We start from the raw sequence: 281,201 nt of genomic DNA, 5'->3' as shown, positions 1-281,201 counted from the left end.
TCCACAATGACCACTGCTTAACACTATTTCAAACCTTCGCAAATCCGAACCAAACCTATATACTGATTTTTCTTCCTGTCAATGAATTTTCTGTTCTGTTGCTGAATTTCCTCATTCCACATATGCACACTTTGGTGACTCTAATTGTGGCATCTCTCACTGTAAAGCCTCACCCAGTCAAATAGCACAGAATTGCTAGGATTCAGCTCTTGGGGCTCTTATCTCGATGTATTTGTTCTGAATATGGGGGGAGAATTCAGTTGAAGGTCACCTCTGTGGGCACTTTTGAACTCTTTTTATGTCAGCATGTCAGAATGCACATGACAGGAAATGTGGGAATAAGGACTTGCTGGGTTAATGTGCAATGAGGAATCCAAGGCAGATTCTGAGGTCCCTAGTACTACAGATACCAGGTCACCTTAGTATCTGTGAGATGTCTGTTTAAACATTGAATTGGTGATAAAAAAAGAAAAGTACTGTGAGAATAATTTCATTTACAATCTTTACTTAGCAATACGATACTCCATTGGAATTGTTCATTCATACAAAATAGTTGTTTTCTTCTGTGGCTTGCAGCAAATCTGGTCCCAGAGATATTGAAGACAGCGCCAACGTCCACGATACACTTTAATGTCTTCCTGCTTGGGATCTGATAGACAGAAGATAATTAGTTTATTGAAAAATCATCATTACTTCAATTCCAAATTGTAACAATTATGCAAATGAAACAGCGAATTAAAATTGACATCGATATGGCAATCATTAAAATGAAAATAAATTTGAAAATAATAAAAGAATGATACTGCATCTTATAAAATGTATATACTCACTACACACAGCAGAATAGACTTTTCAACTTTACGCATTGAGAATTAGCTGCCTGAATTCCACTTGTACACACCAATGACACCCTATGATTGACAGCGGTTTTTTCAGCTGTCTTGAGTATACAGACTTGCAGTGCCACTTTTTGTGCACTAGGACTCCCTTTTGCAGGGGCAAAATGACATTCAGTCGTCAATTTTTAATTTGTAATCATACCTAAGCTGTATTCTTGTCTTTTGGATGAGACATTAAACATAACTCCTCACTCTGTATATAAGAGACCATGATACTATCAAAGAAGGGTATTGACGTTCTCCCCTGTGTCCTACCCCATATATATTTTTCAACAGACATCAGAAAGACAGCTATTTAATAGAAGTAAGCACTGCAGATGCTGAACATCTGAAACAAGAACAGAAATTGCTGGAGAAATTCAACAGGTCTGCCAGCATTTTTGGTGAGAAGAGTCACAAAGACCTACAGTACAGAGACAGGCCCTCTGGCCCAAACTGGGCCATACCCACCAAAATGTCCATCCATGCTAAGTCCATTTCCCTGCACTTTGCCCATATCCTTCTAAACTTTTCCTTTCCATGTATTTGTCCAAATGCCTTTTAAATGTTATTAATGTTATTAATATCCGCCTGAACCATTTCCGCTTGCAGCTCATTCCATATGCATAGGACTGTCTGTGTAAAAAAGTTGCCCCTGAGGTTCCCATGTATTCTTTCTCCTCTTGAGATGTTATTGGGATAACATCCCATTGATTTCTATACTTCTATAAATTAATGTCCATTATCTGCCTACACATAGGTATGCAGACACTGCCCTAAAGCTTCCTGCCCAGCTAGGAATTCAGTGTAAGACTTTGTAACTCCTTATCTTCTTACAAATCGGTATGCAGACACTGTCTTAAGCTTCCTGACTGAATAAAATTAGAGTTAAACTGTCTCAAATAAGGTTAAGTGAGGAACATTTGTAAAGGTGTGAGACTTCTGAAGTATGTAACTTCTGTCGCTGACAAAGGGGCCAGGCCACTGACTTTGTTCCAGCCAGACACATCAGCAATTTAAAATTACAATCTGTCTCGTTAACAACTTGAAATCGCCTCCTGTCCTTAGCAATCACTTCACGAATGATCGATAGTATATCCTGGTCTTTTATGTTCTTGATGTAATAATTGTTTTGTATCCTGTCTTTGTCTGTTGTAATAATTGTTTCATGGGTCATGTCATTGTGAGATGTGAAATTGTTTTGTTTTATGTACTTAGTAAAGTTTTGAGAAGATTTGTAGCTCAGGTTGAGGTTCTGGATGTGAGTTTGCTCGCTGAGCTGGAAGGTTAGTTTTCAGACGTTTCGTCACCATTCTAGGTAACATCATCAGTGAGCCTCCGACGAAGCGCTGGTGTTATGTCCCGCTTTCTATTTATCTGGTTAGGTTTCCTTGGGTTGGTGATGTCATTTCCTGTTCTTTTTCTCAGGGGATGGTAGATTGACTCCAAGTCAATGTGTTTGTTGATGGAGTTCCGGTTGTAATGCCATGCTTCTAGGAATTCTCGTGCGTGTCTCTGTTTGGCTTGTCCTAGGATGGATGTGTTGTCCCAATCAAAGTGGTGTCCTTCCTTATCACTCACTATCACTCGTATCCTTACATACAGATAAGGAAGGACACCACTTTGATTGGGACAACACATCCATTCTAGGGCAAGCCAAACAGAGACACGCACGAGAATTCCTAGAAGCATGGCATTCCAACCGGAACTCCATCAACAAACACATTGATTTGGAGCCAATCTACCATCCCCTGAGAAAAAGAACAGGAAATGACATCACCAACCCAAGGAAACCTAACCAGATAAATAGAAAGCGGGACATAACACCAGCGCTTCGTCGGAGGCTCACTGATGATGTTACCTAGAATGGTGACGAAACGTCTGAAAACTAACCTTCCAGCTCAGCGAGCAAACTCACATCCAGAACTTAGTAAAGTATAAAAAGCGGGGACTGTCCGCTGCTTAGGAAGAATTAGTTATGAGACTCTGCACTCTGTGCCGGGTTAAGTACAGTGATTCTCCACAGCTTGTACTTGCTTTGTAATAAAAGGATTTGAGTTTTTCTAAACAGGTCAGTGTTTTGTTATTGCAGCAAGTCTGTGAGGGTCTCCGAAAACGAACCTGACACTCTTACCTTAAACTGATGCCCTCTAGTCCTCGATTTCCCAACCCTGGGAAAAACACAGACTGCATTCACCCTGTCCATGCCTCTCCTGACCTTATACAGTTCTATAAGATCCCCCCTCTCCTACACTCTAAAGGAGGAAGTCCTAGCTTGCCCAACCTCTCCCTATAACTCAGTCCTGGCAACATCCTTGTAAATTTCTTCTGCACTCTTTCCAGTTTAATAATATCCTTCCCACAGCAAGGTGGCCAAAATTGAACACAATACTCCAAGTTCGGCCTCACCAATGTCATGTACAACTGTATCATAACTTCCCAAATTCTATATTCAATACCCTGACTGATTAAGGCCAGTGTGCCAAAAGCCTTCTTCACCACCCTGTCTACCTGTGACTCCACTTTCAGAGAACCGTGCACCTGAATTCCAATGTCCCTATATTCCACTACACTCCTTAAGGCCCTACCATTCACCATGAAACTCCTATCTGAATTTGACTTTCCAAAATGCAACACCTCACGCTTGCCTATATTAAACTCCATTTGCCATTCCTCGTCCCACTTCCCCAGCTGATCTGGATCCTGCTGCAATTTCTGATAACCTTCCTCACTGTCCACGATACCACCTATTTTAGTGTCATCCATAAACTTACTAATCATGTCTTGTACATTCTCATCCAAATCATTGATACAGATAACAAACAGCATTGGGCCCAGTACTGATCCCTGAGGCACACCACTAGACACAAGCCTCTAAGTCAGACAAGCAGTGATGAATTGTGCCTCGTTTAAATAGTGACAGAGCTGCATCAGGACACGATTTAAATAAGCCACAACTGCAGCAATCTGGAACTACGCAAAGTGGAACAGGAGCACCTATATGGAGTCTTCGAAAGGAATGGATACCTGAAAAGCACCATTCATCAAAACCTCCGAGATAGACCACAACAGGAAGACGATCAGACTCACTAATCACCCTTCTGTACATCAAGGACATTTCAGAGGCGATCTCAAGACTATTCAAAACCCTGCTATCGGTGTAGCACACAAACCAACAATCACCCTTCGACGGCTACTGATGAACATTAAGGATCCCATACTCAAAACCAGCAAAACTGGTGTAATATACAAAATACCATGTAAGGACTCTGAGAAACATAGGCCAAACCGGAAGAAAACTGACCAAATGATACATGAACACCAACTAGCCACCAAGAGACGCAACCAATTCTCACTTGTCTCACTACACATGGACAACGAGGGACACGAATTCGACTGGGACAGCACATCCATAATTGCACAAGCCAAACAGAGACACAGCAGGGAATTCCTGGAGGCCTCATATTCCAACTGGAACTCCATCAAAAAACATACTGAATTAAACCCATTGTACAAACCACTGAGAAACAGAACGCGATGTAATACCAAGCACCCCAGCAAACTGAGGCATGTGAATAACAAGTGGGACAGAACACCAGCGCTTCACCGGAAGCGCACTGATGACGTTATCTATCAGGGTGACAAAGCATGTGCAACCAAACCTATTGGCTTAGTGAGCATGTCTACAACCTTGTTGCATTTTCTATTTCTCTAATCAACCTAGTGGTAGATATTATGTTGGTTTCTATGAACAATTGAATTCATTTTATGTGTATGGAGTGGTAGTGGAACAAAGTCCATCACAAACAAAGTATAATAATTATCAGAGATAGTAGGAACTGCCAATGCTGGAGATTCTGAGGTAAAAAGGTGTAGAGCTGGATGAACACAGCAGGCCAAGCAGCATCAGGGGAGCAGGAAGGCTGACGTTTCAGGCCGAGACCCTTCTTCAGAAATGGTTAGGGGAAGGGGATTCTGAAATAAAGAGGGAGGCGGGGGCGGAGGCGGATGGAAGTTGGATGAAGGAGCAGATTAGTGGAGAGAAGACAGGCAGGTCAAGGAGGTAGGGACGGAGCCAGTAAAGGTGAGTGTAGGTGGGCAATTAGGGTGGGGGTTGGTCAGTCCAGGGAAGATGGATAGGTCAAGGAGGTGGGCATGAGTCTGGCAGGTGGGGGGGAGAGTGAAGCGCTGGTGTTCTGTCCCACTTGTTATTCACATGCCTCAGTTTGCTGGGGTGCTTGGTATTACATCGCGTTCTGTTTCTCAGTGGTTTGTAAAATGGGTTTAATTCAGTATGTTTTTTGATGGGGGTTGAGGTGGGAGGAGTGGATAGGTGGGAGAAAGGAGAAAAAGGTTCGGGAGACGGGGACGAGCTGGGCTGGTTTTGGGATGTGGTCGCGGGTGGGGAGATTTTGAAGCTTGTGCAGTCCACATTGATACCATTGGGCTGCAGGGTTCCCAACTGAAATGAGGTGCTGTTCCTACAAACTTCAGGTGGCATCGTTGTGGTACTGGAGGAGGCCCGGGATGGACATGGCCCTGGTCAACCCATTGTCTCCACCTGCTCCTGCCCCACCGAATGTATCTCCACTTATCTCAACTCCATTTTCTCCCTCTTGGTCCAGGAACTCCCCAACTACGTCTGTGACACCACCCACGCCCTCCACCTCCTCCAAAACCTCCGATTCCCTGGTCCCCAACACCTCATTTTCACTATGGACGTCCAGTCCTTATACACCTGCATTCCCCATACAGATGACCGAAAGGCCCTCTGCTTCTTCCTGTCCCGCAGACCTGACCAGTCTCCCTCCACTGACACCCTTATCTGCTTAGCCAAACTCGTCCTCACCCTCAACAACTTCTCTTTCAATTCTTCCCACTTCAGACAGACAAAAGGGGTGGCCATGGGTACCCACATGGACCCAAGCTATGCCTGCCTCTTTGTAGGATATGTGGAACAATCCCTCTTCTGGAGCTACGCTGGCCCGAAACCCCACCTCCTCTTCCGTTGCATTGATGACTATATCGGCGCCACCTCATGCTCCCATGAGGAGCTCGAACAGATCATTCATTTCACTAACACCTTCCACCCCAACCTTAAGTTCACCTGGACCATCTTCGATACCTCTCTCTCCTTCCTGGACCCCTCTGTTTCTATCTCTGGCAACCACCTGAAAGCTGATATCCATTTCAAGCCCACTGACTCCTGCAGCTACCTAGAATACACATCCTCCCACCCACCTTCCTGCAAAAATGCCAACCTGTATTCCCAATTCCTTCGCCTCTGCTGCATCTTCTCTCAAGATGAGGCATTCTACTCCTGGACATCCCTGATGTCCTCGTTTTTCAAGGACTGCAACTTCCCCTCCACAGTGGTCGAAAATGCCCTCGACCGCGTCTCTCACATTTCCCGCAACTCATCCCTCACTCTCTATCCCCGCAATAACAACCAAAACAGAATCCCCCTCATCCTCACATATCACCCTATCAACATCCGGATCCAACGCATCATCCTCCGGCACTTCTGCCACCTGCAATCTGACCCCACTTCCAAAGATATTTTTCCCTCCCCACCCTTATCTACCTTCCAGACTCCCTTGTCAGCTCCACACTCCCCACCAGACACATCACCCCTGGCAACCGCAGGAAGTGCTACACCTGCCCCTACACCTCCCCCCTCACCCCCATCCCAGGCCCCAACAAGACCTTCCACATCAAACAGATGTTCACTTGCACATCTGCTAATGTGGTATCCTGTATCCGCTGTTCCCAATATGGTCTCCTCTACATCGGGGAGACCAGGCAGAGGCTTGGAGACCGCTTTGTGGAACACCTACGCTCGGTTTGCAACAAACAACTGCACCTCGCAGTCGCGTACCACTTCAACTCCCCCTCCCACTCCTTGGACAACATATCCATCCTGGGCCTCCTCCAGTGCCACAATGATGCCACCTGAAGGTTGCAAGAACAGCACCTCATATTTCGCTTGGGAACCCTGCAGCCCAATGGTGTTAATGTGGACTTCACAAGCTTCAAAATCTTCCCACCGCGCCCCCCCCCCACCTCCCCCCCCCGACCACATCCCAAAACCAGTCCAACTTGTCCCTGCCTCTCTAACTGTCCATCCTTTCTCCCACCTATCCAATCCTCCCACCTCAACCCCAACCCCCACCTCCTACTAACAGCCTCACCCCTGCCTCCTTGACCTATCTGTCTTCCTTGGACTGATCAACTCCCACCCTAATTCCCCACCTGCTCTCACCTTTACTGGCTCCATCCCCACCTCCTTGATCTGTCCATCTCCGCTTCACCTATCTGCTCCTTTATCCATCTTCCATCCCCTCCCGCTCCTCTCTCTATTTATTTCAGAATCCCCTTCCCCTCCCCCATTTCTGAAGAAGGGTCCAGGCCCAAAACGTCAGCTTTCCTGCTCCTCTGACGCTGCTAGGCCTGCTGTGTTCATCCAGCTCTACGCTTTGTTATCTGTGATAATTATCAAGTTGGTGCAAGCGTGAATTTGGTGCAGTGTGAAAAGAGATGTTGCTTTTTACCTTCGGTACTTGTAATGGTTCACATACCGGCAAATATTCAACTGGAATCTATCTATTACTGAAAATGAAACAATTCAGTAAGCCTAAAAATCATAAACTAAGCTTGTTAAATATATAGGGTAAAAGATTAACTAAGTCGAGCAAGATTATATACAGATAGCAGGCAGTAAATTGCAAGAAGTACAGTCATATTCTACTTGAAATATGAACTCTATAGTCTGACCCTATTTGGGACTCTACCCATGTAAAGAGAAATCCAAACATTCTCCAATGAACAGAGCTATGCCACGAGATTAAATACTTTAAACAAAAACAAACTTTATTGATGATCAAAAGATATTTAAGAGTGCAAATTAAAAAGACTCATGCCAAAAACTCAGTTCTATTTTTGATTTCCTCCTCCCTTAGTTTGGTGAAAGAGAAGCATGGTGGCAACAGCATTGGACCAATAATCCAGAGATCCAGGTGAATGCTCTAGAGTAAAAAAGTTCAAAGCCTGCCATGGGAGGTGGTGGAATTTAAATTCAATTATTCTCGAATTGCTAAATGGACTGATTAATGGTGACCATGAAACTACAATCAACAGTAATTCAGGATAAGGGGAAATTATGGACAGGAAACAAACACGAGCTGTTTTGATGCTCACATCCCATGAAAGGAAAACAAAAAGTTCCCTTACCTTAGAAATTATTAATGGTTCATGCCTTTTCCTGGAATCATATGCCATAGCCCTTTAGAACGTTATTTTTTATTTTCCTCAGTATTCCAACTATTCCTCCAGGTTCTAGCTAAATGATCCTCCAGTTTCTTTACAGATTTCATGACTGTGAACTATTCAACTTCTGGTCCTGGCTTTGGACATGTATGAGCTGTTTTCTCCTGGTCTGCTCCAACAGCTTCTGCACAGCTCTTGCTAATTTATTATTCTAACTGACTGATGTCTGCTGCAAGGCTTTGTGAACACCACTCTAGATTTCCACCACTACAAACTAAGGAAAATCTTCGTAACTAATTGTCCCTTATAAATCTAAAGTTAATGCCTGTTTCTGCTGGCAAAAAAAAGATAAATTGAACTTTAGCAATAAAATAAAGCAGAGAACTGTGAATGCTGGAAATCTGAAATATAAACTGAAATTGTTGGGGAAACTCAGCAGGTCTGGCAGCATCTGTGGAGAGGTGTCCTCAAGAAGAGTAATTGGACTTGAAATGTTAACTCTGTTTCTCTCCACATACACTGCCAGACCTGCTGAGTTTCTCTAGTAATTTCTGTTTATGATTTAAACTGAAGCATCTTCCAACTCAGGCTTCACCCTGAATTACTACATAAACATATGGCAGCGTACATTGCTTTGGGATGGTTCAATCAGAAATGCAAATTCACTATTTTGCCATCAGCAACATGTTTTGGTTATATAACACAGCTAAATTACAAATGGAATTTGATCACCCTTCCTCGACAACTTCCAGCTTCATTACAAGCTTACAGATGGGTCTTTCATTGATCTCTGCCTGAAATACTAAGCCAAAGCCCTCCGTACTTCAAGAAATCTTTCTGTTTAGAAATGTGTCCCAATCTTTCCCCTCAATCTGTATGGTAACTTTAAAATCATGACTGTTACACATTTAGTTCACATGGACGTTGCAACTTCATTCGTTTTGTATGTAATCTATTTGTTTAGTCTATATAAATATATGTCGTTAACTTTTTCAGCACTTGGGTCAGGCTCAAAGTTTCGGAACCACAATGTCATGTTGCAGCTGCACAAAACTCTGGTGCGGCCACACTTGGAGTATTGAGTACAGTTCTGGCCGCCGCATTACAGAAAGGATGTGGAAGCATCGGAAAGTGTGCAGAGGGGATTTACCAGGATGTTGCCTGGTATGGAGGGAAGGTCTTATGAGGAAAGGCTAAGGGACTTGAGACTGTTTTTGTTAGAGAGAAGAAGGCTAAGAGGTGACCTAATAGAGACATACAAGATGATCAGAGGATTAGATAGGGTGGACAGTGAGAGCCTTTTTCCTTGGATGGTGGTGGCCAGCTAGCACGAGGGACATAGCTTTAAATTGAGGGGGTGATAGATACAGGACAGATGTCAGAGGCAGGTTCTTTACTCAGACAGTAGTAAGGGCGGGGAATGCCCTGCCTGCAACTGTAGTAGACACGCCAACTTTAAGGGCATTAAATGGTCATTGGATAAACACAGGGATGATAATGGAATAGTGTAGGTTAGATGGGCTGCAGATTGGTTTCACAGATTGGCGCAACATCGAGGGCCAAAGGGCCTGTACTGCGCTGTAATGTTCTATTTTCTATGTTCTATTACTAAAATCAGTTGAAGAAGTAAGTTGGAATGAAATAAAGTGCAGCGACCATGAGCAATTGAGGATTGTAAAGTCTGCAGGATCAGAAAAATTCACAAAGTTTTACGGCGAGATTTACACTAGCTGCAAAACATGTTCATAGGAAGAGTGGTGAGATGATAACAAGACAGAATTACAGATTGTACCAGTTATTCTCTTCTTTTTTGGGGTATGGAATCGCTTTAAGGCTATCATTTATTGACCCTCTAATTGCCATTGAAGAGGTGGCAGTGAACCAGTGCAATTCACCTTGTGCAGGTATACCCAACGTTGTTTCTGTGTTCAGGATTTTAAGCCTGTAAGAATAAAGGAATAGCCATATAGTTCCAAGTCAGGAATATGTGTGGAATGGGGGTGTATCTGTAAGTGATGGTGTTCCCATACATCTGCTGTCCTTGTTCTTCTAAGTGGTACAGGTAATAGATTTGAATGGTGCTATTGAAGGTGCATTGATAAGTTATAGTAGTGCATCTTGTATTAAGTTGCTATCAGTGATGGAGGGCGAGTGAATATTTAAGTTGGTGGATGGAGCTCGATCAGGCAGAAGGCCTTGTCCTTCATGCTTCTTGACTGGCGCTGAAGTCTCACAAATCCAGTCACATTGAAAGTACTGGAGGTCAGTTAGTTCAGTTGACTGGATGGCTGATTTGTAATGCAGAGTAACACAAAAAGCATGGGTTCAATTCCCCAAAGCATGGGGTTTAATCTGAGAGTCACCATGCCTCAGGAGAGGGTAGTAGTTGAGAAAAAAGTCCTCCATGATCACCTCAGTTGGTTTGGGAGTTGAATTTAACAAAGAAAACCACATCAACAGAATCCAGGAATTATTGTAAATTATTTTAACAGCTTAAATGATATTATTCTATCCACTATATACATATCTCAACTGCATATAACTGGCTAGCTAGGTGTTGATGACAATGTCACATTGCAATCGGCAAAAACATGTATAGTATTCATTGCATATTTTTAATTCTTTATTTCAAGAAAAGAAAATGAAAAAGAATTGCTGTTTTATCTAGCTATCCATTAAAAGATGGAAAGTCTGAAAACAGATATTCATAATGTTCATATTGACATGGATACATCTGTAGATGTTGACCCTAATCACAGGATCTGAGGAGCTTGATAAATTAAGGTGAAGAGGAAGGAATTGAGTGCATAATATTGGAGACCCACCATCTACGGGGCGAGAAGAAAGGAGAGCTGATATCACCCTAATCCGTGTTCCTTCACATGGCCACCTCACAGAGGGTTGAGGGCATCTGTTGAGGCACCTATAAAACATGAAGGTACACATCAGCCACAGGATCAGCCTCAAAATCCCCCTTACCCACTATTTGAAACAACAGTTATCACAGGTCCTAAGAGATTAGGGTACAGATAATATCACAGATGCTTTCTATTTTGATGTTGCTTCATCTGCATAGTGACATAACCACCCAGCACTGCGAGTTGACTGAGTACTTGTATCAAATAGAATGACTTCCCTCATGATAAGGATGGGAGAATGATTTGCTGCCAGAATTAAGGGGGAAGCGTTACCATTCTGAGCCTGTCAGAATTCAGCTTTCAGGGTTTATGTCACAGCCTCTAAAACCACAAACCATAAAGATCTGTGACAGTTATCAAATCATTTTATTTACAATATTATAAATATAATTGATTTACCTGTTTTTCTTGAAGACCTGTTTCTGTCTTCTTTCAAATAAAAACTATTCTGAATCAACCCAGCTGCCATTTCAACAGAAAAATGAACACTCTGATAACCTTGTGTTATGGTGTAGCTCTGGATCTACCATTAAGCACTCTTCCAGTGTTCTAGAAAATGTGCCCACAGCTTGTGACCCCTTTCACCATAATACTTACAAAATGTGGCCATAGACAATCTGCCCTGTGGCTGAAACTTCATCACTAAACATTATGCAGAAGGCAGTTTCCAATGAGGCCATGGGATAAATTTTGTTGTGGCAACATGGGTCCCACTCACTGGTTAGCAAACCTGTCATTTCCGAGGAGAAGGTCCAGTGGTTAAGTGTGGCCAGAGTCAGGCTTCCCACATGATGGAAATCCATCCCCAAGAGGTTCCAGTGTCTTGAGGCCAACAGCTCTCTACTGCCTGGATCACAACCAGGAATGGTGGCTACTCTCTGTAATAAACTGTCGCCCAGTCCCGGGATCGAGGCTGGTTGTCAGGTGTGTTGGGAAGGGGGTCACTGATGAGATGGGAGAAGGTTGGAGAAAAGGATATGGTGATAGCTTTCAGCAGCTGCCCGAACTCTTCCTCCACTGCACCACCCCTTCCCAATGCCAGGTTCTGAATTGGGCTCAAGTGATGGTGCCCCAATGTGAAGCCATAGGCAAACCTGACAGGGGTTTGGTGGGCGGCGTTTAAGAGGCTGGGAAGCTATGAGAGTGCAGGAGAATACCTGAGTCGCCATTAAATTTTCAGTAGGCTCAGAAATAATTGGATTTAAGTGACTCCTTAACAAACCAAATTATCTTCCCACCACTGGCAAACAAGGTTCCCATTTCATGCCCTTCCTGATCACAACTACTTGGGGACAGCTTTCTAATCTGAAGAATCCAAGATGGATACTCATGTCTGATTCTACTGACAACCCTAGCACCACCTGTCCACTCCACCAGGCTCTATTAAATCCATCCTTGTATCTATTACTCTCTCAAAACAAAATGTAAGTTAATCGTTGAGTTCTCTCAGAAAAATTATACATTGATGACATATTCTACAAACCCTTCAGAGTGTAGCCCAACACAAGTATAAACAGCATGCCTTCCTTTACATATTTGCAAATACATAAATGAGGACATAAATAGTATGAAAAGTTATACTGTGTGCATTTTGGTTAGCTTGTGTCATGATGTCATTCATTCCAGTTTGGGTTAGTTCAATGCAGAAAGCGCAAACTGGTATTGCCAGTCGTAAGAGTCTTTGGTCACTTTATTACAAGAATCATATCATATAAATTTTAAAAATGTTAGCTATTTTAAAAAGCATGTGCTTTAAGGGTGATTGCCTGACCTCAAAAAAGAATTGTAATTCGAATAAAGGAAGCTTTTTATGACAAAGAAAACATTGGCAACAGTGTTGATGCATTGTATAACAGGATACATTACCTGATTTCTTCGTAGATGGCCGAGGTTGTGGCCAAGGTGCTGGCAGTTGGCTGACAGGTTTTTGCTGCTGGGGCTTGCTCTGTAATTGATTCGGTCTTGTCAATGAGGATTTTGAACCCAGGCGTTTATCAGGAGAACTGAAATTGAACAAGTACCTGATCAGCTTTAACAACAACATCTTGATTGTGAAGCAATGTGCGAAAAGAAAACAAACAGAAGAGGAAAAGTGAATTAAACTTTGGCCCTAACCTGTGAGATCGTGGTTGTAAATGTCTGATGGCATGGCCAGTGAAGTATACCTCTATAAAGAGAACACAAGAGATGTTAGTGGAGAGGATCAACTTTCGAACAGTGTCTTTCTTACGATACAACCTAAAAACTAATTACTGTTAACATGACTTAAATCTTGTGTTCAGTTATGACAGTTGCAACAAATAATTCTTATTTATTCAAACTTTATTGATGTAGGAAAAGGAATGGGCCTTTCAGCTTTTCAAACCTGCTCTTTGTCTTAACTAGATTTTGAAGGATTTGCACCTCCACATCATTTACCTGGCTTTCCCCCATAATCTTTGGGCCCTTACTGAATAAAAACACACCAATCTCAGACTTGGCAGCTTTAATATTTTAGCATCCAAATTCTTTCAGGGAAGACAATGCCAGATCTCTCACATCCTTTCACTCCTAATTGAGATTATATTTATCCTATCCTATCAACCAGCATAATTGGTTAATAGCCAAGATCTTTTTTCCCAGGGTAGAGGAATCCAAAGTAGTGGGCATAGGTTTAAGCTGAGAAGCGAAAGATATAAAAGGACCCAAAGGGGAACTTTTTCACGCAGAGGGTGCTGTATGGATGGAATGAGCTGCCAGAGGGAGTGGTGGAGGCTGGTACAGCTACAACATTTAAAAGTCATCCGGATGAATATGTGAGGAGGAAGGGTTTAGAGGGATATGAGCCAAATGCTGGCAAATGAGACGAGATTCATTTAGGGCATCCAGGCGGCATGGACGAGTTGGGCTGAATGGCCTGTTTCCGTGCTATACAACTCTATTCATCTAAATCCTTTTAATATCCCATTAATCATCTGCACACAAGGGATTATAAAACAGGTTCGTCCAACATGTCCTCATAATTTAATCCCCCAAGCCCTGATATTATGTTGTGGATCTGCACTGCACCCTGTCCAAGTCCAATAGATCCCCCTCATGTTATGCAGGACGAGAACCGAACTCAGGACTCCAGATGGAGTCTCACCTGGCTCCATACAAATTCATCCTTTATACAAATTCCATCCTTTATATTCCCCTACCCTTGAGATAAAGGTCACCATTCTAAGGGTATTAATATCATTTTAAAAAGTACCTGTTTAAACTATTAAAATTACATTGGTTAACAAGTGTGTTCACTGAAAAGAAAATACTGATACATTTCTTTCAGTTCTGTAATTTAACATACTCAACCAAGATGAAAAAGAACAATGGATAAATCTACACTAACAACTTTGGCAATGTCTTAAATAGCATCCTCAAATATTACACTGAGATAGTTACTGGCAGTGCTGATCGAGAGATAAGCCACGAGTATTCACGTGTTGGGATATGGCACTGAGTGTGGACCTTAAGATTTGGTCGGAACAATTCTCTATGAAATGTTGTATATCACAGAGATACCTGTAAGTTTGGGTAGATTCAAAACATGAAAGTTGGAATCTGAGTGGGGTAAAGCAGAGCCAAACAATGTCACTGTGGAAGGAGATGTCGCTGTGAAAATGAGTATTGGCAAACACTATCACACTCTAGGATGAAAATAAAAAGCGATGAAGGTGAACAAGCTGAAAAATTTAAAAAGGAAATCCCTTTGGAGAGAAGAGCAGAACTTAGTCACGGTGACCTTTCAGGAAGAGGAGGCAGTGAACTAAACACTCAAGTAAAAGCAAAATACTGCAAATGCTGGCTATCTGAAATTAAAAACAGAAAATACTGGAGAAATTTAGCAGGTCTGACGGCATCTGTGGAGAGAGAAACGGGGTCAATATTCTGAAGCTGTTACAACTTCTTCAGAACTGAAAGGGGCAGGAAAATGGTGATTATAACACCATCAGGTCACAAAATAAGAACTGAAGTAGGCCACCATTCAGTAGGATCATGGTGGATCTGACATTCCCGATATCCACTTTCCTGTATTTTCCGTGCAACCTTTGATTCCCCGACTGATCAAGAACCTGTCTACTCAATCTTAAATATACACACTGACTCTGCCACCACTGGTCACTGTAGCAAAGAGTTCCAAAAACTCACAACCCTCTGAGGGAACAAATTTTTCCTCTTCTCAGTTGTAAACTGGTGCCCCTTTATTCTGAGACTATGTTCTTGGTCCTAGGCTCTTCCATGAGAGGGAAACATTCTCTCAGCATTTACCCTGTCGAGCCCTTTTAGAATCCAAGATGTAGCAATGAGGTCATCTCCCATTTTTCCGAATTCCAACAAATAGAATCCCAACATGTTTGGCCTTTGTTCACAAGAAAATCTTTCCAAACGAACCTTTTCTGAACTGCTTGCAATGAAACAGAGTCTTTCCTTAAATAAGGGGACCAAAAATGCTCACAGTGCTCCAGATTGGGTCTCACCAACACCTTGCTCAGTTTCAGTAAGACTTCCCTATCTTTAAAACTCTAACCCCATTGAAATAAGGGCCAACGTTCCATTAGCCTTCCTCATTACCTACTGTCCCTATAAGCTCACGCTATGTGTTTCATGCACAAATAGCCCCCAAGTCCCCTCGTGTTGCAGTTTTTTTCTCTATTTAAATAATAGCGTTCTTTTGTTTCACCTTCCAGAATGAATAAATTCAAATTTTGCCACATTATACTCCATCTGCCAAAATTTTGTTCACCACCTAATTAGCCTATCATTACCTCTCTGTAAACTATTTGTATCCCTCTCGCAACTTATCTTTCTATCTCCTATTTTTGTGTCATCTGCGCATTTGCTTCCTTACTCTAAATTTTAATACAATTATCAGAGGGGAAGGGGGAGTGACTATAACAGATTGTGAAGGTTTCCAGAGCAAAAGACAAAGAGAGTGCTAATGGTGGTAAAGAACGACTGAGATGTAAAATAGGTGTAAATGTTAGGTGAGAAAAAGGGTCTGCCCTACTGAGAGCAAAATCAATAAGAGGGTTAAAATACAAGAATAGAGATGTACCGCTGAGGCATTATAACACTCTGGTCAGACTGCATTTGCACTACTGAGAGCAATTTTGGGCCCCATATCTAAGGAAGGGTATGCAGGCCTCGAAGGGGGTCCAGACAAGGTTCACAAGATTGATTCTAGGTATGAAAGGCTTGTCATATGAGGAGCAGTTGCAGACTCTGCGTCTATACTTGATGGTGTTCAGAAAGATGATGGGGGAATCTCATTCAAACTTACAGAATACTGAGAGGCCTGGATAGAGTGGATATGGAGAAGATGTTTCCAGTACTAGAAAGGATGTGAGGGTACAGACTCAGAGTGAAGGGGCAACCCTGCAGAACTGAGATGAGGAAAGATTTCTTCAGCCAGAGAGTGGTGAATCTGTGGAACTCATTGCTGCAGAAAACTGTTCAGGCTAAGTTATTGAGTGTATTTAAGACAGAGGGTGTTAGATTCATGATTAATAGTGGAATCAAGGGCCATGGGGAGAAGGCACGAGAATGGAGTTCATAGAATCATAGAAAACTGACAGTGCAGAATGAGGCCAAGTTTGCACTGACCCTCTGAAGATGTTACCATCACTGCAGGCCTCATTCCCACATCTTGCACCCTCCACATATTTCCATCCATTTGGCTACCACAGGAATATCACTAACACATTGTGAAAAGCCCTCACTGACACTCGTGCCTCTCTTTTGTGGAATGAGCTCTCGCATAACAGAAGGGAACCAAAAACCAGCAGGAATGAGGCGTGCCTAAAATGCCTCTGCCCATTGATGGAGACTGTATAATTGGACAGCAGCGCAACTTGTGTTGCCAAAAAACAACCAGAATGATGTTAAATGTGTCTTATGTAGCTCCTCAAATCGCCCTGTAAACTGAAGCCACAGTGTATAACTTGAAGATGGTGTTGCTACGGGCCTCTTGCTTTCCACCCAAGCCCCTTTCCCACATACCATTCCCTTTCTTCGTGTGTCACAATCTGATTTGGATCCATCAGAGCTGTCACCTGGCGAGACAAGGCAGTTCCGCCCTGAAGGGCTTAAGCAAGATCAGGTTAATGAGGAAGGAGCCTGAGTTGATCCAGTACCTAAAGCCATCACTTGCAGCTTTTATATGGTCCACATGCTTGTTCAAGACCATCGCACCTACCTTAACGTTATACATCACTGGACCTGACCTCATGTTGAACATGCCTCTTACCCATGCAGGGCCATTCCCGTTGTTCCTGCACAAAATTTCATCTGCTGAAGTAAACTGTCTCTCGCTTAGATGAGTCTTGTGTCCAACTTTAGCATTTCTGATGCTGTTTCACCCTCCCCCCAGGTCCAGGTAGATCAGATGAAACTGGTGTGGAGTCTTGTCCCCATTAGCAATTCTGCTGGAACGATCTCTGTCATTGCATGAGGTCTGATCCTATAATCAAACAGGAACCAGGACAGTTATTATCCAGTGAAGCTGCAGGCTGCTTATTTAAGCTGCACTTTCTGCCAGGCCATTGGATGATGGATAGTATGGAGCTGTTCTTATATGTCAAAAGCCATTCAACTTTAGAAAATACTCAAATTCCCTGCTGGTAAATGATGGCCCGTTGTCTGTGACCAACACTTTTGGGAGTCCGTATATTGCAAAAGATGCACGCAGCTTTTCTACAATCACCCCGTGTTTGATGAATGAACTCTGTGCACATCTAACTGGTCAGTGGGTGTCCGCCATAATTAACAACTTTGAACCCATGAAGGGATCTGTATAGTCAACAAGTACTCTAGTTCAGGATCTACCAGGCCATTAAAACTGTGAGGGTAACTGCTGGCTGTAATTCTGTCTTTGCTAGCACTCTGGGCACTGCCCCATCAACACAGCTATGTCTGCATCCAATCCTGGCTACCAGACATAATTTCTTTCCAACATCTTTGTTTTGGAAACCCCTGGATGACACTGCTGGAGTTCAGCCAGTAGCTGGTAGCAACCTTTGCTTGGAACAATCACACTTGCTCCTCATAATAATATGCCATCTCTATAGTGATCAGGTCTCTCCAGGTCCAACAAGGTTTCAGTTCTGGTTGTGATGCCCCTTTGGTTTCCCCAGTTTTGCCAGGACCAGATCTTTCTACATCCAATTTTATCCCACTAAGCTTGGGCCCAAGTCTTGCTATAATCTTTGGTAACCAAACAAGTTGTATCTCATAAGAGACTGGAAATGAAGTTGCACCCTTAAGCTGTAAAGGTTCTCAAGTATAAGTTCTCAATCTAGCTGAGGTCTTGCACAAACTTAAGGGTTGGAGTCCAGAGTGAATTTTGTTAAAGACTGGTTCTACGATCACTTGTAATGGCTACACTGGTATCAATCTCCATTAGAACTGGGTGACCATTTAATCAGGTGCTTATTTTAACTGGTTCTGATTTGGATGTTGCAAAGCAATTTAACTGTTCCAAACTAGATGCAGGTGAGCTTTCCAGGGCGTGTACTCTCTTGGATGCCAGCCTATAAGGTCTCTAACTAAATTAAGGTCCAGTGGGACTCTTCCGCTGTCTCAAGTCCACATAACAGCAGCAAATACAATGTCTTACAGGCCTGAATCCTGAAGAAAATTTTAACCATTTAGCCAAGGCTTGGCTTTATTTTGGGGTTTTGTTGTGGGCCGATCTAGTGTCTCTGTGTTCAGGATATGTCCTGAGTGTGGCTAGTCAATTGCCTTCACTCAAGTGGTGTTCCCCAAGCTCAGGTGAAATGGTGAGGGTATTCACTTCCATTGGAATACCCTGTAACTCATTTGGTCCACTTACTGCAGTTTCCCATGATAAAGCCAGTTGTAGAGCCTGTTTGAAGTCCAGCTGGGTTTCAACTAATAGGCACTTTTGCATGCTTACATCATTAAGCCCACATACCAAATGGTCTCTAAGCAAATCATTAAGGACCGCCTCTGCCAGTCATCTTAACCTAGTCAAAAATCCCAATATGAAGTCCCCTGGTTCTTGAATTGCCTAGTAAAACCAATAGTGTCTCAGAATTAGAGGAAGTTTGGGGTTGTAAAATTCCTTCACTAAATCCATCAACTCTTAAAAGGTTTTAATATCTGCTGCCTCGGGAAATGGTAGGCTCCTAATAACTGAAAAAGCTGTGGGTCCACATGCTGTCAGGAGAATTAATCATTGCTTTTCATCTGACCCAATGTCATTTGCTAGGAAAAAATAATGCATTATTTCCACATTCTGAATCCAATCTTCGATGATAGGATTGATCGAGTCAAGCTGTCTAAATAACGGCATGATGCCACAGGTGCTTACCCCAACTCATAGATGACTGTTGTGAGCAAATTTCTTCAGAGGTGTGCTTTGCTCTTGTTGCCACTGAAGTAACTCCACCAAGGCGAATTCCTGTCACCAAGTCATCCTCTATTTACACATGGAAAGTCCTTGACACTGATCCAGCACCCTCAGAGTGTCAGGATGTCTTACACTCTATTTTTATCTGTCAGTCAGGGCTCCCTGATTGGACCAGATTATCAACCCCAAACAGAGAACTCATATTCTATGATGTCCACCTGGCTTACCTCATTACAATAACTACAGAAGCCACAGACACAGAAGGTTCAGATGGGAACTTCAATGGGTTCGTATACAGGCAAACATTGATGAAAATGCAGATAGCACGAGGATGTCTGTTGCATTGGTAGGCAGGTCAGAGAGCCTGTAGTCACTGCCAAGAACCTCGGCCTGAGCCAGTTGCTAATTCTGAAGAAGGGTCAGTGGACCCGAAACATCAGCATGCAGATTATTAAGATTAATGGAATACTGTCTTTTACTAGGAAAAGAACTGAATGTAAATGTAAGGCACAAAAATAGAAATTGCTGTAAAAGCTCAGCAAGTCTGGCAGCATCTGTGTTTGCACATTCTCCTGTGTCTGCTTGGGTTTCCTCCGGGTGCTCCGGTTTCCTTCCACAGTTTAAAGATGTGCAGGCTAGGTGGATCGGCCATGCTAAATTGCCCATAGTGTTCAGGGTGTGTGGGTTATAGAGCAATGTGTCTGGGTGGGATGCTTCAAGAGGCAGTGTGGACTTGTTGGGCTGAAGGGCCTGTTTCCACACTGCAGGTAATCTAATCTAATATGGAGAGGAATCAGAGTTAACTCTGAGTTCTTAGCATAGATGCTGCCAGACCTACTGAGCTTTTACAGCAATTTCTGTTTTTGTCTCAAATTTATTCACATATTCTCGAAGCTTGCAGCACATCCTGCCATTCAAATTTACCCTTCAGCTGCTACACCAGCTTTCTGCACTAATTGTCATCAAGCTCGGTCCAATTTATTCATTCCTCCTTCCTTCTCAGACATATCATACCTCTTCAACATTGAAGCATTATGCTATCTGTTCTGGCTGATGTTTCAACTACAGAATTTATTTTAACCAAACAAACTGACACTCACACAAAATAAAATTCTTAGAACTACTTTTTATTGTATGATCTGCTGACAAGATGCTACATGCAAAATTTTGCTTAATATTTTACATACATATAGACATTTAGATGTTCACACGTATAAATATTTAGTTTTTTGTACATTTGGTATATAACTTTGTATCTTTTAATAATTTACAGTTTACAATTAAATAAAACAATACAATATAAATTTATATCTCAATTTTCAACTGTTTAGATTTATTTGAGCAACATTATTAGTTTGCTGTAACATTAGACATTCCCATTATACCATCTAATCCTCATATATTATTGAGCATATTTCTTCAGTTTCCACCAACAATCTTCTAGAAGATTGACCAATATTACATTCAACGTCCTGTGCATGCTGAAAGTGATATATTAAGTATACACATGTAGAAAATATTGATTGATGACTGGCTGGAAAATTCATGTCAGTAAAACATCATTTGCTTTTATCTATTGATCCTGCTTGGCTTGATGGAAATCTGAGTCAACGAACCATTGCTTTATCTGTTCATTTTGAACAAATGTCCATCATACCACCCTGTGGCTCACTCTGAGCAATGCCATAAGGGGTTCACTAGTCACACATTATAAATGACAATGGTATCCACTTTGAAAGTGAAATGTTTCTATTTGCATATATCCCACCACATTTGTTTAATGTTTTCTAAACTCAGCTATTAATTGCCTTATGTGAGGTCTTGCAGCAAGTAGTCTAAAAATCCAAGTTATGGTAAATTTTGAATCATAATTTTCCTGCCTTCCACTTAAATGTATTCCTTGGCAGTTTTCCATAAACTAGACCTGAAGAAGGGCCCAGGCCGGAAACGTCAGCTTTCCTGCTTCTCTGATGCTGCTTGGCCTGCTGTATTCATCCAGCTCTACACCTTGTTATCTCAGATTCTTCAGCATCGGCAGTTCCTACTATCTTTCTAGTTTTTTTCTGGTGTCCCAGTCAATACTTAAACGTCAACTAATATCTCAAAAAAACAGATCACTTGGTCATTATAATATTGCTGTTTGTGAGCGAATGTTGTCCACAGATTGGTTGCTGAAAATTCTACGTGATGAAACTGATTATGACCCTGATACTTTCTAAGCTGGTGATAGGCAGCACCACTTTTTCCTGATGTGGTCCCCATCTAGAAGTCAGCCTTATCAACATTGGGTGGGGAGGAGGCTGAAACCAAGGACAAGGAGTCCGCAGCTGTGGCACGGTGGCTCAGTGGTTAGCACTGCAACCTCGCTGCACCAGGGACCCGGGTTCAATTCCAGCCTCGGGTAACTGTCTGTGCGCAGTTTGCACAGTCTCCCCGTGTCTGCTTGGGTTTCCTCTAGGTCCTCTGGTTTCCTCCCACAGTCCAAAGATGTGCAGGCTAGGTGGATCGGCCATGCTGAATTTCCCACAGTGTTCGGGGGTGTGTGGGTTACAGGGGAATGAGTCTGGGTGGGATGCTTCAAGGGGCAGTGTGAACTTGTTGGGCCGAAGGGCCTGTTTCCGCATTGTAGGGAATCTAATGGGAGCTTGGCTTAAGTGTCCGATCTCTGATCACAAGGAGGGATCCATTTCCCAACCAGCAGTTGCTGGCCTGTGCATGGTTTAGGGCTGACTGATGGGCAAAGAAAATGCAATGCCAAGAAAGCAAGTGAACTTGGAACGATCATGGGGAAGCTGTTCTGCTCCTTTTGTCCCACAGACAGCTTCTTAGAGTCATACAGCATGAAAACAGACCCTTCAGTCTCTAAACCTTTCCAATCCATGTACCTGTCCAAATGTCATTTCAATGTTGTAAGTGTACCTGCCTCTCCTGCTTCCTCAAGCAGCTTGTTCCGTATGCTACAGAGGCATTTGCCTTTACTCTGAAACAGTCCACACTTCCCTTTAGCTGCTGTCTTTTGGTCAGCCAAAGTCAAAGCTGAGTTTGAAGAGCTCTGTCTCAGCATTCACAAATTTTAGGGAGGCAATGGCAAATTTCTGTACTCTTTACTTCAGCACGGGGGCTCAGTGTTTAGCACTGCTGCCTCACAGCACCAGGGACCTGAGTTCGATTCCAGCCCGGGCAACTGTCTGTGTGGAGTTTGCACCTTCTCCCCGTGTCTGCACGGGCTTCTTCTGAGTGCTCCGGTTTCCTCCCACAGTCCAAAGATGTTCAGGTTAGCTGGATTAGCCGTGCTAAATTGCCCATAGTGTTCAGGGATGTGCAGATGAGGTGGATTACTGGGGCATGCTTTGAGGATTAGTGTGGACATGTTGGGCCGAAGGGCCTGTTTCCAAACTGTAGGCATTCTATGAATCATAGGATTCTATGATCTTAATAAAAAATGTCTTAATGATTTCTTTCCTAAATGGCCTAGTTGACCTATTTTTAAGACTGTCCCACTTACCTTGATTACCACAACAGGGGAAAATAAATACATCCCAAAGAATCCCTCTAACATTTTCTGCACCTCAATCAGATCGTATATGTCAGGTAACATTCACACCACACAAGTGCCGGGCAATGACCATATCCAACAAGAGAACATCGAACAATCATGACCATGTCATTTAATGGCATTACCATCACTGAATCTCCTAAAATCAGTATCCTGGGGGTTACCATTAGTCAAAAACTAAACTGGACAGCTATATACATACGATGGCTACAAGAATAGGTCACCAGAAAGTTCCCATGAACATTTTTTTTAAAAATCCAGCCTGATATTCGAATTAATTTAACATTTTCCTGAAGTTTTACGATGCTCCACAACCTGAAAAAGTCGCAATTTTCTCACAAAAGGAAAACCGCAGTCAATATCATGGCTGTGTAAGTGACAGTTGGGATCCCAGGGTTTGGGGCTACACAGCCAGGAATCCCAAGGATCTTTAGTACAGGATTGCAGGTGGGTGAGGGGTAGCAGGTGCTTGGTTGAGGGATTGGTGTGACACGTTGATGAAGGAATAAGTAGGCAGGTGCTTTTGTGAGTGAGAAAGGTGGCAGGCTGAATAGGAGGTGGGACAGCTGGTGATAATCCTTGATAGGTATGTCCCTGTCAGGCAGGGAGGAAGTGATAAGGTAAGGGAACCGTGGTTTACTAAAGAAATTGTATCTCTTGTTAAGTGGAAGAGGGAGGCTTATGAGACAAGAGGGTTCAGATGAGGCGATGGAGAGTTACAGATTAGCTAGGAAGGATTTAAAGAGAGAGTTAAGAAGAGCAAGGAGGAGACATGAGCAGACATTAGCAGGTAGAATAAAGAGAACCCTAAAGCTTTCTATAGGTATGTGAGAAATAAGAGGATGACTAGGGGAGGAATGGGGCCAGTCAAAGACAGAAGTGGGAATTTGTGTGTGGGCCCTGTGGAGATCGGAGAGGTGCTAGACGAATAATGCCCATCTGTTTTCACTCAGGAAAAGGAGAATATTGTAGAGGAGAAGACTGAGTTAAGGGCTACTAGAATTGAAAGGATTGAGGTTAGTAAGGAGGAGGTGTTATCAATTCTAGAAGGTGTGAAATTCCCTGGGCTGAATGGGATTTTTCCGAGGATTCTCTGGGAAGCTAGGGAGGAGATGGTGGAGCCTTTGGCCTTGATCTTTGAGTCCTCATTGTCTACAGGTTTAGTACCAGAGGACTGGAGGATTGCGAATGTTGTGCCCTTGTTCAAGAAGGGCAGTAGCGATGACCCAGGTAATTATAGACCTGTGAGCCTTGCATCTGTAGTAGTTAACTCAGCCACATTAGGGGCATTTAAACAGTCCTTGGATAAGCTTATGGATGATGATGGGATAGTGTAGGGGGATGAGCTTAGATTAGTTCACAGGTCAGCGCAACATCGAGGGCCGAAGGGCATGTTCTGCACTCTATTGTTTAATGTTCTATGTTCTAATACGTAAGTTGGTGGATGGGTGATGAGGAGGTCAGGAAGGAACTGAGTAAGAGGTAGGGTGGCAAGTTGTTACTTGAAGAGGTATGGTGAGGCCAGATCAACTGTAGTCAGGTTAGTGTTTAGTTGGGTCGGACTGGAGACGGAAGTGGGAGCTGGTGGTGGTAGTGGTGTCAGGGGACTATTGCCCAGGTGTGTCACGTAAGTAAATAGCAGGACATATCAAACGAGTCATTCAGACTGCTCTTGGTCATCAGTGAAGTGATAGAATTAATTGATTGATTTATTTATGTACCAAAACACAGTGGAAAATTTGTTTGTGAGCAGTACAAGTAAATCACAGTACAGATCAAAAAGACATAGACAGAGACATACAGGTTACATTGCACAGAGCGTACGGTATACAAGATGAACATTAGCAAGATAAACATTATTTCAGGCGAGACAGCCCATTCATCAGTCTGATAATGGCCAGGAAGAAGCTGTTCCTGAACCTGCTGGTGTGTTTGTTCAGGCTTCTGTTTTTTCTGCCTAACGGAAGAGGTTATAGGAGATCATTACTGGAGTGTGATGGGTCTTTGATGATATTGGCAGCCTTTCTGCAGCAGCGAGCCATGCAAATGGAGTCCATGGATGGAAGGTTGGCTTCCGCGATGGTCTGAGCTGTGCGCACCATGGTCTGTAGTCTCTTATGGTCTTGGGCAGAGGGTTGCCATACCAGGCCGTCACCTACCTGGATAGTACGCTTTCAACGGTGTATCTGTAGATGTTGTGAGGGACCTTACGAACATGCCAAATTTCCTGAGCTGCCTAACGAAGTACAGGCGTTGTTGTACCTTCTTGACTGTTGCATCTATGTGTGAGATCCAGGGCAGGTTGTCGGTTATCATCACTGAAAAACTTGATGTTCTTCACCTTCTCAACATCAGGTCCATTGATGTCAATGGGGTGTGGTCTCCTCCTTTCTTCCTGAAGTCAATGATCGATTCTTTAGTTTTACCAACATTGAGAGACAGATTGTTTTCATTGCACTGCATCGCCAAGCCCTCTATCTCCCTCCCGTAGTTTGACTCATCATTGTTAGATATACATCCCACTGCGGTGGTGTCGTCAGCGAACTTATAGATGATGTTCGTTCGGAATCTGGCAACACAGTCATGGGTGTACAAGGAGTACAGTACAGGGCTCAGCACGCGTCCTTGGGAGGCTTCAGTAGTACATGTCATTGTGGAGGAGGTGCAGTTACCTGTCTTCATTGATTGTAGCCTGTGGTTCAGAAAGCTGAAGATCCAGTTGCAGACGGCATGTCATCAATAGTGCTATCAAGCAGCATCTGTTCATTAATAACCTGCTCAGTGACGCCCAATTTGGGTTTCCATAGGACCACTCAGCTCCTGTCCGCACTACAGCCTTGGTTCAAATATAAACAACAAAGCTGAATTCCAGAGGTGAGGTGAGACTGACAACCTGGACATCAAGGCTATATTTGACCAAGTGTGGCATCAATAAGCCCTAGCAAAACTGGAATCAATGAGTATCAGGGGGCAAACTCTGACCTGGTTGGAGTCATATCTGACACAAGGAACGTTGTTGGAGATCTGTTATCTCAGCTCCAGGGCACCTCTGCAGGAGTTCCTCAGGGTAGTGTTGCAGGCCCAACCATCTTCAGCTACTTCATCAATGACCTTCCTTCCATTGTAAGGTCAGAAATAAGGATGTTCGCTGATTATTGCACAATGTTAAGGATCATTCGTGACTCCTCAGATTCTGGAGTAGTCCGTGTTTAAATGTAACAAGATATGGACAAATTCCAGGCTTGGGCTGACAAGTGGCAAGTAACATTTATGTCGGGCAGATACCAGGCTATGGCCATCACCAAGAAGGTGCGATCTAACCACCGCCCCTTGAGGTTCAATGGCATTATCATCCTGAAACCTACACTATCAACATCATAGGGCTTACCCAACTAGCCAGAAACTCAACTGGACTCACCACATAAATATAGTGTCGACAAGAGCTGATCAGAGGCTGATACTGCAGCGAGTAACTCACCTTCTGACGCCCCAAAGCCAGACCATCATCTACAAGGCACAAGACAGGAATGTGATGGAATATTCCACACTTGCCTGGATGGGGGCATCTCCAACAATATGCAAGAAGCCTAACACCATCCAAGACAAAGCAGCTTGCTTGAGTAGCACTACATCCACAAGCATCCACTCCCTCATCCACCCATGGTCAGTAGCAGCAATGTGTACTATCTGCAAGGTACACTTGGAAATATATCAGTGCTCATTCACTGTCACTGGGTCAAAATCCTGGAATTCCCTCCCTCCTGGCATTGTGGGTCAACCCACAGCAGGTGGACTGCAGCTGTTCAAAAAGGGTCTCAAGGGCAACTACAGACATGCAATAGTTGCTGGTGAGCCACATCCAACAAGTGATTTTATTTTTAAAAAATGAGGTGTATTCAGGTGTTCAGGGGAATTGGAGATGAGGGGTATTATAACAGTTAAATCCTTCTAACATTAGTTTAAGGTTAAGGAGTGAGTGATCTAGAGGAGATCAGAGGAAAACCTTTTACCCAGAGGTGGTAGCTATATGGAAAATGTTGCCTGACAGGGTAGTGCAAGCTAGTGCTCTTCCAACATTTAAGGCCTGTCTGGATGAGCATTTAAAATACTAGGGCACAGTAGGCAATGGATGAAGTGCAGACAAATGGGATTAGTGTAGTCTGGTGTTTATTGGTGGGCATAGACACGGTGGGCCTTTTCCATGCCGCATTACTCCAGTTCCAAAGTCAAGATGTCAGCAATTCAGTCAGAACCCACCAACAAAGAAACAAACAAAGAAACCTACAGCACAGGAACAGGCCCTTCGGCCCTCCAAGCCTGCGCCGATCAAGATCCTCTGTCTAACCTGTCATCTATTTTCTAACAGTCTGTGACTCCAAAGTCTCTAACTGTCTGTTGCAGACATTTTCAGACAGTCCTGGACACAAGGATATTTCCCATCAAAAGTTTAAACTTCCCAGGCGCTACTCTCATGGTCAATGTGTTGAGATTTCCAAGGAGTTCTGGTGCATATCTTCTGGAAAAGATTCAGACTCTGAGAACCAGAAGTTATGGGCCCAATTGATTCACTACGCACACATAGAATTACAGCCAGAACTCTAAAAGGAATCAGAATTCAACAGTTTGCTCTAGCAGCAGAGACCCAACGAGTAGGACCTTATCATGACTGATGTTAGAACTGCAAAGAAGAGAGATTAATCAATGATAAATCTACCTCACCAGGGGCCAATTTCAACGGGTTGCTAAGGAAAATAGCCAAAACATATTGGAAAGAAAACATAAAGATAAAACACGGAGGACATTGCTTAGACGTTAAAGGAACAAAATATGACATTTGCAAATGGCAAACAGACAGAAAATACACTGATCAATAACTTATAGACAAACATATCATAAATCAATGAACAACATGTAAAATCAATTACTTACAATCTAAATAAAGTGGTTTACATAGGTATTACAGAGTTACCAATGTGACTGCCATTTGCAATACATATTCACAATAATGTACATTGCACAGCAAAATTCATTTAAGCATGAGAGATAATACTGAGATCTCACAAACAGTCTAACATATGAAAATGTATTAATATGGTGATGAACCCTTTTATCTTCCCGCCTGGCATCCAGCAGCTGAGAGGACCACGCTCTGCCTCCTGTCTTTTAGCTGCTTGCTCAATTCCCTCTCAAGAGAGACTTGACATTGGACTCCAGGTGCAACAATGATTCCACCCGATTAACAGCTGGTTAAAAAGTCTTTTTGTAGAGTATTTTCACATGTAGTGATGTAACTTACGTTTGAAGAATATTTAGAGATTATGAATGACTTGTAATGTATATTGTCCCATTTTTCAACACATTGGCAAGTTATGATTTTTATACTGAAACTTTTTTAAAAAATGTTTCTGTCACAATTTATGACTTGATGGAAAGGCATTCTTGGCAGAATGTTGTAGTTTCAAGCCCTCGTTTGGGATCAGTCTCCAGTGCAATACAGCAGACGTGCTACTTTGCAGGAAATCACTCTGATTCTATAACTGCCATATTTACAGATAGAATGTCAACTGAGGCCTTTGTTTGATCTCGTTAGTAATTCCATGGAGTTCTGTCTGTTGTCCCAGCTGACAGTTTGAAAGAGGGAGCAATCAATTTGAGGCAACTGAGATTGCGGCCAATGTACAAGTATTGAGGTAAAAGTACAAAGCAACCAGAATTATTAGAGCTGGTTTAAAAAGTGTGAGGTGCTAATTGCTTTTTATTTGCCTGTGGAATGAAACGTGAGCTTTCCGGGCAAAGTGAGCATTTGGTGCGCATCCCTAATTTAGTTCAATAACGGTCAAGTGTCAACCACATTGTTGTAGTTCTGGAGCCACATGTTGACCAGACCAAATGGGAATAACAAGCTTCCTTCCTTAAGGGATGTTAATGAACTAGATACATTTTATGAGAATCAGTGACAGTTAAACAGTTGCAATTACTGAGGTTAGTTTTCAATTTTTTAAAAATCTAACTTCCAATAGCTGCATGGTGGGGCTTGAGTCACCAGAATATTAGTTTGGGCCTCTAGATAACTAGCTAAGTGACAATATCACTAATCATCCCTCCCATTTTAAATCTCAACTACTTTTAATATTTGTTAGGGTTATTTCTGATTAACTTAATTGGCAGACTTGCAAAAGGCATGGCAGAGCACCTCGGCCCTATAAAATATACAGGTTGTGCCCAACAGGAACTCCAGGATACAGCTATGGCCTGAGCAACTATATGTGTAGGAAGTACAATCGCTTAGAGGAGACCTGAGGCTTGAGTAGCATCAGTAACAATTTTGGTATATCTGTGAGGTTCACAACCATATCGATGGCATGTTTGGGGATGTGGTCACCCCATACTACAGAAATGTATAGGCAGAGAGTAAAGTGAATTGGGTATGAAGTTCAAGAATGCTAAAAGCATCTCACTCTCCATTCAGTTTATATCAATACCAATGACATTGGTAGACAAAAGAATGAGGTTCAGCGGAACAGTTGAGCAAACAGGAAAGGAATTAACAGAATTAAAGGATTTCAAATGGATTGATCCCAGTATAGTGCTTGATAACTGTAAAAATGGGACTAAGAAAAATGCGTTACTCAAGAGATTGTGCAAGCACTAAAGTTTTATGTTCCCAGGCCAGCAGCACCAATTCTAGAAACAATTATTCAGGATAGAATAAATAATCACATGGAAAGTTGTGGGCCAATTTGGAAAAGTCGGCACGGATTTGTTTAAAAAAAAATTGCATCTAACTCGCTGGAGTTTTTTTTTGAAGCGGTAACAGGGATAGATGAAGACGAGGATGTTGATGCGGGGTACATGAACTGTCAAGAGGTGTTTAATGCAGTTCTACACAACAGACTTGGAGGAGAGTTACAGATCATAGAATAAAAGGGACAGTAGCAATATACTAGCTGAGGAATAGGAAACGCAAATGAATGGTTAATGCTTATTTTTCAGGCACAAAGAGGGCTCGTAGCCCACTGTCCCAGATAGGGGTCTTGGGACCCCTAGTGTTTCCAGATATATAAATCACTTACATTTTGGAATGCAGGGAACTTTGAAAGTTTACAGACAATTCAAAATTTGGGGCAATTGTAAACTGCAAGGAGTACAGTGCAGAACTTGGCAGAGTGTGTGCATAGGGGGCAGATGAAGTTCAATGCAGATAACTTGGTATAAAGAACATGGAGAAATGATACTAACCAAAGGGCACAATTTTCATGTAGATGTTTCATGAAAAGTGGTAGGACAGGTAGAGAGTGAAAGTTGAAAAGTTGCAAAACTGAGAAACTTTTCACACTGAATGACTGAAGGCTAGAATGCACTGCCTTGCAGTGTGGTGGAGGCAGTTTTAACTGGGGCATTCAAGAGGGCATTAGTAATTATTTAAATAGAAATAATGTGCAGGGTAACTGTGAAAAGACAGTAGAGTGGCTCAAATTAAACTGGTCAGGCAGCCAGTCCGAACGGGATGGGCTGACTGACCTTAACCTGCATGAAAACAATTCAGTGAAAACAGTGATTCAACTTTAATAACGTTCTGGGGACCAAATTTAGGGAAGGATGTAAAGACCATCAGTGCAGAAAACATTTACAAGAATGGATTTGGGGGTGAGAAGCTTCAGTTGTTGATGCCTGGGCTATTCTTGAAGGTTGTGAGATGAGATTTGATAGAGCTATTAAAAATCATGAACGCATGGTAAATTGAGAGTAAACAAAGCGTGGAGCTGAAGGAACACAGCAGGCCAGGCAGCGCCTGAACGGGAAAGCTGACGTTCCGGGTGAGGATTCATCTTCAGAAAATAATTACAGGGAATCTATTTCAATTGGTGAAAGTGTCCAGAAGACACAGGTTTAAAGTGAATGACAAGTGAAGACAAAGTGAGGAAAGACATAGTTACCACTCACAATTAAAGAGTCGTGAAGACAGGTGTATAAACAACAAAATAAATCAGGGCTCGGAGAACGGGACTGGGGTTAGCCGAATTACTCTTGTGCAGACAAATGGCCTCAACGGGTAAAACGACTTCTTGTGTTGCGACCATTTTATGGTTTTATAGTTTTTAACTCTCTCAACCAAGAAATCACAGTCATCTAATCAATATCGTACCAAAGTTTTCCTAGGTACAAATTAGCTGTCTGTTGATACACATCAGAGTGATTGATTGACTGCATATCGGTTAGTGAGGACGTTACGTGTTCTTTTCTTCTAATTTATTTAACAGCGAACTCTGTTTCCTATGGGTTACGCTCCTCGTGATTGTGTGACTTGTTTCTCACTGCCTCTCCTCGGGTTTGTGTTGTACAGAGCTGTTCTCATTCCCATCTCCCTCTTTCTCTCACACACACACATACATGGAGGGTTTTCCCTGCGAAATATTCAACAATCAGCACCTCTTTTGTTCCTCTCTCCCCACCCAAGCCTCCATCCAGTGTGGGCTACACCACATTCCTGCCACTGAATGTTGCCTACCTGTTCCACCGTGTACGCTGCTCCACAGCGGTGACTCGCCAGTGTCTTTGGAGCTTTTCTTGGAGGAGCCCTTGCGTTTGTCGGTTTGGCGGGATTTAGCTAAGCCTGGGTTATACTTCAGCACAGCCACGCTGGTCCGCTTCAGCCCTTCTTGCCTCTTGTGTTTGACCGGGTTTATCTTCGACGCTTGCTTGACTTGCCTCACCTCACGCACGGAGCCCCCGGGCAGGACTAATTCCCCGATGGACCGGGTCTTGCAGGATTCTCTGCGCTGTTTCCCTCTGTCACCTTTGGCCACATCGTTCTGCATCAGGGTGTGGGAAAGGCTACACGGCTCAGTCCCGCGGTCACCCTCTCCCTGTTCTGGGAGAGCGCGCGCAACAGTTACCAAGCAACCTGGTAGCGCCTAGCGTTGCCTGGATACCCTGGTTACTTTGTCACCGCTCACCGCGAGGCGGCAGCTCCTCAGTCGCTACAGTCCCCTCAATGTTCATTTCATCCTTCCGGAACTGGAGGAAACACAGAGGTAAAAAGAAATACGTGATTTTAACACGGAAGACTCCGAAACAGAGGCGTGTGTTTTTAAACGTTTAATTATTTCCATGTCAGTGCAGCGCCTGTTTCACTGGAATCGATTTTGTTTAACAAAATACGACGCCTACATCGCTTGAATAATCCCCTCGGGAATGGAGGTCCTATGGCGCAGTGGGTCACATCCCTGCCTCTGGGTTCAGGCCTCCCAAACCCCAGATTTGACGACAATGAAAGTGCAGCCACAGTGGGGCAAAAGAGGTTTAATATCAACTTGTAAATTCTTTCAACTTTTTAAAAATTTCATTCCTGGGATGTGGCTGTCGCAGGCGTGGCCAGTATTTATTGCCCAGAAGAGTCAAACACGTCAGCTCATCGAGCCACATGTAAATCCGACCTGTTAAAGGTTGCATATTTCCTTCCCTGAAGGGCAATAGTGAACATCGAGACCTTAATGGTCACTGATGTCACAAGCCGTCCCTGCAGATGGCCATTCTTTACACAACTTTCACATGGCCAGTTTTCAGCAAAGTATGCAAGTAAATGCTTTCATCCTGCACTTTGATCAAAGCGTAAAGTCTTGATAACCTCTGAAGAAAATGCAATGCTTTATCTTCTACCCATGTTTTTAATTTGCAATTAGATCTTCTGAGAATTGGTCTGATTATTCTAGTAAATCCCACCAGGAACAATGGTAATGTTTGGGCACTGTGGAAAAAGGAGACATGCTATTTGTTGGAAAAGCTGCATTGATGGATTCAGTCAGCTCAGCAGTCAAGTCTCATTTTTCCCATTATGCACAAGGCTTTTCCTATGAAACTGTAAATATTCTTCACTTTCAGATTCCAGCAGTCAATTCCATCATTGGCATTGCAATATTCTGCCAACGCAATCTGAATACTGCAGGAAATTGGTATTCTGAGGTCCTTTGCTCACATCCCTTCCAGTTCTTCCCAAGTTTTATTAGTTGTGAAAGTCATACCTACTGGCTTCGGTCATCTCGCAAAAGATTGCTACTTAAATTCCCTCTGGTCTCAAAAATAAGATTATCCACCATGTTTTAAGTGATAAGTTGGGCTTGACTCCATCAAATGTTAACTAGTTTTCCTTATTAAAAGAAATGTTTAATTTATGTTTCATCGTGTGACCTCTTCAAGCACTGCATGTACAATTAGTGATGTATATAACACATAGTTTGCACACAAGGGCCCACTAAAAGCAAATTCAAATTTGCTGGTTAAACCTGTTTTAGTCATCCTCGATAGGGCATCACTTTCATCCTTACTGCTTTGAAATGTCTTGAAGAGCCTCCAGAATTAGCAGACACCTTGGTTTAACATCTCATCTAAAGGATGTCACATCTGATATTGCAGGACATACTGCCAAACAGTAGTGTCAGTCTGGATTATGGGATAACAGTAGTCTTGCAAGCAGTCCTCTTGGTAGGATGGATGTGGCATCACTGCACACAGGTGAGAAAGTGTAATGGTTCTTGAACCAGTGATAAGTGCTATTAAAGTTTAACTTCTGTCCCAGTCTAGCACATAGCTTTCATTTTAAGACAGAGTCTATATAAGTTATGAATAGTGTAATGTGCATTAATATTAGTATAGTACAACTGACCATAATTGTACTGCAATTAAGACCAATCCAGAAACAAACACAGGATCTTCAGCAACACGTATAACAGTTATCCACAATGGCTAGCCAGCATGATGCAACTGTACAAAAGGCAGATATGGTCCAAAAGGAGTAAATTAGTCACTTGTCCAGATATTAAGGTATTGATTTGTTGTCTTTTTTTAATCATCAAATACAGGAACAACAAGTTGATCTCCTCTGTAGAAGTATGAACTTGCCTTTCAGTTTTAAAATCTTAAAATCTAACTAGAGTGGTCTTCACAAATGAAAATGTTTCTGAATATACTAATAAGCTTTGAAAAAGAGCAATCAAATCAGTCAGATCTCCTTTAGAACTTGGTGTCATGAACCATCATTTTCTTGATATGAACATTTTTAAATGTTTACATTTTCATTAATTTCTAAGATGACTAAAGCTTGAGAAGAAGAAAGCCAGGTTAATTCTTACATAAATAGTAGGACCTGATATTTTGGGCCTAGACCCCTCTTCAGAAATTCTTCAAAATGTCTGAAGACCCCGAAACGTCAGCTTTCCTGCTCCTCTGATGCTGCTTGGCCTGCTGTGTTCATCCAGCTCTACACCTTGTTATCTCTTAATTCTTACATACCTATTTTCAGCCTGAAGGCAGGTTTATAAGTTATATTGTCTTTTCAAGACATCTGTCCCTTCCACTATAAAGGTTACTCCACATACAACCTTTTCTTTATGAGAGTGGGTGAGACCATGCCTATGAATATTTAGTATGGAGCTGGAGAAGCACAGCAGGCCAGGCAGCATCAGAGGAGCAGGGAAGTTGATGCTTCAGGTCAGGACCCTTCTTTAGAAATCCCATTTGTGTTATGGGATCCATAATGTGTTATCTCTGACTCCAGCATTTGCAGTTCTTGCTATCCCTATGAGTATTTATTTGGCTTTGACCTGAATTTTTTTTATGTTTGTTTCATTTAAGCAATTTCGAACGCAAACATTTTTAACCTGACAAAGAAATGCTAATTTTTATTGCACAGCGACTTGACATTGCTGGGAATATATTCATTATCCTCACTTATTAGGTATTCCTACAGTATAGTGATGCAGCTTTGCTTGGAAGTAATTCCCTATTCTTACATAATATTGGAATGTTTATTGAGGAGCAACTCATGAAAAGACCAGCACATTACAACATTTTGACATATTCACAGGTTAATAGTTTCCACTGTTAATTGACAACATGAATAAGGCAACAAAACAAAGAATCAAAGCCTGGTTTTATTTATTTGAAATAGCAATTTAATCAGTCTGTCAGCATAAAACATGACTTCTTTTGCAGCTAGATTAAACTAATTTTGCATTCTAAGGAAACCCCTTTCTATTCATGTGAATGACACTTAGTTGAGTTTGTGTTAAGTTCTAGTTCCAGAATTTCTTCATATCCTGGTGACCGTGTTGGTTTTATTTAAGTCCTGATCCTGATCATTGTACATTTTTATGCTCTCCCAGGTTTTACTATAGGTTTTGTGTGCAAGCTGGAAAAAGATATTGAAAGAAATGTGTTAATTGATTACTTGAAGCTCAAAATACTGTACCACTTCTCCTGCAACTATCTGTTCTGTTTCTGCATAATCTTTGTGCAACACATTGTTTTTCTGACTTACACAGAAGTCTTCCTTTCCCTTGTTTTATCTGTGACATCTGTGGGGTGGGTTTTCACTGTTTTTTAAAATAACTTCACACAACTTCTCATGACAGGAGATTTTATTAAATAAATGCTGTAAACAAAATGCTATTTCAGAAATGTACAATATTGTGTTTGAAACAAAATTCAATATCGTTTTTAGTTTTATTGGTGGACAGAAAATGAGTTGTCATTAATGATTAACGCGTAATAAAAACGCAGGGCAGTGATGTGCTGTGACTGTGGGATGTGGGTCATCTGGATGCCAGTGTGATCCAGGGTAAATACATCTGCAGCTACAAGAGCTCTGGTTCATACTCAGATGACCTAAGGCTAATCTGTAGATGTGAGCCATGTCAGGAAAGGAGAAAGTTATCTGGACACTTTATTCTAGGGACTAGCCATACTCTTTTGAATAGGGTCATCTGATTTGGCCAACGGTCAGTGACAGATGAGTGTGATTACAATTGAGCCGGGTGTTGACTGAAAGTGCGGCTGCAAGGTGAATGAACTAACCAACCACGATACCATGGTCCAGGAAGCCATTCAATAGGGAAGCACAAGGAGAGTCAGGAATAATGGACAAATAGAGCAGTATGTCATGGAGGGAATGGTCCCTGTGGAATGCTGACAGTGTTAGGAGGGGATGATGTGTTTGGTGGTGGAAATGCCTGGAATGATCCTTAGAATACAAAGACTAAATGGGGTAGAAAGTAAGGACAAAGGGAACCCTATCATTGTTCTGGGAAGAAAGGGAAGGGATAAGCGCAGAAGTGCACAAGATGGTTTGGACGTGGCTGAAGGTCCTATCAACAAGGGAGGAATCATTAGTTAAGAAAGCAGCCCAGCGGAAGGTGGCATCGTCAGAACAGATGCTTCGGAGATGGAGAAATTGGGAAATGGAGTGAAAGCCTTGCAGGAAGCAAGGTGGTAGGAGGTATAGCTGAGGTAACTGTGGATGTTGGTAGGCTTCTTATGGATATTGGTGCACAGCCGATCCCCAGACTGCAGAATTCCAAGGTGCAGAGCTGTTTTGGTTTTCTAATACATGAATCACAAGATGGTAAAATGCAGGTATATCAAGTAATTAAGAAAATTAGTAGAATGCTATCCTTTATTATTTGAAGAATTAGAAAGGTAAAGATGCTGTACTTCAGTTATATGGGTTTGTTAAGATCTCATCTCAAACACACGTGTGCAGTTTTGGTGTCCTTATTTAAGAAAGGATGTAAATACATTGGAAATTGATACGTGAATGAGCAACTTGTCTTTTAAGTCTGCATAAACTCGACTCATTTTCTCTGGAGTTTAGAACAGTGAGGGCTAACTTGATTAAAGAATATAAATACAGTCTTGACAAGGTAGATTTGGAAATGATGTTTCTTCTTGTGAGCGAATCCAGAACTAGGGATGCTGTTTTAACTTTAGGGATCACAAATTTAGAACAAAGATGAGATTTTTCTCAGAGTGTTGTGCAACTTTGGAACTCTCTGCCTCAGATGTCAGTGGAGGCAGTGTCATTGAATATTTTTACGGCAACAGCAGATAGATTTTTGTTAGGCAATAGCATCATATTGAGAGTACATAGGAAAGCGGGATTTGAAACACAAACAGATTAACCGTGATCTTATTAAATGATGGAGCGGGTTCAAGCAGCCAAATGTCCATTTTGTAACCTAGATGCTTTTCTAATTTATTCTGCAAACAGTAAATGGAATTCAGGAATTGTAAAATGGGTAGCCAGATAATTAAAGATCATTTTCCACACAACAATAAAGATTAAAACCCATGGGCATAATTTAATCCACTTGGTATGGGTTCAGCTCACGAGTTACAGAATTGATGGGAAACCACAACATTTCAAAGGATGAGTTTAATGAGATTAAGTGCTATCAATAATGAGTCAAATCAACAACTCACCACAGATAAGCAAATTTTTTCCAAGGGTCTGTACCCACCTCCAATTAAATTGTATGAAGTTTTCTCACCACTGAAGTGTGCAGGCTGGTGTGTGGCCTCTCTATTAAGATGGCCCAACTACAATATTTCTCAGCTCCATAACATTCTGTCCTCAACTATTTCTCACTTTTTCCGGCAATTTCTCTTTCTTTTTGTCTTTTCTATCCTCTTTGCTTTCCAACCGCTGAGTGTATGTTATCGGTATTGCTTTAACTAATTTATCGACGTTATTTCTTCGAAAGGCCAGAGCACTTTAATATACATCTCAGAAAACAACTTGCTCAGAAGTGCTTTCATGAGCCTCAGAAACAGTGAATTAGTTTCAAGCACAGTAACTTATTATGTGGACACATACAGCACCAAATTTGTAGACGGACGATTTAGCAAATTGCAATGTCGCTATCATAAAAGCAAAATACATCGGCTGCTGGAAATCAGTAATAAAAACACAAACGGTTAGAAATACTGAGTAGGACTGGCATCAGTAATAACTCTACCAGCTCTTAACAGTCTTCCTAAACTTTTAAAACCCATTTTTATCTTGAACTTTTTCTACACCTTTACATGACTTTACTGGTCCTTCTGCGTCAGACTTTCCGAAGGGTATTTGCTCATTGTTACCCATCTTATTACCTGCAAAATTTGTGGATTCGAAGTAATTTAGTAGGTTTTCTCATGTGATGGCATATGTCAGCAATTTAATTTTATGGACTCCAATATCACAAACAAAATAAATTGTGTCTTAAAGTAAGGAGAGTCTGCAGTTTAACATTAGGGCATCAATAATCTTGTTATCTGCCAGGGCTCCCTGATTGGACCAGATTAATAGCCTCAATCAGGGAACTATGAGGTCCACCTGGCTAACCACATTACAATCACTATGTCCCTCCCCATCTGAGCCCGAGGACATAGTCCTTTTTTTTTGTACCTCCTTCTGGGGCATTTTAGCCCCAGTTGGGTTCCTTTAACTCTTCCTCTGATATGGGTGGTGTGTATTACACAGTACCTTACCTCTTGCATCTGGAGCATCTCAGAAAAAAATTATTTCTCATTAGGTGGCAAAGGCATTGAGGCGGTGAAATCCACCGTGTCCACCTCAGAGTCTGTGGTTTCTTCAACTCATGATGGTGAGGGAGAACCCATGGGTTTCAGAACAATCAGAAAGGCAGGTGATAAGCGCATTTTGCTCCTGCACTGTTTGCAAGTTTGCAGCTTTTACATGGCCCATGTGCTTGTTCAAGACTGTCACACCTACCCAAACTTAATGTGACACTGGACCTGAGCTCATGTTAACCATGCCTCTTACCACGCAGGGCAATTCCCTTGGCTTCTACACCAAACATCATGCCCTGAATTAAACTGTCTGTCTCACTTAACAGAGTCTTGTATCCAATATTGGAGCTATCCCTGTAATTGCATGAGGGGTGGTCCTAAGATCAAACAGGAACTGGGACAGTTTGGTATGTAGTGAAGCTGTATGTAGTTTCTTTAAGCCTATCTTCAAAGTTTGGACTGGTCTTTCTGCCAGACCATTGGATTATGGGGCCATCTCTCATGCAACTACTGGGATAACTCCAGCAGAGTTTCTAATGGGGAGAAGACTCTGCACCAGGTCAAATCTGATCTTCCTGGATCTATAGAGGACAGTGAAATGGCATCAGGAATGCGAATGCTGGACACAAGATTCCATTAAACGAGAGAGACAGTTTACTTTAGGGGACGAAGTCTGGTGCAGGAACTATAGTAATAGACCTGCATGGGTAAGAGGCATGTCGAGGTCAGGTCCAGTGACATATCAAGTCTGGATACGTGTGACAAGTTATGTGGACCGTATAAAAGCTGCAAATTTGCAAACAGTGCAGGAGTAAAATGTGCCCACTTCCTCGAAAGCCTTTCAGACTGTTCCAGAACCCATGTTTCTCCCTCTCTGTGAAGCATTGAAGGGTCCTAAATTGAAAACCATCTGGTTCTGGTGACTTGTTCCTGTTACTTGCAGAAATAACTCTTCAGACGCTGACGTCCCAACACCAATCACCCTTTGCATACAAATGCATAGCTTTTGACAACAGCATTGCCTCTCAGTAATTTGCAAACCCAGACACAGTGACACCCACCTCTGCAATATCCACCTTACGTTCCCAGGTTTTCACTTTCTTCTCTAGGTCAAAGCGGTTCCATGTCTCACGCACATATTCAAGGACATCTGGAACTCTGTAATTAGAAATGTCTTCACGAAACTTCCTGTTTAGCTCCTCTCCTCTGGCTTTATCCTGTAGATGAAAAACATAGAATCAATTTAAATAATGAAAACGCACCTGAACTTTCGAGTATTGCAGTTATTAAAAAAATCCCTGGTTAGACGCCACTTGGAGTACTATGAATATATCTTGGCACCACACCTTAGTAAGAATATATTGGCCTTGGAGGGAGTAGAATACAGGCTTACAAGAATGATACCTGGACTTCAGGGGTTAAGTTATGAAGAGAGATTATACAAACCAGGCCTGTTCTCTCTTTAGAAGTGTAATCTGATTGAAATCTTCAAAATATACAGGAAAAGACAGTGTAGATACAGATAAACTGCTTCCACTGGTTAGTGATTCTAGAACCAGGGGACATAAATCTGACAATTCAGGTCAGACTATTCAGGGCCGATGTTAGGAAGCACTTCTACACACAAATGCTTGCGGATGTTTGGAACTCTCTTCCATAAATGACAATGGATCCTGCATCAGTTATTAATTTTATATTTGAGATTGATAATTTTTTGTTAAGTAAAGCTTTAAGGGATATGAGCCACAGCAAAGTATATGGAGTTAGGCCACAGATCAGCCATGATCCTACTGAATGAACGAACAGGCTCAAGAGGCAGAATGGCCTAGTCTTGTTCCTAAATCCCTATTTTGCTTTCATATTTCAGATAGGAGTAATGTCCTTGGACAAAACAGTTTTGGCAGTGAAATGATCTCCATGAGAAAGTCCTAGAGAAAAAAGCATGCATGTAACAGGAGTGGGAGAGTGATCAGTTTGAGTTCTGAACATGCAAGGTTGACCTGGTGGGCAGTGGCTTATTAGGAGAAATATAGGTCATGAGCTTTTACTCTGATTCTTTAAAAACTGGGACAGTATTTTAAAGGTTGTTACAGAGATAGTAGGAACTGCCGATGCTGGAGAGTCAGAGATAACACGGTGTGAGGCTGGATGAACACAGCAGGCCAAGCATCATCAGAGGAGCAGGAAAGCTTGACGTTTCGGGTCGGGACCCTTCAGTTTGAGTGACATGGATTATGGCGATATTTCTGGCTATTTCAAAAGAGGTCATCTGTACATGTCTGACTGCTATCCAGCATATGATGCTACTAATGCCCAGGGGCAGATAATGCATGAGGACTCAATTAAGTCAGGTAACGATTCCCCAGAGGTGGAATAGTCAGCTTTCACTTTTCTGTCTAGCCTTAAATCTAAAAGTATGGCCATTTACACAAGGTATCAAGACACCTATCACCCAAGGAGGCGTACACTACCAAAGACCAAATGGCTGCAAGACGAAAAAGAGGAGTGCGGGGTATTGAAGAAAACTGATGGTAAAGAGAATGTGTAAGATCAACTAAACTATGGAGTTCTACAATTTATGTTGGATTGTAAGCTATGTTACTCTTCCTGGTCACTCAATAAAAACTGTTTGGATAGCATGCAGAAAGATTTGGGTCGAACCCCATTCTAGACGCAAGCACATAATCTTGGTTGACATTTCAATAGAGTATTGAGTGAATAACATATTGTATCTAGAAGAATGCACTTCTCACAATGTTAAGCTGAGGCATTGTCTGCTGTCTTGGTGAATGTGGTAGATTAATTCCTAATTTATACTGTTAGCTGACTTCAGGCATTACAGTTCAGAGGAGAAAGACATTACTGTCTGGGATCAGTTGGGATGATGAGGTTAAGATTAAGATTAGTAAGGATGAGAAATAGATGTTTCAGCGGGGAAACAAGTACATTAATCCCCCGGGCCTGACGATATGAATGCCAAACTACTATGGGAATCAAGGAGCTCAACAATATCAAGAAAGCTTCCTCATTCCCTCCAGGCATGGAATTTTTCGTCTACACTGCAATTACCCCATACACCTTTAATGAAGCAGTCAGAAACCCAAAACACTGCACCCTAGCGAGTTGTGCCATTCTTTGGGGATGAGGTGGATAAGGGAGAAGAGGCAAATTATTGATTGCATTTTCAGTTATTGCATTTATATAGACTGTTTTATGTTTGTTGGCAAGTTCACCTTTAATTCTGTGGAAATAATTAATTGTTGAACTCCATGACCATCATAAATCCATGAATCTTGCGACAGCCATTCAAGGTTTCTCTCTAATTATTTCACAGCAATTTTTAAAATTAAAAATCATGGTCAGTAATTTGTAGAGAAAAGATTCTTTACCACTTACTTCTTCCACTTCTGTAGTCTCAAATTCAATCTTCTTAAGCAGCTCCTGTCTGGATTTTATTTCACTGATGAGTTGCTTAGTCTCTGATGACATTCTATTCAACTGCCTCTGGAAGAGGAAAGTGACCAAGGGATTTGAGAGCAGAATAGATTTTAGCAATACAATTTGTTTTAATTGGACTGAATGCGTTTCAATTCCCCAATAAACACATTCAACGTTTATTGTTACACTCAACCATAACACATTCATATCTGAATCCCTGCTTCCAGCCATAATATCTCTCCACTCAATCTTACCAGTCTTGAACATCACTCATCATGTCCCATGGTCTTCCAATACTTCTCAAGCTACCAAAGTACCTGGTAGCTAGATATTTTCTAATCAACCTATCTGGTGTTGCTATTACACACCCCTGGAGCAGGTGGGACTAAAAACCAGGCCTCCTGGCCCAGAGATAGGGACCACCTAGTAACTATCCCATTTGCTATAATTACAATCAGTATATTCACCTCACTCAACCATCCATTCCCATTACATTCTAAACCTTCCATAATTTGAATCCTCATATATCAGGATCAAGCATTTGAAAATCAAGGGGGATCTCACTCCTCACTTGTTCAAAAATGAACAAGGCCTAACATCTCAGAAAGTTGCCACCTTCTGTACCATTTTGGCCGTTGTAGAGTGAAGCTGACACTTTTCTGCATAATTTAGCACTGTGGGCCTGTCATAATGGACATTGGACTGGTGGAAAATTAGGCTGGAGAAGTAGTAATGGGAACAAAGAACTGGTGAAGGAACTGAATAGGTACTTTGAAGACACAAATAGAACTTGAGAGTCATGGGGCAGAGGTTAGTGACTAGGCCATCACTAATGAAAAGGTGCTGGGGACACTGAAAGGTCTGAAGTTGATAAATCACCCAGACCAGATGGACTATACCCTAGGGTTCTGAAGGAGATAACTGAGGAGATTGTGGAGGCATTGGTGGTGATCTTTCAGCAATCAAAGTCAGGGAGGGTCCCAAAGGACAGAGAAATGGTTAATGTAGCACTTTTGCTTAAGAGGGAGAAAGGCAGAAGATGAAAACTGTAAGACAGTTAGCCTGTCCTTCTTCATTGGCAAGACTTCAGATGTCATTATTCAAGATCAGATTATGGATTACTTGAAAGGCATGGTAAAATAGTACTGAATCAGCACAGCTTTGTCAAGGGGAGGTCATGCCTGACATAGCTGTTCAAATTCTTTGAGGAGATAACAAGAAGGTTAGAAAAAGGAGAGCCAGTGGAAGTGATTTAGATTTCCAGAAGACCTTTGACAAGGTACTGCACAGGAGACTGCTAAATAACATACAAGCCTGTGGTGTTGTTGGCAAGGCACTGACATGGATAGAGAATTGGATGACTGACAGAATGCAGAGCACGGACTTAAAGGGTTTTTTTTCAGTGTGCAGCTGGTGACTAGTAGAGTTCTGCAGGGATCAATGTTGGGACCACAACTATTCACGTTGTACATTAACGGTCTGGATGAAAGAACTGAGGGAATTGTTGCTAAGTTTGCAGACGACATAAAGGTAGGTGGAGGAGTGGGTATTGTTGAGGCACAGAGGCTGCAGAAAGACAGACAGACTAGGAGAGTGGGCAAAGAAGTGGCAGTTTAATATAATGTGACGAAGTGTGAGATTGGGCACTCTGGTAGGAAGAATAGTCACAGACATTCTTCTAAATGTGGAATGGTTTCAGAAATCTAAAGCACAAAGAGACATAGTTCAGGATTTTCTTAACGTTAACATGTAGGTTCAGTTGCAGTTAGGGAAGCAAGTGCAACGTTAGTGTTTGGTCTGAGGGAGCTCGAGTACAAGAGCAGAGAATATACTGCTGAGGTTGTATAATGCTGTGATCAGACTGCATTTGGAATACCGAGAGCAGTTTTGGGTCCCCTTTCTAAGGAAGAATGTGCTGGTGCTAGAGAGGATCCTGAGGAGTTCACAAGAATAATCCCATGAAATGAAGGACTTGTCATTTGAGGAACGGTTAAGGACTCCGGGTCTGTTTGAGTTTAGAGGGAAGGGGTTTAGAAGGATGAGGGAAGGGGTTTAGAAGGATGAGGGGTGTCACATTGGAACTTAGAATACTGACAGGCCTGGATAGAATGAACGTGGAGAAGATGTTTTCACTACTAGGAAAGACTAGGATCTGAGGGCATGGCCTCAGAGTGAAGGGACAACCCTTTAGAACTGAGATAAGGGGTATTTCTTCAGCCAGAGTTTGGCAAATCTGTGGAACTCATTACCAGAGAAGGGTATAGAAGCCAGTCATTGAGTATGTTAAGAAATAATAGGTTCTTCACTAGAAGGGGGAACAAAGGTTACAGGGAGAAGAGAATGGGGTTGAGAAACATATAAGCCATGATTGAATAACAAAGCAAGCTCGATGGGCCAAATGGCCTATTTCTCTTCCAATATCTTGTGGCCCCACAGTCAAACGGTAGGAACTGGATAGAAATTGGGTTCAGCACACTTTTTCACTTTGGACTCGAAGCAGGAAAGAAGTAGCTTTAACCAACAAAGTCATATCTCAAATCTGAAAGTTGAATTCACTGCTCTATCCAGTCCTTTGTCTTTCCAGTTCAACCTAGTGAACTGACATCAAGTTATTTCAGTAAAACAACATCTGAGCATATACTGAACTATGGTAATTAAAACTTACTTTATAAGAATTGAGAACCAGCTGTGTTTTCCCGGTCATGACTTTGAGCTGCAAGAGGTCCTGATTGTATTGTTCAATTTGCTTCAAATACTGGCTGTTTTCAATCTTAAGCTGATGAAAGTCAACCTCCCGGAGCACTTCCCCAGCTTCCTCTTTCTACAGAAAGAGACAAATGCTCAAAGAATATTATGGGGTTTTTTTCTGGTTAGTACTATAGTTTTTACCCCTTCTTCCACACCACATATCATACCACGATAGACACAAGGGATGGAAAATCTTCATTCCAAGCTCTGACAATGCTACTCTACGGCCAGTCTTTAAAGCTAGCAGCAGGTGGAGAAACAATGGTTAAAAAAGTAGAAATTTACGTTGTGTAGCACATATTTGGCTGAACAGCACTATGAGAGTATTGGAGAAACTAATGGCAACGATAGTTATTAATGCACAAATGAAACAAGATCTTCTAGCAAGCAGCTACTTGTGAAAATCTGGAAATTACTGTGTGAGATACAACACCCACAAGCAGAGAGAAAATGGCATATCACCATCAGGCTACCCATTTAAATGCATTGAATAGCAGGAAGATCCTGGTCTGATGTTGCAGATATGGAGTAAACACACTGAGGGGATTGTCCATTTCTATCTGAGTAATTTTTAATGGCATGTTTAATCTTAGCTACTGCAATATATCTTCTCTGATATTATAAGTTTTTTTGTAAATTTGGAATAATTTCTTCAAGTTTTAATTACTGCAAGAGATTTAAAATCTTTTTTTTCTTTCTGTCTATTACTTTCCTGCTTCCTTTTTCGGCTCTTTATTTTGTTTTCTGTTCTTGTTGACATTGAATTCACTATTCTAACTTAAATTTCCTGATTCAGACTCACTGCTGCTAAATAATAATTCTTAAATCTAATTAGTTAAGTAGTTCACAGTTGCATCCCCTGTTTGCACACATCCTAGATCCTGTGGAATATGCTGTAGTGGTTGGACTTTTCACAAATAAGAACATAGTCTGAAAATCTTACAGAACGGGGTATATACGAGTCTAATGGGTGGCTCATTACATTTTGGACAATTGGATTGGTTTCTACACTGTAAATTCTCAAGAGTTCTCTGCCCTTACTCAACTATTAATAACCACTTGAACAGAAAAGAATTCACTGTTTCATCCAAAGAATTGCATGTCTGATGATGCATCACTGCCTCAGTTCAACACCAAGGTATATTACATTGAATATGTAATCAAGATCTGAGACACAAGTAGAACGCAACCCTCTTAATTCAAAGGCAAGCTACATTAAAGTGACGAATAAGTTCTTGTTCTCTACTCAAGATGGAATCTAATAGTGAAAAATAGTAGTTCAAAACCTGTATATAACAACCCAATGGCATGGCATAACTTCCTTTGATGTTTGTTTGCTTCACATCTCTGAAATTTATCAACAAGGCTTTTGAGTTTCTATCATTTTCTTCCTCTGTACTTTAATGTCACTTTTCATGCTGCATACTGTACTCCACTATTTTTTGCCATTTATATAAAGGTTTTGGATGAGAATTTCGGAGGCACAGTTAGTAAATTCACACAAGCATGCAAGCATGCACAAAATCCCTGATTGAACCTGCTGACCAGCTCACCATAGGACCCAACTATTCTCCCAAGGATTATGAGATGTGGCAAAACACCTGTCAGGTGCCAACAACAACTCACTGGCTGTTTTCAAAAGGCACTGACTTCAAGTAGAAGTCTATACTTAACAGCATTAAATCAAGACTGTCTGACTGGTCTGGTTGTTCAAGTAAAGACTAAAGAATTCATAACAGTGTTCAAAGAATGGAGAATCCTGACCAACATTTTTCTCTCAACCAACACAATCAAAAGCAGAGGAAAATCGATCATTGAACTATGCAAATATTGGGAAGCCTGAAGCCATTGTGTTTGGAGTCCATCACAAATGACATTCCGTATTCATCAACTCTCCCTGGCTACTGTGTGATACTAAACCAGAATGTTTGCACTATTTCCATACAATTTTACCCTGATCTGAAATTCCAACCTCATATCTACACTGTAACAGCTGTTTTAGCTGTTATATTATTCCCAGTCTTCACCTCTGCCTCAGCCCACCTCTTGCTACAATGCTTTTGTTAGCTCTAGTCTTGCATATTTAAGTTTCTCTGCTGTGGTGTTGACATATTGGCTCTTAATCTGAGGACAGAATCTGAAATACAAATCTTAGTGCTCATATTTTTCCATGCTCTTACCCCTCATTTTATTTGTCAATTCCCTCAGCCTACACCTCTCAGATTTCTGTGTTTTTCCGATTCTGGCCTCTTGAGCATTCCCAACTTCACCATCTCACCATTGGTGACTGAAACCTCAGCTATCCAAGCCTTGGAACTCCCTTCCTGAAACTATCTGCCTCTCAGCCTCCCTCTCCTCCTTTGCAATGATCTATAAAACCAACTTTTTTGACCAGCTGTTTGGTTCTCATTTGTTCTAACAGCTCTAGCTGTGCGTCTGTGCTAAATTTTACCTGGTAATGATCCCGTGAAGTGTTTCAGGATGCTTTACTAAATTAAAGATGTCACATAAAAGTTGATGTTATACTGCATCTACTTTCTACCAACTATTTCCTTACATTTTCCATGTTCAAATGGTTATCGATGCGCATGGAATATTGCTGTGCACAAAATTGCACCATATTTGCTTACATAACAAGAGTTACTTTGTTTTCAAGTAACTCAAGTGTATGTGTAGTATTTTGAAAGATATGGTGAGGTGTCAAATAGACAATTTTTCTTCACTGAAAAAAAACATGCATTTATCTGGTGCCTTTCAAAACCACCAAACCTCCCAAAGTGCTCTCTTTGTGATAAAGAATTTCAATGATTTTTGTTGTAAACTGAAGAGGCAATTCTCTGCCTCACTATTGCATTTGTAAGAAAGGATGATGAGAAAATTGATTCACAGGGGAGAGTTGTTCAGAGTTAATGTAGTGATAGCTGTGCTCCTGCCTGCCACTATCGGTTTACAAACCAATCGGAGCTGTTGGTGCAGTTTCGCCTTGAGCATCTTCCAAGCATGATTCTTCAGTTGCAGCTTATCAATCAGCATTTCCTGAGGAGAAAGGAATATAATCAGACTCTTAAGAGGTCAATGTATAAAATAGTCCTCAGCTAGCACTGGTCATTACACAAAACATTTACTGAGAATATTAACTATTAGATGACTTGGTATCTTCATTTGTGAACACATGTTCAGAGCTGATGCAGGAGCTCCAATGGCTAATGAGATTGGTGAAGGTATAAATCTTTACCTCTCAATCCTACAGATAAAATGATAAATATTGGAAAATTGAAACAAAAACAGAAAAGGTTTAGAAGACAAAGCAGTTTAATTAATTCTAGTAAATAACAAATTGCAAGTTAATGCTTTCAAAGTAGATCTTTGTCTCAAAACGTTAACCTGCTTTTCCCTTTTCGAAGCTGTGTATTTGAGAATTTCTATGCTAATCAACCACGATCAATTTTTGTACCTTTGAAATGGTCTACCAAGTCAGTTCTACCAGAAGTCAGTTTCTATCACCAGAAAGTCTCATTTCAAAAAGGAATGAAACCAGATGGACCACCTGGCATTGACTAAGACATTGGAAAAAATGATGCCAACGACAGCCCAGTTCACCCTGTAAAGTTCTCCTTACTGACACCTAGGGGCTAGTGTCAAGATTGGGACAGCTGTCTCACAGACAAGTCAAGTAACAGCTTGACGTAATCATACTCATGGGATCATACTTTATAGACAATATCCTAGTCATCACCATTCCTGGGTCTGCCCTGTTCCTCTGGTGAAACAGACCCTACAGAGGTGACAGGCACAGTGGTACATGGGGAGGGTGCTGCTCTAGGAGTCCTCAACACTGACTATATTGACCCCATGAAGTCTCATCGCATGTTCAAACATGGGCAAAGGAACCACCAATTACAATGTACTGCTTATCTGCAGCTCATGAATCAGTACTCCTCCATGTTGAACATCACTTGGAAGAAGCACAGAATGTAGCAAGATTGCAGAACATAGTCTGGGTGGCAGACTTCAGTGTCCACTATCAGAAATGGTTTGGGAACCAGCACTCCTGACAAAGCTGATGAAGTCCTAAAGGATTGGGTCTGTGGCAGCTGGTGCAGGAACCAACGAGATAACAACATTCTTGACCTCACCCTCACCAATGCATCTGTCCAAGACAGTATCAGTAACAGTGACAACCACACCGTCCCTGTGGGGACAAAGTCCAGCCTTCACATTGAGGATGTTGTGTGCCACTATCACTATGCTAAATGGTTTAGACTAAGACTGAGCATCTGTGAGGCATCACGGACCTTCACCAGCAGCAACAGCAGAATCATAATCCAACACAAGAAACAACCTCATGGCCCAGTACCTCTCCCACTCTACCAGGGTTCTGGTTCAATGAAACATACATGAGCAGCACCACGCATACCTAAAATATGGTGTAAGCTGGTAAAGCTTCAACACAAGACTACTTGTATGCCAAACGGCATAAGCAGCAAGTGATTGAGCTCAGCATTCCATAACCAACAGATCAGATCTAAGCTCTGCAGTCCTGCCTAGAATGATGATGGACAATCAATAAACAACTCTTTGGAGGAGAAAGCTTCACAAATAACCTCAATTTCAACAATGGGAGAACCCATCAAGTCAGTGCAAAAGACAAGGAGGAAGCATTTCCAACAAACTTCAGCAGGATCAGCGGAAGAAAGGCATTTATGATTGGAGAGACAGTGGAGAAGACGAAACATTCCAGAAGTCACATTCTATTGTTTTCTTATTATTTGGATTTAAATAAATGGGACCTGTGTTTATTGGAGCAGCATACTATTAGAATCTTGTTTATTTAGGAAATAGTAGATAGAGGGAAATTGTTCAGTTTGTTAATAGTTCTGTTGATTTGTTCACTGTTAGGGTTAAATATATAAATTGAAACTTGTTGCTTATAAAATGAGTATCAGGGATTCCTTTCATTTAACTACTCTTTTAACAGATTATGAGGAGCTGGGCGAAACTTCTCTGGGGGCCTTGGGTTTAGTTAGTAGAAGGGAACCTCTACTCCCACCATAACAGATTGAGGCTGGTGTTTCGGGTTAATTATCAGAGGGGTTCAACCTTACCCCCTCTTCGTGACACGATCAAGCAGCACCTGCTTAGCAATAACCTGTTCAGTGACACCTAATTTGGATTCCGCCAAGGCCACTCAACTCCTAACCTCATTATAGCTTTGATTCATTCATGGACAAAAGAGCTGAATTCCAAAGATGAGGTGAGAGTAACTGCCTCTGAAATTGAGCTACCTTTGACCAAGTGTGGCATCAAGGAGCCCTTTCCAAACAGGAATCAATGGTAAACAGGGGGGAAACTCTCCACTGGTCGACATTATACTGAGCATAAAGGAAAATGATTGTAGCTAATATAAGTTCTTCATCTCAGCTCCAGGATATCTCTGCAGGAGATCCTCAGGTTGTGCCCTTGAGCTACTTCACTCCATTATAATGTCAGCAGTGGGCCCATTGTTGATGATTGCACAATGTTTAGAACCATTTGCAACTCCTCAGATACTGAGGCAGTCCATGTCCAAATGCAGGAAAATCCAGACAGTATCCTGACTTGGACTGAAAAGTGGCAAGTGACATTCACACCACACAAATGCCAAGGAATGACCATCTCACAAGAGAGAATCTAACTGTTGTCCCTTGACACTCAATGGCATTACCATCACTGAATTCCTCATTATAAATGTACTGGTGGTTATCATTGGCCAGAAACTGAAACAGACTAACCATATAAACACAATGGCTACAAAAGCAGGTCAGACACTAATAATTCTCTAGTGGGTAATTCACCTCCTGACTCCACGAAGCCTGTCCACCATCTTCAAGGCATGAGTCAGGGATGTGATGGAATACTCTCCACTTGCCTGGATGAGTGCAACCTCAACACTAATGAAGCTTGACACCATCCAGGACAAAGCAACCCATTTAACTGGCATGATATCCACTCCCTCCACCAACTGACAGTGCACCCTGCTGCTACTATCTACAAAATGCTTCGCAGAAATCCAACAAGTTTTCTTAGGCAGCACCTTTTAAATCCACGCCTACTTCCATCTTGAAGGACTGGGACAGCAGATACATGGTAATACCACCAAATGCAAGTTCTCTAGCCACTATCCGTCCTGACTTGAAAGTATATCATTGTTTCTTCAGTTTCACTAGGTCAAAAATCCTGGAATTCCCTCCCAAATGGCATCATAGGTCTGCCTGCTACACACGGACTGCAGCTGTTCAAGAAGATAGCTCACCACCACCTTCTCAAGGGCAACTGGGGATAGACAATAAATGCTGGCTTGTACAGCCATGCCCATATCCCATCAGTGATTTTCGTTTTAAAAACTGAATTCTAGAATTGAAGTGAGCGTGCCCTTGATATTAAAGTAGTATGCGGCCAAATGTGACATCAAGAAGTTCGAGCAAAATTGAATCAATTGGAACAGAGGGGAGAACTCCTCAATGATTGGAATTGGCGTCACAAAGGGAAATAGTTATTGTTATTGAAGATCAAACATGTCATCCGAAGACATACTGCAGGAATTTCTCTGGGAAAGTAAATTTGAGAGCAGATAAGACTTGAATCCAGGCCTCCTAGTCCAGAGGTTGATACAATACCACATCAGCACAACAGCCCTAATTTCTCTGAGCCTTAACCATCTTTAAGCTGCTTCATCAATGGCCCTCTTTCTGTCAGAAGTGGAAACATTCACAAATGAATTAAATGGTCAGTTTCACATGTATTTCACTCTGACTTTGCGTGTAACAAGACCTGAACAGCTTTTCAGGCTTGGGCTGATAGATGGTAAGTAACAACCTCAGCACAAAAATGCCATCTCTACTAGAAAAAGTCTAATTAATTCCCCTTTACATTTAATAGCATTATCATTGCTGAATCTCCAACCATGAAAGAGGGCAAGTCAGTGGCTGGAAATTCTGTAATGAGTAAATCACTACATGTTCCCCCAAAGCTTTTCCACCATCTACTGAGCTAAAGTCAGGAACATGTTAGGAAATTCCACTTACTAGGCTGAGTATTGCTTCAGCAATACCCAAGAAGCCCAATGGCATCCACGATAAAAAAAATTCTTGAATGGAACCCCATATAACGCCTTGAACGCCGACTCCCTACATCACCAGTGCACAGAGATAGCAGTGTGTACCATCTGTAAGATGTACTGTATCAACTCACTAAGGCTTCTTCATCATAATCACCTCCTAAAGGCCACAGCCTTTACTTCCTAGCTGCAGCAGGATACTTAACACAAGTATCTTTCCAAGTCTTTCTGACTGGAAAATATATTGCAGTTTCTTCACTGTTGCTGGATCAGAATCAGGAATTCTCTACGAACACCATTGCAGGAGACTTTTTACCATATGGACTACAGATAGTTCTGCTGTAACATGTGTTTCATTAACATGAATTGGCTTTAACGCAATTGATGAATAGTGGATGCTGTTTGGATAATGCAAACTTTCTGCTGTAGAGGTATAGCAATTTCCTGATAAGGCGATTTTCTATGCTGGTTTTCTATAGCATAATTTTCTAAAGCGTGAGGACATGGAAGAATGTAGCTATGGCGTTATAGGAGAACGTACAGTGGTTCAAGAAGGCAACTCACCAATTTGTCAGGGTGATAAATGTTGGTCTTGCTAAGAATACTAATGTTCAGTGTATACAAAAAAATCATACAAACTCTATTAAATATTTCCTTAACAATCTCTGTTCCAAGGAGAGCAATTCCAGCCTATCTAGTTTCTCCAGATAGCTGAAACGTCTACTTCTCAGTGACATGCTAGTAAACGCCCTCTGCATCCTTTACAGGCCTTGACATGAGGGAGTATGGTTATCCAGTGGCCATGGCCACTGGACTAGTAATCCAAAGGGCTGGACTAATGGTGAAATGAGTTCAAACCCCAAGTCAGCAGTTGGAGAAGATATTTCTAACCACCTGTTCAGAGATTTTATTACACAGCTCTGGTGCAGGTCAGAACTGAACCTAGGCATCCTAGCTCAGAGGAAGGGGCATTATCACTGCACTGCTACAGCACACATCAGCTGGAGAATTTAAGTTCAGTTAATGTAATAAGTCTGGAATTAGAAGTTAGTGGCAATCAGTGATGACGATGGTGTTTACTGGGTTGAATAGCTACTTGGTCCACTAACTTTCTGTAGGGAAGGAAAGCTTCCATCCTTAACAGTGTGGAATATATGTGATTCTAAATTCAGCCCAATTAGCATAAATAGAGTAGCAAGCCACTCAGCTTTAGTAGGATGGCCAATGATTTCCAGTCTTTAGCTAGTGCCATCCACATACTGTGAATTAATGAATGAAAAGAAAATGATGCCCAGGTTGGACACACTACTCTAGTCAAGGTCTTATCAGTGTTAACAGATTAACTTGAATGACTGACTGCTGTATTCTCTTCCACTTGTATAAAACCAAGCAAACCATTTGCTTTTTCAAACTGATTAATGGACTAGTCCTGCCAGTTTTAAAAATTGGTGTTAGATGAAATTCAGGTCTCTCTGTTCCTGTATCTGTTTTAAAATTTAATTTATACTGACTTGTGCAATTCTTTTCGAGATGCATTATTTCATATTTCTCTGTGCCAAATGTCATCTGCCAATTTCAGCAACCTGTCTGTGATCTGCTGTTTTCTGTTATCCACTTCACCTTTTACTTATCAGGAGGTGAAGGCTACTGCTGTGTTTGAATGAATGATAGTATGTGAATAGGAAGGGTTTAAAGGGATATTACCCAAATGCTGGCAAATGGGACTAGATTAACTTAACTTGCCGGCATGGACGAGTTGGACCGAAGAGTCTGTTTCTGTGCTATACAGCTCTGACTGTAAGAAGAGGAAGTCAGTTTGCAATTTCCTGGCTAACCTGTTTAGCCAGCAGTCAGTTTTCCCAAAGACAGCATCTATTCAGAAAATCATTCCACTGTTTCATTTGGTAACTTGCTGTTAATTCCAGATTTACCTAATATTCACAGTTGCTACTTAAGGATTAAGTAAAATAACTTAATGTAGGACTCACTTTGGCATGGATTTTGTCCTCAAAATATTTAAAGAGAGTCTCTGTTACAATTGTGCTCCCCTTCTTGCCTTGAGTGAAGGACCCAATATCTCGTTCAAACTCATTGACTGCTTTTTTAATCTCAGCCAAGGCAAATTCGGCTTCCTCAAGAGTAGCCTAGAGGAAAACAAACATATTGAGTTAGAGATCTGTGTACTTTGAACAGTCACAAAGACAGAAATTTCTTTAGACCTACTGTATTTTCACTGGAAGTGTGGCAGAAACTTAGTCATGGCAACAGATCACAAGCAATTCAAAGTAAATTTCTAAATCAGGGGACCTAATAAGAACAGATATTTAATCATTGTTCTAGCTTGGTATAGTGAGGAGAGTAGTGGCAGTGCCAAGTTCATATTTCAATTTGCAGTTTAAAGGAAGTATTAAAGGATTAGCTGTCTTTGAAGTGGTTACTAAAAATAAGTTTAATTTTATAACAGATTAACTACTTGAAGGAATTTAAAATCTTTGAAAGGGATTCACTAATGAGAGTCATTTTGACCCAACAACTGTACATGAGTGACATCACTCTTAGATTGCTTTTCATGTCAACGTGGCTTCTGAAGTTCGCTCATAATTGATACTGGATGAGTGGCTCTGGATGTGGCACAGGGTTGGGAGTGGTGAATAAAGTGACATGGAAATGGCAAGGGGATAGTGGTAAGGTACAGAAAGGAGCATGATGGTGTATAGATGAACAAAGGATGACAACCCTTTATAAATCTGAATGGAAGTCTCAGAAAACCAGTCGAATCTTCAAATGAGCCATCACACTGTTTGTTTCTGTGGCTGCACTCGACTTGTCTCAGTCATATGGGGCTCATTTCCACGGAGGCAGATCTGCTCAGACAGGAGACTATCCAACTCATGCTTCTCACACCCATGGTAAAAACCTTGCTTATTATTTCAGCTCCCTGCCCTACCAAGTCTGCTACTTTGTCATGAATTCCATCTCCGCCTGAGGTTGCAAAGAGTTTGATGCATCCTTATTGGCATATTTGCCTTGAAGCTGAGCTTTCAATTATACATTAATGTCATCACAAATTCTGCATATTTCCAGTAGCATATCGCCTAGCTGTTCTCTTCGTCTAAGTTCTTCAACTTCTGAAATCCCATCCATGTCTATATTACTCCCTTTGATATCCTTTCTTATAACTTTTTTGAACAAAGGTGTATGTGATGTTTGCAGTTCTTCAGTCGGGCAACACCTCCCCACATCTAAGGTGGATTGGAAAATTATAATTAGTGTCTCACATTTTCCACTCTTATTTCTCTCTGCAACGAAGGAGGCAGATTCCCTCCATACCTTGTGGCCAAGCTACTTTAGGAACACCTTTCCTGTATTTCTTTAAAAATTTTCAGCCCATTCAATGTTTTAACCATCTCCCCTTTCACTGAAGTTTTGGTGGCACATGCTTCTTTTGCTTAAAAAAACACACATGCATTATATGCACTAGGTAAATTGGCCATGCTAAATTGCCTGTAGTGTCCAGTGATGTGCAGGCAAGCTGGATTAGCCATGAGAAATGCAGGGTTATTGGGGTAGGGTAAGGGGTTGGTTAGGATGCTCTTTGGAGGATTGGTGTGTACTCAATGCTTCCACAGTGTAGGGATTCTAAATTATATATTCATTTAGTACCTCACCCATGCTCGATGCCTCCATTTGTAGGTTTCCCTTTTGGTCCGCTATCAGTCCCACTTCCTCCTACTACCCATTTACTATTTATCTGCCTATACAAGACGTTTGCATTCTCATTTCATGTTGGCTGCCACTCGATTCTCATCCTCTCTCTTTGCCTCTCATTTCTATTTTTACTTCTCCTCTGTATTTTCTTTAACCAGCCCACTCGTTTGTATTCTCAATGTCTGCCACATGCCCCGTTCTGCATCATTCTTACTTTTTATCTCTTTCTTGATCAAAGGAGCTTTGATATTGGTTGTCCTATTTTTCTTCCAGTGGGAATGTGCCAAGACTATACCTAAATCTTTTCCTCCTTAAACTAAGCTCAATTCTAGCCTTGCCTGCCAAAAGTGATTCCAATTTAACTGGGCCAGATCAATTCTCATTTCACTGAAATTACCCCTCATTCAAATTAATATTTTTATTGTAGATTCCTCCTTGAAATTTGCTGGTGCTTTCCTAAACCCTATGATTCTATGATTACTGTTCTCTAAACTTTCCCCTTATGATAATTCATTCACCTGAACAACACCATTCCTCAGAATCAGAACCAGCAAAGCTTCCTTCCTAAATAACAAGGTGTAGAGCTGGAAGAACACAGCAGGCCAAGCAGCATCAGAGGAGCAGGAAGGCTGACATTTCTTAGGCCCGAAACGTCAGCTTTCCTGCTTCTCTGATGCTGCTTGGCCTGCTGTGTTCATCCAGCTCTACACCTTGTTATCTCAGATTCTCCAGCATCTGCAGTTCCTGCTATCTCTGAAGCTTCCATCCTGACTGGACTAGAAACGTATTCATTAAGAAAATGCTGCTGCTTCAGAAACTTTTCCTCCTCAGTAATTTTTACACAATTACTATCCCAGTCTATATTAGGATAATTGCAGCAGTGCCTTATTATTGCTATTTTATAGCTGACACATCTTTACAGAATTTCCCTGGTGATTGACAACGTACACCCAGTTGTATAATTGTAACTCCATTTTTTTCTTATCTCTAATTAAATAAATTATGTACTTAACTCCTCAAATGACATCCTCTGTCCCCAGCACTGTAATATTCTGTTAATTATATCATGAATTGTAGATTTTTTTAATCAATTAGGGATTTTTATTCCATAATTCTATCCATTCTTTTCTGTGCAGTCTTAAATATAATAATTTAGCACTGATAGACCTCCAATTTAACTTGAGATGCAATTGGCACTTATAAATATTTGAAATTTAGTACTGGCTATCTCCACAGTATGTGGTTGGAGTCAAGTCACTAACTGCACAGAACGGCTTGTGATCAACCCTTACCTGTAAATTCCGAATTGTGTGCTCTGACTCCTGCTTCAGCTTTGATAATATCTCTTTTGTTTCCTCGAGTTCTCTATAAGCAATGTTGCACTTCTGCTCTGCTGTTAACATCAAAAGACGCTCTACTGCCACAGGACGAGTCCGGGATCGATGTCTTGACCTCCCCTGCAAGATTTACCAATATTTTAGGTTCTGAACTTCACATTTTATAATCAAACTGATGTGATCATTATTGTTTCTCAACTTTTTCTCTCCTACATCTTGTTGGCTTACTAAGCTGCAAGCTAACTTCTCCTTGCTTTATTTAGCCACACGGCTAAGATATTATATGGGTTTCTTGGTGTAGCGCATTCTTGATGCTACCTGTCTCCAACTGGTAGAGCTATTGCTTGGCTTGGCTCATTATTTCCTGCATTTCTGATGGATACTCTCAGGACTGTGACAGAGTGTCAATAGAACTACAGGCATGCTGGTCCTAGAAAAGTGACACCAATACGCCACACACAGTGGGCAGGTGAAGTCAACTTTGCAAATTAAGTCACATTCAAATTTATTTATGTGATTTATGCGCTATCTGACAAAGACCCTGACTGCAAAACTCACATTATGGAAGTATATAAGGAAAAGGGATGGTGTGATTTCCTAGGCACATCCTGGTTATAATTAGCTGACAGACAAGTACACCATTTTTTCCATATGTTCAGGAAGTGAGCAAGATTTCTTGTTGCCATCATGCTATCAAATAGCTATCCTGCCTTTCATGGAATAATTTAAAATATTCATAACGTTTAAAAGAGAAATGCTGCAAAATTTAACTAATCCCTGTTGAGCTCAATCTCAGATTCACACTCTTTCATTATACCACTAACTTGAGCCAACACCCAATCCAAGCACTATACTGTATACTATAGTGTAAACCCAGAGTTCCTGTTTTCTCACTCACCCAAAAGTAATACTCCAACAAAATTTAGGCAGTCAGGTAGCATGATGTCTCTACATAACATTTTTTGTGTGTCAAAATTTTGCTACAGATATTGTGGGTCCCTTTCTTTCAGATTATAAACATTATAAACTATTGAGAAATGCTGCTTTGTAGGTACTACCTGTGCCAACTGGGCTAGTTCCTGTGCTTGAACCTGGGCTTGAAGAACCAATTCCTTGGGCACCACACGTTCATAGTACTTATCAAGCATATCAGACTCAATCTTCAAGGCTTCATTGGAAATACTACATATGGAAATAAACAAATCACTGATATACACATTTTGTCAGGGGCTTATAAAAGAAAGTATGGTTTACGTAAGAGCTCGTGAGCTGCTCAGAGTGTATAAAATGGAACATTTAGTTACTTCTAGTTCACCACAATATTTCAATCCCTCTTAAATATTACAATATCAGCAACTTCACCATGTCATAATTTAATATATCACATTAGCAATAAGTTTATTAAACTTTAGGTGATTGGTCGGGATTTACATCACTGATTGAAAACCTTAAAAGAAAATCAACTTTAATTTGACTGTAATCAAAATTACAGCCTTTCCAAGTCATAATGTGCCTGGTCCCTATCTAATTTTGTAAAGTCAGTTGGATTTATTCAGCATAGGCAAGCTTAACAGTAGATCTGCTGATTACTGCTTGCTCGGGTAGGTATTCAAAATAGTTGAGAAAGTAAAGTTCAAGGATGCTTTGTAAACTTAAAGAGGTTGAGATTTTTCTTCACAATTTCAAAAACTACTAATATTAATTAAAAAATCAAGCTAGTCAATCTCTTGTGGAGTTGTCATTACACCCTCCAGCCAGTGGCAATCCAATGGCAGGAGAGTGTAATCACAGCAAGGATTAGTTTACAAAGTCAGTTTCCATTTTAAATGTTAATATTTAAAATTGAATAGATTGACAAGAAATGTATAAAAGTGTCAGACATCTTCTAAAATTGCCAATACATGGTGATTCAGAATCATGCAACCAAGCAGCATCATTGATATTTTTATAAAGTGGGATCTTATGAAACATTTATTTGTTTTAAGCTGTGTCCTTTATGTAAAATAACACAGAATGTCATAGAATGCGGGTAATGAAATCATACAAAACTCTGGCCCAAGTGAAAACCTATTAAAAATCAAGTGCCAATTTGTGCAGTTCTCACAGAAAAGAGGGGTACCCATTCTTTTTGGACACAGATTCTCAGACACAGAGTCCCAGAGAGGAGTACCAAACACAGCTACTGCTGTGAAAAGCAGGGGAAAAGATGGTTTTGTGTTAATAAGTAGGATATGAAGGAATACTTGCTTTCTGTTTAAAGCAGTAGAACATGTGGACATATAAGGACCAAGGCGTTTTCTTTCTGGGCCTTGATTCTGGATGTCAGTTTAGAGATTCTCAGGGGATTGAGGGAAACTGCTTTCAAGTGATACTGGAAGACTCAGGCTGGTGTAGCAACAAGAAGAAACACTGCTGAGCCAGCCAGAGTGTGGGACTTAGGCTCCAATGCTACATAAATGCTGATGGAATTAGCCTGATATATAAGTTACCTTTAAGTAATTTTTAGTCTATGTAAGTTTAAGTTAGTTTGTTACAAAAGCATTAAATCTTGTGCAACTTTTGGTCAGTAGCTGTATCATTCATATTTCTTTTATTGTCTTGATGGGGATCATAACAATATGAATATAAAATTGAACATGGTCAAATATCTAACCTGACTAAAGTTACATTTTGAGATTTATACTGGTGCTTTGATGTTGTATTTGACAACCTTGTCCATTTTTCCATGGAAACTATAAAGAGGTTTTTTTAAAGATACATTAATCCTTTTACCCATATTTAATTTTTTTACCTTTTTAGAAGTTGCTATATCATGCAAAGCATAATAAGACTGCAGAACATTGATTGTGGTGAGGGTGGAGTAGTATCTGTTTATCTCATGACTTAAAGCACTGTTTTCTGACTTTGTAAGGTTCCTCTGTAAACTCTGAACTTGGCTGTTTTGCGCATGGTTCGTTAACACATTTGTCTTTTCTGTCATACACAGACACAAGGCACAGTATACATCCTAGCTATTAAGAAAAATGTAATGATTACAGCTTTCAAAATTCTGCTGTTTAAAAACAAATTAAATTGGAAAAGAACATTACCTCTCCCTTCCAGAATTCTTATGTCTGACAGCTATTACAAATTACAAAGATTACAATTTCTAATTGTCAAAGTAACAACCAGAAATCAGGGAGTATTAGGAGAGATTTTCTGCTTCATTATGTATTGTTTTTAAAATCAACTACATTACAAAGAGTCTTTAGGAAGATGCAGTGGCTGCTAAACTAAAGAAGTAAAAAAACAAGAAGTGCCGGCAAGGTGTAACACCCAATCCCATTGTAATGATGTGAATGCGTATTACAAAGTAAGGTGGGCCTACTTTCCATTCTATTCCATTCCATAATCTCCCCAAAGAATATTCAAAACAGAGACAGCCATAATGTTTGTTTATGCCTGGCGTGCATTCAGTTTGTTTTGTCTATCCATTTTCTTCCGTTACTTTTGAGATCAGCCTTGAAAGCTTCTGTTTCAAAGCATCTTTGGCTTTTTAGGGAAAAAAAGGTTCCAGATTAGTCCTACTACTTGTGTCAAAAGAGAAGACCAGGTTCTCCCTCATCAGTTTGTCTGTGTTTCAGTCTACTACTTGTGTCAAAAGAGAAGACCAGGTTCTCCCTCATCAGTTTGTCTGTGTTTCAGTCTTCTGGTCAACACTACTCACTTCACCAAAAATGAATTAACCAAACACTCCTTTCAGTGCAGTTGAATTTTTGTAACTATCCAGTTAATTACAGTCACTGCATGTTAAGACAGTGCATTATATTGGAGAGTTATCTTGACAGACTCAATAAGAAATTAGCATTTTGGTAGTGCTTTTCATTCTCACCAGACGTCCCAAAACCCTTCACAACTTTTGAAGTCTGTACTGAAGTGCTGTATGTAATAATAATAAGTAACTGTTTCCTCCTTAATTCTTAATTGGTGGGACTTTGGCATATAGCAAATGTGCCAAAATCTGACATACCAGAGTGGGCTTTTGAGAGCCAAGCAAGACGCTCAACACAGAACTGACCCACCAAAGCAAGGTGCGAAAAAGCAAGAAGCTGCCAAAGAGAACTGCCTCCCGTTCTCTTCTTCATCTTTGGTAGGACCCTGCACTGTAAGCCTTAACTCTTCACCTGGGATCGCCGAGAGAAACAAAATGTGATAGTTTTTCTGTTAACTACTTCGCCCCCTCAAAGAATAGAAAACGCTTCCCAAACGTGCAAGGCACTCGTACGGGAGCGGCCGGCGATGCTGGATGGATGCCACTGAGGACGGCGCCAGTACAATGCCGGCTTCATTGTGGCTCAGCGCGAATAACCGCGTCGTTTCTTTACCATTATCAGGCCGGATTTCCAAAAGAAACAGGCTGGTGTGTTCTGGAGATCCGGAGTTAAACCTGAAAAGGAAAGCCCTGGAGACACTGAGCACGACTCCCTTCCACGGGCCGCAGCCGGTAGCTCCTTACTCTGTGGCGGCACACTTCTTTTTAAAAAGGGGCTAGTACCCTTACCCGATCTTTTCCACTAATTCCTGGAGTTGCTCATGTGTCAGTTCATGGATGCGTTCGTCCAGGTGGACGTCGAAATCGAAACTTTGGTCGACACCTAAAGTGGCCGCCATCTTTCCCGGGATCGCCCTCCCGCCGCCGAATGTTTACAGCCGTCTCCGTGGAAACCGGCCCGGAGAGCCGCGCAGGCGCAGATGGTGCGGTCTCCTCCCCAGCGCCCAGCGATGATGCCTCGGTGAACGTGAGCGAGCAAACGCAGCTCCGCGGCTGCTGCAGATCCAAAATCAACTTTATAAAAAAGGAAACAACCCCAGAAATCGCAAGTGCCCCCGCAGTGATTTAGCGATTTGGAGCTACCCATCGCCGCACTAAATTATCGAAAGAAATTATCAATTGGTTCTTCAGATGCCTCTTTTTTGTTAAAACGAGGGGACATATTCAACACGTATAGTCAGGGTCACTGGTGATGGTTTATAACCCGAGAGTCACCACATCTCAGGCAAGGGTAGAGGTTGAAAAGGAAAGGCCTTTATGACAACCACTGCTGGTGTGGGAAATAAACCCATGCTGTTAGTGTTGCAGAGAAAGTAGGAACTGCAGATGCTGGAGAAGTCGAGATGACAAAGTGTGGAGCTGGATGAACACAGCAGGCCAAGCAGCGTTTTAGGAACATAAAAGCCTAAGTTCGGGCCTAGACACTTCATCACAAATGTTAGCGTTACCCTACGTTACAAACCAGTTATCCAGCTAACTGAGCCTCCATTGACATCCGAGCTAATGCCATGTATAACTTCATAGTAACATGGAGACCAGGTTCATTTCAGATTAAGTGCCTTTGAAGTGACAAGGATGGCCTGAACAAGTAATATCAACAACAGTATTAGCAATCACTTCGAGAGAGCAAATTTTGGCCTATCTTGTCTATGGTTGGTGTGGTTCCAATTCTGGGATTACAAAATGCAAGTATAGGAACAGAAGGCACAATTATTAAGTTTACAGGTGAAATGAAAATTGGCAGTGTTGTTGATAGTGAGGAAGATCGTCTCAGACTACAGTCTGATATTGATCAGCTGGTAGATTGGGTGCAGCAATGGCAAATCGAATTTAATCTCAATAAGTGTGACCTGATACATTTTAGGAGGTCTAATAAGGGAAGGTATACACAATGAATGGTAAGTCCCTAGGGAACACTGAAGAACAACGTGACTTTGGTGGTCAACACCCTAATTCCCTGAAGATGTCAGCAGAGACAGATGGGTTGGTGAAGAAGGCATAGAGGATTCCTTCATTAGCCAGGGTAGAATATAGGATCATGGAAATTGTGTTACGACTTTATAGAACATTGGTTAGGCCACAGATGGAATATTGGGAAGTTCTGTTCACTGTGCTATCAGAAAGATGTGATTACACTGGAGAGTGTGCAGAGGAGTTTCACCAATGTTTCCTGAGATGGAAAGTGTCAGTTATGACCAGAGGCTGGATACAGAGATATTCTTTGTCTTCCCTCGATCAGAGGACACTGAGGGTGGATCTGAGTAGGTATGCAAAATTATGAGACACATAGAGTAGATTGTGAGAATCTTTTCCTCATGGCACACATGACTAAGACCAGAGGGCTTACGTTTAATGTGAGGGGTAAGTGGTTTAGAAGTGATCTGTGGAAAATTTGAGCTTCCCTGATTCCCTGAATCAACAATCTCTGGTGTTATGGATCACAACAAATTCTCTCAAAACATGTCAAAAACCATATCTTTTTCTAATTTTAAAGGCAAGTGGCAGGCATTGCATTCTGGATGCAATTTGATTGGTCAAGCTATCAGGTTTGAAGCAAAACTTTATTCATGCACTACAGTTAAAATATAGACAAACTAAAATTAAAAGAATTGGTTTAATTGTAACTCTATCAAAATACTTAACAAAATAATAAACTACTGATTAATTTTTCTGATATAGTGACATCCCATTAGCACACCCTTGTCACACATGCAATTCCAGCAGCAGGAAGCTTTTAGCTGTAGAGAGAGAGATATAGCAGCTTTCACAACATCAACAGCTATTAAAAATGATACTAAAGTTCCTGGTTCTGTGGGAGCCCACAGGTCGCTTCTATTGTTCCAACCTTTTAAAAAAAATCCCAAGACCTCACAAGCTGTTTACTTTATTGACTAGAAGCAGACCACTCAGCATCTCTGTCTCAATCTCTTCACAGACAAAATACACTTCTTAAAGCCATAGTAACATCACATTGGATATCATCAAATCTGGACAACATCGCTCTATTTTCTGTTTTTCTTTATTTTAATCTTTATAGTAAATTTTAGAATTCATGGTTCTTTTAAGGACAGAAACATTTTAGGATATATTTCGTAATGAATTATTCTGCTGCTGAGTTGGAGTAGTGTGCTGATGTGACTGTGGCCTAGAGACTCTAGGAGGTGTAAATAGGCAAATCCTGAAGCCAATTAGAGGCCAAAATCTTACTGGAGGTGATTTTTTTTTGTAGATTGACAGTGAGGCATAATCCCTAATTGATCCCAAAGGACAGAAGGAGAAGGTACTAAATTATTCATTTTCTTTCTTTTTTTCAATGCATTTGCCACATTGAAGTTGATTACCTGAAGACTGATGGATGCACATTAAATGCAAGATTTTTATATTTACTGGATGATCAGCTTTGGCGCTGCTTAGGGTGAGTCAGATAATATCTTATGGGATTTGGTATTTAGTTTAACATGAGCACCATTTCTTTATGATAGTTGAATAAGTCAGACTTTTTATCTTGATGTATTGTGGATATCTTCGTGAAAGTTTTAGCACTTGAATTCCATAATTGTTTCATTTTAATACATGATATGCTACTTTATGAGAAGATTATACCTTACAGTAGAGAATGTTTTAGTCTAACAATAAATTTTAGATATAGGAATAGAAATAAATTAATAGAACAAAATTGTTGACTTGCTCGCCGAGCTGACTTGTTCTCGTTCAGACGTTTTGTCACCATGCTAGGCGACATCATCAGTGTATCAGTGCTCCACTATGATGTCACCTAGCATGGTGACAAAACGTATGAAAGAGAACAAACCAGCTCAGTGAGCAAGTCAACAACCTCATCTACAACCCAAGCTACAGATGTTTGCCAAAACATTAATGGAACCAACTAAAGGACAAAATGTAACTCAGTTAAGAAGGATGACAAATTTAATTGAAAAACTCATTGCAGTGATTTTTGAACAAAATAAGTGGGAATTAAAATAAATTAAGTAAAACTTGCATTAATGTAACATCTTTCACAGACTCTAGACATTGAGTAATTTACAGGCAAGGAAACACATTTATGTGGTCAATGATGTAATTATGAAAAGTGGGAGTCATTTTTTTATGGAGCAACGAAATGACCAGATCATCTGTTCTGGCTGTTACTTGATGGTTCAGGGTTTGCCAGGACTGAGAGAACTCTGCGTTTTATTTCTTTGAATAATGCCATGGCACTTTTACAGTCACCTGAGAGGTGCTGAAGGCTCTGATTCCAGAAGCAGGATTTGAATCCATAAACTTGTGAGTCGGTCGGAAGTGTGACCACTGCACCAGGGCTCACACCTTAATATTTACATGAAATTAAAATGTGTGCTTTATGTATTGTAAAGAAATGCTTCTCAAGATCTGTTCCACTCTGACCCACCATTTGCCGCTTCAAAATCAGTCTGACCCAGTATGCCAATAAAAATTTTAAAAAGGTTTGTAATATTTGTGTTGTTACAATGTTACATATTTTACAAAGAAAATTAATCGAACTTTAAAATACATGCAAAGAATCTTACAAGATGGTTCTCAGAAGTGACGTGACCGCCTTTGTGAACTCAGTGGTGTTGAGACCAGACCATACTATACAGTACTTATGTCAAGAAGAAATTGACCAGACATTTTGAAGCCCAGCAGATATTTCCAACAGTAACTAGAAAGTCTTTGGCAGTGGTTTCCCTGAAGTTGTGAATAGCTGTGCTTATCTCTCCAAAAGACTACAGAATAAGAACCATCCAAGCAAATGGCTAAAGCAGTTAAGAAAAAATACCTAACTAAAATATAATGAATGGGTTTGTGCCTAAGATAATTCAATACAGAGACAAAATTCAACAGTTTTGGGATAGCAGCTATTTTAAGTTTTGAACTGTATAGAAGTCTGATTGTGAACAACCATTTCATGCAGAAGAGGAGAAGGGGTTAACATTTCTACACTAGTTATTAAAGACCCAGGTTACTGATCTTTGGTCAGGGGTTTGAATCCCACCTCAGCAAGTGGTGGAATTTAAATTCAATTTATAATGGAATTGAAACCAGTTTCAATGATGTTGCAGAAGCACAGTTGGTTCACTTGTCTTTTGGGAAAGCTGGCTCTAAATATGTCTCCTCAGCTACAGCAATGTGGTTGTCTCTTAACTGCCCACTGAAGTGAGCCTCCCAATTCATTCAGTTCAAGGGCAATTAGAGATGGGCAGAAAATGCTGGCTTTGTTCCACAAAATGTTTGTTTTAAAAATGTGAGAAACGTTTTAAAGCAGTAACTGCTTTTCAAGCAGGAGACAGAAGAAAGTTTCCAGATTTGCTGCACTGAACCAGACTACCGATAGTCAGAACAGGTACTGCTGTAAAAATGAAAGTAAGGAGCCTGCGCTCACTTCCAAAACACTTCTGCTTAGTTTACTGTGGCAGCTGTTTGACTACATTGCACCCAAGTTTTCAAACCCTTCAGGTCAGAAAGAGAATCTTCAAGCAAGCCAGGCCTGCTTCATAGTAGACACTGATATCAATTTCATCTTCATTTGTGACATTCATCCTCACTTACTTTAAATCTTTGAATCTGTATTTTAACAAATAATTTGATAGGTGTTTACTTGAATAAATTTCAACAATTGTTTTCTGATAATGTGTACAATATATTTTTGTATTTTGGAAATTTTTCTTTTTAAATTAGAGGTAATATAGATTTTGGTTTCAGTGCTGTGAAGGTAATTTTTTGAAAGAGATCAGAAAATAATTTGTGACATTGAAGTAAATACATGATTTATAAGAAAGCAGATGACTTAGTAAGTGCCTGTCAGGGTAGCCAGGGTGTTAATTTATTGAATGCTTCCCAAGTGGAATTTTTATCACATACAGAGGAAACAGTACAGGACCGTTAGCTTTTTTTGAATTCAGTTCACAATCAGGTTTCAGTTCAGTAGGGCAGTTTCAAACCAGCAGCGATATTTCAGTTTGTGAAGTTTTCAAACTTAGAGTTGTGTGGAATTTTTCACGCTATCGGAATTGAGAAGTGGTTTATGCTAATAGAGCTAGAAATAAGTCCCTTATCAATCACAACTGGAAAGATTCGGCTAAGTAAGACATTGCAGCATTAAAAGTATTAGAAACTCTTTAGTAGGATTCTTTTCTCATTCATTGCACATGGGCATTGCTGTTTGACCAGCATTTATTACCTGTCCCTAGTTGCCCTTGAGAATGTGGCGGTGAGCTGCATTCTCAAACTGCTGCAGTCCATTACTGTAGGGAGGGACTTCCAGGATTTTGACCCAATGACAGTAAAGGAACAGCGATATGAGGCTGCCTTGGGAGACAAGGGAGGAAATCATAGACCCTAACCCAAATTTTTAATTCTTCTCTAGCCAAAGGAGGGGTGCGAGAGGACTGAAGGACAGCTAATGTGGTTCCACTTTACAAGTGGAAAGGATAAATCAGGAAATTATAGACCAGCGAGTCTCAAATCAGTGGCCTGGAAACTATTGCAGAAGGTCGTGAAGGAGAGAATCAATCTCCATTTAGAGTTGCAAGGATTCATCAGGGTTAGACTGCAAAGTGTTGTCAGAGGGATTCTAACAAATCTGGTTGAATTTTTTGAGGTGATGAAGTGTGCAGATGTGTGCAGTAGAATTGATATAGTTTGTCTGGATTTCAGCAAAGATCCCCCATGGGAGAAACACATGTTAACAGCAGAATAATACAAAGATAAAACCACATGGAATTCAGGGTAGATTGGCAACTTGGATACAAATTTGGTTTAGTAGTAGGAGAGGTTGTTGTCAAAAGTTTATGTGATTGGAGGTTGGTGTCCAGTCGGGCACCATAGGAATGAATGCTGTGGCGCTTATTGGTCATGATTTATATAAATGATGTAGATGAGAATGTGGAGGGAATGATAGGTAAGTTTGATGCAGAGATTGGCCGGATGGTTGTCTGTGAAGAACGATTTTGGGTTATAGGAAAATTTAATGGATTGGTCAGATGGACAGATCGAAAGCAGAAGGAGTTTAGTTAGCTCTGGTAAATGTGAGGTGATGTGTCTCCCCTTGCTGTTTAGCTCCTACTGTGAACTTATGCTGAAGTCGTGGGCTCTACCATAGCAGCAGAAGTTGTTAAGTACGGCTCGTTCCAATTGCATTGACAAGTCTATGCCACTAGATGGAGCTTGGCCAATAGAAACTTCCTCAGGTGAAGGTAGTGCTATAGTAGAGAGAGCAAGAACTGCAGATGCCGGGAGTCGGAGACAGCCCAGTGTGGAGCTAGAGTCAGGCTAGGCAGCATCAGAAGAGTCGTACTTAAACTGGATTTTTCTGCTGTCAAAATGTATGTTGCTTTAAGGTTATTTTATTTGCGTAGGTAGGCACTTAAGAATATGCACCATTTCAACTTAATATTTTAAAATGCCTCATGGTCTTTATGCACCTACAGTCAACGTCCCTAATGTCAAAACATGAAACCGCTTATAGGGTGAAATGCCAGTTGGTGGGTAAATGCGAGACAACAAGATGTAGAGTTGGATAAACACAGTAGGCCAAGCAGCATCAGAGGAGCAGGAAAGCTGATGTTTCGGGCCTAGACCCTTCTGTTCAGGAAGCTGATGCCTTGCGTAGACTTTACAGGTCCACACAGCAGACGGAAAAAGTCAGAGGGAATGCAACTTACTGTATATATGATATATATTTAGTTTATAATTGTTAATTTAACTTGCAAGTTATTTCATCTAGGAATACGCAGCACCGCATATGCATGGCACAGTATTACAACTTGAACATTATTATCACAAAAGAAGAAATGCAGAAGGAACGTGACTCCAGTTTTATTTCTATCGGTACCAATGATTCACACAAGTTTCAGCAACGTCTCCATATAATCTATGAAAACCTAATATTGGCGGGTGTTACAGTTTGTGGGGATTTTTCTGTCTTAATTCCTTAATCCCTTTGTGCCGCTACCCGTGTATTATTCTGTAAGGCATTAGAGCCTGTGGTAAGCGTGTGGGTCATGTCTCATTAAACAGCGCCAGGTGCCGCAGTCGCTGGAGCGGACAGCCGGCGTCGCTCAGCTTCAGTGGGGTGCCGCGAGGGGTCGCTGCCGCTGGAGTGTGCAGCCGGCATCGCTCAGCTTCAGCTGGGTGCCGCTAGGAGCCGCTGCTGCCGGCGCTCGTCATCCTGTGGCCCTCGGTGTCTTCTCGCTGATAGAGCGAGCTTGTGACCGGTTTCTCAGGGTTGGGTCCGCACCCGGCGGAATATTTTCTTCCGCTGCGGGCCTCCCTCAGGGAAGTCCGGTTCGGTTTTGTTGACTTCGGTCTGTTCTGCTCTGCTGTTTGATCCTCCGTAAGGTTTCTCATAAGCTCGTTGCTGTTGCCCCGACCGTACCCATCTTTTTCGGGATCCGCACTGGGCCTTTCTAATCGACCCCCCGCGCCCCGGGGGAGTTCCCGCTGGCTCCACGAACCCTGCTACTGAAGTTATCCCGGGTGGTGCTGCGTGGGTTGAGGCCGGGCCTGGCTCCCGACTGTCAGTCTGCCCCGTGGCGGTGCGGCTTCTGTGTCCCCCCCGCTGCCCCCTCTTGGGGATTTCGTCCCCTTATCCCAGAGCTGAGCCCTGGCTCTGCCATGCCGGGTCCGGCTACCGGGAGCAGGGCCCGCGTGTATGCCGAAGTAAACAGCCTGAAACCCCGCGAGTACTGGGATTACGAGTCACACGTTCCTGAATGGGGGTAAGAAACACAGTATGTTGTAGCAGTGAGGTTAAAATATGACTTGAATGCATAGACATCTGCCTGTAGGCGGGAATATATAGATGCTTGTTGCGTGGATTAATGAAAATGTATATACCAGAAAAATAGTAAAGTCTTGATGTGTGGAAACCTTGTGTATATGTCTGGCGGATGTTTAAAGGCGTGTATAGAATATGGAAACGTCTAATTCGTATAAAAATGGACTGTAATTGACTTGGTTATACCTAATACGTCTAATTGTTAATTACCCAAGAAATGCTGTGAAAACATGTTCTGTCATGGTATGATTTTTTTTCCAGTCCTGTGTCAATAACCTGCCCCACCTCAAAGTCCGTATCAATCAGCACTAGCTTTTGCAGTCATTAATGGTGTGGAAATGAAAATTAGTTCAGTTGCTAATGACTTTAAGTCATATCCTGAGCCTAAAAGTTCACTATTTAGGTTTCAAACTCTTGTCTGAGAAATTTGGAAGACTATTTCATTTCATGAAATTTTCCTAAATGGTAAACTTAATATTGTTGCCTGTTTTACTGCTAATTTAGTTCATTGAGGTATTGGAGATTAGATCTGTCACTGGGACTAAGAACCTTTTCATGGTTAGAGATGGCAGGAACTGCAGATGCTGAAGAATCTGAGATAACAAGGTGTAGAGCTGGATGAACACAGCAGGTCAAGCAACATCAGAGGAGCAGGAAAGCTGATGTTTTGGGCCTTGACCCTTTTCTGAAGACATCAGCTTTCCTGCTCCTCTGCTTGGCAATCTGTGTTCATTCAGCCGTACACCTTGTTATCTCTCCATCTTTTCATGGTGTCTATTTAACATAGGAGCTAATAATGTGATAAGCAGCAGAAAGCTTGCATGTGCCTAGGTGGTTAAAGTGTTTTTAATGTTTTTATAAACCTGTTCAATTGTACTATGATACACCTCTGGAGTAGGTAGAATTTCAACATGGGTCTTCTGGTTCAGAGGTGGGGAGGCTGAGCCACAGGAGTCCTATTAAGATGTTTTATATTTGTCGTCTTGTTAATTTCTGCCTAAATACTTGGCCTGCAGTAAATATGACACATCCTAACTTTGAAAAGCTGTACCCTCCATGTTCTGTAAGTCGAAACAACTGAGTGTGTTTCTGAAAGATAGTGTGTTTGGAGGTTTAACATGGCGAATGATTACTTTCTGGTGATAGGTATCTGCTATACATAGCAAAAAAACAAGTCACCAATGCCTGATAACATTTATTTCCCATTAACAGTTTTTTTGTGTTGAAGGTTTGCTTTTAGTGTTGAACGTTTACTGAAATAGACTGTTCTTGTCATGGTTTCACTTGCCATAATGTTGACAGTTAAAGGCTCGGTTAAAACGCTCGTTCGAATGAGGGTTGAATGCGGTCTAGTGGTACAATCCAAAAGTATCCAGTGTTTGGGGATGTCTAGTGAGGAGTTTATTGTTGAGATTTGTTTCACCCATGCTTTAAGCCCAAGACCCAGACACATTTCCAGAGGTGAATCAGAGATTGGTGATTCTTAGGTGGTCAAAAGGTTGCATCCAATTTCAATGAAGCTCAGCTTGGTTCTCAATAGCCTTCGCTACTATTTATGTGCCTTTGGAACATGATGCACCTTGGCCCAGTAACTGTGTGTATGCAAAATAGTTTCTCATCCAAATTCTCTGGCATCAATTTATGTTGTGATATACAGATATTAACTTGACATAGCAACTTCAGAATTGATTTGTATTGGTAGATACATAGAGTTTCTCGACTGTGCAAATAACTACTGAGGATCCATAAATATTTTAATATAATGTTCTTACTGAAAGTTGCCAAAACTAAAGTGAGAATATTTGAAAATTGAATATTTGACTGAGGACTTGTTTAAAATGCTTTGACGAGAGAAGGGAATCAAGACTCTTAGTAAATGGTGGGATGGGTGATGGGAAAGAAAATTGAGAAAATCTTGTAAAATGTAAAGAGCAATTACTGTTAAGCAGATAACAAAAAAAAACATAGAATGAAGTTCCATGCACTAAGACTGCAGCTGAGCTTTTCCCGCAATGTGTTGTGTTGCTTTCTCATCCAGTCTAGTTGGTGTTTTCCAGTTAAACACTTGGGAAACCTAAAATACCACCTCAGGCTTTCAACAAAAGTACTGTGTCCTCCCCTCTAACTCCATAACATTTCCAGTGCAACTTTGATTTCCAGATTTGTCACGAGCTGACGAGCAGATTCTTTATTGTTGCTCCCAAAGACTATTGACTTACACCTCAAAAAAAATTATGTACACCTAATTACGCCTTAGTCATGACTGACTTAGTGCTCCACTCCTCATTGCCTGGCACTCCATTCCCCATAAAACAGAACTGTTTTCGTCCTCCCACCTTAACCTGTAGCAAATGTTGATCCTGACTTACGTTGGCTCTTCATCCCTTAACACCTTGTTATTTCTGAACTTCTCTAGCTTTACTTTCCCTCTTTTCTGTCCCTGACACATTCATCATCTAATTTTGGCCTCAGATGCACCAGTTTCTCACCAATATTGATCATGCTTTCAGCTGTCTAGACTTTTATACCCTGGAATTCTGTTCCTCAACCTGCCGGTATCTAAGTTTCTTCTCCTTTGACAATTCTTAAAATCTGACTTTAGTTTTCAGAAATATTGATTAATTTATCCTATTGCTTTGTTCTTCCTTGTACTTTCTCTGAAGCACCATGAACTTTTTTTTTCCTGTACTGAAGGTGTTTTGTACTCTAATTGTTCTCAAAAGAGCCAGGATAGAGCATGACTTTCTTCACGTCTCAACCCTGCTTTCAAGGCGAGGTGGTGAACCAAAGCCAGCTGTGTCTTCACTGTGACCACCTGGTAAACAAATCTCAAATTATGTGGGCATGGGTCCATTTTGTCATATGCAGTTTGTCCAAAGTGGCATGTATTCTACTCTGGAAGAAAATAAAAGTTTGGGAGATCTGACAGTAATAGTAGATTCAATACGCCACATGTAGAATAGCAAAGAACAGACAAGCAGAACCCTGCGCAATATTACTTGATCAGTGAGTCTGAATCTCAGCTTTGCCTCATGAAGCAATAAATTAGTTGGGCCAAAAGCAATATAAATTAAATGAACTTGAGATTGATCCCAAATATTAAGAGATTCTTGCAAAGAAAAATTCGGGAAAAAAACTTTCATGCCTTTATATTAGATTACTGGCCAGCATTTTTTAGTGGGTGAGTAAAAAGAGTAACATAGAATGCAAGTTAGTTGATAAGGAATGGAGCAAACTAGGAAAAAGTAATTTCTGGTCTAAAGTCAAGAAGCACTAGTGAAGGTTAAAAATTCTCATCATGTCAGTGTTCCACTGCTGGCACATGAATGTCTGTTTTAAGGATAAGCTAGCTGAGTCAAATGTTGCATTCTTTTGTATGAAGTTTTGGAATCATTGTCAAATTGTTTAGAAACTGAAGGCACCATTTCATTTAAAGCAACCAAATGTAATGCTATTTTATTGTGTAAAAAAGGGAATAGTTATGAGAAGTCAATTATTGTCATGCGTCTCATGTCTTTTTAAAATTTCTGTCCTCTCCCCTTAAAAATGTGCCCCCTAGTCTTGAAAAACTCCATCTTAGGGAAAAGACAACCCCCATCAACTCTATCTATACCTGCCACTTTTTATGAACTTCTATTGGGTCACCTCTCAACCTCCCATGCTCCCAGTGAACAAAGTCCTAGCCTATCCAGCCTTTCCTTATAACCCAAACCTTCCATACCTAGCCACATCGTTGTAAATCTTTCCTGAACCCTCTCCAGCTTAATAATCTCCGTCCTATAGCTGTGCAACCAGAACTGGACACAGTATTCCAGAAGAGGCCTCACCAATGTCCTGTACAACCTCAACATAACGTCCCAACTCCTATACTCAATGCAATGAGCAATGCAAAAATGGCAGAGGGAGTTCAGTCTGAGTAAATGTGAGGTATTGATTTTGGTACAACAAACAAGGGTAGGGCTTTTATGATTAATAGGGCTTTGCGTAGTGTTATAGAACAAAGGGACCGAGGGATGCAGGTACCTAATTCTTTAAAGTTTGTGACACATCTCAACAGGATGATTATGGGACTAGTTTAATTTGGGATTATGTTTGGCGTGGACTGGATGGACCAAAGGGTCTGTTTCTGTGCTGTATCGCTATGTTGATAATGATCATGAGTATCAAAGGTTTAAGCTAGCTCAGGGAAAGTGACAAGGGACAAGGGGCAATGTGAAGTAAAACATTGAAATCGGAAGGCCACTTTCAGTGGGGTAAGAATGGATGTGATCTAGGTAAAATAGAAACAAAAGATAATATTGGAACATCGGATTGTTTTAAAGTGGGTATAATTGAAATACATTTGCACAAGGGCAAAATGCAGAGCAACCAAAGCCAGAGCTCCTTGGATGACAAGCTGAGAGTAAGTTGAAGCAGAAAATGGGGGTTTTATGACAGATCTCATTGATGATGTAAGTACATTCAGACTGTATTGAAGAAAACTCAGAATTTTAAAAAGAAATCAGAGGCAACAGCAGTATGAATGGGGACTGTAAGAACTTAAATAGTAAAGCAGCAGTGAGGGAGGGAGGGGTTGGGGCAGTTTATGCATGCAAAAAGGAGTCTACACGTGGGAGGAAGCTTTTGGACTTTAAGCTACTAGTATTGGATTAGATGCACTTCATGATAGTGAGGGAGGCTTTTGTGGATGTTTTGGCCATGGCCATGCAGTTTACAGATGCAGGGTGGTGCCAGGCCAGTGGAAAATGTTACAACCTTGCAAGGGCCCCTTCAGCATCTATGGGCAGTCCGTTTAACCTTGATAGTCAAAAAGCTTTTAGAAATGATTACCCAAGGCAAAAGCCAATTTGGTATATATGAAAAAATTAGAGAAAGCAAGCAAGAATTTGTTCAAGGTAGTTCATGTTAATGACACTGAAACTTGTCTGATATGATTGTGGATGTGGTTGAGCTTCATATGTGTCACTGATTTCCGAAGGATTTCTGATGAAGTGCAACATTTAGACTTGTTCAAACCTGGATCCTGTGGAATAAAATAAAAACTGGTAGAATGGATGTGAAGTTATCTAAATGATGTATAACAGTATTGGTGATTGGTTGTTTGTATTTTAGACTGGAAGAAAGTGTTTCCTACGAGGGATTGATACCAGAACCACTACATTTCTTGATACCTACATAAATGTACACGACTCAGACTCAGATATGCATTAGTCAACTTCAAACTTGCAGAGGGCAAAACTTAGAAATATTGTGAACTGTGAAGAGGACAGTGGTAGACTTCAAGAGGCAATAGACCTAGAACATTACAGCACAGTACAGGCCCTTTGACCCTTGATGTTGCGCCGACCTGTCAAACCAATCTGAAGGTGTTATTTTAGATTGACACCTTGCATACAATTTAAAGTATAGTACTGTCAAGTGATATATTTTGAGGAGGAGCAGGGCAAAGCAATATAAACCGAAGGCTAAAATTCTAAAGGTGGTACAGGTTCAAAGACACCTTCGGATGTGTGTATGCAAATCTTTTGAAAGTGGCAGGGTAGGTTGAGAAAGTCCCGTCCTAAATTGAAGCACAGAATACAAAATCAAGGAACATAGAACATAGAACATAGAACAGTACAGCACAGAACAGGCCCTTCAGCCCACAATGTTGTGCTGACCATTGATCCTCATGTATGCACCCTCAAATTTCTGTGACCATATACATGTCCAGCAGTCTCTTAAATGACCCCAATGACCTTGCTTCCACAACTGCTGCTGGCAACGCATTCCATGCTCTCACAACTCTCTGCGTAAAGAACCTGCCTCTGACATCCCCTCTATACTTTCCACCAACCAACTTAAAACTATGACCCCTCGTGCTAGCCATTTCTGCCCTGGAAGCTATGCTGATTTTTGTTTTTCTATTTTGGCCTCATCTGGGATATATCCGGTTTTGGGCACTGCTTTCGGAAGGGAGCGCAAAGGTCTTTTAGCAAGGGTATCAGAAAATACATACAAGAATAGTTCCAGGGATGTAGGTTCCCAATTACAGAGGTAGATTGGAGAAAGATGATTGAGACTTTGATAAAGGTATTCAAAATAAAGAAGAGTCTGACAGAGTTGATGTAGGGAATTGGCAGGGTTGATGACAGAGTTCACTGATTTAAGGTGGTTGGCAAAAGAACCACAATGACTGACTCCGTATCTTCAGGATGTCTCATGGTCTGTGTGGTGGAGGCTGATACAGTTGGGCTTTCAAAGGGCAATGGATAACACCCCAAGAAGGAACATTTGCGGGAACGAAATAGATGTGGCATTGTTCCTTGAGAGAGTTGGTGCATAGGTATACTTGGGAATTTCACAGATTGGAGACGAGTTGAAAGTGGTGTCCCTCAGGAATTAGTCTTGTGACTGTTGGTTTCTTTTTGATTTGTGTAAACGATTTACAGATTAGTGTTGAAGGCAAAATCTCTAAATTTGCAGATGATACTAATTGAATTGTGAGCATGATGCTGAGCAACTTCAGAGGGACATTTGGACAACTTGCCAGTCACCTGGTAAATTTCAATGCACAAAAATAAGGAAATGCATTTTTGTAGAAGCAACACAGACAATGCAGGCTCAGTGATTCAAGTTTGAGGGTAGTACAGGATCAGAGGGACCTTGGGGTTCAGGAGCATGATTCTCTGAAGGCAACCAGGCAAGTTGGAACAATTGTTAAGGCTTATAGGATCCTTAGGTTATAAATAAGAGACGTAAAGTATAAAACCAAGGAAGTGATGCCACACCACCTCCAAATCATTGCTCAGACCACAGTTTGGAGCGTTGTGTTCAGTTCTGGGCACCTTATTTAAGGAATGACATTAAAGCCCTGAACACAGTGCAACGCAGATTTACTAGAATGATACCAGGAATGAAGGATTTTAGATACAAGGAAAGAACCAGTTTGGTTTGGGACACTTGGTTGGCATGAACGAATTGCACCAAATCATCTGTTTCCATGCTGTGTGACTCTAACTGGGCTTATTGTTCTATTAGTAGAGAATATTAAGAGGTGACCTTATTGAGGTGTTCAAAATTATGAACAAGTTTGACAGGGTAAGGAAGGATGTTCTGTTTCCACCATTTGATACATTGGCAAATGGGGGTGGGTCACAGTTTCAAGATTGTCAGCTAGGAATGAAACAAGGAGAAACTTCTTGAGTCAGTTCTTAGGATTTGAAATGTGCTGCTTGGGAGAGTGATGGAGACACATTTCGTAGGAGGTTTCAACAGAGAGCTGGATATGTATTTGAAAACAATGAAGTTGGAGGGCGACAGAGATAGGGCTGGAAAGTAGAAATGGTGGGGTAGCTCTTTTGGGACCAGGACAGAAATGATGGGTTGAATGGCCTTTTGTACTATAAAACTGTATTATTCTACTCTGGGCCAAACAACCATTCTACAGATCAATTAAATGTAACTTTCAGAGAGAGAGTGTGAGAGATTGGAAGTTCAGTCAGCAAATTATTTCACACTTTTAAAACCAGGTTTATAGCAAACTTCCATTTATGTAATATTTTTCCAGTCATGCTATTTGAAGCCACGAATAACCTGTTGAAATGGAGTGATATTACGCTCAATATACAGTATACTGTAAAGAGCCAAAAGATGAATGACAATCATTAAGAAGCTAAAGGAAGAATGTTGGTCACGATACTGATAGTAGAGAACCATGGGACTCTGTTTAGCATCTGCTTTTGGTTTAACATTTTATCCAGTGTATCATTATATGATTATTTAACCCAGCTCCTAAATAGGGCTAAACTAGGCCATTTATGAACGGACACTGCTAACTAAAAGAGTCAAAAATATCAGGGATGTTCAACTGGAATCTGTGGTGAGAGTTGTATAGAAAGGAGTAAATGGACGCCATTTTCTTATGTATTATTTTAAGACTGGTTGAATTCTGTTTGGAAATTTTTTAAAAAGCTGTCGTGTCTTAAGCGCTGCTTAATGGAAGCAAAAACAGGAAATGGTGCAAATATGTACAAGATCAGACACAGCATTAAAAATACACAGCAATGGGTGAATTCGCTCAATGCCTTGAGTAACCTGCAAAAATCAAAACGTTTCAAGAAAGGTCTCCCCTGACATATTTCCTTATTCATTAAGAGCAAGGAAAACAATGCATGCTTCAATCGGAGAGCAGCAAGCATATATGAGACAGAATCTGAGGCACTGCTCTTCCAGGCTCTGATGCAGTCTCTCCCATGCTTGCAACTTCAGTTGCTCGAATCGTAGATTCACTCCATTCTGCTCTGGCAGCCCCTCTAGTCATAGGCCAGTTTCTGGAGGAGCAACAAGGCAGGGTGAAGAGAAGGCCTGTGATTGGTGAAAGTGACACAGTTATTTGGTTAGTCCATTGCAGCTTTACAGGTGACTTTTGGCCATGCAATTACCAGTTGCATCGAGGAGAGGCTAAAGAAGTTGAAAATAAAAATGGAGGCTAGAAGCAGTAACCAGTAATGAGACTGGGAGTGTGCCCAGGGGAACTGCCTGTAATTAAAATATTCTCATGGACCCTTTCAGTAGAGGTGTTACTCAAGGCACAGGAGGAGTCTATCTGGGAGCTGGATTCCTGAAACCCTACCGTGGATCCAGCTGCGCTGAGCTTAGATGGCTGACCTTTATTTTTCCTGTAGTGAGACAGTTTGGATAAGTTTAAGATGGGGAGAAGTGGAGAGAAAATTTGCAGAGGCTTTATTTAATGGGACAGTTGGACATTGGGCCTAATGCTTACAAAGGACCAAGTGGTTAACCGAAGATGGTCTGCATCTTTCTCAATGAGAAGCATAGTGGACATAAGTTTAATCCTAAAGTCCCTAAAACACGTACAAAATATCATTTTGCAATTTGCACAGCAAAGTTTTTCTAATAAGACAAAAAGTAGATATTGGCATGTTAACATACAAATGGTAGCATCACCATCACATCGAGCTTTTTTCTGAGTTCCTTTAGTTTTAAATTTGATTGAAGTTTGTTTGTTCCCAAACATCTCAATTTAATAATACAAATACCCTGTTGTCTAGAATGGGTACTGAGAACCATATTTCAAGTTCCTTTGGTTCACCCAATCTATGTTTCATTGTACCATACATGATCATGTTGGAAGGTTTTTAAGTTTGGAAAATATCACTAATAAGTGAATAATGTCTGAATTACAGCATTCTTTATCTGGTTAGCTTGGTGATGCCGCATTAATTTATAGACTGCATTTCTTGTCAGTGCCGTTGCTCAGAGTGCACATGTGCAAATGGTGTGCTGCAACACTGCAAAGTGATGGAATGAGAACTGCCTGAAACAAAGATGGCGCTGCTCATTGTCATAGGACGAGGTGGAGATAAACTTCAGCATATTCATTATAGAGCTGAAAAATATGCAATAATTCTCAGTAGCAGCTACATGATTTCTATCCCTCATCAGCTCCACACAGCCTGAGCAAGATCTCGCCCTTCATCCCTTGCTAACTCTCATGTTCAGGAGCCAGTCCTTGCTCTTGAAAACAGCCCCCAATTCTCACGGAAATGACCCAGTCAGCTACAATCGCCAAGCCCCTCTGAGGCCAGTCTCATATTATGTACTGCTGGAATTAAATTGCTGTTATTGGCTTAGCTGTAATATTTTGTATGCTGTCAATTGTATTAAGACAATAGTTTCCAGATTTTTAGAAGCAAAACTTCCATGACATTTCGCCTCCTCCTACCACCCCCCCCCCCCCCCCCCCAAACTAGAAGTCCGGCCTAATGTAACTTTAGAGTGTCAGTTTGAGAAGCTGACACTCCCAAAGCCAGTAGAAGGAATCCCCCGAGAACAAATGCAGATGCAATCAAGCTGTTGTACCAAAGAACCTGATGTATCCCTTCCTGCCTGTTTCAAACAAAGCTCTTTTCTTACTGAGTAAACTGTCCTCTGTCACTGTTAAGGGAGTGGTAGCACACGTTCCCCCACTCGTGAATAAACTGTTGAGGGAAGGGCAGCATTAGGCTTGAGCTTTCAACAAAAGTCTGCACATCGCCAGGCTCTGTCTTCTGCACATTTGCAGATACCTTCTGGCAGTGGTTGTCCTGTTGAAGCTGTGACCCATAATCACGTCCACTAGTCATGCATAGGCTTCAATGGTCATCATTGGTAGCCAGTTTTTACGTTGGAAACAATTCACAATTTTGAGTTCCCCAAACTACAAGTGGACACTTGGATGTTGGTATTCTTGTGTATTCCACTCTGGAAAACATTGAGAGGAAGTAAACTTTAAATTGATGGTGCCAAACCAGACAATTGTGGTTACTACTAATTGCTTAAGGAACTTCAATGTCTGTTGTCAGCAATGACTAAGCAGCACCATTACTGATCAAGCTTGCTGCTTGTAAGCAGCAGAATTTTATTCATGCACATTTTGTGACTGGCATGTCCCTCACTCTACTATTACCGTAAAGCTGAGAGATCAACCCTGGTTCAATAAAGTGTGTCTGGAGCAACACAAAGTGCACACTTTTAAAAATGAGGTGTTACTCTGATGTAGCTACAAACGTAGGGCTACTTACATGCCAAGCAGTGGAAGTTATGTTCGATAAATTTCTAAGAACTCCACGAGGATTGGATCAAATTGAATGTGTACAATCTGGCCGCATTCAATTATGAATGGTAGTGGATAATTAAAACTAATTGGAGGAGGACATTCAATAAATATTTTCAATGCTGAGAGCACCCAGCACATTAATGTAAAGGGTAAAGCTGAAGCATTTGCAAACATGTTCATTTGTAATTGCTAAGTTGAAAATCCATATTGGCTGTTCCTGAGAGTCCTGGCATCACAGAAGCCATGCTTCAGCTAATTTGATTCACTTTGTATGAAGTGACTGAAGGCACTGGATATCACAAAGGGTATGGGCATTTGCTACATTCGGGCAATAGCACTTAAGATTTCTGTTCCAGAACTAGCTGCACTTTCCCTGCCAGCCTGTTCCAGTACCACCTACAATGTTGGCATCTGTCGGACATTGTGGTAAAATGTCCAGTTATGTCTGTCCACGAAGAACAACCTGACCAATTTATCATGCCATTGTATTATTCTTGACCATTGACCAATTAGTGGAAGGTGTTATCAACAGTGCTGTTGTTTGGCAATTTTTCAGTAAAATGTCCTCCCTACTACTTTGCAGTTTGGCTTCTGTCAGTGTTACTTGGCCCAAGCATGGACAAAACAACTATCTAAGAGATGAGATTAGTGTGGCTGACTTTGACATCAAGGCAGCATTTGACTGACTGTAGCATTAAGGAACTGTAGCAAAACTGAAGACTGAATTTTGGGGTGGGGGAAGTCTCTCCATTGAAATCATGTTTCTCATAAAGGGAAGTGATTGTGGTTATTGGTGGTCTATCATCTCCGTACCAGAGCTTTGCAGGATTTCCTCAAGGTAGTGTCAGAACTCAGTCAAATGTTTTATCGATGACTTTCCCCCCCATAGGAGGTGGAGGATGTTTACTGATTTGTGTAATGTTCACCACCAAATACAGCCTGTTCGTACCCAGCTAGGCCCATAGTGCTTTGGCATCTGTTGATGAGTATCAATGATTGTCCAGCACCTGTAACTTACAATGATCATCTCCAATAAAAGAAGGTAACTAGCTCCCCTTGCCATTCTAAGGCATTACCATCAGGAAATTCCCAACAATCAACATTCTGGGTCTTACTATGAAACCAGACCAATCATATGAATATTTTGGCTACAAGAGTGGGTCAGTGGCTCAATTCTGCAGCAAATTACACTCAATCTGACTTTGAAATCTGTTCACCTTCTACATAGCTCAAGTCAGGAGTGTGATGGAAGACAGATGTGAGAAGAAACTCCCCCATGTGAGAGTCTCTCTCCAGACTCTCACCATCCTGTCTTGGAATTGCAGCCAACTTTTGTTTGAACCAGCACTCTCGATCAACCGGCAAACATTATAGTTTATTGTATTATCCTTTTCAGTTATTATAGTTTTTAATTTATGTACCTCAATCTAAATATACTTGTTCAGTCAAATAGCTACAAGAAATATCAATAATTGATTCAACTTTTTGAATATATTTTTTCTCCAATACGCTGATCTATCATGTCTGAGTAGTCAGTGGAGGGTGCAAATGAGAAGACTCTCTGCTGGTAAGTTTTATTTAAGGCAACGGTGCGTTATTATTTGTGATTTATACTGTAAGTAAAGTATAACAGTGTGTATCTCCTGTATTGCACTTGTTATTTATTATGTGTTCACACATTAATGATGTGGACCCCTTGATTATCTGGAGTATGTAATCAACTGGCACACTCCTGGTCTGTAGGTGCCAGAAAATAAAACACTTGCTGTATGACGCCATTCCTTTCTTTCCCCTGCAAACGGCACTGATAGTGTACCATGTCACCTTCTTGAAGATAGTTGGGCAGAACAAGTGCAAGCCTAGCCAGCGATGCCTGCATCCCAAGAAAGGAAAAGAACTAAAGCAATCCAACATGCAAACCAAAGGTCATGTTACTTCACAATTGTATCATCTAAGAATAGGTACTAGAATGGAGGTCTCAAGAAAATCTAAGCACCTGATTTTTTTTATATATAAAGCAAAAAATTGATCCCTGTCAGACATTGATGGAGAGAAAGCAAGTTGATTCTTCAAGCCACTTGCCTTTCATCAGAGTTTTGTAGCTCTTGATATGCAAAACAGACTTGACTGAAACTTTGTAGATTCATAGTTTGCAATGGAGTCTGAAGACACCCTGATGAATAACAGAAAACTCCCTTGAGAGAGTTTCTAAAATTAGTATAGCATAACCTCTAGCGTTTGTCCAAATGTACAACTATACAGAAGAGTGCTGAGCAGCTGTACCAGTAGTGTGAGATACAGTCTCCTGCAGTTGTGATGTTTGCTGTATTTCACTACAAGAATGATTTCAAAGTATCAAGAAAAGCATTCGATACTTTAAGATAGATTGCCTGTCTGTAGATTAGGCCTTATTGCCGTGGTTAATACAGAGAGCCCGTGGGAGAGATACAATCTAGTCAATGTGGAAGTAGTGGTTCTTAGACTTTAAAGTGTAAAGAGTTGCTGCAAATCTTCGCACATTTTCCTGAGTTTCTGAAAAATACTATCTGTTAGCCTAAAAGAAAGCTGTTATTGTTGCAAAGCATTTTTAAAATTTATAAGCAGTATAATAAAGAGTTCAGGCCAAAATGAAATGGCAGCATTCTCAATATTGTTTTTATAGAATTTGGCACATTTTGCCACTTTTGGCAATATGGTGGCCTCGGATATCCCACACTTCGCAAAATGCATCTGAAATATCTGTTATATTCAATCACTAGATTCCCCTGCCTCTGGGCTAGCTGGGAAAGGTGTGGGCCAGGCTAGCTTTTCTACCTTCCCCCTATGGTAATGTGTATTTGCGCTCCTTTTCCGTTAGTACCACCATATTTGTTCTTCAGGCGAATCTGTTAACTGGAATTCTTAGCTGAATTTTATTTTATTCTGACTGACCAGCTTGCACCCTCTAAACTTAAGCTTATGCAAAATTCTGCTTCCTTGATTCTAAATTTTTACCTGTCTCCCTATGCTCATAACTAACTTTGACACCTGATCTACTGATAGTTTGATTTATAAAATTTTTATTCTCTTATTCAAAACCTTTCATGGCCTGACACCCCATCATTTTTTGAATTTGCTCCAGCCCTGCAACCTCAGGACAGTGCCGACCTTCAGCTTTGACCTTGTGTATACCATGCTCTAATAACCCGAAGACATCTAAACCCCAAGATCCTGACTACGCTACATAAACCACTCGCCTCTCCTCTTAGAACCTAAAGACAACTTTTTTGTTAAAACCATTAGGCAGTTACCTGAATCTGTCTTGCTTTAGCTTGGTGTATTTTTATTTGATTCTCCTTGAGATACCTCACCAATGTTTTACTACCTTCAGGATATTGTATAAAAGCAGCATCCTATCATCTTTAGCAAAGTGATACAATAAAAATGATAAGTAAACCTTAGGACTTCATCCTGGGTCAGCATTAGACCACAGATCAAGGTAGCAATTTTTTTAAACCAAAGGGTCAAAGGTGCAGTAAATTGCACTTTCCCATAAACCAATATGGGAGGTTTGAGGTTGCAAAACTATAACGTACTCAGTGACAGAGCTTCTGTAGCCAACTCAGTCAGAGAATTACAATGATTTAGCACTTTTTGAAAACAATGCCTCTCATCTCAGTGCTAAATGGCCTACCTCTTACCCTAAGACTGTCCCCTCATTTTAGACACCTCAGTCAGTGAAACTGTGCTTCCTGCATGTAATCTATCGAGTCTTGGAAGAATTTTGTGCTTCAGTTAGATTGCACCTTATTCTTCAAAACATGAGAGAATACAGGTTGAGTCTCCTCCCTTAAAGCATTTAATTAATAATATTTTAATGCTTGTTTGTAGTCCTGATATTCTGCTTGTTTTCGTATTTGTTAAATGTTCTACTTTAAGGGCAGCACGGTGGCTCAGTGGTTAGCACTGCAGCCTCTCAGCACCAGAGACTCGGGTTCAATTCCAGCCTTGGGCGAGAGTCTATGTGGAGTTTGCACATTCTCCCCGTGTCTGCGTGGGTTTCCTCCGGGTGCTCCGGCTTCCTCCCACAATCCAAAGGTGTGCTGGCTAGGTGGATTGATCATGCTAAATTGTCCGTAGTGTTATAGGGGGATGGGTCTTACCCAAGTTTTAAAAGGTGAATGTGAAAAAAAATACCAAGCAGTCAACCTACTTTCTGTTGTCCTGTGATGTTATGCTTGACTTTCCTCAATGTGGTTAGTTTGTTATGGATGACTCTTAGATACTGCTGCCTGTGTTCTCCAAATCCTTCTATGGGTGCTGCTGTCAATAGACTGCCTGTTAGGCAGAACCAGTGCTAAACTCTACAAGGCGTATATGTGCCTTGATGTCTATTGTGTGTTTCAGGGACTTGGAGGTGAGCCTTCAAGGGTTTAATGGAGCAGAACTGCTTTCAGGCATTGAGCCTGTGACTGAAATATTCATAGTTTGTTTCAGGCATTTTGCACCCCCCCCCCCCCCCCCGCCACCACCAACTCCCATTTTCTAAGCAGCAGTTAAGTTTTTCTCTATACAAAGTATAGGCATTCTAAACACGCCAGAAGTGAAAGAATAGCTAGTATTGTTACAGTTCTTCTTGCAGTCTGTACACAACCAAGAGCCTTTTGTTACCCTAAAATTTTGTCATTTCGTGGAAGTTCTCCCTGATGCGACGTTGTTGGGTGTCAGCCCATGGAAAATACTACCCTGAAGGAGTCTGTATTGCCTGAGCCTGGACTGGGTGTATTTATGGACATTTGAAGCATAGGACAATGTGCTCCACATTCAACCCACATAGAGCACAGCACACTGAATAGCAATCAAAAAGAAGTCTCTGGCTCCTAGTTGTAGAATATGGCTGTAATTGTGATGCTCCTACTGCTGTTTGAATTCTCCAATGTGTATGCCATTAGTGCTAGACAAAACAATGCTTTTCAACATTGAGTCACTTCAAGAACACAGGGTTTAAAGGAAAAAAATAGGATGAATTGTGCAGTAAACAACTGTTTGTTACAAGGCTCTACCTATTTCATTTTTCACTGAGTACATAAGTGCACAGCCACAGCGTTGCTTTCAGGTCTGACGGTGGCTAGGTTACACTATCATCCTGTACTATACACTACATACCCTCTTGCTCAGGCTTGTCAATCTGTCCAGTGGGTGATATTCCTTTCTGTGGTTGCTTTCTCCTTTGTATTCTTTTTGAGCAATACATTTGCCAGGTCGTCTTCTACGTAGGTCACAGGGTTATTAGTCACTGCATTTGTCTGAAACAGAAGACTGGAGACTGACTTTAATTGATCAATTCATAATCATGACAAGTTTCGAATGAACTGAATTTTGGATTTTGGAGTGTTTGTACATGGTGCAATTAGCTCAGTGTTGCTGGAATGGGAATTATGAGCCGTTAGTTCAACTTTTTTCCTACAGCTCAAATCTTTGTCCTGTCAGTTGCTGGGGGTGTAAGTGTTGTTATGCAGCAAGCACAAAGGCATTTAAAATCTTTGAAATTTGAAATAGAAATAACTATCTGCAAAGAAATTAAATTTCTTCACTAAGAAAGAAGCAAATGAATAAATAACTAGAAGAATGAATTAGCTTTAAACCATGTAAAGCAAAATAAGAGGGAAAGAGTGACTCTCTTCCTCCTCAGTCCAAAGTTTAAAATATGAAATGTCATTGTGTTTAAATTTCTAAGATGAATTTACAACATAGTTGAATTAATGATTATTTTGTTAAAAGGATAGTTTTGGTGTTGTGGACCAGCTCAAAACTAAGACGAGTTTTAATTTTGGTTTACTTTAGCAAATTTAGCAAGTTCTTAAAAATAGCAGGGAGCTTAAGGGTTAACTGAAGGTTTTGTGACAGAAGAGTGGTATAACTTGTCGACATTATAGCTGTTGACAGCTCTTGGAGTTTTTTTTTGAGTTGAATTTGCTGACTGGTCATTAACAACAAAATGTTCTGTAACCACATTTATTTTTCAAACAGGATTTGAACCTTGTATTATAAACTGGAACCTGGAATTCCAGTCTGTTCGAGGCTTCTCTTTGAATTTCGGTCCATGGCTTGGTCTATCAAAACAGAAATGTTGACAGTCTTGGTTACTAATGGTAATGAGATCACTTTCAAGTGATGTGAAGAATGGTTGCTATTTGTAAATGAAGCTGCTGGAAAGTTGTTTGTGAATATCCTGACCAGTGAGGAGGCTCCAAAATGGCATGCAGCACTCGTGGAAGTTATAATTGTTACTAATCAGTGAATCAAAAAGCATTGTAGCCACTCATTCACTGTTTATTACTGAATAAGCTAGTTTAAAAATGACTTACTATGAAAAATATATATTGTTGGGTTTGGGTAGTTGCTCAGTTATAGCATTATGAATTGTACAGTTGTGTTCATGTCTTTGCAACAGTAACAAAGTGGTGTACTGTTAGAGGTGTCACAGATATATTGAGATGTTAAATCAAGGCTCTTTCTGCAGATGAATGGTATAATTTTGAAGAGTAGGTGGTTCTTCCTAGAATAAAGCTTCGATCGGGTGAGAAGTACAAGGGGATCATGGGGGCATGTCAGGGAAAGGTTAGGCGAGATTAGAGATCGAAGGTGTTGTGGATCAAAAGAGGAAAGGAATGATATTTGTAGAGAAGACTCAACATTGATCTCGAATAGGTCCTCAGGCAAAGTTCAGAAAACAAAAATAAGGTGCTGGGGTGGAAGGAGAAGAGGGAAGAGTTCAAAAGAATTCATGGGCTGAAGTTGTACAATTTAATGTTGAATCCAGAAGGCTGTAAAGTGCCTAAACAAGAAATGAGATGTCATTCCTCCAGCTTGAATTGATTTCGCTGGAATGCTGCAGCAGACTTAGGACTGAAATATGAGCATGAATGTATATTGGTGTACTGAAATGGCAAATGACAGTTGGGGGTCATGCTTGCTGCTTTGAAGAGGTGTTATGCAAAGCAGTCACTCAAACTGCATTTCCACTTGCCCAATGTAGAGAAAGCAGAATTGATAGTGGACCAGGTTAAAAGTAGTACAAGTACATTTCTACTTTGTGTAGGAGTGGAAAGTTTGAGGCAGTTAACAGCAAGGACAGAGAAGGGAAGGACAGCTATTACATATTCTGCGATTGCGTGGGAATGTGGTGATGTGGAGGAATGGACTTAGGCATGATGGAGTGGGCTAGGGTGCTGTAGCGGGAAACAATTGCTACAGAATAAGAGCAAAGGAGCAAGTGTAGGAAATGGGATAGACATGGCTGCAGGGTGGAGATGGAAGGATCGAATCTTAATTGATGGGAAAGAAGACAGTTCAGAAGACGGATGAGAAAATTGTCCTGAGATAGTAGGAACTGCCGATGCTGGAGAATCTGAGATAACATGGTTAAAGCTGGATGAACACAGCAGGCCAAGCAGGAAAGTTGACGTTTTGGGTCAAGAATTTTCTGAAGGAGGGCCTCGACCCAAAATGTCAACTTTCCTGCTCCTCTGATGCTGCTTGGCCTGCTGTGTTCATCCAGTTTCACACCGTTATCTCAGAAAATTGTCCGGGTTGGATTTGTTCAGCTTTCTGTCCGCGTCAAAGCTGGGCAATTCTTCATATAGTTAGGTCGATGCGAGAGTAGAACTGTTGTGAAGTAGCTTGGCTAGATATGTATTTTGTTTCTGGTGCACAAGCTTTCATGGCTATTGCCAGCATTTTGTTAGTATCAGTTGCTTTTGCAGTATTCCGTACCTTCAGCTGTTTTTTATGTTTTTAAAAGTGGAGTGAATCAAATTGGTTTAAAACTAACATCCCTGACTTTGGGGACCTCAAAAAGCAGAGATGGATATCCACTTGGCTCTTCTGGATCGGTCTTGACCTTTGAACTGATATGCTGGTCTCTCTGAACATTGCAACCCATTCTAGTGAGTTATTAAATTTTCCATTGTCAATCATGGTTTAAGTGGGCAAAACTGCTCCAAATGGATTTCAGTCTTGGCAGATGTGAAATAATCCACTTTGAACCCAAAATAAATCAAGGTACTTTTATAATGGTGAAATAGCTGAAAACAGTGCCAGTCCAAAAAAATTGTGGTACCAAGGTCATGGGTCATCAAAATATCATGAACAGGAACAGCAACTAATCCAGACAAATTTAAAGGCCTTTCTGTCTGGTGGATAGGAAGTCATGTTTTAGCTACATAATATGGTTGCATCACATTGAGTGCTACAGTTATTCTGTGCACCTTAAGGATGTTTTGGCCTTGGCGGGAGTCCGGGATAAATTTTCCAGAAGTATACTTGACACTCAAAATTACTAATCATGGAAATATTAAGGGATGTAGACCCTAGAATTTGAAGGCTTGGTTGATTCAACTCTGGTTTATAAACTGCTGGGCCAGATGAGGTGATTAATGTGGAACTACTTCTGTTGATTAGGGAACATAGTCTAAAAATAGAGCCCCATGTTTCTGAATTGTAATTAAGAAACACATATATGCTAAGGATAATAACTATGAAATTGTCTGTAAGTGGATTTATGCCATATCAGTTGTAATTTTTAAAAAAAATTGTGTTGAACACTTGTGTGATCAGAAGCATTGAAGGACCTAGGGCAAAGGCTGGTATATAGTTAGGTGAAGCAGTCAAAGTCCACATGAAAGGCGCAACAGTCTCAAGGGGCCAATATCCCATTCCAGTTCTGTACTTAGTGGCTTCATTTAAAATTGTCCAGGATGTTAGGTGGTGTTCATTCATTCTGTTAGAGAAGCTTCAATAGAAAGCTATGAGTTTAGTGCATTACCTCTATGTATAAGCCAAAGTTTGCTAAACATTGCCCATCTTTACTATGTAAAATGTCAAAACAGAACTGCAGTTTGCTTCCTGAAGCTTACTGCATCTGAATTTCATCACTTGATTTTTTTTTTCAAGAATCTCTGGGCAGGTTTACTCTAATACCTTAATTTTCCACTTAACTGGTGAACAATACGCTGTGTGAGTTGCATTGCTCTGCCAGGAAGAAATTTATGTGAGTCAACTAGTGTAATTCCTGAATTTTGCACTTGTCACTTGCCATATAGAAGTGAAATATTGTGAACCTTAAGTGCAGATCAAGAATTGCTTGCAAGGAAAGCTCAAATGTGTAATCGTTGCATCGTAGACAATTTTGGTGCTTCACCGTGTCATCTGAATGCATTAAATGTTCAGAACTTTGTGGCTACATAAAGGCAGGAATCAAGTTGTCGTGATGTGTACCGAAGAAATTTGACATGTTCTTGGCTCAGCAAAAAGAAACCAGGGCAAAAGCAGAAAAAGGATTTGGTCCAGTTTTAAACTGGATGCACTTTTAAGTGTGGGGAGTTGGAAATTGCTCTAGTTTTGAGTTTTAGTGAACGTCCTCCAACATCCATAATTACTGCATTCTTGGTGCATGGGCATTTTGGTCTATTGACGCTACAGAAAGTAGTGGACTTCACATTTCTGACACTGGATCCTCACATAATTGCATTAGGTATCTTTGAGTGTGCAAGCATTAACTCCAGATAAACTTTTTGTGTAAAGAGGGAATAAGTTTTTCCAGGGTGGAGAATGAAATTATATAAGCTTACTGTCTTGCTTTTCCTCCATGACCCCTCCCCAAAAGAATACAGTATTTTATTGGACACTGCTCAGACGATGAAGGATGGAGCAACAGTTCCAGTAGTTTACAAATTTACGTGTATATATTTTTTTAACAAAAAAGGGCAGGACAGATTGCTCAGTTTAGATTATGACAGCAAATATCACAGTCTTTCCATAAGTAAGACCTGTGGTTTGAGGTAAGAATTCTCTTGTCACTTGAAAATAGATTGGATAGGTGGATAGAAGAAAGTGGAAGAAAGGGTGAGCTGTGCGAAGCAGGTAAATGTGACAAGAATGTTTTGTATGTGGTGGATAAGTATTGATGTGGATTGGTTGCATCCATTGGCCTGTTTCTGTGCTACAGTTTCATGTATAGATAAACAAGCAGCATCATGTGTGTAAAAATCACATGCTTTGGATCTCAGTATTCCATGTTTGCTCAAATTCTCTCTTTGGTTTTCAGGAAATGCAGGATTTATCTATCTCGCTGCCACTTCTTGAGGTATTCTATGTGGTGCAGGAAGAAGATTGATTTGAAATAGTTCTTTAACCGTTGGAGTAGGCTGTGAAACAACTGTTGAATTCCTTGGTGCAATAGAAACAGTGCCAATGATGTAGTGTGTGGAATGCTTAGGGCAAGGAGACAGGTTGCAGTTTAATTACAAAAAAAAACACATGCTAGTAGTTGCTGAGTACTGAGTCATTAGTTTTGACTCATCAGTCATGAATAGGAACTGACAAATGCACAGGATTGGAAGAATAAAATCTGTTTACCTTTTTGCTTTGCCACAGTAACCAGGATGATTACCAGTTGGTGCGAAAACTTGGCCGTGGGAAGTACAGTGAAGTATTCGAGGCTATTAACATTACAAACAATGAAAAAACAGTAGTCAAAATACTGAAAGTGAGTATCAGTTTTTTCTGTTCAGCTTCTCATGGTCTGTCCTCTGTATGTAGGCTCAGTAATGCATTATAGTCAATATGCACAGTGTGAATTTTTCAGGATCATTTTCCATCTGGTGTTCCCTCAATTTTTGCTCATGGAGTTTTACTTGCCCCTCACCCACAATGACCTCTACTAGCTATGTTCCCATGTATGTTAAATTTAAACATGCACCCTCAAAATTTCTTGTAGCCCAACTTGTTTTTTTTTGTTTTCTGAAACCTCCAGACTGTCCTTTCCATCCTCCTTGTATAACCAATACTGTTTGAGTTATGCTAATTTCTGAACGCTGACCTGAGTGTTCTTTTACTGTTCAAATTGCTATTTGCGCCTCAGTCTCTTGTTTTGTAATTCTCTTCTCTCATCTGACCACTTTACTACCCTTAAACATGACTGTCTGTGTGGAGTTTGCACATTCTCTCCCTGCCTACATGGGTTTCTTCTCGGTGCTCTGGTTTCTTCCCGCAGACTAAAGATGTGCAAGTTAGATGGATTGGCCATGCTTAATTGGCCATAGTGTTCAGAGATGTGCAGGTTACGAAATGCATTGTTACAGGGATAAGATAGAGAAGCTGGGTCTGGGTGGGATGCTGCTTAGATGGTTGGTATGGATTGATAGGCCAAATGGCCTACTTTCACACTGTCGGGCTTCTATGGTCTATGTAGATCTATACCCCACCTTCAGTGACTTGGTGCTGAATATATGTTTTTTAAATGGGAGGTCTAGGTCCCAATCTAAACCCGAATAATAGATTAACAATCATCTGGTTATAATGTTTTTAATTTGAAATAAACTTGGTCAATCTTAACTCAGTTCACATCCAGTGAGAGCTCAGGGCAGAATCTTCTTGGTTTAGGAGATAGTGCTTTTAAATTAATCCGAAAAACCAAACACTATAGCCCGAGAGTCTCTCAACACGAAAACAGACCCTTCAGTCTAACTCCTTCTCCCTGACCAGATGTCCCAATCTGATCTAGTCTCTTTTCCCAGCATTTGACCCATATCCCTCAACCCTTCCTATTCATGTATCCATCCAGATGCCTTTTAAACGTTGTAGCTGTACCAGCCTCCACCACTTCCTGTGACAGCTCCGTACCATACATGCACTGCCCTCTGGAAAAGTTAGCCCTCTCAGCTAAACCTATGCCTTCTAGTTTTGGACTTCTCCCACTTTAGGGTTTTAAAAAAAACCTTGACTATTCACCCTATCATGCCCGTCATGATTTTATAAACTTCCATAAGGTCACTCGTCAGTCTTTGATGCTCCAGGGAGATAATACCCAGCCTATTCATGCCCTCCCTTTTACTCAAACTCTCCACTCATAGCAATATCCTTGTAAATATTTTCTGCACCCTCTCAAAATTTAACAACATCATTCCAGTAGAAGAGTGACCAGCATTGTACACCATATTCCAAAAGTGGCCTCATCAATGTCCTGTACAACTGCAATATGACAGCATGCCCTATCCTTAGTGTTATGAAGGCAAGTGTACCAAGTGCCACCTTCACCACCCTGCCTACCAGCAACTTCACTTTCAAGGAATTATGCACCTGCACTCCTCAGTGTCTTTGTCGGCAACGACACCCAGAGCCCTACCGTTAAGTGTATAAGTCGTGCCCTGATTTGCCTTACCAAAATGCAGCACCTCATTTATCTAAATTAAACTCCATCTTCCCTCCTTGTCCATTGGTCCATGAGCAAGGTCCTTTTGTATTCACCGTCCACTGCACCACCTACTTTGGTGTCATCTGCTAACTTATTAACCATACCTCCTATATTAACATCCAAATCATTTATATAAAAGATGAAAAGCATGGACTTAGCATTGATCCTTGTGGCTCACCCTGATCACAAGCCTCTGGTGCAAAAAAACAATCCTCCACCATCACCCTCTGCCTCTTAACTTCAAGCAAGTTTTGTATCCAGTTGATGAGCTCCCCGTGGATCCCATGCGATCTAACCTTCTTAATAGGTCTACCGTACGGAACCTTAACGAACGCTTTACTTGAAGTCCACATAGACAACCGTCTACCACTCTGTCGTCTTCAATCTTTTTTGTCACCTCTTCAAAAATCTGTATCGAGTGTAGTGAGACACGACTTCCCATGTACAAAACCATGCTAACTTGTGGAAATCTGAAAAAGTATCATGTTGAATTTTGAAGATTTGGCAGAGGCATTTTGTTGGGTGATTTTAATTATGCTGTAATCATTTGATAATGGTTGATGTTGTAGATTTCTTAAATCAAGAATTTAATTTGCCACCCTCATTTGTTGGTTGACTATAAACCCAGAATAAGACCCAACTTAGTGTTATTGCTGAAAAGTATGAAGGCGGCAGGTGTTTCTTTAAAAAAAATTCTGGAGGTTAATTCCTTTTTGAATATTGTTAGTTGCTTTCATTCGGTTTGTTTGGTGCTCAGTCTGCTGGGTTAGAGGGCATAAATTACCATGGTTTGCATTGTGTACAACGAAATAAAGTATATTACTGGTGATGACAACAGTAATGTTTTTCTCAGTACGTGGTGTTCAGCCTGTTGACTATTGCTGTAAAGAATCATGTGACTAATGCCAGTTGGATACTGAAGAGTGTTAGCCACCTATGGAGATGCCCCATGGTGAATAGTTGACTTCTTCAGGAGAAAAGACTTAAAAATATAGTTCTGGAGTACAGGACAAACGTGAAGTGCCACTGGGTTACACTGCACATAGTGTAGCAGTTTAATTGCAATCTCCATGGGTAGCCCTGTAAATTGGCAAACCACTGAACCATTTGACAATTCTAATGATTAGGCTAACAATTAAACGAAAGATCACAGGAAAAGGGTAAAGCTGCTTATTTTTGATTAGTTAAAATGTTATGAACTGAAACCTGCGTTGCTGGTTTCTCCTTTTCATTTTTATTTCCTTGGCATTTTCTGGCTTTTCATCTGTGCAATGAACTCAGTGTGATCTTTTAGATTTTAGAAATACGTGATTTAATTGAGCCAGCTCTATAGGAGATGTCTGTAACGCCACTAAAATGTCAAGTGTAGATGAACGTGAAAAGATGAAGGATTTTTTTACAGTATTTGAAGGATTTTTTCAACTAAATCCATTCGTGAAATCTCTTAAAAATATAGATGAAAATGTGGCATTTGGAATCATTTGTATTTTCAGTTAATCAAATTTACGTTTTTTGTGTACTCAGCAATGCCTGCAGGGAAAACTTGCATCTTGTGTAAAATGAGCAAAGTTGATGCTCAATCCAATTGTTCCAAGTAACTATCTGCAATAAGTGTAGTGTAGCTAAATGGAACCCAGTTACAAGCCTCTTCTACAGCTATGCGTTGTTAGTGTGTGCTGTTTTTAACACTGCGTACATGTTTTGTCAAAGCTGGTAGAATGTCAACCATGTGTTTCTATGAAAGCTTTGGGAGCATTTATCATACTTCAGACAATATAATCCCACCATCACACTTTGTATAATACACCAATGATTCACAACTGAATATAACTTTTAACAAGGGCATAGAAGCCCAGCTGTTATCCCAGTTATTGCGATAATAAGGTGAGGTACTGTGCAACTGCTAATCTAGAGAAACGTCTAACAGATGCAGGTACTATTAAAACATTTAAAAGACGTTTGAACAAGTTTGAAGAAAGGTTTAGAGGGATATGGGCAAATGCAGGCAAGTAGAACTAGTTTCGGAAACTTGGTGGGCGTGAATGAGTTGGACTGAAGGGTCCTCTGATGAAGGGTCTAGGCCCGAAACGTCAGCTTTTGTGCTCCTGAGATGCTGCTTGGCCTGCTGTGTTCATCCAGCCTCACATTTTATTATCTTGGACTGAAGGGTCTGTTTTCCATGCTGTATGACTTTATAACAGTAACTTGCCTTTAATTGACCTCAACGTTCACTGACATTAATCAAATACTTGTCTGGAAATAATGGCCTTAAGGGGACTGAACAGATTATTGGTGCAAACCCACCTCTACCTTTTGAGTAAAATCACATTGTTTGTGTGTGAAATCTGTGTTGTTCAGAGTAAAATACTCAAGTATTTATATTTCTTCCCTTCCTTTTTATGAATGATCCTGCATTTGCTATCCATGGTTGAAAGGTTAAGTGGAAGCGAGTGTAATATATTCCATTATTACTTGGCATATATAATACTGAAATAGATTAAGTCACTTAACTACAAAAAACAGAAAGGTTACTCGCAGTTTGGAGGCTTATTAAGTGGAAATGTTTAATGTTTTAGTGCTTTCTGTTTTGTTGTAGGGGAAATGTATAGCTGATATATTCTGCACCAGGCTGTGGACTAAACCAACATATTGTGCAAAAGGAGGTTAGTGCAAGAAAAATAATACTGTGAATGCTGACCTAGAAGGCAAATTAATTTCTTGATTAATTATTTGTTTGCCAGCTCTGCAAAAGGCAGGTTATACAATTGATGGTAAGGGGCCCTATCCTGAATATTGGACTGAGTTTCCAGAGCAACGAGGTGGCTGGCATAAGAAATTTGGGAACAAGGTTAGACAGCCATTCAGAGAAATCATGGATTATCTTAGCCCTAATTCCTTGTACTGTACTCACCTTTGCACTATATTCTTACTAGCTTTGGTTAACAAACTAATCAATTTTTGACTTAAAAGACTGAGCAATAATCTGTCATCCATGGAAGAAAGTTCCAAACCTTTACAATTTTAGCAGGTAGGAGTGCTTGCTGACTTTCCTCCTGAAAAGCACACATCCGGTATCCTTTCATCTCTCTGAACACAGACGGATTGTTGCACAGTTGCTGAGGAAACAATTGAGACTTGAAATGATAGCTCCCTGGAAGTATTTACCTGGAGGCCAGGTGTGTGACCACACGTCTGTAGCCAGGTTCGCTATTGCTTGTATTATATTGATATTGTATGAAGTGTTTTGGTGCTGTAAGGAGGGAAATGTTGGTAGTAGACTTTAACTATTTATGGTAAGTTTTGTTGCTAACCCTCCTGTTTGTAAGGAGGTCTTGTTAATTACCGCCTAAACCAGCAAGGGTGTGAAGCTACATTTGTTTCATGTCAAATAACCAGCTGGTAGGAGGTTGGAAGCCAAGCGACTGTTTCCCTTGTGGGAAGGTGGAGGACCGAAGAGCATAATCTTGGAGTAAAGGGTTTACAATTTAAGACGTTTCTCTGCTTCACCATGACACCAATGATGGCCTAACCAATCAACAGTAAACAAATAGGAGGCTGGAAGAACACAGCGAGCCCAGCAGCATCTGGAGGAAAAGAGTAGTCGACATTTAGAGTATTTCCTTTCTTCAAGGGTCTAATGTGGGGGTGGGGCAGCTGCAGACAGTGTGTGGAGCAGGGGTGGTAGCAGAATGGTGGTGATAGGTAGACATTGGTAATAGATGTGACCTGGTTGGTCAATGAGAGGGATGAATCCGGTTGGTGGCTGAAAGAGGGCCAGAAGGTGGAATGGAAGGGAGGAGGTGGGGCTGGAAAGGGAACCAGGGGGATGGGTGGACAGGTTATTTGGAATTAGAGAACTGTGTTGAGTCCTCCGGGCTGTAGATTACCCAGGCGGAAGATAAGGTGGTGTTCTTCAAATTTACGTTCCGAGTTGCTGCGACCCTGGAGGAGGCTGAGGACGGCCTTGTCGGAAGGGGAGTGGGGCAGGGAGTTAAATGGATGGTGACTGGGAGGTTAGACTGCCCGCTACAGGTCAAGTGAAGATGCTGGCAAAATGGTCACCTAGTTTACATTTGGTCTCACTGACGAGGAGAAGACCACATCATGAGCTCTGGGGTGGAGGTTGCAGGGTTTCAGCCAGGAGGATTATTTAAGCTGCCGTTATTCCGTTTAAGAATGGAACAGATTTGATTGGCTGAATGGCCTATTTCTCCTCCTGTCTTTTTGAGATGACTTGCTCCCAGTTAACAAGCCTGCCCCCCTCGATCTCAAAACTGAACAGTTGAGCCCATAAGGGCAGAGCACTTCAGTATGGCACTGTTGACTGAACGCTGGCAGTGCAATAAGGATGAAACTCTTCCCACTTTTGTAGCTTGCTTTGCTTGTTCGTGTCCAAGTGTGTAGGCTGGTCCAGGAGTAGGAGCTAAAAACCCTTTGCTGATATGTTGCCTGTTTAAACACTTGTAAGGATCTCTTGGTAATTCACTTACACCGTTGAGCGTGACAGTGGGTTTCTGCAAATCTAGCTGACTAGTGTAAAATTTTTCTGATAAGTATAGGAAGTGTAGAATTCTATCTGAGGAAGCAACTTGTTGGGACTTCTTCATATGCTGGCAGTTACCCTGAGTGTAGGTAGCCATTAGGAGATGTTCAGATTGTCACTTCAATCATTACAAACCTTTACAACTCTCCCTTGGCTGCATTTTGACTGCTGTGGCGACAATATCACAGCAGAAAATAGTAATTTGAGTCATTCTAGTGTGTGCAAGTTGGGATACCTGGAGTTTTAATTTTGGGGCATGCATAAAAAGTGTAATATACATTTATGGAAGATGTGTTCAAAGGTTTAGGTGACTAGGAGTTAGGGGGAGACTAACATAGACCGGCTGGATGATTCTGCAGAATTGTGCTTAATTAAATCCAGTTTGTTTTGTTAGTGTGTGAGAAAACTAGGCCTTCTGTGAAAATTCGCCTTTCAATTTTACTGCAGAAGTGCTTTGGAAAAAATCCAAAGGCAACACCTCTAATGAAGAGAAAGGGACCAAAAGAAGGAAACTGTTGCCTGATGTAAAGATCCTTGGGATTACCATTCACTGCGAGTTGAACTGGGCCGGCTGTATAAAAATTGCGGGTACAAGAACAGGTTAGAAGCTGGAAACTCAGCAGCAAGTAACTTCGCACCTGATTCTCCAGATGCCATTCGCTATCGACAAAGCACAAGTCAGAAATATATTTGAGTACTGCTGTACTTGTCTCCTGGTGCAGCATCAGCAACACTCAAGAAGCTTGAGACCGTTCAGGACAAAATCCTTTTATCACCATCCCATCCATCACCCTCTGTCACCAGCACATCCATGGCAGCATTGTGTGATATCTACAAGAAGCAGTACAGTAGCTCACCAAGTCTCATTTTACAGCACCACCTAAACCAATGAGCATTACCGCCTAGATGGAGAAGGATAAAGATGCATGGGAATACCACTAACTGCTGAGTCCCCTCCAAATTTCTAACTGATCTGACTTGGAACTGCATTGTCACTTTTTTTGCATTTGGTTGTTCAGAAACTGGGTCTGTCTACACCACCTCGACAGTAATGGTTCAAGAGTGGGGGGCGTTCACCAGCTTTTTCTTTGAGGGCAGTAGGTGTGGGAATAAATGCTAGCCTAGTCGGTGGTGCCCACATCCCATGATAGATACTGGGTTAAATTTTAAAATGTATTCTATCTTGGGGAAATAATTGGAATCCATTATTGGGGAAGTAGTTGCAGGATATGTGGAAAATCCTAATACAATTAAGATTTAACATAGTTTTATGAATGGTTGTTATTTGATAAGTGTTCAGATTTATTAGATTTGTTTTGAGGAGATAAAAACAGGGTAGATACAGGGGACTTGCTTGGGTGCGTTTTTCATTTCCAGAAGAATTTGGCAAGGTGTGACTTAACTAGTTAGTTAAGAGCTCATAACATTAGGATAGTATATTTGGCATGGAAAGAATTGGTTAATTAACAGCCACACTTACTAGTGGGATGCCTCAAAGGTCAGTGCTGGACCCTCACCTATTCAATCTATTTAATGATGTGGATGAAGATAGAGTGTATAGTACTCAAATTTGTTGATCATGCAAATGTAAGAAGTTGAGTAAGTTTGCAGTCGAATCTGCCAAGGCATACAGATAAGTGAGTGGGCAAAATATTGACACATGCCTTGTAAATGAAAAATAATAGCCTGTTTGATAGGAATAATTAAAAAGCAGCAGTTTATTTAAATGGAGATCAACGGCAGTACCAAAAAGTCTGGTTGAATCGCACAGTTAACATACAAGTACAGCAAGTAATCAGGAAAAGAAATGGAATTTCATTCCTTAAAGTAATGGGAATGGAATTTAAAGTAGAGAATCCTTGCTACATCTGCACATGGTGAGACCACACCCAGACTATGTGCAATTTTGGCTTCCGTTGGGACTTTGAGCATGTATTGGAGGCAGTTCACTAAGTTGAAGAGATTGATACCTGGACCAAAAGAATTGGATACCTGGACCAAAAGAGTTGCCTTGTAAGGAAAGGTGGGCAGGTTGGCCCTGTACTTAGATTTAGAAGGATGAGGAGTGATCATCTTATTGAACCTATGAAGAGGGTTTGACAGGATAAGTATTGAATGTTTCCCTTATGGTGGAATCTTGAACGGGAGAGTTCAATTCCAAAGTAAGGAATCTTCTGTTTAATGAAAATGAGGTAGAGCATAGACTATAAGACATACAAGTAACAGGCCATTCAGTCCATCAGGTCTTTCTGCTACTCAGTGAGATAGTAGTTGATCTGATAATCATAGAATCCCTACAGTGTGGAAACAGGCCCTTCGGCCCAACAAGTCCACACCGATCCTGACAGCATGCCACCCAGGTCCATCCCCCTATAACCCACACACCCGTGAACACTACGGGCAATTTAGCATGGCCAATCCACCTAGCCTGCACATGTTTGGACTGTGGGAGGAAACCGGAGCACCCAGAGGAAAACCACGCAGACACGGGGAGAATGTGCAGTCACCCAAGGCTGGAATCGAACCCAGGTGCCTGGGGCCGTGAGGTGCAGTGCTATCCACTGAGCCAACGTGCAGCCCTTTACTCAAACTTGCCTTTTCCCCCATAATCCTGGATTCCCTTAGTAATTAAAAATCTATTTGCCTCAGCCTTGACTATACTTAGCTCGCCTCTGCAGCTCTCGGTGATAAATAATGTCACAGATTCACTGCTTTTTAAGATGGGGATAAAAAATCTTCCTCTCTCTTTTAAAAGGGAATACCATTTCTGGAATAGGAAGCAACCTCAGCAAACCCCCAAAAGAATGTTATGTCTCTATAAGGTTGCCCCTCATTCTTCCAAACTCTAATATGTGCAGGCCTATTCTATTCAACCTCTCCTCATCAGAAAATCTTCCCTGTATCCGGGATCAACCTTAAACCCTCTCTAGACTGCCCCCAATGTCCCTATAACTTTGCTTGGATGAAAGGATCAGCTTTGTTGCGCATTGTTAATCTTTGGAATTCTGTCCATTGGAGAGCAGTGTAGGCAGGGTCAATGAATTTGTGAATGCTGGGTTAGATAAATATTTGATCCACAAAGAAGCCCAGACTAATAGACGCAGGCAGTAGAACTCAAACCGCAATTAGATCAGTCTCGACCTAACTGGTCGGCACAGCAAACGTGAGAGGCAAAACAACATCCTTGTTTCTATGTTTTTATATATTTTGTGTTTGTTAAATGAACTACATCTTACAATCACACTTCACCTTTCCAACTTGGACTTTGTTTGGGGTTTTACACTGGAATCTACTGTGATGAGGATGTCTTTTTAGAACAGCACCTTTCACAGGCGATTAGGAATCTGCCTGGATAGGATAATTACCTATTTTCTTTACCAATCCAGTTAAAGAATTTCTACTGAGCAGTGAACTGAACCAGGAAATGTAAAGTAGAATATTTAATTTGATTTGAAATTCATACACAAATTAAAAATAAATGTAGATAACTCCAAAGACTAAACAGAGTGTATGAATTTGTTTCTTGGTCCGAGATGGTGAACCTCTTATGCCATCTATAAAAGTTACATCCCCACATGTGCCTAGCAGCATACTGGCTGTTAGTTTCGGAGTCAGTGTTTGGGCAGCACAGCTCAGTGGTTAGCACTGCTGCCTCACAGTGCCAGGGGCCCGTGTTCGATTCCACCCTCTGGCGACTGTCTGTGTGGAGTTTGAACATCTCCCCATGTCTACATGGGTTTCTTCCAGGTGCTCTGGTTTCCTCCCACAGCCCAAAGATGTGCTGCTTAGATGGATTGGCCATACTAAATAGGCCATAGTGTGCAGGGATGTGTAGCTTAGGTGGGTTATAGGGGAATGGGCCACTGTGGGATGCTTCTAGGGTTAGTGTGGACTTGTTGGGCTGAAGGACCTGTTTCCACACAGGGATTCTATGATACCTATGTTAATAAACTGGAATTGGCCAGCCTTGACTTAGGCCAGATTGTTATGAGTCTGTCACTTAAGTGACAGCATCTTTTTGTCTGCACATTCTAAGAGGAAACTCAGATAGTCACACAGTTCTGATGAAGAGTCATGAGACTTGAAACGTTAACTCTGCTTTCTCTCCACAGATGTTACCAGACCTGAGTTTCATCAGCAATTTCTGTTGTTGTTTCTGATAGCCATGTCCTGATTTCCACATTTAATTGTATACGCAGCATCACTTAAGTTTGTATGCCGTGAATTTTAATAACTGTGCATTGATGTAAGTAACGGGGAGACTAGCAAAAATCTAGACTGTTGTTTTAAGTTTTACTTTTAGTCATCACGTTCTCCCCAGAATTAGGAAAAATAAATGATGTAATATGGGCTAGATTTTCAGTACACCTCAGCAAATCTTCACACTTTACAAAGATAATCCATTCTGATGTTTCTTTAATATCAGGAATTTTAAGTCAAATTCATACATTTAGAATTAACAGCTTTTGTTTTGTCTCATTTCTGGTATAATGTTTTTGAAATGCAGTTGATGAGATCATAATCTGCCTCCATCATTCTGGAAACTACCTGATGATGCTCATGAACAGGGTTAATGACTCAAGTTTCAAATTGTGTTTTAAACTCTGTCAACTCCCTGATATATTGATGTCTTGCATCTGGCCATCTAGCAATGCATTTATAGCATTCCAGATATTTTGCTTCTATTGATGCTAAATTAATGAAAAGAGAAAACCAAGCAGTGTATATTTTGTGTTTGATTGTGCTTTATAAAAGTAATGGACATTATAAAATGATTTCTGACAGGCTGCCACAAGATATTGGGGCATATGACCAAAACCTGATCAGGGAATTTATTTAGGGGAGTATCTTAGAGAAAGCGAGGCGGTAGAGAAGTTTAGGAAGGAAATTACAAAGCTAGATCTTGGTACCAGTTAAACCAGGGGTGCTCAAGGGTCCAAAGTTGTAGGTGAACGGGTGTCTTTGATTATGGGGTGACAAGAATTTGCACAGTTAAGGACCAAGTTAGTAGAAGGATTTGGGGGTTAAAAAGATGAGAATTTTAAAACCTGAGACTCTGCTGAACTGGGAACCAATTTAGGCGGGAAGTTAATGAGTGTTTTGGACTTGTTGCAAATTAGGACGACTCTAGCAGACTTTCGGATGACCTCATGTCTATGTGAGGTGGAGTGTCAGGCTTTGGAGTAGCCGAATGTAAAGGCAGTAAAAGGGTGGGTGAAGGTTTTTGAAACAGACATACTGATGAAGGACCAGAGATGGACAGTGCTACAGAGACGGAAATATTTGGTCTCTAATTGATCTTTCTCTGAGCATACAGCTACAATTACTAAGCTTCCGTCATCAGTATTTGAGCCAAGCTCTTAAACAGACTGGCCAGTATAGTAGCTAAGTGTCACAACACACTGATTCCAGATTACTGATGCACAACACCAGAAGAGTTGCTAGCAAGATACTAAATTTGCAGTTTTTGTACCGTATGCATTTCCATGCAGAAACATAGAAAATAGGCACAAGAGTGGGCCATTTGGCCCTTTGAGCCTGCACCACAATTCAGAACAAGCCCAGTCAAGCTGGTCTTTGCTCATATGTCCGTCCTTCCATCCTGGGAATCAGTCTGGTAAACCTTTGGACAGCCTGAAAAACAAGAATATAATTAACTTCTCTGAGAACATAGATTCACGTGAAACAATGTTGGTAATAAAATGGAGTGAAAAGGCCCAACTTGATGTGTCCAAAGGCCACTTTTTAAGCTAATAATGACTTAGCCTATTTAGCTTATGCTGTTGTTTAGTTCTATGTCTAGCACCCATTCTAACCATTTTGATCCTCACTTGTCTTGATATAAAGCCAATCTGTTCAAATACACACAATTCTGACAGGCTTGACAGAGTTGTTGCAGGCAGGTTATTTGCCCTGGCTGGGATCATGAACCAGGGATCACAGTCTCTGAATCGTGGACAGGCCATTCATGACTGCGATGACAAATTTCTTCGTTAGTGAATTCCATCTCCCACACGGCTGTGGAAACTCAGTCATTGAGTATGTTCAAGATGAAAATTGAAATATTTCTATGTAATTGAAAGCATTAAGGGTTATGGCAATTTTACAGAACAGTGGTGCTGATAAGGTCAGCCATTGTCTTAAAGAATAGTGGATAGGGTGAAAAGGGCCGTATAACCTGTTGCTATTTCATTTGTGATAATGGGAACTGCAGATGCTGGAGAATCCAAGATAATGAACTGTGAGGCTGGATGAACACAGCAGGCCCAGCAGCATCTCAGGAGCACAAAAGCTGATGTTTCGGGCCTAGACCCTTCATCAGAGAGGGGGATGGGGTGAGGGTTCTGGAATAAATAGGGAGAGAGGGGGAGGCCGACCGAAGATGAAGAGAAAAGAAGATAGGTGGAGAGGAGAGAATAGGTGGGGAGGTAGGGAGGGTATAGGTCCGTCCAGGGAAGACGGACAGGTCAAGGAGGTGGGATGAGGTTAGTAGGTAGGAGATGGAGGTGCGGCTTGGAGTGGGAGGAAGGGATGGGTGAGAGGAAGAACAGGTTAGGGAGGCAGAGACAGGTTGGACTAGTTTTGGGATGCAGTGGGTGGAGGGGAAGAGCTGGGCTGGTTGTGTGGTACAGTGGGGGGAGGGGACGAACTGGGCTGGTTTTGGGATGCGGTGGGGGAAGGGGAGATTTTGAAGCTGGTGAAGTCCATATTGATACCATTGGGCCGCAGGGTTCCCAAGCGGAATATGAGTTGCTGTTCCTGCAACCTTCGGGTGGCATCATTGTGGCACTGTAGGAGGCCCATGATGGACATGTCATCTAAAGAATGGGAGGGGGAGTGGAAATGGTTTGCGACTGGGAGGTGCAGTAGTTTATTGCGAACCGAGCGGAGGTGTTCTGCAAAGCGGTCCCCAAGCCTCCGCTTGGTTTCCCCAATGTAGAGGAAGACACACCGGGTACAGTGGATGCAGTATACCACATTAAGCAGAGGTTCACCTGCACATCTGCCAATGTGGAAAGTCATCTTGGGGCCTGGGATAGGGGTGAGGGAGGTGGTGTGGGGACAAGTGCAGCATTTCCTGCGGTTGCAGGGGAAGGTGCCGGGTGTGGTGGGTTTGGAGGGCAGTGTGGAGCAAACAAGGGAGTCACGGAGAGAGTGGTCTCTCCGGAAAGCAGGTGGGGTGTGGCGGGGGCGGGGTGTGAGGGATGTGTTGCGGGAAATGCGGGAGACGCGGTCAAGGGCGTTCTCGACCACTGTGGGGGGAAAGTTGCGGTCCTTGAAGGACTTGGACATCTGGGATGTGCGGGAGTGGAATTCCTCATCGTGGGAGCAGATGCGGCGGAGGCAGAGGAATTGGGAATAGGGGATGGAATTTTTGCAGGAGGGTGGGTGGGAGGCGGTGTATTCTAGGTAGCTGTGGGAGTCGGTGGGCTCGAAATGGGCATCAGTTACAAGCTGGTTGCCTGAGATGGAGACTGAGATATCCAGGAAGGTGAGGGATGTGCTGGAGATGGCCCAGGTGAACTGAAGGTTGGGGTGGAAGGTGTTGGTGAAGTGGATGAACTGTTCGAGCTCCTCTGGGGCGCAAGAGGCGGCGCCGATACAGTCATCAATGAAATGGAGGAAGAGGTGGGGTTTGGGACCTGTGTAGGTGCGGAAGAGGGACTGTTCCACGTAACCTACAAAGAGGCAGGCATTGCTGGGGCCCATGCGGGTGCCCATGGCCACCCCCTTAATCTGTAGGAAGTGGGAGGAGTCGAAAGAGAAGTTGTTGAGGGTGAGGACGAGTTTGGCTAGGCGGATGAGGGTGTCGGAGGAGGGGGACTGGTCGGGCCTGCGGGACAAGAAGAAGCGGAGGGCCTTGAGGCCATCTGCATGCGGAATGCAGGTGTATAGGGACTGGACGTCCATGGTGAAAATGAGGTGTTGGGGGCCAGGGAATAGGAAGTCCTGGAGGAGGTGGAGGGCATGGGTGGTGTCAGGGACGTAGGTAGGAACCTTCAAGGACCGCAACTTTCCCCCACGCTGGTCGAGAACGCCCTTTCCCACAACACATCCCTCACACCCCGCCCCCGCCACAACCGCCCAAATAGGATCCTCCTCGTTCTCACACACAACCCCACCAACCTCCAGATACGACGCATCATCCTCCGACACTTGCGCCATATACAATCCGACCCCACCACCCAAGACATTTTTCCATCCCCACCCCTATCTGCTTTCCGGAGAGACCACTCTCTCCGTGACTCCCTTGTTTGCTCCACACTGCCCTCCAAACCCACCACACCCGGCACCTTCCCCTGCAACCGCAGGAAATGCTGCACTTGTCCCCACACCACCTCCTTCACCCCTATCCCAGGCCCCAAGATGACTTTCCACATTGGCAGATGTGCAGGTGAACCTCTGCTTAATGTGGTCTACTGCATCCACTGTACCCGGTGTGTCTTCCTCTACATTGGGGAAACCAAGCGGAGGCTTGGGGACCGCTTTGCAGAACACCTCCGCTCGGTTCGCAATAAACTACTGCACCTCCCAGTCGCAAACCATTTCCACTCCCCCTCCCATTCTCTAGATGACATGTCCATCATGGGCCTCCTGCAGTGCCACAATGATGCCACCCGAAGGTTGCAGGAGCAGCAACTCATATTCCGCTTGGGAACCCTGCAGCCCAATGGTATCAATGTGGACTTCACCAGCTTCAAAATCTCCCCTTCCCCCACCGCATCCCAAAACCAGCCCAGTTCGTCCCCTCCCCTCCACTGCACCACACAACCAGCCCAGCTCTTCCCCTCCATCCACTGCATCCCAAAACCAGTCCAACCTGTCTCTGCCTCCCTAACCTGTTCTTCCTCTCACCCATCCCTTCCTCCCACTCCAAGCCGCACCTCCATCTCCTACCTACTAACCTCATCCCACCTCCTTGACCTGTCCGTCTTCCCTGGACTGACCTATCCCCTCCCTACCTCCCCACCTATGCTCTCCTCTCCACCTGTCTTCTTTTCTCTTCATCTTCGGTCGGCCTCCCCCTCTCTCCCTATTTATTCCAGAACCCTCACCCCATCCCCCTCACTGATGAAGGGTCTAGGCCCGAAACATCAGCTTTTGTGCTCCTGAGATGCTGCTGGGCCTGCTGTGTTCATCCAGCCTCACATTTCATTATCTCCGCTATTTCATTTGTTTCTGGTTCATTTTGAAATCTGCAATTTTGATTTGATTATTTCTCATCCAGTCAATAGTTAACTTTTTTAGGTAGTTTTCAGCAAGCATGTTACATCATTTGTGAGATTGATCGGTTTGTTAGGATGACTTTTATCTCAGCTGTTTTCCAACAAACATGCAAAATGCTTAGTAAAGCCACTTTACCATAAAGGCTATCTCAGTAAATCATGTTTAGCTGGAGGATTCCTTGAGTTGTCATATTGGCAAGTAACTTCACAGGTAACATTTCTATGTTCACTTTTTCCTTATCTTTTGTGATGCCACACTCTTTCTCATTTCCTCCCCCTCTCCTCACTTAAAGGAGCTACCAATTGCATCGTCCTTTAATCCATTTCAGTTGCCTATCTTTTGCATAAAGTGGACAAAACTGAGTTTCTATTGTTACATTGTAATAAACTAGCTATCTCTGCCTTAAAAAATCTTTGCATCCACTGCCTTTTGAGAATGAGAAATCTTAAAAATTGAGCTGTCTGAAAGAAAATATCCTCATGTTTTAAATGAGCAATCCCTTAGTTTAAAACTATATCCTTCGAGGTGTCGACTTTCCCACTCCTTGCGTCATCCATCCTGTCAAGTCCCTTCAAGATCTTGTATATTTCAATTAAGCTGCCTCTGACTGTTATAAACAGTAATAGATACAGGCCCAGCCTGCCAAACCTTCCCTGATTACTTGCTGTATCACCATGCCAATCTTCTGTAATTCATGCACTAGAGCACACAGATGTCTCTGCATCTTAGAACTCTGCAGACTCATCCCATTTAGGTAATATGCTTTTTTCATCCTTTCTACCAAAATAGACAATTTCGCGCTTTCTGACATTTTATTCCATTTGCTCATTCACTTAACAGGTCTATATCCTTTTTGTAAGGTTGTTATATCCACTTCACAACTTACTTTCCTATTTCCTTTGTGACATCAAATTTAGCTGCTATTTCTTTAGTACCTTTGACCAAATCATTGATATGAACTGTAAAGAGGTGAGATCTCAGCACTGACATTTGTAATGTGCCATTCATGACATCCTGCCAGACTGAAATTGATCTGATCTGTTTATTCCTACTCTCTGCTTCCTGTTAAGCAATCAATCCCATTTCTACAGCGTTACATCAATACCATGAGCTTTTATTTTCTGCAATTACCTTGGATGCAACGCCTTCTGGAAATCTCATTACAATACATCTTCTGCAACTCCTTTATCCACGGCACAAGTTATTACTTCAAAGAACTACAAAAAATTGGTTAAGCATGATTTCCTTTGACAAAACCATGTTGGTTCTGTCTGATTTCCTTGAACTTATCCAAGTACCCTGCTATAACATCTTTAACAGTAACTTTGACATGTTAAGTGAACTGGCCTGTGTTTTTTGCTATCTGCCTTGCTCCCTTTGTGAATAAAGAAGTTACATTAACGCTTTCCAATCAAAAGGAACGTTCCCCGAAAATGAAAACCAATGCATCAACATCGTTGTAGGTGCTACTTTTAAGACCCAAGGATGAAATCCATTAACATTCAGTGACTTCTCAACTCCTAGCTCCAACAACTTCTTCCATACTACTTTCCTGCTAAGTGTGTAATTTTCTTGAATTCCCCTTTCGATTCTTGCTTTACAGCTATTTATGCGATGTTACTTGTATCCTCTCTAGTGAAGACTGATAGAAAGCCAGCTTGCAGCTAATGGCTGTCAAGAAATTGCTTTTGACATGCTGTAGTTTATGGGAAGAGGTATCTGCTGATATGGGAACTTCATATGCAACAGTTCACATTAATTTAACCAGTGTTTCAAAGACATCCCTAATCTGTAGCAGCCTTGTGATGTGCAACTACAAGAGAACTGCTTAAAAGTACTTGTGGAGTTAAGCCATCTGCATCATCAAAATATTTTGCAATTGCTACTTTAAGCTGTTAATAGAGTAAAGAGGAGTAAACAGCAATGTAGGGTTTGCATTGTACATAAAAAAAACATGCAAATGTCAAGAGAGAAAGTGGTTGTCCTCCTTCCTTCCCCCACTAAATAAGTGGGGTGCAACATGTCTGTTTTCCCTCCCCAAATGACTAACATAGCTGCAGTGTTTCAAAGCTTGCGGAGTTATTCATGTGGTGATGGCTAATAGTTGCTGGCTTTGCTTCTGAGCTTTTCCAGGACACATTGCAGGTCTGGATATGCATAGACCTTGTGCCCATGTGCAGTCATGAGACTCTGCTGCTGACCCTGATGAAATGTGATGTGAGTACTTTGGAGAGATTAGTCATGTAGTTGTATTTTTTGGATTATCTGACACAAAATGGGCCAGACCAAGGCAACTGTATTACATATTTAATGCTCAAACATGTGGTTCAAAAAAGGAAATGAGTGTCATGCTTGACTATCTGGAACTATAGTTGGAATCTGTACTTTAGCTTTTTGCAGTGTTGAAGGAGTATTTTCAGCTTTTTTTAAAGGAAAAGCTTTTTAAAAATCACAACCCTCAAACCTGTCCAAGAAATAAAACTTACTCATTCTTTCTTCATAAACTTTCAAAGCCTGTGATTTCAAAGCACAGCTTTGGTACATTTGGATTGTCTGCAAGTGATGGAGCAACTTAAGACACAACACAGCTCATTTCCCATGCGGTATCGTAACTGTGTATTTCAACATTTCATGGATGAAACCATTGAATTTCCTTATTGAGAAATGGAACAGATTTCAAAATGTGCACCTAAGCACCAGCAAAAATTAAGGAAGAGATGTGAAAAAAACAGAATTGATTTTAATTAGTTCAGTCAACCTAAAGCATTGGCCCTTGTTAAAGGCCTATATTTAAACACGTCTTTGAGCTTGTTAGCTTTCTTTAAATTGTGCAGCTTTTGTGAATTTTGTGGACATAGATGAACGTAGACCATATTTCCTTCGGCTGCATGTGTGTATTAATACTTGAGTTGAAGGAGATCTGGCTGTAATTCATTTGTCTGAATTTTGCACTGAAATTGGAGATCTTTTATAATTGTTTCAGGATGAATCATTATCCGTTGAAACCATTTGAACACATTTCAGTGCAAAACAACTTGTAGCTCCTCTTTTCTCAGTTTTACAATGTTTATTTTGGTTTCAAGATTCTGTTGTAGAAATTTCAAATCTGAGTTAAATTATACATGTGAGGAGTATTTGTGCCCCTGCCTCTGAGCCAAGAGACCTGGGTTCAAGTTTCATCTACTCCAAAGGTGTGTCATAACGCCTGTTTCAGAGATGCTTGGAACTGCACATGCTGGATAATGAGATAACAAGGTGTAGAGTTGGATGTACACAGCAGGCCAAGGAGCAGGAAAGCTGACGTTTTGGGCATGGACCCTTCTTCAGAAAATTTTTGTCAGCTTTCCTGCTCCTCTGATGCTGCTTGGCCTGCTGTGTTCATCCAGCTCTGCACCTTATTAGCTCATAACACCTGTTGGCAAGATTGCAGAGCTGTCAACATACATGTCCATGTCCTGTGAGTTTGACTGAAAGCCTTGAATGTTTGGGTTTTGCAGCAACAGTTCCACTGTTCAAATGAGATTAGCATGAGTCTATGTGCCTACTCGTGGACTATTTAACACGTTACTTCGTTTAGGAATTGGACACTGGTTTTCTGAAGTAAGGTGCTGTAGAAATTGACCCATTTCGAGAGTTTTTTGCTGTCTGTCTGAGAACATGACACTTGTTAAGGTATGTGGTGGTTAATGAAGGGAACTTGAAGGGCTTTCTGAATGTTCCTGGCTCAGCTACTGGATAGTTGAGGAATCGTTCATTGCTCATCTTAGTTTAATATTCTCTCAACACAAACACTTCATCTTTCCTGGTTTCCTCATTGCCACATACATTTTTTAAAATTTGTATGCTTTGCTGAAGCCATCAGGCAATTACACCGGAGATGACTGACTGAACTGGTATTGTTGTCTCAGCATTTCAAGAATGAACCCTAATTGAACTAGTGTTGCTATTTTTCCATCAGAGTACTACAGAAAACTAATTATAATCTAAGTCTATATCAGAGGTAGTAGGAACTGCAGATGCTGGAGAATCTGGGATAAACAGGTGTAGAGCTGGATGAACGCAGCAGGCTCAGCAGGAAGGCGGATGTTCCGGGCCTGAACCCTCCTTCAGAAATGGGTGAGGGGAAGGGGGTTCTGAAATAAATAAGGAGAAGGGGGAGGCGGATACAAGATGGATAGAGGAGAAGATGTGTGGAGAGGAGACACAGATCAGAGAGGCGGGGTCGGAGCCAGTAAAGATGAGTGTAGATGGGGAGGTAGGGAGGAGATACGTCCGTCCAGGGAGGGTGGACAGGTCAAGGGGCCAGGATGAGGTTGATAGGAGGTGGGAGTTGGGAGGAGGGGATAGGTGAGGGGAAGAACAGGTTAGGGAGGTGGGGACAAGCTGGGCTGGTTTTGGGATGCAGTGGGGGGAGGAGAGATTTTGAAGCTTGTGAAATCCACGTTGATACCATTGGGTTGCAGGGTTGCCAAGCGGAATATGAGGTGCAGTTCCTGCAATCTTCTGGTAGCATCATTGTGGCACTGCAGGAAGCCCAGGATGGACATGTCTTCTGAGGAATGGGAGGGGGAGTTGAAATAGTTTGCGACAGGGACGTGCAGTTGTTTAGTGCGAACCGAGCGTAGGTGTCCAAAAGCGGTCCCCAAGCCGCCTCTTGGTTTCCCCAGTGTAGGGGAGGCCACAATGGGAACAGCAGATGCATTATCCCACATCAGCAGGTGTGCAGGTGAACTGCTTGATGTGGAAAGTCTTCTTGGGGCCTGGAATGGGGGTGAGGGTGGAGGTGTAGGGGCAGGTGTAGCACTTCCTGCGGTTGCAGGGAAAAGTGCCAGGTGTGGTGGGCTTGGAGGGGAGTGTGGAGCAGACAAGGGAGTCCTGGAGAGAGTAATCCTTCTGGAAAGCAGACAAGGGTGGGGAGGGAAAAATGTCTTTGGTGGGGTCGGATTGCAGATGGCGCAAGTGTCAGACGATGATGCGTTGGATCCGGAGGTTGATGGGGTGGTACCTGAGGACGAGGGGGATTCTGTTTTGGTTTTTATTGTGGGGAGGGTGTGTGAGGGATGAGTTGCAGGAATTGCAGGAGACACGGCCAAGGGCATTGTCGAACACTGAGGGGGTGGAAGTTGCGGTCCTTGAAAAAAGAGGACATCTGAGATGTATGGGAGTAGAATGCCTCATCCTGGGAGCAGATGCGGCGGAGGCGAAGGAATTGGGAATAGGCAATGACACTTTTGCAGGAAGGTGGGTGGGCGGCAGTCTATTCTTGGTAGCTGTGGGAGTCGGTGGGCTTGAAATGGATATCGGTTTCTAAGTGTTTGCTGGAGATGGAGACAGAAGTCCAGGAAGGAGAGAGAGATGTATTAGAACATAGAACATTACAGCACAGTACAGGCCCTTCGGCCCTCGATGTTGTGCCTGTCATACCGATCTGAAGCCCATCTAACCTACACTATTCCATGTATGTCCATATGCTTATCCAATGACGGCTTAAATGTACCTAAAGTTGGCGAATCTACTACCTTTGCAGGCAAAGCGTTCCATTCCCTTACTATTCTCTGAGTAAAGAAACTACCTCTGACATCTGTCCTATATCTTTCACCCCTCAATTTAAAGCTATGCCCCCTCGTGCTCACCATCACCATCCTAGGAAAAAGGCTCTCCCTATCCACCCTATCTAACCCTCTGATTATTTTATATGTTTCAATTAAGTCACCTCTCAACCTTCTTCTCTCTAATGAAAACAGCCTCAAGTCCCTCAGCCTTTCCTCGTAAGACCTTCCCTCCATACCAGGCAACATCCGAGTAAATCTCTTCTGCACCCTTTCCAAAGCTTCCACATCCTCCTGATAATGCGGTGGGCCTTTAAGCCATCTGTATGGGGAATGCAGGTGTGTAGGGACTGGACGTCCATGGTGAAAATGAGGTGTTGGGGACCGGGGAGGTGGAGGGTGTGGGTGGTGTCACAGACGTAGATAGGGAGTTCCTGGACCAAGGGGGAGAAAATGGAGTTGAGATAGGTGGAGACAGTGGATTGACCAGGGCAGTCAGGTTTGTTAGGCTTCAGTTTCAGTCAGATTTCACAAACTTCAAAATCTCCCCTCCCCCTACCACATCCCAAAACCAGCCCAGCTCGTCCCCGCCTCCCTGACCTGTCCTCCTTCTCACCTATCCCCACCTCAAACCCCACTCCCATCTCCTTCCTACTAACCTCATCCCGCCCCCTTGACCTGTCTGTCCTTCCTGGTCTGACCTAACTCCTCCCTACCTCCCCACCTACACTCTCCTTTACTGGCTCCATCCCCAACTCTTTGACCTGTCCGCCTCTCTTCTCCCCCCACCCCCCCGACCCTCTCTTTATTTCCGGACCCCCTACCCTCCTCCCTTTCCCAAGAAAGGTCTAGGCCCAAAATTTCAGCTTTCTTGCTCCACTGATGCTGCTTGGCCTGCTGTGTTCATCCAGCTCTACACCTTGTTATCCTATAATTTAAATCTGTTGTTCAGGCATTAAGCATTGTAATATTTTTGTTTGCATAAGTTCATCAAACATTGGCACTGCAACCAAACCAAATAACTGAGCCAAATTTCGGATCATTAACTTATTACTAAGTTAATGATCCACGTCAGCTGTTAGCTTGGTTAAACTGCAATGTTAGAAATGCTGCTAATCTGACTTGGCCACAACAGAACTGTGTTGGACTGTGTATCAGTCTCAAATAACTAGATTATAGTTTGATTCAAATGTTAATTTTAACAGAATCAGATTCTTGGGTGCAAAACAACTGAAAAAGGCTAATAGAATTAGTTTTTAACTAAGGAGCCTGTAAATTTGCTGCAGCTGATCAAAGTTGCTGGCTTAAACCACTACTGGAATATTAGTACCAAGCGCTGCGTTTTAGGATGGGTAAATCCGTCTTGGAGAGTTTGACACAGATTCACCAGAATGTAACCAAGGATCCAAGGACTGTTACATTAACCAGGTTAACATTCCCAGATACAAGCATAGTTTAGAATGTTTAGACCGAGCTTTTCTAAGATTTTGAAAAGATTTTATAATTAACTTAGCCAGGTGACTGATCATTCATCATCTCACTGAATGATACAACATGCTCCAAAGATTGAACATAGCCTACTATGTTACTTTTGAGGATTGTGATACATATTTTTCACTGAGATAAACTGTAACATGACTGTTTTGCTACTTTACAGATTAAATTAAGAGTTTTAAATTCTGTATACTCCTCGCCACTTTTTTGCCACTGATAGTGGTTGCTTTGGACAAATTTTAAATTTGATGATCACTATTAAACAAGTCAATTAAAAGTGACAGTCATGTTTTTAGTTCAGAATAGCAGTAGTGTGTTAATTGTGTTAATGTTGTATTGTGTACTTTGCAGCTTTTTCAGTCTGTTTTTTATTTATGAAGCCCCCTTTGAGCATGGAAGCTTGTTAGACTTGTAACTTGACTGGCCCAGGGCATTCTGTTGTACCACATGACAGCTTGTTAACAACACACTGGCATCTTTCTCCATAGGCTTATCCAATGATGTGTGCAGTAGAGCTAGAGAAGCAGATTTGGGGATTGTGACAAAGTCGCTCATTTAACCTCTAAACAAGCTTTAGAACTAAAACTATTGTATCGATTTTTCTTTGCGCTAAGATGTCAGCATCTCAGCATCCTACCTTGCTTGAATTCATCCATTACTTTTGTTAAAATTATTTTTAAAAATGTTAATTTTGCAGCCTGTTAAAAAGAAGAAAATAAAGCGGGAAATCAAAATATTAGAGAACCTCCGTGGAGGCCCAAACATCATCAAGCTGCTAGATGTGGTAAAGGACCCTGTGGTGAGTAACCGCCGTGACTTGATCCAGATCTTGATTTCAGATTGAAACGTAACTGAAAGGTTGCATGCTTCGTTTGGTCAGCTTGGCTCAGTTGGTGCAACTTGCACTGAGTTAGGGAATGGTAAGTTTAAGCACCATGTCAATCTATGAGCACATATTCAAGGCTACTTTGCAAAGCAGTACAGAGAGAGTACTGTGTCCTTTGAGAAATGCAATATTGATGGCCCTGTTTTAGTTCAAGTTAACATGATAGATCTTGTGACAATTAAAGCAGAGACTAGATTTGTTCTCATACTGTTAAATAAAAGCAGATTGACTTATCAGTTAATTGCTTTTTGTGGAATCTTACTATGTGTAAAGTGCAGGCTCACATAAAGATACTTGGAAAAGCCAATCGCTTTCACAGGACAAGGCACCATAACTTAGTGCCTTTTATTCATAAACTATAGACCTAACCCTACCTATACCCATGTCTCACTGACCCAGCCATGCACCCATTACTAACTGAACCTAGGACCCATCTCTCAACCACTTCTTTTCTAATTTCTGTTTTGGGAATAAGGATTTCACTACAAATTGTTTACAGTCTTTTCCAATTTTTCAGTAAGTGTTGAACAGAGGACAGCTGGCTCGATATGGAGTGGGAATGCACATTGGTCATGATGCATTCCTCCCTGCGCAGTTTTGATGCAATTCTTACCTGGCGTTGTAAGACGTTTGCAGTAATTGCAAAACTAGTCTGCTCGATTGGCTGACAAGCAGTATTTGATTGGAAGAATACAGGAATGGGATATGATTTTTTTGTTTTTATAAAGCTGAACTCGGAGGTTGGGCCGCAAAATTCCAATGTGCATGTATGCAATCAACTAGGCACCCTATGTACAGGCAACATTTATTTCTTTCTAAAGCCCAGTTTTTTGTCTTCTTCAGTACTGTCATTTCATCTTTTAAAAAAGCCACAATGAATGGCTAAACTTCTGTGACCCAAATCAAATGACTACATCTTGACAATCGCATAGTTCACTTGCGTGAACCATTGCAGTGCGGTTTGATCATTTGTTTTGTTGACAACAGAGCAACCTCTCGGCTCTGTGACTGCTATACTTAGGTAATCTAAGATTTCTGTCTTCTAAACTTTTCATTCTATTCCAGAGTATCCATAATTATTCTAAGTTGAGTTGGGCATCTGAGGAATTACTATGTTATGTAGAAGTCAGTGCTTCAATACAGGAGAAGGGAAGCGTTAACTTTAGCTGGACAAGTAAAAGCAAAGTACTCGACTGCAAATGTTGGCGATCTTAACTAAAACTGAGAATACAGGAGAAGCTGAGCTGTGCTGGCAGCATCTGTGGAGAGAAAGAAACAGATTTAACATTATAAATCCGACATGACTCCTCTTCAAGCAAACAAGAATCCCATTGGACCTGAAATGTTTACTCTGTTTCTATCTTTCCAGATATTGCCAACTTTGAGTTTCTCCAGCACAGTTTATTAATCTTGGGCAGGTACTGTTGTCATCTGGCAGTAAATTTGAGAACAGTAGTCTCAGGAGCTTAGGAGTTGTATTGCTGCATCACCTCTTCCCTGAGGTGGTAATTATGTAATCCAGCAAAAAAAAACTTGCAGGGCTATGCCTTATCAAGGATACAACCTTGTGCAATCAAAAATTAACACGATGTCTACTGTAAAAATGCATTTTTAATTACTGTTTAGCAGCAGTTAGTCTTGGTCACAGATACAGTCTGCATTGTTGGCTGAAACATTTCTTGTTGATCATTTGCATTTGAGTTTCCTAAGGAGTTTCTAACATGTTGCCTTTGTGCTATGCCTCACATAATGATCCTGTTTTTTCCACAGTCAAGGACTCCAGCTCTTGTTTTCGAGCACATAGATAATACTGATTTCAAGGTGAGCTTTGCACGTACACTGCATCTTATCGGCACTATTGTTGTATTTCACTAATACTACATTTAGTCCAGTAATGAACTTACAAAGTTTTTACTCACTTGTGCTAAATTTCCTTCCCTCTCCCTCCCTACCCAACATCACACCCCCGATCTTCTCGCTTTGTCTAGCAACTGTATCAGATTTTGACGGATTATGACATACGGTTCTACATGTATGAAATATTAAAGGTGAGTTGAAAACAAACCAATCATTTGAACTGAGTAGTAATAGTGTTAATTTCTTTGTGTTCAGATAACCTTTTTGGGATACCTCCACTGTATCAGTGCCCTGTCCACCACCATCACAAATTGGTGTAGCTCCCAAGCTTCTCCCAACATTGATGTTTACTTCTCTTGGTATCCAATGAGTGATTGACATTAAGCTGATGGGAGGTGCTTCCCTTCAGGATAAAGCAATTTGTGCTGCTTCTGGTAACCTGGATGAATGGGTCTGATGGGATTGCTGCACAGAGAGCTGGCATGGACTCTATGGGCTGAATTGCTGCTTTCTGTGCTGTAATGACTATTACAATCCATCAAGTGACATCTAATGACTCTTCACTGCCTCCTGCTGTCATAGCGTGCTGGTACTTTAGTGATTATTCTCTCACTATTGAAAACCAGTATACTGGTTTCCAGGGTGGACAGAATGTTTAGAAACTAAACTGTTGCTCAACAAATGTTAAAGGAAGCAATCTTTTTATTCACATGAGAAATGCTGACATAAAAGCAAGGAAAAGCTTGGAAGAAGGTCAATTCTTTTTTTTTTGACATCAAGGAAATATGAACGTACATTTCAAGAGAGGCACAACAATGGGTTGTTGGACTTTCCGGAACAAGACTTCCATGCAGAACTTTCTCCTCTAAGTTGCAGTGATAATTTGGAAGCTAGTTTCTTCTGTGGGAAGGAGGATTTTTTTGATAATAATCATTGCAGGTCGCTGTGTTTAGAAGTATTGGAGATTATCTTAAAGAATGGAGGATGTTTCTCACTTTGACTAGTGGTATCAGAGTAAGCAGGAGAAAAATTGTGGAATGAAATGAGGAAATCAAGCAAATAAAAAGATTAAAACTCTTCTTCCCACAGGCCTTGGATTACTGCCACAGTATGGGCATCATGCATAGGGACGTGAAACCACATAATGTGATGATAGACCATGCTCAGAGGAAGGTATGGACTGATTGCAGGTTTGTCTGTTTTATGGAGGGGGTGTGTCATAGTGAGCAGCAAAATGTGTGTGAACATTTGGTGTTAACTGAAGTGTGTTCTATGACTCACTTTCTCCGGAGTGTTGCAGCATCAAACTGCGAATTGAAGGTTGCATTGAGCTTCTGATGAGTTAACTAAATTGAAATTTAATTGAGCTTACAGGAATCTGATGTTTCCAGTTCTGAGGTGGTAAACTAAGAGGGGGACTGCTGCAGTGGGGAGCTGATCATATGGCCGACAAATGGGGTGTATGTGGCAAGTTATGTAACCCACCTACCACAGGTCATTTCAGATCAGTTTCCCAGCTCCCCACTTAGGTACTCCTAGTTAGATTATTCACTTCTACTGAAGGACTTGCTTAATCAGACACTAAGAAGAGAGATCAAGTGTTTTCTCTTGAGAACTTGTTGCTGAACCTGTTCAATGTCCATGAAGAGATACATAAGTGAATTGGTTGATCTCTTCATTCTGACCTCCACCTTATAAAACTTCTTATTTTGGAAACTGAAGCAAGAGATCAATTGGCTTTTTCCTCTTGGCTTTCATTTTGTTTTGCTTTCTCTTTGATTCAGAGTTCCACTGTGTCCGTTATGTATTAATATTGCTCTAAAACATAGTTCCATCAGATTTATGGCCATTTCTTGTGAAGAACACTTGTGGGGAAAAATGCACTGCCTTAAAATTTGAGCAATAAAATTGCATGTAGTACCAATATACCAGCTAACATCTGACTGCCAATTTGCTCTACAGCTTCGGTTGATTGACTGGGGACTGGCTGAGTTTTACCATCCTGAACAGGAGTACAATGTTAGAGTGGCCTCCAGGTACTTCAAAGGTCCTGAGCTGCTAGTTGACTACCAGGTACAATCAAGTCACGGGATTTATACTGTTTTACACTCAATTAGAATATTTTATCGAGGGGAGAAGAATGCGCAAGCAGTGTACAATTTCTGTACTGATGTTCTCTGAATTTGCCTTTATTTTTCTCAGTATCATCCTTGCTCGCAGTGACAACAGAACATGAAATAGGAGCACCTCAAGGGTGCACCACTATTCAACGCATGGCTGATTTTCTGCCTCACTTTCTGGCATGAACCCCATACACCTTGATTGAGTAATTAAAAATATCTTTCTCAACTTCGGTCTGCCATGTCATGTTTACAACCCCCAGGTTGAGAATTCGAAAGACCCTAACTTCTAACTGAAAGAGTCTTCTCATTCAGTCCTGAATCATTTAATTCTTTATCATAGAATTCTGTATTCTAGATTCTTCAAGGACTCCTCCAGAATCTTGTGTTTCGATAAGATCAACCTTGATTCTTCAAAATCCCAGATATGCACTCCATTTACTCTACCTGTCATCTTAGAACAACACACTCACCACGGGCTATTCTAGTTAACCTAGGCCGTAATACCTCCAACACTTTCCCTTAAAATATGCCGACTTAAACTGCTGAAAGTAGTGCAGTTGCGGTCTCCCAAATGCCCAGTGCAGTAGTACGTATTAGAAATAGGAGTAGGCTATTCAGCCCCTTGAGTTCGCTCCAGCATTCTATAAGATCATAGCTGTTTTGCCCCAGACCTCAACCCCTCTCTCTTACTGGCTGCTCATAGCCCTTAATTCCTCTATATCAAATATCTATCTGCCTGTACCACCTCTTTAAGTACTTCCAGGCATATAGTCTCCATAATCTGGGTTAAAGAATTCCAAATATTCTCTACTGTGAGACATTCTTTCACATCTGTCTTAAATAAATGTTCCCTAATTCTGTAGCTTTTTTAAATCTTGTACTCCAGTTCAGTGACAATAAGCACCTATATGCTATTGACCTCCTTGATTGCTTGCACTACTTGAGGGTGAAATTATGTTCCTTGAATCACTGCACCCAAGTTTTTGAACACTAACTTTTAAAAGTTTCAAGGCCTTTTTTAAAAAAAAATGCTGTTCTAATTTCATCAGCAAAGTGATTAAACTCTTTTTCTTCCCATATTATACTCCATTCTTAAATAATTATTCATTCATGGAACATGCCCTTTTCTGGCAAGATCCCTGAGCATTTATTGCCAACCTGTACGTACCCCAGACAGCAGTTAACTCTTTGCTGTGGGTCTAGTGTTGGATCTATCCAGAACCTGTTTGTGAGACCAGGTAAAGATGGCAGGAACGACATTAGTGAATCAGATGTAAGTCATCAATGGTTACATTTTCTTAAATTTTTTTAAAATGAATTTAAATTCCCTTTGCTGCCATGATGTGATTGAAGCCTGTGGTCCCAAATCCATTAACTTTGGGCTCTGGAATAAATGTTCGGTAACATTACCTCTGTGCCATTGCTTCTGCCTTGTCCACTGAACCTGTTTATATTTCTTTAGAACCTCTTTATAGCTGCCTTACCATTTACATTCACATCCAATTTTGTTGTCAACAAATTTGAATACATTTTCTCCTGGTTGTTTCATCCAAAATCACTGAATATTAATTATAAATGCTGAGATAGCAGCACCGATTCTTGAAGCTCTCCAGTAGCTACAACCTGCCAACTTGTAAGTGTCCTGCTTAACCTTACTGCTTTCTGTCTGTTAACTGATTCTCCATCCGTAGTAATATATTGCCCCCATGTCTGTAAGCTCTTAAATTTCATATTAATCTTTGTGTGGCACCTTACTGAATATTTATTTGAAATTCAATTATGTTATGTCTACTAATGTACTTGTTACATGTTCAGAAAATCCAAATATACTGTTAAACGCTATGTTGACTTTGTCTGGTTACTCTGATTTTCTAAATGTTGTTTGGACTTCGTTAAGACTAGATTCCAATATTGTCCCTTAACTTCTCCTGAGATTTAATCATATACTTCTCTTGGATAAGATCTTCCCAATTTGGTACTTCCCATCTCATACAGGAAGTAGAACAAGACTTCTATATATGGGGCATATATATTTTATAAATAAGGCAGATATAATACAGTGCTTTAAAATTGGTACATAGATATCTGTCCTGGGATTTAATGTAACTGTTCATTTGCAGATTTTTTTGAATGATACCTAAGTGTACGACTCACCAGTCCCTTTGTACCCTTTCCTTTTCCAGATGTATGATTATAGCTTGGACATGTGGAGTTTGGGCTGTATGTTGGCCAGCATGATATTCCGTAAGGAGCCTTTCTTCCATGGACATGATAATTATGATCAGGTAAATTTTGATCATCTAACACGAATTGCTAAAAGAAGATAAAGGCTGAAACTCAGCTGACACTTAAAAATGAGAGTTGTCATCAGTGAATATCTTAGCAGAACAAGCATCTAGTTGTACAAAGACAATACATTTGCAACAAGACTTCCTTCAGAAGTCGGGTAAAGGATCCAGCTGAAGGGCCTATTGGTTGTTTTGAAGTTATTTAATCAGCAGTCGTAATAATTTTGTTTGATTATCATCTGAAAATCTCTAATAAAGGGTTGAAAACTTTTCCTTTGTGTAAATTAATTATCTTTTGCACAAAGTTCACAATTTTGTAACCCAACTGCACACCTACAGGCCCTGCCATGACATGGGCTGCTTTTAGCACAGTCAACCTGTTTTCACTTCCTTATGGTCCCTGTTATGAGTCTTTTTTTTTTCTTTGACCCGAGCGTACTGTCATTCCTTTGCCTTGCTGACTGTCCCTCACTCGCTCTCTATGCTCAATTTTCCTTATCTCCTTGCTCTTTTTCTCACCCCACCACCTGGCTTCAGCATAAATACCACATTTCCTAACTACTGTCAGTTAGGAGGAGTATCACTAGACTTGCAACATTAACTCTGCTTTCTCTCCACAGATGCTGCCAGATCTGCTGAGTATCTTCAGCAATTTCTTCTTTTGTTTCAGGTCTCCAGCATCCACAGTTCTTTGTTTTATTTCAATTTAAAATCTATTGTTTTAAAAACTGAGCAATCCGTGCATCTTATCGCAGGCAACTCAAAAGTTGAAGACTGGTTTTAATAAACCAACCTTCAGACCTGTTCCTTCACTGACTGCTGAAGAAAAGTAATTGCTTGTTGTATTGCTAGTTGCTTAGTCTTCCATGAATTTGTGGTGATGGAAAACTACATGACTTTTTGATTTCCCTTTCTCGTGCTTTTTTGCACCTGGACATAATCTGGATGGATTAAATGTGATGAAAGCATTTTATTTCTGGACTTGGCAAAGTTTGTTTTTCAAGAAGAATATGGAAGCTCTTGCAAGCTTGGGGCTGAGTGCTGAACTTGCACACCTGCCACGCATGACTGAGGCTATAAAGGGCAAACAGACCATTTACCACCTGCTGCACCTGTCTGCTTGCATTCAGCAACTGGTGTACAAGGATACCCAAGTCTCATTACACCTCCCCCTTTCCCAGTCCATTGCCATTTCAGGTAATAATCTACCTTTTTTGCTACCAAAGTGGATAATCTTATTTATCTGCATTTATTCTTCATTTGCCGTGCATTTGTCCCCTAACTCACCTTGTCCAAATCAACCTGTTGTCTTCCTCACAGCTCACCCTTCCACCCAATTTTGTCATCTGCAAACTTGAGATGTTATCCTTAGTTTCCTTACGTAAAGGCCCAAGTAAACTACATCCATTGACACCGCCTTATCAACTTTATATGATACATCTTTTAAAAATTCCAATACAGTTGTCAAGTGTGATTTCCCTTTTGTAAATCCATGCTGGCTATCCAATCTGATTTCCAAGTTCTATATTATTAGTTTATTTTTGTATTGGACACTCGCGTTTTCCCATAACTGATGTATAATTTCCTGTTTTCTTTCTTAATTTGTGGGATTTCATTAGCAGCCATCCAATCCATAGGAGCTGTTCCAGAGTGCTTAAAACCTTGAAAAATGACCACTGAAGCATCCACTATTTTTTTGGACTGCTTCCTTAAATACTCTGGTGTAGATTATTGGATCCCTAGGGATTTTAAAGACCTTTTTAATCCCATCGATTTCACCAAAACCATGTCCATACGAAGACTAATTTAATATTTACACCCAGTTTTATCAATGTTTACATAACTTTCACTTCTCTCTTCTGCATTTTAAATAAAGTACCCATTTGGTCATTGTCATAGATTTTACTTCACGTGCAGCTGAGTACAACCCACATTCCAACAAAACAATTTCGCTGTGGAGAAATGTTATGGTTTTTTTTTATTAGATTACCTACAGTGTGAAAACAGGCCCTTCGGCCCAACAAGCCCACACCACCCCTTGCAGCATCACGCCCAGACCTATCCCCCTATAACCCACACACCCCTGAATACGACGGGCAATTTAGCATGGCCACTCCTCCTAGCCTGCACATCTCTGGACTGTGGGAGGAAACCCACGCAGACACGGGGAGAATGTGCAAACTCCACACAGTTACCCGAGGCTGGAATCGAACCCGGGTCCCTGGTGCTGTGAGGCTGCATTGCTAACCACTGAGTCACCGTGATGCCCAGTTTCTGACTGTCAAGGTACTTTTGAGCATTAATGACCTAATTTGTTAAAATCAAGAGAGACCCAATTTTTTCATTACTCTTTCCAATCCTTCCCATTTATAATGAAGGGAGGGGTGAATGCCCCTCAAAGAAATTCCAAGTCTGTTTTGAGTTTCATCCCAACCCCAAAGACTTTTTGCCGAATGTGGAATATTTGATTATGTGGTGAGTGCTTGAAACATGGGGCAGATGGTGGTGTAGTGGTCATGCCACTGGACTATAATCAAGAGTCCCAGGCTAATGCTCTGGACTCAATTTAAAATTCAGTTGAAAGAATCTGAAATTTAACGCCACACTCCATAATAGTGACCATGATAACTAGAAACCCATCTGGATCACTAATTTATGCATGTAAACCCAGATCCACAGCAACGTGGTTGATTCTCAACAGCCAGTTGGAATGGCCTTAGCAAATAACTTGGTTCAGAGGCATTTGGGGATGGGCAATAAATACCAGTAACACCCTCATCTTCAAAGATTTTTTCAAAGCAGTCCTTCAGTTCCAGTGCAGTTCTTGTATTGAATATCAGTCCCTACAATTTGGAGGCAATGTTGGGACAGACAGTGGCAAAAAATGTTCCAAGCAGACACAATTCCTCAGAAACAAGCAAGCCGACTCCCACAGTGTTGTTGAGACCTCTTCATCTGGTGTGTTTGCAGATTCTCTGAGCATTACTGAGTTCAGTAATTGGTCAGTGGCGTGATGGTCAAAGGGGCCACCTGTGGTCTTTGAAAGTGCCAAGTTCTTGCTTGGCACAAACTAAGAAATTTAATGAGTTTATTAGTTCCAGGTTGACTAATTTGTGATGCGGTTCATGTTGGGCAACTGATGATCTTCCACTTTAAATACTTACAAATCGTCAAAGAACCCACACTCTGGAAACAGGCCATTTGGCCCAACAAGCCCTCACCAACCCTCCAAAGAGCATGCCACCCAGACCCATGTACCTAAACCCGCATTTCCCATAGCTAATGCATCTAACCCACACATCCCTGAGCACTATGGGTAATTTAACATAGCCAATCAACCTAACTCCCACATCTTTGGCCTGTTGGAGGAAACTGGAATACCTGGCGGAAACCCACACAGACACTGGGAGAAGTGCACACTCAACACAGACAGTTGGCCAAGGCTGGAATCGAACCCTTGTCCTTGGTGCTGTGAGGCAGCAGTGCTAACTGCTGAGCCACCATGCCACCTGACAAATTCTGACAATCGCAGTTTAAAAATATTGAAGCTTTCGGAGGGTTAAGATGTTGCAGACGAAGAAGCTTTCTTTGGTTCAGGAGATGACGCTGCTCAAATATGCCAGATCAGAAAGATAGCAAGAATAGGAGGGAAAAACCTGGAAACCTTGTTGACAATGTTTAGGCTCAACAGTAGCAATCTTTTGGAGTCTTCCTCCTCATTGACCTAGTTACTAACAGCTAACTTTAGAATTTCATTATTAAAGCTACAGTCTTCACTTCTGTAGCTCAAGGGAGCATTTTTGCATCAAAATTTGTCTTGCCAGGCAGTTCATAGCTTTGAAGGTGTTGTATGGTCTAGGTAATGTTTAATAGTTTAATGTGTGGTTCTCAACATGGATTACTGACTAACCTGATCCTTGGATTTCTGAATTAAGGAAACCAACTTGCGTTAATGGCAGTTATGTACAGATTTGGTAATGAAGTTTTTTTTATAAGAAAATGTATTGGTTCTAGTTATTTTCACTGACTACTTAGAGATACTGAGGTGAAGTTTACAATTATCTTGCCACTGAAATAAAATTTGTCAGCTGTGCCACATGGTTTCAAGGGACCCTGTTGAAAGCTGAGTAAATTATAGATCACATTGGTCCTATCATTACTGCAGTATATATAGGCATATTAAAGTAATTCTCTGTTATCTTCCAGCTTGTTCGTATTGCCAAGGTTTTAGGAACTGATGAACTGTTTGACTACCTCAAGAAATATCACATTGAACTGGATCCTCGATTTAATGATACTTTGGGCCAGTGAGTAGAAGAATTGAAATTAATAATTAAAAATATTTACGCTAACCTGAGGCACTTGTTCCCTGTGACCTCATATTTAAGTACACATCTTCTACAAGGGGAGGGCATAAGATAGAAAAGTCCATTTCAGAAAAATCTGTATTGACAAGAGCATAGGAGAGCTTTGAATGTTTTGGTATGACTCCTAAATTTGATTAAAATATTGGGCAAATGGTGATTTAGAGCAACCAGGAGCTACCAGTCTGGGTTCTGCAAACTGGTATGGAGTAGAGGTTGAGTTAAGGAAAAAGATGATTCTCAAGGTAACAGACTTTTTGTCCACCTGAAGCAATTCCTTCTCAAATTACTGTTCTAATCTGGTAAAGGTGTGGCATAAACATTAATTTAAGTCAACACTTTATAGTCTTGTTTAATCAAAGTGCATCTTATAAATTGTGGACAAAACATGACACCTCATGGAGTAATGCAGAATTTGAATACTGCTGTAGAAAGAGATGCTATTGAAGCTTTGTCTTGTGTTCACCAGAATAGATGCAAGAAATTTGACATTCTCTTGTACAATTCTTCATGACTGCTACTGCCTGTTGTTCAGTTGGTCAGTGTGTTTAGCTGTTTCATAAAAGGTTAGCTTTTCAAGATCACCCGGGGCAGAGCTGTCATTGTTTTCACGCCACAACCTTTTGGGGCTTGGATGGGGACGAATTTCTTAGATGTGCCCAGGATTTTTTATTTTTTATTTTCTGAAACAATCTAAATAATCCAGTTAGGAAGGGGCCACACTAGACCACATATTGGGGAATGAGCGTAGCCAGGTGATTGAAGTTTATGGGAGAGCAGTGACCATAATTCTGTAAAGTTTAAGTTACTTATGGACAAGGATAAGAGTAGTCCTCGAGTGACAGTATTAAATTGAAGGAAGGCTAACTATCACAATATTAGGAACTGCTGAATGTGGACTGGGGGTAGCTGTTTGAGAGTAAATCCACATCTGGCATGTGAGAATTTTTTAAAAGGCCAGTTGATTAGCGTTCAGGGCCAGCAGTCTGTGAAAGTGAAGGATAAAGATAGCAAGATTCAGGAACCTTGGATGATGAGAAATTGAGAACTTCGTCAAAAAGAAAAAGGAGCCATATGAAAGGCTTAGGAAACTGAAGACTGCTTTCAAAGGATACCCAGACAGGAAGGATGTTGTTAAACTTGAAAGGGTTCAGAAAAGATTTACAAGGATGTTGTCAGAGTTGAAGGGTTTAAGCTATAGAGAGATGTTGAATAGGCTGGGGTTATTTTTCCTAGAACGTAGGAGGCAGAGGAGTTAACTTTTATAGAAGTTTACAAAATCATGAGCATAGATGGGTTTATAGTCAAGTTCTTTTCCCCAGGATAGGGGAGTCCAAAACGAGAGGGCGTAGGTTTCAGGTGAGTGGAGAAATATATAAAAGGGTCATTAAGGGGCAACATTTTCATGCAGAAGGTGGTGCGTGTGGGGAACGAGTTGCCAGAGGAAGTGGTGGAGCCTGGTATAATTACAACATTTAAAAAGGTATCTGAATGGCTATGTGAATAGAAACGGTTTGAAGGGATATGGGCGAAATGTTGGCAGTTGGGACGAGATTAATTTAGGCTATCTGGTTGGCATGGACAAGTTGGAACAAAGAATATGTTTCTGTGCTGTACATCTTTATAACTCTGATAACCGGGAAAAAGCTCAATGAATTAAGAGGGCTGAAAGGGGCCATGAAATATCTTTGGCAAACAGGATTCAGGAAAATCCCAAGGTATCTTATACTTATGAGCAAGAGGGTAGCTAGCGAAGGGGTAGGTGCACTCAAGGACAAAGGAGGGAATTTATGCGTGGAGCCAAAGGAAGTGGGTGAGGTCTTTAATGAATACTTTGCATCAGTGTTCACAAAGAAGGACATGATGGATGGTGAGTATCAGAAACAGTATGTGGCTATCCTGGGCCATGGCAGTATAAAAGGGATTGAGTTTCTTGAAGTGACAAAAAAGAGTTATTGAGGGCAGGCTGGTAGAGGTTGTTTGCGTGGACTTTAGCAAGGCCTTCAAGGTCCTTCATGGCAGGCTGATAGAAAAGGTGATGTCGCATGGGATCTGGGGATGAGCTGGTGGGATGGATACTGGACTGGCTTGGTTATAGACAGTAGTGGTGAAAAGATGTTTTTTACGACTGTAAATCTTTGACCACTGGTCTTTCACAGGGATGAGTGCTACTACTCCTGTTGTTTCTATATAGAGAATGCAGGTGGTCTGATTAGGTTTGCGGATGACATGAACATTGGGGGAACTGCAGATATTGAGGATTGCAAGAGTGAAATTGCAGAACCCTTAGCATCATCAATAGTGAACCAATATGGAGTGTACAAGGCATTTGGGTCCATAGTTCCTCTGACAGTAGCAATACAAGTGGATGAGTTGGTCAAGAAAGGCATATAGCATGTTCGCCCATAGCATTTTGGGGTGTAGAGAATAAAAATTGGCAAGTCATGTTGTAGCTATGGTCAAGTTTGGAATATTGCATACAGTTCTGGTGGTAACACTAAGAAGGATGTGGTGGCTTTGGAAAGGGTACATAAACAGGTTTGGAGGGTATTAGCTATGAGATGAGATTGGACAAACATAGAACATAGAACAGTACAGCACAGAACAGGCCCTTCAGCCCACGATGTTGTGCCGACCATTGATCCTCATGTATGCACCCTCAAATTTCTGTGACCATATGCATGTCCAGCAGTCTCTTAAATGACCCCCATGACCTTGCTTCCACAACTCCAGCTGGCAATGCATTCCGTGCTCTCTCAACTCTGTGTAAAGAACCCGCCTCTGACATCCCCTCTATACTTTCCACCAACCAGCTTAAAACTAGACCCCTTGTGCTAGCCATTTCTGCCCTGGGAAATAGTCTCTGGCTATATCTATGTCTCTCATTATCTTGTATACCTCAATTAGGTCCCCTCTCCTCCTCCTTTTCTCCAATGAAAAGAGACCGAGCTCAGTCAACCTCTCTTCATAAGATAAGCCCTCCAGTCCAGGCAGCATCCTGGTAAACCACCTCTGAACCCTCTCCAAAGCATCCACATCTTTCCTATAATACGGTGACCAGAACTGCAGTATTCCAAGTGCGGTCTAACCAAAGTTTTATATAGCTGCAACAAGATCTCACGACTCTTAAACTCAATCCTCCTGTTAATGAAAGCCAAAACACCATATGCTTTCTTAACAACCCTGTCCACTTGGGTGGCCATTTTAAGGGATCTATGTATCTGCACACCAAGATCCCTCTGTTCCTCCACACTGCCAAGAATCCTATCCTTAATCCTGTACTCAGCTTTCAAATTCGACCTTCCAAAATGCATCACCTCGCATTTATCCAGGTTGAACTCCATCTGCCACCTCTCAGCCCACCTCTGCATCCTGTCAATGTCCCGCTGCAGCCTACAACAGCCCCCTATACTGTCAACGACACCTCCGACCTTTGTGTCGTCTGCAAACTTGCTGACCCATCCTTCAATCCCCTCATCCAAGTCATTAATAAAAATTACAAACAGTAGAGGCCCAAGGACAGAGCCCTGTGGAACCCCACTCACCACTGACTTCCAGGCAGAATATTTTCCTTCTACTACCACTCGCTGTCTTCTGTTGGCCAGCCAATTCTGTATCCAAGCAGCTAAGTTCCCCTGTATCCCATTCCTCCTGACCTTCTGAATGAGCCTACCATGGGGAACCTTATCAAATGCCTTACTGAAGTCCATATACACCACATCCACAGCTCGACCCTCATCAACTTTTCTAGTCACATCCTCAAAAAACTCTAAGGTTTGTGAGGCATGACCTACCCCTCACAAAGCCGTGTTGACTGTATTTGATCAAGCCATGCTCTTCCAGATGGTCATAAATCCTATCCCTCAGAATCCTTTCTAACACCTTGCAGACGACAGACGTGAGACTTACTGGTCTGTAATTGCCGGGGATTTCCCCATTCCTTTCTTGAAGACAGGAATTACATTTGCCTCTCTCCAGTCCTCAGGTACGACTCCAGTGGAGAGTGAGGATGCAAAGATCTTCGCAAGTGGCGAAGCAATTTCATTTCTTGCTTCCCAAAGCAGCCGAGGACAAATCTGGTCCGGGCCTGGCGACTTGTCAATCTTAATGTTTGACAAAATTTTCAGCACATCAGCTTCCTCTATCTCTATCCGTTCCAGCATGCACACCTGCTCTTCAAAGGTTTCATTCACTACAAAGTTCGTTTCTTTTGTAAAGACAGAAGCAAAAACTCATTTAGGGCTTCCCCTACCTCCTCAGACTCCACACACAAGTTCCCTATGCTATCCCTGATCGGCCCTACTCTTTCTTTGACCATTCTCTTACTCCTCACGTTAAGTGTAAAATGCCTTTGTGTTTTCCCTGATTCCTTCTGCCAAGCCTTTCTCATGCCCCCTCCTGGCTCTTCTCAGACCATTTTTGAGCTCCTTCCTTGTCTGCGAGTAATCCTCTCTAGCTGAACTTGACCCTAGCTTCCTCCATCTTATGTAAGCTACCTTCTTCCATTTCACAAGAAGCTCCACCGCTCTCGTCATCCAAGGTTCCTTTATCTTACCCCTTCTTGCCTGTCTCAGAGGGACATATTTACTCATCACTCCCAACAACTGTCCCTTAAACCGTCTCCACATGTCTATAGTTCCCTTACCATGGAACAATTGCTCCCAGTCCATGCTTCCTAACTCGTGTCTAATCGCATCATAGTTTCCTCTTCCCCAATTAAATATCCTCCCATTTTGCCTAATCCTCTCCTTCTCCATAGCTATGTAGAATGTGAGGTAGTTATGGTCACTATCACCAAAATGCTGTCCCACCACAAGATCTGATACCTGCCCCGGCTCGTTTCCGAGCACCAAGTCTAGAATGGCCTCTCCCCTCGTCGGCCTGTCAACGTACTGCGTTAGGAAACCCTCCTGAACACACCTTACAAAAACAGCTCCATTCAAATCTTCTGCTCGAAGCAGGTTCCAATCAATATTAGGAAAGTTAAAGTCACCCATTACAACAACCCTACTGCGTCCACACTTTTCCAAAATCTGTCGACCTATGCTTTCTACTTAGTTTGTTTTCACTTGAATGTCGGAGGCTGAAGGACAACCTGATAGAAGGTTAGAATTGAGAGGCACAGATAACTGGAGTCTTTTCCCCAGGATAGATATGCCAGTTGTTAGGGGGCCTGGTTTTAAAGTAGAAGGGGGAATTTTAAAGGTGATTTGAGAGGCCAAGTTTTTTTTTTACAGCCAGTGGTACAGGTCTGCCAGAGGTGGTGAAAAAGAAGGTATAATAGCAATATTTTAAGTCATTTTGACAGATATATGAATAGAGGGATACAGTCTATGAAGAGGCAAAAATTTTTTAGTTTAGAAAACCATCGTGTAAGTGCTGTCTTGATGGGCCAGAGGCCTGTTCCTGTGATGTACTTTGTTCTTTGATTGCAAGTTACAAAGCTTCGTATGCAGTCTTTTTTTCACTAAATTAAGTCTTAAATATCCTCTGTGTTCACTGTTAGTATTATCACTAATTTCAGCTAGTACTTTATATTTTTAATGAATCTTTTACTGTTTTTCAGACATTCTCGAAAGCGCTGGGAGCAGTTCATTCATAGTGAGAATCGGCATCTGGTCAGCCCGGAGGCCTTAGATTTGTTGGACAAACTTCTTCGCTATGATCATCAGCAGAGGCTTACAGCTAAGGAAGCAATGGAACATCCATACTTCTGTAAGTATGACAAAATGGTTGATTTTCCGCAGCTTTACAGGGTTCTCTCTATGCTTAGGAATATTCTTGCCTTAACCACTGCTTATCTGATAGAACTACAGATGCAAGTCATCTGTTTTCTTTAGTTGTAGTACTATTTCTCATAGGTATTGGCAAAATAGGTTTTGTCTCATCCCTTTATTCAAATCTCAAATCCAGTTGTCAGTGTTGGCATAGTAAGAGAGCATAATCAGAAGGAAGACAGATAAGCTCCAGACATCTCCAAGCTCTTTAGAGTTTTAATATTTTTAAACTGTAGTCATGACTATGATGTAGGAAACACGACAGCCAACTGGCACATAGCAAACGCCCAAGAGCAACAATGTGGTAAAGCTGAGGTAATGTGTTCTTATGATATTAATTGAGGGATGAATATTGGACTTCCATAATCCCTAACTTCACAATAGTGCCAGATTTCTTTTATGCCCACCGGAGAGCACAGAGGTGTCCCTGATTTAAAATCTTGACTATAAAACAGCGCCTCCAATTGTGCAGGAGTACTTTAAAATAGCACTGAAGTGTCAGCATTTTATTTGCTGAAGTCCTGGTGTTGGACTGGAATCTATAGTTTCTGATTTGGGTGTGTTTGCTTCCCATTGAGTGATGGCATGCACTGAAGGAGCGTGACTCTACCTCACTTTCCAGATATCCCAGTGACTGACGTTTATAACTTTTCCCCAGTGCCCCCACCTTGGAGGATGCAGTAAATAGTTTTCCTTCATGCATCTGAGATGCAATGATTTAAAGTGGTGATCAGTTATTTGACAGGTCTATGACCTGTCATTGGGTTTTTCAGATAACTGTAGAAATTGTGTGCCACAAAATAGTATGAAATATGAGGCAGGTGTGGATTGTGCCTGTCATGAAACTGAATTTATTGACTGTTTCACTTCGGAATGGAGTGTGTGTGGAAGAATGCTCAGAGTAACACAAAACAAATACTTGTTTTCTGAACAATATCCTAATGCTCTTTGTGTCACGCTTTCATATGATTAGGAATATGTCACATTTTCTTGGGAGTCTATGAATATTGATTCATGTTAAAGAATGCTTGATTTGTCAAAAGCCTTATAACTTAAAAAGTAGCTCTGAATATTTTGTCGCTGCTTCCCTATTCATTGTGAATGTTACTGATGATTCTCCTTTTACATTGACAAATATTTTTCTAACTGCAATTAAGAAATGTGAAGATTCTGTATGCCATTTTATCCCCCACTGTGGTTTCGTTATCAAAGATTCTTGTAACTGCTGACAAGTGGGTTGCAGTAGTTGGTTTGGAACGTCACTGTTGACAGCCAGCAGTTATTTCAACTGATTTGTTTATTCTTGTCATTCCTTGCACCCCCACCCCCCCAGATCCAATAATCAAGGAGCATTCGGATGGTGCTCGGAGTAACAGCTCACATGTGCCCGGTGTTTCTGCAGCTGTACGGTGAATCCTGCTGCTGTCAGCACAAGTCATACTGCAAGACGATGAGTTACAGGTTTTACAGGGGAGACATTGGGCAAAAAGAGAGCTATCACAGTCAGCGAATGTGAACTTGTGACTGCAGCTACACAGGTGACCATGGCTTACCCTAAATCCAGTGACAACACTCTTCTACATCCATTTATTTTAGATTTCCATTTATGTTTCAGAGAGAATTACAACTTACTAGATTTTTTGGTTCTGAAATTAAATGTTTTTGTATATTTATATTTTTTTTGTATTGTAATAAAATACCTAGAATGTGTTCAATTACCAGATTTCCTCGTGTTGTCCTTTCTCCCCACCTTGTTTCTGTAAATATTTATCCAAATGCAGTTAATATCTTTAAAAGAAAAGCTGAGCTCAAGGTTTTGAGCTGCTCATGATAGTCCATCGTTGGGTACGTGCTTTTTTTTATTTAATCCAACCTCTATTTCAAGTCATACTGTCTTATTTCCAAGTGATTCTAACCACTTCCAGATCTCATTTGTAAAATTCAAACTTTATTGGGCAGATGTGCCCTCGTTCTCTAGTAATGACTTGGATGAATTACCCAGCTATTATTTGAAGCCTTGAGTCGCCCTTTTGTTCGCTCCATCAGTCTGGGCCGTGCTGTGTTCCATACATTACAACGATCTGCAAATGAGCAGGGCAGACTTGGTGGAAAGGAGAACTCTATCCAAAGTGATGTTGAGTGCCATTATAATCTATTACAGGTTGTAACAGTAGAGCAGCAATACAATGTTCTAAAAAAATTTAAGTAACTTGATTGGAATGGAACTATATTAAGTTGAGCACAGAAGATATCATTTGATGTTTCTGCTACAGTTCCATGTCCTGGGCTGATGCTGACCAGTGTTTTTATTCGCAGACGGTGTTTCCCTGGAAGCTTCAAAAATGCCACACTCACCAAAGTGCACGTTTTTACAACCAATTGCTGGAAATGTTTGGGATCCAAGAGAGAATACAGAGAGCTGTGCAGGCACATCATTCACAAAACAAAAACTGAATAGTTTAGATTTCTTTGTTCCAAAAAATTTTGTTGAGACAATCTATTAAATGCCATTAAAAAAGACTGTACACAGTGGGCCTGGGCTATAGCAGGTGGCACAGTCACAGTGTAGCAAAGGAGCTGAAGACATACCAATGAGTAGAAGGAAGACAAGGGGTAGCCACAAAAAAATTACACTTTGTATATATGGTGTGGGCTATGGCCTGGGGATGGAAATATTACGACTTTGTTTTTTTGTAAAATAATCTACGGGTGCTAGAAAATATGCTTGACAGAGTGCAGGGAAAAGTACATGAAGTACAAATGGCTGGAGCGCTTGCCAAAAGAAACAGCATGAGAATGTTTGCAAAATGTACGGTTGTTAATTGCAGTGGCATGGTAAATTGTTCCATTACAACTTTCATCTACGGCAAACCATTGTGTACCTAATGCTCTCGGTCCAATCAATTAAGTACTGCAGTGTACAGATTGAGACATCCTGATCCAGACAAAATTCAGCTCTTTTCAAAGGGTTAAGGGAAGGTTTCTGTTGGCTAATATTTAAAAGAAAACCTTTGCATGTTGATTTTAATTTTTAAATTTGCATGGGATATGACTTTTTCAAATTTTGCACCTGACAAGTTAGTTACAATCTGAATTGAAACAAATTTGCTGCTTTAGTAACAGGCTGCGTTAAAGCACTTGCAAGTAATGGAACTTTATCCTTAGCAGATCCCATGCAATCACTGTAAGTGGCCCACTTCATTAAGGTTTGTTTATCCGAATTGGCCTAGCAAATGAAATTATATTTTCTGAATCCATTTGCTATGATCTAGTGCGTGGTGTAGTGCAAAACTGTGATTCATTTTAACTGTGTTATCAGTCAGTTGAGTTGTTTGTGGGGTTGGTGCGATGATGTGATGTACCCAATTAATGACAGCTGCCATTCTAAGACCCAAGTTCACAAAACAAGTAAAACGTGGAGTTATTGGCATTGTATGCAAGTGTGTCTGGATTATAACAAGTACTGTAATTTTTGTTAATTCAGAATAAAAATATTGAGCAAATGTAAGTATTCTGTGGTTCCTTGTGTCAAAGAAAACTAACTCCATAATTTGTGTTTTCTGATAACCCAAGTTTGGTCTGGTTTTAAAATGTTCATGATTTGAGCTGAACTGAAACATCCTGAGTTTTGACCATTTTGGACAAATGGTAGGGTTACGTACAGAGTAAATACTGTGTGGTTTTGTTTGAAAAAACAAGCTTTATTTTTGTGCTCCATGAATCCTTTGCAATATAATTGAATAAGAGAGCAGGAGTAACTTGATAGAAAGAAAGCCCTTTAAAGATTGCTTTATAATATTGTTTAAAGCATGTAAGTAACTTTTTTAAAAATGATATTACAAAGTAGATGATCCAACCTGTATCCTTTTCTCAGCATCTCTACGGCTAGGTAAAGACCTATGTCTCCGTAACAGATATATTTATCTCCCATCTCAAAAGATCTGGCTATGAGCTGTAGAATCTTCCTTGCATTAATAATCTTGTTAATAGAATAATTATTGCTTTTTAACTGGCCCCACAAATTCCTGCTGCATAATCTTTCAAGCACCTTGTTGTGATTTTGATCTGATGGATTAATCTTTTATGGGTGATTGCTCTGCTATTGCTACTTCTTGACTCTCCTTTAGCATAGTAACACCAAACTGAAAGTAAATGTTTTGGATTTGATACAGTCATCTGGTAAGAAGACCTGATCTAAAATCCATTCCAAAATAAGATGATAAAAGTTAGGCAATGTGAGGGTTGTTAACTATGAAACAACATTAATATTAGGATAACTGTTTAAGGAAGCATTTTATTGGTTGATTTCGCAACCATTATGAGTATTACTTCTGATAAAAGTCCATCTGTCCCCAGTAGATAATCAACATGTATGTGCTGAAATGCACAGTGTAATTTCATCTATGTAAGATGAGTAATTTTACAAATATTCAAATTATGACTGTTTTGAAAGAAACTTATTTGCATGACAAAAGTTTCAGGAGTATATTCCATGTAGGCATAATAAAGTTCAGTGCAATAGGAGTCTGTGTTCTCTCAACACTTGCATTCGAGAGCTACTGTTAAAGGAAGTAACTCACTACCTACAATAGCTGAGTTTGTGATGCTATGAATCTCTGGTCTGGAAAAGTTAGTCACTTTAAATGTGACAGTGAAGGATACAGTGGAGATGGCAGCGCACAGGAGACAAATGATATTAAATTAGGTGAACGTGAAATCAGCCTTGAAGTGATTCTTGGGAATAGGGAAAAGGCGAGGCTCAGATTGGAGTCAGAAAGATAGGATACCTTTTTGGAACATTAAAGAAAGAGATGGAGATTGGGGAGGAGACATTTAACTCTGCTTTGTCACCACATGCTGCCAAACCTGCTGAGTCTTTCTAGCATAACGAAGTGTGGAACTGGATGAACAGAGCAGGCCAAGCAGCATCTTAGGAGCACAAAAGCTGACGTTTCGGCCCTAGACAACGTCAGCTTTTGTGCTCCTGAGATGCTGCTTGGCCTGCTCTGTTCATCCAGTTCCACACTTCATTATCTCGGATTCTCCAGCATCTGCAGTTCCCGTTACCTGAGTCTTTCTAGCATATTCTGTTTTTGTTTTTGATTTCCAACATCCATAGTTCTTTGGTTTTTTCAGTTTTTATGTAAAATGTCTTCAGGAGTATTTGGACCAACTTGGTGAATGGATAAGAACATGGCAGAAAGAAGGTCATGTGGAAAAATGAAGTTATCCCCTTCATATTGGAGGAATAGATGTGCACGATATTTCTTTAGTAAGAAGGTGGAAAGTGCTGATGTACCAAGGGCCTTTGGTGTTCTTGTCATAACTCACTGGCTAACATGCAGATACAGCAAGCTGTTAATGGATTATTAGCCTTTATTATAAGGGGAATTTGAGTACAGAAGTAATGAAGTTTTGCTTCAGTTGTGTAGGAGATGGATCAAACCATACATTATGCGATTTTGATCTCTATCTCAGTAAAGATATTTGTGCCATAAAAAGGTGTACAGTGAAGGTTCAACAGACTTGCTTCTGGGATGATGAGACTGTGTTGACGAGACAAATTGGTCAGTTTGTCTGTAGAGTTTAGAAGAATGAGAGTTGATGTCATTAAAACCTACAAGATTCTTTGGACAGGATAGGAGAGAGATAGTAAGAACTCCCGATGCCGGAGTCAGAGATAAGTGTGGAGCTGGAGGAATGCTGCAGGCCAGACACAATCAGAGGAGCAGAAAAGTTGACGTTTGGGTCGGGACCCTCCTTCAGAGATCTAAGGGTCCTGACTGGAAATGTCAGTTTTCCCTGCTCCTCTGATGCTGCCTGGCCTGCTGCGTTCCTCCAGCTCCATGCGATGTCGGTAAGATGTTTTCCATGGGTGGAGTGTCTACCACCTGGGGCTACCATTTAAAAATAAAGGGAAAGCCACTGTTACTAAGATCTAGAATGCAATTTTTATTTTACTCGCTGTTGTGAACCTTTAGTCCCTGTGGTAGGCTATTCTAGATTGTTAGGATATCTGGTTGGCATGGACGAGTTACATCACAGCATTTTTGTGTTGTACAACTATAGAACAAGCTTAGTCTTTGAGAATATGTAAGGTAGGAATCGATTTTTTTTAAATCCTCAGAGTAGTAGAGTTATGGGGTCAGTAAAAGGCATTGAGATGATAAATCAGCCATGCTGGTATTGAGTGATGAGGCAGACTCGACGGGCTGAATTGCATACTCTTCTCCCCATCTTTCGAAAAGAAAGACAAATTTTTGCCTCCGAGTGCCAGTAATCAAAAGAACATTGTTTTGTTTTCCAGGAGACCTTTGCCTTTTTAAAATCTAGGACGATTGTCCTCAAGCATGCACGTTTCCATGATTACGTGCTTATTTCAGATTTATCGCTGGCAGCGAATTATTTTGTTCAGGAAGAGGTGTTGCTGGCTCTTTCCGTATGAGGGCACTCGAGCTCGGTTCGCGTTGTTTCGGAGCTGGGACGCTGCCGTTGCTCACAGTACCGTCTAATATGCATTCTGGACAAGCTTCCACAAATGGCCATAGAGTTTTCCGGTTCTTGGCTAGATCAGTTGCTATGATGACAGGCAGCGTTGCCTAGTGACGGCTGTCGCATGTTATTGTCTCCATGAGAATTCGCGGCCGTCGCGATTCTCCGGCGTTCACGCGCGGCCTGTTTCCATGGCGGCACGTAGAGACGCCACGCGGTTGCCCTGGTTACACGCTCACCTTGAGCTTGTGCGCACACCTGGTTCTCGGATCTGCACAAAGGTACAAATAAATCTTTTTGGGTTTTAGTCTTACCTGCATGAAATATAACAGGAGAACAATGGCGGAATCTCACAATTGTACTTCTGTTTTTCGATAGCTACTGCCCAGCTTGCTGGACTTCGTTATTTTCTGTTCTTGTACAGAGCCTTCGTTAGACGACATTGAACATTGTGCAGTTCTCTGTTATGGGAAGGTTACTGAAGTAAAGGAGAAGGTGCAAAACAAGTCTAATAAGGGAATGGTAGGAATGCTGTATGGGCGGGTCGGTAGCTCAGTGCTTAGCACTGTTGCCTTATATTGGCAGGGACCCGGCGATTATCTGCGTGGAATTTGCACATTCTCGCCATGTCTGCTTAGATTTCTTTTAGGCGTCTCGGTTTCCTCCCACAGTCCAACGATGTGCAGTTTAGGTGGATGGACCATGCTAAACTGTCTAAGTTGTTCAGGGTTACAAGATTTGGGTAGGAGATGGGTCTGGATGGGATCCTTCTTCAGAGGGTCAGTGTGGATTTGATGGACTGAACGACCTGCTTCCACAGCAAAGGAGGTTTATGCTCCATCTTCTAAGGAAAAGAAATTGAAGTGAAAACTGAGAAAAATCCATGACAGCATCAAGGAGGCCTAGAACGACTGGAGTTGATAACTTGGAGTCCTGTATGGTACAAAACAAAAAGGTTGTGAACAAAAACAGAAGTTGCTGGAATAGCTCTGGCAGCATCTGTTAAGAAAAATCAGATTTTAATGTTTTGGGTCTGGTGACGGTTTCTCAGAGGATCCTCAACTTTTATCACCTCAAAGAATAGGGGCAGCAGATGTATGGGAACATCACTGCCTGCAATTTCCCCTCCAAGCCTTACAATATCCTAACTTAGAATTCTATTGCTGTTCTTTCACAGTTTCTGGGTCACACCCTGAAATTCCTTTCAAGACAGTACCCTGTGTGTTCTTACACCACATGGATTGCAGCAGTTCTAGTATTGATCTAATACCATTTGCCAGCATTTAGCCTGTATCATTCTAAACCCTTCCTTGCTTCCATTGTTTGTCATGCATGTCTTAAGTCTCTCTGAAACATATAATGGAAAATTTTACACAACGTACCAAATAAAATAAAAATCAATGTAGGTGTGCATCCTCATAAAAAATCCTCTTTTGGGGTGAAACAGGAAAAACACCAATTATCTGAAGTTTGTAAGTCAGTTTTCTTTCCAATATCTGAAATTAAACAGTAATAGACTTTTGGTTAAGATGGCAGATATCACTGGAAGCAAAGTAGCATAGCACCCAAGTAAGTAGTGCACTTGTGCTAGAAGATGGCCATCACCAGTAAGGAGCCATGTAGATTTGGACCAGTAGCTGAACTGCTGCTGAATCATAAACATTAGGAAGGGAATGTCACACACCTCTTCTCCAGTTCAGGTACATCTTGTATCCATTACTCATGCAGTAGTCTAGAATCCATCAATGATTTTGATAGTTCAATCCTTAGCCCACCCACCAACCCCCACATCTTACCCGGAGATTGTGTGATGTAAAAAATCAAGTTGATTGCGCATGGAATAAGGGCTGTAGTATAATTGAATGTTTTCACTTTTGGGGAACTGGATAGTCCTGTGGATTAACAACTGGCTCTTCAGTCAGTTTGAACTACAGATGGGATGAAAATCTCCTCCCTGATACTGCTTCTAAAAATCAATTGACATTCATAGTTTGGGTGAAGTATTTACATTCGAGTATTACGTTATGATTTCCAGTGGAAATGGTTGTGATTTAGGAAAGTAGTATTATAAAATAGTGAAGATTTCTGATTTCAAATCTTGTCAGCGGTAACATTATAGTCTCATTCACTTAGGATATAGTGCCAGTCTATAGTTTCAGATGATTAGGCACAGATTTATAGTAACAACATTTCACTTTTACATAGCCTTTGCTACATTGCTTCTAATTGTATTTTTTTTAAATGCACAGTTACTCAAAATCTCATACTTGTGCTGTAAGAATACAATATAACTGGAAAATAGGTGCACTCCACCTGTTAATTTTGATGTGAATTTTGTTTATAATTCTGCTTCATATTCTGAAAATCCATCTCTGAAGTGACCTTGCTGTGTATGTCGTAAGCTTGTAGTTCAACGAACTGTTGTTTCAAGTGAATGTTTTGCTATGTGACTCCTGGCTAATACACAACAGGCTAACCTTTCTCAGTAAATGAATATTATATTAATCTTTGGCATATCCAGAGATATCTTGAGTGGTTCAGTTCACTGACAATTTCTCAGCCTCCCACCCAAGCTTCAAATGCTCATCTGCTCAGTCGTGTTGTTGTTTTGTTTAATATGGTAGATCAAGCAGAAGTTCGGTAGTTGCACTGTAAGGCTATCCTGCTTATTGATTAATTAGGGAATACTGTAAATCTATTCAGGTATTATTACACACCTCTGGAAGCCAGGACTCAAAAATCTAACTCAGCTTAGAATCTATTCAATGACTCAGCCTCCAATGCTATTTGTGTCAGAGAATTTCAAAGATTTAACAGACTTGTGAGAGAAGAAATTTCTTGTCACCATCTTAAAAGATTATGATTTAATTATTATTATTATTGACTTTTCTTCCTCCAGCCCCCTCTTTGTTCCATATCTGCACTCTCCCCAACCCCAGCTGCCTTTATTTGGTGCCAAAATATCCATGAGGTTGGGTATTATCAAGCCATTGCTAAAATTTTGTGGATCTTTTTGGAGTGGGGAGCCTTTCTGCTTCTGGACCAAACACTTATAAAATACCTGAAATTGTCCAGAAGCCCATTCTCCTAGCTCCCTGTGATTTTAGCACCTTCTTTGTTTTTTTTTGCAACTGTAGACTCTGAATGATTGTGTGTTACAAAAACAGAACAAACAGCCTGGAGATACAGCCTAGTCCAATCTATGAGTTGATACACGGCCCTAAGCATAAAGTATCCTTGCTTCGGTATTAGAAGGATGGCTTTCATTGTGCTTAGAAGTGCGCCATTGAAATGCAGAAGCATACTTGAAGTGGATTGGAGATGTGGTAGGAGGATTCTCCAAGGCTGGCAAACATCTGATGCCAAATTCTGTGGACAATCTTCTGACCTTCCACCCACCTTTTGTGTAATTGTGTGCATTTTATTTAAGTCTGCAAATATTTTACACTTTTTTCGTTAACTTAAATGATGGTTCCTCCCATTGGAATTTTTCTTTGTTTCTGGAATAGAAGAAATTTTTTTTTGGTAACGGATTGATAGATTGCAATAACAATTGCAGGACAATATACAATCCAAATTCAACTGAAATTCTCAGTTTGGATATGGTTAAAATTCCACAAAGTGAGTATCCTATATCGCTTGAACAAGTAAAGAGCAGAGGTGTTGATTGACATGGTCCAAATCTCTTCATTTAACCATGCATCTTAACGCCAAGAGTGAGAAACATCAAAACAAAATATCCAACTTGCTAACAAGAAATGAATATGCAGTGGGAAAAGCTTACGTAAGGAAAAAAATAAAACAGGAAAAATAATTTTAAAAATAAGATAAAATATTGCTTTATTTAATTCTGTTCAATTGCATTAAGATTTTGAAATACATAGTAATCATGGATATACATATGCACTACCAATGGAGGACCTAAAATAATGCAAATCCACACAATTGCATTTCCATAGAATCCTCTTAAATATTTATTTAGCAACCAAGCAGTTGGAACCTAGGTAGAGAAAGCAAACAAAGATAAGAATATTACTTTGGAAGTTGATTTTAAAAATGAATCTCAAACTGAGCAAAAATATTGTCAAAATGTCAATCTATATTTTAATGATATAGGTATATAGACATTAACCTCCTTAGATTATTGGAATTGTACATTTGTATCTTTTATACTGGAACATTTTTTCTTGTTCTCAACTTTTGATATAAAATTTGACCCTTTGTCTGACTATATCTCTGTGGATAGTCTGTATCTACTGAAACATTTGTGTAATTCCTCTACTATCCTTGTAGTTGTGATGTTGTATATGGAATGGCCTCTGGAAATCTAGTGGATATATCCATTATGGTCAACAAATATGGATTCCCACTTTTTGTTTCAGATAGGGATCCTATGCAATCAATTAAGACCCTTGTAAAGTGTTTCTCAAATGCAGGAATAGATTTTGAAGGTGCTGGTTTTATCACTGCCTGAGGTTCTCCAATTACCTGAGGTGTATGACATGTTCGGCAAAATTGAACTACATCCTTATGCAGTCCAGGCCAGTAAAAATGTTTTTGTAATTTGGTTTGAGTTTTCCTTACTCCCAAATGAGCTCCTACTGGTAATTATCTGCTACCCACAACACCTCCTTTTAATAACCCATCGTTAATACAACTTGATGAATGTCTGCCTGTTTCACATCTACCTGAATTTGTGATGGTCTTCATTTCCTAATCAAAATGTCATTTGTAAGATAGTAACATTCAGACATACACAGACGATTCTGAACCCGTGTTTTTGATACATTTGCTTCAGTTCTTTGTCTTTCTGTTGTAAGTCAATTATTTCCTCTGAACTAAAAAAATCTACTTTGTCCTCCACCTGTGTTCGATTTTTTTTCTCAAAACATTTGATCAAACATGGTCTCCAATAAATGTACTTCAACTTGTTAATTTATTTTTTGATTTCTCCTCCCTCAACCTGTGGCTTTGTGACCTTGTTAAACAGGAAGGAAAAAATTCCAGGACATACTTCCTGTAATACCTCAGTTGCCTGATTTTCCGTTGGCTTTTCAACCTTAGTAAGCGGCACACCCACCTGTGATCCAGTTATATCATTACAAGGGCAAAGTGTATTCCTGGAGCCAAGAATTCCTCCAGTACTCCTACTACTACCTCTCCATTTTTCACCGGGTACTCCAACCTAATTTTAATGGAGCACTTCTTGTCTCACCATGAACTCACATATTACCACTTTTTCTGGCAATAGTCCTTCTGAGGTGGTACAGTGATTTCCACTGTTGCTTCACAGCACAAAGGACCTGGGTTCAATTCCACCTTTGGGCAGCCATTTGTGTGAAGTTTGCAAATTCTTCTTGTGTCTGCATGGGTTTCCTCCAGGTGCTCTAGTTTCCTCCCACAGTCCAAAGATGTGCAGGTTAGGTGGATTGGCCATGACAAATTGCCCATCGTGTCCAGGGATGTGTAGGAAATGCAGGCTTATGGAATTGGGTAGGGGGGTGGGTTTGTGTGGGATGTTCTTTGGAAGGTCACTGCAGACTCAATGGATCAAATGGCCTGCTTCTATACAGTAGGATTTTATGAATTACATATCTCCTCATCTGTCAACATCCAAGACTGACATGCTCCCATATCTCTTAAAATTGTAATTTCTTTACCTACTCCTCCTGGCATATGTGAGTAAACCTTATTCTCGTAAGTAATGGTTTAAGAAAATCTGACACTTTATTCTCTGACCAGGTTGTCCATTCCGGTGCAGCTTTTTAGCTTCCATTCTACTTTCCTTTACCACTTCAACAAAACTCACTGGCTGGTCCTGTCTCCCCACAAACATCTTCCCAGTGCTTTTTCTAAACCACCAATGCTGTAATTTCATGTGACCTACTTTATTACAATGAAAAGACCTGAGCATATTTACTTATCTTTCCGCCTTATGGGTTTACCTTTTACCGTGTAATAAAGTATCTCTATTATCTTCAATGGGATCTCGTTTTCCCTTACCACCTGAGGTTTTCTCTTTTTCCTCAATTCTAATCCCTCACAGGTTGAATTGATGTCAGAAGCTAGACTTTGATTTATGAACCAACTCATAATTATCAGCCATTTGAGCTGCTAATCTTACAGTTCTAACCCTCTGCTCTTCCGCATGAATTCTTACTACTTTAGGAAGTGAATTTTTGAACTCCAAAATAATTGTTAAAGAGCTTTGTATGTTTGATCTATTTTCAATGCCCTTATCCCACTTACCAAAATTACTTTGATCTTTTCAAACTCAATGTATGTTCGACCAGGTGTCCTGTATCTATCACCCCTCAATTTAAAGCTATGTCCCCTCATGCTAGCCATCACCATCCAAAGAAAAAAGCTCCTACTGTCCACCCTATCTAATCCTCTGATCATCTCGTATGTCTCTATTAAGTCACCCTCTTAACCTTCTCTCTAATGAAAACAGGCCTCAAGTCCCTCAGCCTTTCCTCATGAGACCTTCCCTCCATACCAGGCAACACCCTAGTAAATCTCCTCTGCACCCTTTCCAATGCTTCCACATCCTTCCTATAATGCAACGACCAGAACTGTATTCAATACTCCAAGTATTGCCACACCAGAGTTTTGTACAGCTGCAACATGGCCTCATGACTCCAAAACTCAATCTCTCTAACAATAAAACCTAACACAGCGTATGCCTTCCTATCAACCTGGGTGGCAACTTTCATGGACCGATGCACATGGACACCGAGATCTCTCTGCTCATCCACACTACCAAGAATCTTATCATTAGCCCAATACCCTGTATTCCTGTTACTCCTTCCAAAGTGAATCACGTCACATCTTGCTGCAATAAACTCCATTTGCCACCTCTCAGCCCAGCTCTGCAGCTTATCTATGTCCCTCTGTAACCTGCAACATCCTTCTGCACTATCCACAACTCCACTGACTTTAGTGTCAGCCGCAAATTTACTAACCCATCCTTCTATGGCCTCATCCGGTCATTTATAAAAATGATAACCAGCAGTGGCCCTAAAACAGATCCTTGCAGTACACCACTAGTAACTGAACTCCACAATGAACATTTCTCATCAACCAACACCCTCTGTCTTCTTCCAACTAGTCAATTTCTGATCCAAACCGCTAAATCATCCTCAATTCCTTGCCTCCATATTTTTTGCAATAGCCTACCGTGGGGAACCTTATCAAACGCTTTACCCTGATCCACCTGTTTGGTCACCTTCTCAAAGAATTCAATAAGGTTTGTGAGGCACAACCTATCCTTCACAAAACCGTGTTGACTATCCCTAATCAAATTATTCCTTTCTAGATGATTATAAATCCTATCTCTTATAATCCTTTCCAACACTTTACCCACAACCAAATTAAGGCTCACTGGTCTATAATTACCAGGGTTGTCTCTACTCCCCTTCTTGAACAAGGGGACAACGTTTTCCATCCTCCAGTCTTCTGGCACTATTCCTGCAGACAATGATGACATAAAGATCAAAGCCAAAGGTTTTGCAATCTCATCCCTAGCTTCCCAGAGAATCCTAGGATAAATCCCATCTGGTCAAAGGGATTTATCTATTTTCACACTTTCCAGAATTGCTAACACTTCCTCCTTATTAACCTCAATTCTGTCTAGTCTAATAACCTGTTTCTCAGTATTCTCCTTGACAACATTGTCTTTTTCAGGTGGAATACTGATTAAAAAAATATTCATTTACCGCCTCTCCTATCTCTTCGGACTCCACGCACAACTTCCCACTACTGTCCTTGACTGGCCCTAATCTTACTCAAGTCATTCTTTTATTCCTAACATACCTATAGAAAGCTGAAGGGCTTTCCTTGATCCTACCTACCAAAGACTTCTCATGTCCCCTCCTGGCTCTTCTTAGCTCTTTCTTTAGGTCCTTCTTGGCAAACTTGTAACTCTCAAGTGCCCTAACTGAACCTTCACACCTCATCTTTACATAAGCTTCCTTCTTCCTCTTGACAAGAGATTCAACTTCTTCAGTAAACCACGGTTCCCTCGCTCAACCACTTCCTCCCTGCCTGACAGGTAGATACTTATCAAGTACATGCAGTAGCTGATCCTTGAACAATCTCTACATTTCAATTGTGCCCAGCCCCTGCGGTTTCCTTCCCCATCCTATGCATCCTAAATCTTGCCTAACTGCCTCATAATTGCCTTTCCCCCAGCTATAACTCCTGCTCTGCAGTATATACCTATCCCTTTCCATCATTAAAGTAAATGTAACCGAATTGTGGTCACTATCACTGAAGTGCTCACCTCCCTCCAATTTTAACACCTGGCCTGGTTCATTACCCAATAGCAAATCCAATGTTGCCTCACCTCTGTTGGCCTATCTACATACTATGTCAGGAAACCCTCCTGCACACATTGGACAAAAACTGACCCTAACGTACTCGAGCTATAGCATGTCCAGTCAATATTTGGCAAGTTAAAGTCCCCCATAACAACTACCCTATTACTTTCGCTCCCCTCTCTTTCTCTTGCAGACCTCGGCAAATCCAACTCCAGCTTATCTGCCAATTCCAACAACATTACCTTGCTCATTTTTTTTGTAAAACCCCTGAAGTCACTTCTTCCACCTCCAGAAAACGTTTTGTGACTGAAAAAGTCATGACTACACAAGGCTTAGAGATATAAGAACTGCAGATGCTGGAGAATCTGAGATAACAAGGTGTAGAGCTGGATGAGCTCAGCAGGCCAATCAGCATCAGAGGAGCAGGAAGTTTCAGAGATGTAGGAACTGCAGATGCTGGAGAATCTGAACTTCACTCTACTACACAAGGCTTACCCTGTTTAAACTAAGTGAATTCACAACCCAAAACAAAAAAGTGGTGAGTGGTAGATGTTAGTGTATTGAGTCTAACAATCCTCAACTTTACTTGGAATTACAGATTTTGATCCCAGACGAACCCCCAATTTGTTAAGGACCAGATCAGAACCCCTTGAAATATTATAAGAAGGTAGCCTGGATGCTAATTTCTTCTTATTTTAAAAGCTGATATGAAGCATGTGTTCCAGATGTGATGCACCGCAACTGGTCAATCTACTCCACGTTAAGCAACACACATTTATTTAAACATTATAGTTAAAATACAACCAAAAGCAAGGGGAATTTAGAATAACAACTACTGGAAAACTTAACTGAATAATAGATACACTACCCATTATTAACTAACTGTTCTAATATTATAAAATCCCACAAACGTACCCATTGGCAAAAAAGCAAATTCAGACACCGATTCTTACATGTAGTTCTCCAATCCAGGAGAAAAAAAAACAAGTGAAATTCCAGAGAAAGTAGCAACTAGGAATCATTCACTGAAGCTTTCAACTCTTCTGAGACCTCAACCAGCTTCTGACTGCTGAAATTAAAAACTAGAAGGCTTGGTCTGTGAGAGCTGACAATTCCTACTTAAGCTGTTTCCATTATTCCAACTTCTTAAAAAAATCGTAATGGTCTCCTAAATTGTTTACTTAGCCATCTTCAGTAGCCAGTTCTTTACCGCTGCTTTTACGACCTCACTAAAAAAAAGCCCAGGATGAAATAACCTTTCTGAAGTGACAGCATCATCACAGTCTTCTGCATGCATCTTCGCTGTTTTCACTTGGCCTCCATCTGTTGATAGCTCTCAAAATGATCGCCCCCTTTGCTGGTGCTTCTTGGCTGTATTGTATCATCACAGGCTGCAGATTCTCATGGGTTTATGAGGTCATTGCATTCTTTAAGGGAGGCTTTGAAGATGTCCTCGAAGGGTTCCTCCTGGTAACCACTAGCCATGACTAAGTTTGGTGTAAAGATCTTGCTTTGGAAGCTTTGTGTCAGGCATTCAGACAATTTGGCCTATCCAGTGCAGCTGATTGACCATAAACAGTGGCTCAATACTGGGAATGTTGACTTGAGAAAGTACAGTGATTTTGGAGTGCATATTCTGACAGTGTTTTGCAGGATCTTGCAGAGACACTTCTTATAACATTTTTCATGAGATTTAAAGTATCTACTGTTCATCACCCGTATTTCTGACACATTCAGGAGGACTGTTAACACTGCTGCTCTGTAGGCTATGAGCTTAGTGTCAGGACTGAGGTCTTTATGTCAAGTATGCAGTTCCTCAGATAGCCAAAGACGATGACAAATTTCACAATGTCTGCCCTCATCAGAATGATGCTCCCAAGATATGGAAATTGATCCACATTGTCCACTTTCAGTTTTCCAAATCATTTCTTTTTTAATTATCTATAAAAGTTCTGATTATTTGCTTATATATTTCTTGCTAGCTTTCTCTCATATTCTAATATTTCTGTTCATGTTAATCTTTTAGTCATCTTTTGCTGTGTTTTAATAATCTGTTGAATCTTCTGACCTTCTAGCATTCTTGATGATGAGCTAGCAAGTATCTTGATAATTGAGGGGCAGTATTGTGCATTGTGAGCAGGTTAGTGAAGGACCTTAGTCTTCTGAATGTTTAGCCTAAGGCCAGTTTTCTTCCTGTGCCCTTGTGTATGCATCAACGATACTTTGAAGCTGATCTTTACAGCATGTGCACACATATCCATCAACTGTATATTACAGTTCGATGACAGAGATTTAGAAGGTTTGGTTCTGGCCTGGAGGTGATACAGGTTGGAAAGTTTCCCACTTGTTCTGTAGTTTAGCTCCATGCCAGCAGCCTCATTGTTATGAAGTAGAGCTTCGTGGCAAAGAAGATGGAGAAGATCTCTAGTGTGAAGACATAGTCTTGTTTAACTGCAGTTTGTACACAAATTGGGTCTGTGGTGGATTTGATGATGAGGATCACAGCTTGCATGCTGTTGTGCAGCAGTCAGAGGATCGTGATGAATTTCTGCAGGCAAAGTTGAACAGGATGCTCCACAGTCTTTACTGGTTTGCAGAATTGAAGACCTTTCTGAGCATGCTTTTGTTCTTTGCACTTCTTTTGAATGGGCATTGCCAGTAAAGATCATGTCCACTTTGCCTCTTGATGCATGAAATCTGCATTCTGACTCCAGGAGGAGCTCTTTAGCCACTGGGAGAAGGTGATTGCGGAGAGTCTTTGCAATTACTTCATTGGTGAGAATACCTCTCTGTAGATGCTGAAACTGGTCTTATCTCTTGAAGATGGTAACAATTACTATATTTCAGAGATCCTCTGGCATGCTATTCCCCTTCTAGATGAGGGTGTTGAGGTTTTGTAAATGTATTTCTAAGTCTTACCTTCATATTTCAACAGGGATTCAGTCTGTGCCAGAGGTCTTGTTGATTCTGAGATATCAGACTTTTCAACCTCATTTCTGACTAAAATTGAAGTGAGATGGTAACAAGTAGCATGCTATGAGATGTGGCCAAGGTCACTTACACTGACAGAGTCTCAATTGAGGAGATTCTCAAAGTGCACTTTCCAATGAGTACCCACCATCTCTGTCCTTGATGGGTACAACTCTGTTCTTAGTTCTCAGTGGGGTTGGTCCTTGGGCACTAGCTGGTTTTGTTTGTGTTGAAGAACCCAAGCATGTCAGGGCCATGTAATTTCTGTGCTCATTCCACCTATCATTCGTTCTTTAGCTCTTTAGGTCAGCAGTTTTTTGTTGCACCTCAACATTCAGTTGTCTGTAGACCAGCTTTCTTTGAGTAGTAGTGGTGTTTGTAATTCAGGAATGCCTTTCCCTTGTGATTTAGTCACTCCTGCATCTCCAGGTCATTCCCGTTAAACCGGTCTTGATCATTTCTGGTGCAGAAACCCAAATCTGCATGCAAGTGCTGTTTATTGATGGAATTAAGGGCAGACCAGGCACTGGACATTCTGTGGTTCCTGTCCATTGAACATCAGGTTGACTGTGACACACTGACTGAGTAGGTCTTGTTTGGCAGTGTTCTTGAGTCCATCAACATCATATTCCCTGCAGCACTGCTTCTGATGCTGCTGCAATTTTTCAGCCAGGCTGATGGAGATAGGAAACAGGAACAGGCAATTGTCGGCTTCTATCATGGGTGATGAGAATAACCTTGTGGTCCCTCGCATGGATGATGTTGTCTCTCAGGTCCCAGTGTCCGGACCAATACTATTTCCATGATATTTTGTCAGAGACACAAATTTAAAACAGGGTCTTTGTTATGACTAGGCCAATGCTCTAGGCATTTTGTCAGGAGTAGGACTATGTTGATAGTTAACATTTCTTCACAATAACATCTTTCCAGAGGTTTGTGTAACTTTGGCATTGAAGTCACCAAGGAGAGTAAAACTGTCACCCTTTGGGACCTGGGACAGTAACTGATCAAGACTGGAGTAGAATTCTCCTTTGATCTCACCCTTTGTTTCTAAGTTTGGGATATACATATGGATAACTCTGGTACACTGTTTCTGAGCTAGGGTGATCCAAGGATTGTGAGGCATTTGCTTATTTCACAGGGAGGCTTTTTGAGAGGGCTGACTAATTCATTTTTTATGACAAAACCAATTCTTTGGCGTTTATGTGTTTCTGAAAGTGTAACTGCCACCTAGTTCTTTTGAAGTGACCTTCTCCTGTCTTCCATGTCTCACTCAAGGCAGTAATGTCAGTGTCATAGCACTGGAGCACCTCTGTTATGACAGCAGTGTGATGTTTGGGTCTGGTACTCCTCGAGTTGTTCGTGAGAGTCCTGATATTCTCAGTCCCAAACAACAAAAAACAAAGAGTGGCGATAAACAGATATTTTTCTGGTTGGCAATCGGTGGTTCATTGTGTGCCTCAAGTATTAGTGTTGGGACTGCAATTGTTTACAATTTACATAGATATTTTAGAGTTGGGGACCAAGTGTAACGTGTCAAAGTTTGCAGATGACACTAAAGTGATTGGTAGAGCAAAGTGTGCAGAGGACACAAAGTCTGCAGAGGGATATAGATAGGTTAAGTGAGTGGGCAAGGGTCTGGCAGATGGGGTACAATGTTGGTAAATATGGTGTTATCCATTTTGGTAGGAATACCAGCAAAATGGTGTATTATTTAAATGGTGAGACATTACAGAATGCAGCAGCACAGAGGGATCATAGGGTCCTTGTGCATGAATCACAAATAGTTGGGTAATTAAGAAGGCAGATGGAATATTGTTCTTCATTGCTAGAAGGATGGAGTTTAAAAATAGGGATCTTATGCTGCAGCTATATAGGGTGCTGGTGAAACCACACCTGGAGTACTGTGTACAGTTTTGATCTCCTTACTTGAGAAAGAATGTACTGGTATTGGACGGGATGCAGAAGAGGTTCATTAGGTTGATTCTGGAATTGAAAGGGTTGGTTTCTGAGGAGAGATTAAGTAGATTCAGACTATGCTTATTGGAATTTAGAAGAGTGGGGAGGCATCTTTTGGAAACAATTAAAATTATGAAGGGAATAGATAAGGTAGAAACAAGGAGAGTGTTTCCTCTAGCGAGATAAACTAGAACTAGGGGGCAGAGCATCAAAAAAAGGTGGAGGAGATTTAGGACTGAGTTGAGGAAGAACCTCTTCATCCAAAAGCTTGTGAATCTGTGCAGTTCCCTGCCCAGTGAAGCAGTTGAGCTATCTCCTTGAATGGTTTTGAGGCAAAGATAAATTTTTGAACAGTGAAGGAATTAAGGATTATGGTGAGTGGGTGGGTAAGTGCAGCTGAATCCATGAAAAGATCAGCCAGGATTTTATTGAATGGCACGGCACGGCTCGACAGATCAAATGCCGCCTCCCACTCCTATTTCTTATGTTCTTATGTTCATTTTGAGGGCATGGAAGATGCTTATATGTGGAATCTTTTAATGTGAGGTGGCCATTGCACACCAGCTACCATATGGTCCTCTGGAGCAAGGTCTTCAATAACAGGATTAAAGAGATGAATGACAACCAGGATCTATTGCAGGGGCAAGGACTAACACAGACACTTATGTTGCTCCTAAATTCCCTCAGCTTGCAGTCCTGTTGTTTGAGAGTCAGTATCAAATTGAACAGGGTAGTCCTTATCACTCAGTTCCTGTTATATCAACAAAGATTTACTGATGCCACAGTACCTTATCCAAGCTCTAAACTTCCCTTTCTCACGTGAGTTAAGTTGCTGGTTCTTCTCTCTCCTTTCCATTTTTCACTCAAACAGTCATTTATCTGCTCAAGTGTGATCTCAAAATGTCGGGTGGCTCCTGGTGCTGATGGTGGCACCTGCTGCTCCCTTACTATATTTTCATTGCCTCTGCGCCACTTTTATTTGTGCTCCTGTTCTCACTGTTTCCTACAGCTCCCCTGCTGTGTTCTCAATGCCTTTGTGCTATTTTTATTGTTGTTGGTTTTGTGATATGTACTCATAAAAAGAAACACTGCAGCACATTATGAAGTTTACTTTGATAGCATCTGTCTCTCCTGAAGCTTCGAAACCGATAATAATAAGAGCAACATAATCAGAACAACCACAACTCCAAGTTCTCCTCTACATCATACAATATCCTAATATGGACTTTTAACTCCATTCCTCTTTTGTAGGTTGGTCAAAATACAGTGAGTTGCTACTACACACAGAGATACAACACCATTACCACAAGTACTGCAGTGGCTTTAAGAAGGCTACCATCATCTGTGTGTCTGATATACTAATGAGACATGGCGTACGTTACAGGAAATGATGCAATATTACATGATCTTACTCGCTGTTATGGGGCTTCTTACAGGGTCGCAGTAAGATGTTTCTTTAATAAAGTTTATGTTTTCTTACCTCCTAGAACTGTGTAAATGTTTTTAGCAGCAAAATGAGAACCAAGAATATTATAATTGTAAGAGATTTTGGACCTGAATGAATTGTTTGATGTTATAATGGATTATATAGTTATAGGAATGTAAATGGGTTTTTACGCAATGTACATTTAAGAACTCTAATCTCAGCATGGGTCCCAATGTCTGCCATATACTGGGTGACTTCGAACGGTAAAAGTAAAGGGGAAGGGTGTTGGGTGGAGGGGCATGGAAGAGTGATGGGGTGTGAGGGATGAAAGGTTGTTTTATGTTTCACTTTATATTTTTAAACTTTGAACACATTTTCAAAGCCCTGGGTAATATTCTCACGCAGCATTCCCCCGTACCCAGCATCTTCCTCATTTGGCCAAACTCACAGGGAACCTCATCACCTTCCTGTTTTGAAGCACTTTTTCCTAGGTTAAGTTTGCAGAGCTAGAAATGTCCTGACTCCGTGCACGTGACCCAGGAGTGAAAGTTCAGCTGTTTCATTGCATCAGACTAGGCTAAGTTTGAACCCAGGTCCCAGTGCCTAACCTTCTGCACCATCGAGTCATCCAACAAATACGATTTTTATAGATGTTTAATACCCAAAAAGATAGATCCCTTATTGCTAACATAGATTATAATAAAAAAGTGGATACATTGCATATCTCATAATGTTTTCAATGCAACCTTTGCTTTAAAATCAAATTTACTATTCCTACTTAAAATATATAATCTGAAATGTACTCTAAGACATCATCAGCATCACATTTTATTTATCCTTTCACTTTTGTCCTCCCTACTGTCTGTAACTGTCAACTTATACATTTAATGTGTTTGGCAATTTTTCCCTATTTCTAAGTGGATCCAAATCCACAACAAAATAATCTAAGTGGACATTAAAGGCATAAAGGGCAATCTGATTTGTGGACGCAAGAATATAACCTGATGTAGGAAATTAGAATTATGTACTTGTGCACTGAGTGTTCATTGCATAATAAAGAAAAATTATTGAAGTTCTGCACCTAATCAACACTTCTGTATTTAAACATGTGACGCTGGTTGACAAACATTGGAATAACACTTTGATGTATGCATTCTTGTTATTTGGGGATCATCAGTAAGACTGGCAATTATTCTTTAGTTTCTTAATAACAATTGCATACAACTTAGAGGCTTGTTAGCTTACTGGAGAGGGGAGTTAAGAGTCAGATATATGAGCATAAAACTGGAGTCACATATAGGCCTAGATTAGGTAAGAACAGAAAGTTTCCTTCCTGAAAGACATAAGTCAACCAGATAGTATTTTTGTGGTAGTATCAGAGATAATGGGGACTGCAGATGCTGGAGATTCCAAGATAATAAAATGTGAGGCTGGATGAACACAGCATTATCCTCCGACACTTCCGCCATTTACAATCCGACCCCACCACCCAAGACATTTTTCCATCCCCTCCCCTGTCTGCTTTCCGGAGAGACCACTCTCTCCGCGACTCCCTTGTTCGCTCCACACTGCCCTCCAACCCCACCACACCCGGCACCTTCCCCTGCAACCGCAGGAAATGCTACACTTGTCCCCACACCTCCTCCCTCACCCCCATCCCAGGCCCCAAGATGACATTCCACATCAAGCAGAGGTTCACCTGCACATCTACCAATGTGGTATACTGCATCCACTGTACCCGGTGCGGCTTCCTCTACATTGGGGAAACCAAGCGGAGGCTTGGGGACCGCTTTGCAGAACACCTCCGCTCAGTTCGCAAAAAACAACTGCACCTCCCAGTCGCAAACCATTTCCACTCCCCCTCCCATTCTCTTGATGACATGTCCATCATGGGCCTCCTGCACTGCCACAATGATGCCACCCGAAGGCTGCAGGAACAGCAACTCATATTCCGCCTGGGAACCCTGCAGCCATATGGTATCAATGTGGACTTCACCAGTTTCAAAATCTCCCCTTCCCCTACTGCATCCCTCAACCAGCCCAGTTCGTCCCCTCCCCCCACTGCACCACACAACCAGCCCAGCTCTTCCCCCCCACCCACTGCATCTCAAAACCAGTCCAACCTGTCTCTGCCTCCCTAACCGGTTCTTCCTCTCACCCATCCCTTCCTCCCACCCCAAGCCGCACCCCCCGCTACCTACTAACCTCATCCCACCTCCTTGACCTGTCCGTCTTCCCTGGACTGACCTATCCCCTCCCTACCTCCCCACCTACACTCTCTCCACCTATCTTCTTTACTCTCCATCTTCGGTCCGCCTCCCCCTCTCTCCCTATTTATTCCAGTTCCCTCCCCCCATCCCCCTCTCTGATGAAGGGTCTAGGCCCGAAACGTCAGCTTTTGTGCTCCTGAGATGCTGCTTGGCCTGCTGTGTTCATCCAGCCTCACATTTTATTATCTTAGTATTTTTGTGGTATTTGGAGGCTTCATAGTCACTTTCAATGATGCCATTTTATTAATTCAATTTTAAGTTAATAAAATTCTCAAACTGCGAAGATGGTAGAGTTCCTGATGATTTGGGCCAAGCCACCCCAGAACAGTCCAAAGATGTGCAGGCTAGTTGGATCGACCATGCTAAATTGCCCGGTGTTCAGGGGTGTGTGGGCTATAGGGGGGATATGTCTGGGTGAGATGCTTCAAGGGGCAGTGTGGACTTGTTGGGCCGAAGGGCCTGTTTCCAAACTGTAGGGAATCTAATCTAATCTAATCTAAAGTAAGGAAAATGCCGGGTGAAGGGGCAGGCTGTGCAGCAGGCCTATCTTTGGGCTCAAAGAAGTATTTAAAATGTGAATATACATCTTTCATTTTTGTACATATTAAATCAAGGGGTGAGGAGATCACTGACCAGGTCAGCATCTATTGCCTAGAGGGCAGTTAAGAGTCAACCACATTGCTGTAGGTCTGGAGTCACATGTAGGCCAGACCACTAATGTCCTTTAAGTTTCCTTTCCTAAAGGACATTACTGAACCAGATGGGTTTTTCCAACTATTGATAATGAATTCATGGTCATTAATTAGACTCTTAATTCCAAATTTATGTTTTGGATCCCACCATGGTGGGATTCGAACCTGGGTCCCCAGAACATTACCATAGACCAGTAATAATAGACTACCTAAACTATCTCAAATTCTCTGGATTTTTTTTGATGCAAGTCCTTCAATTACTTGTCCAGTAATATAAGCACACATTTTTTTGAATCAATCTTCAAAGTGGAGGATACTGTGAGCATCCCATTAATACTAAAGAATATGGGAGAGGAATTAAGTACCATCACCAGGCATAGAGAAGTAGTTTTAGATAAACTGATGAGGCTTAAGGCCAATAAAACCCTTGGACCTGATGGCTTGCATCTAGGATCCTAGAAGAGGTAACTACAGAGTTAGTGAATGCATTGGTGGTAATTTTCCAAAAATCATTGAATTCTGGAGAAGATTGGAAAACTGCTAATGTGACACCCCTATTCAATAAGGGAGGGAGGCTGAAAGCAGGTAACTATAAACTGATTAACCTAACATTTATTGTTGGAGAAATATTGAAATCAGTTATTAAGGAAGCAACAGCAGAACATTTGGAAATCTAATCAAGCAGAGTCAGCATTGCTTCATGTAAGGGAAATCGTGCCTGACTAATTTATTAGACTACTTGGGAGGAAGTCTCAATCAGAGAGGATGGAGGGTAACCAGTATATATGTTGAATTTGGATTTCTGAAAGGCGTTTGTCAAGGTACCTCACAAAGGTTAAGTCATAAGAGTCCACGGTGTTAGAGGTAATATGTTGGCATGGATAGGGAATTGCCTAATGGGCAGGAAACAACGAGTGAAGTTCGCAATTTGTAACCAGTGAGGTTCCATAGGATTACTGCTGGGACTACAACCGTTTCTGGTATGTATTATTGACTTGGAGGGAAGAAGTAAATGTGCTGTAGCCAAATGCGCAGATGACACAAAAGTAGGTGGATAGGGAAGTTGTGAGAGGGCTATAAACATTACAGAGAGATATTGATAGGTTAAGTCAGTGGGAAGATGTGAATTTGTTTAATTTAAAAGGGAGAACAAAAAGAATATTTAAATAGAGAAAAACTGCAGAAAACTGCAAGGAAAACGGACCTGGGGGCTACTTGTGCATGAAACATAGAAAGCTAGCACACAGGTGCAGTAGGTAATCAGGAAGGCCAAAGGAATGTTGGCCCTTATTTCAAGGGGTTTTTAGTGTAAGAGTAGAGAAGTTTTACTGCAACTGCCTGAGGTGCTGGTGAGACCTAATCTGGAGTATTGTAGGAAGTTTTGGTCCCCTTATTTAAGGAAAGATACTATTTCATTGGAGGCAGTTCAGGGAAGGTTCACTAGGGTGATCTCTGGTATGGAGAGATTTTCCTATGAGCAAAGGTTAAACAGATTTGGATTGGAATTTAGAAGAGTGAGAGGTGATTTCATTGAAAAATATAGTATTCTGAAGGGGCTCAACAGGATAATACTAATTGGGTGTTTCCCCTCATGGGAGAGTTGAGGACCAGAATGCATAATCTCAGAATTAAGGGGCACCAATTTAAGACTGAGATGAGGAGGAGTTTCTTCTCTCAGAGGGTTATAAGTCTTTGGAACTTGTTGCCATGGAGAGCTGTGGGGGCAGAGTCCTCGTGTATATTTAAGGCAGAGTAAGATTCTTGTTCAGTAAGAAAATCAAGGATAATAGGGAAAAGGCAGGAAAGTGGACGTGGGTTTTATATCAGCCATGATCCTGTTAAATGGCACAGCAGGCTCAAAAGGCTGAAGGGCCTACTCTTGTTCCCATTTCTTATGGTTTTATGGTCTTCCTACCTTAACCTCAACCTTTTATTTGATCCAGTAAAAAAAACTTTTAATGGTGGATTTTTATCTTTACCAGCTGATATTTAAATGGCTGAACTCAGGACTGGCAACAAAAACAGTAGTTGCTGGAAAATCTCAGCAGGTCTAGCAGCATCTGTGAAGAGAAAAGTAGAGTTAATGTTTCGGGTCTGGTGACCCTTCCTCAGAACTAGGGACTGGGATTTTTCAAGAAGGGTCCGAAACACGTTGAATTTTCCTTCCATTGATTTTATTGGAAGAATAATCCATTAGATTACGTTGATTGGCAAACTAGCCCACCCACTCCTGCTCCTCTCCACATTGCTGCTCATTTCTTCTTGGACTGGTCCCCTATGTAAAGATTCAACATTTAAGTTGTGATAGGAAATAAAGTGTGTAATGACAGCAAACATAAAGACAATGGTATGCAGCCTTACCTGGAGCATCATCTCTATGAACAACCACATGCGGAACATACGAAGTGGTGCAGCAATTAGGTACTGCATCAAGAAGAATATTTGCATGTTATATTTATTTACTTCAAAAGAAACAAAAAATAAAATGAATTCCATTTCATTCAGGCCAAAAATATAGACAGTTGTAAAATACATATATTAAGATTAGATGAACACAGCAGGCCATGCTCACATTTTATTATCTTGGAATCTCCAGCATCTGCAGTCCCCATTATCTCTTATATTAAGATTAGATCAGTTTTTATTGGTAGTAGCACTAATATAGATTTTAATAAATCTACTGTTCGCATTAATGATCAGTTTGAAGGATATTCTTGCAGAAGTTTTCTGGTCATTCGTAATATCTTCTATTAATTACATAATCTAAAAACAAATAGGATTTCTTACAGTACCTGTAAATTGTGCAAACATAACCATGTATAAGCAACAGACATTAAGTTCCGTTACAGGAGCAAGTCAAGGACATTTGTTTTAGGAAGATTTACAATTTTTCTTGTGTTCTTCCATTACATGATGCATGTTGGACTGCCATGATTTGAGATTTCTGTTAATTGTTTTGCTTTAGGATAAATTTTCAAAACAAAATAGTTTCATGTTTTTAGTGAACAGCAGACAGTTGTAACTCTTGGCATGAATATGGAAGTCAAAAATGCAAAAGATCAACATTTATTGTATTCTAAATGAAAGAAGTATGAAAACAAACAAGTTAGCCCTCAGGTGCCTGGTTTGTTGTGTTTGAGAGGTGAGATTAAGTTCAATGGAATTTGCATCGACCATTTGTTCACCTACTGAGTGTGAAATAAAGCAGCTTAATGATTTGGATCTGGTCTTTGTTTTACCAACAGCTTCCGTCTACTTTTGAAAACATTAGAGATGTGCATCTGAGGGGACAATGTGAAAGATGGATGGAATTATGTAGTTCATATCCTGAGGAGATCCTGTTGTTACACCTGTTTATTTTGTGGATATATTTATATTTATCGCTATTGTTATAGATATTTGGCAGTGCAGGCATACTCCTAAAACCTAAGATGGTCAAACGTTTTTGCTGGAGCAATCAGCACCACTGTTCCTGAGAACATATCTAGACCAATTCCTAAATTTCTAACAAGGACCTTTCAGAGTCACAGATTTTGGCAGCTCTACATCCTGAGAAATAATAAACTTGAGCTTTCTTGACAGCAAGGGGTTTAGGTTTCATGGGCAGGTGGATCTAAAGATCAATAGTCACTTAATGTAGTTAAGTCTTTTTTGGGTAGTGTTTCTAGTATTATTAACACTAGGAAGATAGAGATTCACAAGTCATTCGTCAATCTCATGGTCCGTTAGGAGACCAGCAGAAAGAAGGCCCAAGTTATATGTAATCATATGTCATCCAGGGGAGCAGAAGAGATGTAACAATATATTAAAACACCTATATTTCTGTCTAGTTGCTAGGAAACATTCCTGCATTAGTTTACAAACACTGGGTATGATATAATTTTCACAATTTAAAAATACAAATAATGATCATTTAACATCAGTCACTTACAAATTGTCGTTACAGAAAAGGGTATTCAGGGACTTAAATAATTTCTTTTAACAATCCTGCTTAAAGCCAGTGTTTTCACATACCTCATGGTACAATGCTGACAGGACGAATACTGAGGCTTGTCCTTCCCACTTTGAATAACCCTTCTCAATCAGTGGTCTATAAATATGTCTATTGCGTAATAAAAATAACCTTTGTTATAGCATCCAAACCAGTTATAGCTCAATCTGTCCAGCTACTGTTTGTTACAGTACACTAACAGTTACTAAATATATTAGATCAATGTGTTACTTATTTCCTGTTCTAATTACTCCTTTGTTCTACTTGCCACATTATTTCATTTTCACTGAAGAGAGTCCTTAATACCCATAAGAGGTGAAATTGTATTCTTATTTTTCAACAACACTCCAATTGTTAATTGATATAACGGTAGAATTGTTAAATTAATCAACTCGACTATGTTAGTCAGGAAGAATTAAATACATTTGTTTGCTAATGAATTCTACAGTCTTCCTCATTCATACAGATGATTAAATAAAAACAATCATTAGATGTTACACTTCTAAGGTTTTAATCTTGAGTTTGCCATTTAATGAATACTAACATGAATTACAATAAGCTGCTGATAGAAGAAATCAACAGCTAAAGGGACAAAAGCAGAGATAAAAACAAAGAATACAAGGCCAACATATTTCAATAAAGGTAAAATGTGGGACCAACAAATCCAGCGAAGACTAGATGTTAAGGAATATCTAGGATTGAATAAAAAAGAAAAGGGAGGCTTATCGCAGATACTAAGGGCTCAAAACAGCCGAAGCCATAGAGGAGTGCAAGAAGGAATGTAAAAAGGAAATTAAGAGAGAAAACGAGGCATGAAAGGATAATGGTGGATAAAATAAAGGAAATTCTAATTTTTTTTACAAGTACATTAAGGGTAAATGGATAAACAGGGAAAGAGAGTAGGGCCCATCAAGGATGGTAGTGATAATATGCAGGGGAGACACAGTATGCAGGTAGGGTTCTAAATGAATGCTTTGTGTTAGTGTTCACTGTGAGAGCGATGATATTGGTATATAAATCAGGCAGAAGGACTGATATAACTAAAGAAATTAGCAGAGTTGGGAGGAGGTTCTGAGTGAGATGGCAGACTTAAAAGTAGATAAATCACCAGGGGTGGGTGAAATGTATCCTAGGCTGTTGATTAAGGCAAGGAAGGAAATGGCAGGAGCATAGAACATAGAATATTACAGCACAGTACAGGCCTTTCGGCCCTCGATGTTGTGCTGACCTGTCATACCGATCTGAAGCCCATCTAACCTACACTATTCCATGTACGTCCATATGCTTATCCAACGACGACTTAAATGTACCTAAAGTTGGCGAATCTACTACCGTTGCAGGTAAAGCGTTCCATTCCCTTACGACTCGCTGAGTAAAGAAACTACTTCTGACATCTGTCCTATATCTTTCACCCCTCAATTTAAAGCTATGTCCCCTCGTGCTCGCCATCACCATCCTAGGAAAAAGGCTCTCCCTATCTAACCCTCTGATAATTTTATATTTTTCAATTAAGTCACCTCTCAACCTTCTTCTCTCTAATGAGCCATCCTTGATGGGCCCTACTCTCTTTCCCTATTCATCCATTTACCCTTAATGCATTTGCAATAATTTTCAATTCTTCTCTTGCCATAGGGTAGCTGCCAGAAGACTAGCGGATTCTCATGTGGTGTAGTTATTCAAGTAGCACAGGATAAACCAGGAAACTACAGGCTAATTAGTTTTCCCAACACTGACGTTTGATTATTAAAAATAATTCTGAGGGACAAAATTAATTTACATTTGGAGAGGCAGGAACTAATTAAGAACAGCCAGCATGACTTTGTTAAGGGGACGTACTGTTTGACCAATTTGATTAAATTTTTCAGACAGTGAGCAGGTGTGTAGTTGAGGACAATGCATTTCATATAGTCTACTTGGATTTCAGCAAGGCTTTTGATAAGGTTCCACATGATAGATGGATAGAAAAAGAAGAGAATAGGACTCAAGGAAAGTTGGCAACTGGATCCAGAATTGACTGAGTGACAGGAAGCTGAGGATAATGGTTGAGGGATATTTTTGTGACTGAAAGCCTGTGTCCAGTGAGGTCCCGCAAGGATCAGTGTTGAGCCCATTGCTGCTTGTGGTATATATAAATGATTTAGATGAGAATGTTGGACGGTTGATCATTAAATTTGCGAATGATATGAAACTGGTAAATAGTGAGGAGGATAGCTTTAGATTATAGCAGGATATGGACAGGCTGATCAGTGACAAATGGAAGTCAATCTGGATAAGCATGAGGTGATGCACTTGGACAGGACAAAGCAAGGGAACACATGTTGAATAGGAGGACCTGAGGAGCACTAAGGATCAGAGAGACATTGGTATGCTTGTCCACTGGTCCTGTAAGGCAGTGGGACAGGCAGATAGTGTGGTTAAGAAGGCAATGGGATACTTGCCTTTAGATTAGATTAGATTCCCTACAGTGTGGAAACAGGCCCTTTAGCCGAACAAGTCCATACTGCCCTTTGGAGCATCCCACCCAGACCCATCCCCCGATAACCCCCACACCCCTGAATACGACAGACAATTTAGCATGGCCGATGCACCTAGCCTGCACATCTTTGGACTGTGGGAGGAAACTGGAGCACCCGGACAAAACCCACGCAGACACGGGGAGAATGTGCAAGCTGCGCACAGACAGTTACCCGAGGCTGGAATCAAACCCTGGTCCCTGGTGCTGTGAGGCTGCAGTGCTAACCATTGAGGCACCATGCCACCCAAGGCATTGAGTTTAAGAGCAGGGAGGCTATGCTGAAACTGTATAAAATATTGGTTAGGCCACAGCCCGAGTATAATGTGCAGTTTTGGAATCCATATTATAGGAAGGATGTAATTGCATTGGAGAGGACACAGAGGAAATATACCAGGATGTTGCCTAGGCTGGAGAGTTTTAGTTATGAAGATAATTTGGGTAAACTGGGATTGCTTTCCTTGAAGCACAGGAGACTAAGGGGGTATATAATTAGTTGTATAAAATAATGGGGGTATAGACAGAGTAGATTAGTGTAATGATAGCAATGGGATCAGCCAGATGGACCTCATAGAACATGGGTTTCCTGATTGGGGCTGTTAATCTGGTCTAATCAAGAAGCCTTGTCAGACAGATACGTTTAGGAGTGTCAGAAATCTTGTTCATTTTGAGATCTGGTTCTGAGGAAGGTGAATCAGTGTCAAGGGCTCTCCATGTGCAAAAAAAGGGTGGCTTGGTGATGAGATACTGACCTCTATAGAATTATTTCAATTAGAAGAAAAATTTTCCCTTAGTGAACAGATCAATGACTGGAGATGCAGGTTTAAAATAAGGGGCAGGAGGTTTAGAGGAGATGAGAGGAAATGTTTCTTCACCCAGAGGGTGGTGAGAATCTGGAACTCACTGCCTGAAAAGATTGTAGAGGTTGAATACTCAAAAAGTTTTAAAAGTATTTAGATGGACACTTGTGATGCCAAGGCAGACAAGGCTGTGGGCCAAGGGTTGGAAAATAAGATTATAATATTTAGGTGCTTGTTTTTGATTGCTGCAGATTTGATGGGCTGAGGGGCCTTTTTCTATACTGTAGACCTCTTTATTTCTATCTCCAGACAGAAATATGGTTGGAGAAAAGAAACATTTTACACAGTGAGGAAGATCAAACACAAAGCAGGTATCTTATTTTCTTCTTAAAAATAATTTTGGTTTTCAATCAGTTCAGAACTTTACCCCGTTAGCTGCGTGACCAACTAAACCTCCTCCAGGTCTGTCCTCTTTTGTATTTGCCATTTTCTCTATCTTATTTTTACCTTTTAGTCTTCCATACCCTAAATGCTGAAATTCCTCCCTAAATTTATCTCTCCTTCCCTCTCTCTTCTCTTTAATGACCCTTTGCTATTGGAAAAAGATTTTCATTGTTTACTCTGTAAATGCATCCATGACACTTCTAGCAAACCTCTTTTTACCTTTCTCTGCTCTATGTGCAGAACAATTCCCAAGTTTCCAGTCTCTCTTCCATGTTATGCTGCTAATTCTGTAGCTAATACCTTGGTATCAACATTCCATCTATGTTCTACAAAATTAGATCTTCTTGTAAAGCAAAGTCACGGAGCATGCAGCAGATGGAAATTTTCTGCAATTGATTTTCTGCAAAATAACAACTAGTTGAACATTTAGAGTACAGCTTGAAAACCTCAAATAAAAGCCAAAAGAACTGCGGATGCTGTAAATCAGGAACAAAAACAAAGTTTCTGGAAAAGCTCAGCAGGTATGGCAGCATCTGTGAAGGAAAAAACAGAGTTAACTGATAGTGGCTAGGAAAATGTCAGTTTATATGCAGAAAATAGGGAGGTGGGTGGGGTAAGGAGTAAACGACAAGATAGAGTCCAAAGAGAGAACGACAGTTGGACAAAGGAGTTGCTAACGATCAGGCAAGGAGGATGAATAGATGTTAATGGGAACTGTTAGTTACTAACAACAGGGGGTGTATGCTGGCAGGCTATGTGGTAACAAGGCCTGGTTTGTGCGGTAGGGGTCTGGGACATGGGAGAGTTTAGGCCGTAAAATTATTGAACTCAATATTGAATCTAGAGGGCTGTAAGGTTCCCAAGCAAAAAATGAGATGTCGTTCCTCCAGCTTGCGTTGGGCTTTGCTGGAACACTGCAGCAAGCCAGAGATAGAGAAGTTGGCCAGGGAGCAGGGTGGTGCATTAAAGTGGCAGGCAACAGGTAGTTCAGGGTCTTTTTCGTGAGCAAAAGGTAGATGGTTCTGCGAAGCAGTCGCCAAGTCTATGCTTCGTTTCCCCAGTGTAGAGGAGACTACACTGTGAGGATCGAATGCAGTTGACTAGATTCTGGGAAGAGCAGGCGAAATGTTACTTCACCTGGAAGGTATGTTTGGACACTTGGATACTGGGGAGGGAAAAGAAAAAGAAAAGAACAAACAACTCCTATTCCTGGACGTGATAGCAGAATACAGGACCAGTGGGGAATTCCTGACTAAAGTATACAGAAAGGCCACATAAATGGATCAAGTCCTAAATTTCAGCAGTAACCACCCAGAAATGGAGTTGCATAAAAACACCGTTCAAATCAGCCATGACACACTGCAGCAACCTAGAACTACACCAAAATGAAGAAGAATATATCTACCAAGTGTTTAGAGACAACTGATACCTGAACAGTTGAGTCTGACAATGCTTGTCACACAAACAACAACAGGAAGATACAGTATGCCCTGACACACTTGTCACTTTACTGTACATCAAGAACATATCTGAACTGACCACAAGACCCCTATAGACACTGAGCATCAAACTGGTACACAAATGTACATCAACCCTACGCTAACTGCTCACAAGAACCAAAGACCCCTTACCCACTACTGACAGAACCAACATACTATACAAGATTCCATGCAAGGACTGCGACAAACATTACATTGGACAGACAGGAAGGAAACTGGTTACAAGAATATGTGAACACCAACTGGCAACAAAAAGACACTACCAACACCCACTTGTCTCCATACACACAGACAAGGTGAACCACCAGTTCAATTGGGACAACATCAGGATCCTAGGACAGACCAAACAGAAACAAGAACAGGAATTTCTAGAGGCCTGGTTGTCCATCAAGAAGACTATCAATAAACACATAGGATTTGACCCTATATACGAACCACTGCGAAGACAAAACAGAAATGAAGCGATCACCTCCAATGGACCCCTGAGTTTAAACAACAAGTGGGAAACATTGCTTCATCAGAGGCTGCACTGACAATGTTGCCCAGCAGGGTAATGAAATGTCTGCAAGCTAACAAACCAGCTTGGCGAGCAAACCAACCACAGCATCTACAACCCGAGCTACAAATCTGCTCAAGAACCTCAAGCTCTCAAAGGTCCACAATACCTGGTTGAGTTGACCTATCAGACCTGAAAGACTGATTTTCAGTTAATTGCTAAATTATGCCTTTCATGCCAGTCATAGGTTTATCTTGCCAACTTCTTTCCTGCTCACCCTACTCACCATTATTGCTTTGGACTCTGCCAGAGAATTAAAAATGAACATGCTTCTTCACATTTCCAGTTATGCCATTGTTGCTTCTAGATTGGACTATTTCAACGATCTCATGGTACACCTTCCAATCTTAACAAATCAATTTCATTCAAGCTTTTGGCCAACATATCTAATACTGAATTCTTCGACTTGGTCTCTATTTTTTTCTCTCAGGTCTGTTTGAAATGCCTTACAATATCTTTTTGGTCATAAATGCAACTTAAAAACAAATTGTAGTTGGAAGGTGTAATGAAAATTCCTGCAAAAGCAGGCATATATCCACATTACATCATCTCTAATACTGTAATGTGTCTTCAGCATTGTGCAGTACAGAAGCCCTTTCCCGAATTGCAATTTAGCAATGCATGAGAACATATAGCAAGTATCACAACCGGACTCAGTGGCATTGCTTAATGCCTTTGAACTACATAATTGCAGCTAATAAACTCAACTCCAGGAAGTGAACTCAATCTCAACATACATTTAATGCATAACTGATGCAGTACTGCATTGCTGGATTTGTCATAATTTAAAGAGGGGATGTTAAACTGAGTCCCACTTCGTTCTGGTGAAAGAATTTAAATCGTACTATTTAAAGAAGAATAGGAAGTTTTCCTCTGGCATCCTAGTCAACATTCACTCTTCAATTAGCATCATTCAAAATACATTCTCTTTAGGTCATTTTCTGTAGCTGCATGAAATATAGCTACTGCCTTTGTCAATGTAAAAACAGCATCTATACTTTCAAAGAAACTCATTGAAAACTCTGAAGTATCCTGAGGAAACAGTAAAATGTTGTATAAACAAAAGTAATTTGTAACTTTTACACTGGATTTCTCAAAATGATATTTTAAATTTATTCTTGGGAAGTGGACAATGCTGACAAGACAAAATTTAATGCCCCTCTTCAATTGTCCTTGGTGGCAATGACCTGCCTTCATAAACTGCTGTACTGCATGTGGTGACATACCCTCACAGTGCTGTCATTTGAGGAATTCCAGAATTTTGACCAGTAATGATGAAGAAACAGTGATAGATTTCTAAGCCAACATGCTGTGTGAGTTGGAGAGGGACTTGAATTTGGCGCTGCACCCATGTGCCTGCTGTCTAAGCTCTTCGAGGTGGCAAAGGGTGCAGATCTGAAAGGTACTGTCAAAGGAGCTTTGATGTGTCACTGTGGTACAATTTGCAGATGATACTCATGCAGTTATGTGCATCTGTGATGGAGGCAATCAATGTTTAAAATGCTGGACGAGATACCAATCAAGCTTTCCTCAGCAGCTCTTTAATAGTGCATGCATCAGAGTTCATGCCAATGGTAACATTTTAGTTCTTTTTTAAATGCACGCTTGGCTAAATCCAGTACTACTAACCTTACCTCATGTACCACTTGTGAAGAACAATATTTGAGTTTGACCAGAAGTAAGTGAGAGTCTCTGAGTTCCTGCACAGAATATAAAAATGTTGACACCATCAATTTCCTTGATACGTCATTTTTTTTCTGCTATTCATGAAAGCAGAATTAGAGATTAGACAGTGAGATACCAGAACAATTAATTGTTGCTTCATTAAGAAAATTAAGAAATTGCACAAAAGAAACAACATAAAATAGTTTCAGAGATAGTAGGAACTGCAGATGCTGGAGAATTTGAGATAACAAAATGTAGAGCTGGATGAACACAGCAGGCCAAGCAGCATTAAAGGAGTAGGAAAGCTGACGTTTCAGGCCTAGACCCTTCTTCAGAAAAGGGTCTAGGCCTGAAACGCCAGCTAGCCTGCTCCTCTGATGCTGCTTGGCCTGCTGCGTTCATCCAGCTCTACATGTTGTTACAACATAAAATAGTAACTTCTCCAGAAATAAAGTACAGTCAGATTGGATCACACCGCATATGAGCGTTATGAATTTATAAAGAGGTGATTTTTCGAAAGATCATTGGACCTACACTAGCTACAACACAACTCCCTTTTAAGAATCGCGGGCTGGCTTTGATTATTTCTGATATGCTATTTTTTTTATTGCTTGCTGAATGCTTGCTGCTGACAAATAGTGATTAGCATTACAGCTATCATTTAAAAGAGCAGTCAGCATAAAACTGACATGATGCCTGCAATACATCGACCCAGTGTGAGTTAATTATAAATCATGATTCCCATGCACTCTTCTGATGGATATCAATTTATTTGTTGATAAGTGGCCAGTTTATATTCAGTTTTACCCATCTTCTTTTCCAATTAATTCTCCACTTTCTTTCTCTTGAAGTCATTGTGGCAAATGTCGACCTTTGTACAATAATGAAATAATAGTCAAATCCACAACCTATTTTACTTCTCCTGGAGGAAATAAAATATCAGCAGCGATATAAAACCAGTTACAGATTTTACATCATTGTAAAAGTCAAAATCTACCCTAATGTGACTTGCTACAATACAACACTGTCATGATTGCTAAGGAGGCCATTCCTCTTTTGTCAGCCTTGGTGGCCAATTTCGATAGATTGTTAATTGCTAGGATCATTATAGCTACATTTGATCTTGTCAGAGCTAGTTTCAGAAAAGGTCTCTTGATAGTATTTCTGATTTTTCCCCCTTCAATCCATGGTGATGCCAAATTTGCATCCATAAAAATCCTGCAGGTTGAAGTTGGCTGCACCAACACACATCAATGGATTAAATTTTGAGTTTTTTGAGTCTTTTTAGAAGGGTTACTTACTGCCAGCTGAATCATTGAGGTTCTTAAAAATTTTTATAGGATGAATGGAAACTTGGCTGAAATTGACTCCACATAGGGAGACCAGTCTCATTCAACAAAATCTTAAACAAAGTCCAAATAGAGGTCATGCGAGATAACTTTCACTGTACTGCATCCATTGCAAGTTTTATCCTTATTGTATACCAATGACCAAGGTTAGCTATTATATCTTTCAATGCAAATTACATTTTGCGAAAACAACTCTTTTGTCCTTCATGGGCATGAAGGGTATATAGTGCAATAAAGCACCTACCACCAGTCCCGATAAAATCTCCGATCTCCAAACCGCATTAGCTCAGCAATAAAGTTCAAGGTTGAATGGAAAAACCCATGGAAAAATATGAGCCACATGAAGTGATTGGGAATCTGGAGGAGAAACCAAGTATTATTAAATATTCTTTGATGAAACTAGTATCTTTTGCTAAGTACTTATTTAAATAGCCACAAAAGCAGGCCTTTCTGTACTGCTCTCCTGTGTTACATATTTCCAGTTCTTTAATTGCTTTGATATTGCATGCACCAGTTCAGTTGGGTAGAAAATTGATATTGACATAGACATTGATATAGAGACTATCATATCAATGTCCCCTGTAATTAGTCACTAACAAACAGAAAACCATTACTTTTCTAGTTAAAATAGTACATATTTTCCTCAGAGATAGCATTTTCCTCTGCTACATTAACCAAAAAAAGCCCTATAGGACCCTACACTTACAGAAGATGGTGGTAGCAAATCTACCACATGGTGAGATGCAGCCTCAAAGAAGCACACAACAAAGGACTGTGTTCATATTATCCAGTGCCAGCCAAGACTAAAAAGGATCCCTTGTGAACTGAATTAGATATTGGATCTTTAAAAAATGGCCATTAAAAAATGATTGTGAATCTGAATATCTGAATATGTGAATATATCGGTAGTGTGAAACTGCATGCAATTCATGCCAAATTTTGTTTGATAGTTCTCCAGTAAGTGGATTGAACCTCCTTAGGGTGTTTTACTATGTTAAGGGCATTATGTACCAAAACTAACAAAAGAAGTTAAAGATCAGATTCGAGCAAGGGAAACAGCTTAAAAGGATGTCAGTAAAAGTGAAAGGTCCGAGGATTAGGTGCAATTTGGAGCCCAACATAAGATGACCAAGAAGCTAATAAATACTTGGAAAATGGAATATGAATGCAAGTAGTGAAATGCGTAAAAGCAGAGTGTAAAAGTTTTTTTTGGTATTTGAAAAGCAAAAGATCAGTTAGGACAAATCTGTGTCTATTATACCATAATTGTAAAGCTGCAGCAAGGACACTTGGTGCTCAGGGACATACACACAACTCATGAACTGGATCAGGCTGCATCTCTTCACTCACTATCTTTGCGGTTGCTCACTCTGCACATACCTGGATGCTCACAGCATCTTTGCCTTGTCATTTTGTGCTTTGCTCCCTCAGCTATATTACTAATGTCATACTGTGCCACATACCATAGACACAATATCAGGCCTCTGTCCAATTAGGAGGAATAGCCTTCTACCAGGGAATCCCAGCACAGTGAAATCATCATAGTCTCCAATACCACACTAGGCCCTGCTCAGGGTAGTCAGAGACATGATCCTCTGTTCAAAATGGGCGAGAGCTGAATTATGTCAGCACAACACGTCTTGACTCTTTCTGCCCTAATGTAGATTGGTTTCCTTGTGGAATGAGAGACAACCAAATATTATAGAAGAGGAAAGTGGGTGGTACAGCTATTACTGTGCAGGTGGGGAGGTTTCCAAAGTAAATGAATAGGCAGCACAGAGGGCATACAGGGTTAGTGCAGGTGCCATCTGGGCTTGGGTGAGTGTGATGTTGTAGTCATTAGTAGTAGAATGTGATCCTTGGTAAGAAATGGGTGCAGTAACAGAAATTGAATGAGTGTGAGGCACTGGAGAGAGATACTGGCATTTGTCTTGGATTGGTGAAAGTCATTAACAGTGCTGGGCATTCTTCCAGTAGGCTGAGACTACGTCAACACAGGTGGCAATCTCAGACAAGCCTGGCACAGACTAATGTTGTGGAGTCTGCTGCTTGTCAGCGGGAAGAAAAAGCTTTGCCTGTGTACCACCCCATTCAGTAGGATATACAGGACCATGCCTGTGAAGTGGAGTGAGGATTCCCCTCTGTCGGCAATGTCTGGGGCAAATGTTAAAATAGCTCTAGACCAACATATGTGTCCACCTGCACACTGGTTTTAACAATGGCACTGGTAAGAGGAATACCAGTCAATTCTGAGATTTCCAGTGAGTGGCAGGTTGCTCTGGGAGTGGAGCTGGGTAAGACGGCATTGAAATAGGGCTTGATTCTCATTGTGAGAGCTCAAATGGAAATTAAAGTGTTGAATTTGGTAACACATGTTGAGAAAACTTGCTTGGCACCATTACAAAATTCACTTCACCAAATTTGCTTATAGAGTTGCTCTTGGTTTTGTGGATGGCTTCACAGAAGAAGTCATGGAAAGTGTCTTAGAAATACTAGCTAATCAAGGGACTTGTCAAACTGAGGAACAAGCGTCTTAAATCTGTGTCCCCTTGTAATTAGTCTCTCTGGCTAGGAGAAAACAGACCTTTTGTTTTAATTAAGTCAACCCTCAACCTCTTCTGTTCTAAAGAAAACAACTCAACTGCAGTTTTTAAGCCCTGGCAACATTGTAAATTTTCTCTGTACTCTCTTGTGAGCAGTTATCACTTTCCTGTAATGTGGTAATGAAGACTATATACAAAACTCCAGCTGTGACCTAATCAGTATCTTATATAATTCCAGGATCACATTCCTGCTTTTGTTTTCAACATTTTTTCCAACATAGGAAAGGTTCTCGTTTGCCTTCCTTACCTCTTTATCTCTCTGCCCTGACACCTTCAGCTACCTCGGCACTTCAAGATGTTTCACTTGTTCCACTCCTTTCAATATCCGTGTACTTGTATTAATTTGATTCATTTGCTCTCCCCAAATACAAAACCTCGCATTTCTCCAATTCAATTCTATTTGCCACTTCTTTGTCACTCAACCAAACCATTGTTGTCATCCTGCAGTGTCTCATATGAATATGCTCAAAAAGTTATTTTGGGAGGGAAGGTAAGCAAAAGGTAAATGTTTTACTGGTTACAACACAGAGTGAAGAACCAAGTTCAGATGATTCTGAATTGTTCATTTCCTGGAAGTACATTTACACCACATCAACAGCACTATCCTCATCTAGCCTTTCTATTATTGCTTCAAAAGACTCCAGCACATTGGTAAACTTGATTTCTCCTTTAGAAATCCATTCTGATTCTTCTTGTTCAACCCACCTTTTTTCAAGTGTCTATTAATTCTACACCAAATAATTGTTTGTAGAAGCTTCTCCACCAGAGTTTGCACATTCTCCCCGTGTCTGCGTGGGTTTCCTCCAGGTGCTCCGGTTTCCTCCCACAGTCCAAAGATGCGCAGCTTAGGTGGATTGGCCATGCTAAATTTCCCGCAGTGTTCTGGGATGTGTAGATTACATGGGTTATAGAGGGATTGGTCTGGGTGGGATGCTCTGAGGGTCGGTATGGACTTGTATTTTCACACTAGGTCCAGTTCTTCAGTCTCAGCCTCAGATACTGGTGATGTGTACTGGACTATAGCCCGTCTCTTGCATCCAAGCATCTTGGAAGAAATTCATCTTTTTTCAGGCAGTAATGGTGTCAAGGCTGACAGGAGACGTTTCCTCAGACGTTTCTTTGACATGAGACAGAACAATGTTCTGAGGGGCTGGGTATGTTTTGCTCCTGTCCTGTTTGCAAGGTTACAGCTTTGATGTGGCCCAAATGCTTCATCAGGACTGCCTGTCTTACCTGAGCTTTGTATATCACAGGACTGATTTTGCGTTAACCATGTCTCTTACCCATGCAGGGCCATTTCTGTGGTTTCAACACCAAGTTTTGCACCCTGAAATAAACTGTCTCTCTCACTTAGCGGAATCTTGTGTCTGGCATTGGCGTTCCTGATGCCTTTTCATTCAACACCCCCACCCCACCTCCCCAGGCTTGGGAAGATCAGATCTAACCTGGTGTGGAATCTTCTTCCCATTAGCAACTCTGTTAAAGCTGTCCTTGTAGTTGTGTCCTATAATCAAACAGCAATGGCACAGTTTGGTATCAAGTGAAGCTGTAGGCTGTTTCTTTAAGCCCACCTTCACAGTTTGGACTGCTCTTTCCTCCAGACCATTGGGCAATGGAGCTGTCCTTATATGTTGAATTCCATTCGCCTTGAGAAAATACTTGAATTCTCTGCCGGTACATGATGGTCCATCATCTCACAAATTTTCAATTATTGTCCCCATGTCTGATGAATGAGCTCTATGCATGTCCAATCACTTTGAATGGGCTAAATGACTAAATGGCAATGATTAAAACATATAGCCCATGTAAAGGCCAGCATAGTCAATGTGTAACCCCAACTCCAGGGTTTACTCTGCCATTCCCATGAATGTGGGGGAGGTGCTGATGGTAATTTTTGTCCTTGTTGGCACTCTGGACGTTGCACCACCAATGCAGCTATATTAGCATTCAGTCCTGGCCACCAAACATAGCTCCTCACCAATATCTTCATTTTCAAAACCCCTGGTGGAATCCTGACAGAATCTGGTGGTGACCTTTGCTCAGGTCAGTCATGCTTCCTCCCCATAATAAAATGCCATCCTTTATGGTGATCTGGTCTCACCAGATCCAGAAATGTTTTAGTTCTGGTTGTGATGGCCCTTTAATTTCCCCTGAATGGATCTTTTTGTATCCACAGTCTGATATTATCAATAGCGAATGGAAGGGTGTTCAGAAAGTTTAAAAACAGGAATGGGCTCTTCCAGAGGCAGCACCCTGTATTTGCCAGCGGGAGGTAGCTCAAGGCATTCGCATTTGCTACCTGACCTCCTAGACAGTGTTCCAACTTATAATTATACACATTTAGAATGAAAGCACACCGCTGAATTTGACCTGAAGCTATGGGCGGCATGGCCCTGTCCTCTTAAGTAGATATAGCAGGTGTTTGTGGTCTGTAACTATTACAAATTTACATCCATAAAGATATTGGTGGAACTTTCTTAGACCAAAGATGACCGCCAAATCATCCTTCTATATCTGGACATATCTTTGTTTGGCATCAAAATTTGGGAAGCATATGCTATCAGGCATTCTTCTCCATTGGGCCACTGAGGAGCCAACACTGCATTGATACCATATCAGGTGGCATCACATGTCCACACTGCATCTTGCTTGGGATCACAGTATGCCAACACCTTAAATGACAACAGCAGCTCCTTCACTTCCCTATAGGCTACATCTTGGCTATGAGACAATTTCTAAAGCTGATCCTTTTTCAATAGCAAATGTATGGATGCCAGGATGGAGGCCAGGTTATGTATCAATTTCCTGTAATAATTTACCAATCCAAGCAAGGACCTAAGCTCCTGTACAGATGTGGGAGCCAGGGCAGTTTTGATCGTCCTCACTTTATCTTCCAAAAGGTGCAACCCAATCTTTTCAAGTCTGTAGCCCAAGCATATCACTTGGATTCCTGGAATACATTTTTCCATCCTAAGACCTACCTCCACCTTGGAAAGCGTTTAAGCACCATATCCAAGTTCTCTAAATGTTCTTTATTGGTCTTCCCAGTTATTAGGATGTCATGCAGATAAATGGTGACCTGGGGTAGACCTTGTAAAATGTTCTCCATCATCCACTGGAAAATGTCACAAGCTGATGATACTCCAAAAGGCAGTGTCATATATCCATTCAAATCTTTAAGGGTATTAATTGTTGCATACTTCTCTGAATCCTCATCAAATCACAATTGCAAATACGCATATCTCATGTTTGACTTCATGAAGGACAGACCGTCCCAGTCAATTTTGCATGTAAGACATCCATGCCGGGGACTGGGTATTTATCCAGCCATGAAAAGCAGTTAACCATTTGTTTGAAATCCTCACAAAGGCGAATTGACCCACCGGCCTTCACAATTAGTACGACTGGTCTTCAACAGCAGAATCAAATGAGTCAGGCTTCCCAAATAGCGGGAATGCTTACCCCAAATCAAAGATGACTATTGTAAATGAATCTCTTCAGAGGCATGATTTTCTCCTGCCGCCACTGAAATAACTCCACGAAGGTCGGTATCCCATCACAAAATCACCCTTTATTTATATATGCATGGTACATTCACAAAGTCACCCTTTATTTATATATGCTGAGCCAGAGCTGGCTCCTGGAGTGAGTAAAACCCCTGACACTCCTGTTCATATCTGTCAGCCAGGAATCCCTCATTGGACCAGGTTCAAAGCCCCAGTCAGCAAACTGATATTCCATGAGTTCCACCTGGCTGACCTCATTCTATCACTACACTAGACAAGCAAATATTCTTGGAACTATCTAAGTTTAGCTGTATCATGAGGAGTTAACCTGTTGAATAGTGGACATTTTCATGCCTGTGGTTTACATTCTGCATACTTTGCCTCATTATAAATGTATGATTGATGAAAAATGACATTACCTACCGCTATCAGCAGCAACTGATGAATCATCATAGTCAGGCTCATCTCCTAAAATTAGTTTAAATAAAGACAAGGTTAATTAAGATCAACTACAGTTTTTAAAAAAACGCTCAGTGCTGCAAGCAAAGGTTGAAAAAAACAACTTACTTACAACAAAAGGCTGCATTGTGTTTCGAGTCACCGGCAAAACCCACTGGATGAAGAAACATTAATTACTCTATTATTCTGTCTGATGTTATAATCAAAGCATAGCGTAAACCATGTGTACAAGTAATACTTCCAGAATCAAAGAATTGTTATCAATATGAATAGGAACAGAGTCAAATGGCTGTCAGTTGCTAAGTCGAAAACCCTGCATCATCACCACTAGGTACTAGCATTCAAATTAAGCACTGGTATTACATAACATGATTAGCAATTTTGAAGTCACTGAGGGATAATGTACCTTATTTCCTAAATTATATCACAGTGCTGAGCAGTTATTTGGTTAATTGTTTCTGTGCTGTATGTCTCTATGATTCTAAATGCTTCAACAACCCTGTCAATCTGATTACAATGCCAAGTTTTGTTCTTTTCCATTATTTTAAAAACTACCTTAGAACTTCTATCCATAATCAAACTGTTTTCTTTTTAAAGTTGGTTAACTTAGTTGTCTGTCCAGCTGGTTTGTGATTTATAATGAAGTCAGCAGGGTGGGTTCAAATCCTGCACCGGCTGAGGTAATCACGAAGGAATCTTCTTCATAACTTCTTCCCTTACCTGATGTATCGTGACCCTCAGGTTAATACACCACCAGTTGTCTCTTTCAAATGAGAGAGCAACCCTATGGTCTGATAGGACTATGATGACTTTATTTAAGTTGCACAAATAGTTTCTATTAATTTTAGTAAGCAATATTAACATACTTAGATTAAAAATTACTAAGTATTTAATGCACTCATAAAATACTATTTTATCCATTTCTTTTACAGAGGCATTAACCCATTTACACTAACTAGAATCAGCTCTTCCTAAAGTTCCATAACAAATAATCATGTCCACAATATTTGTCAAATGACATTTATGTTTTTCATGGCATGTGGTGTGAATAGTATTTGTTGCCCATCCCTAATTATCCTTGAACTCAGTGGCTTGCTCGGCCACTTTAGAGGGCAGTCAAGAATGAACCTCATTGCCAGTCACATATACGTCAGTTTGGATAAGATTGGCACACTCCCCCCCCCCCCCCCCACCAACAACATGACATGAGTAAACCAGACTTAATTTTATGATAATTGATAATTTTATAGTCACCATGACTGAAGCTTTTAATTCAATTAACGTCTGGAATTAAAGTTCCAAAAGCTGTCATGGTGAGATTTGAACACTTGTCTCTGAAACAAAAATAACCTGGGTCTCTGGATTGCGAGTCCAATGATATATCACTGCATTGCCATCTCCCCCTTTAGAGATAATATTACTTTGATTTTCCTCCTCCAATTTCACCTGTTCTTCTGATGTGCCTGGCTTGTAGTCCTTGACCATTCATTAAGTATACCAAATTAATATTTTAAAAATTATTATTACTGAAGAGAAATTATAGCTGAGCTAATGCCATCCTCACCCAATGTCCAGATATTATTGGAACCAACGAAATATAATGCCTGTATTAGAAGCCTTTATGATCACCACTATCTCCTTCAGCAGACTATCTCACCTTGCAGGATTCTCATTTACTTAAGGTCAATGATTGTTCCCCAGTTTCAACATATTACATATTATGTAAGGCATTAAGAAGGTTCTGCTTTCCAACTCTGATACACATGTAGGGCACTAATTGATCCAAGTACCTGAAAAATGTTTTGAACAAACTGAAGGTTCATTTTGCAGCTTTAAGTTAAGCTCTAAATGGTTTCAGATCTTAAGTTGATTATCCACAGTCAAGTCCAGGACCAGTTACCTCATCAAAAACAAATGAGGCATTATAGGTGAACAGTATGAAAATTTGTGTTGACACTGGAGAGTTTTCTGAGAACTCAATATTAAGATTTGGGACACTGATTGCAAGTTGGCCATTTTGGTATTATTCTTTCGTGTCAGCATGTGCTACCACACTGTAGCTAGATACAATCCAAAAATTTCAAAGCCATTATAAAGCTATGGTTGTATAGAAGCATGGATGATTCTAGCATGATCCAATTATTATTGTGTTTGTCCTTATTAGAATAACCGAATGTTGTGGAATGAGTTATGCTCATGTAGTTTTAATAATGGAGTCGTTAGTGTGGAAAACTAGTTTAGTTTAAGTTTAATATGACAATGGTAATCAGTCTGTGTTGTAACACAGGAAATGCAGCCAATTTGTATGTAACCAGTCCGGTTAAGAGCAATCAGTCAATGACCAGATAATTTGTTTTTGTGTTTATGTTGATTGAGATATAAGTATTGGTTGGGACAGTGAAGTTAATTCCCTTGCACCATGCTTTGAAAGCCAAATCATTACATAATCCAGCCATCTTAAATCTGAAAAATACAAGAGAGAAGCTGTCTTTCTCAGAAACATAGATAAATGTGTGAAAAAAAGTATGTTACAATTATTTGAGTACACAAATATGATGTAATAATGGATATTTGACTGGGATGCACTGGTGAGTATGTATCATCTGTTTAATGCTACAGACTATCTTAGACTCTCATGATGATAAGTACAATCGCATCACATGTTTTTCTGCAGAGTAACATTTACCTTTAAGATGCTCCCCCCCAAGAGATGTTTGGATTTCCTCCTCAAAGCTATTCTTTCAAACTTGGTTCAAAATTGTATTGAACTGTTCAGCTTGGTACTGCTCATAATTGTGGGTGAACATAACAACTTCTAAGTCAATCCAATATGATGTTCATTTTTCCTGCAGACCTTGAAGACACTTTGATAAAAGTGCAATTTCGTCCAACCAATACTGAGCATGTACCCTTCCAATAAGTGTGCATTCAAAGAAAGCACCAGCACAATGAAGGTAATGCAAATTTGTAGCAATATTCAACAATGTGGTCTTTCAGTTAATTTGCCTGTAGAATGTTTCCCAATTTATTGGAGCAACTAGGTAAATTGTCTTCATTACAGTGATCGTATTGAAAAGCAATAATGATAAACAAATAATTCTTACTCAATTTGTCATTACTGCATTGAGATTTCCTTTGGGTGTGACTAGAGATCTAGATACACACAGCACGTTATAATTAATAACATAAACATTGTTTAATTTATTTGGATCCATCCCACCTTAATTAGCTTCATTGTGGGTCTGAAGCCACTGGTATGAAGTTACCTGATCAAGTTTATCCTGATAAACTTAAGCTGTGAAATTAAAGTATGTAATATTAAAACAGTGGAAACTCTCAGCAGGTGAAGTAGTTTCTGTAAAGAGAGAAGTATAGGTTCCGTGTGGAATTTTTTCATTTTCAGTTGAAGTGTTTTTTCCAGTGTGATGTTCAGCATCAGTTGCAAGGTATGTAGGGGCAAAGATCATGATCTTACTCCAGTTACCTCTTCTGCTCAAGTACTCGTAGGGGGAGGACAAGCCACACAGAGACCTCGCACAAGATTTTTCTCAAGACATTCCTGAGGCTCGCAAACCCTCCATCCCCACCTCCGCCTCTGATGCCAAAGCCTGTAGAAGTCCATGTCTGCGACAGTGACCCTGAATTTGGGCAGGGCACATCCAGCAGGCATGGACTGTCTAGGCCCAAATGAATCTGGTGATGTCCACTCGTGTTTTTCAAGTCAGTTACAGAGCAGGATCCCTCCATCCAGCCGTGAAAGTTGACTACATTTAGATGTAGTGGGAAGGAGAGAAAGGGAAAAAAAAACTAAGGCTGTGCAGTGACACATAACTGTGAATGACTTTTTATGTTTACAAATTATATCCTCACTTGCATTCCTAACATGTCTACTCCATGTCATTTTCACTGTAGGACCTGATTAAGTAGCATCCATATAAGAGATGAAACATTTTCAGAATTGCAAGAATGAAATGAATTGAAATGGCCAATGATTCTTTTTTTCACAAGCAATGAACTACTTGCTTACAGATAGTGTCAGATGTCATGAATCTTTTAATTGTGATGTTAAGGACTGCAGTCAAGCCATTACAAATACTGAGGCTAAGCATTGTATGCAGGGATTATTCTAAGTTCTGGCCTGTATACACTTATCCATGCTTATCCATCCATCCTGAGGCAGCAGTGCTAACCACTAAGCCACCATGCCACCCTACTGAACAATTCATGTGTCCATGCATGCAAGGGGAAGGTGCCAAAAGGTGAAGACCTTACATTCAGCCAGCACCATCATTCTGGGGTGCCAGGAAAGAAAGAAAAAACATTATTGTAAAAATCCTGCCTTCATTGTGAGGCAAATGTGGGGAAGGTAGTGTCACGTTTACGTTGTCTCTCTGCAACATTTTAAACCAGCAGCAGTAATTTAGTTTTGTCTTTGGAGGATAACCATTGGACACCTATTCATCATACTTCCATTCCTGACTACTCCAAGCATTTTTTAATTGAACCTTTCTCAGTCTCATTAGTCTTCTACGACCAACAGATTTTCCCTTTTCTTCTTATTTCAACCTCCCTCTTTCATTTACAACTTCTGTATTTCTGACATTTCCCATCTAATCAAAGGTCATAAATCTAAAACATTAACTATCTCCATAGATCTTATGTGACCTGATTACTATTTCTAACATCCAGTAGTATTTTGCTTTTGGATGAACATCTACCATAACAAATATCTACATGGATGCAGTTATTAACTTGGCATCAAAGTAGAAGTTCAACTTACGGCTAAGCAGACAAACTAGCCCTCTTACCAGTTACTTCACTGTGATATTTTTGATCCATTAAACATGACATATTGATCCAGTGAATTGGATTCAATTCACAATCTAATACGACACCACATGTGATCAATCTAAAACTAGTTTCACGAATCAAAATTTGCTGCTGTAGAATATATAATTTGGTCAATACATATTGGGCAGATACTCATATTACTGTCTGGGCATTAAGACAAAAATCAATAGAAATAAAATTTTAGCATTTCTATAGGGGATGGAGGTGGTGATGGGGTTTGCTGGAGAAGTAAGAGATATTGTATGGCAACTGTAATGCCTGTGCCACCCAGGTGACAGACTGAACATCTAACTCATTATATTTATGTAAGAAATTCTCTTTGCTGTGATCAAAATTAAAAACAACAATATTACACTAGGAATCAATATGTATTTGTACAAAAATTATTATTTGCAAGATTTCAATCTTACCTGCTGTATCAGTCCAATAAAAAGATGAATCAAAAATATCTAGAAGGCAGGAGAAAATTTTAAAATATTAACAAATGAATATCATTATTAAGTAAAAAAAAGTTTGAAGTTAGTGCTAACATTGCATCTATTAACCTTGTCAATCACAGTGCTTTTTAGCTATCTTGTCACTCTGAAAGACTGTTTTTTTTAGAAAAGAAAAACAATTACCCTGAGTAATGCCTGAAAACAGAAACCCCCCACAGAATATTTCTTGGGTAGTTGGATTATACTAAAATTCAGGTTGCAAAAATTAAAAAGGGTATTTAATTATTCACCCAAGCATGTGTGTTCTGTTCAAATTTGTATAATAGAATCGTTAGATCATGAAGGCAACTATTTGGCAAAGAAAGAAACTGTACCCTGCCAATTTCTTTAATTGGCAGAAATACCAATTAAAGGTATTTGGCAAAACAAACAGAGTTACATGAAGCAAAATCTCTGCTACGCTGCAAGTGGTTATGATCTGGAATGCAATACAGAAGTTAAAAGTTCATATAAATGCAGTGAAAAATAATGTGGAATTTTAACCTACATTTTGCAAACTGCTGCAACTGAAGGTAGATGCCATGTTATGTGGATTATTTATAGTATTTGTTTGGCTTTTGAATCCAAAGTTAAATTCATGATTATTGTTATTTGCAATTAACACTTCATTTACATTAATCCAATTAACCACGCAGGGCTTGCATTTGGGATTGGCCTTATCTTGAGGAAATAAGCTGCAGAAGGCTCACCAACAGGAAAACAAAATCTCCAATAGCTTTTTGACAATAGTTTCAAATGGCCAGCTACACAAAGATGAGGAATATACAAAGTTTCCTTGTCCCAGAACAGAATGTTTATGTACCTGTAGTGAGTTTGTAGAGTTGAATTGTACTTTTTGGTTCAATATGGCATTGTACTTTAGGTGAGGTAGTGGAGCAATTAGTTTGAATCTTTTAATGATCCTGGAAAAATCATTTTACAGGGGATTAGAACTATGGCTGCCCTTCAAAAGTACATCATTTACTGTAAAATGCTTTGGAATACTCCAAAACCACAAAAACGAGCGAGATAAATGTTAATCCTTTTTTTTATCTTCTTTGACTGAAGTCTGCAGTCCCTTTCAGTACCTCTCCTTTTCTAGTGTAACAGTAATTTTGGTTCAAAGTTGCACAGCTTCACCTAAGGGAAATTACACGAGAGTGCATGATTTATGTTTAGGATAGACATCCGTTCCATATTTCTGCCAATGTAGAGTGGTTGCCCATGATTTATCTCCTCATAGACTGCACATTTGTGCTTTGTGTAGCTTGAGAAAACAATCATTACAAGAGACATTTATTCTCATTAATTGACATGCTATCATTTTCTTATTTCAAAATGCATCCACCAACAAGGCAAAGATGTTAACGGCCTTTTGTCAAATTTCAAATGGAAAACAAACCTGTGGAATAACAAAATGCACAAAATGGCATAGTTGTTTGAACTTTGGATTCAAATGCTCCAGTTTCAATATCATAGCTATCCACCATTGCTCAAGAACAATGATATCATCATTTAATTAGCTAGAGTATAAACTGCGCAGATATAAAAGCAGTTTTAATTCAGCTCAGGGGTTTTCATTTAATTAGCCAGAAAATAGGATGGGACAAGTAGTGTGATCCTTGGTGCACAGGTATTTTGGAGCAAGAATCTGACCTTCTTGGCAAATGCTGAGGTAAACCCATTACAGAACATGAACATTCAATGGTCAGTGTAGCATATGCTAAAAGCAGAATATAATGAAGACCAATGAAGAACAAATTGTTTGCTCTTATATAAGAGGACAGTAGTTTATTCCCCCTATTTATACAGTATGACAGAAAGAATGAACTGAGGTGACACAAATCAGGAGAAACTGCTGGAAGAGGGACGAGAATGGTGTCATCCTTAGTGTGGTTAGTAGCTTTGTACTCCTCAAAATCACTGCAATTCCTCCTAGATGACATTTCAGTAATCCCAGTGATGTGTTGGAGGACAGATTATAGGACAACGGTCACATCCTAAAAACTTGTAAAACGCTGGTATCTGGAGTTATGATGAAAGCAGTATGAGCTGTTGTGGCAGCAAACTGAGCTTGTACCGGAGCAATTTGAACCAATATGGCAGAGAATTTAGTTTCCATAACTTTAGTTTGAGATTCCACATCAGCATTCATATTTTATGTTGGTTCTGTTTGTGCTGTAATTGAAACATCAGCTATTATAGGCTGCATCACGGTTGGGTTCATAATAAATACATTAATTGCCCTTCATTGCCATTTTCCCTAGCCCTAGGTCACAAACTGATCTCTTTACCTCTACACCATACCAATATGGTGCCCTGCTTGTTGTATTCTCCCACTTGCCTCAGGCAGAAGTACTGACCACTTCCAGGACCTCCTGGGAATCCTAGTGCTGTGCTGCTGGGAATATGAACTGTTACGATCAGTTCATCCTATATGACTCAGACATTGTGGACAAGGGTCAATTGGCCCTACTTTGCTGACAGGGATTTGGACCAAGTGTGTGCAGTTAACACCCTTAAGAGTGTGCTCTGAGATATTTGTGACTGATGGATGTCTGGAGGAGCAAATGGTGAACTGGAATCATCAGGTAACCACTTTAATGTTCATTTTGAGAAGTGTCACTGTCTAGCTTCTATCTGGAAGGTCAGAGAATAGGAAACTGTGTTTCAATGGGATCAGATGATGTAATAATGAATGTTAGTTAATAGATGATATATAAAAATAGGCCTTTCGTCACTCACTAGTGAGAATCTTATCTTGCCATTCAAAGTTTGGTTGGAAAATGCAACATTTTGTTTTGAATGCTGGAAAGCTCGTCACTGTCGGTCTCACATAATTTTTCCAACTTTCTCACAAATGCCTACATGTTTAGGAGGGAGGGTTCCAGCCACTGTCTCAGTTTATGACACTTATTTCTGTAAAAGAGCAGAAAGAATAATATTGGATATTGTGCAATGTGCTTGGGTGATGCGGCTATTGTGGCTAAATAGCTGACGGCCTATGCAAGCTATGAATTGTGAGTGTGAGGTTGCAGCAGTGTTAAATGTGTAGCGCTGTCAGGAAACCATGAAGGTTAGATAATCTGTCATGATTGATCAGTGTTGTTGGTGGGTGAGAGATGGGGATGTGGAACTTCTGTATATATGTTATAATTCTGAAATATGGCATTTCATTGAACCTGACTGCACTCCACTCTATCTAGTCTACCGTATTTGCTGCTCACAATGCGGTCTCCTATTCACTGGGGAGAGAAAGAACAGATTGGGCAACCACTTTGTAGAACACTTACTTTCTGTTCATTAGAATAATTCCATGTTTCCAGTTGCCTGCCATTTCAACACACCAACATGAACCCTGGCCAACATTTCTGTCTCAGACCAGCTACAGGCTCCAATAAGTGCAAGTTGGAAGAACAGCATCTCATTTTCCACTTGGGAACCCTGAAGCTTTCATGATTCAATATAAAGTTCAATAATTTTAGAACCTGGACACCTTCTTCTATGTCTTTTACTCTTGTTCATTGTCCAAGCCATATCACGACTTGGGCTGCTTTTACTCCCATTTCTGCCTCACCCCATCTTCAGTGTATCTATCACTTTTTCCAAGCTACTAACAGCTCTGAAAAATGGTCACTGGGCTTGAAATAGTAACTCCACTTTTTCTCCATAGATGCTGCCAGACATGCTGAGTTTCTCCAGGAATTTCTGTTTCTCTATATAACAAAGCATTAAGTTAACCAATGTGCAAATGATTCAAGATAATTGTTTTGGATGTGAGTTTGCTCGCTGAGCTGGAAGGTTCGTTTTCAGACGTTTCGTCACCATTCTAGGTAACATCATCAGTGAGCCTCCGACGAAGCGCTGGTGTTATGTCCCGCTTTCTATTTATCTGGTTAGGTTTCCTTGGGTTGGTGATGTCATTTCCTGTTCTTTTTCCAGGGGATGGTAGATTGGCTCCAAGTCAATGTGTTTGTTGATGGAATTCCGGTTGGAATGCCATGCTTCTAGGAATTCTCGTGCATGTCTCTGTTTGGCTTGTCCTAGGATGGATGTGTTGTCCCAATCAAAGTGGTGTCCTTCCTTATCTGTATGTAAGGGTACGAGTGATAGTGGGTCATGTCATTGTGCGTCTAGTTGATGTTCATGTATCCTGGTGGCTAGCTTTCTGCCAGTTTGTCCAATGTAGTGTTTGTCACAGTTCTTGCAAGGTATTTTGTAGATGACGTTTGTTTTATTTGTTGTCTGTATAGGGTCTTTTAAGTTCATTAGCTGCTGTTTTAGTGTGTTGGTGGGTTTGTGGGCTACCCTGATGCCAAGGGGTCCGAGTACTCGGACTACTCAGACCCCTTGGCATCAGGGTAGCCCACAAACCCACCAACACACTAAAACAGCAGCTAATGAACTTAAAAGACCCTATACAGACAACAAATAAAACGAACGTCATCTACAAAATACCTTGCAAGAACTGTGACAAACATTACATTGGACAAACTGGCAGGAAGCTAGCCACCAGGATACATGAACATCAGCTAGCCACAAAACGACATGACCCACTATCACTCATATCCTTACATACAGATAAGGAAGGACACCACTTTGATTGGGACAACACATCCATCCTAGGACAAGCCAAACAGAGACATGCACGAGAATTCCTAGAAGCATGGCATTCCAACCAGAATTCCATCAACAAACACATTGACTTGGAGCCAATCTACCATCCCCTGAGAAAAAGAACAGGAAATGACATCACCAACCCAAGGAAACCTAACCAGATAAATAGAAAGCGGGACATAACACCAGCGCTTCGTCGGAGGTTCACTGATGATGTTACCTAGAATGGTGACGAAACGTCTGAAAACTAACCTTCCAGCTCAGCGAGCAAACTCACATCCAGAACCTCAACCTGAGCTACAAATCTTCTCAAAACTCGATAATTGTTTTGCTATGGTGCAGATTAGGCTAGTTAGGGAAAAATAATGTGGTGCTCATGAATCATTACAAATTATAGGGATCAGTAAAGATTATGTTTTACTTGGCAAGGCTATGAACATATATGGAGTTCATTGTTGCACACTAGATGCACTAAGGCTGTTAGGTAATTGCTTGATTTATTAAATGTAGCTTCACGAATTTTGATGACTGGGCTCAGCTTTGCCAGAGTGGGTCTTCCATTTCACACCCATGACTTCCTTCTTCCACAGTTTGCTCTTGCTTTCATCTTCTGCATGTTCTGTTGAAAAGTTACACAATACACAACAGACAATTCTATTGCTATAATTATAGGCCAGGATAATCATAAAGTGATCTCTTTGGAGATCTTGCTCAACTGCATTATCACACTTTTCCAGATCTGAATCATTACTTCAAGTTGGCCATGTGTGCTTAACCAAAATTCCAGCAGAAAGTTATGTAGAGGTTGAATCTTTAAATGTGGGAGATTTAGGACAAGAGAGCAGAAGAAATGCTTTCATATAGAAGGTTGTGAGGTATGGGAAAGAACACTGGAGCTGGTATCAAAAATGAGGCCAGGTCTATGTTGAGATTTTTTTAAATAGGTGGATGAAGAAAAAGGAATATGGATTTATGTAGTGGATTACAATTGTTTCTATGGAAGATAAACATCAATACAAATTTTAAATGAATGGGTTGTTTCCATGCTGTGATTTGTCAGATTTCGTCCTTGTTAACAAGTGGTCATTTAAACTATGCTGCAGCGAAAATCCTTAGTAACCAACAAGCAACCCTAATGTCTTTGTCCTTCATACAATGTTGGCACTATTGACTGTTAGAAGATCAAGAAATTGTGGACTGTCATGATAATGAGCACTTATGTACCGAATTCTGAACGTTGTATAATTTAATTCTGTGTATTCACTCCTATCCTCTGTAGTCACAGATCAGGTGGATAGTCATAATGTGATTATTTTTTCATTGATGAATTTTGTTGACGAATACAGTATTTTAGATTGATGACAGGGAATAGCCACACATACTGTTAATTATGTCTTGCACTCTAGAAAGAGCTGTCATATGGTGCAAGTGGATGAATCTTTTCCATTGCAACTTGCTTTTCATGGTAAAAGAATAAATCCATTGACCAAGCAAACAAGTATATTTGTGAACCTCTGATGCGAACATACACTGAAAAAGATGTGACAAAAATCTTCTTTGATGGCTTTCCTCTGTTATAGTCTATCAAGTGGGAAATTTGTGGTCAACAACTCACCTCCTGACTCCCAAAGTCTGCCACCATCTCTCAGGTGGATGTTGCAAGTGTGAGGAAATATTCGCCACTTGTCTGGCTGGTTTAGCTCCAATAATACAATTTCAATATGGATGGCGTGGTGGCTCAGTGGATAGTACTGCTGCCTCACAGTGCCAGGGACTCATCTTTTGGCAACAGTCTACACAGAGTTTGCACATGCTCCCTGCATCAATGTGGGTTTCCCCTTCTTCTTCATAGCACTGTGCATGTACCTCCCCAACTTGGGTGCTGCAGTTCATGAAGGCAACTTGTCACCAATTTCTCATGGGCAATAAGTGACCCAGTGTGGACATCCATTCCTCATGAAAATAAAATTCAAAAGAAGCTCTAATCTTCACAGCCCCTGCCAGCTGTATTGCTTTCCAAGGAATGATCCCAACTTTACATGCAATGGTGTGCACAGTTGTGCATAGTCTCCTTAATTTGAGTGGGTTGGGAACGATGTTCAGACATTTGTTCATAATATTGGAAGTACAAACAAAAATTCCAATTGACCATCTAAAATGTAAACATATCTATTTGGCATGCTTTGCCTGGTTCAGTTCTTTTATCAGGCACTGCCTTTTTGCTTCAGGCCTTGAGGAAGTCAACCTAGGTGTTTGTCAGAAACAGACAACAGCCTCATTTCAGTCAAATGGAAGTGAAATACTATGGATGCTGGAAATCTGGAACAAACACTAAAAATGCAAAAGAAACTCAGCAGGTTTGGCAACATTTGTGAAGAGGGAAATGTTTTGAATCCAGTATTACCCTTCTTCAGAATTGACAGTTATATCACCTACTCATTGGCACAGCCATTGTGTCATATGGGTGCTACTGAAATATTTAAATCTATAGACCTCACAAAAACATGCAATTCCAGCTTAATTGCATGAAGGTGGCGAAAGAATGGTCAACCCAGTGGCAATGCACAGATTTTTTTTCCTCCAAGTGTTAGCACATTGAACTACAGTGGTAAAATAAGCTGTGGATTGTGGAGTCTGATCCATCCTTATGAAGCAAAATTGTAGGGCACTAATTGCTTTTATGTCACTTAACACTGGGCCACAGTACAGCATGCACGAAAGCATGCAAACTGGTCATCCAACCACCCTCTCAGTCACAGGTTGCAGAAAGGCTTTTAAAAGAGTAAGAGAGTTTGCATTTTTGCATTTTGCATTTTGCTTCTCACCATTTCTAATAGTCGTCTCAGAAGGAAACGTATCCGTATTTTTGAGGATCTTGGAAAATTCATCTGGTAACAGAGTGTTGGTGCAAACAAAAAATAGTAAAGATCTAAAAAGAAGATTCAGAAGAAATTACATTTCATTGACTAATGATAAATAACGTTTAACTAAAGTTAGATTTTGCTTTATTTCATAATTGACTCCATAAGTACAGTAGCACTGACTGAAAATTTAGAAATATATACTTAATACTGAGTATACACTGTGATATTAGTGAATGAACCCACCAATTTTGTAATAAGATTTATTGTTTGTTTTCTTTTAAATAACAGTATTAAGTCAAATTCTAATATGATAAAATGCTATTTCAGCCTATAAAGCATAAAACAGTTTGTACAATTAAAGTAAAAACACAGAATGCTGAATTTAAAGGGTGTAAGCTTGCTAGAAAATCAAAATTAAATGTTATGTAAATACCTTCCTACAGTGAGTTACTGACCACACATGTGCAACCATGAAGAAGAGTTGAATGGATATCAAATGAGTTCCCACAAATATCACAGGAAGTACAGGATGAACCCAATAGGCCAAGCAGCATCTGAGGAGCAGGAAAGCTTGACGTTTCGGGTCGGGACCCTTCTTCAAAAAAGTGTCCTGACCCGAAACACCAAGCTTTCCTGCTCCTCTGATGCTGCTTGGCCTGCTGTGTTCATCTAGCTTCACATCATGTTATCTCAAATTCTCCAGCATCGGCAGTTCCTACTATCTGTCACAGGAAGTACATTTTGGTAACATTCTTCGGTGGATTTGTGGCTGGCTCTACAGTGGCATGACGAATAGTATAGAAGCAACTCAACTACACACTTTTCACCTAGGAATGTCTAAGAATGAAGTTTAGCAAAAGAAAAGTGGGTGATGAACTAGGTAGGAAAGGGTCACTAATCTATTGACTTATTGAGTCATTGACTTAAAAGCTGCTGTAAAGGAATATGTTTTCTGGAACATTTGGAGATTTTTCTTAATAATTCTGTAGAGAATCAACCATTGAACCAAAAAGACTGATGTTTTTGATTCCAGAAGATGTAGTTTAACACAGCTTCCGTGCAGTTAAGATTCTAAGGTATGTAAAACACATTAAGTGTAATGTCATAACCTAAGCCATCACTCAAATATTCATTTCCAGAACATGCATGGCCAGCAGGTGAAAAGCTTTGATACCTAACTAAAATTGTCCACATGCAACTAAGTGGTATTTCTATCAAGAGTGGGCTTGGGAGGTGTGGTTAGAGCAGATCTGACCCTACATGGCTTTAGAAAGCCTTTAGTATTCTGTATGCTCCTTTACAATAGCTTCTTGAGTTATTTCCAGTTGTTGTAAGCTAATTACTGGAAAGAAAGAAAAACTTGCATTCGTTTTTGCATGTTAACAAACACCGGAAGTCTCTTCACAGCCAATGGAATCCCAGTCTGGGGCTTGCGAAACATTGTTACAGAGTAAATGTAACAAGCTTGTTGTCTGCGCACAACAAAGTTGCTGTACACAATGTGCAAATGCGCACAACAAGCACCCAAAAACAGCAACGTTGTAACAATCAATTAACCTGATTTTCTGCTGTGGACTGAACAGTCAGTAATAATTAAGTCACTAGATAGACCTCCATTGGTCTTTTTAAAAATTGCGCCATGAAATCTGAGAGGTTAGCGCCCCAACCCAAGGTAACATCTCAAACAGGGCAGCAATCTTGTAGTACTACACTCAAGCATCACCTGAATTTTTGTGCTCATGCCCAGGAGTGGGGTTTGCATCATATCTTTTGATTCAGAAATGAGTGCCACCACCTGAGCCATAGCCAATAGTATCAGCAGTTAGTTTCTGTACAAGGGATTTAAAGTCTAAATCACCACAAAACTGGCATTTTTAGCAAGTAAGTTCAGAAGCTTCAGGGCATCAGGAGATCTTTTCCCATCTGGAAGATATTGCCATCAGTTGGTGGAAACATTCTTAGCCAAAATTTGCCAATGTATGAAAGTGTAGGGATTGATTACATTTTAATGTAGTTGCTTAACTGCATTCTCAATAAAGTTAGAATCTTCTGCACTGCAAGAGTCAACATGGTCAAATCCCCAAACTGCTAAGGAAACATGGGTTAGACTCATTAAGTGTTTCATCTAGTTCATCATGTTTAAGTTGCTGGGATCCTTGGAAGATTATAACAATGAGACTAGCTATTCACTCTTCACCTATTGTCATCTTCCTTTTTCCTCTCTTCTATCTTTCTTGTTCCTACGTTGAAGTTTATAGTCAAGTAACTGCATGCTAGCAAAGAGATCACTAGTTGAAACTACTAAGATCTCCTTTGATGGATAGAATCAGCACTGGTTCTGCATCAATGCTACTTCTGGAACATAATAGGAATGGTATTTTCACAATTCTGGACAGATTACAGGTAAAGATACTATTTCAGAGATCTTTCTCTCTTCTTCCATTGTATCATTCTTTTTGCCTCACCATCTATTTTCTCACTTGCATTTTAGGCATTGCCTGAAGCTACTTTTGTAGCAAATACACCACCTTCATCAAATTTTCCCCTTTGCTTTCATGAAATCATGATTCAACCTATCTCCTACTCTGAATTGTTCACCTACAGGATCTCAAAGCTGCATAAATCTCTCCAATGAAGCATTCTGTCTTATGTCAAATCACAATGATGTGTAGTTTAATACAGCTGTAACGTTGAAACTTTTCATCTTGCATTCTTCAAGTCAAATTCAAGAATGCCAAATTTCAAGTGATCACACAAAAATACGCTACAGGACAAAAGAATGTTAGTTGACAAGTCAACTCTGATTCATAAAGATTTTGGATGAGAAAGTAACAGGGAACCACAAGCTTCCCAAGCTCCCTGGTAATTCAAAAAATGGTATAAGGCTTGAACGCTTGTTTGCTTAATAGTGAAAGACAAAAAGCTTCAGCAACATCTTTTCAGTAATATGCTAGTTCTGAACTTACAACTACCTGAAAGCCTATTTATTTTATCTATCATTGAATTGGTCACTATAAATTATGTTTCGCATGCTGAAAGAGAAATATAACTTCAAAAGCAGATGATAACCAGTGCTTAGATAGAAAACTGAGCAAGGTTTTATTAAGTTGTTCTATCCCTACTGTGAACCTAGAAAGCTGAACAAGTTTTCTGGATTCAGACAGGGGATAGAACAACTTAATATTTTTAAAGACAGAACTGAACAAGCTGTGATTGTCATTTGGGGAACTCTGGTACTTAGGCTATTAACATTGTTTTGTTCCTGTCCTGGGAATATGAAACCTTCATGTGAGGAGATCGCTCTTTTAGAGACTACTTGCTGGGCAGATCTGTAACCTAGGGTGTCAACTCTGTAGATAAATTTTCCAGGCTCATTCCAGTCCTTCATTTCTTCTTGGGCCTCCGCATCTGATACTATTGAGTTGTGCTGTTCATGCAGGCAGAATGCCTGGCTTTAAATTACCAAAGCAGGTCTTCTTTAGAGAAGTTGAATTTGGGGTATGCTCTCATGACAATCAAAAGAAGTGCTGTAAGGAGACTCGGAAAGTTTCATTTAGGATCTTTGGACTAAACTTAGAGTCCTGAGAGAACTTCACCTGGTATCACTGCACCTAGCACAAATAACTATTGGTAAAGCCTTTTCAAGAGCAAGTGTGCATTAGATGCGGAAAGCGAATTTAAGGAGAGGAAATCCTGAGCCAGAAACTGCTCATTACCGTATGCATTATCAGCATTTTCTCAGCTTTTGCTTGATATGTCACTGATAACCTATATCAAACTCTGAATATTTCAGTTATCAAGGAGAGAAAATCAATTTGTAGGCTGGTTTTTGGTGTTGTGCACAAGAGAACTACCTAGTGAAGTCCAGTCAACTAAGGGTGTGAGAATTGCTGGCTGGGATAGAATTTATTGCCCATCTGCAAGTGCTGTTGAGAAGGTGTTGTTATGGGCCAGATCAAATACCCTCAAATGTATTAAGAAGATAACGCAGAATTAAACATTTTATTTTAAAAGCAAGTGCAAGGCGTTGCATTCCGGATGCAATTCGATTGGTCAAACTACCAAATTTGAAGCAAAACATACTTTATTCATAAACTATCGTCAAAATCCAACAAAAGAAAGAAGAAATTGGAATAACAACACCACTGGAAAACTTACCAGAATATTAAATTGCTTAACTACTAAATAGCAACTGTTCCAATATAGGAACATCCATAAACATACCCGTGACAAAAGAAAATTCAGAAAAACACATTCTCTCACATGCAACTCCAACACCAGGAGGAAGAACATCAAGAGAAAACTCTGAAAGACAGAGTGGCAGGGAAAGGTGTACTGCAGATTCCAAAACTAGCTTTAAGGCCCAGCAGCAACTGTGCTACTGAAAAACTAAAACTAAAAAACTTCATTCTGTGGGAACTTGCCCCACCCATTCAGGCTGTTTCAATTGTTCCTAATTTTAAAACAAAACCAAGGCCTCAGAAGTAGTTTACTTTCTGCACATTCAATAGACAACTCTCACCTCTGTCTTAAAACCTCTCTTCAAAAAAGCGTCAGGACAAAATAAACCTCTTAAAGCCACAGTATCATCACACGTCCTCCCTTGAAAAAAGGAACCATCAATATACAAAGATGGCTTCGTTTTTAAAAACCTTTATTCTCACATTAGTAGTACATTACAATGCATATACATGAAATTGACCTTAAACTTGCAAATATTCACTACAATAGACCATCTCACTCAGTTTTACCCTGCCACTGAATGACTCTGCCTTCCTTCACAAAGCTGTGACAACATGTTGACAATTATATTCTCTTGTCTTGCCACATGTATAATATTCAAACTGAATTGCTACAATAATAAGCTCCATCTAAACAGTCTGGAATTTTAATCCTTAATTTTTTCCAAAAACTTTAAGGGGTCATGATTAGTCTATATAATTGTCTCAGATGCATTACTGGCAATATAAGTGTTGAAATGTTGCAATGCCAACACTAAGTTCAAGGTCTCCTTCTCAATGTTGGAATACTTTTGTTGACAATTTTTCAATTTTCTGGTAAAATACCCAGTAGGTCAGTCTATCTTCTTGTCATCTTCTTGCAAGAGTACAGCACCAGCACCCAAATCACTCACATTGATAACTACCTTGAAGGGCTTGGCATAATTAGGTGTGGCTAACACTGGGGCAGTGGTTAACAGAGCATGCAGGCTGTCAAACACCTTGTGACATTCCTCTGCCAACTGAAATTTTCTGCTCTTCTTCAACAATTAAGTCAGTAGAGCACCATGCTGCAAACATTCAGTGATGGTGTAGAAACTCCTCAATAACGTTTGTTTTCACACCTCATGGGGCCATCGTTCCATAGCCAATCATTTGGCCCAGCAACATGACTCGGGTTTTTGCAAACTCATTCTAAGCCATTTTTATCACTTAGATCACCTCCTGAAGTTGATCAAACAATTCTAACAGATGCTCCAATTGTTCCTTCTGTGTGGGACTAAAAATCACCAAATCGTCCATGTATGCCACATAATTGGATAATCTCGAAATAATGGTTAGTCTTTGAAATGTTGCTGGCACATTTTTCATACCAAATGGCATGCCTTTAAACTGGTACAGTCCATTCGATGTCATGAAAGCCGAAATTTCCTTCGCTGTTCCAGATTAAGGTATGTGCCAGTATGCTCTGAATAAGTCTAACTTAGAAATATAAGTTGTTTATCCCACCTTCTTAGCATATTCTTCCAAATATGGAGTAGATATGAATCAGATTTTGCAAATGCATTGACTTTGCAACCGTCCACACTGAGACCCATTTCTGAAGAAGGGTCCTGGCCCGAAATGTCAACATTCCTGCTCCCCTGATGCTGCCTGGCCCGCTGTGCTCCTCCAGCTCTACACACTTTGTTATCTCTGACTCCAGCACTACCAGTTCTTATTATCATCAGGTATCATCTGGTTTTGGCGTTAAAATCATGGATGAGCTCAATTCACTGCAACTCACTTTGAGCATGTGTTCCAATTGTTTTTGAAATGGTGCCAACTTTAGAGTATTAAGTGTATGAGGTCTTTAGTTAATTGGATCAGCATTTCCTATATCTACATCATGCGTAATCAGATTAGTACGTCTCAGCTTAATCCCACATACCTCTCCATATGATTGTAAAAACTCTTTCCAGTAATTTCAATTTTCTGCTGGAAGACAACTCGATAATTTATCTCAATTTTTGAGAACTTCCTCATTGTCCAATTTAGTTTGAGGAATGTTCAATTCAGAATCATCTGAACTTGGATCTTCACTCCATGTTCTAACCAGTAACATATTCTCCTTTTGTTTTTCTTTCCTATCAAAATAGCTTTTGAGTATATTCACGTGACATACTCTGTGAGATTTCTTTCTATCTGACAGTCTTATTAAATAGTTCATGTCTCTCAATTTCCTTTTGATTTGATGAGGCCCACTAAATCTTGCCTTTAAAAGTTTACCTACCACTGGAAGTAACATTAACATTTTATTTCCACTTGTAAAATTGTGAATTTTTGATTTCTTGTCTGCTTTCTGTTTCATGACATGCTGTGCTACTTCCAAATGTTGTCTAGACAACTTCCCCACTCTATTTAATCTTTCCCAAAAATTTCACACTTAATCCAAATGTGTGGTCTCCAAACACTGACTTGCTAATTTCTCGTTCATTAATTTCAGTGGTCCTCTTAACCGATGCCCAAAAACTAATTCAAATAGATTGAATTTGGTAGATTCATTAAGTGTATGCCCCATAGTAAAAAGTACAAATGGAATTCCTATATTCCAAACTTCTGGATAGCCTTGACTATAGACCCTCAACATGGTCTTTAAAGTTTTATGCCCTGTTCTAATGCTACTTAAAATTCTGAATGGTACACAGTGGATTTGAATTGCTTAATTCCTAAGCTATCCATAACTTTCTCGAATAACTTTGCAAAATTTGACCCTTGATCCACTGTTTCTCTGAGGGTAGTCCGTATCTAGGGAAAAAAATTGAATAACTCTTCTATAATTCTTTTAGCTGTCATATTGCATAATGGAATGGCCTCTGGAAATCTAGTGGATACATCCATCGTAGTCAACAAATACTGATATCCACTTTTTGTTTTCGGTAGGAATCCTACGTAATTAATTATGACTCTTATAAAATGTTCTTAAAATGTGGGAATGGGTATTAAGGGTGCTGGTTTTATCACTGCTGAGGCTTTCCAATTACCTGTCAAGTAGGATATGTGTGGCAAAATTCAACCTTATCCTTACACAGTCCAGATCAATAAAAATACTTTTGTGTTCTAGCTTGAGTTTCTCTACCTCCCAAATGACCACCTATGGGTAATTCATGTGCCACCAGCAACACCTCCTTTCAATAATCCACAATAATGCAACTTGATGAACATCTATCGATTTCTCATCTGCCTGTTTATGTGATGATCTCCATTTCTCATCAAGATGTAAGTTTAAGATAATAACATTCTGGAATACACTCAGATTCTTCTTCTGTGTATGATTTTAGATGCAACTGTTTTAGATTTTCATCCATTGTAATTCAATTAATTTCCATGAACAAAAATTATCCACTCAGCCCTCCACCTCTTCTTTCTTTTCTCTGCCATTTGATCGAACATAATCTCTGATAAATGAACTTCAATTTCCCTATCTTTTTATTCTTTGATTTCCCCTCTTGTTTCCATCTGTGGCTTTATGACCTTATTACCACACAGTCAGGAAAAATCCCAGGATACACTTCCCGCAACACCTCAGTTGTCTGCTTTTCCACTGGTTTTTCAACCTTAGTTGGCAGCACGCTCACCTGTGAACCAGCTATATCATCCACACCAATCTGCCTATCTCCAGTGTTTACAGTCTTAGACAGTAATCATAGAAGCAACCATTGTATAGTTCTTGTAGAGCTAAATTCCAATCCACACATTGAACATACTTTAAGTTGTGCAGTGTAGCAATTCCACCATGCAAACTGGATTGATTTCCAATGGATCTGGAAACTCAAAACTGGGCATCCATGAAGCACTATCTGACAAGTGTGGCAGCAAATTTGTATTCAACCACAATCTGTAAACTCTTGAACTATACATTCCCTACTCTACCATTACTATTAGGCCAGGAGTTATTCCTGGTCCAATGAAAAGTATGAGAGGGCATATCAGGAGCAGAACAGACTTGTGCAAGAAAAAAAAGGTGTCAGCCCAAGTGAAGCTACAACACAGGAGTATTTGCATATATTCATGTGAGCAGCAGCTTGAAAGTTTGCAAGTACATAGACAGCACCTGAATTGAAACATTTGTATCAAAAGGCAGTAAGGTTATCAGGCCAGCAGCAGTTTTTACCAAGACAACAAGTTTTGAATTTAGCCAATCAATCTGAACCAGGCACTTAGAAAGCAAAAACCAATTAAATTTAAATCTGATGGTTCTTACAAGATAGGACCAATCCTATTATAAGATATATTGATATGTCATCAAGGTGACAAATGTAGGGAGAGTTCATGGAATCCTTACAGTGTAGAAACAGGCTATTTGTCCCAACAAGTCCACATCAATTCCTCCCACAGTCCAAAGATGTGCAGGTTAGGTGGATTGGCCATGCTAAATTGCCCGCAGTGTTCAGGGGTTATGAGGGCATGGGTCTGGGTGGGATGCTTCAAAGGGCGGTGTGCACTTGTTGGGCCGAAGGGCCTGTTTCCACACTGTAGGGAATATAATCCAATCTAATCAATTCACCGAACAGCACACAACCCAGATCCATCCCCCTACCCTTACCCGGTAACTCTGCATTTCCCATGACTAATCCCTTAATTTACACACCCCTGGACACTATGGGCAATTTAGCATTACCAATCCATCTAACCTGCACATCTTTGAACCATGGGAGGAATCTGGACCACCTGCAGAAACCTAAGCAGATACGGGGAGAACGTGCAAACTCCACACAGACTGTCACTGGAGGGTGGAATCGAACCTGGGTCCACGGCACTATGAGGCAGCAGTGCTAGCCACTGAGCCACCATGCCAACCAGTTGAGCAAAGACAGCAGAGCTAATTGCCATCGCCAGAGTTAACAGCCCTCAGCTCTCAAGACAGAATTGTTGGCTCTCACAGCCTACTCTATGTCTTAGAGAAAGCACCATCTCAAGAACAAAGGTACCTTCAGCACAACTAATGAATATTCCTCACAGAAGAATCAATGGAGAAGCATACTATTAGAATCTTGTTTCATTCAGGAATAGTTAGTAGTTAGAAGGGAATTATTCAATTTATTAATATTTTAGTCAATTTGCTTGAACTGTTAGAGTTAGATAAATAAATTATTACTTATTGTTTGTTAAATGAGTGTCAGGGATTTGTTTTATTTAACCACTAGAAGTTGCTGAAAGGCAGGTTGCACCATTTTTCACAATCCTTTTTAACAGATTACACAGCAAGGTGCTCCTCTTTGGGTGTTTTGGTTTTAATTCTCAGAGGGTGGGGAGGAATCCTCTGCTTTATAACAATATTCAATGGCATCACCGTCACTAAATTCCCAACAACCTTTAACAGCAGCTCTGTAAACTTGCAATCTCTGCCACCTAGAAGGACAAGGGTGGAAGATGCAAAAGAACACAGCAACTTGTAAGCTCCCCCAAAAGCCAAACACTTTCCTGACTTGGAACTATATTGCTGTTCCTTCACTGTCATTGGAAGTCATTTCCTAACAGCATTGTGTGCCTACAGTGTAGTAGTTCAGGAAGGTAGTTCACCATCAAATCTTCAATAGCAATTAAGGATTGCCAATAAAAGGTGGTCTGGCCAGTGATGCACACATATCACGAATGAATAAACCACAGATAATTCTTCAATATTTCATTGATCAGAATCTTAACTAGAACAGTCATGTCAACAGTGTGGAGCTGGAGGAACACAGCAGGTGAGGCACTATCAGACCAGCAAGAAAGTTGATGTTTTGGGTTCACACCCTTCATCATGATGAGTCCTGATTAGGGTGTAAACCCAAAACGTTGACTTTCCTATTCCTCTGATGCTACCTGGCCTGTTTTGTTCCTCCAGCTCTGCACTATATTGACTCTGACTTCAGCATCTGCAGTTCCCACTGTCTCACAGTCATGCAAACACTGTGTAACGAGAGATAATGGGAACTGCAGACGCTGGAGAATCCAAGATAATAAAGTGTGAAGCTGGATGAACACAGCAGGCCAAGCAGCATCTCAGGAGCTCTCTGATGAAGGGTCTAGGCTCGAAACGTCAGCTTTTGTGCTCCTGAGATGCTGCTTGGCCTGCTGTGTTCATCCAACTTCACACTTTACTGTGTAACGAGAGCCGGTTTAGCGGGTTGAGATTCTGTGGCAAGAAATTCACCACCGGACTCATCCAAACTTCTCCACCAGCTAGAAGTCACAAGTTAAGAATGTGAAGGAACACTCCCCATTTGCCTGGTTGTAGCACAATGTAACCTGCATGACTGGCACTCATCCACCATGATAAACATGCACTTCTTCCACCATTAGCACATCATTGATCTATAAGGAGCAATGGAACAACTCACCAAAGCTTATTTATAGAATCTTCCACACATTCCACCTCCCTGCCTATGAAAACAAGGGTAGCAGGTTGGCAGGAACATCATCACATGCAAGTTCTCCTCCAAATCACTGATCATCCTCACCTGGAAGTATATCGCCGTTCCTTCATCATCACTGAATCAAAATCCCCACCTAATAGCACTGTGTGTTTACCAATACCACTTATACTCCAGTGCTATAAGAAGACAGTTTACAACAGTTTCTCAAAAACAGTTATGGATAGGCAAGAATTGGCAGCGATGTCAGTGGCGTTCAGATCTTTCAAATTCCCACTGAACAGCATAATTCTCCCCAGTACACTCCAGCATTGCAAATGCTTTTCTCAAAGTGGATCTTTGTTCTGTGGCAACATCTAACCTCATATTACAGTAGCGAAACAAAAATACGAGCAAAGATATCACTTTCCATACTTAAAACAAGCTCGAATGTGGATGCCAACTGGATGATACTGGTCATAGTTTTGAGGACACCTGCAGCCTCATATTCCCTTATTTCATCAAAGCCCTCTGAAAATAAAAATGTTCAAGGTGGTTATCTCGAATATAGTCAAAAAATAGCAATTATTGACTCATCCAGTGCTTTTTCCTAGTATTAGTTGTCAACATGCAGCACAAGCAGGAATATATTAAATTAAGGCTGCATATTAAAGTTGCAGCACATCTTATCCATTGTTAAATTACTATGGATTATATCATTAGATTGTGAAATGCTTTTAAGCTTAAAGTTTCTTTGGAGTTGTGTCTGTAAAAGATTTCAGCTGTAACTTACAGCTGTAATGTGTGTTTCAGATATATATTGTCCATGCTAAGAGAGCTGTAAGACTATGCTGGGACTTGACATGAGTCAACAGTAAAGATATTATAGTTTGTGTGCTAATGGAACTGTGTTGATGTCAGGTAACTTGCAAATAATTCATTATATGCTTAACTGGCAGCTTATGAGCACACCATATCACTTCTATATGTTGTCAATTATTATGGTTAACATCAGTGTGCCTGGATATATCTAGATATTCTGCTGTTTTGCCTTTCATTGAGGGTGCTATGGAGTACAAATGGATCAATCCTCATCATGCAGCAGCTACTTCAGCCCTGTACTACTCCATTATTAGCTTAGACACTGTTTCTGCTTGCATACTATTATGTCAGCCACTGGGTTTTCCAGCCACTTTATTTTAAGAGCCCAAATAGCTTTTGGAGAGACTGAAGTGTACATTCAAAATATCTACACAATCTTTCAAAAGCCAATAAAATGCAGCTACAACTTAACCCAAAATATTTTTAAGCATTTTATCATGAGGATTCAGCATCAGACTCAAGGTGCACAATTTTTTACAGGTAATTAGAGTCTTGCTTGTCAGCTGGTGAACCAGAGACACCTACTTTGCTTCCTTTGAGCAAGGCCCATTAAACCGTGAGCCAAAAATGCAGTGGAGAGTCAGCAGCAGTCATTTGTCCAGAATCAGGACACAAAGGGCGGCAGTTGCGTGTACTGCAAGCTGCTGGGCAGAGGCTGGCAAGTCTTATGCTCAGCAGTGTTGAGGTGCGGAGTTATCTGCTGCAGTTCTGACACCTACTGTATGTCCAAGATGAGCAAGTGATCCAGACCACAGGTTGGCAGATGTCGTTTTTGAAGGGTTAGGGTAAGAAATACAGGGTGTGTATCGGGAATCATCAGCAAGATGTGGGAGGGCTGACTCCCAGTGAGCCATCCAAACATACTCTACAGATGGCAGAAGGCTCTACCCCAAATGGGCAGTACCCCAGCTGAACTGTTTAATTCTTTGTTACACGTGTCATTGACATTTGACAAAGTCCCAGACATAAATCCAAACTCAGCCGTGCAATGTCCAGGAGATAAATATCCTGCTGGAACTTCAGTGAAAACCGTGGAGGAATGGCATTAAAAAAAAGCTTAGTCTTTTTTCCACAGTTTCTACTGATTCCCAACCAAATTTATGGCGGAAGATAGAAGTGCCCCTGCATAAACTGCTGCTTCCAGATTTTATGATAAATTTTAAAATTCCTGGTTATGCAGCAAATAAAGTGTCTTAAAACGTTTAAGTGATAATTCGTATCAGCTGGCACTTGCGTCCCTGGATTTCATGGGAACATTGTTTAACTGTCATTTGAAACCATAGGATAGATTAACTAGAATCTCTTTAACTAAGAGGGACGTTCTAAATCAAATTTCGCTTTGTAATGCTGATGGAAAGAAAAAGCAGAATTGAAATTTTGCATTCTTTATTCTCATTCGTCCATTCTCCTGATTACAAATTGATTTGCACTCTGCTTTTCCCATCCTGATCATCTAAGGAGACAGTGAATGGGGATGCAAGGCCAGAACTGTGGCTTTTAGCAGGCCCCTCATTTCCAATGGTGGATCTCTCCATAAAGCACTGAATGCATTTGAATGAGGGGTCTTCCCCAAGAGGGCATCACCAGAGTTTGCTTGTCATGCTCTTGCACAGCCAGCCCCCTGCACACTATTGGGTTAGTAGCAGCAATGATGGGAAAAGGCCATCAGTGGGCATTACTTCAACTGAGCCTCCTGTTGTATGACTTAATCATGGTGGAGGCAGCCACTCTCGCATCAGATTAAATGCCCACCCACAATCAAATGCACCATGGGAAAGGCACAAATATCCATCCATAGAACCAGGGGTAGGTCATTGACCCCTTGAGCTGTTTCTCCATTCAATTTTATCATGCTTGATCTATGACCTCACTCCATGTACAGTACCCTCCTTAGCTTCATATTCTCTGATACCTTTAGCCTATCAATTTCGGTTTTAAAGTTAACAAATGATCTGTATCAATTGCTGTTTGCAGATGACAATTCCAAATCTTTACTACTTAAAATTGTTTCCTATTTCTCTCCTGCAAGTTCTAATTCTAATTTTTAGACAAAACCACCTCATGCTATATTCCTTAACTGGTGAAAATAATTTATTTTATCTTTTCCCCTTAATATCTTAGAAATAGCAACCATACCATCACTTAGCTTTCCTAAATCCAAGGAGTACATTTTTTGTTATTTTCTAGACAACCTGCATAGAGATCTTATTGCACATCTCTGGGGCAGATGGGGGTTGAACCCCAGCCTCTTGGCTCAGAAGCAGGGAGACTATCACTGCACCACAAGATCTCGAGAGAGTACATTCATAGATTATATAATGCATTTCCATAATTTGACCGGTGGAGTCCAGGTATCATACTGGCAATGCTACACTGCATTCCTGCCTCTTCGCTTATATTCTAAGGTGTAGCGCCGAAAACCACTCTCTGTATTGCAGGTGCGCTATAGTCAGGGAATTGTATAGCTTAAGCGTGGCTTCTACAATTAACACTTCAATAAAATCAAATTGATAAAGTTTAGCCTATTCAGTTAATCTACTAACAGTTGGAAATTGCTGGAAAAATGACAAAGTTTGCTAAAGCTTCTTAGCTTACTCTCATTACAACAATTCACAAGAATACCAATCCTAAATTGCTTGTTAGCATAATTCTTCACACACTCAGAATTATCCAGCAAAGCCTGAGCATAACTTGAAGCTGGCTATTTCGCCGATACTGAATAGTATCAATATAAGTGACATTTGCAACTTAAAGCATGTTACTATCAAATCAAAAAGACGTTCAGCCTATCGCACAGAAGAGTAACGTGGTTTAGAAATTTCAGTGTGCTGTCACATATCTGGGTTACACATCCCAAAGACTGGCAATTGTATCAAACAGCATTTCTCTTCTACATTTTACAACATAAAATACATTGATCATACAAAATCAACATACACTTGCAAAACTTAACACAGTGTCCAACATTAAATATGATTCCACAATTGGAAAATGTTTAAAAATCAAAAGAACCACAGATGCTGTAAATCAAGAACAAAAACAAAGTGGCTGGAAAAGCTCAGCAGGTCTGGCAGCATCTGTGAAGGAGAAAACAGAGTTAACATTTCAAGTCTGGTGACCCTTCCTCAGAACTTGGAAAATATCTGCTGGATAAATGTGCAAGAAATTACATTGACAACCAATTTAGGATTCTCAGTCAGATTTCCCCTGTGTACTGGAAAATGCATAAATTAATAAGACTGACTCCATTTGTTGCAGACAAATACTGTACATGTTTCAACACAACAAGACAGGTGACAGCCATTTGCTGCTTCATTTCTACAGGCAGTGCCTTGACTGAAGTCAACTTCCTGGTTTGAAATATTAACAAAACATGGCAGTACGGTGGCTCAGTGGTTAGCACTGCAGCCTCACAGCTCCAGGGACCCAGATTCGATTCCAGCCTTGGGTGGCTGTCTGTGTGGAGTTTGCACATTCTCCCTGTGTCTGCGTGGGTTTCCTCCGGGTGCTCCGGTTTCCTCCCATGTCCAAAGCTATGCAGGCTAGGTGGATTGGCCATGCTAAATTTCCCGTAGTGTTCAGGGGTATGTGGATTATATGTGAATGGGTCTGGATGGGATGCTTCAAGGGGTGGTGTGGACTTGTTGGGCCGAATGGCCTGTTTCCACACTGTAGGGAATCTAATCTAAACTGTCAGTCGTCATTGCCTGGTACATTCTTAATGGCAAAACTGCTACAAATCAATGTCAGTATGCCAACCAATCAGCATTCTCTTTCCATTTAAATAATGATTTCCCCTTACACTGGTATTCTTGTGAGTTGTCCTGATGACTGCAAGATGAAAAGCTTCAAAAAAAGTATCATTTTTTCAACAATTCTGAAGTTCCACGCAGGCATAGAACTTCTACCAAAATTGCTTTTTAATTTTATGCGTCCACTTATATTGCTAATAATGTGTTTTTTTATATGTCAAAGGTAAATTTGAATGACTTCCTATTTCACCATCTATGACTTTGTTGTATATCATGACTTGCGGAGGTCCTAATACAAACTGATGCTGATACCACTAATCGCATCTTTCCAATCGGAGTATCTTCCCATTATATCTGCTTTCTGCCTCCCTCTGCACATTAAATTTCCTAACTGGATAAATAATTTGCTTAGATTCAATTCCATGAACTACAGGTTAGCTAACACTTTTTTTTATGAAGAATTTATCAAATGGTTTCTGGAAGCCCACTAAAATAACATTGACATTCTCCTATCCACTATTTTAGTAATTCAAAAAAGTCAATCAGATCCATCAGATATGACCTGCTGTTTCCCAATCCCACATACTCTTATGTTCTTTGCTGTGTTTATTGCATTTTCACTGACAGGCTAAAAATGAAGTAAGTTGCTTCAATAATTTATGCCCTACTTACCGGTCACAACCGTGCACATACTCCCAGTACATGTTGAGTACCTTTCCCTGTGCCTACTCTCCAGAATGTACCTTTCTCCCACAGTAACAGCCCTACCTTCAAAACTCTAGATTCTTATCATCCCTTACTGCTCCCATAACATTGGACCATCATTTGTAAATTCTCAACACTCTCAAATTTCCTCACATCACTCCAACAATTAAAGATTTCTTCACCTATATATCCCAAATCCCAAAATTCCTATTTCCTCATTTCCCAACCACACCATCCTTTCAATATTGCAATATCTTACTTCTCCTTCCCACCATTATTTAAACTTCAGCAATTCTACTTATAATCTATACCAGCTTTCCTAAGATAATTCTCTGGATTCTAGGTTTTAATACAAGATATAGTGCACAAGAGATTTAATGAATTATACACCTAAACAAGTACATTAATAGTCAAAGGTATTAATGTATAATTTTGACAAGAATCACGTAACTTTGCAGAAAAGAGTTCCCATGTTCTAAAAACTATCCTGTTTGAATACATGACAACACTTACTTCTAATATGAACAGAACACGGAACCCTTAGCTTTACGCTTTAGCTTAAACTCTCATACTTGTCACTAAAGCAATCTAGATAAATATGAATTAAAGTTGTGTTTTCTTACACTAAGTCACCAATCCCTTTTTCCACAGTAATCAAACAACTGCACTCATTATTTTACACCTGTGAAAAGAACGAAGGATAAAATCTGTACCTTTTACTGTCAAGTTGTCTGGAAAGGTAACCAGTTGCTGTGGATTGCCCCCAGCAATGTTGCCTGGATCAGATGCACATGATGAAATACCTGCAAGAGCATCAGGATTAAACTAATCATTAGGATAACATAAAGCAATCTAAAAGAACACAATTGTTATACCTCTGAAGATATTCAAATTTCATATACCTGGATGTTTTATAGCTGATTTTAGACCTAAAGGTGCCCATTCTTCACGAAGCCACCTATTCACCTCATGGTATGAATACAGTTTCATGAATATGATAGTATGTATGGCTAGGACCAGAGCTGATCCAACTGCTTGCAGGAATGACACAAAGGCAAAAAAGGAAAGAATGATAAGCAACACATAAAAGACTACTGTCTTATGAATATTCAATTGGCAATGAGTGTCCACAAAGTTGCAGGAAAAATCAAGGTATCAAATATCAAACTACCATTTTATGCAAATTTCACAATATATATAATGAACAATTTAATATTTAACGGTTGATAGTTTTGTTTTCCATTGTTATGATGACATTTTGATTTGTTGTTCATTTATACAATACAGACATGACTTTGTTGGCCCTGAGGGGGCTTGGTCGAGTGGAGAATCTGGAATCGGGGTAAATTTAAAAGGGGCCAATTTAAAAAGAAGTGAGACAAAAAATTTCTCAGAAAAGGTCAGGAACTCTGTGGAACTTTGGAACTCGGTTTCTAAAAAGGCATCGGAAGCAGAGTCTTGGCATATTTTTAAAGTGGAGATGAGTCAATTCTTGGTAGGCAAGGGTGATGATGGTTACTAGGATTATCTGGCTGTGGCAGGAATGTTGATTCAATCATCAACTGGCCAATCAAATCTCTTTTGAAGTACTATCCAGGATAAAAGAAATGCTCACCAGGATTCTTTAATGAACTCAAAATAATCTATTCATTTTAACACCATTCATCTTAAGATAAGTGGGAAACACTGGTTAATGTCTAAGACAAAACTATACCTCTGAATTAAAACTATATCGCATGAATCACAAATATAGATGCTATCAGAACACAAAATAAATTTCTACAGGGAGGATGTTTAGAAAAAAAAGGACAAAAGGAAATAAGCAATCCTCTGGGTCAAGGTTCCTAATATTGAAAAAAAATTGATGACTTCTCATGATCAACTGGGTTTCCTGTCAATGAAATCTAATTGCTGCAACTGACAGAAGATCTTGAGTTGAGTCTGAAATCAATACAGATCTGAGCCTTTGAAAAGTGGCCACATTTCATCGTCCCAGGATTTACAACATAGCCATGGCGGTATTGTGCCTTTAGAAGGGATTTGTTCTGTGCAGTTTCTCTTGCAGAGAGGTGTTGCCAGTGGTGACGGAATGTCTGCTTCAGAAGCATTGGGTAAACAGCTTTGAGCTGTTCTTTTTAACTAGACAAAAAAAAAGATTGGTTGGAATCAGGCTGACACAGACCCAGGGTTTTAGTTTTGCTTTCAGTTGAAATCGGGAGTTTAAAGCTGACAGATACTGCTGACTGCAGCAAAAAAAGTAGAGCGCTCGCTCAGCTGCTAGATTATTTCTTTCAGTGTTCCTTTGTCCTGGATTGCAGATGAGAAAATCTGTTTCACTTACTTTGTCATTGCCAATGTGTGTTTATATTGCTGTATTGGAAAAGTTTATTATTAGTAGTTAAATAATATATATTTTAAGCATTTCAGGAGGGTTAATGTTATGCCAATTTTTTTTGTTGTTTGTATTTAAACTGTGTTACAACAATAAGCTGTGTTTTGCTTGAAACCTTGTAGTGGACCAATCAAACCATATTTGGTACACAGTGCCTCACATTTGCCTTTAAGTAAGATAAAAGTTAGAGTCTCAGCTATCTCCTTGATATAGCTTGAGCGGGCTTGATCTGATCCAATATCAACAGGAAAAACATTCAGATGGAGTCAGACTAGATATGAGGAGACATTGCAAGAGCGGATTTTAAAAAAACATATTTGGGATTTAGCTCAGTATATTAGAAAGGTCTATTGAGGAAATCTGGAGAAATGTTTTAATAAAGTTATTTTGATAGTCATTTTGAATCTTCACTAGAGGATATTTGCCATTGGAAAGGAGCTTAAAGATTGGTGTTAAATAAATTTCTGATACCACAGTATTGGACCCTGAGATGAGCGTTCCAATGGGCATAGTATATTTTTGAGGAAGTTCCTCCTCCAGTAAGGAGGAGAATGAGAGGGGAGAAGTTCACCAAGGGCCAGAAGGTTATGGAACCTGCTGCTGAGCGAGGGCTTGTTGTGAAGAAGCAATGTCAATGGGCATGCATCTGTAGATGAAGACACCATGCTGCCAACACAGCACACTGGCAAAAGACACACGTATCTCCAAATGTCAGATTGCCAGAAGACTATGGGCTAAATTTTGGCAGGAATCAGCTAAGTGTCAATTTCACGGTGTTCCATGGATGGAGTCACTGGTGAGCCCTAGTGGGTATTCTCTGATGATTTTCCACATTTTTCCTCATCAGATATGTACAACATCTCTATGGTGTCCTGCTTACTCTGTCATGCACTCAACAATGGCAGAAGTACTTGCCACTATGAAGACCTTCTGGGATTATCAGCACTGGTGTAATTTTTAAAGTTCAGGTATGCAATGGATCACGTCAGAAGCTGTCCTTCATAATACAGGGGAATGGAAGAAGAAAATTCCTGTTGGCACATAGCTGGCATAGGTATCACATCATTGCAAGTATAAGTTTAATACTACAGCTACAAGCGCAGGTCAGAAGCTAGGTATCCTCTAGCAAATAATTTACCTCCTGACTCACCAAACTAAGTCCACCATCGACAAGGCACAAGTCAGGTGTGTCATGGAATACTCCTCTTTTGCCTAGATGTGTGCAGCTCCATATTGGATTAAACATTAAACATTAAAAAAACTTGCAAAGCAGCCAACTTGGCTGACACCACATCACAAACATTCTCATTGACATTGTCAGTACTGAGCATCATCTACAAAATGCACTGAAAAAATTCAACACTCCTTCCAAACCCAGAACCACTACTATCTGGAAGGAGAAGGGCAGCAAATACATGGGAACACCACCACCTTCAAGTTCTGCTCCAAGTCATTCACAGTCTTGACTTGGAAAACTCTTCAGTATCAATTGTCAAAATTCCCAAACTCTATCCTTAACATATTGTGGGTGTACATACACCAAATAGATTGCACAGTTTAAGAAGGCAGCTCACCATCACATTCATAAGGCCAGCTGGGGATGAGCAATAAATACTGCCTAACCAGTAAAACTCACATCACTCAAGCAAATACAAATAAAATCATAAATGTATTGCTATTTTACATCATCACCTATTTGATCCACTGTCATTGTAACTGCACCTACAATAATAGAGCTACAGAGCCTACATATCCTTCACATCATTCTATCTGAGGTCACTATCTAGGCAGAGTTACTTTTTTCCTTTCAGGCCAACGTAATATGATATTTCTTCACTGTTAAATGTGGGAGCATCACAAAATGGTAAGGCTTTAAATCGTTAAAATGTTCACGTTTATTCAACAAAAGTGAAAGCATAGAAAAACACATTAAAAAGCTGCATTTGCTTCTGGGAACAAACAGTGACCACTTGCGTTTTGAGCAACAACAAATTTTAAATTGTATATTGATTACTGCATTGTCCTGATGAAGGGTTTTTGCCTGTCCGACTCCTTTTGTGCTGTCGGACCTGCTGTGCTTTTCTGGCCTTACACTGACAGACTCTGGCTTCCAGCATCTGCAGTCTTTATTGTTTTCAATGATCATTGCACCCAGCTCACATCTATTGCAACTGGATGTCAATTAAATTCTGTCTGACTTCTTGCACCTGATACTGTTATGCTATGTTAAAGTGAATATGATGTTCCTCCTGTTCAATGTCCTTATCTTCCTCTCAGCTCTTCAGCATCCATTACATCTCTTCTTTGCATTTTCCTGTTATGCAGAGCAGAGTAGTTTGCACATTCTGTTTAGACTGTACTGCAAAGTCTGCCCAGCCCAATACAAGCATCAGAATCTCACCTTGAGCAGACCTATAATTAGCTCCAGGATGGCCTAGTTGAAGAATGGGCTGCACTGTATCTATACTTGGCCTCAGTCAAGGGTTGGCTTAACAGTGTCATCAGCCATGATTGCAAAAGGTTTCCTAGTTTCCCGGAGACATTCTTGTAAGATATCTCACCTTTGAAATAAAGTAGGAAAATGGGCATTATCAAGAACAAAGGCATTAGGCAACTGTCAGGGGACATGACGCACACTTCTAAACTGTCATGATGATCACAGGTGACTTGTACTTTGACAGAATGAAAGCCTCCACTGATGAGGCCTGCTGCATTATGATATGGCACTGTCATGCTATGTATGTAAAGTCTACGGCGCTCTGCATTTGGGGAAATCCCACAATGTTGGGAGCTACAGAAATGTCCTCTTAATGGGTAATGAGATAAAGTGGTTCATTTCATTTGTAACAGACTTTGTGGATTGAGGGTTGTGAGATACCACACATATTCCCAATGGATTCTTGGAAGCAGCCACCTGAATAAAAATTTAGTACAGGTGTCACATTGATATCTACCAGGATAGGGAGCCCATCCAAGGCACAGATCCTGCTTCAGCACTTGGGTATTGTTCCGCATCAGTACCCTGGGGCATCCTTAGTCTGCAACAAAACTGTATTTCGTTTAGAGGAAATAGCATTGAGAATAATAAACACTAAGTGTCTTTTACCTCCTCCATCTCCGGAGGGGAACTTTAACTGTGACTTCTTTGTGTACAGGCTGTTTGACAGCTCCAGGACATTGCTGCTGGTCCTAGGCTTGCAGATGCTTTTGATCACACTCAATTTCTTATCATCTTCATAGCACTGCAGCCACAGAAACAATAACCACTGCTGTGGTTGAATCCATTGCTCATGGTTCCAATGAAAACATTTGCAGAATATCAGAAACAGAAAACGTTCTTAATAATGTGAGCAATCAACATTTGAATGTACACAGATGACAGTTTGCCACATATGGTGGGACATTTAGGACTCTGGCAAAGAGGGCAATGGAATGTCTTTAAATGGACATTTGATACAGAGGAACCTTCTTCCAATGTATGCAGCGGAAGCCATGTCACATAAATGCAGCAGGAATATGTAAAATCTACATGATTACTGATGCCTTGTAACGTATCCCCATGCACCCCCACTCCCCATGTCACCCAAGAAAGGTAACATTGTATATAAAAACTTGTTGGTGAATATTTACAGCTCAAGGTGAGAGGAAATTAGCTCCATGGCTTTGCTTAGCCAATGAGTCTTGAATTTATTTGTGGATCTTGGCCCACAGGTGTGACTTTTAAGGTCACCTGTCATTAGTTATCCTCCACTGAAATGGTCAATCTGTTAAGACCTGTGATGTGGTCAAAACTGCTTGTGGCCAGAATTTGTATCCCACACAATTGGACACCTCATGAATTACACATGCACGGTACTATGATTATAAATGTTTTCGATCTGTGCTGTGTAAGTGCCTGTTCAACGTAATTTTCCCTTCAATGCCCTCGGATCACTCAAGAGGAGTATGCAGGAAAAAACCCTTTACTTTGGCCACTCTGTGTGTGGTTACAGCCATTTTCCACTTCCTTCACACCTTCATAATTTGGATGAGAATGGAAGGTAACACAGGTCACACTTGGCACAGTGAGTCACTGGCTTAAGTTTATAATCAAGGGCTCACCTCAGAACATCTATATTCCTTTTGTCCTTCCACGTCCTGGCAAACCCATCGTTCCTTACCTTGTACACACTCACACCCACTCTGAATTATATTTCCATCTCTCAACATTACCCCGGGACTTGGCCCCACAACATAGCCATGCCAAACACTGTATTGCACTGTCCTCCTTTCCCAAATGGTTGTGACCATCAATGACCACGCAGCCCCCAGCGGTAACCCATATGTCCCAAAGCACTATTGTCTTCCACCCTTGTATGTTGAATTGACCCTGCTTCATGATTATTACCCCTCTCCATCTTAGTATGCTACCTCCAAATCCCAGAACTGACTTTCTCACCTTCCCTACCAAAATACTGGCCCGTGATGATTCCAATTAACTTTCACTGAGCAGACCCCTGTAGACTAGCCCCACACTGGTACGTACAACTCCCCAGCTGACTTACTGCAAGTCACTGGACTGGTTGCACTCAACCTGCTGGACTGACCATCAACCACTCTCAAGACTAGAGAAATGTAGAACCCTGACTCTCACTACACATAGTAGTCAACTAACAGTGTCTAAGCGTTGGAATGACATGGCACATTGATATGGGATTAACTCATCCAGTAACCACTGACTGAGAGGGACATAGCCATTTGGTTGAAGCAGTGCACTGTATATTCCATGTAAACACCATAAACATGGTGTAACGGCAAACGCTGATGTAGCAGGATGCTGTACAGCAACAAATCCATCTCCTTGACTGGTCCTTGCTGACAATACAGTGTTCTTGCTGGCTTTGTGTCTGCTATAAACAGCAAGGCTAGACAGAAGTACAGTGAGACTTTAAGATCTGAATGAACTGGTACAGTGCAAAATGGTTAAGGCATGACAAGGCAGAGATGATGTAAGCATCCAAGTGGGCGCAATGTGAGTGAGGGCTAGTACAACAAGCAAGGAGTCCTGAAATACACGCTGGTCCAATCCAAGATGGGTGTTTTGTTCTTGCACCCAAAATTTCCTGGCAGCGGCCTTATAACGAAAGGAACACTTGTAAGTGAGTCAGGGATGTGCAACAATAACGTAGTAGGGCTGGCATGTGTCCAATGCCAAGGTCCACAGATAGGAGTCAGGGGATTGTGAGGGGAAGCTGTTCCTTTACAGATCTGATTTCCATGTTGGGAACTGTTGCTGTCTACTTTCTATCCAATGCATGGGACAGTAGAAAAAGGTATATCAATGAGGCAACATTAACTACAAATTGTATGCAAATGTATGAAAATATGCCTTCCGCAACTCACTAGACAAATTTTCAACATGTCATTCAAATCATGGTTGCAGAACCAGACATTTTTACTTCAAGATTGAGAATCTAACTTTTTCTGATCATGTCATGATTCCTCAACTGTCAGTGCCTACATTGTTAAGGGACTGGGAAGATTCCACCCTACGTGTCTACAGGGAGACAGTCACAAAACTCCATGACATTTGGGCTGGAGTAAGTGGACACATTGGGTCAGTGACATTGAAGGTTAATAGCTCTGTTTTTCATTTGAGGATCCATCCAAGCATTACCAGGAGACCATTATGGAATATTGCAGCCAACAGTCCATCATAGCATAAAGGCTTTTAGAGATGCTGTGTTCAGTCTTGCTCCTGAGTTCATTTCAATTTACGAGTACAACATAGTCAAGCAGACAGAACTAAAAGCTTTGGAAGCAATGCAAGATTGTATGCCATTTGACAATTAAAATGTCTTTAGGGTAGCTAGGGGTATTAGTCAACAGAAAATGCTACCGTTCCACCAATGTGCAGCTTGTCTGTGACCATAGGTAAAGGATAATATGTGAATGGATGATATGGATTGTGACAATTGAATTGCTTCCCCAGTTTTTTTCTGTTTATCATAACACCGTTATGCATTAGTCTGTCTGTATGTGTGTATTGGGGATTTTAGGAGGGTTGGTCAAAGTTGAGCTATGTGTCAACACTCAAGGTTGTTTATCTGTGGTTGGAATTTATTTATTTGTAACAAATAATAATTCTTGATAAGTACAGAAACCTGTTTTCTATTAACCTGGATCTATCCAAGAGGTAAACTGGGAACTTTGTGTACTTCGGTAACATTTCTAACTTTGGTGACAACTCTGAAAGACAGCTGGGCTTGATTTCCAGTTTGTTACCCCAGTGAGGCATTTCATCAATGGGCAACCTGTCATGCTGCTCATGTTTATAATTGGAGGACAGGGAACCTGACTAAAATGCAGCTTGCAATTTTCAAAGTGTGAAACCTTTAGTCAAGAATTGATGTCAAAACTGGTGCAAAAAAAAATCTTTTATTAGAGCTCCCCATTCAGTTTCCCAATACAGTGTTATGGAGCTGTTGGAGGAGTAGGTGACCAGTTCTCAAGAGGTATTCTTCTCTACAGATGTAGATTTTAGAGTGGCTGTGGGGGTAATGGTTAATGAGCTGTTGTCAAGCTGACACCAGCAGGTAAAACTAGAGCATGTAAACGGCAGGGATCTGATTTCATTAGAATCAGTATGACATAGGAAGAAACTAACTAACTTAAACAGAGCTTCCAAGATGAGATTTGTGTTTGCAACTTTCTTACAATTTGCATAATAGGTAAAACTTTCTTTTAAAACCTACTTACAATTTACTCAGGCTTCTATCACATGATCATATTTGCAGAACTGACAAAACTTAGTACTCGTGATTTCACCCCTCCCTTTCCTCCAATAACAGCAACCCCCATTATTTACTTCCTTTTGTTTCTACTGGTACACTTGGTAAGTGTTATATCCCTCAGATTTATGAAGTCCATTTTTCCATACTACGTACATCTCTTTCTCTTACCATGAAATCTATGCTAAGCTTCACATGAATTCAGCAAGGTACATTGAAAATTGCACCTAATCTACATGCAGGGCAAGCTGCTTCATAAGGAACTCTTCAAATCTGGAAGCAGGCTACCATTAATAGATGAGTTCGCACTGCTGAAGATGGATGCAATAAAAGTCATGAATAAAAGAGAATTTTCCCATAGGATACTTGACCTTCTTCCTTTGTCCTGATTCTGAACTTCCTCCATAATGTACTTTGATTAGCAACCTGGTCATCTACAGGACAGCCACTCAAGTTATCATTCCAGATGCATTGTAGGCCACAGCAGAGGAAGGGAAGGAAGGTTTTCCAAATCCCATCACTCATCTTCATAATTAGAAGCACAAGCTCAGAAATAGGCACTCTGCACAAATTAATTGCAATAGACGGTACTAGATGCTTCATTGCACAAAGATGAGTAGGGATGAGGGCAAAATGAAAGGATGGCACAGACTGCAGTTTCTTAGTTGGCACTTTTACATTTTATCTTTGCTATAGTGGGCACAGTCAATAACTTTCAAGGTCTATTCTTTAAAAGATACAATAGTTAGATGTGCACCAGTAAATTTTTGGTACATTTGCTTACTCACCAAGACGTCATTCATCGTAGGGGAAAAGATACTACCTTAAACCAAGGACGCTACATACAACGGCATTCATAATTTTAAAAATAAATTACTGGAACACACTGAGTTATACATGCAATATTGCTTTATTCAAGCAGTTAAGGGAGAATTCCAGACGAATCAGCAACATTTATTGTGGGGCTCAGGAGAACTCAGTATAGTGACAACTGCCTGATTCGTTCCTGGGCAGGCATATACAGCCTTGCCTTTGAGTAAAATAGCAGAAACATCTACGCTGCAGTTAAAAAGAACACATCTCTCTTTCTCTCCCTACTCATGCGTGGAGAAGTAAAAGAAGATCCCTAGCAGATAGCTATTTTCCATCACCTTTCATCTGTAAGGTTGCTCTCTCTGTAAATTCCCTGTTGAAAGGAAAAAAGAAAAAAAAGTCCTTCAGAGACACTGAAAGGATGAATCCATAAACAGTGAATGAAAGTTTTAGAATTGGAGAAACCATGTAATCTCATGCTATCAGCAACATGTCGGAGAGAATCAAAAGAAAACTCAATGATGTCCACAATGCAGATCCATCAACTGAAGTCCCCACTTGCTTCAAGAAGACCACCATCATCCTGGTTCCAAAGAAAAATCATGTTGTGTGTTTCAATGACTACTGCCTAATGGCTCTGACCTCTGTAATTATGAAGTGCTTTGAGAGGTTAGTCATGGCTCACACAACTCTAGCCTACCAAATTGACATGACCCTTTGCAATTCGTCTACTGGCACAAGAGATCCTGAGCAGACACCTTCTCCTGGGCCTAATACACATTCCTGGAACATCTGGATAACTAGGGTACCTATGTCAGGTTCAACTTATTGACTACAACTCCCATCTTCAATACCATAATTCCAAACAAACTGATCTCTAAACTCCTTGACCTAGGTCTCAGCTCCTTTTCTGTAACTGGATCCTCAATTTTCTGACCCATCCACCGCAATCAGTAAGAACAGGCAACAATGCCTCCTCCACAATAGTCTCAACACCAGTGCCCTCCAAGGTGGCATACTCAGTCTCCTACAATACTCCTCATACACTCTTGGCTGTGTGGCAAAATTCCACCTCAACTCCATTTACAATGCTGGCAACACCGCCATCATAGAACAGATCTCAAACAATGATAAGACAGAAAACAGGAAAGAGATTGCTTAGCGGCATGGTATAAAGACAACAATATTTTCATCAATGTCAACAAAATGAAGGAGCTGATCATTGACTTCAGGAAGTGGAATGCAGGGCACACTCCTGTCTGCATCAATGGTGCTGGGGTGGAGATGGTTGAGAATGTTGAGTGTCTGGGAATGATGATCACCAATAATCTGTCCTGGTCCATCCATGTCCACATAACAGTCAAGAAAGCACAACAATGGCTCTATTTCCTCAGGAGGCTAAAGAAATTCGGCATATTGACATGGCCTCTTCCAAATTTTTATATATACACCATAGAGAGGATTCTAACTGGATGCATCACAGCATGGTTTGGCAACTGCTCTTCCCAAGACTGCATGAAATTACAGAGAGTTCAGAACACAGCCCAGTCCATCACGCAAACTAGTCTTCCATCCACTGGGCCCATCTATACTTCCTGCTGCCTCAGGAAAGCAAACAACATAATCAAGTCCCTCCCACTCTGGTTATAGTCTCTTCTGTGCTCTTCCGCCTGGCAGAAGATATAAAAGTTTATATACACGTACAAATAGATTCAAGAACAGCTTCTTTCCAATGTTATTAGACTTCTGAGTGGACCTCTCAAATTTTAAATTTAATCTTGATCTCGTTCTCTGTACATCTTCTCTGCAGCTGAAACACTGTCTTCTTTGCTCTGTTCTATTACCCTATGCACCTTGTATGGCACGCTGTGCCTGCATTGTAAAATGAAACTTTTCACTGTACCTTGGTACATGAGACAATAATAAAACAGAACCGTGCTTCTGAGATAATGGGAACTGCAGATGCTGGAGAATTTCAAGATAATAAAATGTAAGGCTGGATGAACACAGCAGGCCAAGCAGCATCTCAGGAGCACAAAAGCTGACGTTTCGGGCCTAGACCCTTCATCAGAGAGGGGGATAGGGAGAGGGAACTGGAATAAATAGGGAGAGAGGGGGAGGCGGACCGAAGATGGACAGTAAAGAAGATAGGTGGAGAAAGTATAGGTGGGGAGGTAGGGAGGGGATAGGTCAGTCCAGGGAAGACGGACAGGTCAAGGAGGTGGGATGAGGTTAGTAGGTAGATGGGGGTGCGGCTTGGGGTGGGAAGAAGGGATGGGTGAGAGGAAGAACCGGTTAGGGAGGCAGAGACAGGTTGGACTGGTTTTGGGATGCAGTGGGTGGGGGGAAAGAGCTGGGCTGGTTGTGTGGTGCAGTGGGGGGAGGGGACGAACTGGGTTGGTTTAGGGATGCAGTAGGGGAAGGGGAGATTTTGAAACTGGTGAAGTCCACATTGATACCATTAGGCTGCAGGGTTCCCAGGCGGAATATGAGTTGCTGTTCCTGCAACCTTCGGGTGGCATCATTGTGGCAGTGCAGGAGGCCCATGATGGACATGTCATCTAGAGAATGGGAGGGGGAGTGGAAATGGTTTGCGATTGGGAGGTGCAGTTGTTTGTTGCGAACTGAGCGGCTTCCTCTACATTGGGGAAACCAAGCGGAGGCTTGGAGACCGCTTTGCAGAACACCTCCGCTCAGTTCGCATCCCCATCTACCTACTAACCTCATCCCACCTCCTTGACCTGTCCGTCTTCCCTGGACTGACCTATCCCCTCCCTACCTCCCCACCTATACTCTCTCCACCTATCTTTTTTACTCTCCGTCTTCGGTCCGCCTCCCCCTCTCTCCCTATTTATTCCAGTTCCCTCTCCCCATCCCCCTCTCTGATGAAGGGTCTAGGCCCGAAACATCAGCTTTTGTGCTCCTGAGATGCTGCTTGGCCCACTGTGTTCATCCAGCCTTACATTTTATTACCGTGCTTCTGACTTGTTTTTCCCTTTCCCACTGTAGTATTTGTGTCTTGTCTTTCTGTGTGCACCTGCTTGCACGTGTAAGGGAATTCTAAAAAGGGATAGAGTTTAAGTTATGGGAATGCAATTCAGCATGTCCTTTTTGGCATTAATTAAAAACTATATATTTGCAATAAATTGTTAATGGTATGCATATGCTTTTAATCTGAATTAGACTAATCTAGAATTGTGCAAATCAGCAGTTTAATCCAATTTTCACATTTGTGACAGGTCAAGGAACTGATGTGCTTGATTTACAGCACACTGTCCCCAGTTAGTTGTTTGGGGGCTTGTCTGAGGTTGTGGGAGAAAGGAAATGCAGGATGGTTATGGAGTTAGTTAAGTGGAAAAGGGTGAAGGCATAACCACCAGGTTCTAAATGAAAACAAAAGGTATTAGAAGTTGATAACACTTCCTTGCTGGAAGAAATGTCTGTCATGAACTTACACGTGATTATAAAAACCAGGTTGATTGAATTGACAAGAAAACTAGCAATGGAATTGCCAGTCAGGCCTATGAAGGTGTATATAATAGAGAAACTGGCACGGCATTTGAACTTAAAAGTGAGATACAAGAAAAACCAAGTAGTTAGACATCAGAATCTGTTTATATTGAGTTATAGATCAGTCATTTTGAGTATATAGGGAAAATGAAAAAATTGGAGGTGGAATCCCAAGTGGCCGAGAAGACAAGGAGAGCCACAGAGCACAGAAACAGATCCTTTGTTCCAATTAGTTCATGCCGACTATGTTCCCAAACAAAAGTAGTGTGACTTGCCTGCGTTTGGCCCAGAAACCTCCAAACCTTTCCCATTCATGTACTTATCCAAATGTCTTTTAAATATTGTAATTGTACTACATCCACCATTTCCTCTGGTAGTTCACTACACACATGAACCACTCTTTGTATAAAAAAAGTTGCCCCTCATGACCTTTTTAAAACTTTCTCCTCTCACCTTAAAAATATGCCCCTCTACTTTTGAACTGCACCCCCCTTATCCTTGGGAAAGACCCTTGCTCTTCACCTTATGTATGCCCCTTATGATTTTATAAACCTCTATAAGATCAGCCCTCAGCATCCTACGCTCCGGTGCAAAATATTCTCCATTCCTGGCAACATCGTGGTAAATCTTTTTTGAACCGTCTCCAAGTTAATAACCTTCCTACAGTAGGGTGTCCAGAAGTCCATACAGTACTCCAAAAGTGGCCTTACCAACATCCTGTACAACGTCAGCATGACATCCCAACTCTTATTCTCAAAGGTCTGAGCAATAAAGATAACTATGCCAGGTACCTACTAGCTAACCCTATTTATCTGTGAGGCAAATTTCAAAGTAATTGTACCTGAACCCTCGAGGTCTCTCTGTTCTACAACACTACCCAGAGCTTGTTGATTTGCTCGCTGAATTGGTTTGTTTTTGTTCAGATGTTTCGTCACCATGCTAGGTGACATCATCTGTGGAGCTTATGATGAAGCGATGTTATTCTACTCCGCTTAGAATTTGTACTGTCCTGTCTGTTATGGTGAGTACTGTCATTTCCAGGTTTGTATATGGGGTTCAATCCTATATGCTTGTTGATTGAAGTAAGGGTGGAGAACCATGCCTCTAGGAATTCTCGTGCATGTCTATGTTTGGCTTGGTCTACTATGGTTACTTTGTCCCAGTTAAATTGATGGCCTTCATTGTTCAATAGTACAGATATTAAGGAGAGTTCATCATGCCGTTTTGCTGCTAGCTGATGTTCATGTATTCTGATGGCTAGTTTCCTTCCTGTCTGTCCGATGTAATGTTTGTGGCAGTCGTTGCATGGTATTTTGTAAACCATGTTCGGTCTGCATGTTGTGGGAACTACTCAGAGCGCCAACAGTATTTGTAAATATTTTGCTCTTGTTTCTTTTACTAAAATGCAATACCTCACAGTCATCCAAATTAAACTCCACCTGCTTCTCCTCATCCGAAACAATAAAAAAGAGCATTAAACATTAAAGGAAAATAAAACGGACATAGAACTAATGAGGATGAAAATGGAAATGAGAAAGCTGGAACTAGAAATAGAGAGACAGCGAGACACAGAAAGAATTCATAGAGACCTCAGAAGCCAATGACGAATATGTGAAGCTGAAGCTTATGGGAAAATCCTAGAATAAATTAAGAACCTAAGAGAAAAGTGATAAAGATTATATAAAATTTGGATAAGGGATGACCGGATGCAAGTCCCTCATTTTGTTGTCTAGGCGTCATGTATCTACTGATGAAGCATATGCTTTAAATGATGTTTTATCTCCGTTAATGTAAGGACCACATTTTCATATTGTGGACTGAAAATGGGCAAGATAGGTTTTAAAGCAAGGAAGCTGAGTAAGAAGGTCTTTGCAGTCATAAAAACAAGCAACTGGAAAACATTTGAGTTTTGTACATAAAATTGTTGCCTGGTTAGAGCAGTGAGGGTGAATTCCAGACAAGTCAACACTAGTTGATGTAGCTTTCGGAGAGCTCAACACAATAACTACCTCCTAACCAGTTTCTGGACAGATACCTACAGACTTGTGCATGGACAATACATCACAGACATTTAGCCGGCAAGAAGAAAGCATCCATCTCTCTTTCTCTCCTTGCCCCACAGGGAGAAGTAAAAAAAAATCCCTAGCAGATAGCTATTCTCCCTCACGTCTCATCTGTGAGCTGTTCTCTCTGCAAATCCCCTGTTGAAAGGAAAAGAGAAAAAAAAACTTTCAGAGGTATTGGCAGGGCGAATCCTCAACTAGTGAACAACAGACTGAGACTCAGTGTACCCACAACATTATGTCACCACAAAGAGTTGGAAGGAATCACAAAGAACCAAAAGAAAACAACTCATCAATGTCCATAATCCACTGTTGAGCTAGAACTATGTTTTTCTGACTTTATCTTTCCACTTCCCACCACTAATATTTGCGTCTTGTCTTGTCTCTTTGTGTCTGTTTGTATTTGTATGAGAATTTTAAAAGGGTTATAAGTTTAAATTATAGAGTTATAATTTAGCATATTTTTGAATTGGTTAAAACCAATTTATTTGCAAGAAATAATATTTACCTATAATAGAAAAATTTGGTGTGCATTTCTTTTGACCTGAATTAGGCACTTAGAGTCAGACAATTTGGTGGTTTAAGCAAATTTTCACATTTATGATGTTTCCAGGAACAGTGGTCTTGATCTACAGTACATTAAATTGTGATACTATGGACTCACTTTCAATTTCTGTGGTGTCATAGCACATTATAGTAATTAAGTCACCCTCAGGGCATATGTTCATCTCCAGGACTGTACAGTGGTTTCCTTAGTAACTAACAGCGACACTTCTGACAATGTTGTTAGAAACTCGTGCTGCTGCCACTCAGATTTTCGGTTTCATCTTCTCTGCTAGTTTCTGTAGTGACTATGAATGCATAGATAAAGATTTTAATGCCGTCACACTCTCCTGGTATTTGCTTTACCATGCATCTTTAAGGTAGCAGTGGCACCATGATTGAGGGACATATTTAGCCTGACAAACTCCTGAATCAATCTAAGTCCTAGAAGCAGAAAACAGTTGAGACAAACTGTCCTGCTAGCATGCAAGTCTTGCAGAATCACTGAGAAGCCATCTTAAGTTACCTCATGAAAGTACAGCAAACCTCCACCTCCCTACCTGAAGCAATTGAAGTAGCACCTTGTGAAAACACCAGAACATCTAGATAACCACCTGGCCTTCTATAGGGATGATTAGAAATTAATTAATGTATTAATTCACATTGTAAATGAGTCATTTACAAATTTTGTGACGTGCTGCGTGTTTGGTATTTGTTGATCACCCATTGCAATTTCATTGAAAGCCCAATATTTGTATGAGGATTGAGTACCTTTCTAAGAATGATGAAAGGACTGGAACTAATGACTGCAGATAACTACTTATGCAGAGGCACAGAAAGTAATTTGGCTAAATGCTCCTTGATGATCTGCCAGTTTAAGTAAGCAGGATAAATTGGCTAGCTCAAACTTATACTACATCTACTTCTTTTTCATTCTCTTTGTTTCCACTTTTTCCTTTGTAGGTGGTTTGATGGGTTGCATTGCTTGTACTACAAAGTTGGGAAGCATGGAACAGATGCCAATAATATTGGAGCAACACTGATGAGACCACAACCTGGTATTTTCAGACCTATCTAGGCAGGGAAAGCACTGTTCCAGGGTACCAATTGTTTATTTGATCAGGACTTTGAACACAGCTCATGCTTATAATTGTGCGCAGATGGAGCATGTGGAGTGCAGAATGGGGAGCTCTTGTGTCAAGTCAACCTCTTGCCGTAACTAGGGTAAAGAAAGTTGTAACTGATGTTTGGTTCAGCATAAAGGCGTCACTACAACTGAGTAAGGATAATTAGTGCAGATCTACATAATTCATTGCATCACCTTGCACAGCAGCTGCAAGTTCAACAAGTTGAAGCCCTTCCAGTCACCATATGCTCCAAAACAGTGTGGTAGCTGATGATGACTCACATTTGGGTACACTTACAATTCTGGAAAATTCGAGTGTCCTGCCTTCTTGCTCCACAAGGAAAAATGTGAAGTAATAAAGTAAACAAATTTTTTAAGTGTATAAGATATGCTGTTGATAAAGTGCCATATCAAAGGTTATTGTGGAAAATAAAGGCTGATGGCTTACAGGTAGCATATTTCATGGATGAAAGATTGATCATATAACAGGAAGCAGATAGTAGGCATTAATACATCTTTTTCAGTTTGGCAAGATGTAATTGTAGTGTGCCACAGGGACTGCAAAGGGACTTTAACGGTTTATAATTTATATGGATAAACTGGCTGAAGGGACCGAAGACATGATTGCTAACTTTGTTGATGAGACAAAGGTAGTTAGGAAAGTAAGTTCTGAAAATGACATAAGGCCACTGCTGAGGAAACAGATATGTCATGTGAGTGGCTAAGAATCTGGTAATGGAGAATTTTGAGTGGTTTAAATATTTTGAAATATAGAAACATGTTGAATATAGAACCCAGAGGAGCAGGAATTCTCCTCCTGATCCCACAGTAAATTAATCCAGGATTTTCCAGTCATTAACGCCCAGTTTTCAGTCATGTTTGACTTGCTACTCTCTGCATCCCATTGGCTATATTGAAATAAAATTTGCAATACAACATCATAGGCATTTGAGGCCTCATTTAGGCCACTGGGATTTTGTGGTAAAAACTGAATGCACCCAAATTATCACCTCATCAGGTCAGAGGTCAGCTCCTCTGTTTCAAATGATCTTAGAACATAAAAGCCGGAGTGAAAAATTTCCTTTAATCATGCAATGTTTGCAAAACAGCCAATAGCAGGATGAGGTCATGGCAAAAGGGCTGCAGAGATAGCTCGGGTAGTGAGGGGAAATGGAAGAGGGAGCTTGGATATACAAAGTGCTTTTGAATGACGGATACCCCCTCAGCTCCCAAACAGGTCAGAGTTGTCTCTGCAAGCCAGCTCTCACCCAGCAGTGGTTGGATAAAAGCCACAAGTGGACAAAGTGCTTCCCCTGGCATCCAGGTAGGAATACTGCCCAGATTTAATAAGAAGGAAGTGACTCAGTGCCATCCCAGCCAAGACACCTGCTCTTTACTGCTGGGGAAATATTAAGTTTCCACTTTGCTTTCCTTCTCAAATCTCCCCTAAAAATAACTCAATAAATTACAAATATATCTTTATTCCCCAACTCCCATGCTCAACAGATATTGAGCCACCAACTTTTTCAAGGTGGCAAACAGACCCAGAATCAACTGCTTTCTCAATTGGTTGAGAGGCTGAAGTAAAATTTGGGAATTTTAAATCAAGGAAACAAAGAATGAAAAATATGAAGAAGAGAAAATATTCCTAACCTGCACTCGTTGAACTCAGTATGTAAAGAACAAACAGTGGAAAAAACAGAACTGCTCCAAGATTAATCATCTGTGCAGCATACCCTGATCGTTCACTCATCGAAAGCTGTAATGTAGAAATTAAACCTTTTTAAAGTTCACTACAATTATTAATCCCAAACAGTTAACATAGTTACTTCACTATCACAGGTAATTGATGGTTAACTGGAAAACGAATTTCTTAAATTTAAAAATCTATGGCTAACTAATGCGCTATACCTATCCCAACAGCAAAATCTTGCACCACTACAATGCTTTCATGTAATGGTTGGGAGAATTTATAGACAACTATGTTAGTTCAAATATCTTAGTTTGAAAAACAGTGCAATCACCAGCTGCCTCAAATTCAGAATTTTCAATTCTATGGTAGGATTACTGTTGTATATTAGCACAAATTCACTTCTCCAAATTTTTAAACAGAAGGACATATTTAACAAAACAAAACTGGAGCTGAAGCAATTCATAACAAGACTTGATTAATATTTTATTCTAATTTCTAAACTAGCGTACACACTTAAAGTGTACCAAAAACTATGTCAGTGATTTTTTACCAAGATGCAATTTATTATTTTAACTTAAAATGGGAAGAAGACTTGTTATGGTTTTCAGATTATATATCGTTCTACTTGTTTTTGAGTGCGCAAACTGAAACATTTTTGGGGGCAGAAATCACAAAGAGAAGTCCTCTTTGATACATTTGAATGGGATGATTTTGGAAATGTCAAATATGCCCACAAAGTATATAACAATAATCAAGAAAACGTCAGTTTTTTCTAATAGATGTTATTAATGATTTATTTCTGTTCTTATTTACAAATAAACCAAAGGTCTGCCTTTTACAAATAAGGCCACAGGCAGTGAATCAAATCAGGTCCTATCATGTCAGTTATCTCAAGGGAATCAACGAATACAGGAGTATTACGAATACGACTGACATACAAACATGATTCCAATTTATAAAAATTGAAGAAAGGATAAAGTAGGATGCCTTAGACCTGAAAGCTTGATATTGGTAATTTAACACAAAGCAAGTATGAGCATTTGATAGCACAGTAATCTGTACAATTTGTATCTCAATATTTGTCAAACAATACAAATAATTTGTACTTAAGCAAATATTTGCATTTGATGAAGTATCCAGAATTTGATTGGCTTAAATAAGTGTTTTCAATTATAATTGAATTCAGAAACAATGAGGACCCTGTGTTTGGTTGATATAATTCAGTTGGAAGAGTGTTAGAATGAAAATCCTGGGTTTGAAACGAGGGCTGTTGTGGTATAGTTGCAGTATCCCAACCTCTGAGCTAGAACACCCAGGTTTAAAGCCTACCTGATTCAGAGCTTTGTCATAACATCCCTAGAAAAGTTAATTAAAAATACCTGAAGCAATATAATACCATGATGACCTCAGAGGAATCAGTAATGTCAATGCATGTACTGAACCAATCAATTTTAGGTAACCTGTGAAACCAACTAATGTTTTTCCTGACCTGAAGCATTAACTCTGTTTTCTCCTTCACAGATGCTGCCAGATCTGCTCAGCTTTTCCAGAAACTTTGTTTTTGTTCCTGATTTACAGCATCCGCAGTCCTTTTGGTTTTTAATGTTTTTCCAGCTTTATTATCCAAATTATACATCAAAAAATGGATTCTAAAATTCAACAAGGTTCTCCTGTTGTAAGTCTAGAGGACTATAAGAACTCAAACTAAACTTTAGATCCATTTAATTTATTCTGAAACTAGATTTCCCATACTTTTGCGTGATGAAAGCTTTGCAACAGAGCCGCTGTAACATACTTGATTTTAAGCTGTTCAGATCAGGAAATTTCCATTTTGTTCCATTAAAATGGGGTCTTTGAGTTATCTAACTAAGTAGGTAAATGTAATACTATATTTTGGCCACACGTTTCTTTGAGCAAAGAAGGTGAAAATCACAGGGAGGTATCATTTCAGATTACAATTGAATGACTAGTACCAGTCATGCGTGAATGTCAGCTAAAGGGATTAACCTTAAAGTAGTTACGGAAAGGAACACTGACAGAAAAAGTAAAAATACTAACTGGAAGCAATTCAATTTTAAAGATTTAAGATGGGATCTAGAACTTGTAGATTTGAAACAAGGACTGGCCATGAAAGGAAAAATTGAGCAACAGCAGGCCTTCAAAATGGGGAAAGTTTAATTCCAAATCAAACATACCCCAAAGGAGGGCAGATGGTGTATCCAAAGCTAGAATTCCTTGGATGACAACAAAAATAGAGGCTGTAATAAAACAAGAAAGATTTACAATGAATATCAAATACAGATGACAACAGAAAACCAGCGAGATTACAGGGAATACAGGTGAAATTGAAATAAAAAGATAAATGAGGGGCAAAGCAGAAAAGAACAGCAGCATAAATTAAAAGGGAACGTAAATATTTTATAAACATTTAGAAAGTAAAAAATTGGTTAAAGGGAATTGGTGGGGCCAATTTGAATCTAAAGAAAAATGTTCTAGTTGGGGCAAAGGACATGACTAAGGTATTGAAGGAGTACTGAACGAGGATATTACATCTGACTTCGGAAAAGGGATGAATTAACATTGTGGTAGAGAAGGGAGAAATATAGCTTTTTAACAAGCTAAAAATAGAAGGAAAACTAAATATGTTGGAATCAATAAAAGATAACAAGTCACCTGGTCAAGATGGGATGCAGCCTGGATTGCTAAGGGAATCTAGGTTGGAGCTTTCAGCCATGTGATCACACAGTTTGAATTCTTGTTGAATATGGGAGCGATTCCAGAGAAGTCAGGGATTGCAAATGTTACATTCCTCTTCAAGAAACAGGACAGGGATAATCCCAGTAAATATTAGCAAATCAGTCAAACATCATCAATCTGAAAACTACTGACAAGATCACTGACAAAGACTAAATTAATACTCTCTTACAGGAACATTCTTGAAGAAGGGAAGACTAGAAAGAATTTGTTGAAAGACAAATCACGTCTAACAAACTCAAATTGTGTACTAGATCAAGAGAAAGTCAATGAAGGTAGCGCAAGTGTGATAATAAATGAATTCTCAAAAGGCAAATGACAAACCTCCATTTAACAGGTTTATTTCGTAAATATAAGCATGGGTTGTAAAAGGGCAGTGGTTTTCTGGATAGCTAATTGGCTGTGGAGTCCCCCAAGAGTTAGTGTTAGAATTATTATTTTTCTTACTATATACAAATGCCCTAAGTTTGGGCATAGGGAGTATAATTTCAGAGTTCATGGATGATATGAAATCAGACAACATAGTAAATAATGTGGAAGATGTTAGCAGGACTCAGGAAGACAGCGGTAGTCTGGTAAAATGGGAAGAAATGGGGCAAATGTAAGAAGTGCAGATAAGCATCAATAGATACACTGCTGAAGGAATGTCATGGAGAGGCAGTCTAATATGCTACTTTGTCCTCCTTTTCCAGCTCACCAGCCTCTACATTCAAAGGGTCATTATCTGAGATGTTGGCCTCCTCCAGCAGGATGACACCATTTGCATTTCCCCCTACCCTCCCTTGTCAGCATTTTGCAGTACTGTTCACTCCACAACATCATGATCAACTTCTCAGTCATTCCCAACGCCTCTTTACACTCTCCCATTGCATCTTCTCAAGCAATCGCAGAAGGTGAAGCAGTGACATACTTGCATTTCTTTCAATCTTGTCTACTGTAGAATAAGCGAGACAAAATGCAGGTTGCATGGCTGTTTTGGAATACCACCACCTTGTCCAAAAGAATGACCCTGATTATCTATGCATTTGTAATTTAAATATCCCATCCTGTTTCGATGCCTACATTTCTGCCTTAGTTGCTATTTTCCAGTAAAGCCCATGCAAAGTGGAGGCACAACATCTCATTACTGCTTCGGAATTCCACAGCCTTTAGGATTCAACATCAAAATCAATAACTTCACAGCATGAACTCGTTCTTCCATTTTAATATCTCCTCCCCTGCCAGTGTCTTATTTCCACGAATTCAGTCTCAGTATAGTTTACCTATTTTCTGCTATTAAATCCTACCAGTAACATATATGCTTATTCCATATTCTTTTACTACCACTAGCATTCCCTTGTCTTTAGCCTGAGGAACTTTCACCGTACGTTTTACGTGTCCCTTCTCCACCGCTTTTCTACAGTGTAATACCCATTTATTGTCAGTCTCTGTGGTGCAATGGGTTTGGGGTGTTCAGCTGTTAGCCAAAAGGTTGGTCGTTTGAAGCAATTTAGGATCGACAGACCTACTGTCTCCAACCCACCAACAGTCTTTGTCACAAAGACCTGGGCTGTCAATGGGTATGAAAAAATTTTAAAGGGTCTTGAGATGCTGTAATAGTGTCCTAACCTCTGGATCAGAAGGTAATGGTTCAAGTCCCAACCTACTCCAGAGGCGTATGTCATAGGTTGATTAAATAACCAGTATGACTGATTTCCAGGCCCCTTCATTTCCAAAGAAGAGCCATCTTGAAATGTTAACTCTGTTTCTCTCTCCACAAATGCTGTATGACCTTCTGAGCTTTTCTAGTCCTATGAGTTATTTAAGATCTCCAGTATGTGCAGCACTTTGCTCTAGTATTATAAATAGCATTTTGAAGAGAGACTTCAGGTGTATATTTCTAAATTTTTGGTGATCACAGGGATGCTGTTAAGAAAGACAGTTCGTTAGGCCTCAGCTGGAGTATTGTGTACAATTATGCCCAATTCTGGGCATCATAGCTTTGTAAAGATGTCAACAACTTGGAACGGGTACAGAATTTTATTGGAGAATACCAAAATGAATAACTGCAAGCTATATGGCGAGGTTATAGAAAGCAGAATTATATCTTTCAGCACAGGGAATATTAAGAGTAGACCCAATATAGATATGCAAAATTATGAGAGGTATAGGAATTTTGATAAAAAATAGAAGGGAAATTTTTTATCCCCATTAGTTCATGGGATGTGTTCACTAGTGCTGGGCCAGCATTTATTGCCCATCCCTAGTTGCCTTCAGAAACTGGGGGTGAGCTGCCTTCTTAAATCATGGCAGTTCATATGCTGTAGGTAGACTCTCTGTTTCAGTGAGGGAGCTTCAGAATTTTAACACAATCACACTGAAGGAACAATATACATTTCCTAGTCAGGATAGTGATTCGCTTGGAAGGAAACTTGCAGATGGGCTGTTCCCATTTATCTGCTGCCCTCGTCCAACTGGTTGTGGTTGTGAATTTGGAAGGTGCTATCTAGGGATCTTTGGTGAACCTCTGCAGCACATCCTGTAGATGGGACACACTGATGCTACTGAGCACTGCCCTGGGGGAGAGTTGAATGTTTGTGGATGTGGTACCAATTAAGCAGGTCTGTTTCTCATAGACAGTATCAAGCTTCTTGAGGCTTCAGTAATCAAAGCAGATGGGGAGAATTCCATTATGCTCTTGACTTGAGCCTTGTGGATGGTGACCTGGCCTTGGAGACTCAGAAGGCGAGTTACCCACTGCAGGTTTCCTGGCCTCTGACCTGTTTCTGTAGCCACAGTATTTCTATGACTGGTCCATTTCAGTTTCTGGTCAATGTGGTCCCCAGGACTTTGATTGTGAAGGTTTTCAGCAAAAAAAAATAGATAATGGTCTCTTGTTGAAGAGAGTCATTTTGTGGCATCACTTGCACTTGTCATACCAAAATTGACAGTCCAGGTCTTGCAGCATTTGCCCATGGACTGTTTCAATATCTGAGGAGTCATTATTCGTGTTGAAAATTCTGCAATCATCAGCAAGTACCTCCACATCTGACTGTAAGATGGAGGGAAAGCCATTGATGAAGCAGATGAATATGGTTGGACCTAGGATACATTGATGAATTGGCAAGGTGGATCACTAACCAGTAGTCATAAATTTCAATTAATTTGCAAAAGAACTAAGATGGGAAACAGAAGGGATGATTAAGGTTTGGGATGTATTAACTAAAAGAATGGTGGGATTAGATTTCACAAGAGCATTCAAAGGCCACTGAACCTGCATTCAAGAAGTCTAACATGTAGGATCATAGGTTACAATCTGGATATGGGACTAAATTGGACACTACCGTCAAAAAGATTTAAAAGCATGATGGGGATGAATACCTTCATGTAAAATTCTATGACAGGGCAATCCTGTCAATGTCATTCTTTATGAAGTAATAGTGCGTAGGGAGCTTTATTTTGTGATTCAATATTGATCACTAAAACACCTAAAACTCATTTCTGATTCCTGAAAAATATTTTTAAATGTAAATTTGAGTAATAGAGATACACTTACTACTGACAGGGATCTTTCTATATGAAGAGCAACAAGGACAAATACATTTGACACTGAAAGAGAGAAAACTTGGTCACATCACTGAGTTGACTTGAAATGTATATTAAGAAAATTTCATTCACTAACTTAGATGATTGTCTTGCACAAACAATCATAAAAGATGGCATTAATAAATTTATCACGAAGGTTAAATGGTGGATTTCTCTTTATTGTTTCAAACTTGTTTCTAAGCAATTACTACTTCAAGTTACCTACTCTGTTAGTTTATTTGCTTGCACTATATTTTATCATGTTTTTCACATACAATTAAAAAATCTCCTTTATTAGTATACCAATCTCAATAGAAATATTCTGTGGAGGAATATGGACTTGTATGGGGTAATGGGGTCTCCAGCACTGAGGCAGTGGCATCTTCCTCTACTTCATGCATTGGGAGCTCTGGTGTCACTGACATCTGATGAACAGTATTTACTCAACCTGGAAGCATTTATTGTGTATGAAACCAAAGGTTTGTCATCAGCCTGAAGCTCAACATACATGTAATCCCTGCAGTCTTTCTGCTCACTGGGACTTCGAGTAAGAAAGACTCCCATAGTTGCTGGGACATGTTTGATGAAATAATCGCCAGCACATGCCCCAAATTCATCCATGATGTAACCCTCAAAATCGTCCATGATGTAACTGAGCTGTGAGAATGGGAGAATGGCAGATGAAAGTGATTGTTATTGCCCTTCAACGAGGTGGAGTTTTTGGTTTTTGCTATAGGTTTTAGACTTCTTTGCCTATGGCAATGACCTGCAGTGGAGAACAAGATAGGTATCAAGGAGAAGCCTAATGTATTAGGAAGCCACAGCTCATGCATGTCACGCATGTTCCAATATTTCAACACGAGGTTGGAGCCACACTCTCTTTGCTGGTTGGTTAGTCCAACCTTGCAGTCTGCAACCAACTGGCTATTCTTCTTGACCTCAATTTCCAAGGCATCCTCTTTACAAAGTGTAAGCATTTTGAGATTGGCAACCACCCGTCCAATCTTGGCCTACTCCCTGGCATTGTTGGTCTCCCTTTTCCCTGCAAAGTGTCAAGTCAAATGCTATCTATCCCCCTTTGTCCTAGCAGCTTACCATGCCACACATGGGTCACATATTATAGCTGACACACAACTGCCTTATAATTGTCACACGTTTTGAGGTCTCTTGCCATGTGGTCCTAAAGATGACTATTTCACAACCTGATCTTCCTGCCTACTTGCAAAGTCTCTTTCCTAACTTCATGAGGCTATTGGATGAACACTAAATTAACTTGGAGGAGAATGTTCATCATTCCCATTGTGCCAGAGTCCAAGACACAAGACTGTTCACCTCCTCCGTGATTTCCACCCAGGCAAAACAATTTTTTCTATTGTATATTTTCTGTTTTAGCTTAAATATAAATACAAGCTAAAGACTACATAATCTCTTTTATGAAAAATATTACTGATTGCCATTAACTTTCCGGACAAAATTAAAGTCTATTTAAAAGGATGAATTACATAGGTTGATAAAAAGTAAAGCCGATGAAAATAAAATTGCGTTTAGTATCTGTAGTCACTATTTTTATTTACATGCTGTCACTCACCAATAATCAAATATGAACCAGGCCAAGTGTTGGGGTCACTCAAGGCAAATGCTATAATCTGAACAGGATCCACAAGGAGTCCATACCTGTGAAGATATTTTAGTTATCAATAATATTACACTTGAACCTATAAACTAAAAACAGTCTGGAATGAGAAAGTTGCGATATGAAGTTTATTTGGGTGTACACCAACTCCAACAACGAGGAGAGGAATGCGTTTAACCTAATGGAGTGTATGCGCTACATTTTTGATTTGATGTTTGTTCTTTAATTTCAGTCATAGAACACATACAATTTTGAGGGGTATAAAATGACTGCAATTAAAATTAAACAGTACTGTGATTGATTCAGTTTTAAACAATAGGCATGATTCAAATCTGCGTGAGACCTTCAAAATACAGGAATCTTGGCAACTCTTTCCTGAGATGTGAAATACATGACCCTGTTTGAATTAACAAGGCAGTTTAAAAAGACTCTGAGAAATAGGAGCCAATTTGAAAATCCCTTAATACAAAGTTCAATTTGAAACACAAGACAGATTGTTTAGATTGACAAAAGCTCCTGTTCTGTAAGAAATGCCACAAACACAGTTTAATACAAAAAAAATTACAATTGCTTAGCCACAGAAGAGTTACCAATTTCCCACTGTTTTTACACTAAGCCGTCAGGTGGAAGAATTTCATCTATAAAACCTATCATTTGCATTTTATGTTAAATAAAGCCTGATGGGGAAAGGCTGCTCAACTAATCTCTCAGAGGTAGTAGGAACTGCTGATGCTGGAGAATCTGAGATAAACAAGATGTACAGCTGGATGAACACAGCAGGCCAAGCAGCATCAAAGGAGCAGGAAAGCTGATGTTTCGGGTCTGGACCCTTGCTCAGAAAATTTTCACACCTGAAACGTCAGCTTTCCTGCTCCTCTGATGCTGCTTGGCCTGCTGTGTTCATCGAGCTCTACACCTTGTTATCTCATCTAATCTCTCTACTGCTTTTAAAACATCTTTGACCCACGTCTAACTGAGTTTTAGGCATACAGGCTCTACTTTTAGCTTGCATTTTAGCCCAGAAGGACGGGTGAGCCGCCAGTGGTGATGGGAACCACTGGAAAGAAGTGTTCCAAAGTGGCTTCCTGGATCTTTCAAAAGTGGAGTTAACAGGTTTGGGGAGTCAGAGTGGTGGTAGTAGTCTGGGATCTATAAGAAAGGGGCATCAACAGTAAATTTCTAAGGGTGAGGATCAAGCCACTGCTGAGGTGAACTGTTCAAGACAGCATGAGAAAGCAATGTATCGTTGAGAGTGAGAAGCCAGAGAGAATCTCGATAAAACTAGCTTCTAGAATAAATTATTTGGGTTTGAACTTCTTTTAATTGATTAATTTTCTGGCATCCAGCACACAGCTCCTACTTGGGGCAAAGGACATGCAGAACTTCTTATCATAACCTTTTCTATTGCTGAATAAATGTCTAATTATCTATCTGTTTGTACACTTGATATCACTGGGTGATCCAATTTTTAGGTACCTACACATGTCATGTCCTACTGACCACTGGGGAGAAAGTAGCAGGCATTGTGACAATGCAGTAACATTGCATGGCATTGTACATAATCATATAGCACAGAAACAGACCCTTCAGGCCAACTCATCCCAATCAGACCTAGTCCCATTTGCTAGCAATGGGGAGAAAGTAGCAGGCATTGTGACAATGCAGTAACATTGCATGGCATTGTACATAATCATATAGCACAGAAACAGACCCTTCAGGCCAACTCATCCCAATCAGACCTAGTCCCATTTGCTAGCATTTGGCCCATATCCCTCTAAGTCCTTCCTATTCATGTACCCATTCAGATGTCTTTTAAATGCTGTAATTATATCCAACTCCAGCACTTCCTCCAGTTGCTTGTTCCATTCATGCACCATCTTTTGTAATGAAAAACGTACCCATCAAGTTTTTTTTAAATCTTTCATTTCTCACCTTAAACCTATGCCCTCTAGTTTTGGATTCTCCTATCCTACGAAAAAGATCTTCGCTATTCACCTTATGCATGCCCCTTGTGATTTTAAAAACCTCGATAAAGTCACCCCTCAACCTCCAATACTCCAGGAAAAAGCCCCAGCCTATTTGGCCTCTCCGTACAACTCAAACCCTCAAGTCCCAGCAACAGTATTGCAAATCTTTTCTGCATTCTCTCAAATTTAACAACATCCTTCCTACAGATGGGCAACCAAAATTGTAAGCAGCATTCTAAAACTGGCCTCACTAATGTCCTGTACACCCACATCATAACGTCCCAACTCCTACACTCAATATTGTGACCAATAACGGCAAGCATGTCAAACACCTTCTTCACCAACCTATCTACCTGCAGCTCATTTTCAAGAAACTATGCACCTGCACTCCTAGGTCTCTTTGTTCGGCGACACTTCCAGGGCTCTACCATTAACTTCGTAAGACTTGTCCTGGTTTACCCTACCAAAACGCAAAACCTCATGTTTACGTAAATTAAACTCCATCTGCCATTCCTCAGTCCATTGGCCCATTTGATCAAGGTCCGCTGAGATAATCTTCTTCACTGTTCACTACACTGCCTACTTTGGTGTCATCTGTAAACCTACTAGCCATGCTCCTATATTCACATCCAAATCACTTATATAAATGACAAAAAGTTGTGGATCTAGCACTGATCCTTGCGGCACACCTCTGTTCACCGGCCTCTGGTCCAAAAAGCAATCCTCAACCACCACCCTCTGTCTCCTGTCTTCATGCCAATTTTGTATCAATTGGCTAGCTCCCCCTTGATCCCTTGTGATCTAACCTTATTAACCAATCCACCATGTGGAACCTTGTCAAACACTTTGCTGCAGTATATCTGGACGTCCAGAAGGCATTTGACAAGATGCTGCATAAAAGATGAATACACACGATCACATGGGGTTAGGGGTAATTTATTAGCTTGGATAAAGCATTAGCTAACCAACAGAAAGCAGAGGGTGTGGATAAATTAGTCTTTGTCTGATTAGATGTAACTAATGGGGCGCCACAGGGTTCAGTCCTTGGGCTCCAACTATTTACAACCAATATAAATGACTTAGTTGCAGGGATAAGTAGTACTGTAGCCAAATTTGCAGGTGACACTAAAATAGGTGGGAAAGTACATTACAATGAAGAAATAAGAAAGTTATGTATAGAAATGGATAGGTTAAGTGAATGGATCAAAATTTGGCAGATGAAGTTTAACATGGATATGTAAGAGGTACCTATTTTGATCAGAGGATTAAAAAGGCAAGACTTACTTAAGTGGAGAGAAACTTCAGAGTGTTTCAGTGCAGAGGGGTCTGGATGGCCTTGTGCATGGATCATAGAAAACTAGAAAGCAAGTACAGCAGGAATAAGGAAGGAAAATGGAATTTTGGCTTGGATTGCTAAAGGAATAGAATATAACAGTAGGGAAGTGCTGCTCAGCTGTACAAGGCATTAGTGAGATTGCACCTGGAGTATTCTTAGAAATTTTGATTCCTTTACTTGAGGAGGAATGTAGTTGCATTGGAGGCAGTTCAGAGGAGATTCATTACATTGATTCCAGACATGAGGGGTTTGTCTTATGAATAGAGATCGAGCAGTTTAGGTCTATCTTCTCTGTAATTTAGAAGAATGAGAAGAGTTCTAATTGAGGTGTACAAAATGCTAAAAGGAATTAATAAAACAGACTTAGAGAGGATGTTTCTTCATGCAGGGTAGTCTAGAACGAGAGGTTATTGTTTTAAATCTGCTACCCATTATCCTAAAACTGTGATGAGGAGAAATTACTTTGGTCAAAAGGTTGTGAATCTGAAGATTTGTGTGGTGGATGCTAAGGCTTTGAATACATTTGAACAGGAGATAGACAGATTTTAAATCAGTAATGGGTTGAAGGGTCATGGAGAGTGGGCGGAAAAGTGGAATTGAGGCTGAGATGAGATCAGCTATATACATATTAAATGATGGAGCAGGCACAGAGATGAATTGCCAACTCCTGCTCCTAGTTCTTATGTTCTAAAGGCTGGTGCAAAAGAGTTAGCACTGGAGAAAATTGGACAGAAGCATAGCAAAATGAAGCCTAATGGGTTCTTTGATCATTGCAGCCTCCCTGACAACATGAGTGATCCTGATCTTCCCCAGTCAGCTCAAATATCTTCCATTCATAAAAAGTGAAGAACAGGTCCATCGCTCCTAACACTCAGTTGTGGAACAGGATTTCCTGGAGTGAGGCAAAGGGAGGGATTAAGTATGCAAGAGCAGGTGGTAATCATGCATGTAGAGTAGAAGTGCACCCAGTAAGTGAGAAGGAAACACAAAGAATAGAAAAGATTATTATTTATTGTGGATGAGGTGGGTGTGATGCACATAATGCTGAGGGTTGTGGTCTATCGCTTTTCATGATTTGTGTGTGCCGTGGCAAAGTTTGAGTAATGAGCCTGAGAGTATGAGTGGGCATGGGCTGAGAGATGGTGCCAATTACCCTTGAGAACAATAGCATACTATTGACTTTCTTGCTACATTTCTGATCATCCCTTTTGATGGTCAGCATAGTGCTGACTCGAGCTTCTGACATCGTTGCAGACTGGATGCTTCAGATGAAGTGGCTTCTTTTTGTGGTCATCTGGGAAGAGGAATAACCTTTTCTCCACCGTCCTGTTCGCTGGGGTCTTAAGATTTTTCATCATGAATTACGGAATTATCTTAAAGCCATGTGTTGAAAGTTTACAGGTAACCACCACAGCTTAAAAGGTAGTTCCTGAGTTGTAAAATCTGAAGTGATGTACATCTGGGCTTGAAATATGACACCAGAGTCTCAGAAGCACTTCGGTCTTACTTACCATGCAGTTCACTAAATATCGTGTCCAAAATCTTGCCTGCATAAATAATGTGGTGAACAGCACATAACAGTGCCTGGTAATTTTCCTGGGTAATGATTGATATGGCACCACAAAACTTTTTTGCTGCAGTACTTTAATTTCAAATAGAAAAATCTTGGCCTGTGATTCTTGAGCAAGCTGTGTCTGCCAAGACCCTCAAGACAACTGCTCATTTCTAATGACCTGCTTATGTGTGCTAGAACACAAATTGACAGGCAAATGAACATTCAACATGATAACTAAGTGTGGAGCTGGATGAACACAGCAGGCCAAGCAGCATCTTACGAACACAAAAGCTGACGTTTCGGGCTCTAACCCTTTACAGATGAAGGGTCTAGGCCCGAAACGTCAGCTTTTGTGCTCCTAAGATGCTGTTTGGCCTGCTGTGTTCATCCAGCCCCACACTTTGTTATCTTGGATTCTCCAGCATCTGCAGTTCCCATTATCTCTGAACATTCAACATGTCCTCTGTGTGTGTGTGTGTGTGTGTGTGTGTGTGTGTGTGTGTGTGTGTGTGTGTGATAAACATTTATATTTTCAAATTACTATCTTGTTGACCAGTTCAGCATCATCATTGAATAAATTTGGTTTTACAATAAATCAGCATTGCCATACCAAGAATTAGGTAAAATAATGTTTCGACCAATTGAGTAGTGGGACTTGAGGGACATTACACTCTGCCCACCTCAGTTATAATGACACAAAAGATTCTCAAACATATTTTAATGTATTCATCGATGCTGGCTGTGGAAAAATAGCTTTGTTTCATCCTCTTTACTGTCGAGCAGTATGAAGCTAACATTCTGAACTATGTGAAGATAACATGTTATACCATCTGTTGCAATATGTCAACTTAATGTACGTTGCCAAATGGAATTTGTATTAGATCAACGCCAGATTTCTGGTCTCTAGACTAACTTCTCATGAAAGAAAGTTTTCATCTACTTGGTGCTGCTTCGTCCAGCTGCCCTGTCTGTTAATATCCTGTTGCAGTTTACAGGTGTCCTCCTCATTATTTCCAGTTATACCAATTTTCATATTATTCACATATTCCTTGATCATAATCTCTAATTTCAAGTCCAAAACATTAATGGGCACCACAAACAGCATGGACCCAAGCATCAAACCTTGTGGAACTATACTGGAAAGAGACTTCTAGTCACAGAAACATTCCTTTATTATCACTCGTTGGATCCAAAAGTGTCTGACAGGCAGAAAGCAATGCGCCATTTTGCCTTGGATCAAATGGGCCATTAGTTTCTCAGCAGTCTGACATAAGGTGCCTTATGCAAAGCCGTGCTAAATTCCATGTAGACCACATCAAACGCATTACCCTCATAAATACTTCTGGTTTCCTCCACAAAAAATTTGATCACGTCTATGAGACACAACCATCCCTTAACAAATTCATGCTCTCTCTGTTAGTCCACGTCTCTCCAAGTACAGATATATTCTATGCCTCAGAATTCTTTCTGATAGCTTGCCCACCACAAATGTTAGATTGATTAACACGCAATTTCCTCATCTATCCCTTCCTCCTTTATTTTTATAATGTAACAACAGTAGCTGTCCTCCAGTCACCTGTGGCCAGAGGTGACTTGAAAATCACTGATAACTTCTCTCTTGCCTCTGTCAACAGCCTGAAATACATCTCATCCAGACCAGCAACTTTATTCATTCTAAGTCCATTAAGCCACTAATTCCTCCCCTCTCTGTTAATTCCTTATATTTTACAGGCCTTCATCCAGACATCTATTAATGTGCTGCCCATTTCCATTGTGAAGACCAATGTAGAGTTTTTATTGAGAATGGCACCCATATCTTCCAGGTCCATACATAGAATACCTCTACAGTCCTTTATCAACCCTACTCTTTCCCTTGTTATTCTCCTAGCATATATATATCTTATAAAAACTCTTCGGGCTTTGCTTTATTCTACTTCCAATGCTTTCTTATGCATTGTCTCTGATTTCCTAATTTCTTTTAATTTCCCCTTGTACCTTTCATATTCCTTTAGAGACGTTGCTAATTTAAACCCTTGTTATCTGCCAGAAGTTTTGTTTTTATTTCTTAGTCCTAACCTTTATGTCCCTTAATACCCAAGGATCTCCTGTCTTAGTCCCATGCTTTGTCTTTACAGCAGCATACTTGCCCTGTATTCTCACTATTTCCTCCTGGAAAGCTATGATGGCTGTCAGTGCACATAGTTAATCCCAGTTCACCAGCAACAGCAGGAACTTAATTGGTTGTCATGCAGCCTCAAGAGGGAAACAAAGAAGGTGAATCTCCCCTGAGGAAGCACAGGGGAATGTCCACACCCTGGATCTACAGACCTTGCAATCATTTTCTTCAACGTGTGGAAACACAATGGAGGTGTAAAATAAGAATGTCCTGGGCCATCAGCACTCAGCTATGTTACCTGGTGGAGCAGGAATTGCACTCAGAAGAAATGCATGGTTAACTCATCCCAGTCGCCATCAAGATTACATTAACAGTGCCTTGAAGGCTTATGACAGTGGCTCATTTCTGGGGACTGTGTGGTATCTACCAATTGTTGATCAACAAATGCATTGAAATATAATTGCTGCAATTTCCGTCAGATTACATCCATTTATAATGTTCTCCTATTACGAGTAAGGTACAGCAGCTAGGCAGTTAGACTCTCCACAAATGCTTCCTCCCTATAGGTCCAAGACACAACGACTGTACCTACCTTGCTTTGAGAGCACCATAACAACGTGCACTGATGACTTTCACTCCATCAATGTTTAACCTAATCATGATCATTGTTTCCACGTTTTGAAGGTATGCACCAGATATCCTAGGAGCTGCCATGAAACCTATATAGAGAACTCATCTATTCTTGCATCCTTCCAAGATCCTCAGACCATACAGGGATAGTTACTGGCAAGTAAGGGCTACCCCATCCAAACATGGCTCATGATATCTTTATGAAACCCTCAGACTGATGTGGAATGAAAATACATTGTGCGTATGCTTCCAACATAGACCAAGATGAGGTTTTGACACAGAGCTTTTCTGTGTAGCCCAGAAAGGTTGTGCTGAATCATTGTGCCGCATCATTGTGCCATACTAAGACTTTCATAGTTGTAGTTGACAACAAAAAGGGAAATGTCTTGGATTCAAAGTAAATGGGAAGTTGACAGCAATCTATTAGAATGAAGATGAGAATGAGGATTGAGACATTGACTGCAGATCAGCCAAAAGAACATGACAGAACCATGTATCAATCGGATGTGAGAACCAAACAGAGAATCTAATCAAAACCAATTTCAATGAGAACAGAGCTGTTTGGATATCTTTTCATATCTTTTCACAAAACTTTTTTGCTGCAGTACTTTAATTTCAAATAGAAAAATCTTGGCCTGTGATTCTTGAGCAAGCTGTGTCTGCCAAGACCCTCAAGACAACTGCTCATTTCTAATGACCTGCTTATGTGTGCTAGAACACAAATTGACAGGCAAATGAACATTCAACATGATAACTAAGTGTGGAGCTGGATGAACACAGCAGGCCAAGCAGCATCTTACGAACACAAAAGCTGACGTTTCGGGCTCTAACCCTTTACAGATGAAGGGTCTAGGCCCGAAACGTCAGCTTTTGTGCTCCTAAGATGCTGTTTGGCCTGCTGTGTTCATCCAGCCCCACACTTTGTTATCTTGGATTCTCCAGAATCTGCAGTTCCCATTATCTCTGAACATTCATGGCAAGCAGCCCCTGGTCAGTCCAAAGTACAAGTGAACCTGATTATTATTGCAGAAACTGAAATTTTCCTTCATTGAATAAATGTTTTGTTATCCATATGATTGCATCCTTATAATCTTTGGGTGATTCCAATTCAAGTATTCATTACAGGTCCAACACACCATCAGGAATAAAGCAACAGGCAGTTTAGCAAGGCACCAACATTACATAGGTATCATACGCTGACTCACGCTGTAATAGCGGTCTAATCTTAGAGCTGAGTGTTGTACAGTGAAGTCTCCCAGAGGAGGCAGTAGGTTGAGGGGAATCTGAGGCACCTTCTTTTCACCCTTTCATCATTTGCTAACCTTCAACCTTTCAGAATTCACACAGACTCCTACATTTCCACAAAATTCTTGGCCATCCTACAGAACAAGAAATAACCTGAGAAGGGGCAGCACTTCGTGCAGTTTCTCTTGTCCAACAGCTGTTCTAAGGGAAAGTAAACGTGTGAACAGCCCAATGTAACCTGCCAGCCTTGAGCGGCACTGCGCTTCCTTGAAAAACTGATAGATTAAAAGAAATAACACGGTGTGGAGCTGGAGGGACACAGCAGGCCAGGCAGCATTAGAGCAGCCGGAAAGTTGATGTTTCGGGTCAGGAAATGAAGAAGGTTCCCGACCTGAAACGTCAACTTTCCTGCTGCTCTGACGCCGCCTGGCCTGCTGTGTTATCTCCGACTCCAGCATCTGCAGTTCTTGATGTCTATAGATTGAAAGAAACTTTGTCTCCAGTGATATGTGAAATCATTACCAATTCCATACTCTCACTCATAATTTGGATGGAAGTATGGAAGATGTACAATGCTTGGATACTACAAATTTTCATCACTGTTGTGTCTCAAAGACTGCTCATCTTTTAAATGGATGCAATTTCAGCAGGTCCATCAAAGACACAAGAGTGGGCATTTTAAGAATGCAAAATGTACATATATATTCACAAAAATACTAGACATTTCACAATCATGTGTCACCCATACACCTCAGCAAGCTTTTCTCTTAAATTTCCCTCCCGCTTTATCCAAGTGCAGCCCAGACTTCCCCAGTTGGGATGGAGAGAGCTTTTTCTGCTGTTGGCCTTGTTGTCAGGGAAGAGCTGGCTAGTCGTCTCCAAGGGTATCTGGGCTGGAGATCCCATAAGGCCTGCTGAAAGTGCCTTGTCCAGTTACAGGTTCATCCTTGGCATGAATTTCTGAAGACTTTGGCATCACAGACAGGATACCTGAGGCAGGATACCTCCAGAGTGTCCTGACAGGAAGCTTCTGAGATCCTGTGTATATCTGTGTCTCCCACCACCATCCTGTCTCCCTGAGAGAAGTGGCAGCTTCAGTGAGGTGAAAGTTGATTACATGTTCCATTTCCCAGACTCTCAGTCTAGGCATCTTACGTTGCTTACTGTTTTCCTGCAGTTTACACAGGCATTGCCAGTCTGTTGCCAAATGAAGAGATATACCTGACACCAGCCTATTGATGGTATAGATCTAAAACCATCTGCCTTTTCTGTCTGTATGTCTTACTTACTATGCATTCTTTGTACATTTGTGGTTTCCATTTGCTTTGTTATTCCTGATAATAGGACTAAAGCTTTAACCCTTAATTGATTAATTCCTTTCAGCTGACCCCTCTTGGCCCTTGGCCTAGCCCAAGGTATCCAACTTAGTGGTAGTGCTGCACTGTCTGTAAATACTGGCCAAGTATCAAGCTTAGGCTTGTAAAGGTATTCGGTATCTTAGCTATCTGTAAAGGTGGCCCAACAAAGGTGGGTCTCTGTCTCATACATTCTGACCCCATATTCTTTAATTCGCATGCACCTTGCCATCATTTTTCTGTCCTTCTGGTGCTGTGAACCAAGTAGGTTAAGTACACAACCAGTATCAACTGTGTAATAATCAAAATATGAGGGATGATCCTAATCCATGGGTGATTCTGTTTATTTGATCCCCAGTTCCTCCTACTAAATGGAGGTATCTATTTGTCTATCATCATCAGCCAATGCCCTAACTTGCGGCTGCAGAGTTTAATATAATTCTATGCAACCACCCAGTCTTGTTTTGGATAACTGTTAAGTGTGGAAACAATATTGGAATTATTTAGGAGAACTGACTCGGAGTCCATGTCAGGTTTTTCTTAATGTCCACTTTCACCTGCATAGTTACTGTTTCTCTCTTGGAGGTTTATGTCAGCTTTACCTTTTCCACCCTAGTCAGTATGTGTGTGCATAAACACTCCACATGGATAGTTATAGAACAGGATTGGCTGTTTGTATGTTGATGCTCTTTTTGTGTTATGGTAATGCGATATCTCTCTGTACCCACACATGCAACATGAGTTAATTCTACTGTAGCCCATATAACTTATGTCATTTAATTGACCACTCTGTTAAATTCACACCTTGCTTCTTCTTCGTCTCATGTCAGATGTAGATACACTACCAAGGAGGCTTCTACACTACATCCATCTAAAGTGGTGCTTTTTCTATTTCTTCCTGTCTCTACTGCATGCGGAGGTACATTAAGGTATCTCACATAATAATCCCCTTAATTACCCCAACATTCTTACTCTGTATAAAGTCTTAATGGGTGTCAACGCCAGTCAACATGTTATTATGCATAACACGTTCTGCATCAGTTTTATATACACGTTAAAGCCAAAATGGCAGCAGATCACACCATGTTCCCTGTGTTGTGACAGGTTAAACAGGTATGCATTTATCCAAAGGAGTACCTCATCTGCATGACTATGCCTTATGTTTTAACTTGTCTCCTTGAGTATCCATGATCCACAAGTACTGCAGACATAATTTATGACCACATTGCTTCAGAAATGTTCCTGCACAATAATCACTTTATTAATGGTCCACCCTTAACTTGAGACAGTGGTCACATACTGAATTACCTTATTGAATGTCTGTCCTGGATTGTTTGTTTCTTTTTCAAGATATACTAATGTTGAGAACTTAAGGTGCGAACATTTTGGTCCACAGTTGCCAAATCAATAGAGTGCATTTCAGTTAACCATTCTACTAAACCAAGGTGCATGCTCCTTCTACCAATAATCCAAGCCACCTGTGCTATCATTTGTTTTATCAAAGATGTGTACAATGCTCGGCTCTGAACTGCCCATCACTGAGGAAGACCAATATTGGCAATACTTCAAACAATAGATACAAGTACATGGTGTTGATTTTAATATAGAAGTTTATCATGCTTTACCAACATTATTCCATTTTCTGGTCATGAGCTTAAAGCTGGACAAGGTGAATCAATTATTCTTGCTGCACCGTGAGGTGTGGTTGATGCCAGTTTTAAGTGATTGTCCTCTTAATCAGTAACTGTATCCTCTTTGAGATTCCACTAATGGAAACATTATCTCAATGTCAAGCCTGTCAAGTCTAATTAGAATCTTGTATGTTTCAATAGGTTACTCCTCACTCTTCTAAACTCTAACAAAGTATGACCAAATCTGTATAGCAGGTTTTCCTGATAAATTAACACCTTCAAACCAGGAATCAGCCTAATGAGATAGTGGGAACTGCCAATGATGGAGAATCTGGTGTAACAAGGTGTAGAGCTAGATGGACACAGCAGGCCAAGCAGCATCAGAGGAGCAAGAAAGCTGACGTTTCGGGTCTGGACGCTTCTTCAGAAAAACTTCATTCAGCTCTACACCTCATTATCTCTAATCAGTCTAATGAATCTCTTTTGAACAGGTGCCAATGTCAGTATATCTTGTTCTTAAAATATGGGGACCAAAACTGTACGCAGTACACCTGGCGCTACTGCACTATCGCCCTGTACAATTTTAGCAAGACTTCCCTAATTTAAAATCCTTTATAATAAAAATAAAAACTGTACTTCCCTTCTTAATTATTTGCTGCACCTTAATCGTTGCTTACTCACTTATTCTGTAAAACTATTCTCTGATCTGAATCCATCTGTAACGGTACTTCCCATCTTGAGATTTCTTCTAACATTATTCAAGCAGTATTGTCTCTTGTATGAGACAAGATTTCACCCACTACGTGAATTGCTCAATGATGACCAAACAGTATGTCTTTCCCTGACTTTGTGGGTCTTGTGAAATCTTTTTATAACAGCTCCTGTGGTTCCTTTGACTGGGGCTGGTGCAACACGTGGACCATGACTCATTTTCCTGGGTTATGTTAGGCACATACCAGGTGTTGCTGACAGTATTTTGTTCCAACAGTAGCATCTGCCCATCTTCCCTATCATGGTTGCCCTTCCATATTTGGTTCATCTGTGGTGGATTTTCATGAGGCTATGCTTAATGCAGCTTGGTGCTGCCATCCTTTCTTCTCCTATCTAGATACCATTAGCATTTTTGCCTGCACCTTCTTCTTTACACCGTCTTTTGCCTCTTCTTCCATACTGCTGAATAAATCTATCACGTTTACTTCCTCCAGCTGACTGCTACTGTTGCACAGGATGCTCAAGTATCTGCCTTCTTGGCTGCCTCATCCGCCCATTGATTACTCAACTAGATGGGATCTGTACTCTTCTTCTTTAACCTTCATCAGTAAATGATACCTCAGAGGACAACAGGGCCATGATCAAATGGCTCAGGAGTGGCAGATCAAGTTTAATTTAGATAAACGTGAGGTACAGCATTTTGGTAGGGCAAATCAGGGCAGAATTTATACACTTAATGGTAAGATCCTCGGGGTGTTTTCGAATAAGAGAACTTGGAGTGCAGGTTCAGTGTTCCTTAAATGTGGAATTGCAGGTAGACAGGATAGTGAAGGTGGTGTTTGGTATGCTTGCCTTTATTGGTCAGTGTGCTCAGTATAGGAGCTGAAAGGCCATGTTACAAGCGAACAGGACATTGGTGAGTTAATTTCTGGAATACTCTGTTCACTTCTGGTCTCCCTGCCATAGGAAGCATGTTAGAACACAGAACATAGAACAGTACAGCACAGTACAGGCCCTTCGGCCCACGATGTTGTGCCCAACTTTTATCATAATCCTAAGGTCTATCTAACCTCCACCCCTACTTTATACTATCATCCATATGCCTATCTAATAGCCGCTTAAATGCCCCTAATGAGGCCAACTCCACTACCCGCTCCAGCAATGCATTCCACGACCCGACCAGTCTCTGAGTAAAGAACCTACCTCTGACGTCTCCCCTATATCTACCTCCACTCACTTTAAAACTATGCCCCCTCTTAGTAGCTCCCTCCACCCGAGGAAAAAGTCTCTGGCTGTCCAGTCTATCTATACTTCTGATCATTTTGTACACTTCTATCAAGTCTCTTCTCATCTTCATCATTCTAAAGAGAAAAGGCCTAGCTCTCTCAACCTTTCCTCATAAGATCCTCCCTCCATTCCAGGCAACATCCTGGTAAAACTCCTCTGCACCTTTTCCTACGCTTCCACATCTTTCTTGTAATGAGGCGACCAGAACTGGACACAATCCTGCAGATGTGGCCAAACCAGGCCTTTGTATAGCTGCAGCATAACTTCACAGCTCTTGAACTCAATCCCTCTATTAAAGCTAATACACCATTTGCCTTCTTAACAACTCTATCCATCTGAGTGGCAGCTTTCAGGGAACTGTAGGCATGAACCCCAAGATCCCTCTGCTCCTCCACACTGTCAAGAATCTTTCCGTTAACTCTGTATTCTGCTTTCAAGTTTGTCCTTGCAAGATGAATCATTTCACTTTTCAAGGTTAAACTCCATCTGCCATTTCTCAGTGCAGCTCTGCATCCTATCAATGTTGTTAAACTTGAAAAGATTTATAAGGATCTTACCAGGGTTGGAGAGTTTAAGCTATAGGGAGAGGCTGAATAGGCTGGGGCTATTTTCCCTGGAGTATCAGAGGCTGAGTGGCGACCTTATAGAAATTTATAAGGTCATGAGGGGCAGGGATAAGGTGAATAGCGAAGGTCTTTTCCCCAGGGTAGGGAGTCCAAAATTAGAGTGCATAGGTTTAAGGTGAGAGGGGAAACAGTTAAATGGGACCTAAGGGGCAACGTTTTCATGCAAGGATAGTGTGTGTCTGGAATGGACAGCTGAAGATAGTGGTGAAGGCTGGCTCAATTGCAAGATTTAAAGGCATCTGAATGGGTATATGAATAGGAAGGATTTAGAGGGATAATGGAACAAATGCTGGCAATGGGACTAGATTAATTTAGGATATCTGGTCAGCATTAGTGGTAGCCTAGCAATTTTCATTAATTCCCATTTCATGTTATATATGCCCTCTTCCTGAGGTGATGTACTTCATTCACTCTACCACATAATCAGCTACTATCACAAAGGCATACCTTATTCTTTGTACAAATGTCAGCACATCTCTCTTGGTGCTTTCTTTCTTTCCACTAATTCTGCCACCCAAGCTGAAAAGTCTCCAGACAACTTCCCCACCACTGAGGATATGATCTTCACTGCCCTGCTGGTGCACAGACCTCCAACCAAGTAACTTCAGGACCCATCCTTAAACAAAGTCAACCTCATTCCCTTCAGTTAATTTTCCTTTAAAATTCCTGGAGTTCTTTTGTCTACTTCCTGCAAACTATGTTCCTCTCCTTCTGATAGAATGCCTTCCACTGAGTTGACCTTATTATCACAGATTACTACAATTAATATTTCTTTCAGAAGCAGTATCATCTCTCATGCAGCCAGTCTACTGTCTGATACTGTCCTGAATTTTTCTGTGTTAAGTAGTTGTACTGTAATGTGCCTCACACATAGGAGTGTTTCTACTGTCATTACAATGTGTATGTAGGTTTTCACTGTCCATGATGCACAGTCAATAGGTGTCACACATCAGGGTATGCCATTTATTACCAGGGATTATTTGGCAGAGAAGTATATTACTGGTTTCAACCATCCCATCCTCTTGAATTATACTGCACGAAAGAAGCCTCTTGAATTATGGACATAGAGATGGTACGGTTATTCGATACAAGTAGTTCCAGATCTGGTGATGGACTAGCGCTCATTCTAATACCATAAAAAGCTTGTTCTTGATCCTCTCTCCACTATTTTGTATTGTGCTGCCAATTTGTTAACCCCTGTGGGGGGCTATAATTTTCATAAACTCCATTAAATTTTTAAAATAGGAGATCCAGGACTTAGCCAACTCATCACAGATCTGTGGGTCTAGGTATACTTTTTATCACCACTATTTGGGAATAGCTCCATTTACCTTGAATGGTCTGGTATCCTAAGTACTCAACCTCACATTTACCAACTGGGCCCTCTTTATGCTTACTTCAAAGTCTGCTGTTTCTACAACTCTAGAATGTGTAATAAGAATCTTACTATGTCCACTGACAGTTTTGGAAGTGATCACCAGCTTGTTTACAGAAATGTAAAAACAGTAAGTTTTTGAAAAAATTAAAGAAAAGAGTTAGAAAACTGAGTTAGAAAAAAGAAGTAGCAGATGGACTGAACAGATAACGTGTATCAATCTTCACTCTACAGGACAGAAGTAACATCCCAGAAATAGCACTAAATCAATAAATTGAAGAAAGGGAAGAATTCAGGAAAATCACAAAGGCCGGAAAAAGGATTCTGGTCAGAGATAATGGGAACTGCAGATGCTAGAGAATCTGAGATAACAAAGTGTGGAGCTGGATGAACACAGCAGGCCAAGCAACGTCTTACGAGAACAAAAGCTGACGTTTTGGGCCTAGACCCTTCATCAGAACCTGATGAAGGCCCAAAACGTCAGCTTTTGTGCTCCTAAGATGCTGCTGGGTCTGCTATGTTCATCCAGCTCCACACTTTGCTATCAAAGGATTCTGGTTGTTTTTTGTCCCTTTCTCACTTTCTTCATTTTTCTCCCCCTCCCACTTTTCTTTTATTTTACTTACCTCTTGCTGACAAGCTTGGTCACAGTGGCAGCATCAGCAGCAGTTAGTGAGCCTAGCACAGATGACAGTGGGCCCAATGCAGATGTGAGTAGACCCAGAACAGCACATTCAGAATGGCAATGGAGGCAGGTTTGGGTCAGCAACAAGGCAGCATCTGCATCTAGCGCAGATTAGTGGAGGCAGCTGTGGAAGAGAGCTTGTTCCTAGTTCAAGACTCAGCAGCATCAGCAGCAGCTGTATCGGCGAGGTGGGCCCAAAACAGACTAATGATGACAGTCGGGTTTGGGCCACTGACAGCATCAGTGGTATCTACATTGGCAAGGTCCAGAGGATTCACAGTGGCAAGGGCATTAGTGGAGAGGAGGCGGTTCGAAGAGTGGCGACTTTCATTCCAGCAATGGTTATGCTTCGAAGGGGACCTGTGCTGGCCACCAGGGCTTAAAAAGAACTGTGAAGTTGAACACTTTTTCATTATTTCTTCATTTTTCTGCCTTTATAGTCTATGTTTTGGTTTATTTTTCTGTGTTTTAAGATGACACCGGTGAGTGGAGGCACGATACAACGCTTTTTCCTGTACTTTGTAACAAAATAGATGTGACAACAAATAAATCAAATAAATTGTTAGCGCTGAAGGCTGACAAGTGCCCAGGTCCTGATGAACTTCATCCCACTGTCCTAAAAGAAGTGGCTTGTGAGATATTTGACACATTGAGTTTAATTATCCAAAACTCCCTTGTTTCAGGAACTATCCCATTATATTGGAAGACAGTGAATGAAACTCCTTCATTCAAGTTATGGAAGAAACAGCAGAAAACTGCAGGTCAATCACATTTTAAAGGGGATAACATTTGAGGAGGTAATATTACTGTGGTTAAAAGTAGATGTACTGTACTTGGATTTCCAGATAGTAACCTAAATGATTTCTCTGGATCAAAGAAAAATTATAAGAAGAATTTACCTTTGCCTCTTTTGAGGGACCAAGGATTGACCATGCCAACAACTAAAGCAGATAAAACATAAAATAATATTTTTAAAAAAATTTTAAATCCTGTGACCAAACTTGCACAGGGATACCACAAATGAGTCCTTTACATACCTCCTGTGGAAATTTAGTAGAAACTCCAGATTAATATTCATTTTCTGTAATTTATTTCATTTCATTAGGGTGTTTGCCAATAAGTTATATGGATTACCAGTGGAATTTACATGCTAATGCTTTATATTCCCGGTAAGCACTTTACCTAACAGCAATGGCTAGTGTGCAGGGTATGGCAATGCTGACAAGTGCTAAATTTTCCTGATCATTGTTAGTGTCGACTGTCTTGTAACAGATGCATTTCTGAGGATGAGACAGAGAAATCAGATTGGGACAACTCTATATTGGTAGTAAAGCCTCTCTGACTTTTCACCTTCTTAAGTTAATGGGCAGAAAATTGGCCAAACTGTTATGGGATATAATCCTCTGCTCCACTCTTCAGCAAAAGCACATTATTCAATACACATAGGTACAGTAGCTGGAAAGGCCACTCATTTGAATTTGAATCGAAACTAATGGTAGGTTGTTATTTGTAGACTTACTGATCTTAGACTCTATCAAAATAACTCACAAGTCTGATCCAGAAGTTCTAATTTCTGATAAACTGTATCATTTGAATTTGACAGTAGGGCATTAATTTCAATTGAATGCAATCTCCTGGACCCATTTTCTCAATGTATGCAAGGCCGAAAGCTTTCCGGTCACAAAGCCAGATAATAAGAAAGTTTATTAAAATATTTAAAGCAGGAACAGTTCATTATCATAGGTATAATACATACGTGATCAAGTTTTCCAAAACCATATGTGCATGAGTCAAAATCTGAGAAAGAATAAGGAAAATGATATAAATGTACATACAAGATAAGGGATTTTCATTAATTCTATTGCTCTGTCTAATAAAACACACAGTGTGCATTTAGTCCTGTCTATAATGTCCTCCCTGAAGAGATTTATAACATTTAACTCTTAAAGATAAGTTAGATCAAGGGTATTTTCCGGACAACTTCAGTCCATTGAGTTCAAGCTACTCATTCCCACAAATGTTTTTCTCAAGTCTGTAAGATTGAGATAACCGTCTCACAATGGAAGATGCTGCCCAAGAACGTTATATTCCTCCAAATAGACAGTATAATTTTTAATAAACTTTAGCTATGCTACAAACATCGCAGATATTTATAGAGTCTAGAATTTCTCTCCAGAATATATTTACTTAATTTCGGAGTATACAAGAGTTCTGAAGAAGTTCCATACAAGACTCAAAATGCTAACTCAGTTTCTCTCTCCACAGATGCTGCTTGACCTGTGTTTCTCCAGCAGTTAGTTTTTATTGAATCAGAATCCCCACAGTGTGGAAGCATGCCATTTGGCAAATCAAGTCCAGCCCTCCGAAGAGCATCCCACCTGACCCATCCCCTTCCCTATCTATATAACCCTGCATTTCCCATAGCTAATCCATCCAATTTACACATCTCTGGAACTATGGACAATTTACCACAGCCAATCCACTTAACCTGCACATCTTTCGACTGTGGAAGCAAACCAGAGCACCCAGAGGAAACCCACACACATAGGGAGAAAGTGCAGATTCCACACAGGCAGTCACCCTAATGCAGAATCAAAGCCAGGTCTCCAATGCTATTAGGCAGCGATGCTAAACACTGAGCCACCACGCCACTGTTTTTATTTTAGACTTCTAGCATCCACAGTATGTTGCTTTTATGAGAGTTGGGGCTTGTTTCAGTTGTAACAGCAAAAACTTAAACAAGATAATTTACTAACTTTACAATTTTATAGACAGAAATTAACAAGCAACACACTTTAAATGAATAAGTAAACTGTTATGCCAAAAACAACCAAAAAAACCTGAACCTAGAGACAGTAGGAAATGCCGATGCTGGAGAATCTGAAATAACACGATGTGAAGCTGGATGAACACAGCAGGCAAAGCAGCATCAGAGGAGCAGGAAAGTTTGATGTTTCGGGTTGGGACTCTTCTTCGTTTCTGCTTCACACCATGTTATCTCTAATAGAATCTAGTCTGGTGTTCATTGCAACTATTCGAGACCATTGAAGAATATTTTAAAATATTCAAAAATAGTGAATCCACCATCATTTAAAACAAAGTTTTACCTCAAAGCACTGAATGAGTAAAATATCCTCTCCCAGTGGGAGAAAATATTTATTAAGCAAACCTGACAGTTCCTAATATTTCTAAAATTTCAGTGAAGGGATCTTGTTTTTCATATTGTTGAGACAGCCCCACTTTGAAAATATGGGTGCTAACTCTCTGCAGAGGTTTCTCTTACTTTCATGTGGTCCTATATCATTAAACCTTTTTTCAGGGCAGCACAGTGGCTAGCACTGCTGCTTCACAGCGCCAGGGACCTGGGTTCAATTCCATCCTCAGGCAACTGCCTGTGTGGAGTTTGCACATTCTCCCTACGTCTATGGGGGTTTCCTCTGGGTACTCAGGTTTCCTCCACAGTCCAAAGATGCGTAGGTTAGGTGGACTGGCCATCCTAAATTGCCCGTAATGTTCCGGGATATGTAGCTTAGGTGGGTTCTAAGGGGATGGGTCTGGGTGGGATGCTCTGAGGGTCAGTGTGGACATGTTGGGCTGAGGGGCCTGTTTCCAAACTGTAGGGATTCTGTGTAAACATTATTCCTTAATTATTTGATAAAGATTCCACAGCAAACTTCTCGACAATTTGTTTGTGATGGGGTTAACTCTTTTATGGAAATTTCTTTCCTTATTCTTTCAATATTAGAAGAAATGCTAAAACAAGTTCATTGAAGGTGTTTCATTTTTCTATTTTATGAGTGCTGCGTGAACTTGTTATCCAATCTTTTTGGTGTAATAAGGATCTTTGCTATCTCTCAAAAGTTGATGAGTCTAGTTTTAACGGTTGCAGTATCTCTCCTGCACTTAACATCACATTTTCACACTTGAGTATGGTAGTGTCATATCTCTTTTCAGTCCCTCCTTTCAGTGATTAAGCTATTGACCTAAGTACTGTTCTGCTAAATTATGTTATAGCAAGTGTGCATTGGCTCCATATCTTCTTATAGATGTATTTAATTTCAAAGTGTAACTTTCTGGCTTTTCCTGTTAGTTGCAAAGGATGAACTCCCTTGTTGTATATGAATCTTTATCTTCAAACAATTGTAATATCTGCCTGTGCCTCCTACCTAATTAGTTCCACCTTTGTCTCAATCAAAGCTATATTTCTAACCAGATTTCATTACCTCCCTTGGGCAGTTCATCATCTGGAAGTTGGTTCTGTTTCAAGATTTAATTATAGACAGCAAAATAATCTGAAGTTGAAATAAAAAAGTACCATTCCTTCATTAATACATCAGTCTTCACTTAAGTTGTTAAATTACTGGACTTAAATACATAATAGATTTATGATGCATAATATTTTGGGAAAGTTAATAATTCAAAACTGGATGTGGGATAGGTCAATACTATCTGCCTCTGTTGTTATTAATCTGGAAATATTCATTTTTGAAAGAAAGTTGAAAGCTGATATGTTACTATTTATAATAGATACCGTCACACAAAGATTCAATCTGCAATCATACAAGCATGGGGCAGGACATGCCTGCTGGCCCCTTGAGCCTCCTCCACCATTCAGTAAGATCAGGCTGATCTGACTGTAGCCTCAAATTTGCATTCTTGCCTACTCCTGGTAACTTTTCAAATCTTGCTTAAGGAGAATCTATATAATCCTGCCTAAAAATGTTCAAGGACTCTGCTTCATATATCTTTTCAAGACAGTTCCAAAAAGAGTTGCCACTCTCAAAAATATATTTCTGGCCACTCTCAAAGGTTTGTTTTTGCCACATTACTGTTTTCATAGATCATAGAATCCCAACAGTGTGAAAACAAGCCTTTCAGCCCAACAAGTCCACATTGAATATCAGAGCATCCCACCCAGACCCATCCCCCAGTAAACAACTTAATCTACACATTCCTAAACACTATGGGCAATTTAGCATGGCCAATTCACCTAACCTTCACATCTTTGGACTGTGGGAGGAAACCAGAACACCCAGAGGAAACCCACGGAGACACGGAGAGAATGTGCAAACTCCACACAGACAGTCACCCAAAGGTGGAATCGAACCTGGGTTGCTGGCAATGTGCGGCGGCAGTGCTAACCGCTGAGCCACCGTTTTAAATGGATGATCACTAAAAATTAAACAATGAGCTCTCATTGTAGATTTCCCATAACAGGAAATATCCTCTCCAATTTACCCAGTCAAGGCACCTTAGGATCTTGTATGTTTCAATCAAATCATCTTTTGATCTCCTAAATTCCAGCAAATAAAAGTGTAGCTTATTTAACATGCCTCACAGGACAGCGTACTCATTCCGGATATTAGCATGGCAAACAGTGCTGAACTGCTTAAAATGTATTTATAACTTTCCTTAAATAAGGTAGCCAATAGTGTACACAGTACTCCAGATGTGGTTTCACCAGTGCCCTACAGAACAAACAAACTCCCTATTTTTGTATTCAAATTCACCCTGCAATAAAAGATCACATTCCATCAGATATCCTAATTACTTGCTGTATCCACATACTAACCATTTGAGATTCATACATTAGCACATTCATATCTCTCACAGTTTAGATAATATTTTCTTTTCTTCTTCCCAAAATAAACATTTTCACATTTTCCCATTTGCCAGATCTTTGCTCAATAAATTAACCTACAATACCTGAGAAAGAGTAATCAAACCCAAAAACATTAACTCTGATTTCTCTTCATGAATGCTGCCAGACTTGCTGAATTTTTCCATCAATTTCTGACTTTGTTTCTGATTAACAGTATTCACAGTTCTTTTAATACCCTTTTATTGCCTCCTTATCATTCTCACAATTTACTTTCCTACCCTTGCGTCACCAAACTTGGCAACCATATCTTCTACCCCTTCATCTAAGTCATTTATATAAATTGTAAACAATTGAGATTCCATCACTAATCCCTATACCATGGCAGTCATCACATCTTACTAACCTGAAAAAAGAAGGGTCTAGGCCCGAAACGTCAGCTTTTGTGCTCCTAAGATGCTACTTGGCCTGCTGTATTCATCCAGCTCCACACTTTGTTATCTTGGATTCTCCAGCATCTGCAGTTGCCATTATCCCTAATGATGTCTCTGCTGCTTCCTGTTATCCAGTGAATCTTCTATCCATGTAAATATGCCATGTCCTACATCACAATATTTCATTTTCTGCAACAATCTTTAATGTTGCACTTATCAACTGCCTGCTGGAACTCGAGTACATTTACCAGTTCTTCTTTAGCAACAACACATTAGCTCCTCAAAAAATTCGAATCAGTTGATCAAATACGATATTCCTCTCACTAAACTATGTTGACTCTGCCTGCTTATTTTGAAATTATCCAAGTGCCCTGCTTTTTTTTTAAAAAGAATGTAGTAACTTGAAACATTTTCCTAATGACAGATGTTAAGCTTGTTTTAACTATTTACATTGCAAGGAATGATAATGTGCCCTCAAAAAAGCCCTTTTTGTTTAATGGTGAAAAGAATTTGAGATATGGCTTTGGAGGAAGAGAACATGCTGATTGATGCAAACTGCAGCAGTATTGTAAAGTCCATATGCAATTTCCATTGTTTGGTGGTACATAAAATTGGGTGAGAAGCACACCGTCTGGCCCTGAGCCCACTCTTGTCATCTAAACAATTGTGTCTGATTTGACTGTAATGCAAACTCCACATTCCTGCCTACCCTCAAATAATCTTTCACCTCATTGTCCACCAATCATCTGTCTTCATCTGCCTTATATAAAAAAATTCAAAGCTCCACTTCTGCAATGTTTCTCAGGAACCGAGTTCCAAAGACATTATGCCCTCTCAGAGAGAGAATAAAATCAACCTCACCTCAGTTTAAAAGGCAACCCTTTATTTTTAAAAAAGTGACCCCAAGTTCTAGATTGTCCCACAAGAGGAAAACTCTATTTCACATTCACATTATCCTGACTTTTGTTTCAATCAAGTTGCCTCTTATATTTCTAAACTCCAGACTGGCCCATTCAATCTTTCCTCATAACTTGCCCATTCCTGGTATTAAACCATCTCCAAACTACTTCCATCCTTAAATAAGGAGATCATCATTGTGTACTGTATTCCAGATGTGGTCTCACCATTACCCTATATAATTGAAGCATTACCTTCTATTTTGCTATTCAATTCCGTTCATAATGAACTATAGCATTGTTTGCTTTCCTCACAATTTGCTATCCTGCAGACTAACGTTTTACAATTTACACGTCCAATCTCTTAGATCCTTCTGTCCCTTAGAACTCTACAATCTCCCCCCATGTAGATAATATACATTTGGCTTTCACATGCTAAAATGGACATTTTCCACATTATACTACATATGCAGATCGTGGCCTACTCCCTCCCTTTTAAGTTTTATATATCCCTTCCTAACTTCCTTATATCTTCTTTACAACTTACTTTCCTATCTATTCCTGCATCATCGAAAAACACAGCAGCCTTACCTTCAGTTCCCTCATGCAAGTCATTTCTTTTAAACTATAAACTGTTGAGGCCTCAGCACTGATCCCTGTGTACACACCTCATCAAGTCTTGTCAAGTAGAAAATGATCAATTTATGACTACTGTTTTCTGCAGCCATGTTTCTGTAATGACTGTCAGATTGTGTTTATTTCAGTACATCTATTTTGTTTTGAATGCATTCAGGCAGAGCTTGTATATTTGCCCTTTTTACTGCTGTTGTTATTTTCTAGCATTTTGTCGTGTCTGATTTTTTTCTTCACATTGCATTTCAAACTACTCCCCAGCTGCCCGGATGGATGCAGCTCCAACAACACTCAAGAAGTTTGACACCATCCTGGACAAAGCAGCCTCCTGACTGGCACCGCATCCACAAGCATCTACTCCCTCCACCACCAATGCTCAGTAGCAGCAACATGAGCCATCGACAAGAATGGACTACTGAAGTTCACCAAAGATCCTCCGACAGCACCTTCTTTCATCAAGGGGGTCAAGGGTAGCAAATACCTGGGAACACCATCACCTGCAAGTTACTCTCAAAGCCACTCACCATCCTGACTTCAAAATATATCGCCAGCCCTTCACCGTCAGTGGGTCAAAATCCTGGAAGTCCCTCCCTAAGGGCATTGTGGGTCAACTTAGAGCAAATGGACTGCAGCAGTTCAAGAAGGCAGCTCACCATCACCTTCTCAAGGGCAACTAGGAATCGGCAATAAATGTTGGCTAACCTGCAATGTCCATCTCCCATAAGTAATAAATAAATTAGCTAACTGGCCTGTAATTTTCTGCTTTCTGTCTCCCTCCCTTTTTAAATAAAGAATTTATATTTGCTATCTTTTAATTTAATGGGACTGCCCCCAAATCAAGGCCGTTTTGGAAAATGACAACCAATGTGTCAACTATCTCACTGGCTATTTCTTTAAAGACTCAATAAGTCATCAAGATCCAAGCATTTGTCAGTCTGCAGTTCTAACAATTTAGTCAGTGTCCTTTCTCTGGTGATTGTGAGTTTCTTGAATTCCTCCCTTTTAGCCATTTACCAATTTACAGCTGCTCCTTAAGTGTTACTTGTTTCTTCTGTAGAGAAGATCAATGAAAACTACCTTTTTAATTCATCTGATGCTCCAGGCTCACTTTCTATATGACAAATGCTCATTTTTTTAAAAAATTACTGAAATTTGTAGTATCTGCTTTTAAATTTTGGCTAACATTCACTCCTACTTTAATTTTTCCCTCTTTATTATGTCTTGGTCATTTTGCTTTTGTTTATAGGAATCTGTCTAATCCTTTGATGTGTCACCTATTATTACACAATTACATACCTTTACCTTTGGTTGATACTATCTTTAACATTTTAATTAACTACAGATGGTGCTACTATACATTGTTTGACTTTTCCAGTCAATACATGGTAAATCGGAGAAATTATAATGCATTTTTCTGACGAGTTCTCATTTATTCCTTTAATGCTTCACCTACCATGTGGTTATTGTGAGGGAGCTTGTACACCACTTCCACAAATAATTTCTTGTCATTATCATTTTTGCATTGTCAATGAAACTTAGATCATCCCTTACTATTGTGCTAATATACCACCATTAGCTAACCAGATGCCTTTTAAATGTTGTATTTGTACCAGCCTCCGCCACTTCCTCTGGAAATTGTCAATATGGCAGAGAACAACAGAGTAATTGCAAATGTAGGTGGGTAAGATCTGGACAAGTGTGGACAAAATCCACAAACCAGACTTCCTGATAGGCCCATCGTACCATCTGTTCCTGCCCCACTGAGCTCATTTCCTCTTATTTGACTCCATCCTCTCTCCACTTGTCTAGACCCTGCCCACCTACATCTGCAATTGCTCTTATCTCCTCTGCCATATTGACAATTTCCAGTTCCCTGGCCCTAACTGCCTCCTGTTCATCACGGACGTCCAATCTGTCTTTAACCTCAATTCCCTACCAGGATATTCTGAGAGCTGTCGGCTTCTTCCTCAACCAGAGGCCTGAACAATCCCCGTTCACCCCACCACTCTCCTCTGCTTGGCTGAATTTGTTCTCTCACTGAGCAATTTCTCCTTCAATTCATCTCAAAGGAGTGGCTATGGGCACCCACAGGGGTCCCAGTTATACCTGCCTCTTTAATGGGTATGTGGAACAATCTTTTTTCCAGTCCTACAATGGACCCATCCCACAAGTCTATTATTGGTACATGGTCGGCTGTTCTGATGCCACTTCATGATTTTGCATGGACCTTGAAAAATTGGTTCATTTTGCCTCCAATTTCCAGCCCTCTATAACTTTCACATCATCCATTTCTGACATTTCCTTTCCTTGACCTGTCCATTTCAGGTAATAACTATCCATTGCCATCCACTAGAAAGCCACTGACTCCCATAGCTACCTTCACTATGGCTCTTCCCACTCTATACCCTGCAAGTATTCCATTCCATTCCCTCTGTTCCTTTGCCTATGTTGTGTCTGTTTGGGTGATTCCACCTTCTAAAATAGTGTTGCTGACATGGCTTACTTCTTCCATAATCATGGTTTCCTGCCACTGTTGTTGGCAGGGCCCTCAAACACATATCAGCCACGCTTCTGTTCTTGCCTCTTCCCATCCCTCACAACAGCATGCTTAGGTCCCCTTGTTCTAACTTTTCACTCTACCAGCCTCCTCATTCAAAGGATCATTTTCTGCCATTTCAAACAACCCTAGCATAACGCCACCAAACATACCTTCCCCTCATTCTCCCTGTCTGCGCTTCGCAGGAATCGTTCCCTCCAGGACAGACTAGTCCATTCCTCGATCATCAAGACCCCCCTGCCCCCCCCGCCACCTCCCACAGCACAGAAGGTGCCACACCTGCCCTTCACCTTCTCCCTGCTCACCATTCAAGTGCCTAAACAGTTTTTACAGATGAAACAGCATTTCACCTGTACCTGCTCCAATCTTGCGTATTATATTCTCTGTACCTAATGTGTCATTCTCTACATTGGAGAAACTAAACGCAGACTGGGTCAACGCTTTGCAGAACACCTCCAGTCCATGTGCCATCATAAGCCCAACTTCCCGTAGCCAGTCACTTTAATACAGCATCTTGCACACATGCCCACTGCCCACTTGAGCAGGGGTTCAATATTGAGCTCAACACCTTCAAACTGTGAATCCATTCCTTCCCTTTCTTTTAGCCTTGCTTTATACGTTCTCTGTCACCCTCTCTCCCCTTCTCCCACCCAGATGGGGCTGTCTGTTCTTTTAAGTCTGGCTGTTAGACACACTATTGTTCTACCATTCTCACATTCTGACCTATCAACATCTTTTCTTCCTCTGCACTCCAAACCCTCCCCTCCCACTACTGCATAAATGTTGCCTACTCCAAACTTCACTTTAGCTCTGAAGAGTAAAGGGCTCAAAACATTAGCTTGCTTTCTCTTCATGAATGCTGCCACCCACTGATCTCCAGCATTTTTTTTTGTTCTCAGTTCAGACTCCAGCATCTGCAGTAATTTGTCCTATGAGGTCTGAACACTCCCTTATATAGATTTAAGGCTTCCTCGTTTTTATACTCTATTCCTTTGAATTAAAAGTTAACAGTCCACTTGCCTTCTTTATTATTCACTGCTTTTTGTAATATAAATGATTTGGAATGAGAATATAGGAGGAATGATTAGTACATTTGCAGATGACACCAAGCTCAGTGGTGCAGTGGACATGAAGAAAGTTATCTCATAGCACAATGGGATCTTAAATCAGATGGGCTCAGAAGTGGCAGACGGAATTTAATTTAGATAAACGTGAGGTGCTGCATTTTGGTAGGGCAAATCAGGGCAGGACTAGTACACTTAATTACAGAGGCCTCGGGAGTGTTGGGGTGCAGGTTCATATTTCCGTGAAAGGGGAGTCACAGGTAGATAGGGTGGTGAAGGTGGCGTTTGGTATGCTTGTCTTTTTTGGTCAGTGCATTGAGTCCAGGAGTTGGGAGGTCATGTTGCAGCTGTACAGGACATTGCTTACGCTACTTTAGGAATACCGCATTCAATTCTGGTCTCCCTGCTATAAGAAAGATGTTTTTAACCTTGAAAGCGTGCAGAAAAGATTTACAAGATGTTCTTGGGTTTGAAGAGTTTGAGCTATAGGGAGAAGCTGAATAGGCTGGGGCTATTTTCCCTGGAGCGTCATAGGCTGAGGGGTGACCTTCTGGAAGTTTATAAAATCATGAGGGGTGTGAATAAGGTGAATAGCCAAGGTCTTTTCCCCAGTGTAGGGGAGTCCAAAACTAGAGGTCATAGGCTTAAGATGAGAGGGAAAAGATAGAAAAGGGACCTAAGCAGCAACTTTTTCCACAGAGGGTGGTGCGTATATGGAATGAGTTGCCAGAGAAAGCTGGTGGAGGCTGGTACAATTACAACATTAAAAGGCATCTGGTTGGATACAAGAATGGAAAGGGTCAAGAGAGAGATATTTGCCAAATATGACTAGAATAATTTGGGGTATCTGGTCAGCACGGATGAGTTGAACTGATGGGTCTGTTTCTGTGCTGTACAACTGTGACTGAGCCTGTATATAGTTTTGTAATTTAAGAATGAGGACCCCCGCCAGATCCTTCTGCGCTGAAGCTTTCCGCAGTTTTTCTGTTTAACTGATATTCAGCTCCTCTATCCTTAATTTCATAACCTCACATTTCCCACATTATATCCATCTGCCAATATTTACCCCACTCACTTAACCAGAATATATTCCTCAGTAGACTTTTGGGGTCATACTATTTACTTTTCAACCGACTTATGTGTCATCTGCAAACTTGGTGATAGTACATTTATTTCCTTTGTCCAAACCATAAACATATATTGTGAATAATTTTGTCCCCTGCACTAGTGCTGTGGCACTCAACTAGTCGCAAGTCTCCATCCTGAAAATGACCTTCTATTGCTCTATTTGCTAGCTAAGCTTCTACTAATGCTAATATGTTAATCACCAAACGCATGGGCTCATATCTAATTAAGTAGCCTGATGTGTGGCAAATTATCAAACACCTTTTGGATATCAAACATATTACATCTACTAGTTTCCCTTTATCTATCCTGCTTGTCACCTTCTAAAAAGAACTGTAATAAATTTGTAAAGGCTGTGTCTTTTTATTTTTCCTGCATGTCTAATTTCAGACTGAAATGAGAATAGTTTTACAAACCAAGGGCTTTAGGAAGATTGCTATATATTTTGAAAACAAGTATCCTGACATTCCTAGCAAGTATCATTTACACAGCTATTTGTTCAAGTCATGATTAAGGTGTGTGAGCAGACAGACTGGAACCAAGGGGTTGTGTACAGATAGAGCTTTGGTTCGTATGTGTAGATGACTAGTCTGTAGGTTTATGACCTGATTGATGACCAAAACCTTCTGCTTGTTAACAGCTGTGAAAGCTGAGAGACTGGTCATTGGGTAGATACCTCAGTGAGGTATAAAAGGCATGATTCCCCTTGATGAAGCCATGCCAAGTCCATTTCATTACATTTGTATTTCTATATGTGCTACTATTACATTTTCTCAAAGATAGATGTTAAGTTAATTGGTCTATGGATACCTGCTTTTTGTCTCTCCCTTTTTGAATAAGGGTATTACACTGACAGTTTGGCAACCGTCTAAGACTTTTCCAGCATCTAAGGATTTTTGGAAAATTACTAATCGTGCATCCAGCATCTCTGTAGCTACCTCCTTTAAAATCCTACAATGCACCACTTCAGGACCAAGGAATTTATTGGCCTGTCACCCCATTAATTTGTATGGTCCCTTTTCACTAATGTTAATTACTGTGTCCATTTTTCTCCCACACCTTAGGTCTCCAAAAATAAGGAATGATAAATGTCCTCTGCTGTGAAGATTATGCAAAGAATTTATTCAACTACTCTATTGTTTCCTCATTCCCCATTATTATTTCTCCGGCTCTTTCTTTGAGTGGCCTATGTTCACACTGACCTTACTCTTCCTTTCAATAAACTTAAAAGGATCTCTTCCTGTCTGAGGGCAAACTAGCAGGTAATAGAACAGAGTTTATATTCTGCATCTTTATTTTCTGGTCACCTTTTGTTGGTTTTGAAAATTTCCCAATCCTCTGACTTTCCACTAACTTTTGCCACATTGTATTATTTTCTTTTGCTTGACACTTTCCTTAATTTCTCTGGTTAACTAGAGTCGGTTTGTCCCCTTCCTAGAATCTTCGTTCTTTACCAAGTGGTTTTCTTGCTGTGAGTCACGAACAATTTTCTCAAGTATCTGCCATGGTTCTTCATCTGTTGTCTTTTTTCTAAATTCCTTTCCCAATCCACTCCAGCCAGCTCTGCCCTCATCCCTACGTAAGTAATCCTATTTAAGATGAGCACACTCGTTTCTGACTCAAGCATCTCACTCTCAAACTAAGTGGTAAAATTTATCATGTTATGGTCACTAGTCCCGAGGGATTTTTTTAATATTTTGAGATCATTAATGAAACCTGCTGCATTACATATTGATGGATTCAAAAACAGCCTGACTCCTGATATCTACTTCCGCCCAATCCTCATGAATATTAAAGTAGCACCCAAAGTTAATGTACAGTCGGTTCTGCTATAACATGTTGTGGTAATACAAATTGGCTATAACGTGACTGACAAATAGGGAATGCTTGATTTGGCTATAACGCGATTCCATCAGTGTCTGGAGGAGTATACACTGGCATCACGTAATCATTTCGCAAATTTTGTTGCGAAGAGCTGTGATTTGAAGAAGTGAGAGTGAGGATGTTGAACAGCTGCTTGAGTCCCACTGTGAAGATCTGTCTACAGCTGATCTACAACAATTTGTCGCTGCGAGGGAAGTGGAAGCTGGAGATGAAGATGAAGTAGTCCAGGATGCAGCCTCATGAGACCTTTTCACTTCTGTTTTGTCTGCTTTCCTGAGAGAAACAGACAAGCAGTTGCAGCTCTTTGAGGACAATGATTACAATGCAGAACAGAGCAGGGTAGCAGTTCATGGAATATCTTATACGGCACCCTACAAACAGCTTTCTCATGTAAGAAGAAAAAGGGCAAAGTAGAAAAACTGGACTTTTTTTTAAGCCAACCGCCAAGAAACAGTCAGAGGACGACGAACCACAGCCATCCACTTTTGGATTAACTACTTTTCGCCCGAACCCTGCGACCACAACCTCAGCTGAAAGTGACAGTGGCAATAATGATACTGACAAACCTCAGCCCCTGCATTAACAACAGAGCAACCTCAAAACCTCCTCCTCCATCAAGCCATCTTGACATTTTTGAAGGTAAGGTGTTAAATTTACTTTTATGTCATTATTAGATGTGAATCAAACATTTATTCAAACTGTGCTATCCTTTGAGTTAGGCATTTAAGTGATTTTTGAACGATATTGAGTGATTTTTTTTGGTGGTCTGCCCCAATCCGTATAGTGCAATTTTCTATAGTACAATGCTGCACAGAAATGCAATTATTGCATTATAGCAGAACGGACTGTACTGCCTTTTTACATACCCTGATTATCTTATTTATTCCTTGTCCTATAGGGAAGCTACTGTGAGAGGCTCAACAGACTACAGTACTCCTACTAGCGTCTTCTTTCCCTTGTTATTTCTCACCTCCACCCATACACATTCTATGTCACTGAATCTTAGAATAAATTCGAATAAAAAATTCTCTCTCTCCTCAGTGATTGCATATTAATCTATAAGAGGCGGAAAGTCTTTCACTTAGATTAAATTGATTGACAACTACAGGGAGTCTTGAAGGCTGTATGAGTGCAATCAACAATTCCCGCACCTGGGGTAATTCAGTACTGATGGGAAAACTCAATGGCCTCTATCCCAGAGGGCTTGATTTGTCATAAAATGAATGTATCATATAGTTCTGGCATACAGGGCATCAGTGGCACTTATGATGTACTTCTGATGCTTCTGAAGACCACAGCAAATACATGGAAGAAGCCAAAATTGAAGAAGTTCAAAGTCATAATGACTTCAATGGCGACAGATAGAAAAGATAACCATTGCTACAAGGTGCAAGATCTTCAGTAATGAAGATGCTGATGTCTGTTTTCGTTTGCCTTGGAGACACAATCGCCTGCAGCATTATGTATTGATTATTTCCAGAGGGTTGTCTACATAAAACAAGGAACTGTGTAAAAGATATATTTCCAGCATCCTTCCCGCACCGTTTTGTTCCTATATTTCACCCTCTTGATACCTGAGAATGTTGCTCGGCTGAAGATTGTGCCTCCAATGCCAGGTGCAGTTTTCCATGTGGTCAGCTGACTGCCCAACTGTCCTTGGCAGCCTAGCCTGTTTTTCTGAAACTGGGATGCTACATGCTGATAGCCTCCCTGCACCGCAATGATGTGCTTGCTGCCTGATCTCCACCTATCTGTGTAGGCCTAATGGCATGCATTTGTAACTAAATGAGTATCTTTCTGTACTTTGGAAAATGTTAACGAGAGTAAATTCCCTGGGGCTACCATGACTGAATCCATTCTGTCCACCCACCTCCCTTAACATTTTCTTTCTCAGTTTTGAGTGTAGTCCTTGCATTTCATTAAATACGAAGTCCACTTTAACAAGCTCTTAATAAGCTTTCCAAGCAAATGGGGATTTTGGCAGGTTCACTGTCCTGCCCTCCCCGAAAAAGATGAGACCAAATGCTCCTGAGATGCTGCTTGGCCTGCTGTGTTCATCCAGCCTCACATTTTATTAACTGGGAAGCCTGTATACTGGCCCAATGTTGATATTTTTCAAGCCTGGTCAGTCTCTATGACATCCCTGGCAGAACTTGAACTCTCAGTCCCAAGGATTCTGAAAAGGGATGTAAATGGGTTAAGTCAGTGGGTAGCAATGGAACAGGGTGGGGCATAGTATGAAGAAATACAAGATTATTTACTTTGAAAGGAACAGCAGAAGTAGAAAATCTTTTTACAATCTTTCAAAATCTAAAATATTGGTGTTCAGATTGCAGAGAATGATACTATTGAATGACTACTCCTGTACACCTTTGCAAATATGTTTCACTGAAAGAGACTGAATTTCAGCCAAATTTTCTACTTCAGTTTCTCAAAACGGCATTTCAATCCACAAAATGACCTTTTTACCAGGATGTAGAACACGGATTTAATAAACCGGAGGCAAAAGTGAAAACTGTCCACATTTTTCTTAAATTCATATGCAAGTAGTGGCAAAATATCCAACACTCTAATTATTTGGCTGTCGCAGTTCAAATGGTGTTAAATGAGATAATCAAAAAATAATCTGCTCTCTGTGACACTCCATGATACGATATCCCTAAGTCAGCAGTGCATCACATTGACAAATGAAAGTGCAGTTAAGTTTTAGATGATGGAATTTAAATTCACTAAAAAAAAATCACAAATTAAGAGACTACTGATAAATGTGAAACTATTGCAAATTGTTGGGAAAATACCATCAGGCTCACTAATGTCCTCCAAGGAAGGAAATCTGCCATCCTCACATGGTCTGGCCTACATGTGGCTCCAGGCCACAGCAATATGGTTGACTTTCAACTGCCCTATGAAATGACCTAGCAAGCCATTCAGTCCAAGGGCAGTTAGAGATGGGAAATTCATTCGAGCCACTCAGCAATGCTCATGTCACGAGTGAATAAAAAAGTCCTGAAGTAATCTGTCGACAGATAAGTGAAGATTCATATCCTCAGCATCATCCTGTAAATCTTCTTTTCATCCTTTCCAAGGTCTTGATATCTTTCCACAAAATAAGGAATCCAGAGTTAGACAGAATGCTTTAGCTGAGGCATAATGAACTACAACAAATTCAATGTTGTTATTATCTATGCCTCTGTGGATAAATCTAAGAATCCTGTATTCAGTCATATCAATAAAAAAACCTTACAGAATAAAATGTTGAGGTTGAATTTCTATTTATACCTATATATTATATATTGCACAAATTCTACATAATTTGCAGAAAAATACAATGATCCAATGTTCAGTAATTTTCCATCATTGGCCAAAGTTTCATGCTTCAGGTACTGTGTGTTTGGAAATGCACAGATTAGGTATTACACATAAACCAGTGTTCCTCAGACAGCAAGTGGTATGGCCACATGAAGTTTCAAAAAAATGTCATGCCAGAAAAAACTCAGTAGTTTATGTAAACCATTAACATCAATTTATATGTTACTTTTTATGAGCTGATATTGCATCAAAATTATCATCACACAAAAGAAAGATCAGAAAGTGCAGAAACACACAAAGCATAAAACAGCTGGATACAGCGCATGTGATTGACGACTATTAAAAGAATATTAATTGGTGAATATTATAAACCTATGTTGTAGAGTTATACAGTCATACAGCACTTAAACAGTCTGCTGTTCTTTCTCAGATCGGAGAATGACACCTACCAATACAACTACAGCCCAATTCAAAATCCCACGATAGTTGAGAAATCCACTGGAAGAGCTAAATAACGATTCTCGACTTTTATGGCAACTGGAAGAAAACAAAAAGTTCAGAAATCATTCTAACTGAAATGGCATGAATAGCAGTATCTTAATGCATTACATATGCTATCTTTCCCTGGTAGTCAATTGTGATGATCAGTAAATTCCACATATACGTCACCATATTTCCTTCAGCATAAACATCATGTACAGCATTACACATGGGGAAAAACAGGCAACTTATTACTTTTCAGCCCTACAGTATGGGATTTCAGAACAGGGAACAGTAGACTTAGGTAAAAGCTAACTCTATTTTGGCACTTGGGGTACACCACTACAAACATTCCACCAAACCAAAACCATTAGTCACACCCTTAGGAAATTTCACATCCATGTTGCCACTGTCCCTTTGGTACACAGCTATAAACTTATTTGCAGTACACAGCACTGTATCAAAACCTTTTAGAAGTCCACATAACGAACAAGTTGGATAAAAATGATTTTTGCATTTCTGTAGAAGGTTCCCAAACCGATACGTCAGCTTTCCTGTTCCTCTGATGCTGCCTGGCCTACTGTATTCCTCCAGCTCCACAGTGTTATTTCTGACTCCACCATCTGCAGTTCTTATTATCGCTGAGTGAGTTATAGTCCCACTGTGAAGCCTCTTCTAAGGATGCCCACCTTAAAGAGATTATCCTTTTCCCTCCATGCATGTTTTCCTTCATTAACATGTATTTGTCCATGTGACTACAAATTTTGTTCCAAATTAGGCAAGATATGTAGCCATTGGACAGAATGCTGGAAAGATTCATGAGACTGGTTCCAGAGATGAAAAAAACTTTAATTATAAAGACAAAGATAGACTAGAGAAGTTGGAACTGTTTTTCTTAGAAATGGCTAACAGAAGATTTGAAATGTTCCTACTTGTGGTCGGATCAAGAATAATGGAACAGATATAAAGTAGTTGGTGAAAGAAGCAAAATAAACACAAGGAATAACTTTTCCACAGCAAGCTGTTAAGATTTCGGCATGCTAAATCATGATATTCAAAAGGGAACTCTACTATTGTCAGAAAAGGATTAATGCTTCTTCCCAAGGGCAAGCCAATGTAGATTGATGATTGGTCTAAATGGAAAGATGGTGGCCTAATAGCATTAGGTGAATTTCTCATTTAGACAACTCGCGCAGGCATAATGGGCCCAAAGGCCTCCTCCTGCACTGCAACAATTCCTCGTTTGATTTGCAGTTGTTAGGCAGGGAATGCAAGGATTTTAATTTGCTGGTTATTGTACTGGGGTTAAAAACAACTCCTCTTAACTACTAGAGATAATGGGAACTGCAGATGCTGGAGATTCCAAGATAATAAAATGTGAGGCTGGATGAACACAGCAGGCCAAGCAGCATCTCAGGAGCACAAAAGCTGACGTTTCGGGCCTAGACCCTTCATCAGAGAGGGGGATGGGGGGAGGGAACTGGAATAAATAGGGAGAGAGGGGGAGGCGGACCGAAGATGGAGAGTAAAGAAGATAGGTGGAGAGGGTGTAGGTGGGGAGGTAGGGAGGGGATAGGTCAGTCCAGAGAAGACGGACAGGTCAAGGAGGTGGGATGAGGTTAGTAGGTAGCTGGGGGTGCGGCTTGGGGTGGGAGGAAGGGATGGGTGAGAGGAAGAACCGGTTAGGGAGGCAGAGACAGGTTGGACTGGTTTTGGGATGCAGTGGGTGGGGGGGAAGAGCTGGGCTGGTTGTGTGGTGCAGTGGGGGGAGGGGATGCACTGGGCTGGTTTAGGGATGCAGTAGGGGAAGGGGAGATTTTGAAACTGGTGAAGTCCACATTGATACCATATGGCTGCAGGGTTCCCAGGCGGAATATGAGTTGCTGTTCCTGCAACCTTCGGGTGGCATCATTGTGGCAGTGCAGGAGGCCCATGATGGACATGTCATCAAGAGAATGGGAGGGGGAGTGGAAATGGTTTGCGACTGGGAGGTGCAATTGTTTGTTGCGAACTGAGCGGAGGTGTTCTGCAAAGCGGTCCCCAAGCCTCCGCTTGGTTTCCCCAATGTAGAGGAAGCCGCACCGGGTACAGTGGATGCAGTATACCACATTGGCAGATGTGCAGGTGAACCTCTGCTTAATGTGGAATGTCATCTTGGGGCCTGGGATGGGGGTGAGGGAGGAGGTGTGGGGACAAGTGTAGCATTTTCTGCGGTTGCAGGGGAAGGTGCCGGGTGTGGTGGGGTTGGAGGGCAGTGTGGAGCGAACAAGGTAGTCACGGAGAGAGTGGTCTCTCCGGAAAGCAGACAGGGGAGGGGATGGAAAAATGTCTTGGGTGGTGGGGTCGGATTGTAAATGGCGGAAGTGTCGGAGGATAATGCGTTGTATCCGGAGGTTGGTAGGGTGGTGTGTGAGAACGAGGGGGATCCTCTTGGGGCGGTTGTGGCGGGGGCGGGGTGTGAGGGATGTGTCGCGGGAAATGCGGGAGACGCGGTCAAGGGCGTTCTCAATCACCGTGGGGGGAAAGTTGCGGTCCTTAAAGAACTTGGACATCTGGGATGTGCGGGAGTGGAATGTCTTATCGTGGGAGCAGATGCGGCGGAGGCGGAGGAATTGGGAATAGGGGATGGAATTTTTGCAGGAGGGTGGGTGGGAGGAGGTGTATTCTAGGTAGCTGTGGGAGTCGGTGGGCTTGAAATGGACATCAGTTACAAGCTGGTTGCCTGAGATGGAGACTGAGAGGTCCAGGAAGGTGAGGGATGTGCTGGAGATGGCCCAGGTGAACTGAAGGTTGGGGTGGAAGGTGTTGGTGAAGTGGATGAACTGTTCGAGCTCCTCTGGGGAGCAAGAGGCAGCGCCGATACAGTCATCAATGTACCGGAGGAAGAGGTGGGGTTTGGGGCCTGTGTAGGTGCGGAAGAGGGACTGTTCCACGTAACCTACAAAGAGGCAGGCATAGCTGGGGCCCATGCGGGTGCCCATGGCCACCCCCTTAGTCTGTAGGAAGTGGGAGGAGTCAAAAGAGAAGTTGTTGAGTGTGAGGACGAGTTCAGCTAGGCGGATGAGTGTGTCGGTGGAGGGGGCCTGGTCGGGCCTGCGGGACAGGAAGAAGCGGAGGGCCTTGAGGCCATCTCCATGCGGAATGCAGGTGTACAGGGACTGGACGTCCATGGTGAATATGAGGTGTTGGGGGCCAGGGAATTGGAAGTCCTGGAGGAGGTGGAGGGCGTGGGTGGTGTCACGGACATAGGTGGGGAGTTCCTGGACCAAAGGGGAGAAAATGGAGTCCAGATAGGTGGAGATGAGTTCGGTGGGGCAGGAGCAGGCTGAAACGATGGGTCGACCAGGGCAGGCAGGTTTGTGGATTTTGGGAAGGAGATAGAAACGGGCCGTGCGGGGTTGGGGAACAATGAGGTTGGAGGCTGTGGGTGGGAGGTCCCCTGAGGTGATGAGGTCATGAATGGTGTTGGAGACGATGGTTTGGTGCTCGGGTGTGGGGTCATGATCGAGGAGGCGGTAGGAGGTGGTGTCGGAGAGTTGGCGTCTGGCCTCGGCGATGTAGAGGTCAGTGCGCCATACTACCACTGCGCCACCCTTGTCTGCGGGTTTGATGGTGAGGTTGGGGTTGGAGCGGAGGGAGCGGAGAGCTGCCCGTTCTGCGGGGGAGAGGTTGGAGTGGGTGAGAGGGGTGGAGAGGTTGAGGCGGTTGATGTCTCGACGGCAGTTGGAGATGAAGAGGTCGAGGGAGGGTAGGAGGCCTGGGGGTGGTGTCCAGGAGGAGGACTTGTGTTGGAAGCGGGTGAAGGGGTCAGTGGAAGGAGGGTTGGGTTCCCGGTTGAAGAAGTAGGCATGCAGGCGAAGACGGCGGAAAAACTGCTCTATGTCCGACCGTGACTGGTATTCGTTGATGTGTGGTTGTAGGGGGACAAAGGTGAGCCCCTTGCTCAGGACTGACCGTTCGTCCTCAGTCAGTGGGGTGGAACACCTCCGCTCAGTTCGCAACAAACAACTGCACCTCCCAGTCGCAAACCATTTCCACTCCCCCTCCCATTCTCTTGATGACATGTCCATCATGGGCCTCCTGCACTGCCACAATGATGCCACCCGAAGGTTGCAGGAACAGCAACTCATATTCCGCCTGGGAACCCTGCAGCCATATGGTATCAATGTGGACTTCACCAGTTTCAAAATCTCCCCTTCCCCTACTGCATCCCTAAACCAGCCCAGTGCATCCCCTCCCCCCACTGCACCACACAACCAGCCCAGCTCTTCCCCCCCACCCACTGCATCCCAAAACCAGTCCAACCTGTCTCTGCCTCCCTAACCGGTTCTTCCTCTCACCCATCCCTTCCTCCCACCCCAAGCCGCACCCCCAGCTACCTACTAACCTCATCCCACCTCCTTGACCTGTCCGTCTTCTCTGGACTGACCTATCCCCTCCCTACCTCCCCACCTACACCCTCTCCACCTATCTTCTTTACTCTCCATCTTCGGTCCGCCTCCCCCTCTCTCCCTATTTATTCCAGTTCCCTCCCCCCATCCCCCTCTCTGATGAAGGGTCTAGGCCCGAAACGTCAGCTTTTGTGCTCCTGAGATGCTGCTTGGCCTGCTGTGTTCACCTCTTAACTACTAGATTCAATGAGAGCTCAGGTCAGAGTTTCTTTTCTAAAACAGGAATATAAATGCAAGTTTTAGTTTTTTTTGTTGTTGATGATCAAAAGGTTTGGAAATCTTCAGCATTTATAGACATTGTAGACACTAAACCTGTATTACTTTACCATTAATGGGGCATGCCACAGTTGGACAGTGCAGTAACACTTTTTTAAAAATTCCTGAGCATATATATCAGGCATAATATGGAAAAATAATATTTTCATTTGAATAACACTGGGAAATAGCTCTACAAATGTAGGTAAAAGACTGTAGCAAAACAAACTCCTAAATATTTCACTTGTGATTTTTGCTGCAGTTGCTATAACTGAGCAGTTGTACATTAATAGTGAAATCATAGAATGCCAACAGTGTGGAAACAGGCCATTCAGTCCAACAAGCCCACACCGACCCTCTGAAGAGCATTCCACCCAGACCCATTCCCCACGCTTTCCCTGTAACCCTGCATTTCCCATGGCTAATCCACCCAATCTACACACACCAAAGACACTATGGGGCAATTTAGCATGGCAAATCCCCCCAACCTGCACATTTTTGGACTGTGGTAGCAAACTGGGAAACCCACCGGAAACCCACACAGACACAGGGAGAAGCCCAAGGGTGGAATCGAACCCAGGTCCCTGGTGCTGAAGGACAGCAGTGCTAACCAATGAGCCACCATGCCAATATTCAGGACACATACAGTGCAGGGGGCCATTTTCCATATGCTAAATCTTTGTTATATTTCATCTCACATCAGTCCTTTTTGTTCATTACCCTGTAAACTTCACATTCTCAAGTACTTGTCAAGGGTCCTTTAAAAATCACCTTCCACCACCTCTTTAATAAGTATTCCAGATCCTGATCATGCGAATAGTGTACAATTTAAAAATAATATAAAACATGGAGCCATTGTGAAGTGTGAGGAGAACTTCAATAGAATAGACTTCAAGAGGGCAGGCAGCACAATGGACAAATGGAAGATTTAGTTTAATGCAGAGAAGTGTTGAATATATTTCGATAGGAAGAGCAAGGAGAGACAATGTAAAAAAATACAATTCTAAAGGAGGTATAGCATATAGAGATCCAGAAACAGGTATCTATGCATCACCGAACATGGCAAGGACAGTTGAGCAGCCAGTTAATACAACAGTATCCTGGATTCCTAAACAAAAATGTATTGAGTACAAAAAGCAAGGAAGTTATAAAAAACCTTTATAAAACATTAGATTACCTTCAGTGTGGAAACAGGCCCTTCAACCTAACAAGTCCACACCACCCCTTAAAGCATCCCACCCAAACCCATCCCCATTTCCCCTATAACCCACATACCCCTGAACTTACTCTGATGAAGGGTCTAGGCCCGAAACGTCAGCTTTTGTGCTCCTGAGATGCTGCTTGGCCTGCTGTGTTCATCCAGCCTCACATTTTATTACCCCTGAACTTAGATGCTATTCTGCCCAAATCTAACAATCATACTTTAAGAAGGATGCAAAAGCATCATGAGTGGGTGCAGAAGGGATTAACAAAAATGATTCTGGCCATGAGGAACTTCAGTTCTGTGGATTTTGTCCTCTTCAGTGAAGATTAGGAGACTTTAAAGACAAGTGGTCAAAATCATGAAGGATCTGAACAGGTTAGCAGAATGAAACTCTTCTCACTGACACAAGAAGAATCAGCGAAAACTAAATTTAGTGCGATTGGCAAAAGTGGAAAGGGTGACTTGAAAATGTTTGCATGTAGGGAAATGGGGATCTGGAATACATAACATGACAATATTGTGGAAGTCAGATTCTATTTAAAGCCTCAAAAAGAGAACTGTATAATTATATAGAACAAATAAAAACATGCAAGGTTACAGGGAAGGGCGAGATTGTGGAACTTGGTGAAGTACGTTTGCTGAGGCCACAGATCGAATAGCCTCCTTCGGCTGTAACTATCTCATGGATTCTCCAGAAATAATGGTAACTGCAGATGCTGGAGAATCCAAGATAACGAAGTGTGAAGCTGGATGAACACAGCGGGCCAAGCAGCATCTCAGGAGCACAAAAGCTGACGTTTCGGGCCTAGACCCTTCATCAGCGCTCTGATGCTGCTTGGCCCGCTGTGTTCATCCAGCTTCACACTTTGTTGTCATGGATTCTCCAACTGGGCTGAGTGAACGCGATGACTATGCGCAAGCGCAACAGAGAATTGCCGAGAGTCACCTTGTCCTCAAACACTCACCACATTTTCCGGCGCATCTCCTCCACCAGGTCCTCGTAGAACTTGGACCTCTCGATGTTTCGCGACTTAATATGTATGTTAGAAAATCGAGGATTACTCTTCCTTCTCAACTTTGGTGAGGTGTCACGGACCTCCGAGTGGCTCGCCATTCTTGCGTCTTTCAACTCCGACCCTCACCCGCCCGTCCGCTGTGGTGTCCCCCCTCGTACCGCCAAGCGCTAGCCCAACCTTCCGCGCGCGCCCTTTCCCCCCTCAACTCTTCAAAATCTAACCGACCACCTGCCGCGCGCTGGAACTGGAAGGCACGTGGGTTCGACGCCATCGCCACAATCCCTGCCTCTCCGTTTCATCAGAAGTATATTTGTGTCTGTGTTGAAGATGGTGACGGTATATTAAATAACGGTCACCGAGATTTGTTTTCGCGGACGCTGTGAGTTTATCACGCCTTTCGCCAGTACGTGTAATAAAAGAGTACTATTTTAATAAGGCCGGGCAAATCGATTAACGCCCACCCATTACGTAGTTGTGCGAGGTCTCTACGTTCGGTCGGCTTCTGCTTAGCGGGCGGGGCGGGAGATTTGAACTGGAGGCCCATTTCCGGCGGCACGAGCCTGCCGCCCCTCCTCCTATGTAACGAACTAGTTTAGCGGCCTCCTTAATGCCGCGCGCCGATTCGTACTTGCCGGTGCCTCCGGGAGGCTTGGAGGAAAACTTCTTCAGCCTGGATGACATCCTGATGACCCAGGAGAAGATTCCATGTCGGACTGTGATGTTGCTGCCGCGCCTGGGCTTTCTAGACAAGAGCAACGAGGCCGATCTCATCCCCGAGGTAAGCGAGTGGGGTGACCGCTGTCAGGCGCGTGCCGAGCGGCAAGGAGAAGAGATCGCTTCAGTGTTTCTGGGCACTTTCAGTAGATTTGTCCACAAAACTGAAGAATAGTGGCGGTTTGACAGAAATGTTTTAACTGCAGCACCACAAGAGTGGAGCAGAAACGGCTCTGAACGTTCAGTGGCCTCTGACCCTGATTTTGTATAATCCGGGAGTTAAAATGTTTACAGTCACGACGTTTGACAAATACTAAAAATGATAAGAAATCCTTTCTGCCTAAAGGCCAGTCAATGTAGATTGACGATTGATTTGTACGTTTCGTAATAGGCGTTTTCAATTCCCGGCTGATCAGAGTTCCATCAATCCAGAGCCACTGATCTTACCTTGTTCAATCCAATAGTACATGGGGCATGAGACCAGAGTACCGCCAACAATGCTGTACTCTAGTCAGGCTGGGAAAGGGGAGGCATTGAGATATCAAGAATGAAAGCTGAAGATCCGTGTCTGTCAGATACATTGTCACATATCCTGTAAACTGTGCTGGGAAAAATTTGGGCATAAACCAAATATTGGACAGAATTGAACTTTGTAAAGAACGAATGGATGAGCAGCATTTGGACGCAGACGAATGAATTGTGGAAGATTTTCTCTCAGTAATAGTGGTATTTTCTCTGTGACTCGACAATGTCTAGTGTAAGAGAACAAGGTGCAGAGCTGGATGAACACAGCAGGCCAAGCAGCATCAGCGGAGCAGGAAAGCTGACGTTTCGGGCCTGTACCTTAAGGGCTTCTGCTCGTCTGATGCTGTTTGACCTGCTGCGTTCATCCACCTTGTTATCTCAGATTCTGCAGTTCCTGCTATCTCTGAAACTATGTCCACTGTAATGTCGCTATGCATATCCAAGAACCGACTAATTTGGAATCCGAGTAAAGAAAGGACAACGAGGATTCACTTGCAAAAGACGCTTAATTTGCTTTCAAACAGTATTTTTCAAGATAAATTCGCGAGCGTTGGCAAGTCTTTTTTTGTACAGTTGTCCACACATTTTTCGTGGCCTTTTACTACGGGAACTGTGGTAATTGAAAATCTAAAATCACACGGTGCCCTCTAAAGGGTTTCTGTCTCTTAGACTGATTAAAAGATATCTGACAGTGTAGAGTATAAACCAGCCAAGTCTGACAGAATTCGACGGAAACTCCTATTCAGAAAATGAAATTGCCAAAAACACTTGCATTGATATAGTATACTTAATAATCTCTGGCCATCTGAAAGCGTTAAGCAGCTATTGAAGTTGGTCACTATGTAAGAAACGTGACAGGCAATTAGTACACAGCAAGCTCCCACAAAAATTTGTGATAACTAGGTAAACTGATTTTTTTTGTTGTCGGTTATGGGATGAATGTTTGCCATGACAGCACGGATAATTTTTCTGCTATAATAAAGCAAAGAATTTTGGATGCTGGAAATATGAAATAACGTCAAATTACTGGAGAAACTCGGCATACATGATAGCATCTGTAGAGAGAAAGCCAAAATAACATTTCAAGTCCAGTGATGCTCCTTCAGAAGAAGGATCAATGGACTTGAAAAATCAACTCTCTTTTCTCTCTTTGCATGCTGCCAGACCTGCTGAGTTTCTCCAACAATTTCTATTTTTGTTTCATAATTTCCCTGCTGCTTGAAATAGAGTCAAGGAAGCTTTTGCATCCACGTGAGAGGCCTAGCAAGGTCTCTCCACTAATAGTACTGCACTGGAGTGTTCGCCTTTATCTTTGTGCTTAAACCCTGGAGCGGGACTTGATTGCTGCAACCTTCTGACTGTTTCATGGCTCGTTATAAGTTTAATTCTTTTTCAGTGCAAAGCATGCCACACATAATGAATACAGTTCAGAAGGAAAGGAACATGGGATAATCAGAGAGCAATACAATAAGGATTTTTAGAAATGTCTTCAACAGTAATTAAAATCTGAAGGAACAAAACTCCTCACTTTTAGAAATGAATTTTTGTGTCAGAAGTTGTTTTATAGTAATCAAGATTTGTCTCTTTCTGTTTATAAAGTGTAAATAACTTGAGCATTCTGTGGTTTCTTTGCAAAGGTTATGTATGCAGTGCTTTTTTTTTGCTAGACTTTGACATCTATTAGTGCCATATTTATATTTGGGGTCAAATCTGCACTATTGCATGGTAGTAAGGTAAGTGACAATAGTTAGTATAAAAATGCATGACAAAATGATAAACAACTATTGCAGAAATCTTGATGCCGATGTTGTTTAGTACATATGACATCCTAAATAAATTTCAGTGTTGGCAAAGTCTATGTACTCAATTGTTTGTAAGAACCTAATGTGACTTCAGCCCTATCTTTAAATTCTCTACTTCTAAAAATCTGAGGCACCTGCATTCCTCCATTCTAGCTTCTTGTGTAGCTCTGATTTTTTTTTTTAATCATTCTAACTTTGGTAGCTCTGCGTTAAGCTGCAAAGGCCCTAAGATCTGATGTTCTCTCCCTAAACCACTCCAGCTCACTACTACGTTTTCTCTTTTAAGCCACTCTGAAATTCTGTCCCTTTTGACCAAGTTCTAGGTCATCTGCTCTAATTCTTCCCCCACCACCCTGTCTCAAATTTTGTTTAATAGTGCTCCTGTGATGCATTTTGGATGCTTCGCTAAGGTCAAGGCAATTTTTAAACTCCTAAGTTGTTAATTTTATAATTATCTTCCACCTGAAACATTATTTACCAATGAGGTTTGTGAGAACTTGAGATCTGAGCCACCTGCACGCTGTTTCATGTGTCCTAAACTGCAAGTCATATAACCATTCACTTCCAGTTAATAAAACTGACATCTGCATCTTGCTGTCATCACTGTTGTCTGATTGACTTCCATTCAAAGAACCAACGTATTTTTGTCTTACCTTTCATATCCTCTGGATATCGTAAAGTGCTTCACTGTCAATTAATGACTTTGTACATGTGGTTACGTGTGTAAATTGACCTTCATGGTTGCATCCTTCTGAACAGATTGTCAAAGTCTTGCTTTAACATCTCACCTAGAAGCTTGTATCTGTAATACAGCACCAGTCAACGTTGTGCACTCAAACCTTTAGAATGTAGGAACAGACATAATAAGTTCAGCCCATCGAGTCTGCCCTGCCATTCAATACAATCATGTCTGATCAAACATTTCAATACCCTTTTACTCACTTGATCCCCATAAGAGTGCCACTGACAATCGGTGATCTAGCAATCCCTATCTTAAACAGACTCAAAAGACTAAGCTTCCACAGCCCTCTGGTAGAAAATTCCAAAAGTTCACAATGCTGTAAATAAAACAAAATTCCTCATCTTGCACCCAAATGGCATTCTCTTAAACCTACTGACTGAGATAAGAACATTGCCATGAAAGTGTGATCACGTTTGTCCTTTTTCACAAATCCTTTTGTGACATTTGCACTCCCCTCCAGAGGACTGTGGGAGTCTTTGTTATTTTACTTTTTTTATTATTCACGGTCTCTTTATCCACTGCTAAATTAGATCTTTCAGTAGTTTGAGCGCTATAGTGACATGAATTGGAGATCTGCGTTAATTTCTGTCTGATATAATGGTTTTTTTTATTTTGCTATCAGAATCGCTGAATCCAAAGGTACCAAAATGGTTTAAGTGGTCTGTTAACACAATTCTGACCGGACAAACTGGGTTGCTGTATATGCCGATATTCATTATGAATGGCTTTATTTGTAAATTTTTTCATAGGCTATGAAGTGCTTTGGGATTTTCTTAAAAAGCGTGAAAGGTGTTCTGTAAATCTGCGCCAACAGTGATTTGGTTGGTAGCATTTTTGTCTTTGAATCCCAAGATATTGAGTTTGCCTCATTTCAGAGCTCGAGCACAAAAATCAACACTGACGACCTAGTCAAAGGTGCAAATGATTTGCTGTCAAGTTACTGTTGTTTCTATGAGATGTTTAATGGACAAAGAGCATTGGATTATCCCTTAAATCTTGGCCAATATTTATGCTTTGAGTGGTAATACAGGAAACAGATTATCTGCTTATAATCAAGTTATTATTTTAATGTTTGTTCTTTGTAAATTAGTTTTTGCATTTCCTACATCTGGCAGTGACTACAACTCAAAAGTAATTGCTTCCAAAGCACTGAGTGACATCCTGTGGTTATGAAAAATGCTATGTCGGTGCGAGTTTTTATTTCCTGATTTTTCATTTGGTTTTAACAAACGATGAGAAATAAAGACTCCTACCTTGCCAGGAATTGCCAGCTGCTTCATTTCTTTTGAGTAGCTTTTGTGGTTTATTGTGAGCTGAAATTCTTACTTAATTTTTTTTGTTCCAAATAGGGTACAAAGATGGAGCTGCCTGTTTGGATGGCCAAAGGGCTGTGTGACCCTAAACGTCGCATTATCTCTGCTGATACACCAAAAGTGTATCAAGGTGGCTGGCGGACAATTTTCAGTGCTGATGCAAAGGTCGTGGACCTGCACAAATTGGGGCCTTATTATTATGGTTTTGGAACACAGCTGTTACATTTTAATAGTCCAGAGAACACTGAAATTGCTCAGACCATCTTACAGGTGAATGTCCTATTCTACTGCTTTCAAGGGCCGTATTTTTTCATTGACAGCTATTTCAGTAAAAACAAAATAATGCTGCTATAGGAACTTGACTGAAGTTGCAAATTGCTGGAAATATTCAACAGATAAGGTAGCATCTTTTGGGGAAAATTAATTTTTTCAGGTTGATGATCTTGCTTGAGAATTAGCAAAAGCTTTGAGCTTTTAATGCATTCATACAATGTGTACATCTCTGACTAGGCCACCATTTATTGCCCATCTTTACATGCTCTTGGGACGATGATGGTTTAAGTATTGATCTGGTGACAGTGAAAGAATTTTTAAGTATAATTCCAAGTTGCAATGATGGTTGGTTTGGGGAACCTGAGCATGCATCAGGTGACTTTACTCAGTCTCTATAGGTGTGAAGCTGGAAAAGGATAGCAGGTCAGACAGCATCAGAACACAGGAAAGTCAACGATCAGCCTCCCTGGTAGAGGGGAGTTGCTGCCAAAGAAGATTTCGTGAGTGCTGCATGGCAGCTGCTGTCAAAAACAATGAATCTACAAGGAAGAAGGGAATGACAATGGTAAAGAAACAAAAGATGAATATGGATAAAATGGAAATTGCAATAACAGAAGTATTACCAGCCCATTTGGTGTCCTGAAAAATGGGAACAGTAATCACTTGTTTCATTAATACCCTTTTGCTGCCACCATCATCCCTTTTGTCTTTGATTCTATCCTGCTTTCCACCTGATCATAGATCTTACCTTTTTTTGTTTATAATCATCCCCACTCACATTTCCCTGCCTGCTTAAAATTATTTCATTTCAAATCTTTGCAAGTTCTGACAAAGGTTATCAACTTGAAGTGGTATTCCTATCTTGCAGAGTTTTATCAGCACTTCCTGTAAACTTTATTTGAACTGAAGTGTTTTGAATAAGATTGATATATTCTATTGATGTAACTTTGTAAGGATTCAAATATGGGCTGTGATCTCTCTTTGCATGAATTCTTAATCATTTCCTGTATTAATGGAAGAAATAAACAAAAAACGTTGCTTTCCTAGCATTTTATCACAGCTGTTAATGACCATAGATAGCAAGAACTGCAGATGCAGGAGTCAGAGCAACACAGTGTAGAGCTGGAGGAACACAGCAGACCATGCAGCATCAGAGGAGCAAGAAAGTTTATGTTTTGGGTCAGGACTGTCCTTCAGAAAAGGGGTTGGGACTCTTCTGCTAATGACCCATTGTGCTCATGTACAATACAATATTTTGAGGAGCAGTTAATTATTCTGTGACATCAAGAGATACTTTGACACGTGAATGTCTGGGCTGTTGGTCATTCAATTCAACCTGTTATTCTAGACACTAAGAAAATACATTGCTCTTCAGGCAGCACAGAAATCTGGTAAGGTACAACTGAGTTGCTAGAACAGACAGGAAAATGGTTTAACATATCGTCTTGATGGCACATTTGACATGGCAGTGTTTCCTCAGAACTGCTGTGTTGTCAGTCTAGATTAAAGGCGTAAGTCCTGAAGGAATCTTGAACTGCAGCCTTCTGACTTTGTATAGTGAGCAATATCAATTTGACACGCCACACTTTAATGTGCATGTATCTGCCATGATAATATCAGCATCTGAATTCATATGTATCCAGTATCCTAAAAGTTGCAGTTACTATTTTAAAAAAAGACATGAAGAAGAGTCTACCATTCCAAAAGGCAGTGACACTAGGTAGTCCCTAAACTCTGTCTATATTGCTCTGAAACAGGTAAAAGAGGTAAGGACTTTGCTGCCTTGAATAAATATTTCTGCAGCTTCCCTGCTCCTTTGCAGTCCATGGTAAGGAAGGAGTAGGCATGTGTGAAATGTTTTTCTCATAGTAATAGTGATGTTTGTTTATGACTTCCCAAAATATTATTTTTTGGGACTAGATGTTCCTGCTGTCATTTCATTGCCAAATTATAGTGTGATCTTGTTCTGATCAGTTATAAGAGTACTATATGGTCTGTAGTTCTAGCAGTGTATAATTCATGTTGGAAGGCAATCAATTAATGATATAATCACTACTTAGTTGTGTTGGAGCAAAACTCTTTCTTTATTAAAATCATTTTACTGGTTCCACTTAGCAGCAGTCTCTTTAGCTGGACGCTCACTGAGTTATAGCAAGCAAATCTTGTGACCAAAGCTACAGCACAGTCTTCTGATGATGATAATAGGATAATTCATCCAGCAAAATGAATTTGATTGCTGTATAATTATATAATACAAATCAAAAGGAAAGAAGTCATCACAGGCATTTATTGAGTGTAATCTGATTGGGAATATTGCACAATCACTTTCATTCTAGTCACGATTTGTGCGGTCAGTAAATGTAGCTGGTTACACATACTATATCTCTATTGTCCTTTTGACTAAATTTATTCTTGGCACAGACATTTGTGACTCGCTTTCGCTGGATCATGGATTCTTCCCAGAATGCATACAATGAGGACACATCATCACTTGTGGCTCACCTGGACGAGCTAGAGCGAGAACTGTTCCGGGCTGGTCAAAAAGGGTTGAATGAGTTTCAGAAGTGGGAGAAGGGGCAGGCCGAGCAGATCACCACCTCCAACCTGGTTCAGAGTTATGGCAAACGGAAGTTTGCAGATATGGAAGCCTGAAGTGGAATTGTAGCCAGAGAAATGCTAAGGGAGATTGTTACTATCAGAGATTCCTCACCAATATATAAATGAGTTTCTTCTAAGTTGAAACTAATTCTGCGGAGATTACAACTGAGTAATTAAAACAGTGCAATCATATTGAGTCAAAATTCAACTAGTGCCACAACTCAGTTACTGGGAAGCAGAATTTCTCTTTTGGATTTATTCTGCTGGAATCCTGCATGCCATATACATTAACAAAGCTATTTGCAAAGGCTTTCTGCAGACCAACTTTTTGTTCACTAAGCATATTTGGATCTTCAGGGTTTAAGTCAGTTTCAGTCATTGAGAGTTGCAACTGTCTTTGCTTTGAACCTTCCTGATATTCAGTATGGGATCCCTGCAGCACTTAACTGTCAATTCCATTCTGTTTTAAACTATCTGTTGAGCAGTCCAGCAAAACAGACTGGCTGAAGACTAGACTCTTAAGATTATTTTTAATTCTCTGTTTTCTTTCTAAAATTATATGTCTGTCCTTCTGAAAGAATGAAAAGCTTTCCTTGTGTAGAATGATGCATGATAACCACATGTCTTGTACTTTTTGTTGAGATTTCTTTTTCAAAACTTCATATTGTGCATTTGTTTCTCTGATTTTTTTTTGCTAACCACGTGACAAGGTGATAGATCCTTAGGTCCTTAGTATCACATTTCATTTCCAAGGTTCACTGGTGTATGAATTTTACTAGTGTTCCCCAGTACTTGTTTCATTTGTATTTGATCATTCCTCATTTGGGGAATAGACTGTTCAATGGTATGGTGTCACTGCTGGCTCCAGTGAAGTTTTGTTGTTATGCAAAAGCATTTGGTTATTGATGTGCTTCCCTGTACTTCACAGAAAAGTATCCTTTCTGTCATCATTGGTCCCTTGACTTTTTGATAGCTCATGCCAGAGCTAGTATCCAAGCTGCAGAATACTTGTGCACGGCAATTTAAAATACCTTGCTTTGGAAGATTGTAGTATACGTCCTTTTACTAATGAGGGCAGTAGAGGTGCGGCTCAATGCAGTTGAGTCAGGTGCTGCTAATGTTAACAATGTTGGTCACTGAGGTGTACATTCTAGATTAACATTAACATTAATACAAAATTCTTTGCGGATGTAAACTGGCAAGTTCCACGGACAGATACAATGCACTGATGGGTTTGCGTCACAAGAAAAGGGCAGGAAAGCTGTATGACCTAAGCACCTTAACTTGATCAAAATTAACTTCTTTCAGATTGGCCCTCATACCCACTTCAATGTTTCTGATGACTTGAGGAAGCAAGCCTGAACCGTATTTTAAAAACTTACATTTGAACTGATTTTGTGGACCTCTGTCTAAATATGTCACGCTCTTAATGTTGTATTTATTGGCTGGAGGACCCTGGAATTGTTACCATGCTATCTGACAACGTACTTTTTTAAACTTAAGTTTTTAACATGTTATCTATTTAATGCTTACTAAATCTACTTGATAAACCATTTCTGTATCTTTCTTTATTAAAAAAAAATTTGTGAATATTTTATTGATTGTCACTTGGATTTTCAAATATATTTATTTATTTACACTGATTTTAGAACACAATCTCAACTCCAATGGGTTCATTGTGCCTGTATCAGCTCTTTAAAATTAATTAATCCTACTTCAGTCCACTTCCCCCACAATCTTGCACATTTTTTCACCTCAAATGTGTATCCAATTTTTTTTTAATCATATCATTGAGTGTTTCCACCACCTTTCAGGTCTTTGGATGGGAGTAATTTTTTAAAATGTCTTCATATTTCTACACTAGTTCTTTTGTTACAAAACGCTGCATCTGACTTTTACTAGCATCTTGTGTATCTGTGGTTTTATGTACAAAATACTCCAGGGATAGAATACTACTTAAGATATTAGTTCTTTACTGTGGGAATGTGCGCTTAAAGCAAGGAAATAAAAATTTTCTTTGGGGTAGCAATGATTGTGACCTTGGGTAATTTTTTTTAAGTGATGGAACGATGGCAGAAAAACACTTCAAATTATAATCTTGCTGAGAAACCACACCAACCATGGTATGATGGAGAGGAAGCATGTATGTACTGCTTTAAAGGATCTTCAAAGATTGGATCAAGGCCTGTTGTTGAGGCACCATTTTAAAAAAAACTATCCTCCGCATTCAATTCTTTGTAATCAAATCGGTAGTTCCGGCAAATTGGCTAGAATTAGCAGAATCAAAACATTTTGGTGGTTTACAAGAATTTCTTTGGATTTACATAACCAGAAAGTATTGATAAACTTTTCTCGTCACTTTTCTCTTTAAAGGTGGTGGCAGCTGTGGTGGTGATCTAAATTCGAGTTATGAAAGGTTTTAATAGAGCAAATGCAGAAAGTTTAACCTTATGGG

The 281,201-nt window shown here is 40.8% G+C and overlaps 5 protein-coding genes and 1 long non-coding RNA gene across 11 annotated transcripts; 3 read left to right on the top strand and 3 right to left on the bottom strand.

Annotated features, from left to right (window-relative positions):
• Nucleotides 1-523: 523 nt before the first annotated feature.
• Nucleotides 524-32,017, bottom strand: LOC125460035 (uncharacterized). Of its 3 annotated transcripts, XR_007249161.2 has the most exons (5): nucleotides 31,517-32,011; nucleotides 13,178-13,229; nucleotides 12,929-13,065; nucleotides 10,970-11,067; nucleotides 524-649 (listed from the first exon to the last, which is right to left on the bottom strand). XR_007249161.2 is itself a non-coding variant. In XM_048547096.2 (4 exons), exons 1-4 carry the CDS (start codon nucleotides 31,824-31,826, stop codon nucleotides 537-539), a joined length of 612 nt encoding a protein of 203 aa, XP_048403053.1. In that variant the 5' UTR covers nucleotides 31,827-32,017; the 3' UTR covers nucleotides 524-536. The 3 variants fall into 3 exon arrangements, 2 of the variants coding, with proteins under 2 accessions (XP_048403053.1, XP_048403054.1); XM_048547096.2 differs by lacking the exon at nucleotides 10,970-11,067 and having other exon boundaries at nucleotides 31,517-32,017; XM_048547097.2 differs by lacking the exon at nucleotides 524-649 and having other exon boundaries at nucleotides 10,863-11,067.
• A 2,918-nt stretch (nucleotides 32,018-34,935) lies between these two features.
• ccdc113 (coiled-coil domain containing 113) lies at nucleotides 34,936-61,365 on the bottom strand. The gene is made up of 9 exons (XM_048547095.2): nucleotides 61,223-61,365; nucleotides 57,741-57,864; nucleotides 56,638-56,802; nucleotides 53,626-53,781; nucleotides 47,497-47,577; nucleotides 44,459-44,614; nucleotides 41,752-41,859; nucleotides 39,417-39,572; nucleotides 34,936-35,194 (listed from the first exon to the last, which is right to left on the bottom strand). The coding sequence occupies exons 1-9, from the start codon at nucleotides 61,330-61,332 to the stop codon at nucleotides 35,096-35,098; spliced, it is 1,155 nt and encodes a 384-aa protein (XP_048403052.1). The 5' UTR covers nucleotides 61,333-61,365; the 3' UTR covers nucleotides 34,936-35,095.
• Nucleotides 61,366-68,695: 7,330 nt separating this feature from the next.
• On the top strand, nucleotides 68,696-133,728 carry csnk2a2b (casein kinase 2, alpha prime polypeptide b). 4 transcript variants are annotated; one of them, XR_007249134.2, is made up of 12 exons: nucleotides 68,696-69,231; nucleotides 90,307-90,418; nucleotides 113,637-113,738; nucleotides 115,596-115,646; nucleotides 115,814-115,873; nucleotides 116,772-116,855; nucleotides 117,645-117,755; nucleotides 119,989-120,090; nucleotides 124,300-124,400; nucleotides 130,024-130,172; nucleotides 131,568-131,772; nucleotides 132,551-133,728. XR_007249134.2 is itself a non-coding variant. In XM_048546833.1 (11 exons), the coding sequence occupies exons 1-11, from the start codon at nucleotides 69,128-69,130 to the stop codon at nucleotides 131,645-131,647; spliced, it is 1,044 nt and encodes a 347-aa protein (XP_048402790.1). In that variant the 5' UTR covers nucleotides 68,696-69,127; the 3' UTR covers nucleotides 131,648-131,952. The 4 variants fall into 4 exon arrangements, 3 of the variants coding, with proteins under 3 accessions (XP_048402790.1, XP_048402789.1, XP_048402791.1); XM_048546833.1 differs by lacking the exon at nucleotides 132,551-133,728 and having other exon boundaries at nucleotides 115,826-115,873; nucleotides 131,568-131,952; XM_048546832.1 differs by lacking the exon at nucleotides 132,551-133,728 and having other exon boundaries at nucleotides 131,568-131,952.
• A 3,220-nt stretch (nucleotides 133,729-136,948) lies between these two features.
• On the top strand, nucleotides 136,949-254,618 carry LOC132210631 (uncharacterized). Its single transcript, XR_009446770.1, has 4 exons — nucleotides 136,949-137,007; nucleotides 176,601-176,702; nucleotides 246,556-246,669; nucleotides 253,696-254,618. It is a non-coding gene; the product is annotated as an uncharacterized LOC132210631 (long non-coding RNA).
• Nucleotides 143,589-271,945, bottom strand: LOC125459916 (diacylglycerol O-acyltransferase 1-like). The gene is made up of 15 exons (XM_059651601.1): nucleotides 270,729-271,945; nucleotides 263,823-263,910; nucleotides 247,629-247,669; nucleotides 229,309-229,394; nucleotides 203,395-203,526; nucleotides 203,206-203,295; nucleotides 186,518-186,621; nucleotides 179,010-179,048; nucleotides 173,861-173,902; nucleotides 173,713-173,757; nucleotides 167,425-167,537; nucleotides 165,801-165,866; nucleotides 158,379-158,466; nucleotides 156,726-156,788; nucleotides 143,589-144,196 (listed from the first exon to the last, which is right to left on the bottom strand). Exons 1-15 carry the CDS (start codon nucleotides 270,875-270,877, stop codon nucleotides 144,191-144,193), a joined length of 1,152 nt encoding a protein of 383 aa, XP_059507584.1. The 5' UTR covers nucleotides 270,878-271,945; the 3' UTR covers nucleotides 143,589-144,190.
• Nucleotides 270,710-280,341, top strand: gins3 (GINS complex subunit 3). Its single transcript, XM_048546645.2, has 3 exons — nucleotides 270,710-271,557; nucleotides 275,912-276,145; nucleotides 278,570-280,341. Exons 1-3 carry the CDS (start codon nucleotides 271,387-271,389, stop codon nucleotides 278,798-278,800), a joined length of 636 nt encoding a protein of 211 aa, XP_048402602.1. The 5' UTR covers nucleotides 270,710-271,386; the 3' UTR covers nucleotides 278,801-280,341.
• The last annotated feature ends 860 nt before the right edge of the window (nucleotides 280,342-281,201 follow it).

Source organism: Stegostoma tigrinum, chromosome 16 (genome assembly GCF_030684315.1).
Source record: "Stegostoma tigrinum isolate sSteTig4 chromosome 16, sSteTig4.hap1, whole genome shotgun sequence".
Classification (NCBI taxonomy): domain Eukaryota; kingdom Metazoa; phylum Chordata; class Chondrichthyes; order Orectolobiformes; family Stegostomatidae; genus Stegostoma; species Stegostoma tigrinum.
The sequence above is the reverse complement of the archived record's forward strand: the minus strand, read 5'-3'. Positions and strand labels throughout refer to the sequence as shown.

What these genes read in the sequence shown, in the direction of transcription:
- ccdc113 (XM_048547095.2), bottom strand. Translation starts at nt 61,332, where the DNA reads ATGGCGGCCACTTTAGGTGTCGACCAAAGTTTCGATTTCGACGTCCAC. An exon ending in GAATTAGTGGAAAAGATCGG is followed by an intron (nt 57,865 to 61,222) that starts GTAAGGGTACTA and finishes TTCCATATGTAG; the next exon opens with TATTTCCAATGAAGCCTTGA. An exon ending in AGGACAAAATCCATGCCAAA is followed by an intron (nt 47,578 to 53,625) that starts GTGAGTCCTACA and finishes CTTTCTCCTCAG; the next exon opens with GAAATGCTGATTGATAAGCT.
- gins3 (XM_048546645.2), top strand. Translation starts at nt 271,387, where the DNA reads ATGCCGCGCGCCGATTCGTACTTGCCGGTGCCTCCGGGAGGCTTGGAG. An exon ending in AGGCCGATCTCATCCCCGAG is followed by an intron (nt 271,558 to 275,911) that starts GTAAGCGAGTGG and finishes TGTTCCAAATAG; the next exon opens with GGTACAAAGATGGAGCTGCC. An exon ending in TTGCTCAGACCATCTTACAG is followed by an intron (nt 276,146 to 278,569) that starts GTGAATGTCCTA and finishes TTCTTGGCACAG; the next exon opens with ACATTTGTGACTCGCTTTCG.
- LOC125460035 (XM_048547096.2), bottom strand. Translation starts at nt 31,826, where the DNA reads ATGCAGAACGATGTGGCCAAAGGTGACAGAGGGAAACAGCGCAGAGAA. An exon ending in CAGCGTACACGGTGGAACAG is followed by an intron (nt 13,230 to 31,516) that starts GTAGGCAACATT and finishes TTCTCTTTATAG; the next exon opens with AGGTATACTTCACTGGCCAT. An exon ending in GCCATCTACGAAGAAATCAG is followed by an intron (nt 650 to 12,928) that starts GTAATGTATCCT and finishes TCTGTCTATCAG; the next exon opens with ATCCCAAGCAGGAAGACATT.
- csnk2a2b (XM_048546832.1), top strand. Translation starts at nt 69,128, where the DNA reads ATGCCGGGTCCGGCTACCGGGAGCAGGGCCCGCGTGTATGCCGAAGTA. An exon ending in CAGTAGTCAAAATACTGAAA is followed by an intron (nt 90,419 to 113,636) that starts GTGAGTATCAGT and finishes TTAATTTTGCAG; the next exon opens with CCTGTTAAAAAGAAGAAAAT. An exon ending in ACATGTATGAAATATTAAAG is followed by an intron (nt 115,874 to 116,771) that starts GTGAGTTGAAAA and finishes TTCTTCCCACAG; the next exon opens with GCCTTGGATTACTGCCACAG.
- LOC125459916 (XM_059651601.1), bottom strand. Translation starts at nt 270,877, where the DNA reads ATGGCGAGCCACTCGGAGGTCCGTGACACCTCACCAAAGTTGAGAAGG. An exon ending in ATCAGCTATAAAACATCCAG is followed by an intron (nt 203,296 to 203,394) that starts GTATATGAAATT and finishes ATGCTCTTGCAG; the next exon opens with GTATTTCATCATGTGCATCT. An exon ending in AGACAACTTGACAGTAAAAG is followed by an intron (nt 186,622 to 203,205) that starts GTACAGATTTTA and finishes TCTTCTTTTTAG; the next exon opens with ATCTTTACTATTTTTTGTTT.